Source organism: Lontra canadensis, unplaced genomic scaffold (genome assembly GCF_010015895.1).
Source record: "Lontra canadensis isolate GAN:19392208 unplaced genomic scaffold, GSC_riverotter_1.0 scaffold43, whole genome shotgun sequence".
In the NCBI taxonomy this organism is placed as follows: Eukaryota; Metazoa; Chordata; class Mammalia; order Carnivora; family Mustelidae; genus Lontra; species Lontra canadensis.
The window spans coordinates 10,677,902-10,903,543 of NW_022631037.1; the positions used below are offsets into that span (position 1 = coordinate 10,677,902).

Genomic DNA, 225,642 nt, shown 5'->3' on the forward strand with positions numbered 1-225,642 from the left:
GGCTACAAGCTCAGCGAACAGGACTGAACTCTAAGCACTCTGCCTGTCCCTTCCAGACTGGAGACACCCAGAGAACGCGGCCTGTGGGACCTCCTTCCTTAGCCTCCCCACTGGCCCTTAGAGTGGAGCCTGGGGGGTGTCTGGAAAGATGCTGACTGGAAGACTCCCTTACCGTCTCCCACTGTCATCCTACCTCAGCCCACGGCATGCCCGCTGAGGCCTGGGAACCAAAGGACCAGCTCTCTTGCCTTTGTTTGTACCCACCCCACCAGCCCTTGGGCTCTCCTCTGTCTCTCTCCTTCCTCAGGCCGCTCACCGATTCAAAAGGTATCTCTTAAGCACCCACCATGCCAGGCCTGTGCTGGGCCCCAAGGATATAGCTCTGTTCTCGGAGAGCTTACGTTCTTGTGGGGGAGACAGACAATAACCAAGGAATGAAAGAGAAACTCATTTTGGGTAGTGACAGTGCTGTGAGGAAGAATAAGGCAGCATTGTAGGGATAGAGAGGAACTATTTTAGATCAGGTCATTTAGAGCACCTCTAAGAAGAGACATCTTGAGCTCTGAATGACTAAAACAAGGACAAGTATAGGAAAGAGCATTCTAGTTGGAAGGAAGTATAAGTGCAAAAGCCCTGGGGTAGGAGCTGGCCTGGCATATGTGAGAAATAGCAAGAAGGCTGGTTAGCCTCGGATGCAATGAATGAGGGGGAAAGTAGGAGATGATGAGGCATGAAAGGTAGGCAGAGTCCAGATGGTGTAGGGTGTGTAGAGTTTCTAGATTATTTTGAGTGAGGTGTGAGGCCCTTGGGGCAAGGGCGGTTGAGGCAGGGGATGGACATGTTCTGATTTACATTTATCAAGATCCGTCTGGCTGAGGGGCTGAGGGCTAATCAGTCCGTCATCTCTCATCCTTCGCCTCCAGGATCTTGAGGCCCCGCAGCCCCACAGCCTCTCCTGCACAACGGACATGAGCTTCAGGAAACTTCTACAGAAGTTGCCTTCATTTATTGTCTCATAATGAGAAGGTCCTAGGGGTGACTTGAGAGCCCCCTAAGGAAGTGATTATCATAGAACAGCCTTGTTTGCCTCGTGGGGATTCCTTTCCTTCTCAGCCTGGTGCGGGGTACCTGTGGGTCAGGGGCTCCTGACCAGGGCCCACACCAACACCTAGACAGAAATTTCAGGTCTGGAGACACTGACTGAGGACAGAAGGGATGAGGAGGTAAAGGCAATGGCTCATCAGGTGACCTTTGCCCTCTACTGACCCCTCAAGTCCTTCCAGAGCTCCTGGGTGCCCAAGTGGGGTGGGGGGGCGGCCTCTGTCTGGGTGGGGCCTGAGGAATGTGGTGGACCTCCTGGGGGCTGACCCTGGGGATGGACGCCCAGCAGCACTGGGAAGGGCCTGAGTCAGATCCGGAGAGCAGCACGGGGCGGCCTGGCTGAGGTCACAGTCTGGTGGCTGGAGGTGGCCTCCCGACCCGACTCCTCCACCCCCAGCTGGTGTGCGTCCAGAGGGCCTTCTGACATGCGCCAGGCGCCTTCCTGGCCTCGCTGGGGCACTCCTGGGACGTGAGGCACTCAGAACCAACACCAGGCTGCGGCCGGGCTCTAGTCTCCACCCTCCCCATGGGCCCAGATGGACAGAGACATGACCCCGTTCCCCCCGAACCCCCAGACTCAGGAAGGGACACGCCCCTGCCCTTGAGGGGCCCCCAGTCTCCAAGAAGACCAAGACACACTGAGAGACCACAAAGATGGAGATCAAAAGGAAGTCAGCCTCGGTCAGTCTCCAACTGAATCAAAGCGGGTGTGGAAAATGGTGGTGGCGGGAGGGAGCAGGAGAGGAATGGCCCCCAAGCAGGGCAGTGGAAATGAGGCCGGCCCAGGGTCCGAGACCCTTTGTCCACACTGGGTTCCTTTGTCTGGACTGTCTCCCTCCCATGGGCCACTGTGGGTCAGGGGATTGGGGGCACCATAGGCTTTGGCAACCCCTCCTGCACCCTTGGAGAGAAGCGCTGTACCCTAGCAGTCTGGGGCAGGCACTGTCCCGCGGGTCAGCTCGCCCCCGGCTCCTGCCTCTGGAAGTTCCGTCTCTGACCCCCTCATACCCACAGTGCACTGAGGCAGGGAGTTGTGCAAGGGTCGGGAGGCAGGGCGGCAGGCTGGCTGGGGAGGGGAGATTCCTGTCTCCAGCCCCGACCCCCTGAGGCCTTCCCTCCCCAGCCCTGGCTTGTGTGTGCAGCAAGCGCCCTCCTCCGAGGTTGTTGTCAGGCGGTCAGAGCTTGTTTGGCCTGTGGCTTCTCACCCCAGCGCCTCCTCCCCCTTACCTTCCGCCCAAGAAGAGCAGCCAGAGGCCTAAGACGGGAGGCAAGCCAGGGGCTGGAGCCAGGCTAGGCCAAGGCTGAGGCTCCATGTCTGACAAGAGCATCGCGTGCTGCTGGGACAGTCTCACACTGGGGGTTCCTGCCTGAGGTGTGGCATCGGTGAGCCTCCAGCAGGAAGGACAGGATGGAGCCCCAGACTCAGAAACACAGCAAGGTGGTCTCTGGAGGAAAGGCCGTGAAAATCCAAGGGCCCTGGGGAGAGATGTAGGCGAGTGGTTTTCTGAAAGTCCCAGCCATCTCCAGGTGCCACTGACTGCCTGGGGAGGGAGTGAGCTGCCCACTGGGGAGGCATTCAAGTCGAGGCTACAGAAGTTAATCACACTCTCACTGAATACTCACTGAGTGCCTTCTGTAGGTGGCCCAATCCAGGCAGTAAGTGGGGAGGCAGGTGCCGAACCACATGGTAGTTTAAAGTCCCTTCCAGCCCTGAGATCCAAGAGGGCATCAATCTGGGCGGGGTTCTCCAAGGAGGCGACAAAAAGAAAGGGCTTTTCTAAGGGGCCGGATTGGCCAGGAGCCTGCCTAAGCCTGGGGCCAGCCGCAGCTAGACACCAGCCCCTGCCCCAGGAGGTGAAGGGGCTTAGGTGTTGGGGGTTCAGGGTGGGGAAGGGGAGCCAGAGAGCTCCTTAGAAAGTGGCAGGCAGGTGAGTGGGTCTCCCCAGTGATAATTAAGGAACAAAGGTGCCGAGCAGCAGGGAGCCTGCGCAGGCCTCTGGGGCAGGCTGGCTAATGGGAGCCTGGAGGAGAGGTAATAACAAGCAGAGAAGGAGCAGACAGCCCGGCGTCGCTACGCCCACAAGCCGCCCCCTCACCCTCCTGCGCCAGAACAGTAACCCAGCGCCCAGCTGGGGGTGAAAACATATGGATAATGCGCTGGGCCAGTGAGCTGTTCTGACACTGCTGGGCAGTTGCAGGGATGTGGATCTGGGGGGCAAGGGGGCCTGATGAGCCTGGGAGTGGCAGGAGGGGGTCAGGGTGAGGGCAGGGATGGGGGCAGAGAACTTAGGCAGGTGCACTTACCTGGGGTCCCGAAGACGTATGGGTGCCTGGGAGGAGATGCTTGAAGGGAACACTGTCACCCACAACTGTCTTCTGGTGACTCACCTCTCCAGATGGTGGAGGTGGCCACTGAGGCAGGAGAGCTGGTCCCAGAGTCAGAAAGCCTGGGTTCTGCTTCAGCTTTGGATCGTACTGTGACTTTGGGCCAGGTTCCTGGGTCCTGGGCTTTCCCACCTGTTAAAATGGGAACAGTAGCCTTTTTTTTTTTTTTTAAAGGAAAAAAATTTTTTTTAAGATTTTATTTATTTATTTGACAGAGAGAGAAAGAGAGAGAGAGAGTACAAGAGCACATCTGGGGGAGCAGCAGGCAGAGGAAGAAGGAGAAATAGGCCCGCTGAGCGGGGTTGCCTGACGCAGGGTTCGATCCCAGGACTCTGGGATCATGACCTGAGCTGAAAGCAGACACTTAACGACTGAGCCACCCAGGTACCCCAGGAACAGTAGTCTGTACAGTGCAGGGCTATAGGACAGATCTATGGGCTGCCATGCAGGAAAGCCCCCAGCCCATAGCAATCCTCAATAGGGGTATCCCCAGCCCGAATGGAAATCAGATTCTCACCTGGAGCCACACACCAGATTAGTCCTCTAGCAGAGCCTGAGTGAGACAAATTTACTCATAAGACTAGACATCCCGACCCCTTCCCTTTACCCGTATATACCCACATACATGCCTGTGTGTCATACCTGTGACAGCAGAATTCCTGAACTTCCCTTCCCACAGATTCCCATAAGGGCATGCACATCTTTAACTCCCCAGCTACACCCCAAACAGAGGCACGTGAAGCCACCCCAACGCTGACACCAGTACAGCATGCATTCTTGTCAACCGTACGGAGAACAACCCATAAATAAAGGGTGCCAAACGACATATTAATTGACCCTTGAACAGCACCGGGGATTAAGGGCACCCATCCACCCATCCCACCCCCCCCCAACTCAGTAAAAAAATCTGTGTATAAGTTTTGATTCCCCCAGGACTTAACTATTGATACTCTACTGTTGCCCAGAGGCTTTACTGATAACAGAAACAGTTAATACACATTTTATATGCCGTATGTGTTACACGCTCTATTCATATAATAAAGTAAGCTACAGAAAAGAAAATGTTATCTAGAAAATAATAGGTGGGGGGTGCCTGAGTGGCTCATGGGTTAAGCCTCTGCCTTCAGCTCAGGTCATGATCCCAGGGTCCTGGGATTGAGTCCCACATTGGACTCCCTGCTCAGTGGGGAGTCTGCATCTCTCTCCCCCTCTTTGTTTTCTCTCTCTCTCTGTTTCAAATAAATAAATAAAATCTTCAAAAAAAAAAAAGAGGAGAAAATCTATTTATGGTACTGTACTATATTTAAAAATCTGTGTGTAAGCAGACTGATGCAGTTCAAACCTGTGTTATTAGGGGCCAACTGTATACTCGTGTGTACTGTGTGTGCACATACATCCACATATACCTGTGCATGTGACTAAACCTTAGGAAACAGGGCTGAAGGATCATTGAGGCTTGCCCTTGCTCTGATACTGGAGGCCAATCAACACCCTCACAACTGATGGTTGTCTAATCATTGGAGATTTCTGCTCTCACACACTTCATACATGTGTTCACACACATAGACACCCACCGGGGCGTTTGGCTGGTGTAGTCCTTGGTCTCCTGTGCTCCACATCCCTCCTTATTCCAATCCAGTCCAGCGCAGGGCTGCTGTCTGATTCATCTTCCTGAGCCCCAGCTTTTTCTGTATCTCTCTGCTGCTCCAACACCCTCCATGGCTCCCCATTGCCCTCTAAGGAAGTCCAAAGCACTTTGGGCTCCGCCATTCCTCCTTCCAGTTCTTCAGGGGCTTCCCCAACTTCACAGGACCCCAGTAACCCTAGATGGCATCAGTCAGCAAAGCCTCTTCACAAGTGGCCGTCAAGCTTCCTTTGAGGTCCCGGTGAGGAGCTCCCTGCCTTCTGAGCTAGCCCATTTCACTTCATGACGGGGAGGCTGTAGTTATTTGGGCTTACTCAGGTTGAGACAAGCCAGGCTGGTTCCACTTCTGCTGCCTGATGGAAGTTTTCTGTCACTTGTGGCTCCGTGGCTTAGTCTTTGTGTCCTTTCAATGGCATGCACCCATGGGCGCCTCCGCATCTGGGTGGGCGCAGGCCGGTTCCTGTGCATTCTGGGGACTCACGGAGACAGTGGGTTCTGACACAGGAGGCTGTCAGATTTCCTTTTGGGAGGCCCCACTGTTCCACTCTTTGCCACGAAGCATAGGGACTCAAGTGATCCCACCTCCCTAGTTCTGCTCCCCTCTCCCTCCAATGTCTGAGGTCCCCTCTTTACTCTCCTGGAGCCCCCAGGCTGTCACAGCCCCAATTCATTTTCTCTACTCCACCCCCCCCATTACTTTTCTTACAGCCCATGCCCTTCCACAGGCCATATCACTTGCTTACTTCTTTTAATTATTTTCTGTTTCCCTTTTCTGGGAGGGATCTGTTCATGTGCAGATCCTCAGTGCCCAGCATAGTACCGGGCACACGGGGCTCATCACCTGTAGAATGACTGGCGGGCACTGGTTTCCCCTCTGTCACCTCTACTGGACAGGGAGCCCCATGAGGGTGGAGTTTGTGCCTGGCCCTGTCTGCTTGGGGCCCAGTATGGTGTGGGGCACACAAGGGGAGCTCGAGTCCATGTCTGCTGGCTGAATGAACAGAGGCCATCACAGAGTTTCTGCCGTTCACAGCACGTGGGCACGGCTAAGGGCAGGATGAGCCAGAGGGCAGAAGCAAAGAGGAGGAAACCCAGCTCCCTCTCTGGTGGGTCCGTGCGTACACCCGCCTCCCAGCAGGTGCTCTGGTTCACAAGTTGCAGCCTTAGGACCTGGGCAGGACATGGGCAAGGGGCATGGTAGGATTCTCAAGTGTTCCAAGGGAAGCGGGAAGAGCCAGGGGCCGTGGCTCAGGGTTACTAGAGATAGGGTAGAACTGCTTGTCTTTATACCCTTCCCACAGCCTGCGGTGTCAGCCCCTTCCTGACACTTTCTGACCTCAGTTTTCCCAGCTGAAAAGTGGAACAGATAATAGGGCTGGCTTATAAGCAGACTGACACACCCAGAGCAAGCACCCAAATGTTCTCTTCATCTCTGTGAGGCATGACCATGATGAGGATGAAAAAAATTAATAGGGAGAAACCCTTTCCAGTCCTGGGGGTTGTCTCAGACTCCCGTTCTGGCCTTTGGGTGGAGGAAGCAGGAAACCCAGAGAGGGGATAGCCAGGTCAGCGGGGGGCAAGGCCCAGGGAGGCCATGCTCTCTAACCGGTGGGAGAAAGGGGAAACTGAGGCAGAATCAGCTCCTAGTTCCTTTGCCGCTCTGCATTGTGGACCATGCTTGGGGTAGGGCGCAGAAGGTGGCAGCATCAGGAAGCCCTCCCACCGGGCCTGTTACCTTGCTGGGGCCTGGGGATGTGTCCTCATTGGTGTGGCCTCCATCGGCTCGGGGCAGAGAATGTCCTTGTCCTGAAGGTCTCAGGGTTAGTGGAAGAGCAGCCCTGACATGGAGTCCAGAGACTCAGACCCCAGTCTGGGCTCTGCCTGTCACTCACCTTGTGGCAAGTCACCCCACCCATATCTGAGCCTCAGTTTTCCTCTTCTGTCCAACGGGAGGATGGGACGAGCCATTGTCTAATGCCTCCCCGACAGACAGGCTGTGGTTTTCTAGGGAAGTGAGGTAATGCACATCAGCACATGTCTGGCACGTAGTAAGTTCTCAATTAACACTGGGGCTCCCACACGCTTGAAGCTGTCCTCTGAAGGGACAGAAGGCAGGGCTCCCCTCATACACCACTTGCCCCCCCATTTCTGCAATCAAGGGAGCCAGAGATGATGATGAAAATATCCGTGGGGTTCTGTGGTTGACCTCTGCCTCCTTCCAGCCATCCTGAGCCCACCACCCACTCTGGCTACCTCCAGGCATCTCACATCCCCTGTCCCTCTGGCTCCCCATGGCTATGGGGTGGCTGGCAGGGAGGCTGGTGGGGGTTCCCACCAACTTCCTCATAGACAGTATTTGGCTCTCTGGCGTCTCCTTAGGTGGTTTAGACCTGGGCAGAGACCAAGGTTGCAGCTAGTTTGTTCTAGAATTTTTCATTTCTTTAGGGCCCAGGTTCTACAGACTTCGGAGGTATCAAAACCTCAGTGGTCCTGGTGCTGAGGGTCAGAACTGAGCTCTGGTCACCACAGATGGCATCTGTCACCTTCACTGAAACCCCTGCTTCCTCTCTCAGCTCTTACCCCTCCCTGCCCGCAGGAGGGTCCGGGTCCATGAGGAGGCAGCCTGCGAGCCCCACCCCAGAAAGAACTGCTTCACCAGGCACCTTCCAAACAGTGGGGAACCCAGAAGGACACCTGTGTGCCAGTTGGGGCCAGGGGAGGGCACATGTGGACTCAGACTGGAAGTATGAGTTGGTATTTTCCCACTGAAACAATGGCAAGGCAAGGAGAGGTCACCCCAGACACTGGGCAGGCACGGAAGGTTCTCCCGGGAACTCCCACATCCGGGCCGCCTGAAGACATCGGGAGACAAGGCTAGAGAAGTTGATGGCGGCTGGGCTGTGGAGGCCTTTGTGGGTCACACTGCTGAGTCCAGCAGGAAGAGGGGAGCAATGAAACCTGCCACCCCTAAAATGTGTGGGGTTGAGGGGACAGTGCAGGCCCACAAACCAAGACGCCAAACTGCTAAGTACGATATGTTCTTCTTGCCTTCCTCGACCTTTGTAACAGCAAAGTTTAAACGTGGGTGTAAAGCCATGGTTTTTATACGGCTGGATATTTATGGGACTAAAATATTCTAGTGTAACTATCACAACTGAAAGGCAAAATACAAATTATACTTAATGATCATCAAAATAATACATTAAAATTATTGAAGTAAACCCACACTTTAATGAAAAATTTTGTAACTATGATGAAATATGATGAGATACGTTTATAAAATGCTTCCATAATTCCAACATTCAGTGCCTATCATACTGCCAATATAAAGATTCACTATCAGGGAGCCTCGGTGGCTCAGTGGGTTAAGCCTTTGCCTTTGGCTCAGGTCACGATCTCAGGATCCTGGGATCGAGCCCCACATCGAGCCCAACGTTGGGCTCTCTGCTCAGCAGGGAGCCTGCTTCCCCCTCTCTCTCTGTCTGCCTCTCTGCCTGCTTGTGATCTCTGTCTGTCAAATAAATAAAATCTTAAAAAATAGATTTAAAAAGAAAGATTCACTATCAAATTTCTCATATATTACATCTAGATCTACATGTATACAAATTAAGAGTTGCATGGACTATTTAGTAGAATAAAATGTTCCTCACCTACAGTGTGCGCATCTATGTCAAATATTACGCTCCTTTGTGGGTATTTCTGGAATTCAAAGAGAATTAAGAACATGGACGCTTGACACTACTAGGATATTTCATGCTATAAGAATCCATTGCAATTTTCTTGAATGTTTTACAGAAATAACCCTCTGTGGGCACGCCATCCAAAAGGAAGGATTCAGCAAGTATATCTATTTTTTATTTCGCCCAAGCACTGGTGCGGTGTCCATCTCTGTCGCGGGTAGAGGCACCCTCTGAGAACATAACAGACAGAGTTGCTTTTTGTTTCAAGAGTTTGGAGCAGGAAGCGTTTCCCCATTTGGGCCTGATCGGTGTTCATTGCGGGAGTCTTGGGTTGTGCCATGCAGCGTATGCGGCCAGATACTGCCCGACCTAGGCTTATAAGGGGTTCCTTCCCACATGCAACATCAGTACCGTGTTTCTGTTTGGGGGGTCCTGGAGCAGGGGCCCTCTCGCTGGCTCTCAGGGCAGTACTAGCACACAGAGCCCCTAGTTGGAATCTCATGTAAGCAAGACGGCTGTGGAAGCTTCAGGGGAGAGAATTAGAGGGCAGTGAGGAGTCTGGGGGGCTTTGAGGTAGGCACTATTGGGGTGATTTCTGGATGAGAAAAGATGGAAGTGTGGACAGAAGAGAACCTTCTGGAACCTTCTAGAACCTTCTCTCCAAGGCTGGGTGGGAGGGGGTACATAGACAAATAATCAGACAGCGGAAGGAAGTAAAGTTCAGAATCAAGGACAAAAGGGGATCAGGATCGGCCCAGGCCTGAGCTACCTGACGTACTCAAGCAGTTAGCGAGTGGCTGGCTGGCCAGGGGCCAGGACTGGTAACCCTCCCAAGGGAGGGCAGTGCTAGAAGGGTCAAGACTTTGGGTGGGGGTACTGCTGAATGCAAGGTGGAGGACAGGCTAGGGCTGGGGAGGAGCAGCCGGCCCCAGAAGAAGCCATCCACAGGCAGGGCCTGCTTGGTTTGGGGCCCAGGGCCTGGAGGCATCAGGCTGGACAAGATGACCTCATAGGGAACCCTTCCAACTCCAGGCTCCTTGCCCTGATCCCAAGGGCTAAAACTCCGTCCGCGTCCTCCACACTCCATGTCTACACCTGGCAGCCCTCGCAGATGGTTATCTCCCCTTCCCCCACCCCACGCCTCCACCCGCCCGCCTGTCCGGCTGCCAACAGCCCCACTCCCGGCCTTTCATCTCGTGCCACAGCAGCCGGCCGCGACGCTGGAGTCTCCCGCCCCCCCGAGCTGTCCAGCTCCAAGGCTTCTCCTGGGCTTGGGCCCCATGGGGCTATAAGCTGGGTCCCCCAGGGCCTGTGCTTCCTGCAGCAGCCCCTACACAGGGTGGCCTGGGGGCACACTTCCCCTGGCACTGAGGCCGGAGCGCACCTCCCCCACCCCACCCCTGTCTTTCCACCTTCCCTCCACCACTCCTCACCCCCAAGAGTCCTCCTGGCTCTGGATCCCTCTTCTTGCCCTGTCATCTCTGGCTGGAGGGCCCCAGGCAGCCAGGGAGAGGCCAGGAGACCACACAGAGAAGGCTCCATGATCGGAGGGACAGACATTGGGAATGACAGGCACCCTTTTCCCCATAGGAATTTTCTTCTCTGCCTGGGATTGGTGGAGGCAGGGGGATGGCTGAACTGACCAGCTTCTTAGGCGGACGGGTTGCTGCCGTAGGCATCAGCCCTTTCCAGCCCCTTCCAGCCCCAGCCCTCTGCCCAAGGCCCCAGGACATGATGGGGGGAGTGAGGGGGTGAGGCCAACTGGCAGAGGTGGGGAGGAGGGACGAGATAAGTTCTCTGTGATACTGGTGGGTGGCGGCAGCCCTCTGGGAGGCCGGGAGGGAAGCCGAAGATCCTTTGATGGGGGCAGGTAGGCTGGAGCAAGAACCCCGAGTTGCCCTCTAGGGCTTGCTGTGGACGGAGATACAGAGGAGACAGAAAAGGTTGGAAGAGAGCCTCCTCCTCTGGCCTGGGGTGAGTTGAGGCTAAGTCATATCCTGGCCATCCTCCTGCCTCCCGCAGAAAAGAACAGAAATCACACCTGACAGAGGGGGCAGAGGCTTTGTCCAGAAACCACATCCCACCCCCAGGCTTGGGCACCCTGTGTGTATAGACTGGTGTATAGAACTCGTGCCAGGCCCACCAGTCTGTGGTCATCCGGCCATGGTCATCCAGGAGCCAAGCCAGGATACGGGGGTGCCTCCTGCACGGGCTGGAGGGCTCCTGAAGGCAGACACACTGCGTCTGCCAAGCCACGGGACTGGGGGCTGCTGCCCACTGCCCATGACATCCGGCTGACTTTCCTGAAGCCCCTGTTCACTTCTCCATTCACAGGCTCATTACAGAATATCCCCCACCCCAGGCATCCCAGGAGCTGCTCAGGGAACAGCAGGATGTGGGGAGCACTGTCATCACCCCCCCAACTCTTTGCAGGAACTGGGGAGAGCAGCGAGGGCAGCCAGGGAGAGGGGAGGCCAGAACCAAGACAATGGCAGCGGACGTGCTCACTGCCCGAGCTCAAGACCCACTGTTTGGGGAAAAGGGGGCCAGGAAGAACATGTTTGTGCATAGAGGGAGGCAGAAGAATTACCCCCAGGGAGGGAAGCGTCTGGTGGGCGGGGGAAGAGGGAGGTCCATATAGTGCTGTTTACTTTCCTACACTATTGAGACCCATTCATGCAAGAACATCTTCACCTATTACTTGTGGAATTAAAAGACACAATAAATAGTGAGATTCAAATAAAAGGTTGGGTTTAGTTCATAAAAATGTACCAATGTTTGTTTCTTAGCTAGTACAGAGTTACCCCAGTGATACAGGCTGTTAACAACGGGCGAAACTGGGTGGAGAGGTTCCGTCTTTGCAACTTTTCTGCTCATCTAAAGTTATTGCAAAATAAAAAATGATGTTTAAAAATATAGTAAAGCCCCCCCCCCCAAAAGGACTGCCACTGGGAAGGTCCATTTGCTACCCTGCCACACTGGTGGCCGACACTGACCTGATCGGGAGGCTGGGGAAGCAGGCCGACAGCAGGAGAGGGTGCTGGGGTCCTTTTATTGAGCACAGCTGGTTGGGGGCCTCAGTGCTGGACCAGAGGGCACCAGGGAGGTCTGTCTTGGTGGGTCAAGGGACTGCCAACAAGTGGTTAATGGCAAGCCAGCCAGCCAGGCGATCCAACATGGCGTGATGAGGTTAGGTGGGCAAAACGCCGGATCTGAACCCAGACTCAGGGGGAGGTAACATCTCATCATTTTCATCTTACTGAAAAGTAAGTAGGACGGCAGGGGAGAAGGGATGAAAGTTTTCTAGAGGGAAGACCTTCCCGTAGCTGGTCCTTCCAGCTAGAGTGTGGGGTGGAGGGTACGGCAGCTTGGGGCCACAACCAGAGCCTGGAGCTTGGAGTCCAGACTCCATGCTCATGGTGTTTTTGGGCACATCACTTACACTCTTCGGGCCTCAGTTTCCTCATCCATAAAATGGAAATTATTGTCTCGTCTGCCCTGCCTGCCTCCCAGAGCTCTTGTTAGCGCCATCTGAGAACCATACCGTGGATGGGCCTGGTGTGGAGCATGATGGCCCTGGGAAAGTGGGCCCCGAGTCTGCAGGGAATGGGAGGGGGGCACGCCACAGGCAGCGATGGCCGTGCACTGCCCAGGATGCGGACCTCGGAGGATCTCCCCTCGGCAGGGCCCTCCCCGGTAGCCAATGTCTTCCCAGAATTGCCCCCCCAAAGGAGCCAAGTCCCCAGGAGATAGGCCCGAGTCCCCCACAGTGGGTGGGGGCAGGCACGGGGGCTTGGGAGAACAGGCTGCCAGGGCTGGGAAGATGCTGGGGTGGGGATGGAGGTATCTGTGAGGGCCCAAGCCCAGGGGGGAAAAAATTCTTGCTGGAGCTGTATAATTAAAATCCTATTAAGCGGCGCCTGGCAGTCTCCTATCAACCCCAGCAAGGCTCCACGCAGAACCCTCTCACAGCTGCGGCACCCTGCTCTCCGGGGAACCAGCTCCGGGGCTGGCTCTGTGCGGGGAGAACCGGGGGCTGGGACATGGCCGGCCTTGGGCAGAGCCAGGGTGGGCCAGGACGGGCACTGGGGAGGGAGAGTGTGGTCAGGGCTCCGGGCCAGGCCTGCCTCTGGGCCCCACCCCGGCATCCCTCCCCCGCCTCCCCTTGTCCTGGAGGGCTCAGCGTCCTCTCCACCCCTTCAGCCCCTCTGCCCCAGGCCACAGCACCCCTCTTTGGGCCTCCCGTCCTCCTTCCCCTTCTCTCCCAGGCTCCCAGCTCTGCTCTGGGGAGCTCCTCCTCTCCCACCTTCTCAGCTCAGGGTTGTCATCCTCTGGTGCTCCCCCTTCTCCCAAGCCTTCCCTCTGCCTTAGGCAACGTCCCTTTCCCCTCTCCTGCTCAGGTCCAAGCCCTTCTTCCACGCAGCCTCCCATGACTCTGGACCCAAATTCTACTTAGCCTCCCCAGTGTGCCTGGCTCTCTCATACTCACTTGGCTACACACTGCCGTCCATCCCTGGATCTATACCCTGAGTCCATCAGTGTCTTGCCTCCCCATCAGACTGATTACTGTCACCCCTCCCTCGGGAGGGCTCCCTGCTAGCCTCGAGGAAGGTGTGGTTTGACAAGCTCAGGGGTGGATTGGTGTCTCCTCAGGAAGGCCCTCATCGTGAGACCCCTGGGATCCGGTCAAAGCAACAGAATCCTGGGCAGAAAGGGGAGCATCTGGTGGGACCCAGGGGCTCCCCAACATCCCCTCTGACCAAATGGCCTAGAGAGGAGTTCTGGAAGCAGGACTGATGAAGATGGAGAGGCCAGGGGGCCCTGGCATTGGCCCCTGAAGAGTGCATCCTGATACCTTCCCAGACCTACACCCCCAGTTTTGGATCCTGGCCCTCAGCTTTCCCGCTTGGGCCTCTAATAGGAGGGACTGTTCTAATCCCTTCTGAGGGGGTGAGTGCCCGCGATAATCTGACCCCTCAGTCTTCCCCCCCAGGGCCAGCCCTGGATGACCAAGAGAGCAGGCACGGCAGGAAAGGCATGAGGGAGGCAGACCACCCGAATGCCAGCCACTAGAGGTGGGCCCCTCTCTGTGACTCCTGGACTCCCGCCTGGGTCACCGAGCAGGGACGTGCTGAGTGTCCCGAGGGCCCTGTCCCCTGCCACCACACCAGGCTGAGCTCACCAGGCTTCCCCTGATTCTCTGAGACTTCTAGAGAAGAAGATCTCACTCCCTCGTTCAGAACCCCTCTGGGATCCCAAAGGAAGGCAGGACCGTGGCACGCTGCCCTTTGACCTTTCCAACCAGTCTGAGTCTTTTACAGCCCACCTCACAGCCTGGGACCCTCCTCCTGTCCAGAGGGACCACACCTTCCTGCAGGTGTCTGGCTCCTTGTGACTGAGAACTGAGGGCAGCCACTCTTTTAGTCTGAGGGGAGGTGACATAGGACAGGGGAGCCCCCCCCACCGGCCCCTTCCCTCAGGGCAAATCGGGAGTCAGAAGTCAAGGGCTCGAGTCTGACCCCTGTCTCCCAGCTGGCCGTGTGAACTTGAGCAGCTATGATGCCCCTCTGGGACCACATTTGACAACCTTAAAATCTTTGGATGCAGACATTGACTCTCCTCTCTCCCTGACACTGTTCTTCCCATCCTCCCCACCAGCCCCCCCAGACACTCCCCTCCTGCCTCCCCCTTCCCATCAGGTGCCCACCAACTCCTCTTCTCACCCATCTCACTGGTCTCCTAATCTGGCGCCGGCCCAGTGCTGAGTGATGGGGTCACAGAGACAAGACACGGTCTCTGTCCATTGTGCCCGTTCCCCGGGATTCATGTCATTTAGGGGAGACGTGAAACTGGAAATTGAAGCAAAATCAGCTCAACCAAGAAACAGAGAGAGGTCTGAATGCTCCGTACAGGTTTGTGCAAATGAACGAAAACCACTCAGGCCAGTCTGTGGGACTGGGCGAGTTTCTGAGCATAGATTTGATGTAACATTGGAGGTGGAAGGGACTTTGGAGATGACCCGGTGACACTGAGGCTCAGGGAGGGACATGCCTTACCCAAGGCCTGTAGCTTGTAGCATTGGGCCCATCTGTCTACCAGACCAAACAGAAGAAGCTGGTCCTTCTGGGGGAGGGGGTCCTTTTCCAAAGTCCCCCAGGGTGGGGATGGCCAAGAGAGGTTAGCAGCTGGGCTGCATGACTTCCTGCCCCCTGCGCATTTAAACTCAGCTAGCCGATATGTCCCTGAGAAGTAGGTGGCTGCCAGAGTGGGGGTTGGGCAGCAGCCCCTGACCTTGATATCAGGCTCAGGAGCCTCGTCCTGGGAAAATCTGGGGCTTCTGTGGTAGAGCGTGGAGGAAGGAGAGATTCATTCTGGCAGTGGGGGCTCCGAAGGGCTTTCTCTAGGGTGGTGACAGGGAGAGGAGGCCCACTCCAGACCCTACCCATGATTTCCCCACCCCAAGTCTGCCTAGAGCCGTCTTCTGAGCTGCCCTTCTATGCAGGTCTCAACACTGCTGAGTCCTTACCGGCGGGAAAGCTGCAGCTCAGGTCAAGGTCCCTCATGTGAAAACAAGAGACGGAGGATCGGAGAAGGGCGCTGACACCCGCACTGAGCCACACAGAGCCAGGTTCCCGGCCTTCTCTTTGCTCTAAACCACTTTATCGGGCTCTGGCCACTAACAGAGAGTCTCCAGGCCCGAAGGACCCTGAAGAGACACATCCTGTTCTGGAAAGAGGCCCATGAGGGAGACAGGCTGGGGACAGAAGGGAGGAGCGGGAGCCAGACTCTTTGATTCTGGTTCCCTCTGCTTCCTGACGAGGCCTCTCCCCACAACTCCCCCGTAAGATCTCAACTGAGACCCTCACAGCTGCAAGGGCGAAGGCTCAGCCAGGGGCAGCCACACACCTGGTCCAAAGCTGCGATGACGTCACCTCCTGTCTTCCCGGATGTGGGATCTTCCCATGATGACAGAGTCCATGAGCCTTTCCTTCCGAGTCGAAGACAGTGTTGAGGGGGCAGGCTTTGGGTGGGGGAGAGCCTGGGTGCCACTGCACCCCAGAAAAGGATCTAGGGTACCAGACAAGGCAGAATGCCTGCTCCTTTGTAAGTCAGGCACTTTTCTTAGAGGCCCCGATCCACGAAAGGGCACGGTTCTTCTGGAAGTCTACCCTCCCTCTCTTGCCACAGCTCAAACCCCTGTGCATCCCGGAGTCATTAACACCAAACAACCCAGCTAGTGAGTGCAGAAGGATTTCTCTTCTGCCACGGTCCCAGCGCAGCCGTGAAAGAAGTTAACCACAAGATCCCAGCTCTCGGGAAGCTTACGGCTTTGTGAGCAATACAGTCTCCCTGGAAATCCCCCACACCTCTTAACCATTCCCCGCTCCCAGCCTTTGCTTTTTCCTCAGGAGCCCGAATTTCACTGACCAAATTCTGTGTTCTCCAAATTCTGTGCTTTTCCCTCTGCACTGTGCCTTCCCAGTTGGACAAGTCATTCCCCTCTCTAGACCTCCAGCTCCTTGTCTATAAAAAGGAAGGCCCTATCCCCCTTTGTCAGGGGGTGTCTTGAAGATCTCACAGGTCACTAAGCACTGGTTGGCGGAGTCAAACAGGGTCAAGAGGCTGGCCTTGCTCTCAGACCTCAGAGGGCAGCCTCTGCCTTCCCCAGAAGAGGCAGAGACGCGGGGTTTCTCTTGTCCCCGAAGGCAGGGCCATCCTCAACACCAGCATCCTGGTGCCTTTCTACTTCCTGCCAGTGTCAGCATCCTTCCCTGCCACCCCCACTTCATCCCACCCAGCCCCACCCAGCCCAGCCCCACGCAGGGTGACAGCATCACCAGCCTCATAGCGGGGGCCTCTGGCAAGCTGACAAGAGGCAGGGTGGGGGTCCCTCTGCTCCCCAAGTCCTATTACCTAAAGTGCCACCGCCCCGACTCTGTAGTAATTGGGGGGCTCATTTGCATTTTGCCTGCGTGTGGTTTCAGAGAGGCTCCCTGCCCACCGCATGCCAGGGCTCCTCAGCTTTCTGCCCAAGCCCACAGTAAGCTTCCAGAGACAGAGAAGCACTGGGGAAAGACAGAAAGTTGGAGTTGGAAGGGGCACTGTGCCCCAGCTTCTCCAAGGAAGGGGAGACTTGGCAGGGTCCCCAGACCTCACGCCAGTCCTGGCTCTGGGGCCAGGGCGGGGATGGTGGGTGTGACGTCCTCCACCACCCTCCCCGGTCTCAGTTTCCTCATCTGTAAACTGGGGCTAATAACACTTAACGAGCGAGGGGGGTAGGGGGCGTGTAATTAGCGCCTACTGGCTCTGGGCTTTGAAGTCAGGTAGGGGAGGGGGCTGGGCGCGTGAGCGGGAGTTGGATTGAGCTGAAGGCCTGAGTGCATGGGCCTGCGGTGGGCTGCAGCAAGAGACCCAGGACCCTCTCTCATCCGGGGAAGATCACCCACCTACGGGAGGTCTTGGAGAGCAGAGGTAGGCGAGCAGATCCAAGGCCTGGGGCCACAAAGCGTTCCAGGTGTGAACCAAAATGCCCCAAGCCATCCAAGCAAGGAGCTGGTGCCCCACCACCCCCTCATGGATGGGGTGCTGCCAGGATGAGGAGGGAGGCAGCAGGATCCAGACCAAAGGCTCCATCCCATCTTGCTGCCTTGAGCCCCAGGACCCCAGTTCTTGGCACATGCCTAGGCGCACCCAAGGCGGGTCTCCAGGGATAAAGCAACAACAGCTCTGGGCACAGGGGCTCATGGACAACTCATAAGGAGGTTAGAGAGGCTGGGGATGGTGGGAGGGAAGGAGGCTTTGGGGACTGAGCCCAGGGAGGTGAGGACAGGAGGGAGGGAGCACCACCTCCCACGCCCTTGGCCTTCTCGCTCGCCCCACAACATCAGGGCTGAGTCACAGGGAGAGGCTGCTGTCCAGCAGGGGTGGGAGGACCCTGGGGACCAAGTCTGGACACTATCCCAGCCCAAGCAGTGTGTGGGGCACCTTTGGCCGGGTTGGCACCATCCAAGGATGCAGGCTTGAGCTAAACATCCATAGTCCAACCTCCCACGCCTGGGAGGCAGAGCCTCCGATGGGTCTGGGAGGCCCTAGAGGTCCAGCTGGGAGGGTCAAGAAGTCATCTTTGGTATCCCCCTGTCTCTGGACAGGTTGACAATGAAACCATCCCAGACAGACCAACATATACTGGAAAGCCCTTCTTGATGTCAAATCATGAATCTTCTTGCTGCAAGCTCCGCCCATCAGGCCTCGAGCAGGTGTAAAGTCCACGTGGTCACTGCTCTTCCTGGGACCCCTCTCTACCCCCCCATCTTTTGTCTCTCAAGCTCTTTTTGTGCTCTCCAACAGGTGGGGTATGGAGGTCTTTGCATTTAGCCAATAGTTGGAGTAAATCTATTCTATTCACTGATGCACAAATCCCAAGTCCCCCAGAACTGGCAACCTAGCGACTTGTTTGGTGGATCCTTAGAACCATAAAATACAAGTACTGATTTGTTCTCCCAAACAGGAAAAGAGCTGTTCACTCATTCACTCGTTTTATAAATATTGATGGATACCTACTAGGTACCAGGCACTGCTCTCAGCACAGGGAGACACTAGGGAAGGGGTCAGGCTGGGGCCTTGCCCTGGAAAGCTCTGCTCCAGCCACATCAAGAACGTGCTTAAGGGGCCAGAGCCCTGCAGAAGAATGGGGGAGGAGGTTGTGTCCAGAAAAGGCCTTGGAGGGAAAGAAGGAGTTCAGCTGTCCATGGAAGCCCTGGGGAGAGACCCCACCCACCAACCATCCCAGAGGCTCCAGGGACTGGGCATCTCTTTCCCACTTGCTACCCCTGCCTGCCTGGGCCTGGGGCTCACAGGCTGGAACATCTGGAAGGGCTGCAGTGGGGTCCCACCTGCTCATCTCCACCCCCTGAGTGAGCGCGGGGGAGGTTGGCGGGGCAGCTGAATGGGATGCTGGCTGGGCAACTTTGTAAACTTTTTTGAAATTAGGGTTTTTCTGTCTTCTGTGTTGACAGCTCTCAGATGTCCGGGGCCAGAGGCAGCTTCCCCAGGTACTTGGGATCCTGTTCAGAAGTTCCTGAGACTTGGGGATCTGCCTTCGAAGTAATTGCAAAATGGGGCCCAAGGGCCTACGGAAGGGGTGGCATCTCATCTCTGGTGGACTGAGGGTCCGGGCCTGGGCTGTCCCCCCCATGCTTCCAAGGTCTGCTGAACAAGGAGCTGGACACCACAATCTGCTGGGGACTCCTGGGACATGCTACCCTCCATCCCACTCAGCATCTCACTCCTCCGGCCTGATGTCTCCAGAGAGCTCGTCACGGCTTGTCTCCCTCCCTATACCTCGGGGGCCTCCTCAGTCCCTGTGAGCTGTGGGGCAGGGCATGGTGGGGGCGGGGAAGAACCGCGAAAGGATGTTATTAGGTCCAGTCAAATGTGGAATATGGGTATATGGATGGTTGATTAGATAAAATACTGTACTGAAGCAAATTTATGAGACTGTAACTGTACTGTGGTTAGGAAGAGAACGTCCCTGTTCTTAGGAAATACATGCTGGACTACTCAGGGATAAAGGGCCATGATACACGGAACATACCCTCAGATCGCTCAGGGGAAAGAAGATACACACGCACAAATGCATAGAGAGAGAGAGAGAGAGAGAGAGAGAGAGAAGGAGAGAAAGAAAGCAAATGGGCTAAAATATTAACAACAGGGCACCTGGGTGGCTCAGTGGGTTAAGCCTCTGCCTTCGGCTCAGGTCATGATCTCAGGGTCCTGGGATTGAGCCCCGCATCGGGTTCTTTGCTCGGCAGGGAGCCTGCTTCCTCCTCTCTCTCTCTCTGTCTGCCTCTCTGACTACTTGTGATCTCTCTTTGTCAAATAAATAAATAAATTCTTTAAAATATTAACAACAGATGAGTCTGTGTGAAAGGTTGGCTATCTCTCTGGGCTTTAGCTCCCCCTCAGCCCCACACTCCTCCCGCACAGTCCAAGGATGGGAGAGGGGGGTCCCTGTGTCTCACTCCTTCTGTTATCCCTAAAATAGTGCCTCGTCCGCAGAAGACACTCAGAAGTAAAAGCGGGGGGCACCTGGGTGGCTCAGTCAGTTAAGCGTCTGACTTCGGTTCAGGTCGTGGTCTCGGAGTCCTGGGATCGAGTCCCGCGTCAGGGTCCCTGCTCCGTGGGGAGCCTGCTTCTCCGTCTCCCTCTGCCTACTGTTCCCTCTGCTTGTGCACTCTCTCTCTCTCTCTGTCTCTCTGTCAAATAAATAAATAAAATCTTTTTAAAAAAGAAGAAGTAAAATCAATGAATACTGGAGCCTCTTGTGTTTCCATCTTTGTGTCAATATTTTCCTCCCTCCCTCTGTCCCTTCTTTCCTTCCCTCACTCACTTACAGAAAAGTGTCCCCTCGTCACTCACCAGACACCCCCCCCCCCCCGGCCAGTAACCCTGGACATAGGGGGATGACAGGAGGACCCCCTAGCTTGGTGCTTCTTGATGGTTCTGAGGGGGTCTCTGGCCCATACTTGGATGCCCCTGACCCCTGTCACCTTCGTCTGGGCCTCTCTGTGGGGTGGGAAGCAGGAGGGACTAAGTGGAGTGGTTGAGAGCCTAGGCCCTGCCACAGGGCCTTGGTGGCTCCTTCCTCCCTGCCTTCCTCAGCCTGCTGCTCTCCTCTCCTTCTTCCTCAGAGGATGTACAAGCTTCCAAACCCAGGGCAGCCGGGCTGCGGGCCAAGGGTCCAACCCGAGAAGAGCCTCCCTCCTTTCTCCCACCGTCCGACCCCTTCTCCTCACTCCTGGGCCCGCCATCGCGCCTGCCATCCGCGGCCTCCTGAGGTGACATCACCAGGGCTCCCCCCACGCACACACTCCCCATGGAAGCAGAGACTCCCAGCACCATCTCCCCATCTCGCCATCTCTTCTCTGGCACATCAAAGGCCCAGGCAGGAGCGTCCCCCTCCTCCCGGCCCCGGGGGGGGTAATCAGAGCCCGGTACATGTGTAAATGCTGGGTCCTCAAATAAATAAATAAATACTGGAACACGTCGGGCCTCCCGCCCCTCACTGCTGCCCGTCGCCCCGGGCTGGGACCCAGGCACCAGGCCAGCCCCTGACGAGGTCTTGGGGACCGCCTGGAGCTAGAGGTGTGTGTGAAGAGTTTCGTGTGGGCTGAGCCAGAGTTATCCTCAGCAGCATCAAAAAGACTGTGTGTTAGGGTGGGGGGGTGTACGGGGAAGCTATGGGGGGAAGGAGGGTCCCTCAGCAGGTGACCCCCATCTCTCACAACCACACCCTTGCTACCTCATACGCAAGCCGCCACCCCCTCCCACCTCTTTGAACTCCAAAGTCAGCCTGCCTCTTCCAGCAAGTCCAGCTTGCCTCCCTCAACAGCAGGAAGAAGAAAATGCGGGCAGGGATTACATTCATGGGACGGGCTCCCCTGGCCAGGCCAGGGCACCCCCCCCCCCCAACAACCTCGATTCCCATGGTGGAAGGCAATGGGTGGGCTGTATCAAGCACCTGAAGTCAGGAGGAGGAAGAGGTGGGGTAGGAGGACCCACTCAGCCCACACGGAGCTAAAGCCTGGAAGGAGAGGGAGGCCCCCTCACCCCCACGCCAGGAGCTCACTTTCCGCTCCCGGTGGGCCGGTGCACGGCACAGGAGGAAGGCACAGCCCTCCGTCCCGGTTAACCAGCTCATGTGACCCTGGGCCAGTCACTTAACCTCTCTGAGCCTCAACGTTATCACCTATAAAACAGTCACCCCCCCCCCACATACACACCCTGCACTGCCTCTCCCATGGGGGAGCTGACAGGCTCATTAGAGATGACCCAGATGAATTGCCCCCAAACTGTAAAGTGTGGTGCCCCTGCAGGGCTTGCCTCCATGGCTGAAGGCAGGGCACCTCCGTGGGAAGGAGGTTCCCTTTCAGGCCAACTCCCTTGCAGGGGCCTGGCAACAGAGCAGGCACTCCAAACACGTTGTCTAAAGAACTGAATTTTAAAAAAATGAACAAATTCTAGATTTAACTTCAACTATTTTTACGTTTTTGGCCATGTCATCCTGCTGTCCTCATTTTTTTTGGCTGAGGACCCCTTTGGAGAATCTGATGAAAGCTATGGACCCTTGCCCTATACTCACATTCAAATATGATTTCTGGATCACACCCCCCCCCCCCCCCCCCCCCCCGCCTGGGCCTGGAACCCCCATGGTATCGAGGAACCCTGCCTCCTGAAGCCTCCGCGGCTAACGGCAGTATGTGAAGTCCTCTCTTCCTGGGATTTTTATGGGTGTGATCTCCCCTCTTACCAGCAACCCTGCACCTGTTCCCCTTTGGCAAATAAGGAAACTGAGGCCCAGAGACGTGAAATGACTTGCAGGGGCCAACGGCGAGGCTGTGTTAGAGTCTGGGTTCCCTGAATGGGTCTGACTCCCAAGGGCTTCAAAGCCTGGGCTGTTTCCAGGTTTTGCTCCCTAGAAGTTAAGTTTCTGTCTTGGGCTTCAGAGCCCCCAGGTGGGGCCCCTACATGAGACGGTGCAAAACTTTACTAGGAAGAGTGGTAAGTGGGGGGCCCACGTGTAGGGGCAGACAGAGGCAGGCTGATGAGCAAAGGGAGCACACACTAGAACAGAAGCCCCAAGAGAATATTCTGTTGGGCTTTGACACCCCGTGTGGGGGCAGGAGGCAGAGGGCAGGGGCAGAGGGCGGGAAGCAGGGTGGGGAGCAGGGCTGGGGCAGTTTGGGAAGGAAGAGGAACACAGAGCAGGGCTGCCCTCTCTGGGAGAGCACCCAGAGTAGGGTGGGCACAGGTCAGACTCCCTTGGGTGGGTTAGGGCAGGGGAATGGGTGAAGACTAACAGCTTACTCATACAGCGACCACAAGGAAGGACCTATGTGCTAGTGCTGTGCTAAGCTATGTAAACACTTTTCTGGCTTGGTCCTCATGAGTCTCTGAAGTAAGAAAGAATTATCACTGGCCCCACTTTACAGATAAAAGCAATTTATCCAGCAGTAAGTGGCAACTCCATGCACAGAGTAAGAGTGCAATAAATGTTAAATAAATGAATGGCTGAGTGGATGGATAGATGGATGGATGGATGGATGGATGGATGGATGGATGGGTGGATAGGTGGATGGATGGGTGGATTGATGGATGGATGGATGGATGGATGGATGGGTGGGTGGGTGGGTGGGTGGATGGGTAAACCTAGGTCTTTCTGATCCCCAAATTTAGCTCTTAACTTCTCCCTAATTCTGAAAGGCAGTAAGGAAGGGGGATTGTTAGAACCTTCCAGGGGCCCCAAAGGAAAGGCACCCTGGCTATTTTCATTACTTCATTTCATTCTGAACAAAATCCAAAGTCACTGCCACAGTCTCTAAGCCCCTCCCCACCTGATTCCAGAAGAATCTCCTCCCACCCCCACCCCCATTCATGCCCCTCCAGCCAGAGTGGAATCTTGGAGATTCTATCCAGCAATCTCTCCCCGCCTCCTGGTCTTTGCAGTACTGTTTTCTCTGCCTGAGCTGTCTCCCAGGAGCTGTCCACCTGTATCTCTGCTCAGGTGTCACCTTCTCAGAGGCCTGCTGAGTAATTTATCTACACTATCACCCGGTCACTCCCTCTTCCGAACCTGCTTTAGCTTTTCTCCTAAGCAGTTGTAACCAACTAACATCTTATCTATCTGTGTAAAACAGGAGCTCTGTTTTCTTTCTTTTTTATCCCCCTTCCTTTTAAAAATTTATTTAAATTCAATTAATTAACATACAGTACATTATTAGTTTTGGAGGTTGAGGTCAGTGATTCATCAGTCACAGCATCTTCTTTACGGTTGTATTCCCAACACCCATAACAAAAGTCAACGTCAATATATATGTGCTGAATAAATAAATGAAGGTCTCTGACCAGTCCCAAGAGAAAGGCAGAGACGGCTCCAGGGCACTGCTGGGTATACACATGTGCTAAATCCATGGGAGAAACTGCCCCTCCTCCAAGAAGTCCTCTTGGATTTATACTTTTTTCAGCCAAAAAAAGAAGAAGAAAAAAAAAAACCCTAGTATTGAGAAGTCCTTGCTGCACCCAGTAGGACACCCTGACTTCCTCCTGCTCTCTCGCTCCCCACCCTGATTTCCCCCTTTCCTGTGATCTTTCCAGGTGCGGGGGAGGGGGGGGGGGGGGGGGGGGGGGGGGCGGGAGCTGGGCTCTGGGGCGACCGCTGCCGGGCCAGCCTACAGCAGCCTGCCCCAGCCAGGAGGTGGGAGGCGGTGCCCCAGGCTTAAGGTGTGAATGGGGCAGGAGGTGGATGAAAGACAGCCAGTGCTGCTGGCCTAACGTACAAAGGGGACCCAAGCAGGTGTGAGGGAGGCCTGGGGGCCTGCTGGGAGGAGAAACTGAATCTGGAGTAAGAGATCAGTTTCACTTGCCGTGTGTGAATTTCCATTAGCTTTCTTTGGCTGTCAGTCATGTGCAGGGACAAAACTCCCGATGAAGAGGCAGGGCCCGGGGGTGGGGGCTCTTGTTTCTCCTAGCCAGTCTCCAGCAGCTTCCCAGGAGGCAGTATGTGGCCAAGGGGAGCTTAGGGAGGATGGTCCAAAGCTGTCCTTTTATAATGGGACTAGAGAAGCCTGAGTAGGGCAGTCACTCACCTAGGTCACATAGCGACCAGCAAAGCTGGGACCTGAATCCAGAAGTCCTGGGTCTGGGGTCAGCGCTTGGCAACTGATTTTTATATTCAGTCCATCCTATCTGCTGGGGGCCCACTGCTGAAGTCTCCATGGGGGCAGCAATCCCCCTTCCTTACTGCCTTTCAGAATTAGGGAGAAGTTAAAAGTTAAATTGGGGGCTCAAACAGACCTAGGTTTACCCATTCATCTGTCCACCCATCAGTCCATCCACTCAGCCATCCATTTATTTAAATTGGGCTGTGTCTGGATGGCACACAGAGAGGAGGGGGCAGGCCCAGGGCAGGGACCAGACAGGGTGCTCCCTGGACAAGGGTGCCACGGCCAGACAAGTTGGGCAGGCAGAACTGGGCCTACCCAAACAGAGACCCAGCTCCAAAGAGCACTGTCATTTTGAGAGGACACCTTGCTCTGCAAAACTGCCCAGGGCCATCCTGAGCCCCACCTCCCACTACAGCTGCATTGCCCCAGGCAATGGAGGAACCTAAGGAAGGGGCCAGGGGAGGGTCTGTGGTCTGGGTGGGAGTGAGAGGGAAGGGGCCACATAGGAGGGGAGGGAGGGAGGGAGAGGAGGAGGAGGAGGAGGAGGAGGAGGAGGACAAAGCCGGCCTGTGTGGCACCTGAGACATTCCCAGTCTCTGCCCTGTCCCTCCCTGATCCTCCTCTGGATCTGGTGGGAACAATGCCCCCATTGAGGCCCATACCCCCAGGGATAACATCTCTATGTCCCCCAGGACAGGAGCCAAGCAGGTGAGCCTGGTGGGGGCTGGGAGGCCATTCTGCAGAGCAAAAGAGGCAGGACCTCCCAGGGATGGAGCAAAGGTCTGGAGGGCAGAGACTTCCCCACTGGAGAAGTCTCCCTCTGCTTCCTCTGTGGCCAGAACAGCGGGCGGGGAGATGGTGGTGGCCCCAACAGGTGGCATTAGGGTCAGATTCCTGGGTAGGACAGCAACTTCCCAGTCTGGGTGGAGCCCTTCGCTGCTCCGAGAGAGACAGAGAGAGACAGTGCCGGAGTACCAAGGCCCCAGCCCCTAATCACAGCAGTTGCTGGTGGCAGTTGGGAAGTTGGCAGTGTGGGAAGAAGGCACAGAGTGATGAGACCTAACCAGGAGAGACGCAACAGAATAATCGGATGAAAGACCAAGGGTGTCCCAACCTTGTTTTTATAGGGGAAGTAATAAGATGTGCTTGAAATGGCTTTTCATGTCAGAAACAGAAATGGCTATCACCTAGTTAGGGCACTTTCTGTATTTCCAAATAAGAAGCTGCAAACGGGGGGCCTGGGTGGGTCACTTGGTTAAGCATCTGATTCTTGATCTTGACTCAGGGTCATGATCTCAGGGTTGTGAGGTTGAGTCCTGCATTGAACCCAGCGTCGAGCCCCACGTTGGGCTCTGTGTTCGGCGCGGGAGCCTGCTTAAGATTCTCTCTCTCCCTCTCCCTCTGCCCCTCCCCACTTCTGAAAAAGAAGAAGAAGAAGAAGAAGGAGGAGGAGGAGGAGGAGGAGGAGGAGGAGGAGAAGAAGAAGTTGCATTTGCTCTCATTTTATTTAAAACATATACATATGTTTTTAAAGATTTTATCTATTTGAGAGAGAGAGAGAGACAGAGCACTAGCAGGGGGAGCCGGATGAAGGGGGCAGAGGGAGAAGCAGACTCCCTGCTGAGCAATGCAGGGCGGCGGGGCGGGGGAGGGCTCAATCCTTGGACCCTGGAAATCATGACTGAGCCCAAGGCAGGTGCTTAACCCATTGAGCCACCCAGGCGCCCTGCATTTGCTAAAAGAAATTCAGTACTGCAGATTTCTCCCTTTATTTGGCGCCCACCTGTGTTGGGCAGTCCTGGCCTGGCGGGGGGGGGGGGGGGTGGGTTGGTGCTGGGTAAAAGGACCATTCTTGGCCACAAGGGAAAAGGGGCCCCTTGTGGGGGCCCTCTGGGGACTCGCCAGGAACCCACTCCCTGGCCGGGGGACCCAGCAGGAGATTCAACCTCTCTGGGCTTAGTAATTCAGCTCTACTTTGGGGACAGAGGCCCCAGTGGCCCACCCTCAGCAGGTGTGGTCATGTCCGCTTCTGCCACGGGACTCTGGGGGCCTGCAGCTATGAGTCTTGGCCGAGAACAGGGCCCGGCACATGGTGGCCACAGAGACTCAGTAACTGTCCACTGAACTCACTTCCGACAGGGTGTGGATGAAAGTTTTTAAAGCATGAGAGCTTCTATCAACATGAATAACAACCAGCCACGTGAAGGAAGACCATTCCTTCCCTCACTGGCTCCTGTAACTATTGACTTATGGGGGTTGAGCCCCTTCTGAGTGCTGGGGATACAAACATGAAAGGATGTGGCCCTGCCCTCAGGAAAACCACCCCAACCACTCCTTCAAGGCCTTGGTGGGGCACGAGCCCCCTCAGTGAGGAGACAATTTCGGAGCCGAGCCTCGAAGTGGTGGCCGCTTTGCGAATGAGTTGGTTGGCCAGGGGTGAGGAGGGCACAGCGGGTGGAAGGCCCGACATGTGTGAAAGTGAGTGAAAGCCTGGGCCTCGCTCAGAGAGGCAGAGGGAGGAATCTGGTTGTTTTTCTGCAGGCGATGGGGAGCCATGGAAGACTCTTGAGCAAGGGAAGTCCTCCCCTCCAACCAGGTCCTTTGGAGAAAGCCCAGCTGCCACAAAGAGGCCAGGCTGGGAAGGACGGGTACAAAAGTCCACATGGGCTGTGGTGGGGCCTGGTCCAGCAGGGAGAGGGGGTGAGCTGGAGACTGGCAGGGAAGGAGATGCGAGAAATGGGGGAGGAAGCTGGCTTGAGGGAGAAAGCCACACATGCCAGGCTCTCAGTGGACAGAACTGGAGTCAGAGGAAGCACTTCACAGCAGGAAGGACATCTTGGAGGTCACTTAAAGGGAGCCCTCACCCTGCGCGGGGCTCCTCCCTGCAATGGCTGCTCACAAAACTTCAGCAACGGGAAGCTCACTACCTGTCATTGAACCCATCACATGGTGAGACAGTTCCAGCTGATGGGGAAAGGGCTTCTTCCAGTCCTGTGCAGACATGTAAAAGCAAAATGGGTCAAGGGACGGAGGGACGGATGGACAGGCATGGAAGAACATGGAGACGTTGAGACGGAGGGTTAAAAGAGCCAGTCTCCATATCCCCCACACCCAGCCTGCAAGCTTCAGCCCGGATCCTCCCTTTCCAGGCCCTGATCCCTCCTACCCTCTCCTCCAGGAAGCCCGCCCTTACTTCCCACCTCTGCAGCTTCTCCTCCATCTCCTCTGGTTCACCAGCCCTGACCAGTTGGGTTGGATGTCTCTCTAGGTCCTGCCCACCCCCTAGCTGCCTGAGAAAAAAAGAAAGAGCCGAAGCTCATTCCCCTGGGGCAACACTGCTCGTCCCTTGGGGTCTAGATGAAGCCCTATCAGCGGAGGAAATGATCAGACCGGATCTTTCCCAGTGCCAGGCCAGTCCCCATCACGGGCATCGGCACATGTTGCAGGTGCTAGGGCAGGGGGGAAGACAGCCCAAACAGCCACCCAGATGGGTTTCGTCCCCTCAGCCTCAGAGCCCCTCTGCTGGGGAGGGTGGGGCAGGCCACCTGCTTCAAGCTGCTCCCTCCTGGGACCTCAGCTCCAGGCACCTACCCTCGCTGTTCACTTCGCACAGCTAGAGAAGGGGCTAATGACCCCTCCCCACCAGCCCCCCAACCAACAGGAGGGGCAGAGGAATGCTGGCCAGGGCTTGGCAGGCCCCACATGAAAGCTCACAAACCTGTGAGGAATTTTTATCCTCCTGGGGATGGGGGTGGGAAGGGAGGAATGTCACCTGGAAACCATCCACCCTTTCCTTCCCTCTCAGGAGCCCTGGGCGTTGAAAAATTAGGAAATCTAGACCCCCCAAAACCAGCCATGTCCTTTTTATAGACTTGCCTGGATTTCCAGGACTCACTTTTTTAAAAGTTCTCTCTCTAGTAATAACAATAAGTAATAATAATATAGCATTTACCGTGCTCCGGGCACGACTCCAAACTCTGCAAACTCTTTGCAATTCAATCCTCTCATTATCCTGATGGTGCTCTTACTTCCTCGTTTTATAGATGTCAGCGCTGAGGCAACAGAGAGGTTAGGTCATTTGCCCAAGATCCCACAGCAAGCAAGTAGCAGGATGAGAGCCTGAACCTTTATCCCACTTTCCAAAGGCCAGCTCTACACTGCAATTCATTTCCTCCAGACTCAAGCAAGAAAGGGCTTAATTTCCAAAGCATGAAGGGCAAGAGCGGACGGGAAGCTGGATTCCTAACTTGTCTGATTTCCTCCTGCCGCCCCAGCACCCACCAGCTACAGATCCCAGGTCGACCCTTCCCTGGGAGGTGAGAGGAGGTGAGAGGGCAGGCAAGAAAGGGTTTGCTCTTCCAATCTAGCTGGACCCCAATTCAGGGAGATGAGTGGGCAACTGTATCGCCAAAGGGAGAGGTATAGAGCTTACGAAAGAGGATTCTGGAAAAAATCTGACCTCTACCACTTACAGCTGTGTGCTCTTGAGCATGACTTCATATTTCTGAGCCTCAGTTTCCTCATCAGGGAAGTGGGGAGAGTGATAGGACTTATCTCTATAGGGCCATTAAGAGGATGAAACATGTCATCTGCTGAAATGTTTCCCCCATGCCTGATATGCTGGGGGCCCGCAGGGAAGCTCGGCCGTGCCCACTGCCCGGCAATCAGAAAAGTGCAGGATCAACAAGAGGGGAGTGGGTCAGCCTTGCCACTGGCCCTGCCTCCCAGGAGGGACCCAGCCAATACCACAGCCCCTTTGTGACACTTTGGGCTTTTCGTGGGTAAACCAGTGGGCGAGGGGCAAGGGCTGGGGCAGACCCTTGGCACCTCGAAGCCAGAGAAAAGCCAGATTGGGGCCAGACCCATGGGCATTGAGTCTTGAGGTCTGTGGGACTTCGGGAAGTGCCTGCCCCTGCCAGCACCCATCTCCTGTCCGCACAGTGGGGATGTTTCCACGTTCCCAAAGTCTAACACTCCATAAGTGTTTATCTTCTCTCTTCTCTCTGCCCAGCCTCCTGTCTCCTTAGTGGGGAGGGATGATGTCTGCAGGCTCCATGCCTTTGGGGGAACAAGGACAGGCCTCCCCAGGAGAAGAGCAGATGTTCCCCTCCAGCTGTTTGGTGTTAGTCAGCCCTAGGGGCCATGGGGGATCTGCTGGGGCCCTTCCCCTGGGGGTTCAGCCTGAGAGTGGCTGCAAGTGGCCTCCAGCCTGGAGCAGAGGGCTGAGCAGCTGGGGGAGGGGATGAGAAACAGGAGAGTCATGGGACAGGACCCTATCTGCCCCTTGGGGTCTGAGTCCTCAGACACTGAGCCCGTGGGCTGCTGGCGGAGGGAATGCAGCCAGACCAGACTCCCTTCTTCCTCCCTGCCCTCCGTGCGTCCCTCCAATCCTCTGTTCTCAAGCAAGGTCATTTCCTTCTGAGTACCCATCCTGCCGTCCAAAATGGTCATGTCTGGAGGCACCTGGCTGGCTCAGCGGGAGGAGTGCGTGACTCTTGATCTCAGGGTCGTGAGTTTGAGTCCCACAATTAGGTGTAGAGATTACTGAAGAAAATAAATAAAATTTTAAGCAAAACAAAACAAAACCACAAAATGGCCATGTTTCCTAACCATCTTGAAATACCTTCTTCCCCTCCTCCCCTTCCCCTCCCCCACCTTCTCTGGCCTGTCCTCCTACTCCAGGAAGCTCTCTGGGACCCAGAGGACAGATAACTGACTGTTGTCTTCATAGTTCATTCCTTAGCTAGGATGCACCCCTCCCACCTGCTGCTTTTCCATAAGAGACACTGAGTCAGGACTCAGTCTCTAGACTTGGTGATTTGCTGAACCAGAGACCCCACAGAGAGTAGGGTTCAAGGTCACAAGAGCTACAGGGAAACAACTAGGCAGGCAGGCTCTGAAGTCAGACAGACATGGTTTGGGTTCCCTGTGACACCACTCTCAGGGAGCAAGCTAACTTACCCTCTCTGTGCCTCAGTTCCCCATTGTGGAGAGGGAAATGAGATCATATATGCAAGGTGCCTGGCCCTACTCTTATGATGACGTTTATCACAAGGGCCATACCTCAGAACCCTGACATCCTAGGCTCCCATATTCTTGGGACCACAGGGCTATGGGCTTCAGGGCAGCTCACCTTCTCACCTTCTGGTTTTCTCCTCCAGCCTGCCCTTTCTGGAACTCTCAGACCTGAGTTCCCAAGAGCAAGGACCCTTCCGTGATAGTCACTGTCCGTGGCACTCCCTCGGGGCATTTTGATGACAAGGATGACCCAGGTGGGTTAGGAAGCCTCTTCCTGACTCCCTCTCCCCAAAGTTCCATTCCTGGCCCCAAGGAGCTGTTTGAATCAGGGGAGTCACACCCAAGTCCATGCTGAGCCTGTCAGCGGGGACCCAGGGCCTGGAGAGGCCTCAGCCTCAGAAACCTCTCAAAGCCTTGACCCCTAGGACCCTGGGACCATGCAGGGTGGGCAAGGATAAAACAGGACATGGCCTCTTTCAGGTCTGGCTCACTGTGGGGGCTGGAGGCCACGGCCTCATGGGTATGTGGCTCCCCACTTCCTCATCACTGCCCAACTTGCTGGGCTTCCTGTAAGAGGTGGGCTCAGGAACAGCTCGTTCAGGGTCTGAACGGTCAGTGGCTGTGTGCAGAGGACAATCTGGGCTCTGAGGTGTGGAGACATGGAGCTGGGAGGGCTGGGGGTGGGGGTAGGAGGAAAGTAGCAGGAGAGACACTCTCAGAGGGCTTCTGGCGGCCCCCGGTTTGGATGGGGAATGGAGTCCTGTTAGTATTCGGCCGCTAATGCCGAGTGTGTTGTCTGGGAAGCTTCTGGGCTCCTGTTCCCAGGAAAGGTTGTGTCCAGTAGATCCCAGCCCTGGCAGTCAGGGAGGCTCCTTGAAATCGGCCAGCTGTCCCATCTGGGGTGGCCCAGCCCTAACCAGTCAGGTTACTTTGGATGGTCACCACCCTCTGCGCAGCTCCCCCGTTCTTTTCCATGGCATCCCTGCCCTGGGCCCAGCTGGCATGCGCATGGGACACGCCGGGGGTGGGTAAGGGAGCTAGCCTGGGCAGTTGGGTTCTGCAGTTGCTCAGGCCAGGGGAGGAGGGAAGGGAGGACAGACAGACCTTTCCAATCTGTGCCCCAAAGCCCACTGGTAGATCGCATTCCACTTGCCAAATCGAAGTCCTCTCTCTCGTAGGCCTTTGAGACACTCTGGGTTCTGAAGGAAGGGCGGGGCTCAGAGGGGTGTCAGACACAGGGAAAGGACTGGAAAGGAACTCCAGTTCCATCTGACACTCCCCTGGCGGAAACACACAGCCTGGTCTCTCTAACCTCCCTCTGCCCTTGGTCCCCTCTCTTCTTTCCCGCCCTCCCAGGGACGCTCCTCGATGTCAGGAAAGCCTTACAGATTCTTCTTCCCTCTGGCCAGGCTCAGCTCTCCATCTTGCCACCAAGTGTGTAAGTCGGGTGCTGCGAAAAGGGAGCTGCTCCTATGGGCTTGGTTCCCATGCCTGGCTGCCCACTAGGAACTTCCAGGAAGCAGAGCAGAAACATGTGGTCTTGCTGGGTGTGGAACAAGTATGCACATCCCTGGGCACCAAGCCTAGCAAACAACCTTCCACTGCTGCTGTCGGAAGCAAAGGAAACAATGAGCCAAGTGTCCTGCACCTGCTGCTCTGAGCCCAAGGACCAGCCTCTGGGGGCCCAACATCCTCAGGAAAAGAACCAGCAAGGGGCCAAGGGCAGCTCCCCGCACTCCAGGGACAACAGGCATGGCCCCCACCCACCAGCCAGGGCTGCACCAGGTTCTACCACCAATCTGCCCTCCCACGAAACGTGTCACCCACCAAGTGGGCAAATAGCAGCTCTTCCCCCAAGCCACTTCTCTGGCTGCAGTCCCCAGGCAGGACCTGTTCATTTTACAAAGCCCCTCCTGCTTCCTGGCTCCCGCCTCTCCTCCTGACATTCCTTCAGAGGCGCAGACACGTCTCTCCTTCTTCCAGGATTGCTCCCTTCACACCCTCCTAGCCCTGCTCCACATTCCCCTCCTCCAAGAAGTCCACCGTGATTTCCCCCTTCCACGCTGTTGGGTACTTAACCCCTGCCCCACCCCATCCCGGGCTCGCTAGATTCCCAGCACTAACACACCCGCACTCAAGTGAACCCGCGCAATGAAGAATAGGAGCGGTATTCTTGGTATTTATTATTCCTCAGGTGGTTGCAGAACTTTATAGTTTTCGTAACACTTCTCCATACGTTGGCTCAAATCATTAAAATAACGAAGGGAGGTAGACAGAGAGGGTTAAGCATCTACTTTTTTACAGAGGACCCTGGGGTTCAAAGAAAGGAGATTTGCCCAAGGTCGCCGAGACATCAGAGGACGCATCTCACACCTCCTGACCTTCTGACTCAGGGACGCCCAAGCTGTCAGGGCTTGTTAGTCTGGGAGGGCCTCCAGGAGGAAGTGTGCGAGTCCACGCGCGCATGCGCCGCCAGAGGAGGGAGGGAGAGCCTCAGGTGGAGAAGAGGCGCGAGGGGCGAGGGCTGGGCGGCGTGGGAGCACGCCCGGCGGCGGCGCGGGGCCGAAGCGCGGGGAGGGGGCGCCGAGCTCACCACAAGGTTCCGCCCCTCGGCGGGCGCAGACAATGGGGTCGCTGTGCCCGGCCGCCCCCTCCCCTTGCTCGGCGGCCCGCGCCCGCCCCCTCTCCCCAAAGCTGCTTTCAATTTAAACGCCTCCAACCAGCGGGCGCTGCCCCGGGGGGCGCGACCGCAGTGCCGAGCGCCCCTGTAATTTCCGCGGGGAGCTGACCGGCTCAAACACGGCCCCGCGGTGCCCCGACCGCAGGCCCCGAGACCGGAGACGGCGCCCAGACAGCCTTGCCCGGGTCGTGGGAGCGCCACTGGGGCGGCCTCCACGGCGGCGCGCGCAGCCGGGCCCGCCTCCTCCTCCAGGCAGCCCACCGCCACCAGGGAGACGCTCCTCCAGGAAGCCTGCCTGCCTTTGCCAGAGCGATGGTGCCTTGTGGTCCCTCACTGCTCTGCCAGCTCAACTCCCTTTTAGGGAGCTGGGAGGAGACCGGGTCGGGACAGTCCATTCTGTTTATCTGTTGTGGTTCCCCTCCTGAGACTAGAGGCTCCTTGAGGGCAGGGGTTCCTTCTTTTCAGACTGGGGGAATATGAGTGACCTGAGCTGTAGTTCCTTGCTTGCTCGCTGGGCAAGTGGGAGGGAGAGTCCTGCCCCCAGGTGAGAGAGGAGGAGACCCAGTACTCCCCGGCTCCATAGAAGGCCCTAGTATGAATTGCCCTAAGAGGAGTGAGTGGGTGAGGGGAGTGGACAGACAGAATCTGTCTGCAGATCCCCCGGCCTAACACAGGCCGGGCAGAAAGGGCAGCTGCACACCTGGAAGAATTTTCTGAGCTCTGGCAAGGGCCTCCAGGGACTCCTCCAGGTTGGACCCTCAGATGTGAGGGTGAGGGTGTGGATCTGCCTGCGGTGCTCCCTTCTGGCCCGAAGCACTTCTGTTCCCTGCAGGGCCCACCTCCCCTCACCCTGGAACTTGGGAGGGGACATGTTGTGTTAGTATGTAGGGGCGACTTGTCTAAAGGGCCTGATTTCCCCGGATCTGGATCAGTGCTGCTTTCAGGCCTGTGTCGATGGGGCTCTATTGGAATTTTCCAGATTGTGTGCCTGTGTGCGCGCGCAAGCTCTTCACTGGGGGCCCTGGCTCCTCCTGAGTGCTCTGCTCCACCTTGTCCCCTCCCCCCATGTCCCAAACACCCCTCTCTTTCCAGCCTGGCTGTTGTGGTAAAACTAATCAGAAGTAATTATGGGGGAAGGAGGGATCCCGCGAGGGACCCCACAAAGACCACCTCATCCGCCCTGGCCCAGCCCTGGTGGCCCTGGCCCCCGGGGCCTAGGCCTGGCTCGGCTCTGCCTGGTGAGGCTGAACCCACCAGCACCACCCCTGCCCACCGCTCTCCCCTCTCCCTGCCAGCCCCAACCCCTGGAGCCATAGGGAGGCTCAGACATCTGCATTTGTCTCCATCTCCCTGAAGCTGTTCCGTCCCCGTTTGTCCAGCCCACGTTCCGTGGGCTTCCCCTACAAGCCAGGGTCCATTCTGGCATTAGAATTCGACTGGTCCCTGCCCTCATGCAGCAGCTCCTAGGACTCGGGTCAGTGTGGACTCTGCAGAGGGAAAGGCAGAGGGTCCCTCTGGGGTCACAAGCCACTTCAGGGAGGCCCTCCCTTGCCACCGCCTTGCTGATAAGGGGTGGCATGGGGAGGCAGTGGGCAGAGCACACCAGGTCCGGAGGCCTGTGAGGGACTTCCGCACCTCTGCACTCCTTGCCTGGCGTGGTGCCCAGTCCCCCCTCCCACCCACCGTTGACAGGTGTCCAGCCAACCCTGCTCCGTGTCTCCCTGTCCTGCCCTCCTGTCCTCCTCCAACCACCTCCTCCATCCACGTCCTTCTCCCCACTTCTTTGCTTGGGGGTCCCTCAGCAGTGCAGAGACCCGCGGTAAGCACCTCTCAGTCACCTTCCTGGGGTTCAAGTTCCCAAGAGCCAGGAGAGCCCTCAGAGCCTGTGGACATCAGCTCCTCCTCTCTTTCATGTGCTAGGAAACTGGGGCCCAAATGGGTGGGGACAGGCGAGCAGTAGGGCTCTGAACCAGAACCCAGTCTTTGACTTCCCATCCAATGCTCTTTCTGGGCAGACCTGCACCTGAGGGCAGCTAGGTCCGTCCCTTCCTCCATCCTTTTGCTGTGCCTAGAGGACAGAGGATCAAGTGGGGTCCCTGCCATCTTGTCTTCCTGCCCTGCCCCAGTAGCCTGGGCCCAGAGACTGGGTGGTGGGGTGGGAGCGATGGGAGAGGGACTCAGCTGAGGGTCTCTAATTTGCTCCTGCCCCTTGATGTCCAGAGGAAAACAAGCCTCCTGTGCCCAAGAGATTTCCAAGCATAAACGGAGGTCAATGCCCCCCTCGCCTGCCCCGGAGGTGCCAAGGTGGTAATTAGGCTTGGGGGTGGGTCCTGGAACGGTGGGGGTGGCGTGGCCATTATCCCTGGGAGCTGAGCTGGGCAGGAGCTGTGTGGTCCAGGCAAATGGGTGGTTTGTAGGTGGTCTGGGGAATGAATGAGTGAGTGTTTGGGAGGGAAGCTGGTGGGGCGGGAGGGGGGGGTGGGGCGGGGAGACAGAGCAGACAGATTGGAGAGCGAAGCTGGGTAGTCATGCCCTGGACTCACTGGTCTGGACCCCTGCCCATGTTCTGAGGCATCAGCTAGGAGAAGACCATGCGGCAAATGGGGGGGGGGGGCTCCCGAGGATGCTTGCCCTCAGCCCGTGCACTGGAGCACCCGGGCCGCCATTGGCTCCCTCAGCTTCAGGAAGGGAAAGGGAAGGAGGCAGGTGGAGGTCGTTCAATGCAGGGTCCCTGGCATGGTGTGGGGTGCTGGCCTGCTGCCCCTCTGTGCCCATTCCCATTCCATGCTTCATCCCTCTCCTTGTAGGGGAAAATTCCTTGTTGGGCTTCAAAGGACACTTTGATTGAGCCCCTAGCCCTATCTCAACCTCATGGAGGCTGTGGGTCCTCAAGACGATCTCTCCTGGGGATGCCTGGGTGGCTCAGTCAGTTAAGTGTCTGCCTCGGGCTCAGGTCATGATCCCTGGGGTCCTGGGATCAAGTCCCAAGCCGCTCCTTGCTCAGCAGGGTGTCTGCTTCTCCTCTGCTTGCCCAAAGCTTTCTCTCTCTCTCTCTCTAACAAATAAGTAAAATCTTTTTAAAAAGTGATCTCTCCCTTTGACCCCCAGGATCCACCACCCACTGCTTCTCCATGTCAGGTTGCACAAGGCAAGCCCAGGTTTCCCTACCTGTGAAATGGGAGGAATCCCGGATTTAACTGTGGGTATTAAATAAGCCAGTGCGAGGCCAGGGTTCCTAAAATGGCAGTTGCAGCAATGACTCATGCCCCGCAAGATGTCCCATGTGTCTGGAGGCCAGGTCTCCTCCCAGGAATGGGGGAGCTGGAAGCCAGGACTTGGCCATGACCCCTGGCATAGGGACCAGGACCAAGGCGGGCAAGCAGTGGTGTGAGCAGGTCACGGGGAGGAGGTAGGATTGCTGGGACTGTCCGGTGGCATCCTGCCTGGCCCCGGGCACATTCCTCCTCCCCCGCTCTCCCCACCTGCCACCTGGCCTCTGGAGCAAGAAAGAGTGCCGGGAGACTTCCATACAGGGCTCCCCAGAGGAAAGGAATGAACAGAGGGTGTGGGTCAGGTTGGGACTGCCTGCTGGGCTCCCACATGGAGGGACGAAGCCTCTAAGTCCTGGTTTCATCCTGTTGCCCCTCAGGACCTCAGGAGCATCCTGACAACAGGAGCCAGGTCTATGCCCTCAGACTGGGGGGTGCTCCCTGAGGCAAGGGCTTGGGCTCTCGCCATCACCTTTCTGGGTCCCACAGCCTCACCCCACTGCTTGCTTAGATCCAAAATTCACTATTAATGGGAAAGTCCCTGGGGAAGCTGGAGAGCCCCGGAAAACCTGGGGAATTGCCTGGTGTCCTCTGATCTGGAAATGGGTGAGGTAGGGGGAGGGCGGTGTGTGCGGAGAGGCAGCTTCTAGATTAAGGTCATTCCCAAATCAACCTCCCTCCGCCCTTCCCTCTTCAAATCCAGGCAGGCTAACCCCTTCTCTCCCTCTGTGCTCTGCCCAAAGAGCCACCTGCAGGGGGCAATCTGGGGTGGTGGGGACCATGGAGGGGGGGATGCTGAAGGAAGCCCAAATTCCCGGCTGATGACACCCACGGTCAGTCTCCCTTCAGGAAAGAGAACCCCCTCCCCACCTCTGCCCACTCTATCCAAGTATAGATTCTGGGGCAAGGAGGTGGTGAGGGATTAGGGAGGAGGGGAGGTGGGCTAAACGGAATGCTTTTCCTAGGCCGGAACTGGAAGGATTCGGAGGCACTTGGGAAGTAGAGTTGGGAGTCATTCGGACAGAGTGTAGACTGCGCTGGGAGAGTGGGGCGACCGGAAGACTATCTCAGCCACCCCTTGGCTTCTGGGCCAAACATCACTGACTGATTACCTCTCAGACAACGTCTCCAGATTTAAGGTCTACTGCCATGAGCTTATGCTAAGGTCTCCACATCCTCACCACGGAGAGAAAAACGCTTTCATTAAAGGCCTACTGCATCCCAGATCTGCTGTGTGCCCAATGATGATGTTCTTTTAAAAAAATTCTTGTATTCACCTCTTTTTTTTTTTAAGATATTATTTATTTGACAGAGAAAGACACAACAAGAGAGGGAACACAAGCAGGGGGAGTGGGAGAGGGAGAAGCAGGCTTCCCGCAGAGCAAGGAGCCCAACGCGGGGCTCAATCCCAGGACCCCGGGATCACGACCTGAGCTGAAGGCAGACTCTTAATGACTGAGCCACCTGGGCACCCCCAATGATGGTGTTCTAAGCATGACTGAGCAACACACCCCTCCCTCCGTTGCACACCATCTAGGGACGGCAACACACAAGATTCCAGTTCAAGACGAAATGAAACACAAGCTGGGCAGAGTTGCCAAGAAATCGGGGTGTGCAGACAGGGAAATTCATCCTGACCAAAGATCAAAGATAATCTCCCCAAGCATCGAGAAGCCAAGGGTAACTAGAATCCAACACCCATCAGTGCCTCTTCTGCCCAGCAGCTTTATCTGCGTCCCCAGTCTAAATTGGTCCCACCCCCATTATAGCTTCTCCTTGAGTTCCAAAAGACACCCTGAACGTATTGCTGTTTGTAAGGATATATTTATTTATGGGATTATGTGATTAATCCTTCTCTCCCACAATACCCTAAGTGCCAGGAACAAGCTTGTCCGTGAGCCAAGGTGCTCGGCCATGAAGGTACACGGCAGGACTAGTGTAAAACAAGCCACTGGATGTAGACAGAATGGAAGAAGGTGAAGTACATAGAGGGGGCCCAGGCTGGAAAGGCAAATTGGCATCAGATCAGGGCGGGCCATAAATACCAGGCAACGTTGGGACTTTATCCTGCTGGCAATAGGGAGCCATCAAAGGTGTTTGAGCACGAGAGTGGCATGTTCCAACCTGTGTTCTGAGATCCCTCTTAGTGCAGTGCGAAGGAGGGACGGGGCCGGGGTAGGGGGGAGTGCTCCCCTGGAGCCGGCGGAACCAGCCATGGTTGCAATGATCTCAGGGACTGGTTTAAAAAGACCTCAACTGCGTCCAAAGTAATCAAAGCGGAAAGAAAAGCCCGCACCTTCGAACCCACTAATGCTGCAGGAAGGGTGAAGTTTGGTGAGCTGTTGGATGGTGGTGGTGGGGGGGGGTTCTAAATTCTAGTGTGCTGTCTTAGAGACGTGATGCCTTTAGGCTAAATAAGGCATATCCAAGGCGCCATTTGGGGGGAAGATGAGTTCTGTTTGGACGTGGTAGAATCAGACTCATGATCCTTCCTCCCGGCTACTCTCCAGCTGTCCCACTGTAGCCAAAGCCTCTGTTCCCTTGTCTTTCCAGAACCCCAGCTTCAGGGTGGCTTGGCTTCCCCCAGGGTGATGAGGCTCACAGAGACCACTGGAGAGTGAGTGGGTGGGTGGGTGGGGGTTAGAGGGGAGCCCTGGGCCTCCTGGCTTCCTGCCCCCACTTGGCACTGCCTCCTGACTGGACCTCCCACTTCCTGCCCCTCTAGGAGCTCCTACCCTTCACAGGTGGGGAGGAGGCTCCCCGGGCAGGCTGGAAAAGATAGGGAAGGGACCTGGGAGCTCCCAGGCAGAGGGTCAGTTAGTGACGGTTAACAAAGTGCTTCGGTCTCTGGTAGATGCCCTGGTAATTAAGGAGTGGGGAAGAGCAGAGAGAGTTGAAATCTGAGGCAGGTCTAGCTCCAAGAGCTTTGCTCTCTTCTCCCTGCCCACCAGATAGCCCCATGCATACCTGGATTCCTGCAACTCTCAGCAGAAGAGCAGGAGAGGAGGGTGTGGGAGACACCCAGGGGCGGTGGGGAGGCATTGGGTCCAGCAACATGCAGGTCTAGAGAGGGAACACAAGCCCCAGAGCATGGCCCCTGAATGATAATCACAGGTGGAGGGAGGGCCCTGCCTGGAGAGCACAGGACATAGCCCGCGGACCCTATAAGCAGAAGCCCAGACCTCAGAGCATCACAGAAGGCCCCCACAGCCAGCCCCTGTGAAGGAGCAAATGTCTAGCTGGCAAAACCCCCACTAAACAAAGCTGCATCTGCATGACCCAGCAGAGGCAGACAAAAGGAAGAGAGAGCTATTGGAGTCGAAGAGGCTCTCACAGGGCACCTAGATCTGCATGCTTTCCAACCTGTGTTCCCTGGAGTCCTCCCTAGGAGGTCTCAGGAATTGGGTGGGAGGGAGAGTGGACCTCTCTCTCTCCCTACTCCAGCCAGAAACCCCCACTTTGTTTGATTTATATACTAGGCATCTGCCTGAGGTTCTGCTTGGGGGGAAAATGTAGGCTGCTACTAAGCCAGACACAGATAAATAAGGCTGACCCTGAAATGCTACACACTGGAGAAAGAGCGCCCTCCTTCCCTTGCGTCCATCAGCCCAGCTGACCCTCTAGGCTCTTCAGATGTGGGTGTTGGAGGAACACTTGAACTGCTGGACTCTCTGTCCAGTGCTCTTGAGCTGCAGAGACTTGCCAGGAGGGGCACTGAGAGGAGGCCCGTTGGGAGAGGGGTTGATTCTCTGGGAGGCCAGTCTCAGAGATGGGGCGGCCCCGAACCAGAAGGGGCCCTGGGCCAGCGCCCCTGGGCGAGGCCGCCCACTCACCCGGGCGCGCCCGGCCCCCATCGCAGCCTCGAGCCCCTCGTGGTTGGCGACCACCCGGCAGGCTGCGGCGGCAACGAGGGGGTGCGGCCAAGAAAGGGTTAATCTGCAGCGCCTTTCATCAGCAGCTTGGCGGGCTCCCAAGGCCCACAGGCTGGGTACCTGGGCGCCTACCTCCGTCGGTGGGGCGGAGACGTGACCACAGGGCAGCCCTGCCGTCTGCATTCCTCCCGCGTGAGTGCGTGAGTGACAGCCGCCGCCGTGCCTGAGCCCCTCACAGCGACCAGCCTCCCGCCCCGCCCTGCCTGCCGCCTGCCGCGCAGCAGTGGGGGCAGCCAACGCCGGGGAGGGCAGTGCCGGCTCCCCCATCCCCTCCTCTCCTCCCGCTGCTGCTGCAGGCCCTGCGCTGGGCAGGGAGCCCTTTGCCGGGAGAGGGACCGGGACAGCCCTGCTAGGGGACAGAGGAGGAGGGAGACACAGCCTCACTGGGACGTCAGGATTCAGGGATGGAGAGATGCCCTGGGTTTCCTGGAGGAGGGGGTCAGGACAGAGTGGGCACAGCCAGATCAAGGCCCAGTGCCCTGGGAATTTGGCCTCTGTCCCCTGTGTCCTCCCTTGGCTCCAGCCATCCACATAAATTTCAACCCTCCCATTACATGGTGGCAGAATGGCCATCCTCCATTCCTCTTCCCTGAACTCACCAGCCCTTGCCTTTGATCTCTCCTGGGGCCTGTTGGTGGAAACAGGAAGTCGCCTCTGGCTTGAAGCAAACTCAAACAGGGTGTAAACAGGCAAGTACCCCACCTCCAGGCTTCCCCAAGATGGACACCAAGTGTCAGGACAGGAAGGAGGGTCCTTCTCTCTGAGAAAATGGTGGAAATGCTCTCCCTCCACCCCTAGGCCTGGGGGTTCTCCGAGAAGGCCAACAGGACTAGTGAGAGATAGTGGCTTCATGGGGGGGGGGTGTCCCTGTCCTAAAGAGCCTGTCCTCAAAGTGGAGCTCCCACCAAGGCTCAGCACCCCTCCCCCACACTAGTGCACGTGGCTGGACCTTTGCCTCTTCTGGGGGACAAACCCCCAGTGTCAGTTTGCCCACCCAAGCCCTCTGGGAAAGGGGTGTTTGGGGCAGCCCAGAAAAAGGAGCTCAGCCACCTAGCCCTAAACCACACAGTTTCCACACAGCTTCCTGAATGCCTCAGTAGCCAGAGTCCTCAGACCTAGGAGGCCAGCAAAGAACCCTCCCGAGAATGTTCGAGAAAAAAGTGCCCCCTTCGAACTGGCGCTTCAAGCTCAATTAGAAGTGCAAGCTCAGCTCTGGCTTCCAGGCTCTCTCTGTTCGGGTTCTAAGGGCGCTGGGCATGTGTGCAGAGGAGAGAGAGGGGAGGCTGAGGGGAAAGGGGCATGTAGATATGTGGAGGAGAGGTGGGTGAGGGCAGGGAGCAGGTGGGGACCTGCCCCAGAGCAGCCTGGTTCCAGGACAGTGGGAGCACAGCTCTGCCCGCTGGTGTCTGTCCCTCCGCGAGGCCTCCCGGGCACCTCCTTCCCATTGGGGCTTTTTGGGCTTCCATCTCTTGGATGCCAGTCGCTGCTGTGAGAACAGGTAGAAGTGCGGTCTGGTATCTAGATTTAACGAAGCCCTTCTGTGCCTTTGGAATCCCGCCAGGTGCTCTCCTCCCCCTTCTCAGTCCTCACTTAACTATGTCATTAATGTCTGATGAGTGGGGTTAGGCCACCTTCAGGAGAGAACCAGCGGACTCTCCCCCTACCTGGGACCGACGGCTGATTCCTGACCTCAGGAAAACGCCCGAGCAGAAGATGGGGTGAGGAGCTATGCAGGGCAGTCCATACCCAGGAGACCCTGTTTCCCTCTCCCTGCAACTCAGCCCCAGGGCCAGTGACTCCATCTCAGTTCTCTCATCTCTGAAATGGGATAATAACGCAGAAACCACACACAGAGGGTGCGCTGAAGTTTCATCTGTTAGTCAGAAATGGGTGCTGAGCAGTTGGGGCCCCAGAGAGCGAGCCAGCTGGGCCAGGGACCCCAAAGCCCGTGGTCCCCAGCTTGAATGAGATGGATGGCCAAGCTACTCGCCCCCACCCCATCAGCACTCCCCTTCAGGTCAGGACATCTTCCAACCCCCATGCATCACCTTGAAAAGAAAGCTACAAGTAATAATAAGGCGTTGGGCTAAAATCAGGTAAGGATGAAATAAAGTCAAATTAGGAATCAGGCAAGAGACCTCAGAAGAGCTGCTCTGTCCTCCATCCCTCTGCCTCAACTCTGGGGCTTGTGCCTAAGTAGGGGTGACCAGCTGTCCCAGCGTGCCCTATTGTGGCTTCAATAGGGAAGTCCCACATCCCAGAGGCCCCCCCACTGTCTGGGGTAAACAGGGGACAGTTGGTCCCCCTTTCTCAGGGTAGCTCTGGGGATTAGGGAGATTACAGATGTCTGATCCCCTCACTCTGCCTGGTTTTCTTTCGATATCTATGTGGCAGTGGAAAAACGCTGGAAGCCTTAGAAACTTCTGCCTACCCCCCAAACAACATAACCTCATGACGAAAAGCAGCCTCCCGCCCTCACCAACCCCATGCTGAAGTCTAAGACCCCTTCCTGCCCGCAGTGATCCCTCTTCCAAGGAGAATTCTCAGCTGAGGGCTGAGGTCCTGGACCCCTGTCCCCTTGCACACACTCCAGGCATCAGCAGAGCCTTGGTACTCCCAAGCAACCAGGGAGAACCTTCCAGGAGACCAGCCCCATGTTGCCATCTGGTGGTAATTCCCCAGGGAAGAGATTTGCCCAGGTGACCTCTAGGTCAGGCTTCTTTAAATAGCCCCAAATTGTCTTTGACACAGGCAACCTGGGGTCACTGCTGGGGGAGGAAGACCCAAGGCTTTGAAGGCCACACCCCCCAATGGCACTACCTCGAAGCCACCTCTGGGGGCCAGGCTTCCAGCTGTGCAACAGCCGTCCACAGGCATTCCTGATGAGTAGCTGCAGCGGGGTCTCTGGGAGGGGCAGGGAAGGGGTGAAGGAAGCGGGGGTGGACCCTCCCTTATTCTTGCCCAGCTGTTTTCCTTTAGGGAACACCAGACCCCTGCCTCCCCCAACCCACCACTCGCACATACACACATACACACACACACACAGCAGAGATGGGACCTGCAGGTGCCTGGGCCCTGTGTGGAGCATGGCATCCCTCGTGGCATCAGGTCAAGGGGGTGGGCAAGCAGCCTGGCCTTGGGCCTCTCCCTCAGAGCCAGGCCCCCCCAGGCTGGGCAGGGAGCTGTCAAATCCTCCACTACAGAGACAAATGGAGCCGTCAAAGAAAATAGCTTCTAATGGGGAGCAGGAGCCAGGCTGGGCTGGGGGTTGGGGGGGTGGACTCTGCTGGCCAGATGTGAATTCTTCACTAATCACACCAAATTGGCCCAATTTGTTCACTGACACGTGGGGGGACCAGCTCCATCTTTCTCCCACTGAGCAGGCTTCCCTCCCTCCCGCATGGAAGCACTTTTGCTCTAAGGGATGGGGCTGGCCAGCTGACAGCAGGGCTGGAGGAAAGGGGATGAGGCCAGATTTACATACCCTCTCTCCCTGGAGGACCCCAGGAGTTGGCTGAGGCTTGCCTGCCCTCCCTCTCTGCCAGCGCCCTGGGCCTTGGGTGCTGAGGGCCACATAGTTCAGGGACTCTGGGGAGGGAGGCAATGATGGAAGGGGGCTAGGCCATCTGCTTTCTTGGAGTAGGTGGCACTAGTGGGAACTAGGGGGTTGGAGATATTCTTGAGAAGAGCAGGGAGGGGAGAAGAGACAAGGTGATGTCACCTGTTAGAGGCAGCAGAGTTTCCCGGGTCCCATGAGGGCCACAAACTCGGAGCATGCTGGTGAGGGGAGGCAAAGGAGAGTCCTCGCACCTCACTCCAACTCTGAGCCAAACTGATCCCTTAAATGCTCATACCGAAAAACTGTCCAGAAGGTGGGAATCTAGCCGGAGGGCTGCTGGTGAACTTCAACTTCCACTCCATTTGGACCTCATTTTTCCAAAGCAAATTAGAAGGTGATAAAGAGATGGGCATCTACTGGGGTTTGGGAGTTCCAGGAGGTAGGATAAGAGGGATGATGGGGGGTTGGTAAGTCAAGGTAGGAGCATAAATGGAGGGCCTGTCTCTAGAACTCTCTCTTCTCTGTCCTGTACCGGGAAAGGGAGGTCATGCACATAGATTTGGGTGCCCTAACTCATCGTCCCAGGTCCATCCTTCCCCTGCTCCACCAACCCCACCCACTTCCCAAACAGCCACCCTGGGGCAAAGAAAAGATGGGGTAAAGGAGAAAGCCCGTGTAGACCCTGAGAGTGGGCTCAGGGAATTCTGGGGTTCTGCAGGCTACAAAGGGAATTGTGTCAAGCTCCTCATTGTTTTCATGGAGTCCTCACTCTTGATTAAGAGGGATCTGGCTGGGAGAGGGCCCAAGGGCCAGTAGCCACTGTGCCCCAGGCCCTCACTTCAGGCTGGAGAGAAAGTGAGGGGGATCCAGCCTGGCCAGCTCTGGGGCAGAGAACACCTCCCATCCCCATGTCCCCTTCCCTACTCTTGATCTCCCCCACCCCAGGGCTAAGCCAGTCCTGCCCCTGGGCATGGCCCTTAAAAACTTTCCAGTGCCACCTTTCACCCTAAATCTCAAACCTTCCCAAGGCTCATCCCAGTTGCAATCGCAGCTACTCCCTTGGGGGGAATTCCGCTTGCGGAAACCAGTGGGGGAAGGGCCAGCCTGCAGGGGGAGGGGGGGAGAGATGGGCCACCAGGTTCTGGGAAGACAAGGAAGTCACCTGGTGTGATAACCTGCGGGACCAGGTGTGGTGTGCTCCTGGCCTGCAGCAGCAGGACTGAGCTGGAGGCAGGGGGGCTCAGGAGGCAGAGGATGGAGGCGGCCAACCCTGCCGGCGATGTCAGGGGGTATGCTGGGGGGAGAAAGGGCGAAGGGGAGAAAAAGCCAAGTGCTGCCCAGAGTCCATCTTGTCCCATCAGCCCTGGGATGCTGTTTTGTAATCATTCCTACCCCTTCCTCCCACACCTGCCTCTCGGATTCTCCCTGGCTGGGCAGAGCTCCCCCTGCTGGCAGGGTTAGAGACCCAGCTTCCAGAGAGCTGAGCTCGCAGGCAGGGAAGTTGCTGGATTTCTTTCAGAAACACACTCTACCTCCTATTTCCCTGCAGTTCCTAGCTGATTTGTGGGCTTATCCGCCCGAAGAACGAGAGCTCTTTCTCATGCCCAAAAAGTCACTCTGGCCCAGGTATGGATTCTAGTCCTGCTACTTACTTGCTCTGTGGCCGTGATCTGGTATTACATAACTTTGAGCTCTCGGGTCACCCATCAGAGCCTCAGTTCCCGCACCTGGAGAGTGGGAGAACTACCACAGAGATCGGGGTGAGGACTACAGCAGGTCACAGAAACCTAGCACACGGAGCTGGCAGACCCAGCACCCATCCAATGAATCAATAAATGAATGAAAAAACAGACAAAACAGGGGCACCTGGGTGGCTCAGTGGGTTAAAGCCTTTGCCTTCAGCTCAGGTCATGATCACAGGGTCCGGGGATCGAGTCCTGTATCGGGCTCTCTGCTCATCAGGGAGCCTGCTTCCTCCCCTCTCTCTGCCTGCCTCCCTGCCTACTTGTGATCTCTGTCAAATAAATAAATAAAATATTTTTTAAAAACAGACGAACAGACAAAAGAATGAACTTAAAGGGCTCTCTATTTATATCTTTTGCCTGATTTCCTCACAGATTCTTGGATGCCATCTAGTTTTCCAACAGACCAGGGACTTAACCCTAGCATGTCTTAGTGTCCTCATCTATAAAATGGGCAATAATAAAATACCCACCTCGTGGGCTTGTCTTGAAGATTAAATGAGTAGATTCTAGAGCGGTGTCTGGTCTCAGTAAGAGTCCCAAGAATGTTGGTATTGTGAGACCAGCGGCCATCCCCCAACACACAGAGCAGGGCCCTTCCCTCCCCCATCCCACCCGTTCTTCAATGGCCAAGGAAAAGATGCCCCAGGGCCCTTCCTCTTCCCCTAATCTTATTGTCCCACAGGCCCGCCTTGGAGATCTGAAAGCCCTTGGCTCAGTAAACTCCTTCGCTTGGAATTATTCTTCTCCAAGACTGGAGAGAAACTCCAGGAAGTTCCACGTTCTTCGGAGCCTCCCCGGCCCCACCCAGGCCCCAGTTTGCATGGCTTTACTCTCCCCTCCCACCCTGTCTCCCTTTCCACCCTGTCTCCAGGACTGATCCTTCCCGTGTCCCTGCCCCACTCTCAGCCAGTGACCTGCCTCCCTCTCAGCCCTCCTCCCCAGCCGCCCCTCTGACTGGCACCTGGGCCGGGCTCTCCCGGCTGGCGATGGTGTGCAGACTGAGGTCCACAGCAGGCCCTGGGAGGAGCACTGGGTGCCAGGACCAGCCCGGGCTGGTGGCTCAGGCCTCCTCTTGCTGAAACCCGCCACCTCCCAGCCCCTGTGGACACACACTCATCTCCTTCCGCTGCTGCCGCCAGGAAGCCGGCTCCAAACACCTTTACCTAGAAACCAACCCTCCCTACATACCCACTCCTGACCCATGAGGTCTCTGCCGGCTTGTCCAAGCGTGTGGCCTGTGGTCTCTGCTGGGGCTCCAGCCCTCTCCCGTTAAGGGAGTCTTTCTAGAACCTGTTCCCATTCTGAAGTGGGCTCCATGCCAAACGGTGGGTGAGGAAATGGAGTGGTGATGGGCAAAGCATTTTTCGACGTTCATTCCTCCCGGGGCAGAGACTTGTGGGGACAGACAACATTCAACACAGCTTGCTCAAATACTTTCATTTCAGGCCTCTGCTTTACCTTAATCCGTATTCGTATTACCACCAAGTTTGTTTTAGTATGAAAGGTAAGCTCAGAGGGCCTGCGTGGCTCAGTTGGTTAAGTGGCTGCCTTTGGCTCAGGTCATAATCCCAGGGAGCCGCTTCTCCCTCTCCCTCTGCCGCTCCGCCTGCTTGTGCTCTCGCTCTCTGCCCAATAAATAAATAAAACTTTTTTTAAGGAAAAAAAAAACAGGCAATCTCTAAAACATATTCTTTTTTTAGAAAAAGATTTATTTATTTGAGAGAGAGAGAGAGGGAGAAAGCACAAGCAGGGGGAGGGGCAGAGGAAGAGGGAGAAGTAGACTCCCCACGGAGCAGGGAGCCCACCTCCTGGCACTACCCAAGGACCCTGAGATGATCACCCGAGCCGAAGTCAGAGGCTTTACCAACAGAACCATCCAGGCACCCCCTTAATACATATTCTAGTTGAGCTCTTTTTTCCACTACCTCCCTCCCCTGTCCAAAAACGTTTGGGTTAAATGCAGGTGTCAGAAAAACGAGCAATGGCTTTGGGTATCCCCTTGTGGCCAAGGGCACATCAAGGCCTCTGCTGTAGACGCTGTGGTGGGGTGGGTGGGAGAACAGATGGAGGCAATCTGGGATGGGGGGGATGGGGGCATGAACAGGGGACCAGGGAATATGGGGGGGAAAGATCTGTCGGACCACCACCTCTTCCCTTCCCTTGCCAGTCTCACTTTATCTAAGACCATGCTCTCCAGCCCTGACTTCCAAGCATGCCGCTGGTCTCAGACTTTTTTCTGCACTGGGATTTCCCTCACGGCTCACCCGTCCCAGTTCCAGCCAATCCACACTCTTCGCTCCAACCCAGAGAAGAGGCTTTGGCAGGTCTAATTCTGGGGGGCACCAACACGGAGCCTGGCACAGCCCGACACATTCCCACGCACCTGCGTTCTTTCCCTTCTGTCCCACTGCCTGTGTCCTCAGCTGCGGAGCAGTGGGGTTGAACTTTGGTCTCTAGGGATGCCTCCCACAGCAAGAATCTTAACCTCCTTACAGAAACTGCAGGCCTTGCTAGAAAAATCAGTCTCTGCTTCAGAATGAATATTCTTCCAATCATTCTGCCAACGCTTAACTGAAGAACTATCCTACGCCCGGGTCTGTGCAGGGTTCTGGGGTTGCCGGTAAAGCATGCTTTCCGCCCACACAAAACTCAAATGTGGGGGCGCCTGGGTGGCTCCGTGGGTTAAGCAGCTGCCTTTCAGTTCAGTTCATGATCTCAGGGTCCTGGGATCTAGCCCAGTGTTGGGCTCCCCTCTCAGCGGGGAGTTGGCTTCTGCTTCTCCCTCTCCTTCTGCCCCTCCCCCCATGCTCTCTTTCTCTCTCTCTCTCTCAAATAAACAAAACTTTAAAACAAGATTTTAAAAAACCCTCAAATGTGGGCATTAGTATTATGTTGGAAGTCTGCCTTTTTTTTTTTTTTTTTCTTTACATATAGTTAAATCCTAACGTACCAGAGCCTGTGGAGGCCTGGTGAGGTGACCCAGCCCCGCCCCGGCTCCCAGGCCAAGTGAAGACCTACATGACTACATGACGGGGAGGGGGTGTGGTGTTGCAGGAGGGTCCTGTGATTAAGCACCGAGGCCTAAGTGGGGGTGGCCTGGTGTAGCCCAGTTTCCGCACTTAGTATTTCACTTCTCTATACCTCAGTTTCCCCATGTAAAATGGACTTAACACTGCATTCCTCATAGACTCCTCTCCTACTGTTCTCCTCACCTCATCTGGCTTCCCGCTACCCATGCTCCCCTGAGCTCCCCCTACCCCCAACCTGCCACTGGCCTTCTTGCTGTGCCAACCCGCCAAAAGTCACACAAGCACCCACCTCAGGGCTGTTACACAGGCTGTTCCTCTTGCCCTGATTGCTAGACCCCCCAATATTCAAATGGCTGGCTCCCTCGTTTCACGCAGGTCTCTGCTCCGAAATCACCACCTCCAGGAAGACCACCTCATTACTCACTGTCCGTTTATGCTGCTTCTGGCTAAGCTAGCCAGAGCCTGTCACATGCTTCGCACGGTTTCTGGCACGTGATCGGCAACAATAAACGGAGACTGTGATTATTGAGCACACATCAATGAGCCTAACTGAAAAAGATGGGAATTTCATGAGGAGAAGGACAAAATTCAGTCAAAATTAGGTATACTACTTCATATAGTAAACATTTCTGTGGCCATTCTTGCCATCCATCTTGATTAGAAGATGGCGGACTCCACAGCTTTTGCTCCAAAATTTGAGCCTGTGCCACCATCGCCAGTTCCTCCTCTCCTTCAAGAGCTCTTCACCCAGCCTCCGAGTGAGTGATTTGGACCATCAGTGAAATGTCGCTTCCCTGGCCACCTGGATCTGTGCGGGGACCCGTCCCTCAAAGCTGCTAATCATTGATGACAAAGTCTCAGAAGCCGACCTCCTCTTCCTCTCTGCAGGGACCCTGAATGAAGAGAGGGGGATACAGGAAGCCCTCCTGAGGGGCTCTTCTGCTCCCTTTGGGGGTTGCTCCCCTCAATCTGAAGTCCTGTCCAGGACTGGGGAGAAGGATGCCATGTCACCTCCCCACTCTCCATGCCAAGAGACACCCAACCTCCAACACCAGGCCCGTCTTGCCTTTCCTTTTCTTGGCCAGTAAGGACAGGAGGGGAAACACCTTCTTCTGGTGTCTAAACGGACCTGTGAGGCAGAGAGGTCACTCCCTGTCCTCGCATCTCTCCCAACGTGACCAGCATGGGCACAAGCTGGAAGGCGACAGTCTCTGACCAGTTTGGAGGGAGAGACAAGTCCGGGCCCTTCTCAGCGACTCCATAAGATCATGGAACACTTATGGGCAAAGCTCAGCTAATACCCTAATGCGGCAGGTGCGGTTAATAGCCCTATTTACACTTGGGCAAACAGCTCCAAGGGGTCAAGTGGCTTGGCTTGCCCAAGGCCAGAGCACAGGCCCCGTCCCCCAGTGGCAGGGTGAGCAGAAACGTGGGCTGCCTAAGCGAGGAGGTGCTGCGCTCGGGGGCAGGCTTCCCCGAGGAAGAGGAGGAGGCCCGGGGCTGAGCAGCAGAGGCGGGGCGACTGGGGAGCAGCGAGGCAGGAGGCCAGGCTGGCACCCCTTCCTGCGTCCTGGGCATCTATGGCGGGCGGGGCGCCACGGCCCCGGCTGGGGAGTAGGCGCTGCCGCTGCCTGCGGGCGACCCCGGACCCGCCCCGCAGCGGGAACTGGAGGCCCCAGCGTGTCCCCGGCCACCCCCAAACCAGCGGCATGGGGAGAGAGTGGAGGGGACCTAACGCCGAGATGGAAGGGCTGAGCTCCTCCCCCTCTGGGGGGGGGTCGTGGGCCCCCAGCTTGGGTAGGGGAGGTCTAAGAAGAGGTCTGCCTACAGTAGAAATCAGGCGGTGGAGCCAACCCAGAGGGGTCCCTCGGCCCCGTGCCCAGGACCAGGACCGCAGGGTTGGGGCGGCGTCCAACGGGAGCCTACGGGAGGGGTGTGGGGAGGGCGGGTTGGAGGCCCGCAGGGCAGGGGACAGGCTGCCTAATGGTTTTCGGAGGAGGCTCCTGGCGGATTAGAGGTCTGCCCTGAGTCTGAGCCAGGCGGGGCCCGGGGAAAGGCCTGGGCCTCAGCGCTGGGCTGTGCTGGGCAAAGGGACCTGGGTCTTGCAACGGGCTGTGGACAGGGCTCTGCATGTGCCAAGTCCTGCAGCCCCCGGGGGTGACTGTTTTGTGTCCACCCGGCCCCCCCCCCCCACCCGGCGCTGCGCCTTGAGGTCAAATACAGCCGCTGAAGAGAGAGGAAGATCTGGAGTGAAGGTGCTGGTGGGGAGAGCATATTAAGGGGCTTGTCTTAATACTGGAACTAACCAGCACCTTCCATAAAGACAGAAATGCCACCTGTAGAGCAATCCATGGGATAGGGGGTAGGGGACAGGCTAATGAAGGTGGGGAGGGCAGCTAAGATACCCCAGACCGGTTGCTGGACTGCTGGAGAGGACTTTTCCCGGGACTGAGCCCAGGTAGGCGGTGGGAAAGAGTGCCTCCCTGCCCGGCCTCATCACCCTAGCAGAACTCCCTGCCTGTCACCAAGCTTCCCCCCCACTCTGAGCCCTCTGTCTTCATCAGCCCCCTCCCTTCACTGGTCCCCTCACTCAGCCTCCTTGTCCCAGCCCCTGCCAGTCCCTGTAGAGACAGATCTAAGGAGTCTGCCACCTCCTCCAGGCAGGCCTAGGCCTGCCTCCCTCTCCCCACACAGGAGCTGGCCTCAGGCAAGAGGAGCTTTCTCCAGAGAGGACCCCAGTTCTTTTTAGGGAGGTGACCCAGAAGAGGGGCTAGGCCTTGAGTGCAGGCTGGATGACTTCAAAGGGCGGTGGGTGGGGTTGGCACCTGGTCACAGGTGCCACTCAGGGTGGGCCAACCTGCCCAACCGGGTCAGGGCCTGCGCCGCACCCCGCCCTCTGCCCAGAACATCACGACACAGGCCTGCAGCAGCCCCACCCACCAGGGACTCCCCCGGGCCTCACGAGAAAGACCTGAGACACAGGATGGAGGATTCGAGGCACAGAAGGCTTGGCAGGTCATCCAGGCTGTTCTCCCACCCCGGCGCCAAGAGGCTGCGTGTGCCCATTCCCCCTGCAGGCTTGGCCCCAGAGCCCGGTGGCCAGGCCCACCCAGAGCTGGGGTCCACGGCTTCTGTAGGCTCCACCTAGCTTTGTCCCAAAGTTCTCCCTGCTAGCTTCTCCTCTTTGAATTCTTAGGAAACAAGCAGGGGGTAAGCCAGTCCTTGGTCTGGCTCTGTCTCCTCTGGATTCTGGAATCCCCGGACATAAGGGCAGAGACCTAGGCGGAGACCTCTCTTCACGGAGCCTTCTGCCACCCTAGCCAGATTTCATGTCCAGTGAACACCTGCTTGTTCACGCTAAGCATAGGAGCTTCAAAAAAGAGGTTTTTGGTTTTTTTTCCCTTCCCATAGGAAGCTGATAGCCTCAGTTTGCTCATCTATAAAATGGGAATCATGATAGTACTTACCACATAAGGTTGTTGCGAGGATTAAATGGAAAATCATGTAATTTTTTGTTGTTGTTTTAAAGATTTTATTTATTTATTTGTCAGAGAGAGAGAGCAGAAGCATGGAGAGCTGCAGGCAGAGCAGGCAGAGGGAGAAGCAGGCTCCCTGCTGAGCAAGGAGCCGGATGCGGGACTTGATCCCAGGACCCCGGGATCATGACCGCTTGAGCCGAAGGCAGATGCTTAATCAACTGAGCCACCCAGGCATCCCCCATGTAAAGTTCTTAGCACAGAGCCTGGCAGAGGGTAGGTGCTCAATAAACGGCAGATGTCATTGCGATGGATATTAAGCCTGGAGACCACATGTAGAGAAACACATCGGCCATGGACCAGGCTGGATCTTTGCAAACCAAGTGGCTCCTGACCTCGTATGAATCAGTGCTCGCCCCTGCACCTGCTGTTCCCACTGTAGCTCACCCCAGAGTCACTCCCAAGGGAACAATAGGAGGTAGGGGATGGAGTGTTGAGAGGTGCAATGGGGCCATTGGGAGAGGGGTCCTCACACTGGCTTTTTCCAGGCCCCACACTGGCAAAATCAGGTTGGGTACCGATGAGCCATGTCCACAGCAGTGGGCACTAACCCGTCCCCACCTGCTTCTGGCAGATGTATCTGTCCCCACGCATTGAGTTCGCCAGGCTGGCAGGCAGATAAGCCTATTTCCTGGGCACTGACTGTGCCAGGCCCTGCCAAAGTCAGGGTCCCTGAGCCTGGAGCACCTCTAGTCTGGAGGGAGAAGTGCCTTCCTCAACCCCAGAAGGGCCCCTAAAGGCAGATGTCAGGCTGGACAGAAAGGGAGAGGGAGGAGGGGGCCTTTGGCTGGAGAAGGAAATGTGGGAGGGCAGACTAGGCCAACAGGAGGACCTCCCTTGACCAGGGGCAAGGAAAGGAGTGGCGGCCTGGCCAGGTTGAGTGGGCTCTCTGGCTGCATAGGGGAGGGTACTGGAGATGGGAGGGATGCCACTGGCCCAGGTTCCTGGGCTGAGTGGGAGGGGATGTCTCTCGCTGGCCCTGGACTCTGGCTACCTCCGACCTCTCAGCGGCAAAGCCGGATCTGCCACATTCCGGGGAGGCCCAGGTTGCCATCCTACTGGGCTTGGAAGAGCCCCCAGGGGCAGGCTGGTCTCAGGGCTGGAAAAACTCGTCTTCCTGCCCCCTCCCCACCACCACCATCCTGGAGTTCGAGGAGAGGGTGTCAGCAGGAACTGGTGGTTCCCTACATTCCACATGGGGTGAAAATGGGAGGGGAGTCCCGGAGGAGAGAAGGCAGGGGAAGCACAGGATGGGAGGGATAGGAACAAGGTAGGAGCCTCTCCAGCCAGTAAGTCTTAACTTGCTCGTGGACTTCAGAAGCAGGAGAAGGGGAGTCAGGTGTCTTTATTCCTCTCAGTCTGAAACAGAAGACAGCTTGCTTGTCAGCAGGAAAGCTTGCAGTCAGACATCAAGGAGAACTTCCCCAATGGATGAATTGGATGATTGTCAGGGAGGAGTGAGATATTCTCTAAGGAGAAAAGGAGAGAGTGGCTTTCCGCAGGGGATGAACCCAGGAAGTGTGCTGTAGGGTGTGACTGTCCCCTCGCCATCCCCTCCTTCCTTACCAGGGGGCAGGGGTGGGCAGCTGCATAGGACTGGGGTGCTGTCCCACTATCCTCAAGGATCCCTCCTGCTTCCTGGACCCCTAGGCTGTGTGAGACCTAAGAAAAACTCCAACCCCTAGCACCACCTCTAGAACAATATCCTTTGCCCCAAGAGAGATTTACTGTAGACCCAAAGAAGGACCCCTGGTGGACAGAGGTAAGCTTCCCAAGTCCCAAAAGTCCCACAGCGACCTGTCAAGCCCAGCCCTCTTCTCAGAAAGGCCTCACACTGTAACCTGGGTCCCTCCCTCTTCTCTGGGCTGTCACCCTGCACCTATCTTTCCTGGGCCCGCTGTGGTCCTGGTGCTGGCACACAGTAGGTCTTAGCAAGTGTGGGAGGGGCTCTGATGACCAAGCCCAGCCCCCTGAGGCTTTCATGGCTCCACAGGTCTTGTCCCCTGGAAATAAAACCCACCCCCTCTTGGAGAGGAAAAGACCAGATTTCTTTTTTTTTTTTTTTTTTAAGACCAGATTTCTGCTCAAGGTCATTTCCCAGCATTCAGGGAGATAGACACACACTGAGCTTTTGTTTTTCAAAATGTAGGGCATGGATCAGATTCAGGGGAGCCCTTGTTCAAAATGCAGATTCCCACAGTCTCTGCACTGAAATTCACTGGACCCAGGAGCCTTTGCAGCATTTTATACGGCTCTCCCGTCAAAGTCCCCACCTCCAAGCCCATCAGAGATTCTCAGAAGTTTTAAGACATTCTGCAAAGACCACCCCAATGAGCAGTTACTAAAGGATGTTGTTTGGGGGACTCAAACCATGTAGGAAGAAGCCTTTAAGCCTTCTATAGCCTCAGAGAGAGCAGCTGGACTGAGGGGGGAGTGGGGTCTTCCCTGTGACAAGTGGCCCAAATAACAAGGACCCTTTCGCAATGTCTCCATTCTCCTCCTATGACATCTGCTGAATGATGTTTACTGCAAACCCACTAAAGGCCAGGCCTTGTTCCAGAAGCTGGTCATTTCAAGAGAGGTCCTGCCCACCTGTCTGAGGGGCAAAGGAGGAGCACAATAACTCCTTGAGGTCCCCTGGGGACCCAGAGACACCCCTGCCCAGCCTTCTCACCCCCAGCTATCAGGAAAAGCTAAGCTTCTCTCTGCCTCCCAATGGCACTGCTTGGGGCCAGGTAAGAATGCAGATCACGGAAGGTGCTAGACCTCATGGAGGCGAGGGGACCCCCAGCCCTGTAGTTTGGCTTCCTGCAGAGATGTGCCCCGTGGACCACACATGAAATAAACACTTGTGACCCAGGCCGTTCAGGTGTTCATTTGCTCATTCAATCATCCACGTACCAAGTGTCCTAGGCCTGACCCCCTCCAGCCAGCTCTGTTGTTTAGGAATGGCCAGTGCAGCCAGGTCAGACAGTCCTGAGTTCGAACCCAGCCTTCTGGCTCCTGGTGAAAACCACCTAGGGCTTTGCCCCTTGTGCCTGGGATTTCCCCTGGCTGGATAGAGTGCCAAGAGCAAGGTCAATTAGGGGTAATTGAGGTAACCACATCAGTGAGTGAGTCTCTCACGATCCATTTCTCCTGCTGCTGCTTCTCCAATCAAAGCACTTATCACATTGTGTGGGCTTTGGCTCTTGTCTGTTCCAGGACACACACACACACACACACACACACACACAGCAGGCAGGTCACTGTGGGTCTCAGTGCCTGGGTGTGCAGTAAGAGTCTTCTGTGTGAGTACAGGGAGAGTGAAATCAGCACCAGCCTCTGGAAGGAACTGAGGGTTGTTCTGAAGGTCGTGGCTGGTCTTTGGCTGAGAACCCACAGCTCTGTGGTTTGGTTGACATACAAAGGGTTAATGCTGACTCCTCTGACCCTCTTCATCCCAAGGACCCAGTATTCTGAGCTGCTGGGTGAGCGTGGAGACAGAGACACACATACAGGAGGCTTCCACAGTCTTCCAGGCTGACCCACGGGTGGAAGGTGGGGAGGGCAGGAGTCGGGGCAGGAGCTAATATCACAGGCAACAAAAAGAGAGGGATGGCCAGGCTTCTGCCAAGCTCTACCTCCACCTGGCTTCCCATGACAAAAGAGACAGACCCCTGCTCCTGAGAGAAGCCTTCGTATGTATCTGGGAAGTGCTTTGACGTGTCTAGCCTTGAGAGGATGTCCAAGTCCTTCCCAGACACGAAGAGTGGGAAGGCAGGAAGGTGCCCTCTGGGACCGTCAGTCCCGGCTCTCTGATCCACAACCAGCCACGGTAATCCAGAATTTCAGAGGCCCTCCCAGGAGAACTTTGTCCTCTTTTCTGCAAGCAGCTTCCAACAAGAGAGGAGAGGAAGGTTCTACTTCCCAGCAGGCACACACCACTCTACGGGGAGCGAGCAGCCTAACGCCTAACCAGCCCAACGCCACCCTGCCCAAGGGTTTGAGTAAGGAACAGCCCAGCGGTTCCAAGCAAAGCTTCGGGGATTTGGGTCTGACTTGAGGAAGGACTTCCCAGATGGGCAGACACACCGACCCCAAGACTGTATCACGGAGGGGGAAGGGAGGAAGCCCTCCTCTAGAGATGCTGGCGAACGCAGACGTCACTCAGAGGCCGAGATCCCCGCCACCCCTGTCCTGGGTGTGAGGTCCGTCCTGGAGAAGCGTGCTCCCATTCACAGCGAGGTACTCGGACACTCAGACACGCATCTTTGTTCAGCGTTACTGTGACGATGAAAGATTGGATTCTGTCTAGATGCCTGTCGTGAGAGAGGTTAGCCAAGTCAGTCTGCGGGCACAGAGGGGGTCCTCCACAACCCTCAAACACAGGATGGCTCTGCGCATGCGCTTGGGCAGGTGGACAGACTAGTTGAAGGACCATTCGTTAGTGAAGTCCCATCTGTGTTGAAAAAAAAAAAAAGAGAGAGAGATTTAATGTTTAGAAAGGTCCCCCTAATGGGGGATGCGCTTGGGGAGCAGCTCTTCTAGTCTACAGATTCTGGGATTGCTAGCATTTTAGAACAAGCATAGAGCATCCTGGTGGGGAGAGGGGAGGAGGCAGGGCAGGGAAGAGGGTCTTGTCTGCCCTTAGGCAGTGGAGTAGAGGGTACAGTTTCTGGAGACACCCTTCTCACACCAGGGAGAGGCCTGCCCCTCCCGCCCGAGTCTGAGCTCCAGGGAAAACCCACGGATCACCTGCCCCAGCCCAGGCAGAGGGCTTAGAGCAGAAGGAGGCGGATCTTTGCCCCAGGGGGTCCTGCACCGTCTGCGGGTAGGGGGAGGCCAGGCCTCAGCGGTCCCTGTAAGGGGCAACAGGCCCCACCCTGTGGGGTCACACAGGGTCTCAGGAGGGAGACCTGGGTCTCAGGGGAGTGTTGGGGGTGGGGATGGAGACTTCCTAGAGTAAAGAAGGCCTGGAAAGAACTCCAGCTGGGGTAGGGTGCCTAGACACACACACACACACACACACACACACACACACACAGCCACTCAAACCTACAGCCTCTCAACTCAGCAAACTGGGGCCCACTCATGCTGACCCCATCCAGGGGAATGCACTCTCAGCCCCACCCTCAAAGTTGCTGTCCCCTCCTCAAGGCCTGCTCAGACGGGGCTGGGCACGCTTGGGGGGGTAGGAGTGGGAGGCCAAAGGGGGACAGGGGAGGAAGAACCCCCTCCATGAAGCAATTCCCTGCAGATCAGGCCTTCCCTCTGGGTTCCCCTCCTTCCATTCCCTTCCACATCTGCGAGGGCAGGGCCTTCTTCTCTGTCCCTTCCTCCCTCACACATCCCACCCCCTCCCCCACACAGGCCCTGCACAGGACCTTCAGGGACAGAGAGAAAGCAGAGAGACCTGGCCACTGAGCTTGGGGAACAAAGGTCCCTCCCCCAAGACCATCCTTAACTGTCCAGATGGCCCCGAAGGAGACTTCCCTGGCACACCTGTGGATGGAAAGTAACTGATACAAGGGAACCGTTGAGGGGCCTCACCAGCCTCTCACCACAGGACCAGGAGTGCAGCAAAGGCTCTGTCCCGGGGGGCGGGCCTGCCTCTTGCACTGTCCTCTTCTTTTTTTTTTTTTTTTTTTTTAAATTAATTATTTATTTATTTGACAGAGATCACAAGTAGGCAGAGAGGCAGGCAGAGAGAGGGGCATGCAGGCTTCCCACCGAGGGGCTGGATCCCATGACCCTGAGATCATGACCAGAGCCAAAGGCAGAGGCTTAACCCACTGAGCCACCCAGGCACCCCTTGCACTGTCCTCTTGTGGCACCGAGGGAGACCGAAACAAGCCCAAGTACCTGCTTCCCACACACGGGCACCAAGGTTACCCCTGCTCCAGAGGCCCGTTCTCGTCCTTCCGCGTCTTTGTCAGGATTCCTCCCCCTTCTGTGAGATCTGGGGCAAGCCTTGTGTCCTTGCTAGGCCTCGGCTTCCCCGTGAGTAACATGGGGGCTGGCGAGACTAGTAAGTGGGAGCAAACGAGGTGACAGGAGTGAAAATATTTAGTAGTGGCTGCTTCTCTTTTCTAAATGGAGGCGGCCCCTGTTTGGGGGGGGGCGGGCAGGAAGAAGGTCAGGGTGAACTTAAGTACCTGCCAGGTGCCAGGGCCTACAGGCAGGGGAGGGACCAAGCACAGTTGTTGGGCAGCACCCAGAGGCCTGAGTGGGAACTGCATGCTTTCCCCTAACTGGCTCCGTCCCTGGAGAAAGGAGGCCAGGGGAGCTGGAGGAGAGACCAGCCCCAGACGCCCCGGGGGAAGCAGCTACCTGGCCCTCTGCAGGACTCTGGGGGTGGGGTGGGCAGAGGGCCTGCAGAGGGAGGACAGAGAGAGAGAGGCCTCCCGCAGGGAGCTCCTGTCAGGGACCCCAGGGCAGGGGTGGGATGGGGAGATGGGGCTAGGAGGAAGCTGGGTCCAGGCTGAGCAGTGGAGGGAGGAAGGGCTGGGCTCAAGGGCAAGGGTAGATGACAGTGTCCGCAGAGGAGGCAGGCTGAGCTGGAGACAGGATGGCTGTTCAAAGGGAGAATGGGACAGAGATGTCTGGGCTAGGAGTGGGGTGGGTGGGCCATTTTGGCCAGCCCCCTGCCTCGAAGCCCTCCTAAATGGGATAACTTATTGTTGGCTGTAGCTTTTTTTTTTTCCCCCTGTGAAAATCCACCTGAAACCAAGTTCCCGGTCTTCTTCCTCTTTCCCTTTCTTTCCCCCACCCCAAGTTAGGCTTCCCCAGGTCTAGCCTTTCTTGGGAAGTTCCTCCTAGAGCATGACCTCAGATGTCCCCCTCCCTTCTGCCCAGGCCGGGGGGGAGGGGGGAGGGAAACCACTGCTTTAGTCACGCCAGATAATCACCTCTGGTCACTCACTGTCTGGCCTCTTCCTCCAAGTAACTCCAAGGATCTCTTAGACATTATCTCACCATGGAGGTGAGTGGGGGGAGGAGAAGAAGTGGGGAGGTGGCATTTAAGAAGGGAGAAACTGAGGCCAGAAGGGGCCATCATACCCACCTACTACCCTGCTCCCCACAAAGGCTGGAAAGGTGACACTTTGTTACAATCAGAGGAGAGATAGAGGCCAGACGTCAGGAAGAGCTTCCAGGAGGAGAGCTGTGAAAATGAGAATTTGAAAGTGGCCTTTCGAGGACTCCCCAGAGCCCAGGGAGTGCCAGACTCCATGGCAAGGGCTTTGCAGGAATCATCTCCTCCATTCTCCCAGTGAGAGAGACACTCTAATTCTTATTTTCCTGTCAAAGATGGGGAAACTAAGGCTTGCTCTGAGTGGAGTGAGCTCCCTTTTCCCAGACAGCTCAGAAAGCACATGGGGATGCTAGGAGTCAGGCCTCCTGTAGGTTTCCATTGTTTATTGGTACAACTCACCCAGAGCTGGACTGTGCCCTCCCCATTATCGCGGAAGGATCCAGGCCTCAGCTGACCCCACTACTGGCCTTTCTCTCCCCAGCGTTTTCATATGACCTGAGAATTATGCACGGAAGAGGAAAATGAGCCAGAGGAGGACCAATTGTATGAGCCTCTAGTGTTTTCAGTGCTCACTCTCGAGCATCCTTCTTAACTCTCCTGTCTGCTGCCCTTCCCCTATCCTGTACTCCCAAAGCCACACTAGCACACTAGCCCTTCCAAACCTGGAGCAGGGAATTCTTCCCCTAACTCTGCCCCACTGCAATCTGGTACAGGTAACGTCACGCACTCCCATGACCTGGGAAGTTCTTCCTGGCATCTGACCCAAATCCTTTCTCTACCAGCAACCACGGGTCCCTGCCTTCAGCTGGAGGATGGAGGCACGGTCTGAAGCCTTTCTTGGACACAGGACTTCATGGGTCCCCAGAGGTCACATGGCCACATGGCCCATCACTGGCAAGATGGGCAGGCAGGGGCCCCACACCCAGGGGACCCACCTGTCTCTCAGCTGCGTCCCTCATCAGAATAGCAAATAGAGAGGCAGCAAGAGACTGTCTTATCTGATGGGAGCCCCACTCAGGCCCACTCCCCCGGAAAAGCCTCATTAGGAGGGCCCAGCCCCCGGCTCTGCCCTGCTTGTTTACTCTGTCATAAGAACAACACGACTCAGCAAGACTTCAAAGGGAGTCTCCTGGTGGTACGTGTGCACAGGAGGGAGGGAGAGAGGAGGGGAGAAGGGAGAGTAGGCAGAGAGAGAACACAGAAGGCCAAGGGGGTGCAGTAGGGGCTCAGGGCCTGGAGGCCTGCTCTGGGCAGAGTACCCTCCAAAGGCCCTAATGGAGCCCTGAGGCAGCACTGCCTCTGTCCTCAGGGGGCCCCTAGCTTATGGGGGAGATATAACGCTACCTTGGGAACTCCTAGTCTGATGAGGGAAGCAGCTCTCTCTTCTTTCTCTCTCTCTCTCTCCCTCTCTCTCTCTCTCTCTGTCTCTCACACACACACACACACACACATCCAGGCCATGGAGACCGGTGCTCCTACAGACACTGGGCGGCAGGTGGAGGGAGGCCACCCAGCCATCCTGACCGGAAGCCGCCATTTTGACCTAAAGCCACAGCAGAGCCAGAAGACTCACTGCGCGACTGACCAATGCCGCTATGCCCACACCCTCTGCGTCCCCAATCCGCCCCTCTACCCACTCGAGGTCCCACCAAAAGTCTTCCCTTGAATCCTCCTGTGACAGTTCCAGCTTTCCAGCCAGCAGAGGGAAGCGCATTGGGGTCTTCTCCTCTCCCTGTCACATGGCATTCGTGATGGCCTCCTCAGGATCCTCCGGGCCCTGGCAGACCCTGTCTCCTCCGCCGCCACCCCACACAGTCACCCCGGGGGCCTCCAAGAGAGGCTATCCCAAGCCCTCACACCTTCAGGGGCTTCTCCCCACCTGCCCTCTCCATCCCCAGCCTCATTAAGGAAGGCGGTTAACCTCAAACACAGGCCAATGAGTCCTGCAGCCCATCACATGGGAGGCGCCCAGAGGGTAAACTGAAGGCAACATGCCCCGGCCTCGGAATTATCCCAGTTCCCATTGCTCGGCCGGCCCTCATTCCTCCCAGGTTCAGGAAAGGCAGAAGGCGAAAATGAGGTGCTCGGCTGGGGCAAAGTATGGGATCCCTGGGATTTGGATGCAGACACTCCCAGGGAAGATTCCCAGCACGGATGTGTCCCCCCTGCACCGGGGCCTCGGGAACAGTGAGTCCCATGGAGCAGTGTCCTTCCCAACAGCAGACTTGGGACACAAGCAGTATCTTTCTGCAGAGGAGCTCGGGCAAGGCCAAGGGGAAGAGGCCAATGAGGACGCTGCAGGGGGACCCACCGGAAGAGGATACGAGCCAAGGCTAGCAGGGCACTGAAACCCAGCGGACAGACCTGGGCACGCACGGCCATGGACACTCCATCCAGGGCCCTTCCCCGTGGGTGGTGTGGAAGGATGTTAGCAACAGGTATAGCTAATAGTTCACTATTTTAATATGGGTGAGGACATAGAACTGGTGCGCCAAGCCACAACTTCCCAGATGTCATTGCTCAGACGTGCTTATTTACTTATTCTGTTTAACAAACACATCGCCCTTTACACTCATCAGGCCCACTTTAGCCGCTTTACAGCTACAAACGCGACCCTACCAATAACCCGATGAGGGGAGCACTCTCATTATATCCCCCCCCACAGATGAGGAAGCAGAAGCACAGAGAAGTCAAGGGACTTGCCCCAGTCACACAGCCAGCAAGCATTAGAGGAGCGAGGTTTAAAAAGTGGGTTGAGGGGCGCCTGGGTGGCTCATGGGTTAAAGCCTCTGCCTTGGGCTCAGGTCATGGTCTCAGGGTCCTGGGATCGAGCCCCGCGTCGGGCTCTCTGCTCGGCAGGGAGCCTGCTTCCTCCTCTCTCTCTGCCTGCCTCTCTGCCTACTTGTGATCTCTGTCTGTCAAATGAATAAGTAAAATTAAATTAAATTTAAAAAAATAAATATAAAAAGTGGGTTGATGTGGGGCACCAGGGTGGCTCAGTCAGTTCAGCATCCGGAACTTTTTTTTTTTCTTACAATTTTATTTATTAGTTTGACAGAGAGAGAGCACAAGCAGAGGGAGTGGGAGAGGGAGACGCAGGCTTCCTGTAGAGCCGGGAGCCCGATGTGGGGCTTAATCTCAGGACCCTGGGATCATGACCTGAGCCAAAGGCAGAGGCTTAACGACTGAGCAACCCGGGCGCCCCTGAGGAGCTGAATCTTGATCTCAGCTCAGGTCTTGGATCTCAGGGTCTGAGTTCAAGCCCTGGGTCAGACTCCATGCTGGATATGGAGCTTACTTTAAAAAAAAAAAAAAAAAAAAAAAAAAGTGGGTTGATACCAGATTTATCAACTTTAAGTGTAAAGATCCCATACAGCAGAGACTGTGATGGAGATGTTCCCACAACTACAGAGTGGGAAGCTCTGAATTCAAGGGACATAATTGGAATTTTATGTCCAATTATTTATCTGCTTTGTTTGTGAAAATTAATTAATTAATTTCACAATCTAGTCCTTTACCCATTTTTCTTGTTTTCCTCCACCCAATCCCGGCTGCTGAGAAAAGATACAGACTACAGGCCCATCCCCTCTGGGTCTCATCCTAGAGTTCACCCCTACATCTTGTCTCAATGCCCTCCCCTGCCTGCCACCAACCCCAATTCCTGCCCCGACTTTTGTCCACACGGCCCAAGGCGCAGGATCCTGGCATTAGGTCATTAGCAGAAACCGTAGACTCCGCATCTTCTAGCTCTGTTTATTAATTCAAATAATCGTTGAATGCCTACTGCATGCCAGGCAAAGTGCTCGGTGGTAGAAAAAGAATAAAGGGAAGGAGAGAGTGGGGAGGGGAGGAAAAAAAACAAGTTGTTCCTCTGTTAATTCCCACTGGGAGACAGCCAGTGGGATCCCAGCTGAGATCCCATCCTGCCCCCTCAGCCTACTGCCCCCTGCCACCATCAGGAAAGGCCATGTGCCCGGGCGCCTGGGTGGCACAGTCATTGAGCATCTGCCTTTGGGTCCCAGGGTCCTGGGATCGAGCCCGTGTCCGGCTCCCTGCTCAGTGGGAAGCCTGCTTCTCCCTCTCCCAGTCCCCCAGCTTGTGTTCCCTCTCTCACTGTCTCTCTCTCTCTTTCTCGGTCAAAAAAATAAATAAAATCTTAAAAAAAGAATTAAAAAAGGCCATGTGCCTCTCAGGCCTTGGGACTCCCCTCCAGCCAGGTCACCCCGGGGACCACCCTGTGCTCTGGGGGCTCCGTCTGCTCCTTGTCCACAGCCCTGCTCCTGGCTCCAGCTGGGGATAGGGGGTTGGGCTCCTGAGAGATGAGAGGGAGCAGACCTGGAGCCACAGCCTCCGGAGGAGTGAGCCGGGATTAGGGGACATAGTGTGTGGGTGGCTTGGGAGCCTCTCCAGACACTTATCTCCCCACCTGGGCGGTGGCCGCTGTCTCCACCTTTCTGTCTTGGCGGGCCTCCTCTGCCAGCAGGCCTGCCCTCAACCTCCCGCCCAGGGGTGGGTTTCAATCCCCTCCCCTCCTCCCCCATCATTCTCCAGCCCACTCCTCCCTCCCTCTCAGCCCTCCTGGCAGAAGCCCACCCCGTCTCCTCCTCATCCAGCAAAAGACCCTCTACCCTGACATCCCAGACCAGAGGCATCCCCTTCATGCCTCTTCTGCGAACTGAGCCACATCTAGTCATTAGAAAGGCTATTTCAGGTCACTCCAAACTTTTCTGTTTTGCCTCCCTGCCCCCACCGGACTCAAATGCACAGACCTTGGGCAGCCAGCAGGACACATGAGGGTCTCTGCCTACAGCAGCTCACAGGCTCAGTTCCTCATTCCAGACAGTGTCTCTCATTCCTCAAAGAGAGGATGATGGGGTTGGTGGGGAGAGGGTGGTCAGAAAGGGAAGGGATCACTCAGAAGCCACCAATACCAATGCAATGCAAAGTGCTCAGGCTCATTAACTCACCTAACCCTCACAGCAATCCTGGGCACTATTACCGTTCACCTTGTGCAGATGAACAAAATGAGGCACAGAGAGGTTAAGTAACTTGCCCAAGGTCGTCGTACAGCGAGGATATTCAAAGCAAGATTTGGACCCAGGCAGTCTGGCTCTCTGCTCTTGCTGTGTGATTTCTTATTTAAAAACAGGAAAATTTCCACCTACAAAATCAAGTTGAGGCTCCTCAGTGAGGCATTCAAAGCCCTTCCCAAGCTCTGAACTCCTTCTGTAACATTCCCTCTGCCTGGGAGCCTGATAGACTTAAGCAGGGCTCTGCCAGTTGCTGTGTGACCTTGGGTGAGTCACTCTGCCTTCCTGGGCCTCAGCTCTTCATCCGCTAAAATGGGACATAAGGACACACCTAGTCTCCAGCAGATTCCACGAGATCCCCTGGGTAATGTGCCTGCTGGGTGCAGCCTCCAGTGGGAGCCCACTACAGAGCAGGAAGGGGGAAGACCCAGGGTCCTGAGATGGTCAATTGAGGTGTCTAGGTTGTTGGGGGAGGGCACGGAGGGACACCAGGGGCCAGGGTGAGGAGGAGCTGTCACCCAGAGAAAAATATGCCCTAGAGTGGCCTGGCCAGCCGCCAGCAGGGGGCTGCATTGGCTCTGGGCTTTGGGTAAGATGGCACAAGATCAAAGGGCTCCCACTGGCATCACCCACGCACTCATGGAGGGGCAGCCCTGTCTGGGGCCAGCCTGGGCCCCCATGCCTCCTGCCTGCCCCCAGCAAGCCCCAGGGCTGCAAGATGCTGGCTGGGGCTCCCAGGCACAACCCCTGGAGAAAGGGCACCGCTTCCCCAGAAGGGAGCCTGAGTGCCCAGCTTGGCGGGGCGGGGGAGGACAGAACTTGAGAGACTATGGCCTTGTTAGGGTGGGGAGGGGTCTGGACTCAGCCTGAGGTGAGCCCAACCACTCCCCCTGGTCTGAGGCAGACACAACACGGCCACAAGGGACCTGAGGCTTTCGTGGCTCTACGGACCAAACCGAATGATTTCCTGAATGTGGTAAATAATAAGGCAGAGTGGAAAAGACAGGCCCCTGACCCCAACACCTGGCACTCTTCCTGAACTGCCGGGGTGCCTTCCTCCTCAGCTTCTCACCCCCAGAGTGGGGGAAACAAGCCCACTCCCACCTGCGTCTCAGGACCCTCCGGGCTCCGAATGAGATCAGGTGTGCTAATGTGTGAACTGTAAAGTGCTCACAAACTCAAGTGTCCGGCGGAGGGCCAGCCCACTCTCAGCCCTCAGAACCTTGACCTTCTAGAAAGGAAGGAATGGGCCCATCTACTGTCAGGATTTAATTCTGGATCCTTCTATCCTTGGTCACACCCACCACTTCCCTCTTCCTTGAAGCTGGAAACAGTCAGATGGGGAAGTGAATTCCCTACCCCATATGTCTCCAGGTGATGGGAGAAAACTAGTCTCAGGTCTTGGGAAACCCCCAACCCTGTTTCCCCTCCCCCCATCGGATTCCCAAGACAAGGCCCCAGGGGCAGAGAGCAGGGCACAGGAAGGCAGAGCAGGTTCACAGTGCTGGAATCATCCAAGAGGGAGTGGCCTGGAGCTTGCTTCCACCCACTCACCCACTCATCTCTGGGGTTCTCTGAGCCTCGTTTTTGAGGCTGCAGCCAAGCAGGTTACGTGGGAATGGGTGGGCCCCAGATACCCCCAGGGGCTCCATTCTTCAGAGCTCCCCACAGCAGTCTCCCCATCCCACCTGCCCCCACAGAGATGATGACCTGGTGGCTCTTGCCACTATCGCCACCATTTTGCGCTGAGGCAGGCAGGGAGCCCCTCCACAGCCATCTGGGATGCCGAAGAGACAGTCTCCCCAGAATATTAGTGGGAGATTGAGGCAGAAGGAAGAAGAGACAATGAAGGAAGGACAGTTGGACGGCTCAGAGCCAGGGTCTTAGTGAGGCCCCCCTATGGTCTAAATATGCCAGCCGCTGCAGCATGCAAAGTTCCAGGGTGAAACGGGGTCTCCGTGTCCTTCAGATGGCCTTCAGGAAGCCACCCAGAGCCTCACAGCTCAATTCCACCTGTCCCCCTGTCCCCTCCAGCTCTGGTGTCCTGCCTTCCTACCTGCTTTCCTTCCTTCCTTTTTTCCTTTCATTCATCCAAAGAACTGAGTGGCTACTCTGAGCCCAGGCCTGCTGTGGGTCTCCAGGCTCTGGCTGACGGCTCATCGTGGAGCCAGCTCTCCAGGCGTCCGGTGTGTCTTGTCTCTCCCATCAAACAGAGGGGTCCCCAGCCAAGGCTGCTCCTCCTCCCTCACATGGGGTGTCCGCAGAACACCGGCTGCCTGTCTTGGGCCTGGTGCTCTTCTGCCCTCGTGCCCAAGGCTCCCCACCCCGGGGCATGGTGACAGAAAGACCTGTCCCTCCCTGCCGCAGAGGTGTGCTCAGACAAGTCTGTCTGGGGTGAGCATGCCAACCCTAGCCCAAATCCCCAATTTCTAAAGGCAAAAAGAAAAAAACAGAAAACCCTCCTTCACTCTTCCAGACTTCTTCCCAGCCAAGAACCTCAGACCAGAGGCCCTGCCAAGTCAGCAGAGGTGGGAGAAGAGGCCAGGGTTCTTAGGGTAGGGGAGAGGGTGAGAAGCAGGGAGCCAGATGCTGGAACCAGGAGGAGAGGCCTTCACAAGTGAGGAGCAGAGACCCAGAGAGGCAAGGGCAGGTGAGGCCGGGGCCACCTCCCTGACCCCGCATGGTCCCACGGTCACACACACTCGGGACTCAGACGCTGACACAGAACAATCTCTCTTGTTCCCGTTCCCACACCGGGTTTGCGGGGAAGAGGGAGGCCAGGAGGCCACTTTCTTCCTCCTCTCATCTGCTCCCTGGCCTCACCGAGATAGGGGCCTCCATGCCTGTGCTTCCTGAACCAGCCACCCCAACCTGGGCTCTGCCTCCTCTTCTTGCCAGCCAAGGGAGAAAAGAGTGTCCCCAGGGTGCTGCTGGAAGTGGGCAGTGGTCCCAGCACTTGGTCCTCAAAGGATGGCTGAGTGGGGAGGGGAGAAAGAAGGAGGAAAGAGGAGGGAGGTGGGTGGCCCGGTGAGCTAATCCCAAAGATGGGGAGAGAACCGACACATGCGCACGCGGGCCCAGACTCTCACAGCTCTTTGCTCACATCTGTGGATGTCCGTGTGTCTGTGTCGGCGCTCACCATCCGAGAGCCGGGGCAGTGTGCGCGCGCACACACACACTGGGGACCCTTTGGCCAACGCAGTCCCTCTCCCTCATTTCCATCCAGAGACAGGCTTCCTCAACTGCACACGCTCATTCACACAAGCACACCCGCTCGCATGCCTGTTTATAGTGTCACAAGTACACTGAGCATGCACACACAGCCCGTCACTCACACATGCACACACAATCACACACTCCCTCACCATCATGCGCATGAACACACACACTCACACGTTTTTGGGTTGCCAGACTGAGTCCCCTCTGCCCAAGGTCTGGCCAACTCTGAGGGGGTACCCCCCACAGCCCACTGAATTCCTGATCCCACCCCATCCCCCGGCATACTCCAGGCATGCTCTTTTATATGCTCTTAGTGTTCCTGTATAGCCCCACAACTCCTGAGCTCCCATCTACCTAGTGGGCATCCATCTTGGCCTAGAACCTAGAAGGGACCAGAACCACCCAGGTGTCCCGCCTGTTCCCCATGGTCTGGAGCCCGGGGTCCCACGGGGCTCTGAGTCCCCTGCCCTGCCAGCTTGCCCTCGCCTTCTAGGAGGGGCCCTGGAGGGATACCTGGGAAATCCCTAGGCCCCGGGATTCCTCATCTGTAAAAAGGATGTGGTCATCTCATTCCCCAGCCATAGTGAAGGTCAGAAGGCTCCCACATGACCAGGGAAGGGCACTGTTAGCTGGCAAACATCATGTCCAACCTAGAGGCTAGTCACACCCCTCTCATTATCACCGCCTCACGGTGTCCTCGGGACACAGGCCAGGGAGGACAGGGCCAGTCCGGAACTGCAGCATCAAGGGAGGGTTTGACCCGGCTCCCTCTGCCCTGGGAGTCTATCAACATCCAGACCACTCACTGCACAAGGCTTACCCCTCAAGGCCAGTCTTTCCAAGGGGGTCTGAGTCGGGGACACCAGGTGCCCTGGGGGGTTGGACACAGGGGGTGGGAGCCTTTTCCATGGTCGGGGCGCAGGGAAGTCCTATGCCTGATAGAGCCAGGGATGCCTGGGCCCCAGCAGGGCTCCAGGGCCGGTCCAAGCCCCAGTGCTGGGGGATCTGTAGGGTTCTTCATCTCCTATTTTCCAGGCCTTGTAAAGTCTCCCATTGAGACAGTGAATCTTCTCCCAGGAAAGAGAATGGACAAGGCATCACCTGTCATAGGGTCACAAAGACGGCCACTGAGAGGGAGGTCAGCCTGGCCAGAAAAACCAGAGCTGGGAAGGGCCTGAAGGAAGTCCAGGGAGGAGTGAGAGGCCCCAGGGCTGTTCTGAGAGCCCAGAGGGCTCCCACGGGGACGAAGCTGACAGCCCACAGGCCTGTCCCAGGGCCAATCTCAACCCCGGGAGGCACAGCCGAGGGCAGCCTTCAGTGTGGGAAGGGGGTGCAAATCACTTCAAAAGGAAGGAAGGAGGGAAAGGAGAGACCCAGGCAGAGGTTGCAGAGGTGGAAAAAAGCTACAGCAAAGGAGACAGAAAAGCCAAGTGGACAGTCAGACAGAGAAAGGAGACTGCGACAGATGGAAGGGGAGGGAGGGCAGAACAGCAGACTGGGAGGCCGGGGGACAAGTCTAGAACCTGAGCACCAGAGAACCAGGAGCAGAGGGAAAGAGAAAGAGGGAGAAGGGGAGAGGGTGGAGAGACAAAGACTACAGGAGAGCCAGAGCCAGATCAGAGCAGGGAAGGGAGTGAAAGAGAAGCCCTAATTATGGATGGCTGTGGAAGCACAGGGCAGCCTGTTTGAAGTCTGTGGTGAGAAGCATCAAAGAGAGAGGAGGGAGGCCAACGGGATAAGGGGAGACACAGGAGGGGCCGCCCTCTGCTCAGGCCCACCTGGACCTCCCATCTCCACCCTCCCCTGCCCCAGCCCCTAGCCCCCAGCCCTCCACCCAGCTGCTCAACTGGCCAGGGGCCTGAGCCACATGGTCCCCAGCCCTCCCAGCATTCCCTCCGGCTGGCCCCACCGCCCTCCCAGCATCCTCAGGGGCATGGCTGGCTTCTGGCCCCAGGGACTATCCAGATTGGCTTCCCTCATGGTTCCTGCAGCTACCATCTCCCTGTCCATCTCCCAGGAAAGAGGTCCCGGCATTCCGGGAGAAATGACCCACTTTTGGCATCTGGAGATGGGCTCCGAAACACCCAGCTTCTGTCCAGCACCGGTCTGCATGATCTGCCTTTCCTCCGATTCAGAAAACTCCCTCAAGACTCCCAAGTCCCACCCAGGCAGGGGATTCCAGCCCCTCTTGGCCCCACTGGATGGCGGTGGCAGGTCAGGGGAAGGGGGAGGTTCTCCAGATCGCCTCTGACCATCTCCAGTTTCAGGCCAGCAAGTCAGCTGTGCTGGAAACACCAAGGTGGCCTTCTCTAAAGTACGTGTCTTTCCGCCCTTCCTCGTCTGCCCACTCCGGAGTTCTACATCCAGTGGGCAAGAAAGTCCTTCTAGAGACTTCTCCTGTGTCTCCTTGATATGTCCTTCAAGCTGGGGCTCCTTGGACCCGTTCCCACATCTGGACCTGAGACTCCAGGAGGGGGAGGGGGAAGGGAGGTCTCAAAAATGAGAGGCTGCGTGAGGCCGAGAAGCCAGGCCAACTTGAAGAGGAACCTTGATTTTATGACCTCCTAGACTGGTAATCCTGGGCACATTCTTCCACCTTTCTGAGCCCAGTTCCTCATCTGTAAAATGGAGGGAAATGCTCCCTACCTTGAAAGGAAACTGTGGGACTGTCTGCAAGGTGTCCGGCATCCCGCAGGCAATCTGCATGAGGCTCCTTTAATGTCACGGAAAGCGGGACCATCCAGACTCCCCCTTCTGCCAGGGGAGATTCTCCCCCCAAAGAGAAGGGCCAAAGAGAGTCCTTTTGAACCCCAGAAGAGGCCTGGTACCTGGGGTGGGACAGAGAAATGATTTCACAGCCCACCCCAGCCATCCCGCTGCCAAGCACACCCCGGCCCTGGCATCTGAGTGCTGTGTCTTTTTTTTTTTTTTTTTAAGATTTTATTCATTTATTTGAAAGAGAGAGAGAGAGAGAGAGCACAAGCAGAGGGAGAGGGAGAAGCAGGTTCCCTGCTAAGCAGAGAGCCCAATGCAGGACTTGATCCCAGGACCCTGAGATCATGGCAGGAGCTGAAGGCAGACGCTTGACCAACTGAGTCACCCAGGAGCCCCTGAGCTCTGTGTCTTGCTACACCTCCCGGAACCTCCCCTCATTCCAGGGAACAGCTCAGGGAGATTTCGCCACTGTCCCCCTTCTGTTGTCAGGGAAGCTTTGCCGCTATTAATTTCCTGACCCCATCACACCCCTTGGCAGATGCCAGGCCAACCTCCATGATTTGGAGCCTCTCCATGCTGACTACCCTCAGGGAAGCCTGAAAGAAACACTGGACCCTCAGAGAGTCTGGTCGCCTTTCCCTGACTCTGGGGGAGGAGGGAGCCCGCCAGAGACAGATGCGGGAGAATCATGCCAGTGCCATCGGCACTCTGTGTCCATCTGGGAGGAGAGGCCGTCCTTCCCAGCGCAGGAGAAAGGAAGGTGTTGGCAAGCAAGAGAAGAGTCTGAGCTGGGCTCCCAAGACGAGCCACATCTGCCTATGTGACTGACAGGTCACAAACGCACAGACCCTCAGCCCGTTGCCCACTCCCACCCCCCCAAATATGACATAAATCAGGTTGAGTCCAATCAGCATCTTCCAGATTTTTCCATGACATGGTTTCTCTCCATCAGTCCAGATGATTGAGAACTGACCAAAACCGTGGAAAATTCATTCCCTGCGTATAGCCGGTCTTCTAAAGGCACCTCCAGGCTCCAAGATTCCTGCCACAAACCTACTCACACACCCATCCACCCACTGTCCCATCCATCTCCATCCAACCGTCCTTCCATCCATCCACGCTTCCATCCGTCCATCCTCCAACCACCTGACAACCTGTCATTCACCCATGCACCCATTTACCTAACTACTCACCCACCCATCCATTCAAACTCCGCCCACCCACCCATCCACACGTCCCACCTACTTCCTTACCCATCTACCTGCTCACCCACAGCCCCCATGCGTCCCCCGCCCCCTCACCTGTGCAATCATTCACCCTCTTCCATATATCACCCACTCACTCAGCACTGTATGTCCATCTCCGTGTGTTGATCGTGATTTAGTTTCCAAGTGCTGCGCCAGCTCCCAGCCTCCACAGCCTCTTTCAGCCATTGAGAAATGGAGCTTCCTTCTTGGCAGTCTACTCTCGCGGGTGGGACGGCGTCCGTGCCTCGCGGCCTCCCCTAAAGACTGAACAAAAGGAGACACCTGCAGCAGGAGGGGACTAAACTCACAGAACCACATTTTCGTAGAAAACATTAATAGGGAGAGGTCTTTGGGACAAAGTAGATCCGGACCCAGTCGGCAGGGAGAGGAAGGGAGTTTCCACAAATAGCCACAGCAGCCCGGGAGGGATGGTGAGAACTGTCCGTGGAATGGAGCCCTATTGCTTAAGAGTGGGGTGTGATTCAGGGAGGGCCCAGGTCATCTCCCCCAGGTCCCGCTGGCCTGTTTCCATCCCCAGGTTTCTCAAGCAGACTCCTCGGCAGTGGCAGGGACAAGGTACAGGGGAGGCAGAGGTCCGGCCACGCGAAGGCCGAAGGGGCTCTCCTCACACAGAGCAAGACCCTGGGGTCCATCCTGGCCCTGTTGCTCACCAGATATGGGACATCGGGGAAATCCCTTAGTGTCTCAGAGCCTCGGTCTAAACATCTGTGAAACGGGAAAAGAAGCAATCCCTCCCTTATCTGTTGAGAAAAATCTAGTGAGAGTTAACGTGAAAGAACTTGGAGGATCGTGTCTGCTTTTGCACAATACACAGCAAAGGTTAGCCTCGAAGCCGTGGGCCGGTGACTCTAACCGTGCCCTCACCCTCCCCGATGGAGAAGCCACAGGAGCTCCCCAGATCCACAGTGAGCAGCGGAGACCTGAGGTCATTCCCCAAGTCTCCTCCATTGAGCCCATCCCTCCTGACCCAACGCTGACGCTGACACGGCAGGAGTGCCCACTCCCTTCTCCCCCCTACTCTGAGGCTCAACCAGCCCTATCAGGTCCTCCCCCAGGAATGCAAAGGGAAAGGTCTGGAAGGTCTGAGACGCAGTCAGCATTGGGAGCAGGGTACAAGGGCCAGGAATGGTACTCAAAGACACAAAGGTGCCGCAAGGACCTGGTAGGACCGTGCTTGGCTGATGGGAAAGCAGAAACCAAGGGGAGACCCAGTCCTGACCCGCAGTGGGAGGTGTGAGCCCCAGGACCCACTTCTCTATGGGCTGTGCCTCTGCTTCCACCAGGTTCCGGGGGAGGAGACACACACACACACACACACACACACACACACACACACACACACACTCAGAGCTGGAGAGGTTGCGGTGAGGGCACCGCCCCTGGGCTCCGAGGTGTTGGTGCCAGCCGGGTGGGCTGGCACGAGGTGGGGAGAGGGCGGCGCGGGCAGCTAATCCCCCCAGCGTCTCCCAGACGCCCACAGAGACCAGGGTGAGCTCTTTGTCTGAGCACAGAGACACAGAGGGGCGGCGGGCAGGCAGGCAGGCTCCTCTTTCTCTCCCCTGCCTCCCGCCCTGGGGCAGGTAGAAGCCTGCCGTCTGTGGGGACGGTCGGAGGGAGTGGGGTGAGAGGATTAGGGGAGAGACAGATGCTTACAACCCGTAGGGTTCCCTCCCTCAGGCCCAGAGGGCCTGCGGCTTTGGGGTGGGGGTCCCCGGAAGGACAATAGGGCATGACCCTCAGCGGGAACGGGCCTTGTTTGCAATAGAAAGCTGGCTGGAGGCGGCTGGCCTGGCTGCCCTCACACACCCAGTCACACACACACACACACACACTCCATGACAATCTACACACACACACACACACACACACACACACACGCAGGCACGCACGCACAGCCAAAGGCCCACACTGCCCCCACACACGTGTCTCCACGTCACACACACAGAGACCAACACCCTCACACAATCACACAGCCCCTCAGTCACCACTGTACTGGTCGGCTGCCCCCCAGAAACAGGGTGACCAGCTGTCCCGGTCCCCCATTGGGGAGCAAGGCCACGGTTACCCATGGGTCCTCTCAGCCCTGCATCGCCACGGAAACCTGGCCACAGGCCCTGCCACGGCCCTGCATTGCAGACTGGCAGCCTGGTCACACAGTGCTCAGTGACTGCCCGCTGTCCTGGGACACGTGGTACTGAGTCAAACAGGTGTGCACCCTCTGCACACTTGAACACACCACATGGCGCCCCTCCGCATGCCTCTGTCTTCTTCTCTTGCACACATGGACCTGCTCCCCAGCCCTCCCACTGTCTCCAGACAACTCTGCCCAAACATGTCAGTCTGCTGAGAGGGAACAGAGAAGCCACCCCCCACCCTTTCTATTCCTTGAACTCTGCCCCCTGCCTACCCCTCCTAAGAGTAGTCCCCCACCCCCAAAGAGGGCAAAGCCCTGGTAATGAGCCCCAGGCCATGGACACGTGAGGCCTGAACTGGGCCTGGGCCAGTCTACCCTGGGTCCGCCCTCCCCTCCCATACCTCCCACACCTCCGCCAGAAGCCCTCCGGCCTACAGAAACACATCCCGAGAGCAGCAGCCAGACCTCGGCTGCCCTGGACAGCGTGGTCACTCTCCCCTCAGCCTTGGGGATGTGCCCCTTCTCCTCCCTGACCTCACTCCCTGCCCCGAAGCCTGCCTGCCCCACAGCCCATGAGCCCAGCATTGGCAGCCTGAGTCCCACTGTGGCCAGCGCCTCCAAGGATGAAAGACCTCTGGCTCCTCCAGAAACCAGGGCTAAATATACCCCTCGCCAGCTTTCTTGTGCCTAACTGGAACCAGCTGGGCCAGACCCACCCTTCCGCCTGCAGGACAGGCCACGGACTGTCGGACGGTGGACAGGCCGATCATCAGCGAGAGCCATGCCTGACGGAACTCCCCTCAGCGTGGCGCCTGCAAAGACAGGAAGAAGGGAACCATGTCTCTCAGGGTCCCTGTCTTTAAACCCCATTGAAGAGACAAGAATGCTCCCTGAAAGCAGGCCATGCGAGACCAAGCCAGGTACACGGAAAAGGGGCTCCCTCTGGGCCTCAGTGTTCCTATCTGTAAAACAGGGATAAAATAGCACAGTCCTCCTAGTGTTGTTGGCCACAGTAAATGAGTTAATACAGGTTAAGTGCTGAGACAGTACCGGCACACTGTGAGCCCACCATAAACACTGGTCGTCGCTATGGACAACCCAGGCCCCTCTCCGAGGGTGACAGTGCTGAGGGCGCTGGGTTTGCACAGCGGAGATGCGGACCCAGGGCTCACCGCCTGGAACCAGCAGGGCTGGGGGCAACAGGACAGAGGGATGGGCCAGCGTGGGGCAGAGCAGTGAAGGGACCGGGGAGGGGTCAGAGGAGCCAAGCTCCACCCCCACCCAGCCCTGCCCCCGGCCTAGCCACGTCCTGGTTCCCCTCCCCCGCCAGGACTCCGCCCCCGCTGTGGTCTGCACTGTGGCTGCAGCTCCCACGCCACGGCCCAGTTTAGCGGCTCCAGCCCTCGGCCCCAGGACAGCCCACTCTCCGGCCCAGTCCAGAGGCCTGAAATAGGAAGGAAGAGGGGCCTAAAAATAGCCCTAATTACAGAGGGGCCCAAGGGGGTGGGGGGCGGTGGCTCCTTTCTGGCTCCTGGGCACTGCCACAGCCGGCTCAGGATCCTGCTCGGGCCCTGGGGAAGGGACCCCACCCTGGACCTCCTGTCCCCAGCCCACTGCTGGCCTCCCAGCGGGGCAGGGACTGAGGGGGTGGGGCAGGGCAATGGGCCAGTAAAGGAGCTTGGCCCAAATTAGGGTCAACGTGGTTCCCTCCCCTGCCTCCAGGATAGCAGTAGCCCACCCCAGCTGCTCCCCATACATGAGGTCCACTGAGCAGCTCCTGGCCTGAGAGCTGCTGTGGAAAACATTGCCCTTACTCAGCCTACCCTCCCCTCCTCTTGGTTCCTGCCTCCTCCAAGAAGCCTGCCCCGACTGCCTTCACCTAGCTCTGGCTCAAAACCAATAGGGGCCCCAAAAGATTACCACTTTGTCTCCCCTGTTCTGTGGTTCCTGGGACAAGGCTATCTTTTCCCATCAGCCTGGGGGCTCCCCGAGAGCAGACAGGGGCTGCCTCTTCATCAGAAGAGACAACTGGAAGGTACATAGAACAAAGGGAAAGGCAGAAACTGGTCCCAACTTGGACCAGTGACTTCATTTCTTTGGGTCTCATCTTCATGTGTAAAGCAGGAATGCTTACCAGGCCCTCCCGGCTTCCAGGAGCAAAGGCCAGGTGCTACCCTGCAGGGGACCTTAGAGCACCTCCAGGAGCTCCAGGCCCCCACCCCTGGCCCTGCCCGGAGTCTGCTGCTCTGTTTTCCTCCATGTCTAAAGTCCCAGCGGAGTGTTGGGCAGGGTGTGGGTGTTGTGAAGGGTGAGGATGGCGGCAGGGGCAGGTTGGGTGGGTCCCCCGCCCACCCGCAAGGAGCCCCCAGCAAGTATGGGACCCGCGAGGCACTGCTGCCATCTGGCGGCTCCCAAGAGTAATGCCAATTACTCGGCTGAGAGGGGAGATGGAGGAAGGATGGAGAAAGTGGGTCTAAAAGAAAAGGAGGAAGACAGAGAAAGGCCTGAGGGAGGGAGGGAGCAGAGGAGGACAGAAGGAGAGAGAGTGAGGTGGAGGAACAGAAGGAGCCCAGGGCCCACAGCAACTGCAGCCTCTGAGAGGCTCCCAGAAGCCATAGGGAACCGCCGCCCCAACCGTTGATGGGTCTGAGCCACGAGGCCTGAAGGCCAGGAGGAGGAGATCCAGCAGGACACCCCAGGTGTCACTCTGTGGGGAGCCCTAGCCTTCAGGCCCAACCTCATGAGCCAACGACACACAGCCCGCAGTTACCTGGGAGGCGGTGGAATGGTCCCCGTGAGCCTTGGCTGACTTGGCCCCTGGAAAAGGTGGGCCGTAGCGCCACTGGGGACAGGTGTGAAGGCAAACACACTTCCCCACACGCCACCCACCTTCGAGAGCCCAACACACAGCCCCACGTGTGTTATGCAGATGGCTGGGGCCAGGTAGAATGTTTGGGGGGCCCCCACCTCACCCTCTTTCCTGCTTCCTCTCAGGGGCGGCAGGCGGAGGGCGAGCTTGTTTACCACTTATGCTCCGGGCAGTGGTGATGAGCTCAGGCTGGCCCATTGCCCTCCACGGGCAGGGCCAGGCCTGAGTCATGGGGGTTAGATGACTATGGAGGCTAAATGGGTCCCATCCTGCAGCCCCTGGCAGATGCTGGACACCCCATCCTTCCTCAGCAGCCGGCTGCCCTTCTAAAGGCCTTTGCAGCCAAATGGGCCACAGGGGAAGGTCTTGAGGTGGAGGCGACCACTGGGCCCCTTTCCTGACCGGGGGACAACAGGGCCGATCCCCACCGCTCTGCTCAGGCAGGCCAGCTCCCCTGAGCACTCATCTAGGAGCATTCCCTCCCCTCTGAGGCATCCCCCGCTCAGGCCAACGCCCTCCCAGAATGCCAAATGCGCCTCCACTCACATGCAAGGTTTCGAACACATCTTGGAAATAAATGAAATGTTGGGGGAAGAAATGGTTGTATGGACGATGATGTTACTTCTCCCTGGGCCTCAGTCTGCTCCGCTGTAAAATGGGGAGGGGGATCCACATTGTCCAAGGGCCCTTCCCAAGTGACCTTTGTCCTTGGCTGATGATATGTGTTCCTGGGCCCACAGCTGATGAAAATTAAAAGAAAGGCCTTAGCTCTGTCCCCTGACAGACTTACAGGCCTCCGGATTACCTGCAGACCAGGATTCCCACGGCCTGACCCCCTAGGACAGCTGAGGAACTATGTCAGGTCCAGACACCCAGTAATAATCCTACCTTATAGGATGTGGTTTTGTCCTGCAAAGTGTTTGTTTGTTTGTTTGTTTGTTTGTTTTAACGTTTTATTTATTTGACAGAGAGAGACACACAGTGAGAGATGGAACACAGGCAGGGGGAGTGGGAAAGGGAGAAGCAGGCTTCCTGCCGAGCAGGGAGCCCAATGTGGGGCTCGAACCCAGGACCCTGGGATCATGACCTGAGCCGAAGGCAGATGCTTAATGACTAAGCCACCCAGGTGACCAGCAAAGTCTTTTCTAGTACATGTAGGTCATTTGATTTCCATTGAAAATGAATTCTTTTTTTTTTTTTTAAGATTTTATTTATTTTTTCGACAGAGAGAGATCACAAGTAGGCAGAGAGGCAGGCAGAGAGAAAGAGGAGGAAGCAGGCTCCCCACCAAGGAGAGAGCCCGATGCGGGGCTCGATCCCAGAACCCTGGGATCATGACCTGAGCCGAAGGCAGAGGCTTTAACCCTCTGAGCCACCCAGGGGCCCCTGAAAATGAATTCTTAATGAATTTAGTGACGCCCCATTTTTTGAACTCTCCCAAAGCTACAGCTTCCCTAGGACCCCCTCTTCCAAAGGTCCCCGCTCATTTTACTGTTGTCCCAGAATGCTGCCCCAGCAGTGCGTGTGGCCTTCTACGGCTGGCTGGGTTTCGATGTGTTTGGCCTGCCGCCCCAACAGGACCACTGGCTTCCTTGGCCAAAACTGGAAACCTTCACTCAGGCAACCCCCATCCCAGCTCCCAACCCCCCATCCAGTACCCCACAGGTCTGATATAGACCTGGACACATAGGTCCCTCACTAGATGCACTTGGTGGCCCTGGAAAGGCCAGACTCCCTCCCCACTGTGGGCATCACTATCCCCATCTGCGCAAAGAAGGGACTGGAAAAGACGGCCCCAGAGGGTCCTGTGCACCCTGAAACTCACCAACAGAGGTTTTAGAACTCACCAACAAAGGCATTGGTTTTTGTTGCACAACTGAATGAGAACAAGGGAAAAGAGTAAGCTCTAGGGCTCCCTTCAGCCCAGCCCACCCCCGCCTCCAGCCCCCAGCCCCAAGCTGGCACCGGCTCTCTACCATTGCTCCCTTGGCATTACCCACTTCCTCCTGGCCACCCCCTGGCTCCACTGATCCCCCACTCTCCGCCCTCCCCCCCCAAACCCTGCCCCCGGCAGCCTCCTGCTTCAAGCCCTGACAGTGCCTGGGCCGTCCCCCCTCCATTCCTCTGATCTCCAGCCCTGGCAGCCCCTCTCCCCACCTTGGCACTGCATCTTTCAGCCCGCTCTCTGCCAAGCCTGGGCAGCACCCACTCTCCATGCCTGGGCACCGGGATTTGGCTTTTGCCTCCTCAAACCTTCAAGCCTCAACACTGTCCTCGCCCACCCGCCCCCTGGGCGCCAGAGACTCGCTGACTCCTGCCGAAGTCAGCCTGGTCATCCCCCTGCCTCAGGGCCAGTCTACGCCTCCAGCATCATGGCTGGCAGGGCTGCCGTCACCCCTCACCCCCGGGGTCCTCCAGGAGTCTCTCCCGGGGTCTTACCTGCATCTACGCTCTGGTGAAAGATGAGGATGGCTTCCCTGTAGCATCCGCAGCAACATCAAAGACACTGAGGGCTTCGTCCCGTGTCCCAGAGGCAATGAAGGGCCCCGGGGTGAACACTGGCTGATAGTGGAGTTTCAGAACCCTCATATCAGGGCTATTAGCAGGAACACTGAGGCAGAGTCTCTGCCTCCAGGCCAGCAATGCAGGTGGGCACCCTCTGACCCCAGTGCAACCCGGGATCTGCCTGTAGCCCTCCTTCACTGCAGGGCTCACTGCCACATTTCATACTGTTGGCCCTTCCCCTCTGCTTTTCTTTCTTTTGTTTTTTTTTTTTAAGATTTTATTTAGGGGCGTCTGGGTGGCTCAGTTGGTTAAGCATCTGCCTTTGGCTCAGGTCATGATCCCAGGGTCAGGGGATCGAGTCCTGCATTGGGCTACTTGCTCCCAGGGAAGCCTGCTTCTCCCTCTCCCTCTGCCTGCTTCTCCCCCTGCTTATCCTCTCTCTCTCTGTGTCAAATAAATAAGTAAATTCTTTAAAAAAATAAGAATTTATTTATCTATTTATTTATTTGAGAGAGAGCGCGTGCACGTCAGTAGGTTGAGGACCAGAGGGAGAGGGACAAGCAGACTATGCTGAGCGTGGAGACCGACTCGGGGCTGGATCTCAAGACCGTGAAATCATGACCTGAGCCAAAACCAAGAGCTGGCTGCTTTAACTGACTGAGCCACCCAAGTGCCCCCATCTTTCCCTTCTTTCCTAAAACCCTTCTTCCCCTGCCCCTGGCTTTTCCCATTACTTTTCTGGCTTTTCAAAATGTATTAATTATATCAGGTACATAGAAATGTGCAGCTAATAATACAACAAACCTGAATGTCCACTACCTAGCTTACTAAATGAGTCATTACAGAGAAAACTGAAACCACCTGTGTCCCCTCGCCAATCCCCTCCCCCTCCCAGAGGGAAGCTCTCCCCTGCATGTACCAGTTATTCATAATGAGTATTTTACATGATAATGTATTGTGTGTGTGTGTGTATACATATACATTACATGTATATGGGTCCATTTATAATATGGATCTATATTTTTCATGTTTTTAAATTCCGCACAGATGGAATCATACCGCAGAAATCCTCCTGTGGCTTGTTTTTTTCAGCTTAACACCTGATGAGTTTTATCCGATTCATTCCAATGCATTCATTTTCACTGCTGTGTAGTGTTCCATGCCACAACTGGCTTATCCATTCTCCTGCTAATGGACAGTTCGAGTATTTCCTATCTTGTTTTAAATTGTGAAAGTAAAAAACAAAAACAAAACAAAAAAACTGTGAAAGCAATGTATGCACAGATCTTGTAAAATAGGTAATGTTAGGATATCGAATAGGTTATGGGAACTCGCTTTTACCTGCTGCCCATCCCGGATGTACTACCGCCCGCCACCTGCGTGGATTCTGCATTACTTTTTCCAGGTGTTAATCATACACGTTCTTTCATATCCATAGTATCTTTCATAAGCATTTCTCATCTGTATGTCTGTACCTCTCCTCTCTCCCGGGCACCCATCTTTCTACTTTCTCCTTCGCAGTCTCTCTTGCCACCTCACCCCTACCCCATCCACCACCTGCCCCTTAAATAGTGAGGCTGCTCAGATGTCCAGCTTCAGCCTTTTTATTCCTGGTTTCCCTGTGTTACCCTGCTCTCCCCTGGCTTCACTTCCCTGTACACTAACCTCCTGAAAGTTCTCTGACCTTGTCTCCTGAGCTCTGAGCCCCTCCTGGTCTACCCCGTGGACAGAAATACTTTAAACTGTCAGGTTGTCCAAACTGATGCTCATCAGCAACTCTCGCCCTTCCAGAACCTATTCTCCTTCCTTTTCGTCATCCCAGTGCCTCCCCTTTCTGTCCCTCCGGGGCTTAGACCTGGGGACACCCTCCCTTCACACACACACCCCCCCCATGTCCCAGCCCCTGCCTCCTGAGACTATCACCATCACCTCCTAACAGGCTTCTCGGTCTCCAGCTTCTCCCCCCCTTCAGCCTCTCCTTCTCATCCCCTCATTTGAGGGGAGAAGAATTTGGGAACCCATGAAGGGAAAAAACCCAAAATCCCACATAAATCCTTTGTTCTGAAGCTTAGAGTGACTCCCCAGTGTCTGCGGGGTAATATTTGCACTCCCCAGACTGGCCTCCTCTCTTCCCTCCCCAATCCCCTAGCAGCCCGCTCAGGCTCCCCCTGAACTCAGCATACTTCTGAGAGCTCGGTCAGCTCAGAGGTGCTGGACAGTGGTCAGGGAGAGCGGGACCGAGGTTCAGTCCTGAACCTCTCGCTGAGCCCCTGCCAGCCACATTCCCCAACCCGTGGGTGCCGTCTCCGGATGGCTGGCTCCAGAGCCCTCCTGGACTAGAGAAGCAAACTGTTCCGCAGACAGTGGGGTCTGGAGGCTCCACTGGGTAGACAAAAGACAGTGCATTATAATTATATTTTCAATTAGCTGTTCACTTTTCTCCCACACTCGCTAACCGAGATCCAGGAAGAAAACGCCGATTTACAACATGAGTTTCTCCTCTCCCACTAATGGGGTCAGACTTCTGGGTGCCTTTAGGCACATAAAGGGTTCTGGAAGAAGCAGGCACTCGGAGAGAAACTTCTCTCCACTCGCCCTTCACAGCTGAGGCAGGGGCAGGACCTGAACCCCCATCCCCCAGCAAGGGGGGGCCTTCACACGCCTCCCTCAGCTCTCAGGCTTCTGAACCCTAGCTTTAAGATCAAGCACACTGACCTTGGTCTAAGCGGCCTGGCCACAGGGAATGGACTGCTAGTCCAACAAGAGAAGCCCAGTCCCTGTCCTTATGAGATTCTCAACCTGATGGCAAAACATCAGGGAATGCGTGAAATCACTTTGCTTAATCTGGGCTGTCCCATAAAACATGGATGAGTGTTATTGCTTAATTATATTATTAATGGCAATGATAATTGCCACCGTTTATTAAGGTTTACAATGTGCCAGGAGCTGCATGAAGTTGTTTTATGCATTATCTCATTTAAACATCTCAGCAGGGGCGCCTGCATGGCTCAGTCGTTAAGCTTCTGTCCTCCGCTCAGGTCATGATCCCAGGGTCCTGGGATTGAGTCAGCAGGGAGCCTACTTCTCCCTCTCCCACTCCCTCTGCTTGTGTTCCCTCTCTCTCTTTGTCTCTCTCTGTCAAATAAATAAATAAAATCTTAAAAAAAAAATCTCAGCATCTTTTGAAGTGAATATATTATGATCCCCACCTTGGGGATAAAGGAAATGAAGCCCAGAAAGGTTAAAGCCTGACGGCTGACATCACACAGAGGGTAAAATTCTGGGGTCAGAATTTGAACCCAGGAGCTCATTCTTTTTTTTTTTTTTTTTAAGATTTTATTTATTTATTTGAGAAACAGAGGGAGAGAGGGAGCGCTGCACTAGCAGGGTGAGGAGAGCAGGGTGAGGAGCAGAGGGAGACGCAAACTCCCCACTGAGCAGAGACCCCAGGATCATGACCTTGAGCGGAAGGAAGATGCTTAACCGGCTGAGCCCCCCAGACACCCCCCCCCCAGAGTCTCATTCTTAGCCGCTGTGCTATGCTTTGCTTCTACTCTTGACTCGAACCTTTCTTGGGGACAAATACCTCCCACCATGTATTTCTCTTTCCTTGCTGAGCCTAACTGAAAAAAAAAAAAAAAAAAAAGATGTGAGTGGGTGCCAATTCCTACAGAGAGAGGGGCCCCAGGGCCAGGATGTACCTTCCATGGTGGGGGAGGTGTCTGACCATAAGCGTGAGGTCAGGGAATGTTCTGAATCATTCTCCAGACTCTGAGAATTTCTTTCTGAAACTGAGCAATAACTTCAGGCCCTTCCAGAAATATTCCAGGCCTAACTGAGGGTCTTAAATGTCAAAAACAAGGCAGGCTGGGGCCCAAATGTCCTCGGTGACTCTGGACAGAGGTATCTGGCCCCCACAACCTCTGGGGACAGAGGGCAACTGCTCTGTCGGCTTCCTGTGAGCTCTGGGTGCAGAGACCCACGTTCCCAAGCCCAGAGTGTCCTAAGGACAAGCGTCTGAAGGGTGCCTGCTCCATCCGTGGGAGTCAAGGGGGCCCAGGAATCTTGGTTTTTCCCCAAATGCCCCTTCCATGGCACTTTCCACACTCAGTTAAAATTGCTATAAATGCTTGTGTGGTTCTTTCCTCTCTGCTCTGGGGCAACTCCCGCGTTGCGAGGTGCTTAGTAAGTCCGGGATCCCTGACCCAATGCACCAGCGTAGCCTCAACGACTGCGGGAGTCCTTCTTCAGGGGTGGCGCCAATCACGCTCTCCGGGCTACTCCGCTCCACTGCCCTCCCCTAGAAGGACCAGGCTGCCGGCCCGAGGACCCTCGCCCCCTCGGTCACCTCCTGTCCCTCTAGCCAAAGGCCAGGCTATGGGGACCAGGGAGGGCCCAGCGGTCCGAGTCGTAGGAGGCGAGACCAGACTTCAGGGGAAACTTCCACATGGGGGCGCTGAAGGGGCGCGGGAAAGACAGCGGCGGGGCCCCCTGCGGCGTCATCGCCGGGGGTGGGGGGTGGTGGAACAGATCAACCGCCCCACGCCCGCCCCCTCCCCACAAGCGTCCCCACGCGGCGGCCACGACCCCTCCCCAAAGCCCTCTCCCCGCGGCCTCCCCTCCCAGCTCCGCTTCTTCGGCGGTCGGGCCCGGCCACCCACCGCCCGCCGGTGTCCGCGGGCTCCGTGCAGGTGAGAGAGCGAGCTGCAGCAGCAAACCGGGTTCGAATCCCGGCCCTACCCCTCCGCCGCTGGGCCGCCTGAGCCACGGCGCTCGGCGCCCCGGAGCCCACCGCCCGGCGCGCCCATCCTCCCTCCTGCTGCGGACGGAGTGGGCGCTCGGGAAACGTCAGCTTCCTGCCCGCCGCCCGCCCTCCTCTCGTGTTTCCCTCCTCGCTGTTCGCCCTCAGCTTTAAAAAACTCCCTCCCTCCTGCGCCCTTGCTCTTCTCGGCTCCGCGGTCTTCGCCAAACCGCAGCCTTTAGCAATCCTGCGCGCCCACCCGGCGCCCCAGCAGCCTCGCCGCGGCCGCGACCCGCCTCGTTGGCCACACGGCCCCCCGCGCCCGCCCCTGCCCCTCGCGTCCGGCTCGCACCCGCCTCCATGCAGCCCTCCAGGGTCGCGCCCGGCTCGGCGCCGTCGGCCTCGTCCGGGCTCTGGCTGCCGCGCCCCAGCCCTCCCGCCGAGGCCGCGATCACGGGGCCGTGCCGGGGTGGCCGAGGGCACCAGGCGGGGCGGCGGGCTGGGCGGCCGGGGCAGCGAGCGCCAGCCGGGAGACCGCAGCCCAAAGGCAGCGCTGCAAATAGCCGCGGTTTCCAGCCGGTGCCCTGCCTTCCTCCCGGCCTTCCGGACCTCTGGGATTTTCTCTCCCATCTTCCCGCCGCCCTCTCCTCTGCTCTGTGGCTCCTGCCTCCTCCCTGCTGTGCACCAGCCACATCCTGTCCCACGACGGGCGGCTTCTGCGCGGGCAGGGCCGGGAGTCCACGCCGAGCTCCAGGGTTCCAGAGGTCGAATAATCACAGAAAACAAGTGAAGATTAATTGAGCGCCTACTATGTGCCAGTCACTGGATTAATTGAGCGCCAACTATGTGCCAGTCACTGCTGAGCTCTTTAAAACTGGGGAACTCATGAAATCTTTACCACCATCCAATGAGCAGCAGCTCCAATTTTCAGATGGAGAAACTGAGGCCCAGGGATATTTCTTAAGTCCTAAGGTCACTCTGTTTGGACCTGCAAAACAGGAAGCCGTCTCCCACCCCACCCCACCCCCGACACACACATCCAGAGGTCCATGCTGTCACTCTGCCTCCAGCCCTGTGCTGCTTGCCCTTAGAGGCTGAGGCCCTAGTGTGAAGTGGGAAGCAGCTGACTGGGGTCTGGGATGCTAGTCTGCCACCAATTAGTACAGGCATCTAGAGCAAGCCCAACCCGCCTCAGTTTCCACATCTGTAAAATGAAGATGAAAAGCGAAACTGTTCCCTGGAAGGAAGAGCTTGTCAACAACACTGGAAAACCCAAAGTGGAATGCCCCGCCCTTGGGGAAGTTCCGTGGGAGGCAGAGTGACGGTCACCTGGAGTGTTGAGACAGACCCAGAAACCAGGGCTGCTGGGGCCAGAAAAGGGCTGAGCCGGGGGAATCTGCATGTTAGCACGTGCAGGTTTGGGATCAGGCTTGGGATCCACCAAAGAGATTGCTGGGTGGGGTGAAAGTGGAGGGGATGTGTGGGGGGTGTCCTCCCCCAAATCTCCATGCTTGCCCGTATCCCTCTCTGCCTCCACCGGCCTGGACTCTGAGTGACTGCACATTTCTTAAGGACCCACTGTGCGCCAAGCACGTATATCACAGCCCCACTCTCACATAGCTGGGGTGTAACCCAGCAGAAAAGGAGGGGCTGTTCTCAGCCCAGAGGTCTCCCCTGGGAGAAATGGAGCAAAGCACCTTCCTCCGGCGGAGCAAAGCCTCACACCAGGCTGTGAGGCTCAGTGAACAGAGCAAGGGCTGGGTTTCCCATCCACTCTCCCACTCGGCTGCCACTCCAGCCCCTCCCCTGTGCTCAGCTACAAGGGATATAAGTGGGATACTAGGAAAACCGAGGAAAAGGACTAATCAATTCTTGCTGGAGTGAGGAAATAGGCACAGAAAAACCTACTGTGGAGGTGACCATGAAGTGGGCCCTTTAAGGAGGGTGGGGTCGTACCAGGTGGAAAAGGAGGTCTAGGCAGAGCCAACAAGCCAAGGTCAAGGCACGGGGCAGGGAGTCTGAGCCTGTCCTGGGAGCAGGCGGTGCAGCATGTCTGGGACCAAGGAATGGCTTTGGGGGCAATGAGGGGGGGTATGTCCTTCTCTTGTTCCCGTCCCTATGCAGGCACACACCAAATGGAACAGAGCTTCCCCACCAGCCAGGGGTCTCCCCTGGACTGGGAGATGTTGGAGGACAGGGCTGGCATCTTATTCATCATCTGTGGCCCAGGGCCTCACCCGGGCAATAACAGTTACAGTAATAACAGTTAACAGTGTCAAATGTTTACTGCCTGGCTCTGTGCTAAGTGTGGCACACGTGGGATCTCATTTCACCCGCCAGCAACTTTGGAAATAAGTGCTATGGTTAATCTCATGTACAGATGAGGGGTCTAAGCTTTAGAGGGTCTAAGTAATGTGTCAAGGTGACACAGCTATGTAATGGTGGAACTAGGATTGGAATTCAGGTCTCTGACCACAGGGCCCTTGTTCTACACTGACAGATGGATGGATGGATGGATGGACGATTGGATGGACGGATGGATGGTTGGTTGGATGGATGGATGGATGGATGGACGGATGGATGGGAAACAGGGAGGATCTAAGTGGAGAAGGGCCTTGAATGCCATGCTATGGAGCCTGAACATTATGCCAAGGGCCATGGGGAGACACTGGAAGGCTGTAAGCCGGGAGAGACTTGCCAGGTTAGGGCTCTAGAAAGATCACTTTACCAGCAGTGGGAAGTAGTTTAGAGCTGATGACACTTGAGCAGAAGGCCATTTTTCTGGCAAATCCCAATTCTTCCCTCTGAGGAGCCTTACTCCTTTAAGCACTATGTTATTTCTCTCAGGGCAAGATGTGCGTTTCTATGTACATGTGGGGGTCCCTAGATGGAGGGGAACCTCGGGGCGGGTGTGCGCAGTGATGGGGAGACAAGTGGTCAAACACTGAGTTCTGGAGGAGAGGCCTCTCTTACAGGGGAGAAGAGCACCGGGAGGGGAGGAGCCGCAAACTCCCCTTCCCCATGTCCAGGACGACCAGGCCCCCCTTGGGCTTCCAGCCAGGCCCCCACACAGTGCCCCATTGTGCACCTGCCACCAAGGGAACACAGCCAAAAGGTGAGGCCAGTGTTGCATCAGAGTGCTAAGCCCTGGGATCAAGTGCTGGGCCAGCAGTGGAAGAGGTCTGGTCCCTCCTCTGGTATCATTGGTCTTTCCAGCTAGCAGGAGGGAGGGAAGGGAGTCACAGGAAGTGGCCCCAGGGGCCAGATAAGCTGAAGAAAGGAAAGCAAGGTAACTGGAAGGACAGAGAGTAGGTGGAGACTCACCCACCCCCACTTCCCTAAACACACTCGAAAGGAGCCAAAGAGAGGCCCCAGGCGTGCTGGAGACAGCATCTTTAAGGCGCGAGGATCCGGGAGGGTCCCAGGACAGAGCAGTACCCACTATGCTGCCCTGCCTCCCCCTGCTTCTCCTGATGGGACTGTCGGCAGGCACTGTGACAGCTGACGAGGAACTGGCACTCGGAGCAGAGGCAGGGTCCTGGATAACCTTGACCCTGGAGGTACTGGGGGGTGAGGCACGGGCTGGTCTGCGGTGGAGGGGGTGGGAGATCCCTTCCATAGCTGCCCAGGGAGCGGTTTGTACATTGTTAGCCATTTTGTTGGACTCCCCTCTGCAGGTAGGTTCAAGGCCACGGGCCCTGGCTGGGCAGACATCCAAAGGGGCAAGCATACATGGGAGCAACAGTGTGTGAGTGTGTATGGGTACGTGTGTGTGTTTGTGTTTTATGTCACATATGTTATGCTCCTGGCACTGTCCTCAGTGCTTCATAAATATTGACCAGTTTAATCCTCCTATCAGCCTTGTGGGGAAGGTACCATTACTATCACCATTGCACAGCTAAGGAACCCAAGGCACAGAAAGGTCAAACAGTTTGTCCAATGTTATGCAGCTTTAAAAGCACATTTGTCCGAGATCAGATTTGGTTTGTCTGTGCATCAGAGGACATTTTCCAGAATTTCCTTTCAACGGGGTCAACTTAGGGCAGGATCACTGTTAACATCTCCCACGTTTCTCTTATTTCATGATAAGTACTTGGTCCGATGGCCACTGCCTTCTGCTAAACGGTCCTGAACAGGATGAGCGGATCACTGCCTCAGCCCTGAGGGGGGTCCCCCACCTGCCGTCATCCCTGGAGCTAGGCATTTGGGTTAAATGCATAAGGCAGGCTTCAGGTGTAGGAGGGGTCTTTCCTGAGTCAAGGGAAGCCAGGGTCCAGAAACCCCAGGGAGGGCGGGAGAAAGATAAGACTTCATAAGTAGCCATTCTCTCCAGCTTGCATATGAAGGCTGCCTTTTACCCTGGCAAACTGGTTTTCGTGAGCTTTTCAGCAGTGGGTCCAAATCTCCGAAGAGACTTTTCCGGTTCCTAGCCAGGCTAGGTGACTCCAGCCTGAGACAGCTGCCCCAGCCCTTGACATCCTGCACAGGAGACAGACTGGAAGTGACTGAATTGGCCCAGGGCTTAGAAAGGGCCCCTCTTCAGCTTTTAGTATCCTGCACACATTGTGTTCTAAGCTCTGTGCCAGGTGCTGGGCACACAGAGACGTGAGGATGGTCTAATGACTGTCACTCACCGTCACCCTCTCCACTAGCAAGCATCTCTCCCTCTCAACAGGGCTGAGAAGCCCTTTGGGGGCTCAGGTTAAGGCCAGAAAGTGAGGCCACACTTTTTGGCCAATATAACAAAGCCTGATGGAAAAACGAGAACTTCAGTTCAGCACCATTAGCCTAGAATTTTCGCCCCATCAGCTCAAGGACGACAATGACTTTGCCCAGAGGAGTGGCCTCCCCCCCAGGCCACATGCCATGTTCCACGTGGGAGGCCCAGGCTGTGGGGTAGGGTAGATCCGGGACCATGTCCCGCCTTGCCTATAGGGTGCCCACCATGAGTTCCCCAGCTGCCCGCTCCTGTCTATGTTGGAAACATTTTCCATGACGGAGCAGAACCATGCTCTGGAGTCAGACTCCTTGTGTTCAAATTCTGCCTCCGCCGCTTCCTGCGTGACTTGGACAAGTCACTTACCTTCCGTGAGTCTCAGTTTCCCCATCTGTAGGTGAGGGATAAATCAGTCACTTCATACGGCATGTGCGAAGAATGTGAGATTGTGTCTGCAGTGTTTGAGCCTTTGAGCCAGGTGACCTGGGTTCAAGTTCTGGCTCCGTCTCTCACAACCTAGCTGGTGAGCGTGGGAGGACTAATGTCTCTCTGCCTCGGTGTCTTCATCTGTAAAATGGTGACTGTATAGGTTCTCGCTTGGTGCGGCTTCAGGGAGGATTAAATGAGTTAATACGAGAAAGTGCTGGGCCCCGAGCCAGGAACGCAGGTGGTGGAACACTGTCTATGAATGATTGTGTCTAGGCGCCATGTTGGCTAAAGAAGGCACCAGAGCCACCTGCCGGCCCAGAGCCAGGGGGCATGATCCTGCTGTTGCTCAGGCTGCCCACCCTGTCCCATGTCCAGCCCCAGCCTCTCCCGCAGCTCTAACAATGACGTCTCCGCCTCCCCAGGATGATGGCATTCACCTCCAGCTCCAGCAGGTGAAGAGGGGCAAAGCCAGCCAGTTCTTTGGGCTGATGGGGAAGCGGGTGAGAGGTGAGTGACAAAGGTGGGTGTTGTCCCGTGGGTTCTGAGCAGGTTTGGTGACACCAAGCAGGGGCCCAGCTTCAAGCCCAGGCCTCCAGGGGCTGGTAGGGGTCGCCCGTGCCATAGGAATGATCATCAAACCCGACACTTCAGAGAATTCATTATACTGGGCTACAGGTGTTAAACCCGGGGCTGGCTCAGGCATGTGGCGGTGCGGGTCACCCTAAGGGTGAGGGAATGCCTCCCGGCCTGCTGGTGCCCTTGCCATCCATCCGAGGGGATGACTCCAGAGACAGCTGGTGAAGCTGGGAATCAGTGTCTAGATGTGAGCCAAGCCACTGGCCAAGCTTTCTAGTCGATTCTGTTCGGCTCAGATAGAATTCTTAAAATGAACCCGTGTTCCCTGAAGATATTTTTTATTTTTTTTTTATTTGTCAGAGACAGAGGGAGAGAGAGTGAGCGAGCACAGGCAGACAGAGAGGCAGGCAGAAGCAGAGGGAGAAGCAGGCTCCCTGCCGAGCAAGGAGCCTGATGTTGGACTCGATCCCAGGACGCTGGGATCATGACCTGAGCCGAAGGCAGCCGCTTAACCAACTGAGCCACCCAGGCGTCCCCCCTGAAGATATTCTTAATGCAGGAGTCATGTCCCAGGGGATCTGGACAGAGGGTAGTTCCTCCTTTTTCACTGTCTATATTATATCTCTATCTCTATTATATTATATCTCTATCTCTATATCTATACACGCATTTAAGTGTTGTCAGTGAGGGTCTGAGGAAACTACCATTTTTATACCCTGTCAAGGACACGTTGGCAATCTCCATCAAAGCTGGAAGTACACATACCTTTTACCAATAGTCTCACTTCAGAACATGTACAAAATAGAAATGCTATTGATGCATGAATCTTAAGATATTTACATCAGTGTTTATTGCCAACTTGTTTGTAATAGCAAGAATTTGGAAATAACATAAAAACCATCAATGGAGGGGCACCTGTGTGGCGCAGTCACTGAGTGTCTGACTCCGTTTCGGCTCAGGTCATGATCTCAGGGTCCTGAGGTGGAGCCCCACATCAGGCTCCAGGCTCAGTGCGGGAGTGTGTGTCTCCCTCTCCCTCACCCCCCTTCAACCCACAGCTTGCACTTTCTCCCTCTCTCTCTAAAACAAATAAATACTTCTTTAATTTTTTTTTTAAACTGCTTACTTACACACTTGTATAAGCAAATACATAGGGAAATTTCTAGAACAAATATGAAACTGTCAACAGTGGTTACGTCTAGGCTGGGAAGGGGAAGTAAGGGAGAGAGAGTGAAAAGGACTTTAATTTTTACTGTACAAACCTCTCATGGCTTGATTCTTTTTATAGTGGGCATGTACTCAAAGAGTGCTTTTTTTTTTTTTAAGATTTTATTTATTTATTTGACAGAGAGAGATCACAAGTAGGCAGAGAGGCAGGCAGAGAGAGGGGGAAGCAGGCTCCCTGCTGAGCAGAGAGCCCGATGCGGGGCTCGATCCCAGGACCCTGGGACCATGACCTGAGCTGAAGGCAGAGGCTTTAACCCACTGAGCCACCCAGGCGCCCCAAGAGTGCTTTTGTAATAAAAAAAAAAAATGCACATAAAAACAGAGAAAGCTGACTTATGACCAAACACTTCTGACCTTTGTTTTCTTCTCCACAAAATGTGTTCTCGACTGGGCCATTTCCGTCTCTTCCAAATCCAACACCCCATGAGGAACAGGGATGGGGAGAGCAGAGAAAGATTTATTGAGCACCTAGAATGCTCACATATGACATCTCACAATAACGTCCCCTTTATCACCAGCGGGAAAACTAAGGTTCAGACCTGTTACAAACTTTTCCAAGGATGTCCAAGGAGTGCCAGGCACCAGAGACTCCAAAGTCTGTGCCCTTCCCAGGGCTCCACACTGTCTCCCCCCATGAGCAGCCAAGCAGCCCAGCCATACAGGGATAATGGGAAGGGACTGGAATTCTGCCAACTACCCACCAAAGGCACCGAACCCCAAAGAACCATGAGCCCTTCCCGCCTCACCAAGGCCCTGGGGAAGCAGTGCGGCCCTCATTCCTTCTTTCTCTTTCCCCCAGGAATACCTCCCATCCAGCCAGACAGAAGAACAGGTAAGCATTGTCCAGATCTTCCCCTCAGCCTGCTCCCAGGGGAGGGCTGAGCTGGCCAGGCCGCTAACAAGTCAGTGAGGTGGGGGAGACCCTCTGGCCAGGGGCACCCCATGCTGGCTTTGGAGGGGGCGGGGCCAGCACCGTTTGGCCACACCCTGGGCTTGCTGGCTGTCTCCTCAGAGAGGGGGTTTGGACATGTGGGGGGAGTAGCTGCAGGGATAAGGAGGAGACAGTATGAATCCAGTTCTGCCAAAGGTTCAAAATTACTTTGGGTCTAAAGCCTGGGATTGGAAAAAGCTAACCAATCCATTCCGCACCGTGCACCTAGAAGGATCTGGAAAGTGCAAATCTGAGCAGCTAGTACCCTGCCCAAAATCCTTGATGAAAAGAGGAAAAAAAAAAAATATCGAAAGAAAACCAACCAACTCTTACCCACCACACCCTCAGTACTCTCTCAGGATCAAGTTCAATGCTCTGACGACTCATCACATCCTCCTCACTGACTTGACTCTGGGCCCCACCTCCCCTCCCCTGAGTGCCTGCCCTACCCGGATGAAGCTGGTCTCTGTGGCCTGGGCACCAGGCTGTCCTTGGCGCCCTGCCCTGCCCTGCCTCGCCAGGTCACATGGGTGCTGTCCCCAGAGTAGACCCCCTCCCACCACGGACAGGAAAGGGTGGGCTGCCGCCTCTGTACCCACAACGTGAGCAGTTTCTATGAGTGGTGCTCATAGGTGTCTGTGGAGGGAAGGGCAAAGGGAGGGAGAATGCCAGAGAAAGGGGTGGGAATCAATGAATGACTCAGTGAATGAATGAACCAATCCACAATTTTTCCCTCAACTCCCACAACGCTTGAGGAATGACTGCATTCCTGCTCTGGTCCTGGCCCTGCCCTGCCTTTCTTGGGTCCCAGCACAGCCTTATTCTGCTGCACTCTTTCTCCTCTATCTCATCTAGCTCCACCACCAGAGCATCCTCAAGGACAAATGGTGCAGGGCCTTGTGGACAGGGCGCAACTATCTACAGAAGGTAGGTGAGCTCTGGTGGATTGCAAGGGCATCAGGGGAAAGTGACAGATGCCTCTCTGCCCGTCTCCATGGTGGAGGCCAGGCAGGCAGACAGACGGAGCAAGTTTCCCACAAGCCGCTGGGCAGATGTCCCATAGAAGAGAGCGGCTGAAGCACAGGGAGGAGGTCCCTCCAATGATCTAGGCGTGAGACAGCTGGAGTCCTGAAGCTGCACCCTCTCCACCCACCCCAGCACCCAGGCGCACACTGCCCCCGCCTCTCTAGGACCAGCTGGAGCCACGAGAATCATGTGTGTTTTTCAGGCCCAGGAACATCCCCCTTATTCCCACAGTGATCAATGGTTGTTAAAAGTCATGCCTTTAGCCTTGAGGTATTTCGTGTCCTCAGCAGTGTGTGAAATACTCCAGGAAGGATCACAACCCTAAGCAGTTACCAGCTAACACCTCCTGGCAGGGGTCACAACCCACAAGGGACCCAAGGGTACACTCAAGAAATGAATGAGCCGGCATGAAGGTAGATAAGAGACACAGGCGGGGGTGGGGATGTGGGGAAGATCAGAAGTTCAAGCCAGCCGGCCCCCGAGGGGGTCAGAGACACTGAGCTCCAGTCCACCTTCGGTAAAGCCTGACTTCTTCCCCCAGAGCGCATCCTTTAGCAGAATGCCCTTCCAGCTTCCCTGGTCCAACACCTACTCCTTCCAACATAGGCTCTTGGGACTAAAGAATGCAAGTCCTCTCCTCCCCCCACCCAAGATTCTTTTCTAAATGTCTCAGCCATTCCATTCTAAGGGCCATGGAAGTCATCTCAGTACCTAAATGGAAGTGAACGTCCCTGCACACAGAGTGTGGGCAGGAATCCCATTTTTCAGGGATGGAAAGCTTGCCCGGAGTCACACAGTGAGCCCAGGACAGCCGGGGCTAAAGCTGGGTCTCCCATGACCTAGTCCACGGCACCTCCTGCATCTCTCGGAAGGCCTGCGGGCTTGCAAATACTGGATCACCACTTCCCTCCTCTTAGAGAGAATAGCTAAGGGGTGGCTCATCCAAGCTCCAGACGTGCTTCCGGCTGAGAACTGGAAGATGTGGCAGATGGACTTGTAATCTGATCTCCCCAAATATCTACAGGCCGAGTTAGGGAAATGGAGGGTCCAAGGAGGAGTGACTAGGGAAGTCCCCCCAAAGGTGGAGGAGACGGACAAGACTCCTGAAACCACTGTCACCTACAGAACTCTTCCCAGGCAGAGAGGACGAGGACCGCAGGTCAGAGTGAGCACCCCCACTGCACCCTTCCTGGAGGACGAAATGCCCATCTCCTTCCCCGGACGATATAGCTGACAGCCGGCCAGGCCAACTCTCTTCTCGTGTGTCTCCTGTGCCCAACACTGGTGTGTCCCACCTGGCTTCCCTGAACTCACTGCAGTTCCTTCTAGAACTCTTGGTCCTAAGCCATGGTGATGCACACCTGCACCGTTGTTCAGTTGTGAGCTGCAGTGACCCTGCTCTCCCCCCGAGCTCAGCTCCCATCTCACTGCTGAGCAGGGCCGAGTGCCACGCACTTCCATGTCTCCTGTGCCTGGAACACAGGAGGGGCTCAATAAATGGACAAACAGTGAATAGTTTCTTCTCTGGTGCAGAGCAGCGGGCAGGGATGGTCGGGGTGCTACACCCTGCCGTAAACTGCAGAGCAGCAGAACGGGGCGGGGATGGTGGTGCTTTTCCAGAACTGCAAAGGGATAGTAAACAACCCTGGTCCCCACCCTCAGGCGGGAAAACAGGCTTGGGATACAGGTAAGGACAGCCCCCACCAGAAAGCAGACACCCTCTCCCTACTCAGAGTCATCATTTCAACACCCCAAATCCGTCTTCTGACCTGGAGATTTGGGGCCCAGGTCCTTCATCAATTCTCATGCGTAAAGTGGCTCTTCAACTGCTTTGCTTCTGGGACCACAGGCAGTCAGGCATGCTCTGAGCACTGGGAAGAGCTCCAGGGGCACCAAACACTTCCTGCTCTCAGGGAGCCCCTCGTCTGACGGGGACACCACTGTCACTGCCTCCATGGTCCATGGGGCAGGATGCAGAGGACCCCGGGATGCTTGGAGAGGCACATGAGCTGGAATGAAATCGTGGAGTGCAAAGCTGGTCATCAGCATGGAGGACTACGTAAAGGAATGAGCTGGGAGTGGAGTGGGTTCAGCAGTAGAGGACAATTCGTGAATTCACTAAGCTGCATAACATTTAGCCTCTAGGTCCCTCTCCCCACAAAGAGGAAATAGGTTAGACATTTTTTACAGGGATGTCTGATCCTTTGGGAGTGGGGTGGCCAGGCTGTTTTAGGAGGAGAAGGTGGCCCTGGAGGAGAGGGCAGGCCCTTCACCTGGGTGCTGGGGAAGGTTTTAGCAACGTCAGAGACCACTAAGGAGTGGCCAGGTGTCAGCACAACCAGCAAGAGTCCTCTGTTTGCCTTGTAATGAAACAGCCTCTATATTAAGACCTGACTAAACCCCAGGCCTCCCTGGTCTTCCTTCTCCCACCTTGCCCACGCCTAGCGAGCCATCCAGGGGTGGGAGCGGTGCAAGCCCTCTCCAGGGCAGAATACCCCAGCGGACGCACTTATTCCATCCACTCCCGACCCCCTCACTCCCGGGGCACCCCCGGTGCCTTCCCCACCTCACCCAAGAGGTGGTTCAGTCATTACCAAACTTGAAGGATGCACGAAGACTGAAGATTTTCTTTTTGTGTTTGAAGACTGGGACATTTAAAAGAAACTGGAGTCACCAAATATTTGGTGAGTTTCCTTTCTGTGCTGGCACTTGGCTAGGAACTCAGATGGCCCCGGGAGGATGGAAGAAGTCGGGGACACATTGGTCCTTGAAGACCTAATGCCCTTAACAGGGAGTTGAGATGTACAAAGCCCACGCCTTGCTCTCCACTGTTCTCCAACCTACCACGTCCCTCAAGCTTCTGGTTCCTGCACATGCCATTCTGGGCAATTCTTACTCTGAAGTCAGTATCTCTGTAAAGCCCTCCCAAGCGGGGAACTACCCATTCTATGCCTCCTAGGAGTTCCCCAAGCCCCCTCAACATTCCTCCATGACACTTAACATATGATGTTCCCATTCCGTTTCTCTCAAGTACACAGACCACATCCCATTCATCTTTATCCCGGTGCCACTGCTAGTGTTTGCCCGGTGAGAGGTCCTTGGAGAGTATTTTGACAAATGACTCACACTTCCGGTCCTCCAGGAGTCTCTGTCTCTAGAGAGCCACACTTCACACAAGTGCCTGAAATAAATAATAGCAGCTACCGCTTCTGGAACGTCTATCCTGTAGTTCTTGGACTCTGCATGTCCCAACGCTGAACTCTTCACCTACTGCCCCAAGGCCACTGCTCACCGTGGTGGGCAACCCCGCAAATGGTGCCTCCCTGTACTCTGCTGCTCCAACTAGAAACCTGGGAATTACCCTCCGCTCCCTACATGGAATATATAAGCCCTGGTTCTTGGTTTCTCCAAATTCATCTCCAATTCCTCCCCCCTCCACTACCACCCTTAATACAAACCAGTCTGGCTTTGCCCAGGAGGAGAAAGCCCCGGTAGACTTCCTTGCTTCCCATCTTACTGCCAGACCTGGCCCATCCATTCTTCACCGGGAGCCTGAGCTTTTAAAATGAGAAATTGGGTCATGCCATCCCCTACTGGCCATGGTTCAGCTTCTTGGGATAAACCTGACAGTCTCATGAAGGCCTCCAAGGCCCTGGTTCTCAGGTCCTTCCCCCTCCAGCTAGGCTTTCTCGAAGGCCCTCACACACACACGGAGCCCCTTATACTGGGGTCTATACCTAGGCGTCCCCACTGTCTGAACACTGCCACCATCCCTTCTCTCTTCCTTGGACTAATTCCTCATTGTTCAGGCCCTAGAATACAGGCCCTTCCTCAGGAAGAGTCCCCTCTAGTTCTGCTCACACACCTTGTCCTTTTCCCTTCGTGGCACTGATCACAATTAGAAATCACATGTATTGGTATCTGTCTCCTCCAGAATGCAAGGTCCACATTTTTTTTGTACAAATAAGCATTGGGTGTACAAATCGGGCATTCTGCAAGGCAGATTTCCTTCCACAATTATTGTCCTCCCCCCGTGATGAAGATAAGCCATGTGCTCGAAGTTATACAGGAAATGGCAGAGCCAGGATCTGAGCCCAGGTGCCTTCATGCCAACACCCAACCTCTCCCTGCTTTACTTGGTCTACACCATAATCACACAGACAAGTCTCACGCAGAATTAAGACTTCACAAGGAATTCCAAGGAGCGCCTGGGTGGCTCAGTCGGTTAAACCTCTGCCTTCCACTGAGGTCATGATCCCAGTGTCCTTCAATGGAGCCCTACATTGGGCTCCCTACTAAATGGGAAGCCCGCTTCTCCCTCTGCCTGCCGCTCAGCCTACTTGTGCTATCTCTTTGCCGAGTAAATAAAATCTTAAAAAAAATTCACAAGGAATTCCTTTTTAGTGGGGCCAAATGAGTTGGTAGGAAGGAAATTTCCGAGAATCTGCCTCCATTGTACCAGTCATCTGGGAGGCTCCTTCCAGAGATCATTTTAGGAAATGTTACTGTGACTTCCTCTAGGAAAACTCCCACAGGGAGGAGGTTTTGAGAAGCTCTGATGTCAAGAAACATACTGATACTTTTTAACTGAGTGTCTTCCAAGTTCTAGGACTAAAGTATCCTTTTTGCCCATCCTATCGTGTTCAATGCGACACACTTGGAGGTGGGGGTGCTGCTGGAAGTGTTAGATTTCCCAGCAAAAACAGGAAAGGGAATAGACCAAGGCAGCTGCACTTTGAGACTAGGTATCCTGGAACGATGAAAGCTAGGTAGGCTGAATCCGCTTATGGACAGACTCGAAAGCCAGGATCTGGGACCTTAATGCAAGAAGCACGGGCGGCTCAGTTCATTAAGCCTCTGCCTTCGGCTCCAGTCGTGATCTGAGGGTCCTGGGATCGAGCCCCACATTGGACTTTCTGCTTGGCGGGGAGCCTGCTTCCCCCTCTCTCTCTGCCTGTTGCTCTGCCTCCTTGTGATCTCTATCAAATAAATAAAATCTTAAAAAAAAAAAAAAAGGCAGCACTGGGAAGCCGTGTGGTTGAGCAGGGGTGACCAGACAGGTCTAGAGGGCAGTATATCCTTCACTTTTCCTGATCCACTTCTGTAAGTTAGTAACTAAGATTCCCAGGCCAGGTAGGGACCTTAGAAGCAATCCGAGTGACAGCGAGACAAGCTGAATGGCCAAACAGCGCTCGAAGGGGTTCCCAGGCTCCCATTGTATGGAGTAGGAAGAGTGCCCCCTGGAGTTACACAGGGTGGTGGCCCTCGCCCACCCATCTGATTCCCAGTCACAGGCAATCAGCTGACAGAACCTCTGGGGCCAAACTCAATTCTAGCTCTTTCGTTTCAAAAGTTCTCCTCCTGCATTTCCCCATTGCTGTGTATGGAACCATCCCCGAACAATGAACGGCTTACAACAGTCTTTCTCACAATTGCGAGGTTGGCAGGACTCAGCTGCATTTCTTTAGCTAACTGTGGGGTCAGCAGGGGTCACCACTGAGACCGCACTCAGTGGGGAGAGGTCTGGGATTTCGGCGCTATCGTCTGCAGCTTCTTGGTCCTCTCCCTCGTGGTCTCTTACACAGCCCTCACTGTTCACAATAGTTCAACCTTCTTTGGAAAACATTTCCGCTGGTTTCCAACAGCCAAAGTGGAAGCTTGCCAGAGTATCACATTCTATTAAGCACTCGATTAATCAAAACAAGTGAAAAGTCCAGCCCACCCTCAAGAAGGAAAAAAGTCTTACTGGGAGGAGCAGAACACATACCCAGAAATGGGAGAAATTGCTGGTGGCCTGCTCTGGGGAGGACCTACCACACCAGGTTTGTGTGAGTGTGTAGCTTTCTAATAACTCTGAAATACACACACGGTGCTGTTCCCAGAAACCAGCACCCGGTTAAGGAAAGAGTAGCTTCTTGGACTCAACCGGACTGGTCGAGGATAAAGGTGTTTACATCTCACAGTGAGGATCTGGGAGGGGCCCCTGAGCTGATGTTGCGCAAGAGGCACGTTATTTTCTCCACTTCTGGGCACAAATAAACACCCCCCCCCCAGCCCCCAAATGGTACCAGCAGGACCTACGTGGACAGGGATTGCACAAGATAGAAGAGACAACCAGCACCTGGGACATTTGTCACCACTGGGGAGTCCTTTGTCTCCTTCTGGGTGACATTCATTGGCATTTTGTTGGAAGATGCCACAAAGGAAGTGGGCAATTACACTGCCCCCAGCAGCAGGAAAAAAAGTCTGGAAGAGGCGGTCAGAAAAGTCTGTAGCAGAAAGTTCTGGGGCAAAACCCGTGGGTCTAGTACTAGCATTCCAGGATCCCCGTAAAGAGCAAGATAGTTCCTAGAATTCCTAGCACACGCCATACATTTAGCAAAGGTTTCTCTTTATTCTAATTACGTGCAGAACCCTGGGCTGCATTTTGTATATACACACACTTGTGAGGCCGTGGGAGGAAGTGGAGAGCCAGTGAAGTCAGGCCTGCTCCCCTGGTGGCCACTCGGCTTCACTCGAGGGGACCTGTCATTTCAGCCTGAACATACAAGCCCGTTCAGGGCCTTGGGGTGAGTGAAGGCAGGGTTCATACCTGCTCATGATCACTTTCTGTTTCAAACCAAAGTTTCTTTCTTTTTTTTTTTTAAGATTTTATGTATTCATTTGAGAGAAAGCAGACAGCAGACTCCCCACTGAGCAGGGAACCTGTGACTGGGTCCCAGGACCCTGGGATCATGACCTGAGCCAAAGGGAGTCACTTATCTGAGCCACCCAGGTACCCCAAACCAAGGTTTCTTATTTGACCCCAGTGTAGGAATGGACTTCAAAGGCTCAATTTTCTGAACAAATCTGTGCCTATTTGCCTCATATGCATTCAAGAGGATCCAATGATCTTCTCAAAAGGTCAGAAGAGAAAAAAGGTAGAAAGGATCACTGCTGAGAGCTACACTGCTTGATCCGGGCACCGCGCACACAAACCCTGCTTTTGGAATGCCTTTCAGCTTATCCATTGCTCTTCAAATGCGGACAGGTTTAAAACCTCCTTGAAGTTACTAATACGCGCTCCACTCCACTCCGTCTTCCAGAAGGAACGAGTACTAGAAGCAAGCTGTGGTCTTTTCTACTGGCCTTTCACACGGAGCCCCAACCTTGACCTGATGGCATTCGAGGCCGATCCTAACTAGAGGCAGGCCATCTGCCCAGAACTGCAGGGACAAAACAAAGCCAAGTCAAAATCGTCCTCCTGCTCCATAAAGGGCAAACCATCTTGTTAAACAATTCCTTGCCTCCCTATTCTGCCTCAAGAGACATGGAACTCACAGCAGCATCAGAGGCCTCGTGACAGCATCATGAATGGGTTTGGAACCTGAGTCAGGGCTGGCTTTCCATAACCCAGAGGCAAGACCTCTGAGCCTCCAGCCTTCCCATGATGAAGAGGCAGAGAATACCCACCTTACAGAGGTGTGGTGAGGAGAAGAACCAGTCAAGCGACAGTGCTTACTGAACTGCTTATTCTTCAATCAGCAGCAGTGTAAGAATGGGGAAAGTGGCTGCTTCCTGGGTCTCTGGTTCCCCCAGTGCTACTTACAGGATGGACTAAAATCTTTCATTTGAAAGCTTCCAGCGGTTTCATCATTTCCCTGGTAATAGAAGCCTCTAGAAGCACAGGGGCCCGTGGCTGAAGCCAGGAAATCTAACTAAAAAGGAAAGGATGATTAACTACAGAACAAAGGAAGTAGAGAAAGCAAAGAGCAGAGGGGACGGTGAAGTGCTCAGGGAGGACAGACCAAAGGGAGTTCTTGGCCCTCACTGCTGTCACCTTAGGCGCCCGGCGTCCCTGTGCCACTCCAGTGCATTTCCACCGCGCTGGGGCTGACATGAAGGTCAGAGGCAGTGGGAAGGCACCCAGCATGCCAAGCATACAGGAAGCAACCAGCACATGCCAGGGTTCCCTTCTTCCTCCAGATACAATGTAGGCATTACTACTTCAAGGGTTTCAGAAGCTCCCCCAGGAATAGCTCTGGACCTGCTCTAAGGAAGGAGTCGAACAGCAGGGCTGCTCTCCGGCAGGTAGTCAGAGGGGACAGTCTTACACAACACTGCTATGAAGTAAACACTCTTGTTCCCATACCTGAGGGATTTAAACCAGAGAAACCTTCCTTTTGTTTTTCGATAACGAAAGTCGGGTGGCAATAGGGAGTCTTGGGGGCCCGACGTGGCACAAAACTTCAGGTGCCCTGACCTCTCAGCATCCAGTCACATGGTTCAGATCACCTAGCCCAATGTTTTTGAAACATGAGGCAGAATTTCCCTTTGATACAAGTATGTAAAAGAGGGAGACCTGGGGATACATCAACCTAACAGTGTAAAAAGGGTCTTTTTGTAACCTCAAGCTTCTCTTCAACCTAGTCTCTGCCCATGGTACATGGCATACAGGACTCTAACCTTAAAAAAGAGAACCTTTGGGGCGCCTGGATGGCTCAGTGGGTTAAAGCCTCTGCCTTCAGCTCAGGTCATGATCTCAGTGTCCTGGGATGGAGCCCTACCATCGGGCTCTCTGCTCAGCGGGGAGCCTGCTTCCCCCCTCCTCTCTCTCTGCTTGCCTCTCTGCCTACTGGTGATCTCTGTCAAATAAATAAATAAAATCTTAAAAAAAAAAAAAAAGAGAGAGAGAGAACCTTTATTCACTGGGATGGGTTCTCAACCCTTCCATGGTGAGCAAAACCACCCCGGCAAATACAACTTCCAGCGTCAGATAAGTGCTGGCCCCGACTGCCTGCCCTGGGTAAGTGCCACAAGACAAGGGGGCTTTCAGAAATCCTCTCAAGCGGAGAATCCATGACTGGAGGTGACAACGCTCACTAATAGCAAATGAACTCCGAGACAGGGATAAACCAGCCCGCATCCCATCCCAAGTATCTGCTGTACCCCGTCTATCCTTTCTGCCGTGCCTTTGCCCTTGAAACCACAGGAAAATGAGCTTAAGATTGAGTAACAAACAGAGGCGTGAGGCTGGCTCAGTCGGAGGCACATGCGACTCTTGATCTTGGGGTTGAGTTCAAGTCCCACGTTGGGCATATAACTAAAAAAAAAGAGGAATATGGTCTTGTCAATGCTATGCGTACCTCTTAGCTGCAACTAAGTGAGGCAGAGAGAATTCATCCCACCAACTAGACAAGTTAAGAGTAATCGCTCTCTCAATAGCCTGCATCAGAGTAAAATTCCACAGCCACAAACCACATCCATCAACAACCAGCTCGCTGCTGGGGAAGATAAACGCCAAGCATGCTTGCCATCAGTAGCAGGTCGCTGCCCCATTTCCAGACTTAAGGAAGAGCTCCCGAGTGCAACAGGCTTGAGCAGAGAACATGCTTTATTGAGGAGTAGATAGAGAACAGCACATTCTACCACATGTGGGGAAGGGTTAGCTTCGGTCAAAGACCTTTACCCCTTAAGAAAACCCGCAGTGAAGTTGCTTTTGGATAAACGTTAACAGTGACACTGAAACTGGCGGGGAGCTGCCACCGGAACATGCTTAAAAGGAGCTCCCCCCAACCCACAGTGAGTATAAGTAGTGTACAGAGAGGACGAGAGAAAGGCACAAATGACCAGAGTTGGGACCGTGGGGAGGGCTCCACACTCGGACAGCAGTGTTGGAGGAGACCAAGTTGGGAAGGGGAGCACATGTCCTACATCCAGAGCTGCCCCCAAGATAACGGGTTATAATGAGCTGGAGAAATTAGAGGGAGCGGCTCTTCCTTTGCTTGAGGCCAAAAATAGGAGAGCAGAGACCCGGGCGGGGAACGGTGTCAAATCCCGAAAAAGAAATGGGAGTTCTTGGAAGGGCAGGAGCACTTCGGTTCAAGGGAGGGTGAGGCGCAGTGGGAGAAGCAAATGGCGGGTGGGGGGGGCAGGCGGCCATGGCACTCTGCCTTGCTGAGTCAAGGGCTGAGAGGAGAGCCGGAAGTCAGGTGCAATCATTTCCTACTTTTCTGAGGAGGTTCGGGCAAAAATCAATGCAACTGAGGCAGAAGTGAGGTGTGCCAGATCTGAGCAACAGGTATGGGGGGGGGCGCAGGGAGGGGGAGGATTCTGCAGTCTAATGAACTGGTTAGCATGCAGCATGAAAGGGAGAACCGGACACTGTTTGGCCCCTGCAAATGACAAAAGGGGCAGGGGATCACAAGAGAGGAAAACATTTAGGGCTGGGCACTTTCTGGTGAGGCGAAAAAGGACTCGTTCCCTTCCACCAACAGGCAGCCCACCGGTGAACTCAAATCAAAGTACAGAATCACCACCTGTCAATTCTCCTCTCCATTTCATTCGGATAAATTATGTGCAGTTGCCAAGACGAGTCCCTGGGAGAGGCTAAAAAAATACTGGTCTCTTGTCAGCTTGACACTGATGAAAACCCGGCCTCTTTCAATAAAAACGGTGGAAAAAAATTTAAAGTGAGCTACAATCCGAAGGGAATGGACCCCTCCCAGTACACACAGTCAGAAATGTTACCTCTTCCCTGCTCTCCCCCCACCCCCCAAAATACCACATGTAAGGAGGAACTGGAAAGGTCCTGGTGGTGGCAAACCATGGTCTGGAAGTCTGGTGACCCGGCAGCAAGAAGCACTAGTACAAAGTTTAGAAGACACAACACAACCTCGTGGGGCTAGAGGACATGAGGAGAACCAGTGACTGGACAGGTGCAGTACCAAACAGAACACCTTGGGTCAGTGCTACGAGGGATCTGCTCAAGTCTAACAGAGATCCCATCCAGGCAACCTCACTGAGGCCGAAACAGCAGTTCCTCAGAACCAGCGTCTGCAGTGAACATGACGGTCGGAGCCAGGACAGTCCTGAGGGGGGTGGCCTTCCCAAAGGATACTGTACTTGCCAATCACAAGAGCAACAGAAATGACAGACAGATCCCTAGGGTACGGATTCCTACTGCTGGGGTTCGCTGGCTCAGAGTAACAGGTCACTTTAAGTGCCCTTGGGAGGGGTCCATTTTAAGCAGCTTGGATCCATGGTTTTATTGGAGTTGGATCTTTTGGCCTCTTTGGCTATCCACTCGTCAATCAGGTCCTGCGGGAGAACAACAGGAAGAATGACTTTACACGTTCAATGAAAATGTCTTTATATATACGGATTCCAAAATGCCTGTTAGTGAAGGAGGAATCTCTAAAGGTTTAATGATACACTATGGAGGGAAACAGGTATAAAAAATTATCTTTTAGGGGCCCCTGGGTGGCTCAGTGGGTTAGGCCGCTGCCTTTGGCTCAGGTCATGATCTCAGGGTCCTGGGATCAAGTCCCACATCGGCTCTCAGCTCAGCAGGGAGCCTGCTTCCCTCTCCCTCTCTCTCTGCCTGCCTCTCTGCCTACTTGTGATCTGTCAAATAAATAAATAAAAACTTAAAAAAAAATTATCTTTTAATTTAGAAAATGCTTTCCTACAAAAACCCATTGCTGCTGACTCTGTCCTCAGAAAGAACAGAAATTATTCACCTTCCATTATAGGTTTGTCAACTAAAACAAATTAAAAGCACTTACATGAGGGACACCGGGGAGGCTCAGGAGGTTGGGCAGCCGACTCTTAGTTTCGGCTCAGGTGGTGACCTCAGGGCTGTGAGATCAAGCCCAGCATCAGGCTTCATGCTCAGATATACATATACATATATAATATTATATTAATTATAATTATATTATATATATATAATATATACCTTTGAAGTGCACTTCCACAAAGATATTTTAAAATATTTTTAAAAGAGAAAAAAGTGCACAAGCCCTGAAGTTTGTGAGGATTCCCCCCAAACAGGTGGGGAATTTGCTCCAATCTAAGAAAATCGTTAGGACGAAAGTGCTGTGTGACACAAAGCTGCTTAACTGAGCTCCTTTGCTTGTGTCATCCAAATCCGAGACAGGAGCTTACTCAAAGCTTCAGATAAAGGATAAGATAAGAAGTAAGCCAAACAGGCTTCACTGCAGGCTCAAAAAAAAAAAAAAGAGAGAGAGACCCAATAAAAGGTACATGTAGGCAAATTCCATTAAGAAGAGAAGGCTAGGGACACCTGGGTGGCTCAGTTGGTAGTGTCTGCCTTCGGCTCAGGTCACGGTCCCAGGGTCCTGGGATCGAGTCCTGCTTTGGGCTTCCTGCTCAGCGGGAAGCCTGCTTCTCCCCTTGCTTGTTCTCTCTCTCTGACAAATAAATAAATAAAATCTTAAAACAAAACAAAAATAAGAGAGAGAGAGAAGGCTACTTTTAGGGTATTAAGGCCCCATTTTCCTCTGCTAGGTCTCAAGAGACATTCAGCACTGAGCCAGCGGCTGACAAAAAACTTTACCTGTCTCTTTAAAACTAGGTGTTTTCCTTTCCAGTACTTGAGCATCTGAAGGGCTTGCAGAGTGCTGACAATGTCCACAGGATTCACAGCTGTCTCCTGGCTAATTTCTGAAACAGAAGCGCTACTGAGAACCAGGCCAAAGTACAGACCCACACCTTCACTGACCCCCACCAACCCAAGCCCCTCACCCCGCTTAAAGGAAACCCAGACGATTGGAGTCGGATACTTAACCCAACCTGCTCAGAAAAAGCTTACAAAGCACTTATTTGACGGGTCCTAGTAACTATGAAAGAGAAATACAACAGCAAGAAATCACTCTGACCCCTACAGAAATCAAGGTCAAAAACAGACCTACTTTCTTCCACCCTTACATAAATATACAGGCATATCTTATCAGGTCCTACATTTCCCAAAGAATTGGGAAAAGAAAAATTCACATTCTTCTTCCTTCTGGACTTTTGTTTAAGAACTAGTGTTAAGCACTCCACGTTTGTGAAACTGAAATCATATAGCCATTCCCAAAGGGCCAAACGCTCTGGAATCCTTCGGCACTTTTGGGAGGGTCTCTGCAGTGGCCTGCATCGAGGGGACATCTGTTCTCCTGTTCAGATGAAGCACTGAGGGCTCTCTCTTTGCAGGTGACCAAGCCGAGCAGGGCCAAGGAGAAAAGCTGAAAAGTCCAATGCCATTAACATCTTGGGTATCAATGATCCTCAAGAGCCAAAAACCAACCTTTGATAGAAATCTCTTTGCCTTGGAAATTATGCAGGTAACGGAGAAGCACTTCTTTCCAGTAACTGCGATAGCTTATGAGCCCCAGGTCGGAGAGGGGACGTTCCGGGGAGCCGACTTTTTCTTCCACTTTGGAAAGCAAGTAACCTAGCGAGGAACAAAATGCAGACACTGTATTTCATGCTAATCCCAAACACTGCTATGCCAACACAGAAAGCTTAAGGACAGGCTGCTTCATGGTACCAACTAGGGGTCAGACATTCAAGCTGGGGCAGGGACTGTACAGAGTGCTGCCTTGGGCTAAGCCAAAAGGGGAGAATAGTGTGTTTGCATTTAGCTGTAAATGATATTAAGAAAACTCTGGAAGGCTTCACAAGATATAAATGTTAATAACAACAGTAATCGGTAGGTGTGCGCTGGAACAGAGATGGGGAGCCATTTCATTATGTCACTTTTTATGTTTTTTGAAATTTTTCAATTTTAAGAATAGATTATCTCAGTAATGGGTATCCTGCAGCCTCTGGTTCTAACATCTGAACGTCTAACGTTAAATATTATGGAGACGGAGTCCGCAAAATGCACGCTCTGCAAAACTCTCGTGGAAAACTAATGGGCTTTCAATAAATAAATAGGAAAGAAATACAAGAGATGGGAGTGGGAACTTTTCAGATTAAAAGGGATTTACAAGCCACATCTATCAATCCCAATGTATCAATTCTATTTGGAGCTAAGTAAAAATAATTACATGTGCGTTTTCTTTAAAAGGAAGAAAAAAAATCACAAAATCGGGGTAATGTGAACACTGTAACTTAGGGTATTAAGTATCTTGGGTAGGTTTGGATTTTTTTTTTTTAACATGAAATAGAACTTATCTTTTAGAGATGTGAAAGTAACAGGTTGAGAATAGAGGTAAAACAAGACTGAGCATGAAACGTTAATCACACGTTACAAGGGCTTTTATTATCTAACTATTCCACACTTTTTTTTTTTTAAGATTTTTATTTATGTATTTGACAGACAGGGATCACAAGTAGGCAGAGAGAGGGGGAAGCAGGCTCCCTGCTGAGCAGAGAGCCCGATGCGGGGCTTGATCCCAGGACCCTGAGATCATGACCCGGGGCGAAGGCAGAGGCTTTAACCCACTGAGCCACCCAGGCGCCCCTGTTCCACACTTTCATATACGTTTGAAAATCTACATAAAATCAAGTTTATAAAATAGGCGTCACCTTTTCCAAGATATAGGGCCCCCCTCCTCCGTGGGCTGTCCCACTTCCTGATTTCATCACTTCCCACAGCTGGAAGGCAATGGACTGGAAGGCTAACTCTAAGAATTATAATTCTGACTAGAGTGTTGTAGGACAGGGAACACTGAATAAAATACAGTTGACTCGCATCATTTATATAGGTGTTACGTTCTTCGAAGTCATGGCAAGTACTGAGTTAGCGAACACTGAACCACTGCTCCTAGGGGAACCTGGGTTAGGTTTCTGTAAGCCTCTGGTCTTATTTTCATCAACCCGTCATTATGGTTACCTTGTTTTAGGTGTTTCTGTTTAACAATACCTTTTTAAATATACACGGTTGACTCATTAGCATCGAACTCCCAGCCAACAGCACAACAACTTTGTGTTCTGGCACTACACCTAGGGGCCATTTAAAATTAGCAACAAGGGACTCCTGGGTGGCTCTGTCGGTTAAGCATCTGCCTTCAGCTCAGGTCATGATCCCAGGGTCCTGGGATAGAGTCCGACTTCGGGCTCCCTGCTCTGCACGGAGTCTGCTTCTTCCTCTCTGCCTGATGTTTCCCCCTGCTTTGTGCGCTCTCTCTGACAAATAAATAAAATCTTTAAAAAATTAAGTAAGTAAATAAATAAATAAGTAAATAATAAATAAATAAATAAATAAATAAATAAATAAATAAATAAATAAAATCAGCAACAAGGGCACCTGGGTGGCTCAGTCTGTTAAGTGTCTGTCCTCAGCTCAGATCATGGTCCCAGGGTTGTGGGATCAAGTCCCACACTGGGCTCCCTACTCAGTGGGGAGCCTGCTTCTTCCTCTCCCTCCTCCCTCCCCCACCCTGCCTCATGCTGTTTCTGTTTCAAATAAATAAAATCCTTTAAAAAAATTAAAGTAAGGGGCACCTCCGCAGCTCAGTGGGTTAAGCCTCTGCCTGTGGCTTAGGTCACAATCTCAGGGTCCTGGGATCGAGCCCCAAATCGGATTCTCTCCTCAGCAGGGAGCCTGTTTCCCCCTCTCTCTGCCTGTCTGCCTACTTGTGATCTCTCTGTGACAAATAAATAAGGTCTTTAAAAAAAATTAAAATAGGGACGCCTGGGTGGCTCAGTTGGTTAAGCCGCTGCCTTTGGCTCAGGTCATGATCCTGGGGTCCTGGGATCGAGTCCCGCATCGGGCTCCTTGCTCGGCAGGGAGCCTGCTTCCTCCTCTCTCTCTGCCTGCCTCTCTGCCTGCTTGTGTGTACTCTCTCTCTCTGACAAATAAATAAAATCTTTAAAAAAAATTAAAATAAAATCAGGAAAAAAATGCACAAAAATATGAAAAGCATGGCACTAACAGACTGAAAAAAACATGTGTTTACATGGAGAGCCAAAACAAGGCACCTGCTTGTTTGACCGGAGCAGAGAAAATGTGGTGACTTCCTTTTTGCAGCTGTGTGCACGTCCACAAGTGACTGTAGACGTGCCAAGAGTACAGATTTGGGGATTAAAAATAAATTCGAGTAGGCAAATTCCCAAATATAGAATACACTACTAAAGAGGCCCAAGGCCTTTATCAGGTACATGGATTGCCACTGGACAAGTCCTTACAAAACTAAAATCCCTAACCCAGGAACAGATTTGAAGCCTTCAGCATACATGTGCTGTTCCTTGTCTCAAACGGGGATAATCAGGAACCTTCTGTCCTATCCCCTACTTGCCCCACCATCAGGTAGCGACTGAGGCCTGCATTCACTGAAGGTTCCAGGTACACCGGCTGACCCAGGACCTTCAGATTCTGTCCACACATCCGTCCTCTTGCTGTGTGCCAGGCACCAGAGACCCAATTGCTCCCATCGCCCCCATGGCTTGCGGAGCTCAGGCCGCAGCAGTCACACTTACTGAAATCGATGAGCATCTTGCCATAGCCCTGTCTCATGTACTGAGGCATGGTGAGGATACACGACACGTTGTAGTTGAGGAACGAATTCTTTTCCTACAGTCAAGAGCAAAACAGATGAGACCACGTCAGGAGAGCTTGGAACCCAAGGTGTCAGGAGTCCCACAAACAGAAAATAAGGCTGCTGGCAAACTGTCTGGACAGGGAGTCCCGGGGAGTGGCTGTCACACTCACAGCTGTTCCACCCACACTGGTTACAACAATGGCCAAAGCCAGCTATGCCAGGCTCCCCCTTGCTCGGAGACCAGTATCAATTTAAGGGGGGCTGACGGAGTTCTTTCTAGTCAGAGCAAGGCCAGGAGGGGTTGACTGTGGAGTCGTTCAGGGCAACCCTCTGTAAATATAATTTTTCAAAAGGGGACTGGCTAGTGGAAAAGAGAGGGATCCCCACCAGGAAGCCTCCAGTTTGGACGGGAGTGAACAAACACTCCCATCACGCACTGTCCGGTTCCGTTTACGGAAAATGTTCATGACAGGCAAACTCCTAGAGCCAGGGGAATGGTGGGGGCTGGCAGCGGCTGAGCGGCAATGGTCAGGGCTGCTTGCTGGGGTAACGAAAACAGAGCAGGGGGGCCTGCGTGGTTGCTGCGCTATTCTGGCAATACAAAAGCCACTGAGGTACAGGCTTTAAATGAGTGAAGTGTGTGGCATGTGAATCAGATTTCAAGAAAGTTCCTACTAAAAAGTCAAAAGCAAAACCTGGCCTTCAGCTTTCAAAAGCACAGTGGCGTTATCACAGAATAAGCCCAGCTAGAAAACCAGGCAAAAGGAATATATTCCTGGTTTTAGGCTAATAACAGAGAGCAAAGCCAGGAGCGCTGGCCTGACTACAAAATGTGGGCTTCGGGGTTAGTAGGCAGGGCCTTGGCCAGTAATTAATAGGCAGCTCTAAGCCACAAGTCCAGAAAGGAATAAACCAGAAGCTTTTAATAAAGAATCGCATACTTTCATTCAACAATCTTTGATACATGGATTTCTGTGACACCTTCCCACCCAATCCTTAAGGGAAGGGCTGTCATCATTGCCCAGGGTCCAGCCTCTTCCTGTCAGTGATCTGGGTCCCCAAATGCCAACATCAATCACCCTGCTGGGACCAGTAGCTTCTTAATCTCCAGCTCCTGCTGACCTTGGAAAAATATCCAATCAGGTGACAGCCGGTGTTGTCCGCTTCTGTCATAACATAAAACAGGAAGGGTTCCACATCATAATATAACGTCTTGTGGTCCAGAAAAAGCTTGGCCAACAGGCACAGGTTTTGGCAGTAGATCTGGAAGCAGAGAAAGAGAATTCATGCATGGGCCAGTGATTCCTCAACTTATCAGATAAAGGCCTAAACCTAAAGATCCTATCGTGGTTGTTGATGAGGCAGAAAGTGTGCTTTGGTCAACAGCAGAGTCCTATCAGCTCTATAAGGGGGAGATGGGAGGCGGAACAAACTGCTGCTGGAACCTGTGAATATACACCCTCCACCACGGCACCTGCTTACCTTGTTTTTCTTGCCATCCACTTCAAACACGGAGATGGAGCCTTTCCGATAGATCTCATCGCCAGGTGGGTGTTTCCACACACATTTAGCCTGCAAGAGAATGGAATTCGTATCAGGGAAAAAAGCCTTCCCCAACAAGACTGCTGCTTAAATGGGAAAATGAATCACAGGTCAAATTTAGTTAGCGGAGATGACAGACAACTGTACACACTTGAGAACATATGCAAGAGTTGTTTTTTTTGTTTTTGTTTTTTTGTTTTTTTTTTTTTTAGTAAAACAATTAACGGCTTCTAAAGTCATAGGAATGTGTTTACGGTATTTTTATAGCAGTTTAGAACAAGTTTTCTAGATCATACTCTGGCCCTGTTTCAACCCAGGAGATTAAAATCATCTACTAAGTAAAAGCCAAATAAATAAAAAATACCCTCGATTCTAAAACGCCCTGCGCCAAGAGGAAATTCTTGAGCAGCTTATTTCTAGCAGCTTAAGAGTTGCTAAGGAAAGGCAGAACCACTTCATGTTCGCCTTTACTAGTAAACTTTGCGACCGCCTCACCATCAGTCTTTTTTTCCTATTAAAAAAGACACCCACAACAATAAAGACTAACCCCCACACCTAAGTTTTCCCTTTGTTATATAAGGAAGATGAGGACGCCCTTCTGTGGCTTAAAAAACAGGCAAGGTAGCCTGGTTCTGGAGCAAGAAACTGCGGAGGTGGGTGGACAGCTGGCCACAAGGGGGCACAAAGTCCCCCTTTCTTCACCCTCAATTGCGAAAGGATTTAATGCAGCCAGTCAGCCCTTGCTGTAAATATGTGAATTCTTACAAGGTTTTATGCAAACACATTAAAAAACATCATTTAAGAAGCATATGTATATGGAACATTTTCTACTAAGTTTTATTCTAACTTCTGGTCAACTCAAGACAGGCCCCATTGCCACGTGTAAATCCAAACGCTAACTGGAATCGCTTCAAGAAAGCTCTGCCCCCAGTTTGTGGCTGGATCCACCTGCTTACTCATGCTGGCTCTTTCCAACAACAACCCAACTAATGCAACAATTGTTTAGAAACAGAAGCCAAAAATGGCCAAAGGTGGCCCGTTTCAGCAATTACTCATGAAGCAATGGGAATCAGAAGTGTAGATGAAAAAACAGGTTTCCATTACCTGAAAATCGATTTTTGTACCTCCCCGTAATACAGATCCTCTAACATTCAAAATGTTTACTTGACCCTCAGATTTATCCAAACCTTCTGTTTTCCCCACCTACTACTGTCTTGCCCTTTTGGGCTATTACATTGGTTAGCGCCACTAAGTAACCAGAAACAAAAAGAAGTAAATCCTAAATGGTCAGCAGTTCACATCAGTCAAAATACCAGCCTTACCTTCACATAGGAGAACTGGATTTTAGTTTATCTCCATGGTCTACCATCACAGAGACCAGTCCTCTGCTACCCTCACCCCTGTGGCCCAGTGTCCCCACTAGTCCTCCATCCGTTAGAGTGCCCTGCCCCAGGCAAGTGTGCAGGAGTCTAGAAGGCTGAACTCAGCGGGGCGGTTCTAGGCTGCAACACCATAGTGTGTGTGTTCCAGAGAACACAAAATGCAGTTATTCCCCAAACCAACTGGGGACAAGAGAAGGACATGGGGCGCCGGGGTGGCTCTGTCATTAAGCATCTGCCTTCGCCTCGGGTCATGATCAAGCCCACATTGGGCTCCTTGCTCGGTGGGAAGCCTGCTTTTCCCTCTCCTACTCCCCCTGCTTGTGCTCCCTCTCTCACTGTGTCTCTCTCTGTCAAATAAATAAAACCTTTAAGAAGAAAAAAAAAAAAAAAAAGAGGGGAAGGATGGGAACTCTGGGAAAGCCTGGGCCACAGAAGCTCAACACACAGAAAACCTGGGAAATAAAAGTGGAAGGGGATGGAAGGAGGTACACCCTAAAAGGTCTTAGAGCCAAATTACGCTGGGACGACAAAAACAGGAAAACGAAGGTGCCTGCCTGAAACGCTCCTTCCTCTCTTCCCCATCCCTGCTTCCAGAAATTCCTTTAAGACGAGATTTTTCACTCTACAGCTAGGCAACAAAAAAAATGGCTTAAAGCTACAAAATACCTGGTGAGCATATATAGGAACAATAAAACAAGTCTTTCTTCCTATCTTTACAGGAAGGACAATATTCAGGAACCAGAAAGCACTAAACTCGGGAGAAGGCACCAAAGGAGCCATTTTGTTAATTCCATAATTTGTCTCCTTTAAATACGCATTCATTCAGTAGTTACAGGGCACTTCCTGCCCCCACTGGTTGCTAGGGATATGAAGTGAGCCACGTCGTCCTTGCCCTGTCTAATGAAGTCCACTTGTTTTTATCGAGTTTGGGACACATAAAAACTGTGGGCAGAGGTAATTCGTATCCCAGGGAGAAACAACACCAGGCAGCAAGAAAAAAAGACAAGGCAGTGTGTGTGACAGGATGTGGCTCGAGGACATCAGCTGCTTCAGGTGCCACCTGCCGCCCCCCCCCCCCGCTGAAATGTGGCTTGCCCTTTCCTATGCCTCTGTGCCATTCCTATGGACCACTGAGAGTGGCTAAGAGGCGGAGGTCATCCAGGTAGAGGTCAACATCCAGAGCTCCACCGTGACGATCGCAGAAACCCAAGATGGTGTACCATGTGTCGGCGGAGTATCGTTTGGCTCTTCATGTACTTCAAACAGAATTCGCACATGTAGAGCCGTCCCAGGCGCGCGTATTCTTCGGGATAGGGAGAGTGGTACCACGTATCGAGCTCATAACGACCAAAAGCAATTGTTTTAATCATGTTGCTCCCCTCTGTGATTTGGCCTTGCAGCCTTAGCTTCTCCTATTGTAGAGAAGAAATCAGAAAGTCAGAGGATTACGACTGATCATCTTTGTCTTCAAAAAGTCTCTAGTATGCTTGTTCGCATGCCACCATGCTAGGCTAGGAGAAAAAAACAGAACTGACTTCTAGGGGTGCCTGGGTGGCTCAGTGGGTTAAAGCCTCTGCCTTTGGCTTGGGCCATGATCTCAGGGTCCTGGGATTGAGCCCCGCATCCAGCTCTCTGCTCAGCGGGGAGCCTGCTTCTCCCTCTCTCTGCCTACTTGTGATCTCTGCCAAGTAAATAAATAAAATCTTAAAAAAAAAAAAAAAAAAAAAAAAAGAACTGACTTCTAATGCATGAGAAACTTGCACTTAAGAGGGCTGCCCACCCGGACAGATAGTCAGGATGGCTTCTAGAAAACACAATCTACACTGCCTGGAAGCGTAGGTCTCAACAGACCGCAGCTTTCCTCTGCTCCCTACCATGCTGTGGGTGGGCCTCACCTCTAGAACCTCAGTACCAAGTCCTTGGTAAAATTTTGTTTCTCATCAGCCGGCACCAAACCACTTGATAAAGGCAATCTACCACAAAGAAAAACGCCCCGCCCTTACCAAACATTGTAAAACTAACCAGGAAAGTTTATCTAGAATGTGCTTTACTATCTGCCTCTAAAGCTCTAGGGATCTGTGTGACACGGGGCCATCCTGTCAAAGCAGGTCCCTGAAAACATATTTTTGAAACATGGACAGTGCTTTAGTACTGGACTCTACTCCAGAGGAGGCAGAAAATATTTCTGGATATCACTCCCTACTCAGTGGTTAGGACCTGACTATAGGACAAATTTTCAAGCCTAACCAGGTGGAGAGCTGTGACAGGAAACACGCTGCTCCAGAACAGGAAGAAAAGCAACTACCAAACCCTGCCCCCTCCAAGATTCCAACAAGTCTCTCTGAGGATTTGTGAATCAAGTATTTGACATAATTAAAAAAAAAAAAAAAAGGGAAAGAGGATATTCACTCTACAAGCTAAGTTTCCTTCAATACATTTCATCTGGGGCGCCTGGGTGGCTCAGTGGGTTAAGCCGCTGCCTTCAGCTCGGGTCATGATCTCAGGGTTCTGGGATCGAGCCCCGCATCGGGCTCTCTGCTCGGCAGGGGGCCTGCTTCCCTCTCTCTCTCTCTCTGCCTGCCTCTCTGTCTACTTGTGATCTCTGTCAAATAAATAAATAAAATCTTTAAAAAAAAAAAATACATTTCATCTGTTAAATCACAGGTACCACAATTTTTTTAAAGCAATCTTGTTAAAAATTCTGCTAGGGTATGAAAACCAAGTAAAGTAACTGTAAATAAAAATCAGAACAGTAAACCAGCTTCACAGATAAAACGTGGCTAGGTCAAAGATTAATTTCCTTTATAAAACGTCTCACCACAGCCTTTTCCATTACTCCTCTATGCTGTTCTCTTAATTCTTTTGGAGCTAGAATGGAGGGCCTAGCAAAGCCTGCAAAGGCTAGCTCCTGGGACGGGGGTGGGGGGTGGGGTGGGGTGTTGGTAAAGAGAACAAGAGAGGCTTAGCCACCAGTAAGAGGCTCTCAGAATTGCAAATTGCCCGACTGAGACGAGGGGCACCTATTGTCTAACCCAGGCTTCAACACTCCCACCAAACAGGTCCTTCTGGGAGATGAGATGGAGAGGGAAAAGTGGTCAGGGAAAAGAAAGGGAGGAGGGGAAATTAAGTTTAAATATGAATGGGAAGCTGGATCATTCTGATAAAGGATAGCTGCGGGAAGGGAAAGAGATTTTCATTGTTTCCCATCAACTGATCGATCACTATCACTTTTCTGGGCAGTTTACAAGACTTTCACCAGCAGTCCGTAAGCCTGAAGGTCTTAATACTCACCAAATCCTCTGAAGCCCGGGCTTGTGCTCTTCGGAAAAGATCCAAGTCATACTCACTAGTCAGGTTTTCCAAGAGAGGTTCCCGAGTGTTCCCATAGGTCTGTCTGTGTTCCTAGGAAAATAATTAGAGCGTGAGTCTTACTGCTTCTAAGAACTTAATCTATTTTATTTCAGTCAATGCCAACCAGAGGGCCAAGCACAACTATAAGCTATTTATTTAGTGCCTACTATATGCCAGGCATTATACTAGGCACTGGGGACTGAGCATAAGACACACTATTACCAGGTTAATGCCAAAAACAACCATTATCCACCCTAGTGAATCTGGAAAGAAAATGCTCCTACACCTTCAAAAGGGAGTTTCATTCTTCTCTTTCTAAATGAGCACCTCGAGGGTCAGAATTCTATTCCTCCATTTCTTCATCTGAAAATGTGCATGACAATACAAATAAATAAAATGTAACAAAGCCAAAGGCGCTACAAATTCCTAAAATCTTAAGATCTGGACGGAACCTCAGTGGATACTCCCATGTTTAAAAGCAAAACAAAGCAGAACAAAACAAAATACACAAAATCTCTTGAGACTTATAGAGTCTCACATTTTAGACGGAAAGGAGAAGCCTCAACGAGGAAGGGGTATCCACACTGAGTGGTCCTTGCTAAGTCCCTTCCCCGAAGTCGCTGCGCCCATGATGCCGTTCGCCCAAGGCCGGAATCTGCCACCTGAGATCTCCAGCCCCGGTACATGGGAAACACAGGCTGGCCCCTTTAAAAAACACTGTGCTAAATACTAAGCGAGGAGGAGGGGACAATACTCAAAAAATCAGAAGCATAAAAGTAAGCCAGTTCTCAGTAAGTATCAAATCTCACCATGGCAGTCATGACAAATATCCTGGCACCGGAAAGAAAGGCCACAAGGGAAACTTCCCTTTTAAAACCTCTGATTCTAGCCCTTCCCACTCCATCCCAGACTCCACCTCCCACCCAGAGAATAGAAGATAATGGTTGTTAAGTGGAGTGGATGGCTCATCCCCGGGAGAACATTACAGAATTCGCATGTATATTATCATATGAAAAAGCTATTCACCAGTACCTCAACCCCTATTACAATTTCTTCCGGTTCCTCTGGGCCCATCTGACCTGTATCTTTTGCATCTAAGATTCAGGTTCTTAAATATGAAGTTTTTTCTTCTAGTTTCATAAACATTTTTTTAAGCTTATAAAAAAATATCCTAGCCAGCATTTTTAACAGGAAGGTTGGGTCCAAATAACCTAGCTCAAATTTTGGAAAGCAGATGTTTGTAAACTCAATTTCAGGAGCTTTTACTTCAGACATTCTTTCTACCCCCCATATGATTTCTGGGCAAGTTACTTCTCGAACCCTCCGTCTTCTTATCTATGAAATAGTTAAAACACAGCCCATCACAAAGAGTTGTCCTAAAGACGATGGGAACAACATAACCATGCCTAGTGCCCACGCACATAAGCATTCAGTAAATGCCACTATCATGTTTACTCCTTCCACATCTACCCAATTTGTAGATAGAAACACTGAACAAGGCAGAGGGAGGCATACAACTTTGCACCTGGCAGCCCACTACTAGAACCCTCCCCTCTACAAACCCAAGAGTCTGGTGTAGGCGGTTAGCTACAGATCCGCCCAACACCCATTTCCTGCTGGGCCATATCCACCTCATTCATAATATTATCATTTTCAAGGCAGTGAGGATGACCAAAAAAGTAAATACATGGTTTGGCATATTCTTGCCTTAGTGAAGCTGTGCTAAGTATCCACAAGCCATACATTAAATAACTTAACGCCTAAATAAGCCAATATTCCAATTCCATGAAAAGATAAAAATATGCATCAGGAAAAGCCCGAGAGATCTCATAGCAAAACACGCGGCAGGGGAAGGGGCTTCCTATCTCAGAGGGTGATTTTTATTGAAATTTTTCTTCTCTAATATTTTTGGCATTTTCATTAGGAAGCATTTAACACATTTATAAATATCAGTCACACATATTTATAAATCATATTTACAATAAATCTTTACTTAACAGTTAAATTTTATGCAAAAATTTCTTGAATTTTTATGAAATGAGGAAATTACAGTTCAAGTTATTTAAGTGAAAACACAGAATCCAAAGCTGTGCTTACAGTAAAATTCAAATTACATAAATTAGGCATTATGTAAGAAGCTAAGAAGAAATATCCCCAAATGCTAACATGGCTACTTCTTAGGTAGTAGGACTGATGCTTATTTCTGTATACTTCTCTTTGTGTTCTGCATTTCCTACTACAAATGTGTATTACTTTGGGGATACCTGGGTGGCTCAGTCAGTTAAGCAACTGACTTTGGCTCAGGTCCTGGGATCAAGCCCAGCATTGCTGGTCTTCCTACTTGGGGGTGGGAATGGGGGGATTCTGCTTCTCCCTCTCCCTCTCCCCTAGCTTATGAGCTCTCTCTCTCAAATAAATAAAATCTTTAAAAAAAAAATCATTATTTTTAAAACTAGAAAAAAAGTTAAAATACTACCCAAAAAATCTTCTTATAGAATATATCACCCAATACTTTATACTATGCGGAAATTTTGTTTTCCCATTAAAATATACAGACTATTGGGGCGCCTGGGTGGCTCAGTGGGTTAAAGCCTCTGCCTTCAGCTCAGGTCATGATCCCAGGGTCCTGGGATCAAGCCCCGCATCAGGCTCTCTGCTCAGCGGGGAGCCTGCTTCCACCTCTCTCTTTCTCTCTGCCTACTGTGATCTCTGTCTGTCAAATAAATAAATAAAATCTTTAAAAAAAAAAAAATATACAGACTATCACTTTGTGTGAATACTTTCCCTTACACAGACATCTCCAACATCCTGCTATTTGTTCGAGTGGCTAAATTTAACCCTTTACAACTATAGTGAGGTTTACAAACAAGTACAGGACTGAATTTTTTTTTTTCATCTAAATTCTAATGGCATTTTGTCTTTCGAAGCCTCCTGTTTCCACTCTTAACAACCCAGTCTGGGGGTGGGGGGCGATTATGGCAAACTCTAAGGGCCAGAGGTGGGCCCTTCCAGGGTGTTCTCAAAGGCAGGGCTTAGAAACCAAAAGCAATCAAATGCGAATGCAAGAATTCATCTTAATTATTTAACTTTTTCTCACCATATATTTCTCTTTCTGTTCTTTGCTCAGCCCAGAATTCCTTTTCTTCCTGAGTTCAGCCACCTTTTCCTTATATCGCAGCTGCCTCTCTGTTGGTGCCTGAAAGGCAAGAAGAGGACACTGAAAAGCTAGCTGGAAAATGTGTTATGTCATTCAGTTTCAAGATGAAAAGTAACAACACAAGACAAACCACAACCCAGGCAGGGAAGGAAAACATGCCCAGTGTGTGACAGCCACCCTGCGAGTACCATGGCGATTTTAAAATCCCAAACAGGGTTCCCAGACCACCATGGTTACAGTCAGTTAATATGGCTTCAGGAATGTACTTATTTTAGTATTAAACCAAACAGAACATAAATTAAGGAGGGATGTCTCCACCAAAGCGGCAGGAATAAAATAAAGGTATGTTAATTCAATAAGCATTTCTTGAATGTTTACTGTTTTCCAAGCACTGATACAAGAATGAATAAGACTTTTAAACTGAGTCAGACTAGAAGCCCAGATAGACCATGAAAACAAGAGCAGCTACAACTTACAGCATGCTTATTACCTGGCAAGCACCAGGGAAGGGGATTTTGTCGGGTGACTACCATACTACGTAGTTATTGTTCACTCCTTGTTATGAACAAGGAAATAAAGTGTAAGGAGGGTAGCTGACCTGCCCGAGACCACACAGCTAGTATCACAGAATCACAGTATTCAAATCCAGATCTGTTTCGCTCCAAATCCCAACCTCTCCCTCCTCACCAGGCTTCCTCTGCTAGCTACCTATAATCTGACCACAAAACCAGACAACCACGTGATGAGCTACATATATGTAAGATGCGACAAGGGCTAAACCAGCATCCTGAGAACATTACAACTGAACACCTATGGAAGAGCCGCCTCAACGGTAGGAGGTCTGGGAAGAATTTCTACAACAGCTGAGAAGTGTTCAAGGCCTTGAAGGATAAACACAATCCCTTCCTGGCACAGAGTTAGGCAGAAAAACGGCAAGAGCGAAGACCCAAGGCAGTCACGAAGAAACAAGGAATTAAGCGTCATTAATAAGCAGGAATGTTCAGAGAAGCAGAAAGATTAGGGCCAAGCAGCATCTCGGAATCCAAGGCAAGAGAGAAGTAGAAGAAAAACGACACCATCCCCGAGTGTCAAATGCTAATAAGCACAAGTCACTGGCGACCTTGGAACCATGCCAGCACAGCGAGGCGGTTTGAAAGTAACAAAAGGTTAAAAAGGAGATGCGACTTGGAGCGGCAAGTGCCATCTCGGAAATAATCAGGATTGCGTGCGATAACCATTATTTTCATAAACACCACGATTTCTTCATTTATGAGGCAGAAGCGCTCGTTTCATGAACTTTTACTATCTGGAAAGTAAATATGCTCCTGAGTGTACGACTGAAGGCGAGTTAGGACGAGTTACTCAGAAATACCACGGGGAACAAGAGACTTGGAGAGACCTAACGCCCGCTCCTGGGCCGAGGAGAGCCAAGACTTGGCCCCCAGGCTGCGAGCGGCCGGCGCTTGAGCGAGGCCCGTACCTGGTGCCTGGTTGCGTGCCTGTTGTCATCTTGCCTGTGGGACAGCGTTCTCTCTTCTATCTGCTTATCCCGGCTCTGTGCTCTCACCTGCAACCATCAACAACGTCAATAAATCCACCTGCTTCTAAGACTAGGTTACGTAAAAGAATAAGAGTATCATGGAAATCCCCTGAATTCACGCTGCGGTTTTACTTTCAAAGGGTCTTCACGTTTATTATCACCATCTCTCCAAGATGGGGAAGGCAGGCTTCACCATCTGCTTTCTCGGCCACTAACTGAGAATCAGAGAAGCGCAATCCTCGGGGCTACGTGGTAGCAAGGCGAAGATTTTAATGAAGTCTGAGGACTCGGAGCCTGGGCCCCTCCTGCCGCACAATGGGTAAGAAACAAGAAACCGTGAGCAAGTGCAAGAACGGGGTGAAGACGTGCACAGGCAAGCGTGGATAGCTGGGGGGGTCAAGTCTCCGGGGAAACTGAACTCTGCAGTTATGTGTTCTTAAGGCAAAACACATCAGCTCTCCAACAGTTTCTGCTTCACCTTCTGGAAGTGAGGGCTCACATCTAACCTCCTGTTCCGCTTCACACCAAAACTCAGCACGGCCAAAACACGATGACTGGTATTCTCCCACAGATCTGCAACTCCCAAACATTCCCTCTGTCGACAGACAGCAACACTTTCCAAACAACTCATCGGGTCAAAAACTTGAAAGTCATCCTTGCTGCTTCTCTTTCTCTCTCCTCATGACATCCATCAGCAAGTCTATCAGGCCGCTCCCTTCCGAGATACATCCTGAATCCCATCAGCTCCTACTATCTCCTCGGATGTGGCGCTAGTCCAGGCCCCCCGCCACTGCCCGAGCTTTGGAGCACCCTTCCAACTAGTTGGCCTGAATCAAACTCTTGCCTCCGACCAGTCCACTCTCCACACACAACAGTTGTGATTTTTAAAAAGCATTTAGGAAATTATATTACACCTCTGCTAGAAGCCCTCCAAGTGCTTCCCACCGTTATCACATTAAAGACACACTCCTCGTGCCAAGGCCTACAGGTCTTTTGGGATCTGGATCCTCCTTCCTCATTTCCCATTATGTGCCAGTCACACTGGCCTACTTCTGGCCCCTCCAACCCAGCAGCTGATCTCTACCTCACAGCCTTTGTGCCTGCCCATCCTTCTACCTACATCTCTTCTAGATCCAGACACAACAGTCTCTTTGCCCTCAGCCATGACTCAGGTCAAACGCCAACTCCTCTGGAAGGTCTTCCTTAACGACCTGCGCAAAAGCAGTGCTGTACCCATCACTCCCCCCAAAACAGCCATCACCCCCAAAACAGCCACTCTGTATCTTTTTTTGTTGTTCTCACAGCATTTATTACTGCATGAAATTCTTCTCTACTTATTCAACAGTATGTGCTTTGCCTCCCCCCATGAGAAAGCTCACTGAACGTAGTCTTTTTATCTCATTCAGAGAATCCTCAGATACCTGTCACGGTATGTAGTCATGGCAATCTGGAACAGAATGAAAATGGCAATATCCTTGACTGTAAACATTTACCAGGAAACTCAAGGGTAATCACATATATGCAAGTACATTAAAAATTACAGAGCTTTCAGTAAATGCAGGAATTAGTCTAATTTTTCCATTTGGGATTCTAAATGTTAATAAAAATATAGATCTTTCAGAAATTCCCTGGAGCCACCAGGTTTCAGCAGTAGAGATGGATTATGTGGAGCCTCACTGCTCTTGTGAAGAAGAAAGCACAACAAAGGAAAGATTCAGGAAATGCTTTCCTTTTTTTTCAGAATTTTCTTCCCCAAACTGAAATTTTTCTTCCTCTTTTTTAAAAATAAATTGCTTAACTTGTTCACATTGCCACAAGCCAACAATTTACAAGTTGTACTTCAGGAAGACTTCTATGTGAGACCATCCACAGTATCCCATCATGATATTTAAAGACAAGAGGCAGAGGACAACTCTCAAAAGAGATCTTGGTTCATTTCAGAGAAACAAAGACCTAGTGCCTTGTCGGCATCTGATGCAGATGTTGGCCGAGCTGTTCCTGTTTTGATCAGGTCTCAGGCAAATGGCAAGATAATGGGAAGACCTACCACTCGCTCTTACATGGAGCAGAAGAAATGACCTTCCTTACACAAGAGATTTGGAATGAAGAAAAATAAGAACATTTTCATCAACCTTAAAATCCATATACGCATTTAAAGTACGCTACTTTGCTGAAAGAGTAAACACATCAAGAAATGTCCCATGGTGTGGTCTAGTTGTGAATAAGAAACCAAATTCCTGACTCAGAAAGAACTAATGTTGGCTAGGGATTCTAATTTTTCATAGGATGAAAGTGGCTCAGGCAGGAATAAATCTGTGACCTTGGCATTGTCAGAAAATAACAGCCACAAGAACGACAGTTAATACTTTGATCCAATAAGCTTGGATAACCTATCCAAATACTACCCACGCAATCCATTTAATTAAGAACGTTTAGACTCTTGCTTCCCTATTATTAGTTCCATCCTTGGTAGCAGCAACCCATACAGGAACATGTAAAAGAGGATCCTGGGCTCTCCCAAAGCCATTACCCCAAATCCCAAAGGTTATTTAGGACTACAGTCCTCAAGAATTTAAAACAAGAATTAACCAAGAGCAGGCATGACTGAGAATAACAAAAAGGAAAAATATTCCACGGAAACAGAGAAATAGGAAAATAATTCTGAAAAACTTTAAAGAGCAAAATGTCTTCACAGATTCATGAGAAGAGAACCTAAATCATAAATAGAGATCACATATTTATGCAAATTAGTTCCTAATGGAAAAGGTGCCTGGCAGTCGCTGAAGTCAATTTTCAAAGCAAAGTATCAAGGCACTAGAAAATGATACTCCAAATATTCCATACATAATCTCCCTATTAATTTCCTTCAAAGCATTCATTACCTCCTAGAATTCTTTTATATTTAACTATTTTTTTTTTTAACTGTATCTTTACTATGTTTCCTCCACTAGAATATAAGAAAAAGGACCTTGCCTATTTTGTTCACACTGGATCCCCAGGGTTTAGCCAAGTGCCTGGCAAACCTTATGGCAGCACTCACTGGGTAAGTACACGTCAAGTAATGACTACAATTACCTTGCATTCATCAGCTGAGAGGTTATGATAGAGCGGGCATCCTGAGATGGAGAAATGTCTCTCGTGTTTTCCTGTAAGATGTCCTGTTAAAAGAGGGAAAAACTCAATCTCAAAAGATTTAAGCTCATCAAACAATAGTTTTCTGTACATCTACCGTGTTATTTTGCTATATCTTTTTTATCCGATATATATCTGATCACAGATTGAATCCACCAAAGGTAAGTGACGGGCCATAACTTGCACACACGATAAATTCTTTTCTTCCACAGGATGGATCTGGCAATCTTTGAACATACTTGTATGTTCAGTATCAACAGTAGTTCCTTCTGTTCTTCTGATAGTGTATTTCTCAAATTCCAAAAAAGTCATAAAGCCATACATTTATAATAAAGGAACAAAAAAAATGAACATTTTCTTTCAGTGAAATTTAATGCTCCTATGCTAAATTTTCAAGTTATATGTATACTAAGTGTTCCTTCTTTTCTATTATGCAATGGTATCCAATCTGAACTGAGTTCTCATAATCAAAAGAAACTTATGGAAAATAAAGAAAATGGACTCTTCTAATCTACAAATAAGCATATTTTGATAATTCTGAACCAGATTAAATATATTTATTTTCTTGGAGGGGGACTGATTTTGTTTAAAGATTCAGGCTTCTTCTGTAATCAGACTTTTAAATAGGCAGTTAGTATTTTCAATAGCCACGACATAAAAGCAACTCAGGTGTCTATTCATAGACAAATGGATAAAGAAAAAGGTGTTCTATACATACACACACACACACACACACACACACAGAGTGGAATATTACTTGGCCACAAAAAAAGAATGAGATCTTGCCATTTGTGATACAGATGGACCTAGAGGGTATTATGCTGAGTGAAATAAGTCAGTCAGAGAAAGACAAATATCCTATGATGTCACTCATATGTGGAATGTAAGAAACAAAACAAAGGAAAAAGCAAAGAAAAAACAAAACCCGACTCTTATATACAGGAAACTGGCCGCTGCCAAAGCGGGGAGGGGAGAAAGGGGTAAAATAGATAAAGGGGATCAAGAGTACACTTATCTTGATGAGCACTGGTTCATATATGAAATGCCGAATCACTACTGTATATCTGAAACTAATCTAACACTGTAATAAATAAATGGGAAGTTAGCACAAGGCACTCTTATGAGGGGACAATGTTAGTAAATAACAATACAGAAAGCTCATTTTATCTAAAGGGTCATCTCTTCACTTTTCTATTTTTCATGTGGCTTTGGGAAACACACAGGGAACTGAATGTCACCTCCTTTTTACACATCTCTTTAACCAAGAGGTTTAAAAAACCTTTGGGTAATGGAGACATTGGCATTTAAAAAAATCATACATGATTTATGGAGTAAGCTTTACAAGATGAAATTAATCCAAGTACTGGAGGAGAGAGGAATTAACATATGATATGCAGGCTGCCATTTCTCCAGGACTGTATTATAAAAAAATATGATTTTAGAGATCCATTCAATTTATCTTGCACAGAAAAAACTACCCTCAGTGATCAACACCATGTATAAAACGTAAAGCATTGATACTACAGAAAGCCTTCTTTCTATAGATATTTCTTAAAAAAAATACTTCCATAAGTATTTCTTTCTAAGATATTATGCATCTATAACTTCTGGGTAAATTATTCAAGTCATGTCTTATTCTGGAATATATAAACTGAAACCGATCTAATGTGTCTATATCAAAAGTGTTAAAAAGGATAAGTAGTCTATTGATCTAGCAGTTCTACTGCTACAAATTTATTCCTACAGGTTTTCTTAGGAAGATACCAAAATACACACATACAAGGCTATCCACTACAGTATTATTCAAAATAAATAAAATGAGAAATATCTCAAGATCAATCCATACGGGACAATGTAAAAAATCTATATAAACTATCAATATAATAGAATTCTCTGTATTCTTTATTATTTTTTTTAAAGATTTTATTTATTTATTTGACAGAGATCACAAGTAAGCAGAAAGGCAGGCAGAGAGAGAGGAGGAAGCAGGCTCCCCGCGGAGCAGAGAGCCCTATGTGGGGCTCGATCCCAGAACCCTGGGATCATGACCTGAGCCGAAGGCAGAGGCTTTAACCCACTGAGCCACCCAGGCGCCCCTCTCTGTATTCTTTAAACAGAATGAAACTCTGAGAAAGGTAAAATATCCAAGATGCCAAACCATCGTACTTTCCCTTTTGTGGATAACAAAATAGAAATTTATGTATATATACACGTGTATGTGCGCGCATGTACACACAAACTTACTGAAAGCATTCATAAAAAGCTACAAGAGGGGAGCCTGGGTGGCTCAGTGGGTTAAGCCTCTGCCTTTGGCTCAGGTCATGATCTCAGGGTCCTGGGATCGAGCCCCAAATTGGGGGTCTCTGCTCAGCAGGGAGCCTTGCTTCACCCTCTATCTCTCTGCCTGCCTCTCTGCCTACTTGTGATCCCTCTCGCTCTGTCAAATAAATAAAATCTTAAAAAAAAAAAAAAAAGCTACCAAGAATAGTTTTATATCCAGGGATATGAGTGAAGGAAAACTATGCATTTCAAGGCTCTTGCAGGGTTTTAAGTTTTCACGAGCACAGACTACTTTCATACCAAAATTATTTAAAAAAATTAATGACGTTATTTTGCTGAACTTAAAGAGTAGAACAGGATCAAAAATAATTTCAGTACTTTTTTTTTAACTAATCTCTATGTCCAACATGGGACTCGAACTCACAATGCCAAGATGAAGAGTCACGGGCTCCACTGAGCCAGCCAGGCACCCCCTTATCAAAAATAATTTTGGAAGCTCAGGTTCGTACTTTTCAAACTTTGCCAGTACATTAACACCAAAAGTCAAAGTAAACTCTCCTCTGATGCAACAGATTTACATTTATCTTCTCATCTACCCCACTAAGGGGGGTTAAGTACTGAGCATAAATAACATACAGTTAGGCCCGACTCTGACCTCGTCTCCTTGTGCCCATTCTGGTTGCTCTGCCCTAGGCATACTGGCCCCTAAATGTGTCTCAAACTGCATAAACATTATCTTGCCCCACAGCCTTAGCACTTGGCTGTGTGAGTGAATGAGTGTGTGTGTGTGTGTGTGTGTGTGTGTGTGTGTGTGTGTTTGTATATATGAACAATACCTTTCTCTCTCAGCACTCCCTAATTTTCCTTCAAGGAAATATCTCTAGTTGGCGTATTATGTATCCACCTGGTTTGCCTTCCCCAGTTAAGACTATAAACTCCAGAGGGTAGAAACTTGGACATGTTCCCAGCTACACCCCCAAAACCTAAAACAGTGTCTGGCATGTGGCAAACAGAGCACATGAAAGTGACAATTTAGGGAAGCAGGGAGAGTGACAAGCAGGGCCTGAGTCTCTTTGCCATCTGGTGAGTAGATCCCCTCACCCTCTTGAAGCATTAGCTAGCACTCAAATACCAGTGTTTACATGATGATGTCCATGCTTAGTTTTTCCATCATTTACCCAAGGAAACTCATTTTAGGCCTAAAATGATCAGCTTCTTTGAGTGATGACTGGTGTGATATTCAGGGGAACTTATGCTCTAGGCATTCTGAGGAGTTGAGATTATCAGAGATATTGGTGCTAAGACCAGGAAAAGATGCAAATACATTAAATGCTAGGGAAAACATACTGTGGGCCTGTAAAGCAACAGCTTACTCTGTTCTACCTTTTTTCGGAACCTGATAGCCCCGCTGAAAAGTTCACAAATTTGAGAGGTAGACCCAGTGGAGAAAAGTCTGTAATCTCCATCAGCGCCTTCCAGCTCTAAACGAAGGCTTAATCCCAACGTCTGCACAGAAGCTCGTCTTAAGGACCATTGGTTTAAACCATTATAAGAATCTGCCAGTAAGAGGTAAAGGTTGTAAGAAAACACTGAGATATTCTTCTATCTGAGAAGAGATACTTGTCCAGTTTATACTTATCAAGTATACAAAGCCTAAAACCACTGAAGTCACAAAAGTCCAGCATCTCATCTGCGCCCTTTTACGTTCACGGCCACACAATAAGAACTCTGTTTTTCTCATTTTCTTAGCAGCTCTGGCCACACAAGCAGTACTCTGCATTAGTTACACTCCTCATGAAGCACGAACTGTGCACCACACAATGAGCCATTTGGAGACAACTGGTCTTCTGTTTTGTATCTGCAGGAAAAAGGAGGAATCTTTTCACAGGGAGAAACTCGCAGGAAACTGATTGGTGCGTCGCACTTTTTGTCCTTGCAACCAAGGAGCAAAAATACTCTCTACTCGAGTGGGCAACTCAGTGATGCTCTCAGCGCCACCGAAGAACCCAAGAAACTAGATCACAGGAGAACACAGAACATCTCCTCATGATCCTAATTCCAGAGGGCGAGAACCACGGAACACAGGTGTTATGAAGCCGGTCACACTCACCTAGAGAGTTACAGCCTGGAGTAGGACACTTCATATTAAAATTGTAGCTTTCGTGGAAGCGACGGCGCTTGGGGCGATGAGAGAGATCGCTGCCTGAGTCCTTCAGGGACATGTCCTTGGCAATGCTCTCATCGTGAGACACGTTGGGGCTAGAGATGTCTATATCAGACTCAGAAGAAGGCGCATTTCCAGTTGGAGTTCGCGGTGGAGACTCATCATGATCAGCTGTATTTTTAGTTTCTAAAGCAAAACCAATTGGTAGAAGCTCATAAGTGGGGTTCTTTTATTTAGAGGTTTACTATTTGGAAGAGTTTATGGGCTTCCCAGATCCTCTATCATTTAACCAGTGACTTTTAGCCACTTATCTGCTGTAAAGCTATAAGGAAAATGAAAAGAAACTAACATCATTCCTTTGTGTGACTTTACATTCTGAGTAAAATTCAGTTTAGGATTTATCCTAGTACATTTCACTTATCTGTGTTTCTCATAAGCCCCCCATCATGGGTAATCAAAACTGGACAGAAGAGGGGCGCCTGGGTGGCTCAGTGGGTTAAAGCCTCTGCCTTCGGTTCAAGTCATGATCCCAGGGTCCTGGGATTGAGCCCCACATGAGGCTCTCTGCTCAGCGGGGAGCCTGCTTCCCCTCCTTCTCTCCCTGCCTGCCTCTCTGCCTGCTTGTGATCTCTGTCAAATAAATAAATAAAAATCTTTTAAAAATAAATAAATAAATAAAATGACCTTAGTGGGAAGCCTGCTTCTCTCTCTCCCACTCCCCTCGCTTGCGTTCCCTCTCTCGCTGTGTGTCTTTCTGTCAAATAAATAAATAAAATCTTAAAAAAAAAAAAAAGGAAGAAGAAGAAAACAACTACTCTTCCAATTCAGTCAATACTGTGAGTGAATGACCACCTCATGTTCTCAGAGCTTTCTAGGTTTTTTTTTTTGCTTTTTTTTTTTTTAAGGATTTTATTTATTTATTTGACAGAGATAACAAGTAGGCATAGAGACAGGAGGAAGCAGGCTTCCCTACTGAGTGGAGAGCCCGATGTGGGGCTCGATCCCAGGACCCTGGGATCATGACCTAAGCTGAAGGCAGAGGCTTTAACCTACTGAGCCACCCAGGTGTCCCAGAGCTTTCCAGTTTTTAAAAGAAACTAGTAACCCAGGTTTTCTTCGTTTTTTTATGGAATTCTGTATTTCCAAATGCTGGCAACAAACTTTTAAACATGTAAACACTGGGGCACCTGAGTGGCACAGTCGGTTAAGTGTCTCTTAGTTTCAACTCAGGTTGTAATCTTGGGAATCCTGAGATCAAGCCTGGCGAGTCTGCTTGTCGCTCTCCCTCCCCCTCTGCTTCCCCACTCTCTATAAATGAATGAATTTTTAAAAATAAAAATTAAAAAAGTAAACACTGTGCAAGCAAACCAACAGAGCATGTTGGCAGGCTGGGTGCCCCGGTCTGTAACCCGTGCTCTAAGGCATCTGATCTGGGCTGGTGAATCACAATCTCAACAGCTCACAACCCCCATTTCCAAGGTCACTCCTCCTCAGAAATTCAGAGGTAAGTGGACTGACAAGCATGACTATAGGAAAATCTGGTGCAAGCTTTCTTCATCTATGGGTAAAAGGTCTCCAGTCCCTTTTGCCTATTATGGGTTCCATCTAATATACTTGTTACTCTAGACTTTTAGAGTACTCTAGTACAGATCTGTCCTCAGCGACACATTCAAGAAAGGAATCAGGCAAACAGCATTTACCTAGCTGAATATTTTCAGTCTTGGGCATCTATCTGTAGTGGCCTCAAGCCTTCCTTAAGAGGGAATTGATGAGATCATCTCTGTAATTGACCAAATGATCCTATATTCACTCACCTCTATCTGAAAAGTCAACCACTTGCTCAGTTTCTGAGCCAGACGAACGAGTCTGCCGAAGGGGGTATTTTTTCGGAGTCACCGGGGTAGGCTGCTGCTGACTACGGGTCACTCTTCTGGTAGAATAAGCAGGTTCCTCAGTGCCAAAAGACTGCAAATTTCGAACAGGACTGGAATCTGATCCCCAATATTAAAGATAATAATTTAAAGAGAAAAGAAGGAAATTTGTTTTATTTCTTATCCGTATGATTTATTAGCATGCATACCTCTTCATACTTCACAAAATCTAACAAATAGTTAACATACCTATTCTATTAAATAAAATATAAGCTAAAGAACCTAGATCAGATGTAGAGGTGCAATACAGTATAGAATTAACAGTTTAGGTTCTGGAATCAAGACTGACTCCCATTCCATGCCACTCCACCATACCACCTAGCTAGAGCATCTTGGGCAAGTTCACCTCTTCAAGTCTTTTCCCTGATCTATAAAAAAGGTAAAACACTAGCTGCAGGGCGCCTGGGTGGCTCAGTGGGTTAAAGCCCCTGCCTTCGGCTCAGGTCATGATCCCAGGGTCCTGGGATCGAGCCCCACATTGGGCTCTCTGCTCAGCAGGGAGCTTACTTCCTCCTCCCTCTCTCTCTGCCTGCCTCTCTGCATACTTGTGATCTCTGTGTGTCAAATAAAATAAATAAAAAATCTTAAAAAAAAAAAAACCACTAGCTGCACATTCCTCATATTTACTGTAAGAAGTGAGATACTTCATATAAATTTCATTGAATATGATCCCTGGTACCTAGTCTAGTGCTTTCTGAATATTAGCTTCATCCTCTCTTTCTTCCCTTAGTCCAACCCACCAAAAAACACGTATTTTACTACTAAAGGTGTAACAATATACAAATATTTCCTTTCTTTAGGGATCTCTTGTGTTCTTCCTGATTATGCTGATACTCTGAAGCAAAGTCATAATAGATTTACAAAAAGTGAGGCCAAGAACACAGTTCTGGAATTTTTTTAGATACCAAAACCTATTCTGAAGCATCTGGCAGCCTCGTTACTTCTCTAATTTGATGACACTTTAAAAAGAACTAGAGAGGGGTGCCTGGGTGGCTCAGTTGTTAAATGTCTGCCTTCAGCTCAGGTCATGATCCCAGTGTACTGGGATCGAGCACCGCGTCAGGCTCCCTGCTCAGTGGAGAGCCTGCTTCTCACTCTGCCACTCCCACTGCTTGTGTCCCCTCTCTCGCTGTGTCTCTCTCTGTCAGATAAATAAATAAAATCTTAAAAAAAAAAAAAAAAAAAACTAGAGAAAGATTCAAAGCTGAGATTAAACCATATTTGAGATGACAAAAGATCTTTAAGGTGATATGTAAATCTCACAGATTCTCCTAAGAACAAAACTAAAATTCTCAAGCTTTTCAGTAAAAGAAGTCAACACACAGCTAGGCTATCAGCTTGCATACCTCGAGAAGGCTCAATTCATAACAGAGCCTACATTTTGCTTTTGAGAAGGCCACCTTACATAGACTACATTGTGAACGATGCCCCTGGGAGTTGTGCAAATCCCCAGTTATGACGTATAACAACTAGGAAGAGACCCAGGGCCCAGGTATTTCCTAGCTGTTTTGAATATTTACAACTTTTAAGTGTCCGGGGCAATGACCAATTACACTCTGTAAGAATATTATAACCCTTCCTTTGCATATACTGTTCCTTCTGCCTAGAATAACATTTTCCCATCTTTCAACTTGTGAAATCCTACTAGATCCTTTAGGATCCACCTTGGAGACCTGTCCCAAATTACCGGCCCCATCTCTGAGCTTCCAAAATAGGCTATGCCAACCTCTCAGAGCCCTTACCACAATGCACGACCATGATCGACTGACATATCTGTATCTGGCACTGAACTGTGAGCACCTTACTGGCAGGAACTCTGATTTTTCTATCACGGCATTCCAGTACACAGAATAGTATCTGAATTACAGCAGTCATTTATCGCTATTCCCACTGTGCTCAAAAAATAAACACAAACTGAGACTCAAGAGACAACAGCGTGACTTCAACTGAAACGTTAAATTCAAAAATAAAATCAAGAACAGCTGTGGAGAATGTTCCCATTTTCTTGCTTGAAACAGCGGTTTTTCTCTCATTTTGCAATGTGCTCATGAAGCGACCAAATTAGTGACCAAACGGGCACTATTTAAGTGCTCGAGCCTATTACAGCTCCCCCCCACCCCCTAATCTGTTATCACCTATTGATCACCAGCTTTGTGCATTAACTGCAACCTCCTGTCCTCCCCGGGGAATCCCAGAGCAGAACCAGGAGGGATTCAGGGGCACCCTCCAAATCTAAGCCGAGACAACTCAATTGCATAAGAGAGCCTTCAAACTACCTTCCAACACAGAGATTCTCCATTCTGTACAACCAAAGTGAAATTCTAGGTATTTAACAACTGACAGTTGGGTGTAACTATTTATATCTAATAATTGCGTCTGACTACATTACAGAATTAAATATAAGTTTTGGAAGTATTGAGAAGTACTGAACCTCTTCCAAAAACAAGTTCAAGAGACTATTCTAAAGCCCTAAGTCTAAACCATTCCAACAGGAAGTGAAGAGATGGCATTCCCATTTTATTGATGGAAAAGCTGTAGTCCAAAAAAAAGTGAAGCGACTTAAGACATCCATGTGTCACACAGCCATTACATCAGACATAGTTCCTTTGGGTCTACAGATTAGACAACACCCCCAACAGAACCATTTTTTAAAGACCTGATACTTCTGCAGTCATTCACTCTGCATTTTACCAGATTCTGTCACCTACACCAAGCCAAGGGACCAGTTTCCATATTAACACAATAATATGATGACCAGTGAGCAGGCTGCGAGGTATGGTCAGGAAGAATGAATTCTTATACCTTGGGAACTCTGGCTCAGCCGGGCTGAAGAGCGAGTAACTCGGGCAGATCGCCGGGATGTGCCATCACTCTCTGAACTGTCTGTGTGCTCGAGATCTGTAGAAAAATCGGAATCTTCGGTTCCATCTGAACTACTGCCTGCATTCCTCTGTAACACCATAGATCCAGACATTAGCACAGAAGCATTTATTCTGTGGGTTTGTGTTAACACTGGAAATAAAATGAACCATGATCCCGAAAACACGAAGGAAGGATTCCATCGCCAAATTCCCTTTACTTAAGGCATTTAAACGGAACAACCTACAAATAATGCACTTTTCTTAAATGAATGAAAGAGAGCATTTTTACTTCATTAACACTGATTCTGACACAAGTCCATTTATCGGTCAGCACTACAAACTGGAAATAAAAGTATCAATTCAAAATGGTCTGGCCGACAGTACTAGGCACTTAAAGTCCATGGTGATAGGAAAAATATCAGTGCTAGTCTCCTTTTAACTTTAGAGTAGCTTTTGTTCAAAGTCTCCACGAAAGGCCATCATGTTTTTTTAAACCATATACTATTTCAAAATATCACGATCCACAACTCTGATCCCAAGAGAACTTAAAGAAAAAGACTAAAATTCTTCTTTCTTATGTTATCTACCTATGAAGTTTCTCCACATGTACCAAAAGTGCTTAAAAAAAAAAAGTAGCTTGCACATGAAGACTTGTAGATATTCAAGAACAGAGATTTTTATCATCTCTTCAATTAATAATTATTTGTCAATTATTAGCTTCCCGAAGCATGATTAGTCATACAGACAACGTTTAACGACTGAACATTAACATTATACCCTTCCCTAAGCCAGAAAGGGGAAGAGTATTTGCTTAGAAAACCCTACAAAACTTCAAGCTAGAAGCCCCCTGGGTTTTTTTATTCAAAACCCTTAGGGCCAGTTGTGTCTGAAATTCGTAACTTTTTGGAGAGGGAACATTTTGCATATACCCCGCAATACCCATCATCAAACACATTAATATTTCTACAGCAGAATATATAAACAATCACCCAATGAGACACACAGAAACTATAAGTAGGCTCAGGATAGTTTAAGACAGGTTTTGCCAACCAAATAAGTTACTAAAAACACTTACATTTTCAAAAGCTCTTTGTATTTGGGAACTGCAGAAAAGGGACTATGGACCTATTCCAAGGCACCAATACTATTCCAGCATTTGGTGAGCCTTAAGTTAAATACTGCCTATGAGTATAGGCCATTTTAGGAGAAAACAAAAGGTACAAATGTTTGAAAACCTCTGTGAAAAGAAAGATTTCTGCAGAAATGAGCAAGAATACCACACCGCTTTCCAAATATTTCAAGCATAATCTGCCCAGAAATGAGCAGAGGCTCCAGAGTCACAGAAATCCCACAGAATAAGAGTGAGTCTTAAAGGTCGTCTAGTCCATTACCCAGATACTCGCGTCTCTGACCTTTCCCTCCTGGTCTGACTCTGGAATTCAGCTCTCCTCTCTAGCTTTCACCATCTCCTTCCCATCTTACTCCACAGCAGACTTAATTGCTCCCTCACTTCCCTCCCACAATACTTAGCATATACCCCTGAGTAGAGAATTTACTAGCTCCTTATAGTTATTTATATGTCTGTTTTCCCCATCTGACTGTGATCTCCTTAAGCTAGGGATCGTGTCTAATTAATTCGTGAATCTCCAGCAACTAGCACAGTAGCGAGTTAATAAACATGTGTTGAATTGAATCAGATTTGCTCTGTAGTCCTGGCTCCATTATTGCCTAATGGGAATGGCTTGGGGCACTCCATTACGTCTCTGTTTGTTCAGCTGCAAAGAAAAGGAATGGGGGTGTCCCTAGGTGACCTTACAAATCCTACCTAACTCTGGAAAGTTTTAGCCTTTTGGAACGCATTTCCTGTCCGCTGTCTAATTGGGCAAATAAGGAAAAAGTACAGCTTAGATGCAACAGGCCTGAGTGGGATCCCTAGGGAGTGGGCGCTGGTTCCCAACCACCCAGTCCTCTGCTTTGTTGTGCCCCCCGCCTGGAAAGGAAGGATGCTCCAAAACCCCGCCTATGCACCTATCAGCATCACCGGCCGGAAGGGCGGGGATTCGTGCCACCCAATGGCGCTACTGCTACACCGCGCCCCCACGGGACAGACTGCCAAGCCTAACCAATCAAGAGAGGAGGGATCGTTCTCCACAGCCAGTCGCAGAGCCATAGGGCCCGGCCCCGACACCGCCCCCGCACGCGGGGAGGTGACCGTTGGACCCAAATGGGCGGTGCCACCAGCCAATCAATACGCTTCTAGGCGTTCCAGCGACCAATTAACGAGAAGAACGCCTCCGAGCCAGGCAAGCAGAGGGCGGGAATAGTTGCAAGCATAGGCCGAGGCCAGGATTGGGCCCACATTTTTCTGTTGGGTATGGACAGAAGAGAAGGCTGCTGAGCTAGGTTCGGGGGAGCGGGAAGTTGGAACCCAACCACTGTGAGGCGTGGCCAACTGCGTCACGTTGCTCAATCGACTGTCCTTAGAAACCCGCCATCCCTTCTGTCCCGTTCCTCTCACCTTCCTTCGCGGCATTGCCGGCGGCTGCGGCCCGACAGTTCCGACTCGGGCAGCGGCAGCAGCAGCAGTAGGAACGGTGGCTCCGGCGGGCTCCGTGGCGGCCTCTGTAGCAGTCCCAATCCTGCGGACGATCCCAAGTGCCTCCTGCTTCACAGCGTCTAGACCCTTCTGCGCAGGCGCCGCGGGCTGAGGCGCTTTTTCCTTCACTTCCGGCTGGGGCTCGCGTCATCTGACGTTGAGGGCCAGAGAGGATGCTGGGAGGTTCGCTCCTCCTGGTGAGGCTAGTGAGCGCCATTTTGGAATTGGGCAGAGAGTAGCACAGTTGTAGAAATCCGGGCCAGCCATTTTTAGTTAGGGGATTGGCACCTTTTGTGGACGTGGGCAGCCATTCTTGTTTGGGGCTGAAGCCTGACGATTGAAGTTAGCCGTTCTCATTTTTACCTTGGGCAAAATTTCCCTTCCCGGTCGTTTTAATTTCTGAAGTCGAGGAAGGAAACCCCCAGAATCCATCAGGTGGCTGAGGTTTAACCCCTTCGTTGCCTAATTGGCTAAAGGACATTTCTGTTTATCGTATAAACTCAAAGTTGGGAAGGGATATTTTGCACAAGAAATTGTATCTTGAAAGCCATTCTGTATCTCAAAGTGGTGGGAATGGGGCTTGTAAAAGAAACTAAAGGGTAGCGTCCATCATCAGGAAGTTCGTTGTCTGGTAGAGGAGATACTGTCCTTGCCCTTAGCGAACAGCAAGTAAGTTAGCCGTTCACGTCGCGGAAAGAGGTAAAACCATTCTCCAGAAGCTGTAGTTCCAAAGAATCCCCAGTTTCACTCAACGGTGAGCGCCCATCTCCTTCCCCCGTTCTGTCTGGGTTTGAGAGCCCTGAGTGGCCCGCGGGAGTGGGGGTGGGTGCCGGCGCGGTACCAGAGTCGGAGAAGCCGTGAACTCCATTTAGCCAAAGGGATCTCTGGAAATCAAAATGCTTGAGTCAGGAGTTGGGGGAGGGAAGAAGAGGAAGGAATATTTTTAGTGAAGCTGGCTTTTAAAAAAGGCAATGGGTATTTAAATAATAATAACAACAACAACAATAATAATGGGGTTGGTTGTGAGAGGAAGGAAAAGCTAGTCAAGGATGTCAGGCTAAAAAAGCCATTTTTTAAAAGCTGGGAAGTGGAGAGCAGGCGTTGAGGATTTAACCTCGCTGGAGGAAATGCTTTCAGAGTTAGAATCCTGGACCCCCGTTTCCCCCCACCAGCCAAGCTAAAGAACAAAGCAGCAGAAAATAAACATCTGATTGATGAGAAAAACAGAGGACTCTGAAGAGTTCAAGTTCCAGACCCTTAGCACTGCCGTTGTCTGGGATATTCTGGGTTAGTGGTAAGATCCACAGCTTTCAGTATTTAGTATTTAGCTTTCAGTGTTTCATATAAATACCTCTGAATAACCTACCTAAGGTTGAACTGCACATAAGAACTTGTTGGAAAAGGGCTCACGTTTCTTCCTCTTGTATCTCTTCAGCATTTAATTTCCCACTATTACTGTTATTTTGTACTTCCTGGTGTGTTCCTGAGGTCATTCGTGGATGCTCTGGCTCCCAGACTAGGGTAAGAAGATCTTGTGTTAAAAGCCTGTCTCAGTTTTCTGTGTCATCCTTAATAGTGTGCCCAGACCATGCTACGCCCGCACTAAATGCTTGCCAGTCAATCAGAATATGTTTACCGTTCCACAGTCTCTGAATGGATAGCACTCAAAGATGATGAAATATCCCTCCGTGGCAATTAGTCTTTTAGAATAAGATCTTATTGGGGCACCTGGGTGGCTCCGTGGATTGAGCCTCTGCCTTCGGTTCAGGTCATGATCTCAGGGTCTTGGGATCAAGCCCGGAATTGGGCTCTCTGCTCAGCGGGGAGCCTGCTTCCCCCCACTGCCCATGCCACCAGCCGCTCTGCCTACTTGTGATCTCTCTCTCTGTGTCAAATAAATAAATAAATAAATATCTTTAAAAAAAAAAAATCCTATCCTGACTTAACCATTCATCATACAAATACCAGCATTACAGATGTTCAGCATTAATCGCTTACACTGAATTCTCAAACACTGCAGCTGATGCTGAAGGATTTACAGTTTCATTTAGACATGGTTCTTGTCCTTGGAAAGTGTGGACTCTGGAAGAAAAATGAAAAAACGCTAACATCAATAGGATAGAGAGATGATCAAAAGGAAAACATGTACTTAAGAGGAAAGTAGAACAGCTAGGTATATTTAGAATGGGGAAGAGGGAACCCTAAAAGCTTTTTTTTTTTCCTTCCTTTCTTCATCTGAATCAAATATAATCTTTACTTTAAGGATCATTTTCATCATGGCGCAATTAGCTCCTGAAGCAGGAACTGATGTTGGTTTCAAAGTTTCTTGGCTAGTTGCCCCAGCCTCACCACCAGACTTCACAGGCTGCTGAGCTCCACTGTGTCTCCTGCCTTTACACTTTCACACAGGCTTTTTTTCCTGCCTGGATACGTCTTTCTTGAACATTTAGTTTCTTCAGAAAGCTTTTCCTGATTGGGGCGCCTTGACATCTTAGAAGGCTAAGTGTCTGACTCTTAGTTTCAGCTCAGGTCAGGATCTGGTGGATCCCAGGATAAAGCCTACCACGTCAAACTCTGAGCTCAGCAGGGAGTCTGCATGAAGATTCTCTCCTTCTGCCCACCCACCCGCCCCCGCCACTCGTTCTCTCTCTTGAGCTCTCTCTGAAATGGATAGGTAAATCTTAATTTAAAAAAAAAGTATTTCCTGATGTATTCATTCTAAGGTAGTAGGGCATAGTGATACATTATTTTACATTTACTGCTATATTTATACTTTTCCATATACAGTTTGGTTGATGTTCTGTTCCCCTTTCTCCTTTCCAAACAGATAATAGGAACTCCTATTTATTTTAGTCATAGCTCTACTAGTACCCAGTCCAGGGCTCCGATGTCATCGGGAACTGACTTTCAGCTCTGCCACTTTCTGTCTGCATTGCTCTCCGACAGATTTTTTAATTCGTGCCTCAGTTTTCCTATCCGTGAAATGGAGACACTGACAGCTGCTTCCCAGGTTATTGTAAGGATTCAAGGAGACAGCTGTTGTAAAGCATTTAGCACAGTCCCTGCTGCAGTAAATACTTTGTAAATTGCTGTCGTTAGTGATATTTATAGTTCAGTCACCGTAGCCATGGCTAACATCCTACTGTTAATGAATATATCTTTCCCAGGTCTAGCGATTGTTTGCTTTTGTCTGTTCAATCTCACCTCAGCTCAAGAAACATGGAGTGATAAGCCCGGGAATTCTATCTCAGGTTTTGGGCCACACCCAATAGGGGCAAAACACCATGTCTCCCCAAGCCAGTAATCTCATGGTCCCCAAATACTGTGGAAAAATAGAAGGATGAGCAAGGGTCAGACGTGGTACAGAGGAGGAAGTAGAGTGTTTTGTCTGGAGGGTAAAGGAAAGGGTTTCTAGAATAGGTGAAAGAAGAATGGGGTTTCATAGGACAGACAACTTTGCCAGCAGGCAAGCAGAAGAGGGGCTTTCAGTGCAATGGGAGCCAGCAGTGTGCACGAAAGTGCAGAGGGACAGAGCAGCACAGTATCCGGCAGTGACTGACTGACTGAGGGCAGGGTGGAGTTGGGGGGTTTGCCAGAGGAGAGGCAGGAATGGTTTTGGCAAAGCTCTGCTGAGGAGCCTGGACTGGAGGTGATGGGACATCTCTGAAGGCCTTTAAGCAGAGTAGTCCCACGATCACACTAGCACTTAGAGATCTCTTTCTAGAAGCTGTGAAGGGGACTCATCAGAGGGGCAGGGAGACCAGTGAGAATCCCTCTGTAACAGGTAATAACCTTATCCAGAGTTGAAGAGGAACTGAACCAGGCAGGGGGCATGGGGCTCTTTTGTCTTTCTTGTATCTATATCTTGTCTCTTCAGTCCCATTTGTAAGCTCCCTAAACGATCCCTCAGTTTCCTTTAAAATGCTCCCCTTGGGGTGCCCGGGTGGCTCAGTCATTAAGCATCTGCCTTGGGCTCAGGTCATGATCCCAGGGTGTTGGGATGGAGCCCCGCATCAGGCTCCCTGCTCAGCGGGGAGCCTGCTTCTCCCTCTCCCACTCTCCTTGCATGTGTTCCCTCTCGCTGTGTCTCTCTGTCAAATAAATAAAATCCTTAAAAAATGAAATAAAATAAAATAAGATGCTCCCTTTGCTAGTAAAATGGTACGTTTGGTATTTCAAATGCAAAGTGGAGTTGTTTATTGTTTGCTTCAAAGGTCTGGGAGCTCCTGGAGGTTGAGAGCCTTGCCTGGCCAAGTTACCCCCCGCCCCCCAACCCCATCTCCAGCTTCGCCCTGGCTGCCTGTCCTCTTCAAGGGCTCAGTAAATGCAATGGCCACTGCCAGGTCTTGGCTGGTTAGGTAAGACTTGCCAGAACCAGCCACCCTCTCTCCTTGAGGCCTGTTTTTGACCAGGGATGTGCCCAGGAGGGGTTAGAGATGGTAGTTACTTTGTGTGCAGACCACTGTCCTATCTATCCATCCACCTATAAGGTGGAGAAGACTGCCTTGCCCTTGGGAGTGGCTAGCATAGCCAGGCCAATCTCGTGACTTCTCAACAGAAGCCTTGGCCTAGTCTCTGGCCCTTTGGGAGACCCTCAGAGGTTGCTGATGGGACCATAATTCATATTCAGATCTTTCCATTCACAGCTGCCTTCAACATGGAGTCAGCACAGTCACTAAGGGTCACTTCTGTCTCACTCTTCTTGGAGGTGGCCTAGAACTTCTCTTACCTTCTTGGCCCCCTTGTGAATTTAGTTTCTCCATCACCCTTAGTTTCTCCACCACCTGCCCCCAACCCCACCCCCCGGGGAAGACATAGGACAGATCCCAGCAGGCTCAGGCACAGCTCCCCGCCTCTGCAGCTGGGGTTATAAATAACCACCAAAACTAAACAGTCAAATAACTACATTTTGAGAATTGCTTTAAAAAAAAAATCACCCTAATCCTGATTCAATAGCAATTCTCCCTCTCCTGCCCTTCACCTCCCCCCTTCCTGCACTTATCTACCTCCCTTCCCTGATCTAAGCTCCCTAGGGAAGTCAGTCTGCGCACAAAGGCTGGTTGTGATAAAGACATCCTTTTCCATATTTGACAGGGCCAAAGCCCTCCAGGGCTGTAGTTATAGTTACACAGTGTTGTTATGGCAGCAAAGGCCTCAGGGCGACATATGTTCCTGGGTGGTAATTGGGTTTGCTTTAGCAGACTGTCTCTCCCTGGGTTCTCCAAGCCCAAATTCACTTATCAAAAAGATGGGGGAATTGTCCTTATGGATGGGCCTTCATTTTTTTAAAATTTATTTTATTTTAAGTAAGCTCTAAGCCTGGTGTGGGGCTTGAACTCATGACCCCGAGATCAAGAGCTACTTGCTGTACTGACTGAGCCAGCTGGGTGCCCCGCCTTCCTTTTTTTCTTTGAGCAAAACCAAATTCTTCTTCATTCCCCAGAATGGAACGTGCCCAGTGATCCCGGGTTGAGACTTTCTGGACTGCAGGCACTTTCATTTATTCATTCAACAAATATTTACTGAGCCGCTGATAAGTGCTAGGATTGGGCTGGGAGCTGAGTGCAACCGTGGGTAAGCAGATGTGGTCCTTCCCTCCTGGAGCAGAAGATGTAGGACAAGTGTGTATAGAGGGGGCTGGGAGAGTATGACTTTCACCTGCGCTAACCCCTCCACCTTTTCAAACATTAACACAACAGAAATACAGTAAATAAGGTGCTTGGGTATTTTTTTTTTTAAAGATTTTATTTATTTTTGAGAGAGTGAGAGAGAGCATGAGCAAGGGGGAAGGTCAAAGGGAGGGGGAGGGGAAGAAGCAGACTTGATGCTGAGCTGGGAGCGGGACATGGGGCTCAATCCCAGGACCCTGGGATCGTGAACTAAGCTGAAGACAGAGGCCCAACTGACTGAGCCACCCAGGCGCCCCAACACTAAATAAGTTGTGAGAGAATAAGACCTCCTTAATCTTGCTGCTGTCACACAGCTAGTTTTCCTTTTTTTTTTTTTTTTTAATAATTGGGGAACTGGAAATGACACTATTATTTTTTATTTATTTATTTATTTATAACTTTTTTTTTTTTTTTTTTGACAGAAATCACAAGTAGGCAGAGAGGCAGGCAGAGAGAGAAGGGGAAGCAGGCTCCCTGCCGAGCAGAGAGCCCGATGTGGGGCTCGATCCCAGGACCCTGGGATCATGACCTGAGCCGAAGGCAGAGGCTTTAACCTACTGAGCCACCCAGGCACCCCACAGCTAGTTTTCTTTTTCACAGATGACCTTTCCAATTTTTCACCACATGAACACATTTTATTATCGTGGATATTTTTGTTTAGATGCACCCATTGTCTACATGAAATATCATATTTACATATTCTCCACATGCGCCTTGTTTCTCTATGGTCTTCATAATTGTAATTATGATCATTGGGTGACGTCACATTGTGGTACTGTGACGTATGTGCTCAGTCCCCTGTGTGGGATTACTGAGGATCTTTTACGTCAGATAACGCTGCCTCAAGCGTCTGCAAGCCTTTGTAGTTCTCTTCTGTGTTTATGTCTACCCCTTATGTATGTATCACTTTTTCTCTTTCCCCAAAGACTTGCCCAAATGTGAGGTGTCACCATCATCATGTGAGGTGCCAATTTTAAGACATTATTCCCAGAAGTGAGTGTTACCACTTCATAAGATCTTGCAGTTTGGGGCGCCTGGCTGGCTCAGTCTAGAGCGTGCAACTCTTGATCTTGTGGTTGTGAGTTCGAACTCCACCTTGGGTGTAGGGATAACTTAAAAATAAAAATCTTTAAAAAAAAAAAAGGGGGGGCGCCTGGGTGGCTCAGTGGGTTAAGCCTCTTCCTTCAGCTCAGGTCATGATTCCAGGGTCCTAAGATCGAGCCCCGCATTGGGCTCCCTGCCTAGCAGAGAGCCTACTTCTCCCTCTCCCTCTGCCTGCCGCTCTGTCTACTTGTGCTATCTCTGTCAAGTAAATAAATAAAATCTTAGAAAAGAAAAAGATCTTACAATTTTAGTCAAAATGAAAACTGTGTCTCCCTCTGATGTACTTTGGATTTGATTCCTGGTAAGGATTTACTTTCGTCTCTCCCATGTGTTCCTTTACTAGTTCTGTTTCCTCTTCCATGGAATCCTACTCATCACCCATTTCTCTGCTGGGGTCTTGAGGATTTTCTTTTTGAGTCTGAACAAGGGTCAGATGGATGGATGGATGGATAAATAGATAGGCAGATGCTTTGTGTGAGCCCCAGTCGGTTATGGAGTCAGTGTTATTAAGAATGCAGAACCTTTGCTTCGTAATTCTTGCCCTAGTGTTTTCTCCTCACTGTTTCACTCTGGCTTGCTTGTGACCTCTAGAGGTAAGCTCCTAGTCAAGTGTGCAGGCTACTGAGAGAGAATGGCCCCTTGAACGTAGTGTGGAGGTGACAGGCATGAAAGCCGTGAGGAGGCAGTCTCCCTTTTTACCTCAGAAAGAGGCAAGGGGCCACTTTAAAAGTATTCTTGCCTTGGGGCACCTGGATGGCTCAGTGGGTTAAGCCTCTGCCTTGGGCTCCGGTCATGATCTCAGGGTCCTGGGATCGAGTCCTGAATCAGGCTCTCTGCTCGGCAGGGAGCCTGCTTCCTCCTCTCTCTCTGCCTGCCTCTCTGCCTTCTTGTGATCCCTCTCTGTCAAATAAATAAATAAAATCTTTAAAATAAATAAATAAATAAAAGTAGTCTTGCCCATTACAGGAACCTTGAAGATGGTTATGTAGACAGTATTTTCCCAGTGACCTAGGAGAAACTGAGTCCCAGGAAGGGGAAAAAAAAAATTCCCAAACCAATCAAGCTTCGGGAGGATGAAAAATGACCCCGAATTTTGCCATTTGTAAACTGTGGGTCTTTTTATTTTGTTGGGAGATGCTTTCCCAGGAATGGGGGCTAGGAATGGGTCCCTCTGAGTCATATACACATGCTTACCCAGTCTCCCTTGTGACTAACTGTAGCCAAACATGAACCAACTGGCCAAAGTTAGGGAGGCAAGCTGCAACTAGGAAAAACATTTCTCTGTTTAAGGCAAACCCACACATATATGGTCCAAACCCACAACTGTGGGCTTCTTAGCTTGCTCTAACCAATATCAGGGGCTTCAGATAATTGTTTGTTTGTTTTTACTAGCCTAGAAATTACTTGAGGGTAAGTGGGCATCTATCTGGTCATTAGTTTACCTGCCTTGCTTTGCCAGTAGATGTCACTACACCAAACCACATTCTCCCAAAAATAGTCCGAGAAAGAAGGAGAGGCCTTCTGAAAGGCTAACCATCCAACCATCACGACCTTTTTCTCCCAGGACTTCCAGTAATACCAGTGCAAAGCTATCAAGGGTATGTAAATATACATGGTTCTAGACAGTGCTGAGGTCGGAACTCAGCAGGTCAGAACCCCAGGTTCTGGGTAATCAAGAGTTCTTATCCAGGGGCCTTCCCCAGATTGGGTGGGAAGAACAGCTGTACAAGAAGGGTGGCAGGGTGAGCAGGCCTTTAAAAGGGGGGCGTACAGGGGCGCCTGGGTGGCTCAGTGGGTTAAAGCCTCTGCCTTCGGCTCAGGTCATGATCCCAGGGTCCTGGGATCGAGCCCCGCATCGGGCTCTCTGCTCAGCGGGAAGCCTGCTTCCTCCTCTCTCTCTCTCTCTCTGCCTGCCTCTCTGCCTACTTGTAATCTCTGCCTGTCAAATAAATAAATAAATAATCTTTAAAAAAAAATTAAAAAAATAAAAGGGGGGTGTACATGATAGACTTATCTAGGAACAAGAGCGAAAAGTCTTGGGGCTGTTCCAGATGTCACTGCAGAGCTGATACCTCAGGCAAAGCACTCCACCCACCCTCCACCCCTGCTCCTCCGTCCTCGTGAGCAGGGGCCATCCCTTGCCTGGAGGGCTGCAGGGCTGGGGTTGGCTGGTGAGTCCTGGGCTCCCCAGTGCAGAGAGAGCCACACCATGCCAGGACACTGGGAAAATTCCTAGCACTTCAGGCCATCATTACTATTCTCCTTCAAGACAAGTACAAACAGCATCAGTAATCTGGGGGAAACAGCCATTCTTAGCTCCTCTTTTTTTTTTTTAATTAAATAGTTCTGTTTTTTAAGATTTTATTTATTATTAGAGAGATCACAAGTAGGCAGAGAGGCAGGCAGAGGGAGAGGGGGAAGCAGGCTCCCTGCTGAGCAGAGCGCCTGATGTGGGGCTTGATCCCAGGATCCTGAGATCATGACCCAAGCCGAAGGCAGAGGCTTAACCCACTAAGCCGCCCAGCTGCCCCTCTTGCTCTTTTGTAGATTTTTCATGTGCCTCTGGAGAATAAAGACTAGAATCCTTACCTGGCAGCTGGAGTCCTCATCTCACACAACCTTATTCTCTGGTTTGTAGCCTCATTGGCCTCCCTGCAATTCTTCTGGAGGGCACTGGTTCCTTCTACCTCAGGACCTTTGCACTTTACTCTGCCTGGAATGTTCTTCCTCATACTCTTCTTCACCTATTTCCACTAATCATTCAGATCTCAGGCCAAATGTCACTTCCTGAGGGAACTGTTTCCTAAAACTTCCAGACTAGATTCAGGCCTCCATTTCTATACCCTTAGGCACCCTGTACGTTTCTTCATAACTCTCGTCTCGGTTTATAGGTACACATTGACTTGTGTGACTTCTGGATTCTTTATCTTCCATTCCCTAACATACACCCCAGACCACAGTATCCTCAGTACCAAGCACCGTGCTTGATAGGCGCTCGGTTCACTATTGGGTGTTTGAAAGCATGGCCAACATTTAAATGAAGGAAGTTAGAAAACATTGTGTTACCCGTGTATACACATGCATATCACATTCATATACAAAATATAGTGCCTAATTCCTGTCACTTGCCTCCCAAGGAAGACCCATCAGAGTCCAGAAAAAGGTCATGTCAATTATTAGCCAAGGGAAAAGTGGGAAAGTCACCCTATGAGGCGAACTTTAAAAGACTGCGGAAGGAGGGAGGCTGAGGAGTTGAGCCCCACATGTGAAAATGGAAAGCAGTTACATGCCTGCTGGATTACCAAATCCCAAAGCACAAAGCAAAATCCGTTGAAAACTAGACCGTGGACTCGGCAAAGAAGTGAACTATGTGTGTTGTTCACCTCCATCCCCCTAGCACCGAGTGTGATGCCTGGTGCACAGTAGGAATTCAAGAAACATGGGTGAACTCTCTTGTTGTTAAAGCTTAAAGGCGGTAGACTCGGGTCTCGGGACAAGGTAGTGTGGAGTTATTCACTTGGGAAACCCCAGCCAGAGGCAAGAAAAAGAGAAAAGTACAGAATAGGGTCAAGAAGGGTTCCTTTACATGTAGAGACAATAGCCGTACAATAGACTGTTTCAGGGACATTAGGGCTATTCAAGGCCCATCCCTTGACCTTTTGAGATCACACTTATGAAGGGCATTTACCGGGTGCTCTCACAGAAGGCATCTTCTTCCCACCAGCCAGAACCAAACTGTAAACTATATAAAGCATCAGTCTCATCATACCCCACATTGTTATCTCCTTCAGTGCCCTCTAGACTGTTTGGGCACATGCCCTGTGGATCCCTGGGGCATATTGTGCTCTGGTTTTTCACCAGAGAAGGGAAAGTCCCAGAAGGTGGTGCCCTTCAGTCAGGAGTAAAAATGGCTGCATCTCTCAGGGCAACCAAAGCCTGGGCCTGGCATTCCCAAGCCCACAGCAGGGAGGCCATTAGCCCCGATCCCAAGAATCCCTTCAACCAGCATCTCTGGCTTTTAGCCTTCCATCCCTGGCACTTAACCCCCTGGCCCCTGAAGCAGGGACGTTTCAAATAGTTTTTCTTGGAGCCATGGAGGGTTCAAAAGAATTCTTGTACATGAAAAAATGGAACCCTCCAAAAACAGCTCTTGAGCTGCTCGACCTCACTGATTTCTTCCTTCTCCCGGCAGTGCAAGGCTTACAGAAGAGCCTGCAGATTTGGATGTAGGTCCATTAGTTTCATTCTAGCCAGTTCCATGGGTCTCAGCCTAGATGGTACCCAAGCTTTGGGCCCCAGGAGGGGTGTGGGCTGTCTCTGGAAACTGAAGGCACAGGAATCAAGAAAATACTTTGACTCTTGTCCGTGGTGTACTGATGCGTCATGGAAACTAGTCCCAGGGGCTTCCCCTCACAGCTCCCCCACCCCTCCCCTTCCAGCAGCCTATAAATCACAGAGTATTAAATACTGTCTGGAGGACCCTTTTTACCCCACGCCTTTCTGGAGCTCCCTGCCAGGCAGAAGTTTGCAGCAAACTAAGCAGAGAGAAGAGAGAATGGGCAACAGGCAGGGGTGCTCATTATTTATTTGCCAAACACCGCAAGTCAGGTACTGGTCCCCAACACGCTCGGACAGGCTGGACCAGCAGTGTGGCCGGTGTTTTCTGGCCTCGGAGAGCACCTTATTTGGCTGCCCCAGAAGTGGGGGAGATAGAGTCAAGGGGTAAGGCCCTTCCTTTTGTGATCACGGTGGTTTCAGAATTAAAACACACTTTCGGTCCTGGATCAGCTCTTGCCTTCTTATCACCCTCCTCTGCCTAGTGTTCCCTAGGGCCTCCTCTTGTTGCCTCTCTTTTGACCCCCACAAAGAGCTTTCTCACTTTACCTCCCATACTGCAGAAATTTCTTGAGTCTTGGCTCTAGAACTCTGGCGGCCCTGTTTAGAGAGCAGCACTAACTAACCCTTCCACCTCCTTTCATTTTCTCTCCTTTCTCCCAGTGGAAATCCCCCAGCTTCCCCATCTCTCTTTCCTCCCCCAAGCTAGGAAGCTTGGAGGAAGCAAATGGATTTGATCCTAAGCTAGTCCACTGAAGGAAAGTCATGCTTTTGCCAAGGAAAAGTTCCAAAAAGTGTTCAACTCCCACACCAGGAACAGCTGGAACCTGCTAGGCTTACCTCTGTAATTTCTGAGCACTGCTTCCTGCAGTATAAACAAAGTTAGAATTCTAGAAAGTTTAGGGCTGGGGAAGTGGCAGGGAGGCAGGGGAGTGGGTGGTCTAATGGGTGGCATAACTGGTCTGGCCTGTATTCCTAACTCCATCCTTCGACCTCTGGGTAAGGAGTGGTGACCCCCCTGCCCCATAGTGGTTATACACACAGTCTTTGAAAGCAGGTGGACCTGTCACTTCTAGCCATATAACCTTCAACCCATTTCCTAACCTCTCTGAGCCTCAATTTTCTCACCCGTGAAATGGGGTAATTATACCTTCTGTATAAGGTATAATACCTATGAGTATTAAATGAGATTATGTGTGCAAATTGCATAGCCTATAGTAAGCACCCAGTAACTGGATGTTTTCTTCTAATGCTATGTAACAGGGACACAGGGCCTTTGGCATCCTGATTATATTACTTCCTTCCTGGGGGGCTGATGTTAATGTCTGCACAGGTGGTGCAGACTTCTGGGGCATTTTGAGGAATGCAGGCCCATTGTTGGTTCAGGGATCCCAGAATTTCCAATCTGCCTTGGGAAGAATTCAGAGTTGAGTGTATTGGGCCAAGAAGTTGACAGGGCAGTTTCTAAACCCTCGCTTGATATTCTGGGCAAACACCCAGGAGGTCAAAGAATTGGATAGAGCTTCTGGGTGGGACTTCCAAGGAAAGTGCCAACTCGTGTGATATTATCAGAGTGGCATGGAATAAGCAAGGCCCAACTGCTTCCTACCCCAGCAGAATACAGGCTACTTTGTAGACTACCAGGCCTTTGCCCAAGTTGATTAGAAGCAGGGGTCACAAAGGCCACTGGTGGAATGTATTGGAACATTCCAAGCCCTTCCACTGTACAAGAACACAATTCCTTGAGTCTTTGAGCTGTTGGGAGCTTCTAGGATTGAGCACAAGCTCATATCCTCCATGATGCAAGCAGGAGAAACCACTTGCTCTGAAAGGAGAACGGTTCTAAGTGTCATGAAATTACTAAATGGGAAGAGTGACAACCCAGCCCTTTGGGACTTTCTCATGAGATAGACAGACTTGGCTGCCAAAGCCATTTTGTTGAGCCAGAGCCATCTTGTGGAATGCATGTGTTGGGTACAGGATATCCACAGGAAAACCAGGAATAGGCACCTCATTTAGTCAGGTCTCAAGAGTTGGACGGGATATAACCGGACTTCATTCTTCCAATCAGAAACAAAGCTTACCATGAAGCTTAATGAAACTTTAAGAGTCCGATCCCCTCCCTTGCGCAGAACCCTTCTAGGGCCTTGTACCTAATTCTATAACTTCTTTACTCCTTAACTTAAAGAGGAACCCCAGATGATAAACATGAGTCCTCACAAAACCTGGAGACTTCCTTCCCTCCTTTCAGTCAGCAGGACTTTTAACCTCAACTCCCAAGAGTGATCAGGAACATTCAAGAGCGATAAGTTGGAGAAACAGTCTTAAATAACCAATACTGACTCACCACTGCCCAGAGCAGTGCTCACATTAGGGACTGACACGAAATACAAGAGCAGGGGGCACCTGGCTGGCTCAGTCAGTTAAACGTCCGACTCTTGGTTTTGGCTCAAGTCATGATCTCCCAGTTGGTTGTGGATCAAGCCCTGCATTGGGCTCTCTGCTCAGTGCAGAGTCTGCTTCAGGTTCTCTCCCTCTCCCCCTCCACCACCTCGAATGAATAAATTTACAAAAAATACTACAGAGAATGGTTCCCCTTCCTCCGAACTGGGGAGAAGGGATAAAAATATATGAAATGACTTAGCAGACGTAAGAAAGCTACCCATAAGCTAGGACAAAATAATAGGCAGCAAGTTGAACGCCTAAGCCAATTAGCTAAGTGCTGAGGGAATCATTAGTGCCAGACCAGGCCAGCTGAGGAATGTTTGGAGGAAGTGAGGTCTACCTGGAGGTTAAAGCAGATGGTGAAGAAGACAGTATTGCCAGGAGGCAGGCAGGGTCAAGGGCAAACCTCATATACCAGAGAATAAAAGTGAAAAACCTCATATACCAGAGAATAAAAGTGAAAAAGCCTCTGGTGATAGTTCGCAGTTATCTATTACAAAAACCCTTTAGAGATAATATTTTGAGCTCTGAAAATAAGCTCTGGAGCCTGTGCCCCGGATCTAAAGGAAATCAGACTGCAAACCAACTTTCTAATCAACTCCTTCCTTCTGTTACATTTACAGTCTTTTTTAGTTGGATCTTGTGATACTTGATGCCTGATTTGGTGCGTGGTGGGAGGCGAAGGGAGAGGGATTGGATGTGGAATCAGATAGAGAACGTTTATGGTGGTGTAGTTTATTTGCTCCCAGATAATTGTATTTTTGAGGCCAATTTAAGGTAAATGGGAAGGGAAGAGAGAAGTCAAGGGGTCTGAGGGGCACCTGGCCAGCTCGGTAGGTGGAGTGTGTAACTTTTGATCTCCGAGTTGTGAGTTTGAGCCTCACAGTGGGTATAGAGATGACTTAAAAAAACACAAATCTTTAAAGATTTCTTTATTTTAGAAAAAGGGAGGAGCAGAGGGAGAGGGAGAATCTTCAGCAGACTCCATGCTGAGCATGGAGCCTGATGTGGGGCTCGATCTCACAACCCTGAGATCACGACCTGAGCCAAAACTGAAGGTCGGACGCTCAACTGACTGAGCCATCCAGGTGCTCCCCGCCCAAAATACAAATCTTTAAAAAAAATAAAGGGAGCTGAGACTCTGCAGTCTCCTGGGAGTGTGCATAACCCAACCTATCTTTTTTTTTTTTTTTTAAGATTTTATTTATTTATTTGACAGACAGAGATCACAGGTAGGCAGAGAGGCAGGCAGAGAGAGAGGAAGGGAAGCAGGCTCCTTGCTGATCCTACCCTGGGATCATGACCTGAGCCAAAGGCAGAGGCTTTTACCCACTGAGCCACCCAGGCGCCCCCCCAAACTGTCTTCTTCAAAGACTCTGATCTCTGAGAAGGCCTGGAGGTGGGGGTGGGGGCTGTGGTGCAAACTGTTCCTAGCAAGGCACTGCTCTAGATACCAAATGGTTCTCCAAGGCACCTGTGATCAGATGACCTGGCAGAAGCCAAGTTCATTTTTGTGAGACCCTGCGTGCATGTCAGGCTCAGCGTTTGCTGAGTAATGAGAGTGATGACCAAGACACACCTGTTCTCCTTAGGAAACTTCTCTAGTTTAGAGAGGTGGACATGTGTAACAAATGAAAAATGCCAGCCTGAGTATTCCATAGGCCAAAAAGCCAAATCTTCTGTCTTTCACAGTGACCTTTTATTTATTTTTTATTTTTTTAAGAGATTTTATTTATTTATTTGACAGAGACATAGCAAGAGAGGGAACACAGTAGCAGGAGTGGGAGAGGGAGAAGCAGGCTTCCCCCCGAGCAGGGAGCCCAATGTGGGGCTCGATGTGGGGCTTGATCCCATGACCCTGGCCTGAGCCGAAGGCAGATGCTTAATGACTGAGCCATCCGGGTACCCCTCACAGTGATCTTTTAAAAGGGAAATAATGAGAGTAGCTCTGTTTGTTTCCCAAGACATTCCCTTAAAAGATGAGCAGGGCTTGCCGCACATCTGAGATCCCTCATTCATACACATATCTAACTCCTCCTTTTTAGGAAACAGCTTGATTGAGGTATAAATTACATACCACAGAATTGACTTATTATATATTTATAACCATGTGATTTCCTTTAGTAAGTTTCTAGATTTGTGCAACCATCACCACATTCCAGTTGTGGGTCCTTTCTGTCCTCCCCAAAAGTTTCACTGTGCCTGTTTTCAGGTAATCCTTGTTCCCATCCCAGCCCTAGGCAAGTACTGATCTCGTTTCTGTCTCTATAAATTTGCCTTTTCTGGACATTTCATATAAATGGAATCCTATAATACGTGGTCTCTTGCATCTGGCTTCTTTCACTTAGCATCATGTGTCTGAGGTCTATGTATGCTACTGCACATAGCAATAGTTGTTCCTTTTCGTTGCTGAATAGTATTCCACCTAAATTCTGTTTCGAGACAACAGTGAACAGCATGCAGGAGCCCTGGTCTCTGACCCTGTGTCTGATATCCCGAGTGCCCTCTGACCAGCCCTTCTCTTGTTTGGGCATCCATTTCTCCATCTGTAAAATCAGAGGACTGATCAGGAAGAGTCTCTAACATCTCTCTCAATTCTTCTTCTTCTTCTTCTTCTTCTTTTTTTAGATTTTATTCATTTATTTGAGAGAAAGAGAGAGAGAGAGAGAACATGAGTAGGTGGACAGGCAGAGGGAGAGAGAGAATCAGACTCTCCATGGAGCAGAGAGCCTAATGCAAAGCTCAATCCCAGGACCCCAAGATCATGACCCAAGCCGAAGGCAGATGCTTCAATGACTGAGCCACCCAGGCGCCCCCTCAATTCTTAAAAAAAAAAAAAAAAATCTACTTTGTATTTTTCATGGAGTGTCACTAGGACCAGTATTCCAAAATTTTGACGTCTCTGATCCCGTATTTACCCTTTACCTGTTTTAGAACTTCTACCATATCCTATATGGTTAAGGATTAGGAATCTTCGTTTTAAATAGCTTGCCATTTAGCAGGGAAGTTTGATTCCCACTGAGAGGAAGAGTGAAGGAGTGAATGTCATCCAGTCTGAAAGACAGAAAATGAGCACTTGAGATAAGTAAGCCAGAAGACAGGAAGTGGTGGGCCACAGCAGGGGATGATATGTGTCAGAGGCAGCCCCCAAGGTCGAAATCCAGGCCATCGCGTTACCTTGGGAGTAAGAGGGAAGGGAGAGAGGGAGAGAGAGGCCACCACAGTGGGAGAAGTGTTGAGGGCTGGGACCCCTCCCTACTCTGTTCCCATAACCTCATTCATTCCCTCAACCCTCCTTCCCCATCCCTCTCCGGCTGCTCTGCTCCTTCAGTTCTGACCCCATTTCCTCAGGATCTCATTCCCTGAGGAGCCGGACCTGACATTTCAGACAGAGGCTGAGGAAAGGAGGTAGGTCGGAAAGAGACACAGTGTGTCTGTGTCATCTTATGTTCTGTTTTATTATTTGGGAACCTGAAGCCCAAAGACGTAAGCACTTGGACATTTACCTGAAAGTGCAGAGACAGTCCGCCAGGTACCCAGGAATATCAAGAGCTCTCTATTCTCTGAACAATTGCTATGAAGTGTCAGGTTTTGGAGGGTAAAAATGGTGGTCTGGAATTCCCATGCTTGTTGGGTGAGGGTCAAGGTGCCCTGGAAATTGGGCCAGACAGCCCCATCAGAACTAAAAACCTTCTCTTGGTTATTAGGACCCCAGCTTTCTCTTAATTCAATAGACAGCAGGATAAGACCTCCTTGTTGATCCTCTGATCTGCTAGAATTCCCTTCAGTCTTTGGTCGTGGTACTCCCTGAGACTCCTGCAAAGTATGGCCATACTTCGTGTATGTAGTCCTCCACTTTTGCTGTTTTCGAGTGCCTGCCTCTGACCCAAACTCTCTGAAGGCAGGAACCATGTCAGGTCTCAATCAGATAGCATCTAGCCGGGTACCATTTCTGCATACAGGCTTCAAGGCCTGCTGGGTTGTGACTTCCAGCATAGGGACCATGTCTCTGAACATTATTGTCATTCCTTAGTGCCCAGCTCTGTGTCCAGTACCTAGTGATCATCTGAATAAATTTGTGCTGAGTGAATTAATAACTATCATGTTGATAAGGATGAAAGGGGGAACAGTAACAAAGGGTTGTTTGTTTGTTTGTTTTGCAAGCTACAAGATGCTTTGTAAGGCAAGGCATCTCCGTTAGCAGCACACAGCCTCCTCAAAGCCATGGTTTTCAGTGGAGGAAAAAGACAGGGGTTTATCTTCAGATGAGGTCTTTATCCCCTCCATCAAGCCCATGGCAGGAGAAGCTATCGGTGATAGAGAAGGGAATAAGAGACAGCTGCTTGGGCATGATACTTGTGTAAGGAGGAGACGGGGATCTCCTATGCAGGCTTGCCTTCTCACTCCAGCTAGGTCAACTCGAGTGTCTCCTGCCAACAACTTATCTGGAAGGACCATGACTCTCTGGACTCAGAAGATCCAATTCTTCAGCTGTGCCATCTCCACTGGTTCTTCTTCCACTGTCCTGGTCCTCAGTTCCTGGTGTTTTGGCTTTAGGACAAAATCTAAACACCGTGTCCTCGAGACTATCCACGTTAGCCTTCTCTCCAACAGAAGAATGCATCTGCCTACTACTATGCCATATTATCTTTAGAACCACTCTGTGAGGTTAATGGAGGTGATTTTTGCAGAGAGAAAGGACTCCACCTGCCCAAAGCATTTCAAGATTCGTCATTTAGGGCTTTGCCCTCTAATACACACTGTATGGCTTAACCAATAAAAATTACCCATCATCTCCTAAGAATGACTGAGAATTTACATGTTGAGGGGTCCCAAAATGGATCTCAGGAAAGAACAGATTTCAAGAGATCAACTAGCCATCCTTTGGCTCTTAGGTAGGCTAATGGTCTAGAAGTTGAGTGTTGGTTGGGAAAGTACTTCAATTTGGAGTCAAAAGACCTCGGATATAAATCCTGGGTCTGCCATTTACTGAGTGGATGATTTGGAGGAAGTCACCTAACATCTGTGAGTTAGCCTTCTATAAAACAGGGATAATAATGTCTGTGGTTTCGTTTTTTGGTTTTGTTTTGTTTTTTTTTTTTTTTTACTTTACATACCCATTGTGAAAATTAAATGAGATGATGTATATGAAAGTTGTAAAGTACTAAGCAAGTGTTCATTTTAACGTCTCAGGCAAATTTGCATCTTTGGAGACTCTTTATGTAAAATACAAATAGTAATCCATCTGTGTTCATAACAAAGTTTTACAAGAATAGGAGTTCAGGTCTGGTGCCTGACTGCCTGAATAACCTTGGGCATGTTATTTCTTTCTGAAACCTCATTGAAGAGATCTCACTGAAGACCACACCATCTCATAGGTGTGGTCATGAGCATTAAATGAGGGAACATACACACGTACCTGGTGTAAAGAAAAAAACCAGTGAATGTTATAGCTGCTACCATTGCTTATTTTATTAATGGAGAGATGGGGGCAGGGTGGTCCAATAAGATCTGATAGAGATCTTTTGATCCTTTTGAGCTAGAAATCAAAAGGACTCACTTTTTTGGGCCTCGGTTTTCCTACTTGCTCTGTAATAAAAATCTACGGTTTTCTTCTTCCAGATTGTCGTAAGAGTTAAAAAAAAGAAAAAAGTATATAAAAGTATATGAAGTATATGAAGACTTTGAACTGATTGCACTTGAAGAACATTATAAATTGCCAGATTTTTAAAAAATGCTCTATTATTTATTTATTTTATTTTATTTTATTTTTTAAATTAACATATAATGTTTTATTAGCCCCAGGGGTAAAGGTCTGTGAATCGCCTGGTTTACACACTTCACAGCACTCACCATAGCACATACCTTCCCCAATGTCTATAGCAAGATTTTTTTTTTAAGAACTGAATTAAGTTTATAAAGACTATTACTCTTTATTATCCATCAGTTTTTTTTGATGCCTATCTGCCAGTATTAAAGTCATCCTCTTCATGGAAAAGGAATACAGCATTTCCCAGACAATAAAAAAGATTTCAAATGTCAGATTTTTTTTTTTTAAGATTTTATTTATTTATTTGGCAGAGAGAGAGAGATCACAAGCAGGCGGAGAGGCAGGCAGAGGGGGAGGGGGGAAGCAGGCGCCTCTGCTGAACAGAGAGCCCGACACCTGGCTTGATCCCAGGACCCTAAGACCAGGACCAGAGCTGAAGGTGGAGGCTTAACCCACTGAGCCACCCAGGCACCCCTCAAATGTCAGATCTTGATGTAAACCCTTAGAATCTGCTAGAGCACATACTCTTTGTTCACAAAGAAAACCATACTTCACAGGATGTTCCATTGCCTCACATTTGTTGTGCGTATGTAGATTGATTTTAATATTCAGCCAGTGCTTAAATTTCTACTTCGGATATTAAGTGCTTTCAATAGGTAATCACAGAATGACCTCTCCTTGCCTTGCAGGATGCTCCCAGATTACCTCCTTTTCTCTGATTAGCTAAGATGGCTTCAGGGAATACCTTCATTTTAACATTAAAGTGGGCAAAAACAGAAATAGAAAGACAAATCTGTAGCAAGATCAAAAATAGAATTCATAGCTAAATATAAATCTGGAGGGAATTATGCAATTATTTGTATGGTCCCTTATGGCAGAGGATCCAGGGTTGATTGCCTTCTGTTTTTTCCTTATATAGAACAAAATGGTTAATAAATACCAAGAGTAATACTTTTTTTTTCTTTTGAATAGTAATAGTTTTTAATAGTAACTGAAATGCTGTTTTCCTTCCCAAATGTCCTCATATATATTACAGCATGTGATTTTTACAACTGCATGCATTCTCTTTGGGGACCATCTCATTGTAGGTCAGAGAGCACTGAACTGGGAAGACCAGGATTTGTTAATGGAGTCACTGTACAAATTTGGGCACGTTTCTCAGTCACTTTGTTCCTTCCACTCCGCTGAGCTAGACTTGGAATGGACGGCTCTGAAGGGAAATTCCCTGCTCCTTTTCAGTCTCAATATAATTTACAGGCTAGCGCAGGGTGTTTTTTGGGGGCGGGGGGAGTTGGACCCACACCAGCTAGGGACTTGGAAACGTGAAGACAGACAGATGTGAGTGTCACATGAGGCACGGTGGCCATTAAGTGCATGAATATAATGCAAATCGCATGCAAATATATGCAAACTTTGCATTAATTTGTAGAATCTTACTTTGGAGCTTTCGAGCAGCACTGAGATCCTATGAGGACTCACAGCTAATATTTTTAGGTTAAATCAAAAGTGATGCTTTTTGAAGTTATCGCTTTCTCGGTGCTTGCCGGGCTCAACTACTCAAAGTTTGATACTCTTCTCTACCCCCATAATGATTTCACTAGTGCTTGATTCCATCTTCCACCCGGCCCCACCCCCGCTTAGCCTGACGTCACGTGATAGTATATTTGCATACTACCTGGGACTGGGTGTGACGCTCCCCTTTTCTGCGTCTTCTCATTGGCGGCACCGGAGAACCAGCCCTCTTCCGGACGGACCAATCAGCGCCCCCTCGGACGGAGGAAAGCGGGAGGGGGCGGGATGAGGGTGGGGTCTTGGGTTGGATCGCTAGGCATATCGGCCAGTCATCCTCCGGAATGGAAAGAACAAGCCGGGAATTGGTTGGGGGGGCGGGGTCTGGGACTCTGTAGGCCAATGAGAGTTCTGGGCTGAGGGGGCCGGTCTCCGCCCCGCAGAGCAGATAAGCAGCAGCAGCGGGGGTTGGGGGGGCTGTGTGGGGCTCGCTGTGGGGCCGAGGCAGGCAGGCTGTCGGGCGGGCGATGGCGGGGGCCGCAGCGGGCGGCAGAGGCGGAGGTCCTTGGGGGCCGGGGCGCGGAGGGGCCGGGGGGCTCCGGCGGGGCTGCTCTCCCCCAGCCCCCGCCGGCTCCCCCCGGGCTGGGTTGCAGCCGCTCAGGGCCACGGTCCCGTTCCAGCTGCAGCAGCCGCACCAGCGCCGGGACGGGGGTGGCCGCGCAGGTGAGCCGGGCCTGGACCGGGTACCGGGGGGAGGAGCCGTTGGGGGAGGGGGGGCGCGTGATGGGGGGGAGGGGTACGGGGAGAAGCGTGAGGGGAAAGTGGATGGGAGCGAAGGAAGAGAAAGGGGGTCGCGCAGTGTCTGCGAGGGCGGAGGGAGCGAGAGCGAGGAGCGGTGAACGCAGGGTCCACCGCTGGGACAGAATGTGCAGGGAGTCGGGGCCAGGAGGTGAGGGGAGGGACATGGCAGACGGAGGCTGGCTTTGGGGGCGTAACCGAAAAGTGGGCAGAGGTGTCGTGTGGGGGTGAGTGGAAGATGCAGGGGTGGCAGCGAGGTGTGAGGAAGGAGTGAGTGGCGCGTGATGGGGGCGCCGTGTGCTGGCTGGCTCTGGGAGCGAGGAGCTGGTGGGCGCTGGAAGTCTGCACGGGGAGGGGGAGGGGCATGGAGGAGAGCCCCGTGGAGCCATGTGTTACTTCTCCAACTTGAGTTTGGCCCCGGCATCCCGCTCTACGGCTCTGGAGTTCATCCCCCTCAACCCCCCCGCCCCTTCACGTGCACTTCCCTATATTGCCACCTCCCAGAGCTGATTTCATCCAAGCCGTTGGAATAAGTTAGTTTAACGGCTTTTACTACGGTACAAACGCTCTACTCCGATTCCCTACATTCCTCTTGGTTGGCCCAGAAGTTGTATGTTCCCAGATCATTGACCTGCTTAATATGGCTGTCTCATTCCAGCCATCGTGTGCGTGTGTGTATGGGGCCTGGGCAGTTTGCCCCCGGCCTTTCTCTCCTACCCCCACCCGGGCTATTTAGTCCGGCATTGCCAGCCAGCGTGGCAGTGGGGTGAGCGCTACAGTCAAGTACACTGTGGCAAATAACCCCACTTTCTGAACAGCCCTGAAACGGCTTCTTAATAGCAGCTTGCCGTGCTGGGTGTGGGGAAACGAGGGAGGAGCAAGATTAACCTTGCTTTCACACTCAAAGCTGTGATGGATCCCCTGCAAAGGCAGGCGGTGAGAAATGGGAAAAGGAACCTACTTGCATGAGGAGGTTGGCAGTAAGTTTAAAGTGAGGCGTGCATTTGATTCACACCAGATGTGAAAAAGATCATTGCACACTTCCAAAGCTTCAGAGCCTACCAAATATAAAAGTCATGGTCTCCACCTTCTAATGGTTAATGACATTGTCCACACCAGAATTTCTCGAGCTTTTTGTAATTACTAGGCTTCACTCCCTCCTGAAAGTATAGCTGCTACAGTGCTTTTCTAGGTAGGAATGGGGTTAAGAGGGTCTCTGAGGTAGAAAGGCCAACTCTATCTGGACCTCGCTGTAAATGTTAACCTTGCATATCGGAATGCAGAAACTTGGTCAAATCTGGTAGCAAGGTGGTGACCAATTAGTCAAAGTATGCCTAGACTCTGGTGGTGGAGAGCAGAGCAATGCCCAGACTCATGCCTATCATGAGCTATAAAGCAAACCACAAGATTACAAACCTGTTGGTTTTGTTTGGATTTCCTTGGAGTCCAGGGAAGTTAGTAGTAACAGCAGGCACTAGAACCTTAGTCACTTTTAGTAGAAATCAACAGAAAGCCTGCCTATGCGATAGCTGGAAATCTATTTGCAGTCATATATTTTTTTTAAACAGTTTCATTTATTTATTTGACAGACAGAGATCACAAGCTGGCAGAGAGGCAGGCAGAGAGAGAGGAGGAAGCAGGCTTCCTGCTGAACAGAGCCTGATGCGGGGCTCCATCCCAGGATCCTGGGATCATGACCTGGGCCGAAGGCAGAGGCTTTAACCCACTGAGCCACCCAGGCGCCCCTGCAGTCATATTTTTTTAAAAAGATTTTATTTATTTATTTGACAAACAGAGATCACAAGTAGGCAGAGAGGGAGGCAGAGAGAGAGGGGAAAGCAGGCTGCCCACGGAGCAGAGAGCCCAATGTGGGGCTCGAACCCAGGACCCTGGGATCATGACCTAAGCTGAAGGCAGAGGCTTTAACCCACTGAGCCACCCAGGTACCCCTAGCAGTCATATTTTAAGGGCAGTTATTTTATGTCTGCTATAGAACTGATATGAAAGGCACAAACACTGGTGGATGCTGTGGAATGGAGAAGAGTGTAGGTTTGGATAACTGGGTTCTTTACATGGCCTCTTCCTTTTTATAGGGCCAGGATCCCGAAGATCCTAGTAAAAACCATAGGAAGCTAGAGTTCTGCGTAACTTGTTGGATGATTCAGGGCAAGTTGAGTGGTCTCTTGTGTATGAATTGGGCAGAGGGGTGATCCCTCCACCTTTTAGTATCCAAGAGGACTTAATGAGGTACTTACCTGGTGTATATTATCTATTATCTGTAGATTATCTATAGATTTTCAGTGAGGCAGGAGAGAGGAAAGAGAGGAGGAAAAAGTGGTCTGAGCCTGTGGACTTCCTCCTGAGCACGCATTAAGGGAATGTACCTGGCCTTTGATTTGGGAGCACATCGGATCGTCTACGCGTTAACTTTACTCCCTGTGTGTTCAGATTGTTTCCATTCCTTGCACTTGAGAAGTGGCAGAAGTGGTTTCCTCTAGGTCAGGGGCGTGCTTATGATAGGAGGAAACGCCTTATGTTCATAAACCCTTAGAGAATCCTCCTGGCGTTGGGGGCCAGGATGCCTGAATTTCAATTCCAGGCTGTGCCATTTACTAGGTGTGTGGCGTGGAAGAAGTTTCTTAACTTGTGTGCCTCCGTTTCCTCATCTGTTAGAATGTGAATCATAACTATATCCTGAGTTAACAGTTATAAAGTGCCGAGGCACCTAGAAGATGTCATCCGTGTTCGCCGCTGCTTACATCGTTCCTCTTCTCTCCACCCCGCCAAGGTGAGAGAGCATTGTTGGCAAAACCTATTGCCTTTCAGGCTTCAAAGAGCAAACCCATATTGGTCTGAAACCAGTACTGCAGGTTTCAGTATTTCAAGGCCTCCTCTTGCACTTGTATTCCCTCATCTTTTAAAATGAGCTTTTCTAATCACGGCTCCAGACCCCAACTGTTGAAAGAGGCATGTGAGCTGGGACTGGGTTTCAGGGACAGTTAGGTGTTGTCACTGTTTCTTTCCCACCCCAAAGTGCCAAAGTGCTCTGGGCCATGCACTTACCTGTACCACATGCCCTGTTGTGTTCCTGACAAGATATGTTAGACCTTGTAAAAACAGGGTGATGATGTAAAGAACAGGATTTACCTTCTGTGGCCATTCATCCATTTGGGATGTCTTTATAAAGTGAGGAATGGCTTCATTTTTCTGAGCCTGGGCTAGGGGTGTGGAAGGCAAAAGAGAACAGCTAGAAAAATGAAGGTCAAGTCTCAGAAAGCTAAGATTCCCCCCGTGGGGAATAGCAACCCAGCATACATTTATTACGGCAGTTCCCCCTTTAATTAAATTCTTGTTTGTGTCTTATGTCAGTTGGAGGCTGCTAACTTTTATGTTCCTCCAGGATTGCTGATGGACAAAATGGGACTGGGAAATTTGTTCTGGGTTCTGGTTTTAACTATCCTGTCTAGTGTCTCTGTCTCCATATCTCTAGAAAGAAGATAATGTTTAATTGAGCTTTACAAATTCCTCCCTAGTGGACCAGCCTCCCAGGGGTCAGCTGGGTCCTGGGGGAGCCCCATGTTGCCTCTGTACCTCCTCTGCACACCAGAACCTTCTTAAACCCAGGGTTGGCAATTATGGCCTGCAGGCCAAATCTAGGCCTCTGCCTGCTTTTTTAATTAAGATTTTTTTTTTAATTTTTAAAAAGATTTTTGTTTATTTATTTGACAGAGCACACAAGCAGGGGGAGCTGCAGGCAGAGGGAGAGGAGGAAGCAGGCTCCCTGCTGAGCAGAGAGCCTGATGCAGGGCAGGATCCCAGGACCCTGGGATTATCACCTGAGCCAAAGGCAGACACTTAACCGACTGAGCCTATTGAGATCTATTGAAACACAGCCATTCCCCTTCCTTTAGTATTGTCTGTAGCTGCTTATGCACGACAGTGACAGAGTTGAGTGGTTGTGAAAGAGACCAGAAGGCCCATAAAGCTTAAAATATTGACTACCATGGCACTTAACAGGAAAAGTTGGCCTACCCTTGTCTTAAACAATGTTCCTTCCCATTATTCCTATATACAGATGAGTTTCAGTGCGTGTGGCGTACACCTTCTCAGAATATTCTAAGGGGATAAAGAAAAGTAACAAGCCTGTATCCCCACTTCTGTTTTAGGTGAAAAGAGAAGGGGGTGGTCATCAGCTTCCAGTCAGTTCTCAGTCTTTGTGGAGGATCAGCACATGTGAATGGAGGCTGCCTCCCTGCCTGCGTGCCCCCCCCCCCATTGTCAGGTGGCTTGTGTTCAGTAGACATAAACTAATTTGGATTTACATAAAAGCTTGACTGTTAGGCAAATGTGCACCCTCTCCCCTCATAACCCTTCCCAAACCACCCACAACTGCAGTGAACACATTTCAGATCAGTTGGAAATGGCTTTAGGTTTATGTCCTCTCTGGGATTTTTCTCGCTACCTTTTATTTTTCTAAACAGATCACTGACAGCTGGCAGTAGTCTTAAAATACTGGCTTTCCCGCAGGGATGTAGGATGGGTTTATTTCAAACACGCATTCAGTTCTCCAGGATGGCCGATTCAGTGAATGTAAGGCAGCATTGTTATTAGCAGTGCTATTGGTAATTATTAAACTCCTTTCCTTGCAATGCTTTGAAAACTTAGTCCTTGGGGGATGGGTGTTTAGATAGGTCTGGAACCTCATAAAGGAGGTCCCTTATTAGGGACCTTGAGAAAAAGCCCTCCTCAAGTCATCGTCCTCCTGGACTTGGGAGCTAGAAGCAGTCCAACTTCTCAGTGCTAAGGACCCATCTTGCTATGATGAAGCCTGGGAGTGCATTTAAAAGCCTTTAAGAGCTACTACCGTCCTTGAATGCTCTGTGATTGAGGCAGTCTCTGTTTGGGAAGCACTGGACATTGCTTAGCCTGGTGTTGCTAGCTTGCTTTTGATAGCTTTGCTCGCCCCAGACACACTTGGTCCCCAGGAGGTACTGCTGAAATCTGTCTTAAAGGTTATCACCAGGGACGGCATCCTTTTCATTTGAGTTCCAAAGTACCTAACTGCTTTATCCCATCGATATCTAAAAGAGCATGGGTCTGTGTGTTCTTCCGTGTTTCGGATAGCAAAGGATTGTAGAGATGGGAAGCTCTCCACTCACGTAACATAGAGCTGGGATATTTTAAACCATTTGAGGTCAGTGGAGGAGGGTGAGAACAAAAGTGGGTGTGGTGGTAAGAGGACATCATTCTCTCTGATTCCAAATATAGATGGATCTCCAGAAGATTTGGGGCAGGATTGCAAAACTTCCAGTTACGGTGGCCATGTGAGTGTTGCCAAAGTGGTTGGTGGGCTTTAATGGCAGAGAACACTTTACTCATAGTTTTTGGCTAATTTATACTGACTGGTATGATGGGCACCCACGCCACACTGTTCTTTGATCTTGTTCTTTTTTTAATTACAGCATTATGTTAGTTTCAGTTGTACAGCATAAGGATTTAACAGTTCTGTACATTACTCAGTGTATCCCTCGATCTTCATGGAACTGTTAGAAATCAAGCGTCCTCAGGGGCGCCTGGCTGGCTCAGTCAGAGCATGCGACTGATTCTCCAGGTTGTGAGTTTGAGCCCCACGTTGGGAGTAGAGATTACTTAAAAAAAAAAAAAAGAAAAAAAAAGAAAAGAAATCAAGCATTCTCCTCTGGATTTTTATACCTCTCACATAGAGCCTTTGTGCCGTAAGGATTCACACTTTAGGGTGTGACACGTTCTGGAGGCAGGTCTGGTTTTGAAACCTCACTGACACGATCGCATTTATCAGTGCTATGTGACACCAAGCTCCAGTGCTTTCCTAGTCTTGCCTGGGCTTACCCTCACTCTGTAGGCAGTTTGGAGCCCTTTGAAGGGGCTGCAAGGGGAAACCTTGTGTTTCCTTTCCAGTTCAGGATGGAGGTGGGTGCCCACCAGCACGTTCGTTGAGTGGGAATGGGCAGTCTCTTCCTGGGATAGTAAGTTGTGTTTTTTTTTTTTTTTAAGATATTTTATTTTATTTTTTAAAGATTTTATTTATTTATTTGAGAGAGAGACAGTGAGAGAGAACATGAGCGAGGAGAAGGTCAGAGAGAGAAGCAGACTCCCTGTGGAGCTGGGAGCCCGATGCGGGACTCGATCCCGAGACTCTGGGATCTTGACCTGAGCTGGCGTCCCAAGATTTTTTCTTTTTTTATTAGGGAGAGAGAGAGCACAAGTCGGGGGGAGAGGCAGGCAGAGGGAGAGGGAGAAGCAGCCTCCCCTGCTCAGCAGGGGAAGCCCCATATAGGACTCTATCCCAGGATTCCAGGATCATGACCCGAGCCGAAGGCAGTGGCTTAACCAACTGAGCCACGCAGGCGCCCCCGGGTTAGTAAGTTTTAACACCACTTCGGGGATAGAAGAGGGGCTGGGAAGAGTGGAAACACAAAAGATGAGTGAGAAACCTGGTCCTCAACCCCGCCGCGCCCCGGCTGAGGGCTGATTTGAGTCTTCATAGAGGGCTGCGCTATTTGCTTTGCAGGGTTATGAATTAACCAAACACCAGCCGAATCTATTCACACTGTTAGGTCAAAAACAAATCCTGATCTCTGAGAGAGAAAAGAGTTTGGGATTCTATTTGAAGTTCTAAATTATCCGTGCACCAGTTCCTCTCCAGCAGTGTGGAGCTTGTGAAGGGGCCGTTGTTCTTGGGAACAGCTGGATGGAGGGAGTTTCTCTACAGCTGGCTGCCCACATTCCGGCCTCCAGCTCAGGGTCCCCACCAAACCTCCTGGTTTGGAAGACTTTTCCTGGCACTTGGCTCTCCTCCTCCGCGCTTTTTCCTCAGGGTCACTACAAAGTTGCATGCTCAGCTGAGAGCCATTTAAATGTTTATCCTCAGGCCCGAATAAGCCTCAGTGGACTTCTACTGTGTCAGAAAACCACAACCAGCCAAGGATGGCTTTAATGAACTTAAAAGAAGGCTATCGAAGTATTTCATAATAGGGAATCTTTTAGCACCAGCCCTTGGGAAACCTGGAATTGAAGTTGGGGCTCTGGACACCTCCCTTATGCCCTGCTCGTGCGCCCCAGCTGGCTGATGTTGGGGATGGATGGAGACCCTTGGGCTCAGCAGTGCCTGTGCACAAGCAGTTTCTGTTTCCAGCTCCTTAATAAAACGGGTGGAGGTTGGAGAAGGCCTGGGAAGATTCCTCTGAGGGCTTTGGTTGATCTGAAGCAGTAGGCCTGTGATCAAGGATGGTAGAGTTTTCTCTGAGGCCGCCTGGATGTGGCTTCTTAGAATATCTGATTTGGCAGGGCAGAGCTGTAAGTCTGGGATGCCTCTTCTCAGACCCTGAGTTCCCCATCTTATGAACGAGTGTGGCTTTTCGAGGTGGAGAGGACTATGCCAATACGCATAGGTTTAGTCCCTCCCCAGCTGTGTTACCTGAATCCCCTGTCATCTGATCCTCAGTGAAAACATGCAGGGGAGCACTGAGGTCTCACCTCCTTAAGAGAGAAAGGAGGATAAACATAGGACTCCAAAAGCAAATGACTAACATATCCACAAGTGGATAAAATTTAATTCAAGCTGGAGGAGGCATAGAATAAAGGAATATTTATTCTTTTTGTGTTAGGTAGGGTTAATTGGAGAATTAACAGGGATATTTCCAGTAAGCTTTTTTTTTTTTTTTTTTTTTTTTTTAATTGGCCAGTGTGTTTTTCTCCCTAAGGTTAAATGAGATTTTGACTTCTTCTCTTCCCTTCTCTTTCAAAAGTGGCATATTGGTGTGGCCCTGTCTGGTCAACCGTGTTTTTTCACATTCTCAGCTCTCTTTGGTCTCTTCAGCCCGTGCTGCAAATTGTGTGCCTGCCTTTTTAAAAGGTAGGCACCTCATGTTTCAAGTTCAAGTGCAATGGAACTCACCCTGCAGCTTGAACAGATTTGAGTGTTTTTGCAGAGGGAGGGCCAGGGCAGATGGGGAGTGTCGTGCTCAATAAATACTTGTTGGATTGAGTTGCTGGAAAGGCAGCAGGGGTGGGGAGAGCGAGCCACACTTCCCCCAGTCTCCCTTGAGATGGTTTTTCCCACTTCTGGTCCCCACACACTGTGCCCCCTTTATAATACCCCTCTCTGCAGCTACTTCCAAGGCAACACCCCCCACCCCCACCGAAGTGTTAGTGTTCTCTCTCTCTTTAAATCACTGGTCTCCTATTCATCCTGGTCATTGGGCCTGAAGCCCAGCTGGTGGCAAAGACGTGGCATTTCCATGGATGTCATTGCTAGGCCTGTAGGTTCCCTTCCCCTCGCACTTAAAGCCAGAGGGGTGAGCTTGGGCAGTTGGTTACCAGGTTGATCCATGGAAACAGCCAACACCTAGGATTTTGTTAGGATTTTATTTAAAAAAAAGCCAGACTCCCTGGCTTTAGGCTTAGAAGTGGATATGGGTGACAGGCCAAGGAAAGCAAGACGAATACTGGGTTTCCTTTCACTCCAGGTAGATTTACAACAAATTCCTAGTAGGGCTAATGTATAGGAAAGGGAAGCAGAAAAACGAAATCTGTATCAGTGACTTTTCTAGGCTAGGGAACAGAACTGTCTATGGGCCCTAGGGGGGGGCTTCAGGCTTCCTCCAGAGTTGTGATCAGGCTGGAAGCCTCCTTTTCCAAGCCAGGCACCATCCTGTTTCACCTTCTTTCCCCACACCGGCCCCCCCCCAACCGCCCACCCCGCCCCGGCAAGTTGGGAAATGCTGGAAAGAGATGCTTATTAGCATTCCCCACCCCCTGAACACATAACACTGCCATCCATGGGGCCCACGTTGTCCTGTTGTTCGGGTTGCCAACCATGGACCTGGTAGCTTAGTCAGGTGGTTTTCTGAACCTGCCCAGCTGGGGGTAACTTGGAACAGAGTAAAACTGCAATTGAGAAGAAGGAAAGAGCTCTTCTCTTACCTTGCCCTCTCTTCTCCTCCTCCCTGCCCCACACACTACCTTCCCTTTAACGAGTTTTCTGTGCTCGGTGCGTGTTTGATCTGTTTGATCGCCCACATCGCTTTGAGAGAACCACCGCTGATAACACGTGCGCTCCCTGCCCCACACCTGCAAGCTGGCGTGGCCTCCGTTTAGGGATTATCTTTGTAACTCATACCCATCAGATAGGACATGCCAGGGCTGAGGGTGGGGGCTAGATGCCATTTCGCGAGCCCAAGGGGATGCAGCCGGAGAGCTGTTGCAGGATTACGTGGTCCGGGGCAGAGATTGGGAAGACGGCAGTGTGAGTCATGCCCGAGTGGTGCGTGCGCTCCTGACTGCCCAGAGTAGCGCCTGGGCTTTTTGTTACTGGGACCACAGTCCTCGGTAGCTGTGCGTTCACGGGAGAAGGCAAAAACAGCTGCTTCAGTGGAAAGAAAGAGCTTGGGAATCCCAACAAATTGTTGGACTTTTCAGGGAAGTTGAGCATATAGATAACTTTCGTTTTAACAGTGTGTTCCATTCATTTAGCTCTTTGTGGCTCCTGGTGGGAACTCTGGAATGTTTCTCATTTATCCTCCTGACACTCAGCTGCAGGTGGCATGGACTTGTTTTTGCAGAGAAGTTACATGAGGCCTAGGAAGGAAGTGACTTGCCCAAGACCATGTGACTCTAGAGCCCTTTTGCTCCCAATCCCGGAGCCCTTCCCACACATGCAGGGCGAGTCTGTTGTGAATGGGCTCCCGAGCTGGCATCGTCTGTGTGCCGGCCCAGCACACACCCAGCCAGTGTTTCCCTTCTGCTCGCATGCCTGGATCCCAGGAGCAAAAAATCATCTGTTCAGTTGACCAAAAGAAAATTGGAAAGGCAGATGGGCAGCAGCGAAGTCTGTTGTTCCTTCACCGCCCCATAAGTGACTGTTCTCTTGGTGTGGCTAATTGGAAGGTGACGGTTGTTACATTAAATGTGTGACACGGTGGTGGCCCTTGAGTACCTCCCACCAGATTTGAGATATGCAGTTTCCAGGTGGAATGAGAAGCTAACCCCAGGGACAGATAGACCCAAGGAGGCAGGCAGGGTTTTCCTGCTTTTAAGGGGGAGTCATGGTCATGGTTACTGGGCTTGGGGCTGTGTCAGGAAGATAACACCAAGATGGAGCTTATAAGAAGGGGTGTCGCTCTTCTATGTGGAACCCCAAAGAGCACCTGGGGATAAATGTGGGTGGCACATTCCTCTGACGGGGGTAGGTTCAGGTGGCATGTCATCTTGATGACAGCTTAGTCTTCCATGTAAGGAACCTGTGGTGCAAATCACCCCCCCCCTCCCTGCCACGCTCTGTTTTGAGTATGCCCCCTCTTCCTAGCTTTAGGTTAAGTGGAAGTGGAATCACTGTGATACATGGTAATGCCTTAATGAGACAAGCGTGTGCCCAGTAGAGGGGACTAGCGGGGACTTGAACTCGAGAGAAGGCTCCATCTAGGGACTTGGTATCATGGGGAATTGCTTGGCCTGCTTCACAGAGATTACCTAGCCCTCCTGAGAGGATTCCGGGCAGCTCTTACCCACTTACCTCTCTTACGAAATCAGGCTCTGTATAGAATTCTTGAAAGTCCTGGTAACCATAGGCTTATGCTCATCCTTTCTTTGCCTGTGACCTCGCTGCTTCATCAGGTAAAATCCTGTTATAACAAACGTTATAAAAAAACAATTCTGTATAATAAAGCTATTTCCATGGTTCGTATCAATGCTTTGTTGGTTTTGTTTTGTTTTGTTTTGTTGTGGCTTTTGTTGTTTAAAGAGAAGAGTAACTTCTTCTGTATCAAGTACTTTTTCTGGTCCCTGTCCATGTGATGGTCCATTCCTAAGCCAGGGTCCCCAGCACTAGCCATCTGCCTTGGTGGCAGGGAGGAGGGAGAGGAGCATTGGAGCCATCACCAAGTAGCAAGGTCCCCCGCTCTGTTTGCATTTCATCTGAAACCTCCCACCGTCTGGTACATCTTTGTTTTCCAACGGAACACCACACAAAACCCAACAAAGGATGTAGGAGCGTGTGTTTATCTGAATGTGAATGTGTGTGAGTGTGAGTCTTGAGCATGAGTGAGCATGTAGGTGCCGAGTGTGAGCATGTGTGTGAAAAAGTGCATGTGAGAGAAAGCCAGTGACAAAGCAGGTGGGACAAATGTTTGCCCGATGGTGAATCTGGGTAAAGGTTATATGGGTGTCCCATGTACCGCTCTTGTTCTCATATCTGGAAGTTGGAAATTACTTCCAAATAAAAAGTTTAAGAAATGAGTACATGCTAGACTAACTTGATGGTGCCAGGAGTTCTTGAGAGTGTGAGTTCTCTTCTCTTCCTCTTATAAACATCTCTTATTCTTCCCATGTAACAACAAAACTGAAGCCCAGAGAAGTCAAGTGACCTGAGTTCACGTAGCACCCCGGGGCCGAGGCGGGATTTGGGCCCAGGTACTGACCACTGTGGCAGGCCACCCCTCAGGAGACTAGACTGCTACTTGCCCGGACTCCCTGAGCCGGACCTGGGGGTGGGGGGTGTCCAGTGCCAGGAACGATCGGGTACCTGCTGCGGTGTGCCCACGCCTCGTGCATGGCCCGCGCTCCCCCAGTAGGCGGTCAGCAGGCATGCCCCAGTCTGCCAAAGTGTGCCGAGCGCACACAGGATGTCCCGGTACCTTCTGGGGACAGCTGCTTCCTTATCCTAAGAAACGCTCTTACTCTGCTGTTCACTCAACTCTCTACGCTTCTGCAAGAGCACGAGATGAGAACCCTCTTGTTCCAGAACCACGGAGTTCTAGTTCGAGCTTTTATGTCCGAGATGGATGGGTTAAAAGCAGTCGGATTTGGCATGGAGAGCAAGGCCAGAGTGTGGACCCCGGGCCAGAGAACTTTCTCGGCCTCGCACCCGTCCGTCTGGAGGTACAGGAGCCCGAGGGAGGACGTTTATGTGGTTTCTTGTGGCAGATCTTACCAAGGGGTTGGGAGTTACAACTTCATCCACAGAGGGAGGACTCGCTGTCAGTCAGGGAAAACTGCTAACCGCAGGGCCCAGGGAGGGATCTGATGGTCCTGCTACGCTGGCGGCGGAACACGGCTGCTTGTTTCCTGGCCCCTTTTGTCTAACACCAAACCACATGGCCTCCATCTCTCTGTGCTGGAAGGCACTTAAATCGTTCCTGACAAGTTTCACTTACTGATACTAACCCCCAGCTTCCAGAATTAGGGTTGAGCGAGAGTCTGACTCTGCTTCTTAACAAAACAGTTTTGGGAATCTTCAGTTTTAGCATGAGTCCTTTATCTGCAGTGCCTTCCTAGAGCCATGAGGCTGTGGTTAAGTTGGCTTCAAAGGATTTTTTTCCCCCCATGGGCTCCAGCCAGTTACGTGAAAGAGACCCGTGAGCATTTACTGTATTATTACCCCCTGCTTACATATACTGAGATCACTTGTCTTTAGGCAGTTATCCTGTTTCAGGCTGTCGCCTCAATTCTCTGATTCTTCCTGGTTCTGTCATCTAGGGGCAGAACAGGGTGCAGCAGGGTGATGAAAGGCTGCCTGCCTGATTCCTGATGACTCGTGTGCAGCATGGAGGTGTGCAGATGGCCAGAGCCATCTTTTTTTTTTTTTTTTTTAAGATTTTATTTATTTATTTGACAGAGATCACAGGTAGGCAGAGAGGCAGGCAGAGAGAGGAGGAAGCAAGCTCTCCGCCGAGCAGAGAGCCCGATGCAGGGCTTGATCTCAGGACCCTGGGATCACGACCTGAGCTGAAGGCAGAGGCTTTAACCCACTGAGCCACCCAGGTGTCCTGCAGAGCCATCTTAAGATGGGACGGCTTTGCGTTCTGGTTCTTAGACGTATAGGTAGGCTGAATGTCTTGGTGACGAACATCACACACTGTTTGCCTGGATCGAATTCTCCTTTGCTTTAGGAGGCTCAGCCTTTTCTTTGCCTGACTTACGAAAGAAGAGACTGGTACTGTTAAGCCCTTGATTAAGAGCAGACACAAAGCGCTTCGGGTACTTTGTGGAGGGAGTGTAACTTACCCTCTAGTGATGGGTGTTGTCCTGTCCGCCTCTGCCCCCGCAAGCACATGGAGAGAGGTCACCTGACCAGCGTCCTTCTGCTCTGAAGTCCACCGTGGTCTTGGGTGTACACGGATGGTAGGAAAAACCTTCCCAATGTCATGCCTTTTGAGGCTGTTTCTGGAGGGGGACCATCTGATCGTACTTTTCAGAAGAGGTTTACCCTGGAGGCACCGCATAACCTTTGAGCCTCCCTTAAGAGATCGGAACAACTGGCAAGACCAGGGCTGCCATGAAGGGGCTGCCCCGGAATGTTGCCTGGCATGCTTTGGGGTTTTTCCACTGGTGGGGTGACGGCTCAGGAATTTGCCTGGGATTTGAGGTCAGGCTGGGTCAGGTACGGGATATTGGAGGCCAGGTGGGTTGCAGCCGGGGACATAGTAGAACCTGCAGAAGGAGGTGGAGGTAACCAGAGAAGGCTTTCTGCAAGTGGGGCAGCATGGTCCACACAGCTTTGTAAGGCGGCCAGGGCTGGGCAGAGTGACCCTAATAGGATTTTAGACCCTGAAGGCAAAGCAGATGCTGTGACTGTAACTTCCTGGTCCTGAATAACTGAGCAACTGCTTCTCATGGAGCCTCTCTCCCTAGCCCTCAGTCCCAAGCAAGATGAACCTGAGTCAGTGTTCAGAGCAAAGAGCCTGACAGGTTCCAACCTAGTGAGGTGTAGCCAGTGAGCCAACCCACCCTCTGAGCTCTGATGTCTGCTTGCCCAGTCATGTGATCAGCCCTTCTGCCTGTGGCTAGCCACAGGTAAATTGAGTGCTGTTTATACCCTCCTGCTTGGTCTGGGAGCCCACGGCACAGCTGTTTGATCAGCCTAGGTAAGGCAAATCTCCTTTTGAATTTGTGCCTCCCCCGCCTTCCCACTGAACTTATCTCACCCCACATAATAGCCCTGAGCTTTCCATTAAGCAGAATTGGCCATCTCTTGTTTACCCTATAATGAGAGTTGGGGAATTCTAGAACTAGAGGAGGCTCAGACTCCTCTGCCATACTTCCCTGCCTTCCCGGGGGGACTACTGAGCCATCGGGGGGTGGGGGGGTATGTCATTCTCGCTCCCCAGAGCTGTTCAGGGCAGACTCTGTGTAGTTGTCTTCCTCATCTGACTGGGATCAGCGAGAAGGTCTTCCTTTCATCTAGCTGAGTTCTCTCCTAACTGAAGTCTCTGATCTTCCCTTCATTTTTGCATCCATACAGAAGACTGATAAATTCTAAGTCCTTCACCGTTCGTTCCCTGCGACCTACCTACCTACGTTCCTGTCAGCCATGTTTACCCATCTTCCGTGAGATCTCACTGCTTTCTGCATTCCTGTGGCCAATGAATGCCCAGTGCTAACTTTGCCGGGCAGAGCCGAGGCTCTGTCCAGTCCCAGCTGTGTTTCTGGACCTGTAGGAGCCCTTTCATTCTGCCCACAGTCTTGTGGTCTTGGTCTTGCTACCGGGATCTTGTCACCTTTCTTAATTTAACATCGCCTCCTTCATTCGGTATCTTTATTCTACCTTGTCCTGATTTACATCTTTCAATTCCTGGCCTCAGATTAAGCTTCATTCAGGGTTTCGTTTCTTCCTGCCTACCTTCCCTTTCCCCAAATTAGAAGTCCAGAGCAGTGACTCAGTTGAATTTGACTACAAATTCTATGACTACAACCTGCCAAGATCCAAACGCTAAAGGGTTTAAATCCTTGCTGAGGAGTGAACTGAATTTTCATCCTTCCAAATTAAGCCGGTTCCCCCCCCCCCTCACAACTTTATTTTGGAAGAAATTCAAACCTACAGAAAAGTTGTAAGCACGGCATACCCATTTATCTTTCACCTAGACTCACCGATAACTTTTTGTTGCATTTGTCAAATCTCTTTTCTCTCCTTCTGGGGATTACATATGTGTGTGTCTAGACTTATATATGCGTCTATATGTGTGTTTTGTTTATTTGTTTTGAACTGTTTGAAAATAAATTGCACGCATCATGACACTTTTTGCCCTTAGCCACAATGGTATCTGCTGAGAGTAAGGGCATTCTTCTACATAATCATGATAACATTATTACCCTAATGAAATTATCTGTAATCCCATATCATCTAGTATCCAGTCCATTTTCAAATTGCCCCTTTGATTGCTCTTGTTTGTTTGTTTATATTTAAGGTTTTTTTTTAAACAATTTTTTTTTTAAGATTTTATTTATTTATCAGAGAGAGAGAGAGAGAGAGAGAGAGCGAGCGAGCACAGGCAGACAGAATGGCAGGCAGAGGCAGAGGGAGAAGCAGGTTCCCCGCCAAGCAAGGAGCCCGATGTGGGACTCGATCCCAGGACGCTGGGATCATGACCTGAGCCGAAGGCAGCTGCTTAACCAACTGAGCCACCCAGACGTCCTTTTTTTTTTTTTTTTTTTTTTTTTTTTTAGCAATCTCAACACCCAACGTGGGGCTGTTACTTACAACCCCAAGATCAGGAGTCGCTTGCTCTACTGATTGAGCTGGTCAGGTGCCCCTTGTTTTTGCCTTTGAGCCAGAATCCAGTAAAGACTCTCGTTTGGTTATATCTTTTTATTTTTATTTTATTTTTTAAAGATTTTACTTATTTGAGAGCATGAGAGAGCACAAGTAGGGGGAGCTGCAGGCAGATGAAGAGGAGGAAGCAGGTTCCCTGCCTAGCAGAGAGCCCCACATGGGGCTCAATCCCAGGACCCTGAGATCATGACCGGAGCTGAAGGCAACCGCTTCACTGACTGAGCCACCCAGATGCCCCGGTTATGTCTTTTTAAAAAGTTTATCAAGAAATCCCCTTCCACTCGTGTTTTTGGTTTTTGGTTTTCAAGGACTTTGAAAAGCATGAACCAGTTCTGCCTTCTAGCTCTCCCACATTCTGGATTTTTCTGGCTGTTTTTTTCATGGTGGCATTTAGCTTGTTCTTCTATCCCCTATATTTCCTGTAACTAGAAAGTTAGGTCTGGGGCCTGATTTGGTTCTGGTAAAACACTCCTGGCAAGAACATTTCATGGGTGAAGTTGGGTACTTTATATCACTTTAGGAGGTACATTAGGTCAGAGTGTCCCTTAAGAGTAATGGCTGAACTTGATCACATGAGGTGGTGACCACCAGCAGATTTCCCACTGTAAAAATACATTCTTCTTTTGATAAATGGTTTTTGATACTTCGGCGTTTATTTAAACATTTTGTTCCCTGTAGTGTTTCTCCCAGTGGCTTGGCACCCACTGGTGGCTCTTCCTGGCTAAGAGATTACTTTGAGAGTTGCAATAAGGCTAGTTCTGAATTAGCACTAATGGACATGAGTATGGACATGAGAAGTTCAAAAGAGGAATAAACTTTTTTTTATATTATGGAAGTCATAGGTTGGGGGGAAGGCAACAAAACGGGTTCAATCAAATTCTGTCAAAGACTAGGTGTTTTGTATGACTTGGTATTGATACTAAATTGAGTAATAGTTGCTTACACATATATTGCTATCTGGCAGTTTCCTTCAGGTCAGGGGAAAGCAGGCTGGATGGAGCTAAAAATAAGTTGGTTCACAAAGCAGAAATTTTTTGGCTATTTGGGAGTTAGCTGTAATTCTGTTCTCCTTTTCTTTCATGCAGTTTCCGCTCTCCTCACTAGAAGAGGAATCTTTCGTTTTTTTAATTGTCTTCTCCCCCTTGACTCACCCAAGATGCCCAGTGGGTAAAACAGGATTCCTGAGACCCAGGTATGATCACCCTGGTTCCTAGCAAGGGAAAGGACTAGAACCCTTCCAACCCGTGGACTGGTTCCTGAACCAAAGCAGCCAGGTGGTCGTGACAGTTGAGTCTGACAGTGGAACACAGGGGTGGGGATCCAATTGTCACAAGTCTTCTGAGGAAGAAAGATCTGTATCACAGGCCCCTACTGTGACCCCTTGGAAGCTCTCCCTTCTCTTCCATAGATGAATGAGTTCATGAGCATATAGGATGCGTGCTGTTAGAGTAGGAATCCGCAAGTTTCAATCACAGCTGTCCTCTCACGGGTTTTTTTTTTTTAATTTTTATATTTTTAAGATTTTATTTATGTATTTGACAGAGATCACAAGTAGGCAGAGAGGCAGGCAGAGAGATAGTGGGGGAAGCAGGCTCCCTGCTGAGCAGAGAACCCGATGCGGGGCTCGATCCCAGGACCCTGAGATCATGACCTGAGCTGAAGGCAGAGGCTTTAACCCACTGAGCCACCCAGGCGCCCCTCTCACGGGGTTTATTAACGAACCTCCTTGATCTCTGTTTTTGCCGCTCCCTCACTTATCTTCCAAGACTACCTGAGGGCTGGCTGGATGTCGTGATTTCTTCTTGCCTTGATAGGAATCAGACTGTTGTGAGAAGTGGAGATCCTCAAGGGTTTATGCCTGTCTTCTGAGTTTAGAGATTGGTCACTCCCAAATAACCATCAGTGGGGACTTTTTTTTTTTTTTTTTAAGATGGAGAGGGCCAGGCTATGTGCTATTTCTGTTCTTGCAGAGGCCAAGGAACGGCTCCCAAAGGAAAGCCTGCTCCAATCACTAACTGCTAGTATTTTGTTTTGTTTTAAATATGTTGAAATCCTACAGAACTCTTCAGAGAATTCAGATAAAAGGTGAAGAGTTCACACCACTTCCTTCTCTTCTAACTGCAGCTTCTTGAGAATCGAACAACCGTCTACAGAAATGCTGTCTGTTCCTTATCCATGCGCGTGCGCACACACTTGGGATCGCCCTTTTCCCTCCCTGCTGATACAGACTCAGTGTTCTTTCTTTCTTTCTGCACAGTGACCTCTCTAGATGGGTTTCTCCTGGCCCTTCTCTTCAGCTTCCCATAGATGTGTTCTGCGTGCTGGGAAGTCAGACACAGAGCCCAGAAAGGCTTTTGCATGAGCTGCACCCTTAACCGTGGAATTAGTCATTAATTCAGGGCCCGGCTGAGTTCGTTTTCCATGCATATACAACTATCATCTTCTCTCTTTAGAGAAGCCTCCTTGGTCAGGGAAATGCGACGTCCCTCTTCTTTCCTTCTTTCTTTTTAACTCTCGTTTCTGTAGCTGCTTCTCCCTGCTGTGGCTGAAGTGAGCTCTCTGCTTGGTGTTGAGAGCGCTCGGAGCCCCAGGTGTAATTTTCCCAGCTGGGGATGGATGGGGTCTCCTTGGGCTTTCCAAGGAGGGCTTCTTACTCTTGTACCGTCATTAAGTGGGGATTTCAGTTTGACCACAACTTCCCTCCTGAACCCACACGTCCCTGAGTTAAGTGGTTCAGTGGCTCTGGATCACACATCGCTCAGAAGATTGCCTGCAGTGTTTAATCCCAACACAGGACTGAAATGGAAAGAGGAATCCCTGTCAAGCTGCTGGAAGGAACTTCCCCTACTTACTGCCAATCTGTTATTGGGGGAATGTTTAGAAATTCTGATGCCCTGGTTTACTTTGTTCCTCTCCAGATTGACATATCCCCTCTCCCTCCTGGCCCCCAGCAGAAGTACTGTATCATAGCTGGGGTTGGGGGGTTGGGGTGGACAGGGCAGGACCTGCTCCCTTGATGGCCAGCCTTGTGCCCGGCCTCCGCTTCCTAGGCTGCCCTGCCCCTGCCTACTCCTCTTTTCCAAAGGAAGATGCGTGATGGAAATAAGCAGATGGCAGAAAAACACGTATAATAGGATCTCATTTTATTAAAAAGACACACGTACATGTGTGCATGGGGAGAGACCAGGAAGGATGTGGACAGGCGGTGATCTCAGGGCCGGGGACAGGCCCTGTTTTTATTTTTCTCTTCTTGCTCATCTGCATTTTCTTATTTCTTCCAGCATAGGTAAAGCTTCTGGTACCGCAAGCTATCTCTAAGAGGAGAGGTGGAAGGCTGGTGCTAATAATGATTCAGAGCCCCCACAGCAGGAGAAAGTGACTCGTACCTCCTTTGTTAGACCAGCTAACTGTTGAGTTTGGGCCACGCGTATGAGCTCTTTGGCTGTCCTTCTTGGGTATTTTGGGTGGGGGAGAGTAGCCTCGTCTCATTTCCCAGGTTTCTATTTCGCTTCAGAGGTGGTAAGAAGAGTGACATCGCCCCCCAGCTGGGACCCTGTGGCCAGTGGCTGCTTTCTCCCTGTGAGCTGCCAAACCTTCACCCCATGCTCTGTCTCTGGCCAAGCTGAGAAAGGCAGCCCCAGAAGCCTCACTTCCTGCCTCGTCTGCTGCCTTCCCCTGACGCCCTCCTGCCCTTCTTCTGAGTGCTGTCATCCTCCTCTTCTGGGTTCCTGGGGCAGGGATTTGCTGGCGTGGTCCGGCCTGAGCCAGGGACAGGAGAGAGGCGCAGAGAGAGTTTGCTGGTCCTTCTGAAGTGTCATTTGCTGGGGGGGGGTGTCCCCCGGGATTTGTGTCTGGTAGCCTGGCCCCTAGGGATCGCAGCGGCCTCGAGCACTTCACCTTCACCTGCAGCTTCTGGTGTTCCTCCTCTGGTGTCAGCAGTGGTTGTAGACGGGCTCGGTGTGGGCACTCAAAGTCCCGCCGGAGGAATCAGTCAGTCCCTGGTGGTGCGCCAGGCCCCTCTTGGCCGCTTTTGGTCCAGTGTCTGGTCTGCTCTTTGCTTTTTACCGGTAGACTCCTCCCCCAAAGCACAGACACCTGACCGCTGGCTGTCTGCACTCAGAGCCCCTGTCCCTGCAGCCTTACACATGCAGCAGTTGGGAAACAGAAGCCGGTGGCTCTGGAAGATAGCACCCAAGGCGTCTTATCTCCGGTGTGTGCTGTTTTGTTTTGTTTTTTTCCATTTGCTGTTGCCCAAGAACCCCAGCATCCGCCGCTGCCTGGTGAAATGGCCTGGCCCTGTGCCAGGGTGCTTCGCCAGGTGGTTGGGCTGTGGAGGCGGCTGCATGCGATGGGCCGATAAAACCCCACCGCGCCGTAAACAGGACACTCCACCCTCCGCAGGCACCCAGCCGGGGCCCCCGCAGCCTGCTGCTTTGTCATGGCCTGGCACGATCTGGGCGTCCCTGCTCAGACAGGGGAGCCGATGGTCCTCTTAACCCTCCGCCCCCGTTTCCCAAATCCGAGAGAGGGGTACTTTCCAGAAATGAAACCAGTTCAGCTTCCAACCACAAACAGCCGTTGTGACTTCTCAACGCTTCTTCGTTGACCATAATCATACAACGGCGGGGCAGAACCCAGTCCCCAGATCTTTCTGGTATATTCCATGAGGGAGAAGCCCACGAGCTCCTGTTTGAACTACGCTCACTTGTGAGATTTCTTTGGGGACGTTCCTCACAGAGTTAGGGCCCCCGTGGGCAGCACGGGCATACGCAGGCAGCCTGTCCACCAGTTCCTCAAGGCGGTGTCCGTGCTGGGGTAGGCTGTCACTCCGTCCATGTGTCCCAAGGGACAGTGTGGCTGGAACTCATTCTGTGCATCTTTTCTGGGCTGAATCCTTTTCTAAGTTCCTTTACCTGACCCTGTATCCTAAAGAATTGTGGAGGAGGGAGGGTTTAAGTGATGTTAACTGGTTTGACATAAGCTTTCTAGCGAAGACTTCAAGTAGCTTTGCCTCTCACCCTCTGTTCTTGAGAGCATTGCTAGGAAGCGCTGTAGGCTGGGCATGAGCTCCCACTTGCCAGATGGGAGAGCAGGCCCAGGGAGGTTGGGTGGTGTTGGCTGAAATCCCATCAGGAGGAAGGTCAGAAGTGGGTCCTTTTGGAGCCTTGGTCAGAAGTGGGTCCCTCGGGGCGCCTGGGTGGCTCAGTGGGTTAAAGTCTCTGCCTTCGGCTCAGGTCATGATCCCAGGGTCCTGGGATCAAGCCCCGCATCGGGCTCTCTGCTCAGTAGGGAGCCTGCTTCCTCCTCTCTCTCTGCCTGCCTCTCTGCCTACTTGTGATCTCTGTCTGTCCAATAAATAAATAAAATCTTTAAGAAGTGGGTCCCTCACATCTGACCTCTTGGGGACCACACTGCTCACACTCCACCGTTGCACCTTGGAGGATGGCACAAGACCCGTCACTGTCTGATTCTAGCTTTGGTTTGTGTTGTACTTGGGGGGAACTTGACACATGGGTTTAGCCCTTCATCGGTTTCAGAACCCACATCAGCAGGTGCTCGCCAAACCACTTAGGATGAGGTTTCTGAAGTAAGTGGTGAGTTTTCGTTTCCTATCAAAATTGAATTTTTCAAAAAGTGCCCCCCTCATTTTCTGGGCATGAAGGAAACATGGCATTTTAACTCTCTTCAGAGGTGTCAGGACTGCCAAGAATTGGGGCCTGGGGAGGGGAAGTGGGGACTTGCTGAGGTGTCTTGAGACAGAAGGTGATTCTGTCACCTTGTGACTGACAGGAGCTATGCCAGTGGTAAGATGTGGTCACCCTAGAAATAAGGCTGCCTCCTTGAAGGAAAAAAAACTGAGGCAAGACCTCCAGGTTTGACTTGGATGCAGTGAGGTCCTTGCAGGTCTGGCAGAGAGAAGGGCATCAGGGGTCACTGGTCCTGGATTGGGGTCCTCCGTTTCTCTCCATTCCTATCTCCCATCCCCATGTTGTTTTCTTCCCTTTTTTCTGTGTTTCTTTCTTTGTGTGTGTGTGTGTGTGGTGGGGGGCGGTTGGTATATGGAAGAGCAAGTCAGGACCCATGACGCCCTCAGAGTCTTTGTGAATCACTTTGATCAAAGGTAGCCAGAAAGCATGTAGAGTTGACCAGAGTGGGTGGTTGGATTCTCAACCACATATTCTAGGATTCTGAGTTCTGCCTTACCCCAGGGGTACTATGAATATGGTCCCATCTCTGATTGCCACCCTTAAGCTTGGATTCCTACTGTAGCTCACGAGTAGGGTGGATTATGAGGGGTAGTGCGAACAGTTATCAAATGGGTGTGCTTTAAATTATCCCTGGGAGATCGTAGAATGCCAAGGTTTCAAAAACTTCAAAAAAAAAAAAAAGAAAGAAAGAAAGAAAGAAAGAAAGAAAGAAAGAAAGAAAAAGAAAAAAAGAAAAACCCAACCAACCTGAAAAACAGAAAGTCAGTACAGACACCTGGATAATGGCTGCCATCAAAAGACTCCCTTCCCTAAAAAGGTGCTCTAAAGACGGTCCTTCCGGCCGGTGTCTAGGCAGGTGTCCACTGCAACCTCAGAGAGTGTTTCTGATGCTGAAGGGCCAGGAGCCCAAATGGGGTGATTGAGGAGGAAGGAGACTTGGGTTTAGGTGTCGGACTGCCTCAGACCTCATGGGCAACCGAGTCCGGTATGAGACTGGCCCACTCTGGGCCTCGGTTCCCTTACAGTCCCCGCCCACCCCCCAGCCCCTTTTGGGGCTGATGGGAGAGTAAAGACCCAGAAAGGACTTTGCAGATGGGGTGAAATTTAAAAGTTCTCTGTAGATACCAGAGAGCCCTCATGGTCTCGGTAAAAGAAAAATCTCCATGAGACTTTTGCAGCAGTTTCTGGGGGAAGGCTGGGTGAGGCTGTTGCCAGAGATTCCCTCCTCACTGTTTTCCCTGCCTAGGAGTCCTGGCCCCTCTTCCGCACACCGATGAAGCGGCTGTCAGGATCACCACATTCTGGCCTTTATGCCAGCCTCTTCCTCATCTGCTTCCCACCTGCCTCTCTGCGGCTCTGTCATGTGATCCCGTAAACTCACTTTCTGGGGCTGCCGCCCGCCTCATCCCTAGGCTCTCCTAAGACAGTTTTGGAGGCCCACAGGGCAGCGGTGTTGTGTCTGACCAGCATGCGTCAAAACCTCCCCAAAATATCTGGATTGCCACCTTTTATTTATTTATTTATTTATTTAAAAGATTTTATTTATTTGACAGAGATTACAAGTAGGCAGAGAGGCAGGAAGAGAGAGAGGAAGGGAAGCAGGCTCCCTGCTGAGCAGAGAGCCTGATGTGGGGCTCTATCCCAGGACCCTGGGACCATGACCTGAGCTGAAGGCAAAGGCTTTAACCCACTGAGCCACCCAGGCGCCCCTGGATTGCCATCTTTTAATCTTAAACCTAGGACAGGAGAAAGAGTGGCTTACTGCAAATGGGGGACGTGAAGTTGGGACTTGAACCCAGCATGCCTGTCACTGACTGACTGGGTGACAAGGCCCAAGGAGGAGAAGAGAGAGGCCAGGCCTTCCTGAGCCAGAGAAAGAAAGAGACAAGCAGCCCTGGGGGCTTTACTCATGGGGAGGGGGTTGAGCATGGATGCACAAGGCAGACAGACTTCAAATCCCTGATCTGATTAGAGTAGATTCCCTTGTAGTAACGGTTTTTTAAATTTTATATGAAAACTTAGGCATCTGCCAATCACCAGCCCTGTGTTCTCAGCACTGTGTGGGGTACAAAGATAAATTAGAGACAGTCCTTGGCCACAGGTTGTTTATTATCTCAGAGTTAAAATATCCATAGTCCAAGAGAGAGGTTTCTAGGTACTAAATGAGTACAAAGTGCTGGGGGAAGTTAGAAAATTCTTCCAAGGAATCCAGCAGGCTTTGTGGAGGTGGAGACAATTAGGCTGGCCCGGACACATGGGGCAGATACCAACTCTGGCCACCTGTGCAAAACGTCAGAGGAGGGAAGGCACAGGACATGGTGGGAAATGGTGCATTGTACAGCTTGTCCAGGACACAGAGACCTTGAGGAGGAGTGAAATGTACAGGAAAGGTAAGTGGGACCAGGACATAAGGCCTTTGGCTACTGTCTTCGAAAACGAAAATGAACTTTTGAAGAGTTTTAACAGAAATGTTAAAGATCTTTTAAAAGGGTATCTTGCAGGCCAGTATGTACTATTTGGAAAAGTGTTTATGGTATAAGGTGAAAACATATTACAAAACAATATGTACAGCATGATCCCATTTTTTATTTAAAGCACACAGCAGTCCAGCGGACAAAGGTTTATCTCATAGCATTGCGGGGCTTATCTCTGGGTATTGAGAGTGGAGGTTTTTCTTTCTGTTTGTATATTTCCTGACTTTTTTGCAGTTCACACTTACTACTATTGCAGTGTGTCATTTTCTTCTGTTTTTTTTTTTTTTTTTTTTTTTAAGATTTTATTTATTTATTTGACAGACGGAGATCACAAGTAGGCAGAGAGGCAGGCAGAGAGAGAGAGGAGGAAGCAGGCTCCCTGCTGAGCAGGGATTCCCGATGCGGGGCTTGATCCCAGAAGCCTGGGATCATGACCTGAGCCGAAGGCAGAGGCTTTAACCCACTGAGCCACCCAGGCGCCCCATTTTCTTCTGTTTTAAATGAACACATATGATAGCTGAGGGAGAGGACTCAGAAATATGCCAGGAATTAGAAAAAACTGCCTGAAAATTATACAGGCAGTAACATTTGTGATGTCCAGATTGTGGGCAGGGAGACCCTTCAAATGCCCAATAATATGGGAGTGGCTAAGCAGGCAACTGTATACCAACCTAGTGGGATATTATGTAGTCATTGGAAATGGCAAATAAGTAGATTGTTGATACTTGGAAGTGGGTATATGAAATGGGTAGAACAAAGCAGAACGTAATGTATATTTCACGTTGACTTCAACTATGTCAAAATGTGTATAAGTAGGTAAACAGATTTAGAGAATATACAGTGTGGTTAGCATCTCCTTCTCTATCATGGTAAATGCTTAACATAAATTTTACCATTTAACCATTTCAAGTTCATTATTCGGTGGCATTAAGTATGTTCACGATATTGTGCAAACCTCCCTACCATCCATTTCCAGAACATTATCATCATGCCAAGCAGAAACTCTGTGCCCATGAAAACTCTGCATTCCCTTTACCCCCTAAATCCCTGGTAACCACTATTCTACTTTCTGCCCCTAAGCTTTCTAGAAGTGGAAACAGTATTTGTCCTTTTGTTTCTGTCTTATTTCACTTAGTATAATGTTTTGAAGCTTCGTCGTATTGTAGAATGAGTCCGAATTTCATCCCCCTTTGAGACTAATGGCCCATTGCATGTATAACACCACAGTTGGTTTAGCCATTCACCCATTGATGGACATTGGGTTGTTTCTACTTGGTTGTCGAGAATGGCGCTGCTATGAACACGAGTGACCAAGACCCTGCTTTCAGTTCTTTTGTATGTTTACCTAGAAGTGCAATCACTGGATCATATGGTAATTTTATGTTTAACTTTTTGAGGACCTGCCAGCCTGTTGGTGTGTTTTTAATATAAAGCCCTTCAAGTTTATTTATACCTACGATCCCTAGTTCCTTTTGCTCTGCTTAATGCACACACGAATTATCAAGGGATTGCTACAGATGTGAAAACGTTTTGCTCTGTTGAAAGAGCCTTTACAGATCTTAAGATAGAATTTTTTTTAAGGTTTTTAAAAAAATTTATTCATTTGAGAGAGATACAGAGACAGAGAGAGCTCAAGCAGGGGGAGAGAGAGAAGCAGACTCCCCGCTGAGCTGGGACCACCCCCCAACAACGTGGGGCTTGATCCCAGGACCTGGAAATCATGACTGAGCCAAAGGCAGACAGATGCTTAACCATTTGAGCCCCCCAGGCACCCCAAGATAGAATGTTCTGAATGTGGCTGTGGAAAGCAGGGTCAACCCAGATGATTGAAACTTAACAGATGATTCCGGAACCCTTAGATTTTATCAGCAGCCTCAGTTTTTACCATCTCCCAAAAAGCTTTAACCAAGGTAAAATTTAAATGGATGGATTTATAATTGCTTTATTTTTGTCCAATTTAGCCAGAAGAGGGGAGACAGAGGAGGGAACCAAAAGACTGATTTTCCTAAGCTAGATTCCTCCATCCTGGATGGTTGAAAGGAGTTCTTTTGTTCTCTTTGTCTCAGTCACCTAGGTTCCCTGAGCTAACCAGTCATGAAGGACGTGTGAAGAGTTTTTCAGTTAATTGGGTTGAATTTGTGCAGTTTTCAGGAGCCCTGCAGTGGGTGCCGGAGAGAGGCAGGGCAGAGGATAAAAGCTTGTTTTGGGGCCCCTTAGAGTTCCCTCATTAATGATGGGAAACAGTCCTGCCCTCAGGAACTTTGAGACTTAGGAGTTCAGGGCTCCTGGTCCTTTAGGAACAGGAGAAAGAAGACATGTATAAAATCACCCCTTTTCTGAAGTAAAATGATGTAAATTGTTTCCAGTGATAAAGACCAGCTGGTTAAGTCAGGATAGCTCCGGTCAGACTGTATTTGCTTTTCTAGGCCTCTTCAAATAACCTTTTAGAATGGAGGTGGATACAAGTGAAGACATGGCCGTCAGGTGAGGCTTTCCTAGGAGACAGAGGATTGGTTACTCGTCTCCTTCCTCCATGCTGACGTCAAGGTGTGCGGGCTGTGCTCTCTTCCAGCCAGCGTCCCATGCTCCGTGGCCCCAGAAAAGTCAGTGTGTAGGCCTCAGCCGCCCCAGGTCCGGCGTACATTCTCCCTGGACACCATCCTCAGCTCCTACCTTCTGGGCCAGTGGCCACGAGATGCCGATGGGGCCTTCACCTCCTGTACCAATGACAAGGCCACCCAGGTAATGACGCGTTCTCCTAAGGGGATAGGGATGGGGGCGGGGGCTGGCTCAGGAGGCCTTTGGTCTACTTACAACTCTCAGTCACTGACATGATCTGTCCTGCGTTTTGGCTGTACGTCTTTACCATGTGGCTTCTCAGCATCTGATACTTACCAGCTCAGTTTTGTCTGTAAACCTACCGTGAAAACGAGCTTGCATCCCACCTGGCTGGTGGAAAAGAGAAGTCAGTCTGGGTTTCCCAGTCCGGCTTTGAGTATTTGTTTGTGGGTAAGCAAGAGTTGACTTTGGAATCTCTTCTAGGTTTTCAAAAATGAGCTTTACCTTTCTAAAATTAAGCAGGCCAACATTCAACCGAGTTTGCATTCCCCAGACAACTGGGAGAGGGGGCCAGAAAGTGTCTTGAGCCGGGATAGATTGGAAAGCAGTAGGAGTGGAAAGCTCTCAGATTGTGAAGACTCCCAGCCCTAGCCAGCAGCCCACTGGAGTCCAGTGGGACTGTTTAAGTCCTTTGGAGCCCAGGTCCTCCTGTCAGTATTTTTCTTCCTGGTGGTCTTTTCAATAAGAATCCTGAACTTCGAAGGAAACTCCTCGGGTCACCTGGCCCCTTGGCCAGTTTTCGAATAAGATAGTGTTCACCTGAGCAAGGGGTCATCTCCTATGTAAAATTATACAAAGATATTTCTTTTTTTTTTTTTTTAAAGATTTATTTATTTATTTGAGAGAGAGGGAGAGAGTGCACATGCAGGGGTGGGGAGGGGCAGAGAGAGAGAGAGAGAATTCCAAGCAGACTCCCTGTTGAGCCCAGAGCCCAACTTGGGGCTGGATCTCATGACCCTGAGATCACTACCTGAGCAGAATCAAGAGTTGGACTCTCAGCTAACTGACTGAGCCACCCAGGCACCCCATACAAAGATACTTTTTTTTTTTTAAAGATTTTATTCATTTATTTGACAGACAGAGATCACAAGTAGGCAGAGAGGCAGGCAGAGAGAGAGGAGGAAGTAGGCTCCCCGCCAAGCAGAGAGCCCGATGTGGGGCTCGATCCCAGGACACTGGGATCACCACCTGAGCCGAAGGCAGAGGCTTTAACCCACTGAGCCACCCAGGTGCCCCCAAAGATACTTCTTAATCTGATTCAGGACTTCATCATTCTTAGCAGTTGAGTCCAGTCTTTTCCCTTTTGACACATAAACCCATTCCTCTTCGACTTCAGAACAAACGACTTGTTCTCAGGAAAGAGGAAACAGGGTGGGTAGCATGGGGCCTCAGAAGCAGGCCTGCATCCTGGGGGGTCCTGGGCAAGTGAGCTCTTCCTTTGCAAGCCGGGAGCGTGTACCCGCTCGGCTTGCTTGCAGGTGGGGTGACAGCCCAGCATGAAAGTGTTTCGTTCCCTCACAACCCCCTGCCTCTTCTGTGCACATCCCGTTGGTCCCTTGCTTTTATTTATTATTTTTTTTTAGTAAGCTCCATTTTCAAAGTTGCTAGTGAACGTCTGAATGCCCAGTACTGTTCTCGGCATGTTGGAATGAAGGATAAGGAAATGAGAACAAGATTTGGCCTCTGTGAGTCTGAATGCCAGTTCCATGAAGGCCAGTGAACAGACAGCCAAGGGATGAGATGGGGCCAAATGTTTGGCATGGTTTAGAGGAGAGAAATTCTCATGGGAATGCCCCACCTTGAACCAGAAGGAATTTGCCGCAGCTGAGATCAGTGGCCCTCTTTCGATCTACGGACAGAATGCGAAGGGAGGACACGCTCCAGTGATGGACAGCAGGGGCCTGCCTCCTTGGAGCCCCAGGCACTGCTGTGCCCTGTATCCTTGGGAAAGGCTGAGTAAGACGCCTTCTGCTTTGCCCTCACAGGCCTGGAGTACACACTCCCTTCTCTTCGGAGAGGAGGGTTTAATTCAAAGAAGGTATCTAGTCAAGCAGGGCTTCCAGGAGGACAGGACCCAAGGCTCCTTCCAGTGTGCAAGCTCAAGTGTGACATCCCCCTTTGTCAGCTGCGGGCTTCCCACCTCTCCCTGCCCCTGTCACTTCCGGCCACCGACCTTCTAGGAAGCCTCTACCCCACTCCTTGGAGAGTGTTCTCTTTGTCAACTCAAGGGAGGGTTGGCCTCAGAAGTTCCCTGGCGGGATTTAGAGGCCTGGGCTCTAGGCTGTGTGTTTTTGCTCGGGCTCCAGCTGCAGGCCAGATCTTTTATATAACAAGTCTGGGCTTCTTGCCACGGCGAGACAGAGGTCAGCGATGCGCCTCCGTGGGTCTGGCAAGGCCAGGCTGTGCAGCTTTCCTCTTTTCCCGGGATGGGCTCCAGCCCTCGAGGAACTCTTAGCAACCTGTCAATATTGTGGCCGGAGTCAACATGTGGGAGAATTCTGATCAACGTAGGCATCCAAACCAAAGTATGCATCCTGCCCATCTTTCAGTGCTGGCCTTCTGGGAATTTTTGGCTTCTGGACTTGGGGCTCCAGTTACATTTTTGCTTGAGGCCCCCACTCCTCCCCAGCCTGGCACAGGCTACCTCCTTCAACACTGGCATTACACCGGGAAGCCCTGAGGCTCTCCTACGCTCTCCTAAGTGATTGGTATTCCTTCTCTCTGCAGCACGGGCATATCCCCAGAACGGACTAGAGATGAGGGAGGGGTTTTATTGGGGAGCTACAAGGGAGCATGGACAAAGGTAGAGGGAAAGTAGGGAGGCAGGATTTACCAAAGTCCTTGAAAGCTTTTATGTTGTTAAAAAAAAAAAAATAAATTGAGGCCGGCACCTTTCCCTCCTTCCTCTGAGCCCTTCCCTTGCCTTTTGCCCCTTCTCTTCCAGACATACCAGTGTTAGGACTCCTGCTGTGTCTGGCAGACAGGCCCTCACTTCTGCCCTCCTGTTTGCCCCCCGCCCCCCAACCCCAGAGCCAGCAGCTAGAGTGTGTGTTTTTGGAAACCACGTCAGCCCTGGTGTTCCCGGGGACATGCCTTCTAGTGAAGGCTGCAGCCTCTTGTTTCTAGAGGAAACAAGAATGCTCCCCGTTCCAAGCAAGTTTCTGACTTAGGCAGCAGACACAGAGCACCTGTCATTTGGATAGCCGAGCATGCTGCATTCTCAAATTTTTCTTGCAAGGTGGTTACTCCGATTATTTGGGGCAGGGGAGGAAGAGAGGGGGATGAGTCTTATTTGGTAGAATAGGGTGTTCTGTGAAGCTCTGCATGTTCTGAGACCGGGAGAGCCACGGGAGAGAGCTGCCCAGGTCTCCCAGAGACAAGCTGGGTGAGCCCAAGGAAGAGCTTGGGTACGGTGGGAGCGGGGCACAGAGCGGCCAGTCAGGGAGGACTGGCAAGGCTCCTGGATGGAGTCACCATCATCGGGAGGAGGTTCTTCGTGTGTTGGAGGACTTCCTCAGTTTTCTTCAGGCCAGTCTGAAGACGTTTTCCCCTCTCTGGACCACCGTGTCCCCAAGTCAGCTGGTAAACCCAAGCCGGCCACCGAGTGCTCTGGGCCGGCCTGGCTAGTGGCTGGGCCAGGGTTGGGTGCTGTCTCCACCTCCCTTCTTGCCATGCAAAGCCCTCATGTCTCCATGCGCTCTTCTGCAGGGAGGAAATGGTCTCACCACAGCTGGAATGACTGTTTGAGCACAGTTCCCCCGCTGGTCTCATCCTGCAGACACATGGGACCCCGGGTTCCCGCTCTGCCCGGCCCCCCATGCTGCTCATCCCAGCCCTGGGTGTGGGGCCTGGGCATGGCGCCTGGGCATGGCGCCTGGTTTCCAAACTGCCAAGCAAGACCAGTTGTTCAGCAGATGGCTTGACAGCAGCACAGAATATTTGAAAATGGGTCCGTGCTGGAAAATCCAAGGGTTCCATAGTCTCTGGAGGGCCGAGGCCAGTGGCCTTGGCCACCTCCAGCTGGAGTTCCTGGCCTGGGCCGGCAGACCACCCTCAGAGAGTCTTTTCCTGCCTGTGTTTCGCCAGAGTCCCCCGGGGGCTGAATCCCTTCCGACTGTCATGTTCCACACGTAGTCACTGAGCATCTGCACCAGGCCAGGCACCACGCTGTTCTTGGTCCCCACACAGGTATGCAGAGCTATGTTCCCAGGGCCTGCCAGGCCCTGCCAAGGTTCCTGGAGGCCGCGCGGCCGGGACTCTTGCCTGGGAGTCCAGGTGGAAAGTGAGTTGGGTTGGGGTCAGAGAACAAGGTTCCAGTTCGGAGGGTTTCGGCTCCCTCCCGCCCCTGCCTACTTGTTTTGACAGGCTGTTCTTTGGAAAGCTGCCCTCCATGCCCACCCCCAGTTAATCCTTCCGCATGTGGCGCTGGCAGCTCGGATGCCCAGGCAAGGCTTCCTGGCTTTGACCCCCACCCAGGCTGGCATAATCTGATCATCGTCCTGTACAGTTTGCTGATGTTGCTTATGGCTAGTACGTGGGCCTGCTTCTCTCTCGGCTAATCCCTGTGGGCCAGGGTGTTAAAATAAATCTGTTCCAGTGCCTGAATCCCCTTGACGAACATGACGCTTTGGTCTGGTGAGCTGAAGCTCCACTTCCAGAGGGTCATCTGGCTGCCGTCCTGCCGCATGGCTTGACCCTTGTTGTGCAATAAAAGGGGGACTCTTCAAAGGGTAGCCTTCCTTAGCTGTGGCTTTTCTGTGCTTCAGGGAGACCTCGGCTTAGACCTCTGCTGTGAGACCCAGAGGCGAAGCCGCCCATCTGCCCAGATGCACTGGAACTAGGGAGCAGGGCGTGGGCCCCACTCTTGACACACCCCATTCAGTCGGAGGGGCCGAAGCCCACATCCATGCATAGGCTTGCTTTACAGATGCTCAGATGTCCATGGCTTCAAGCACAGGATGACCTGCTGTCTTAGGTTCCCAGGGCTGCTGTGACAAATGATCTCAAACTCTGTGGCTTAAAACAACAAAACTTGATTCTCTCACAGATCCGGAGGCCGGAAGTTGAATTCTGTTTCACTGAGCCAAGATCAAGGTGCTGGCAGGGCTGGGTGCTGGGAGAGCCATCCTTGCATCTTCCAGCTTCTGTGGCTGCCAGTGCTCCTTGGCTTGTGGCCACATCACTCCGGTATCTGTCTTTGTGGTCACATCACCTTATCTTTCTCCGTGTGTGTCTGATTGCCCTCTGTCTCTCTTATAAGGACACTTGTAATGGCCCAGATTGTGTGGATAACCCAGGGTAATCTTAGCATCTCAGAATCCATAACTTAATCACATTTATAAAAACTTTACCATATAAGGTAACACACATGATTCCAGGAATCAGGATCTGGTATCTTTGCAGGGCCATTTTTCAGGCTGTCACACCAACTGACCTCACCTTCTCCTGCTTTGCCTCTTGCTCACTCTGCTCCAGCCACACTGGCCTTGCCTCTTTATCATTCTCAAACAAACCATGCTCACTCCTGCCTCAGGGCCTTTGCACTGGCTGTTTCTGCCATCTGGATCTCTTGTACCTTAGATATCTGCCTGGCTCGCTCCCACATCCCCTTCACGTTTTCCTTCAGATGTTGCTTTTTAATTGAGGATGTCCCTGACATTTAAAATCATGTTCCCCTGTCTAGCATTCCTATCTCCTTTCATTGCTGTGTTTTTCTCTTAGTACTTATCACTGTGTCCCCAGCTAGAACATAAACTCAAAGGGAACAAGGAATTTTGTTGTTTTGCACATGGCTGTGTCGCCAGCACCTGGAGCAGTACCTGACATGCGGTGTGTGTTCAGTAACTGTATGTTCGGTGTGTGGGTGATGTGTACTCTGAGCTGTCTGTACAGAGGAGACGAGCAGAGGAGAGTCAGTAAGAGATACACAAGTTAGATGGGCTCCCCAAGGGGCAGGCTGGGAAGACTTGGTAGGGTAGGCCCTCTTAGATGGAGAGGGCAGGCTTAGAAGTCCAGGGTAAGGGGAGAAAGGAGGCAGAGCTAGGTTTGCCTGGGTACAGAGAGCGAGGGTGAGGGCCCATGGGATGGAAGGTAAGACAGCGACATCTGTGACCAGGGCATAGCCAGGTGTTGTGGCAAAGCAGTGACCTTGTGTATGGTTTACACAGGGGTGGCCCTGGTTGCTAGAAGATGTGGCTGAGCAGAGGGAGGTGAGGTAAGATGGACCGAGAGACATGATCCCTGTTTGGCGTGAATTTTCACATCCTTTCTAGACTCCACTGTCAACCCACGTGTCTCCTTCCACCCCCTCACACCTCTCCGAAGGAAGAAGGCAGTTGAAGAGCCTGTAAGAGATGTTAATGGGTGGGGCTGTTGTGAGTGTGGTACCTTTCCGATGGAAGGGAAGTGGGCATCATCACCTTCGCCATCCCACCTCTGTGGCCTGTACGCGAACTCAGCTTGGATGAGCAGAGCTAACGATCTGTAGGGCTGGCTTTGAAGCCCGGGGCGGGGAGATGCGTTTGTGTGTCTGCTGGGCCGAGGAGACTGTGGGAGAGGGGGACCTCCTCGTTTGCAGTATGCGCAGCAGCTCTCCTGAGGCTCCGTGTACTGGCACCCCAGTTCGGGGAGATGCAAGCATTGGGAAGTCGACCAGCTAGCCGCTTGGTTGCCGAATGCTATCAGAGCTAGCTCTGCCTCCAGGGCTTGGGCTGTGGCCTGAAGGATGTGCTGCCTGCCCTCTTCCTGAAGGAGGGGGCCGCGGACTCTGGAGCCCCGGCTGGTCTTCCTTGTGGCGCGGTCAGGGAAGGAGGGTGGGGTAGCCATCTTACCCTGGCTGTGTTGCACAGGAAAGGCCCTGGTCAGCAGCTGGGAGAAGGAAGAGCCAGGGAGACTCAGCTCCCTGTTGCCCCTCTGTCCAGCTGTCGCATGGGGCAGTCTGCTCTCCACCCCCTCCTCGGCTCTTCTTCACAGCTGTTGGGTGGTGAGTGGTTGGGTTTTTTTTCCCCTGCTCTTATCCTCCCCCTTTTCTGTTTGCAACAACCTCTCGGGGGAGGTCAGCAGATCTGCTGGAAGAGATGGTTCCCAGGCCCTCATGGTTTGGCAGCTCGTGCAGAGAACTTAGAGCTGGTTCCCCTGGAACATTCCCCCTTGGGCCCCTCCCTTGGAATGGAAGCAGGGGTTGTTGGTGGTGGGAAGTGATCTAGTCCTCCTTTGCCTCCTGCTTGAGCCAACAGCTTCCTCCCTTAGGTTGGGGCCCAGGAAATGGGTCTGCGACTCCCCCTGCCTCAATCTTGGGTCCTTGGCCTTCCTATGCAGCCAGGGAGGGGGATATGGTCGACTGAGAGGTCTTTTCCCACAAAGGGCAGCACAGGGCCCAGGAGAAGGAGCTGTGATAAAGCCAGGAAGGCTCAGGGTCAGGGCTGAGTTCAGAATTCTGGCTTCCTCCTTGCTGAGAATGTCCCCTCCCCTGACTATTCAGGCGGACTTTGGGGCCCCCAGCATTCAGTCCATGTGCAGGGAAAAATCATGAAGCCAGCTGGAGATGCTGCGCTACATGGAAGCCTCCTGCTTTGGTCAAAGATGGAGGATGGGGGACCCCTACTGACATTTTTCCTGTTTTACCAAGTAATGACTGCTTACTGGAGTCCCGCCTAGTAACTTGTTTTGCATGACGCTCCCAGGATCCCAGACCTATGCCAGGCCCATAAAGGGTCCAAGAAATGAGGATGCCGGTGGTTCCCTGTGCCTGTGTTCTTCTGGGGCTGGTTGGGATAGGGAGGGCAGGACTTGTCCCGTGGGGAGCACCTGGAATAGCTGGGGCTCTTGAATCCATGTGTAAAGATGACAAGAGAGTAAAAGCAGATTGGCCTTGTTGGCTTATCAGGGAGGGCTTCCTGGAGGACGTGGACTGGGAGAGAGGCAGTGCAGGTGGAGAAGCCTCAAAGAATAAAAGAGGCGGGCAGTGTTTGGGAGGCTGATGACCAGACGACAGAGAAGCCTTCAGAGAGCCACCACTTCTGACCAGGAAGTGGCTGCTTCCCTGGAGCCTGCCTGAGAAGCCGCTCTGTCTCATGGGGTTTCTCTCCCTGCAGACGCCCCTGTGCTGGCAAGAGCTGGAAGGAGAGCGGGCCAGCTCCTGTACACACAAGCGCTCGGCGTCCTGGGGCAGCACAGACCACCGAAAAGAGGTAACTGACTCCTTTGGCTCGGTGGCCATTGTAGCTGCCTCCTGCCTAGGCCCAGCGTCGTGGATGCGTCTGCTCCAAAGTGGCCTCAGATCTTTGGTCTCACTTGCCTTTTCCTAACCTGTCAGTGTCATGGCCTAGCTTAGGAGTCCATACCTTCCCACCGGCAGGAGATTTGCGAGGGACTACAGGTGCCCTCCAGCAGCCGGGAGCAGGGTGGGACCCGCCACTGTTCTCCGTGTGCTTTGGGGTTGTATCTGGATAAGCCATTCCGAGGCTGGAGGAAGACAGGGAGTGAGTTTCTGGGAACTGGAAGCCTCCAACCTCACCACCTACTTAACTATGCATCCAGCCTTTTTTTTTTTTTTTTTTTTGTTAAAATTTTTTTTAGATTTTATTTATTTATTTGACAGCACAAGCAGGGGGAGTAGCAGGGAGAAGCAGGCTCCCCACTGAGCAGGGAGCCCGACACGGGGCTTGCTCCTAAGACCTTGGGATCATGACCTGAGCTGAAGACAGATACTTAAACAATTGAGCCACCCAGGCATCCCATCCAGCCTTTTTTTTTTTTTTTTAATATTTTATTTATTTATTTGACAGACAGAGATCACAAGTAGGCAGAGAGGAAGGCAGAGGGGGCGGGAAGCAGGCTCTCTGCTGAACAGAGAGCCCAGTGCGGGGCTCGATCCCAGGACTCTGGGATCTCATGACTTGAGCCAAAGGCAGAGGCTTTAACCCACTGAGCCACACAGGTTCCCCCAGCCTTATTTTTAGAAGAAGAGAAAAATATTTTTGTGTTCCCACTTTTCACTGGCCCTCCCCCTCTCTCGGGAGGATGCCAGTCACTGAGGCTGAGTAGAGAGCTGCACAGACAGGGATCCTGGGCCATAAACCACCTCCACCTGCCACGCCAGCTGGCAGCGCCTAAGGGCCAACCCTCTGGGAGTCCCCTCGAGCCACTCTTGGTTGCAAGAACAGAGAGAAAATGTGAAGGGAATGATCTTCAAGTTAAAAGCCAGTGGGAAATACAGAGTATGTGAAGTTTGGAATGATCAGTAAGCAAGGTGTTTACACTAAGCGTGGTCATGGTGTGAATGGTGCCTGAGAGCAGATCTAAAACCACTTCTTGGCAGTGGTCATAACTTGTATGGCAGATCTCCTCTCTGATTCCTATTTAATTTGGAACCATATTTATTTATTTATTATAAATTTTTATTAAAAAAGATGTTTATTTGATAGGTCTTTTGAAAGATTTTATTATTTATTTGACAGAGACACAGCAAGAGAGGGAACACAAGCAGGGGGAGTGGGAGAGGGAGAAGCAGGCTTCCCGCCGAGCAGGGACCCCGATGCGGGGTTAGATCCCCCATGACCTGAGCCGAAGGCAGACGCTTAATGTCTGAGCCACCCAGGCGCCGCAATTTGGGCCCATATTTAAAAAGATCTGCATTTCCCCAGCCTTCGCCAGCTGAGGGCGAGTAGGTGGAGAATTACACATGTGACAGGGATAATAATCCAAACCATTTCTAATAATGCGTAATTGTTACAAGATACGGAAGTCAGGACAAAATCTGAGACTCCCTCTTGAGCGTGGGCTCCTTGCTCAGTGCAGTCTCCTTTAAAATGAGGGGGGGGGCGCCTGGGTGGCTCAGTGGGTTAAAGCCTCTGCCTTCGGCTCAGGTCATGATCTCAGGGTCTTGGGATCGAGCCCCGCATCAGGCTCTCTGCTCAGCAGGAAGCCTGCTCCCCCCCATCCCTCTCTCTGCCTGTCTCTCTGCCTACTTGTAATTTCTGTCTGTCAAATAAATAAATAAAATCTTTTAAAAAATAAATAAATAAATAAAATGAGGGGGAAATCCTTCCAACCTTCCTGGTCCCAGGGCCTCTGAGATAGCTGTAAATAAATGGACTTTGAAGAGTGAATTCAAGGGACGCCTGGGTGGCTCAGTTGGTTAAGCGGCTGCCTTCGGCTCGGGTCATGATCCCAGCGTCCTGGGATCGAGTCCCACATCAGGCTCCTTGCTCGGCAGGGAGCCTGCTTCTCCCTCTGCTTCTGCCTGCCTCTCTGTCTGCCTGTGCTCGCTCTCTCTCTCTCCCTCTGTCTCTGACAAATTAAAAAAAAAAAAAAAGAGTGAATTCAAAATCATTTCCCATTTCTATTAATAGCGTGGTATTCCACGCCTTTGGAATTCGTGAAAGAAAAATGGTTTCGGCATTGCGTATTTTGAATTTTTTGGAAACTGATCCATCTGATTCATTTTTCCAACTGATCCGTGGAATACATGAAATTCAGGAACCGCAGATACCTCGTTCATAAGGTCTCTGGCTTGCTCGATGAGCGTATCATCAGTTCTGAACTCACCGAGCTTTCCTGGGAAGTTTTCCATCTTCCTCTTAGGCATTTTGATGGGTCTTGGGCAGCAGCCGCACCAGGGAGGAGGGACCTCCGTGCTCTTTAGCTTTGCTTCACCTGCCTCTTCCCCCTCCCATCTCTGGGCTGCCAGATTTCTAAGTTGAAGCACCAGCTGCAGAGGACGAAGCTAAGCCGCAGCGGGAAAGAGAAGGAGCGGGGCTCCCCACTGCCAGGGGACCATGCTGTGCGGGGAGCCCTGAGGGTATGTATGTGTCCGCCCCCTTCCTGGGCCTGCGCCCCTTGTCGTCACCCCGTGGGGGCAGGTCCTCACAGGTCTTATGGTCGCTGATTGAGCCTGTCGATGCTGCCTGCCCTGTGGCCACCTGGCTGCCTAGGTGGTTTAGGTGCCAACTCGGGCTCGCTGAGTGAACCCAGGAGGGCCAGTGGTTCTCCCCTCCACCCCCACACCCCCTTACCATTGACCCAGTGGTGAGCCTGCACACTCCAGAAGCACGCTCTAGACCTCTCAACGCACTAACTTCTGAAGAAAAGCCCCCTGAGTTTTCCTACTGCAGTCGGCCCTGTCCCCAGATCCTCCTTGACCCACTTGGTTCTGCTGTGTAGACATGACCTTACCCTCCCTGGTCAGAACTAGTAACTCTGCGTGGCTTGCGGGGCCGGGGACGAGGGTGGTCTGTGATCACTCTGTCTGCCTCCTCCTCAGGCATCCCCTCCCAGCTTCCCCTCAGGGTCACCTGTCCTGCGACTCAGCCCCTGCCTGCACCGGAGCCTGGAAGGGCTCAACCAAGAGCTGGAGGAGGTGTTTGTGAAGGAACAGGGCGAAGAGGAGCTGCTGCGGGTGAGTGGGGCGCACCCTGGATGCGGGACAGCCAGCGGCTGGCTGAGGGTGGGTGCAGGCCGGCGGGACTCAGGCTCTCTGGGGGACTCCGGGCCATGGCGTGTCGGGAGCACGGTGCAAACACCAGCCTGCACAAGGAACACAAATCGAGTTCATTAGATCCGAATAGACTTGGCCAGCAGGACAGCAGAGCCGGGCGGTGGAGCGGAGGCAGGCTTGTGGTGCTGGGTGGGAAGAGAGGGAGCCGGCCTTAAGTGGAGGGGGACTCCGCAGCCAGGAGGAGGGGTCTCGGCATTGCTCTTCAGCTTACCGACCAGCTCTCTGCTCCCCGCCTTCTCATCCCTGTCACCATCACTGTCCCCTTCCCATGCCTCAGTCGCCTGTGTCCTTCACCTCTCCCCCCATGTCCACCTGGGGACCTGCATTCATCCATGTCCAGGTACCCCTGGGCAGCCTCCCCCGACCCCACCCCACTCCCAGGCAGAATCATGTGCTGCGTTTTCTGCCATCTCAGGCACGGTCTTAATACTGACACAGGACAACGGGACAGTGCCAGTTGGGCAGTATTAACATAATTCTAAGGGGTACACTCCTCAGTTTATGAGTTACGTACTGGTTGGTTTTTAATCGATGTCCGTGTTGGATTTTATACCCACCCAGACACCTGCACACAGTTCGGTGAGCCGTGGGCACTAGTACCAGGAAGCAAGGAGGGTTATTTCCTATGTGATGAGGACGTGCGTGCCTGTCCTGCAGGGGCTCGCGTGGTTCACCCCTTAGCATGCTTCTCACATGTTCATCTTTGCGTTCCCGGAGAATGTCCCCACCCTCAAGGCTTACACCCTGCTGGTGGCGTCACCTTGACAAGACCGCACAAATAAGCATGTGATTCTAGATTGGGTTGCAAGGGCCAGGGGAGAAATAAAAAGAGGGGCTTTCCCTTGAATCAGTGACTTGAGAAAGCCGTGTCCCGGTGTCGCTGTGTGTCAGGGATAGTGGCCAGAACAGTGAGGGGAGGAGCTTAAGGGACATTGGCGCTCTGCCGGCCCCGAAGAGAGGGGCCTGAGAGTACTTCCCCACCCTCTTCCCTGGCAGATCCTTGATATCCCTGATGGGCACCGTGCCCCAGCTCCCCCCCAGAGTGGCAGCTGTGACCACCCCCTCCTCCTTCTGGAGCCTGGCAGCCTTGCCAGCTCTCCCTCCATGCCCCTGGCATCCCCCCAGCCTTCGGGCCCGGCCAGCCGTGAGGAACACCGGGGTACAGTCGAGGAGCTGGCATCCATCCCTCATGACAAAGGTAAGCTAAGGGGGTCTGGGCAGGGCCCGCCTGAGGTCCAGGGGGCCCTCCATGCGCTTTCCCCCTCTAGTCAATTTCAAGCCTGGGAGTTCTTACTAACCAACTAGAATATCTTCATGGGTCGCCTTTATTCTGTATGCCATACTAGCCATAGAAACAGTGCTTTCCACAGATTCTGATTTATAATTTATACAAAGTCTCTGCACTTGCACTTCTAGTCTCAGTGGGACCCAGGCAAGCAGCGCCTCTCATCCTCCTGTTTCGGCTAAGGTTAGCATGTGGAGTGGAAAGCCTGTGGGTCTGTCCGGCTGGTCCACTGTGCACATTACTAGCAACAGGTTTCAAGGCAGTTGGGAAAGACAGACAATGAGCAAATGTGGTCTCTCGCCCCGGGGTCACACTGCTTGACCCGGATTGAAACCCACCCTTTCCGACTCCAAATCTCTACTTTGTCCTGTGCCCTGGCTCCTTCCCGGGAGGATGAGACCCAAGCCCTTCCTCCCCACGATAACGACCCTCCTCTCCTATAGCATTGTGGCCTGCCTCCTTGAACTGCATCCTCACAACGGCCTGTGAGGTAGGCAGGTCAAGGGCATGTCTCACACTTGGCAGAGGTAAACAGAGCATAGAGTAATAAGGAATAAATGACAGATAAATACAGATAAAGTCCATATTGGCAGCCTAGACCAAGTATGTTCGCTGCGTGGAAAGGGAGAGGGATTTTATCCCACGAGTGGGGTTGAGTAAAGACTGTACAAGAGCTCTTCCTGGAGGAAGGGATAGCTTCATAACACTGTGGAGAGGATGAAGCTGTGATATGTTGTAGCAGGGTGGTGTGGTCTTGGAAGAAAGCAGGGAGACAGAAGTTAGGATTCCTTTAATGACGACTTGGAGTCCCAATTGTAGTCTGCCTCCTGGGAATACAGAATTTCTGTTAGACCTGATTTTTCCATCAAAACAACTATATTTTTTTAAAAAGATTTTTTTATTTACATATTAGAGCACAGAGGCAGAGGGGCAGAGGGAGAGAATCCCAAGCAACCTTCCCATTCAACATGGAGCCTGACGTGGGGCTCGATCTCAGGACCCTGAGATCATGACCTGAGCTGAAATCAAGAGTCGGTCGCCCAACTGACTGAGCCACCCAGGCACCCCTCAACTATAATTTTTTAATCCTGCGTAACGAGGTACAGACTTTCATAATCTGCCTCAAAGCTGTCTTCAGGTAAAGCATGGTCAGACAATGTGGATTATTAGCATAACACTGCCAACCCCCCTACCACGTGTCCTAGTCTCACCCCTTTACACTGAAGCCTGAGCCCAGGAAGGCAAAGAGCCTCCTTTCCTTCAGCTCCACTGACCTCAGCTTCACTCCTTTTGCAGCCTCTTCTCCAGGCCGCCCAGCCTGCCTTGAAGACAGCAGCCCGTCTCCGGTCCTTGCCTTTGCCGCCTCCCCTCGGCCCAATCATAGCTACGTCTTCAAACGGGAGCCCCCGGAAGGCTGCGAGAGAGTGCGTGTGTTTGAAGAGGCCGTGTGAGTACCTCCTGTGGACGTTGCACCGTGGACAGGACAGGGTGGGGTCGGGATGGGGGTGACAGCCCTGCGCTGTGCTCTCTGACAGGCCTTTCTTCCTCCTTGGACTCTCTCTCGGCCTGGGGCCATGGTCAACTTCAGATGCTCTGGATCGCACTTTTTCGGCGACCAAACTTGTTGACATTACCTACTCGTAGCCCTTCAATCTTTGCTTATCATGATCTCTGTGGAAACCTGCTCCCTGCCCACATGCCAGCCACTAGTGCTAGGGGAGCTGGAAAGGAAAGAGATCTGAAACCCAAACCCTTTGTTTTTTTTTCTTTTTTTTCCCCCCATCCCTAGGAAAGGTGTGAGTTTGCTAGATGGTAATCGGAGAGAGAGAGAGAACATACTAGTAGTTCTTTTCAGGCAAAGAGGGGAAGTGTCTTGTCCCCGGTGGAGTGGTGGGAGGGGGGCCTGAACAGCTTCCTCCCTGCTTCCCAGTCTTCACCCTGGGGCTGTAGTAGTTCAAATGTCATGAACTCCCAGACGGAAATTTCTAGTCCTTACAAGGAAGGACTGTGGAATATTCCCAAGCCAGGTGGGGCAGTTCAGAAGTCGTTCTGATGTTGACTGACTTCCTTACCACAGTGCCTTCCCATCAGCAGAGAGGATCAAGGGCTGAACCTTTCCAGACACCCACCCGGTCCCCCATAGCAGGCACCCCAAAGAGCTCATTTCCTTCCCCCCCACCAGCTTCACAGTCAGCGGGACAGATTCTCAGTCAGGAAGACTTTTCCTGGCCATGTGAGCTGAGATGTCGCTAGGACAGGGTTGGAGCCTTGAGAGCTCCAGTCGTTGAAGCCTGAGCTTCAGCTCAGGTGAGGGAGAGGACAGTGTGTGGTAGCGACAGAGGGTACAGCTCGAAGGCAGAGTGGGAGTTAGGGAGAAAACATGGCCCCCCAGGCTGTTTGCTCCCAGCTTCGCTACGTAGCTGTCCAAGAACCCTGGGTCCTCGGGCGGTGTGGAGGAAAAGACCAGACTGGGCTCGTGTGTCTCTCCCCAGTCCACGTTACGCTTGAGGAGCCACAGTCTGGGATCACTTGTGGAAATGAGGCTGGTGCCTTTCCTGACTCTTCCGCACTCGTGACTGCCAACATGGGTCTTCAAGCTTCCTGCTCCTGCGTTAATCCTTTGAGAGAGATGGTGACTCCTGGGGCCCTGGGTGGCTCAGTCGGTTAAGCATCTGACTCTTGATTTTGGCTCAGGTCATGATCTCAAAAACAAAAACAAACAAACAAAAAAGGTGGTGACCTATAGATTGCTTTCCAAGAGGCCCTGGGAGAGAAATTCTCAGCTCAGTGGGGCCTCTCCCGTGTATCAGCTTGCCCATTGGGAAAGTTCTTATGTTTCACAGTTCTTCTGTCTCATTTTCCTTTTCCTAGCTGCTGATCCTGTAAGATGGTCTGGATTTCCCAGGAGGGGAGTCAAGCCATTCAGGGTCAAACCATTCACCCTCATGTCCTTTGAGTGGGGCTTGGCCTCCTGGGGCACCTTCCCCAGGTGGGCATGCACACACTGAAGCATTCCCCTCTCCTGCCCATTCCTCACTGTCCGTAAGGTGGGATTCTTGTAAACCCTTCTTGGTCAGGGGAGACCTGGCCCCTGTGGACGCCACTGGGACCCCAGGCCTTCCCAGAGACCCCCAGCACAGGGGTCTTCACCTCTTTCTTCCCCCTCTTGCCCTGGGCTCACCCCTGCCCTCCTGCTGTCTCCCTCTTCTTCCTGGATTTGGAATTACTAGAATTCTGCAGTTAGAATGGTCATCAGTTTACCATGCTATACGCTAAGTGCATTTTCCTGTCTGTACATTATACGTGAAGAGGAAGGCGATCGAGGGATCTCCCGGTAACAGAGCTTCACCATCGCACCACACCTTGGCCTTCCTAGGAGCCCTCACAACCAGCGGCTTCTCAGCTGCTTCCCCCTTAAAGTATGGCCAGATGCTCCTCGTCTTATCATAGGGATTCATTACTCCAGAACTCCCTGACCTCCCTCCTTTCATCCTTCTGTTTCTTCCACATGATCAGAGGAGTGGGGTTGGGAGGGTGGGTCAAGACCACCTGTTAGAGCCCAGAGCTCCTGGTCGAAGGTCGAAGGTCGGCCCGCTTTCTCACCCGGGTTGTTACCCTTGTGTCTGAGCAAGGGTTTTGGAAAATCACACTTTTCAAATGTGTTCAAGAATGAGATTCCTTAGGTCAGTAGATTTCAATAGGACACCCCCCCTCCACCCCCGGCCAGGAGACATTTGGCAATGTCAGGGAACATTTTGGGTTGTCACAACTTAAGGGAGGCACAGGTGCTCCAGGCTTCTAGTGGGGAGGTGCCAGGGTCACTGTTAAGCACCCTCCAGTGCCCAGGGCAGCTCCCCACAACCACAGATTATCCGGCTCAAAATGTCAATAGTGCTTATGCTGAGAGACCCTGCTTCAGGCTATGCAGTGTCTTAGGAAATCATTTTGCCTCTGTCTCTGCTTTTAGGCAAGCAGCCTGCCCTCAAAACACTGTAGTGATGAAACCTCTCAAAAGATCCCTTGGTCTCCTCTTCTAAAATCATCTCATCAGGAAGTTCTCCTTCCCATCTAGCTTCAATCCCTCCTGTTTCTAGCTGAAGTAGATTTCCTGTTGTTCAGCCATATTTCTCATAAATGGACTACTGAGCCTAAAGACTGGTGGTTGCTCCGTGGCCTGTAGTTCTTTGAGTAACTTTGAGTAAGCACCCTGCTTGAACAGACACCCAGCTCCCCTGACGCCGTGGCACGTCCTATCCCTTCTCACTGGCTGTTTCTCTCCCTGTGTGTGTGTGTTTCTCTCTCCAATCTCCAGGTCCCCAGGCCCTGACCTGGCCTTCCTGACTTCCTGTCCTGACAAGAACAAAGTCCATTTCAACCCAACCGGCTCGGCCTTCTGCCCCGTCAGCTTGATGAAGCCCCTCTTCCCCAGCATGGGCTTCATTTTCCGTAACTGCCCCTCAGGCCCGGGGTCCCCCCTGCCCCCTGCCAGCCCCAGGCCTCCGCCTCGGAAGGATCCAGAGGCCCCCAAAGCCGCCTCGCTGCCGTTCGAGCCGTGGCAGCGCACCCCGCCGTCAGAAGAGCCCGTGCTTTTCCAGAGTTCCCTGGTGGTCTGAGGGCCCCAACCCTACCACTTAGCCATGGAGACCAGTGCCTTGGTGGCAGGCCCCTCACTCGCTCCCCTGAGGTGGGGGATGAGGGAGCCCTTCCCTCGCGGCCTTCGAGCACTTTCATTGATTGTGTCAAAGCCCCGCGTCCTCCTCCTGAGGGACACTGGCCCCTCCAAATGTGAGGGGACCTGCCTTCTCCACTAGCAGCTGGGCAGCTCACAAGTCACACCTGTGTTCCTGCTGCCTCTCTCACTTGGTGGAAAATTCACCTGAAGGTCTTGAGTCACCCCACCCTGGGGTGTGAGTCCAAAGGACTGTCTGTGGGGCCCTTGACCTTGTCATGGAGCAAGCTGGCCATGATGGAAGGAGAGGGAGCCCCACAGATTTCCTTCCCTCTCCTCTACAGACATGGAGAGGAGATCTGAAGAGAGCCCCATCCTCTCAGCCCCCATCCCCTTGCCTCCCTCTCACTGGAGGAGCTGACCAAAGCAGCCCTAAAGGGGCCAAAACACTTGACCAATCCAGCTGCTGGCAGAGGGGGGAACCAAGCGTTTTTCCCAAGTGGCATTTTCATCTCGCTTTCACCCTAAGATTGTTCTCAGCGGCAGCCCGGCTTGCCCAGCCCCAGGTGGGTGGTGGCGGAGAGGGAGAGCTGGCGTTCCTCCCGGTGACAAGCGGGACTCCACACGCCCCCCCCCCACCTGCCCCGGGACTGGGGTGGTTTAGAAAAATGCCTATTTTTCTTGTATCGATGTAGAAACTCTATTTTCTCCCAAAGACACTATTTTTGCAGCTGTTTGAAGTTTGTATATTTTCCGTACTGCAGAGCTTACACAAAATTGAAGAATGTTAATGTTCAAGTTTTCTTATCCTGTGTTTAAAAGTTGTTTTTTTGCAGATCTTCGTGTTAATAGACCAAATAAATAAGTATTCCCAGCAGCTTGAGGTTCTGATAAACATTTTTAGGGGAGGGGAATGGGATGGAGATTGAACGTGTTATATTGAGCATCCTTGTCTTCAAGAGGGGTCTTTACTTAGCATGGGATGATATGGATGTGGGTGTTGTATGCATGTGGGCGTTATGTGGATGTGGGTATTAAATGGATGCACAGAGTCCCTGTCTTCAGGTCACCAGGCTGGGATTCTTTAGATGGACATCTAAGCAATAGGTCCACGGAAAGGCTGTCCAGAATGAAGAGCGTGGTGTTGGTGGGGTGAAGGAGTCAGTGGGGGAAGCCACTAATTCTCGGATGAGTCTGGGAACGCTCCCTGGGGAGAGTGGGTTTCAGAGAGGAAGCAACGGTGACCAAGTTTGACAGTGTGGGTGCTCCTTGCACCGTAAAGGGGAACAGGACAAGGGAATGGTCATCGGGTTGAATCTCTTGGCCCAGTTTTAGGGAAGCTTTAGCCCTTCTGGAGTATTTGTTCCATCTCGTGAGGACCCAGAACACAGGGGTTTACGGCCTCTCAGCTTTATAGTGCTGCACCTGTAAGATCTCAGAGGCTGTGGGGAGAACTCAGAATAACCATCCCGACATGCTGATGGCGCGTTACGATTTACAGACATTTTCACGACATATTATCCCCACCATATGGGTGACTACCCCAAGGTCAGGCATAATAACTACAGTCAAATCTATGTCAGAAGACCATTTACCAGCTCAGTAAGCAACAGATACCGCGTTAGAGATTGACATAAAATGTTACCAAAATATCACAGCAACCCAATGAGAGAAATTGATAGATGCCACTGGACTGATGAGAGGACAGGAAGATTGTATAACTTTACCTCCAAGACGCAGATACAAAGTGGGGGTGCTGAGATGGGGAAGCAGATCACTTGAATCCAGTACCCATGCTTCTAACCACAGTGCTCTCCCACTTGTTACTATTTTCCCGTTATTTTTAGATGAGGAAAGACTCAGAGGCCAAGAGAATTGTTGGAAGTCCCAGCTGGGGAAGCAGCAGAGCTGCGTGTGGAACCCAGGTTTCTCACCCCAGCTACTGTATGGTGCCACAGGCTGATTCCGTGGATAAGCCACTGGGCGAGAGAACAAATGTGGGGGCCCTATCCCCACTGAGATGGGGGATTGAGGACAGACCCTGTCTTCTATTTCTTACCCCTCCCCCTGAAAGATGTTTGGCCTACCCCCAAAGCCTTAGTGAGTCAGGCCCGGAGTGATGGGTGTGGTGCTGCCCGGAGTTTCCTTCCTTTGCCTGAGGCTGTGCCAAAGAAGTGGGCTGTCAGAAGCAGAGAAGGAGCCTCTACCCAGATAGCAGCCCAGGGTCCATTGACTAAGTGGGGCTTGGAGGTTGTAGTGGAACGTGCTGGGGTCTTGCCCTAGGTCTTGGGGCCCTCAGGTGGAGGCCCAACCCTTGGATGAGGGAGAGGTTCCAAAAGGAGGTCACGAACGGGAAAATCTGGAGGGCAGCATGAGGGTTTGTTCTACTGTTGATGAGGTGTAACCAGAGGGAATCCGCTTCGGTAAGCATCCATTTCCACCTCTAGGATGTGAGGAAGCAGGATCAGAGTTGAGAACGCGTAATGACTAATAATGCCTTAAACTTAAAGAACGCTTTACAGTTTTTGAAACACTTTCACAAACCTCAGCTCATTTAATCCTCAGAACAGTCGAGAGGCGATCAAGGGAGGGTGCTACTAATTGTCTATTTCCGGGCTGGGAAAACTGTCGGCGACAGGTAGTTACCCCTTTGAAGCCTAGTGAGGGCCCTTAGAAGGAGGACGCCGCCCTTGAACGCTCTTCTTGCAGAAGGTGAGGCGCCGACGCGGGGCAGCGGCTAGGGGGCGCTGAGGTTCCACTAGACTCATTGGCGTTAGGACCCAGCGGAAGCCTTACTGCCGACCCGCGAAGAGACTCGGATTAGCCGGGCCGGCCTCCTTCCAGCTCACCTGTCTGTCTTCGCACAGCGCAACCAATTGGTGACCTCCACATCCACAGACGTCGTCACTCCTCGCCCGCATAGCTCCTAGGCCATCCCGTCGAACTCCGAGTCGCAGTTGTCCTCGGAGTTGCCTGATCGGAAGAGCCCGAGGGCTCGGCAGTAATGTCGGGGCAGTGGCTCTTTCGGCCATCAGGAACGAAGGCACGGTCCCAGGGCGCGTGTCCTTTCCTTGGGAACGGTTTTTGGGTCTCGAAGCTTTTCCTTCTAGGAGGCTCTGAGCTGGCAGCTCTGGCGGTGGCTGCTGGGGCCTACTGAGCGGCGGTCGCATGCAGCTCCTATGAGGCCCCTGTCGCCGGTCGGCGATGTCCGGCTGGAGCTGTCGCCGCCGCCGCCGCCGCTGCCGCTGCCGGCTGTGAGCGGGTCTCCGGTCGGGTCGTCCGGGCGTCTCATGGCCGCTAGCAGCTCCCTGCTGCCCGACCGGCTGCGCCTGCCGCTCTGCTTCCTTGGCGTCTTTGTCTGCTATTTCTACTATGGGATCCTGCAGGAAAAGATGTGAGCAGATCCCGGGGCGGGAGCGCAGACTTGCCTACCCCACCCCCCCCGCCCGCGTGGCCCCGTTTGCGGGCCTCTGGCCCCTGACCCGGGTGTTCCCTCTTTCCCGCCCTCCCAGCCCCCCGACGACTTTGCAGCTGCGGCTGAGCCTGCTCAGATTTTGGTCTCCGGATTCTCGGGACCTGGTTATTTTTCTTCTTTGTTTTTCTCTCTGTTGGTTCTAAGGGCTTGGGTTTTACATGCTGAGAAGTCTACGCCCCACACAGGTTTCCTTGCTTACTAGCTCCTCTTTGCTACTTCCAGATGTTTGCAGACAGCTGGTTCTTTTGCCCTCGGCCTTGCATGTGTTGCCCACCTCCCCTCATCTGCTGCTTGGGGTACCCCGTTTTACTGTCCAATTTTCCACGTTTCCTCTAGCTCCATCCTTTACGGATATTCTTTCCCTAGGCTACCGTATCAGCAGGCTGGGATGTCTGGCTTCTAGATCCAATAAAATCAGCCCCTTTTGTGAATAAGGCCAGTGAACCTTACATCCAGGGAAGCAAGATCATTTTAAAGCTTTCAGTAACTCTAGACATACTAGATGACACTGAGTGAAATATACTAATTCTTCTTCTTCTTCTTCTTCTTCTTTTTTTTTTTTTTTTCTCATAATTTCATTCTTAGAACAAGAGGAAAGTTTGGGGAGGGAGCCAAGCAGGAGACGTTCACTTTTGCCTTAACTTTGGTCTTCATTCAGTGTGTGATCAATGCTGTGTTTGCCAAGATCTGTGAGTACCTATCTCGTAATCTAGTAATCCCTATCCACCTTTAAGGTTTAACTTTCAACACTCCCACCTTCTTTAGTGCTTTCAAAGTCTCTCTGTTCAGTCTTCAGAACTAATGGCTTTGGAATGGGGTGAAATCCTATTTCCTTAAATTAGACCCAACTTCTGAGTCAGAAATGTGCAGAGAATGGGTATTCTGTGTGCCAGATCCACATTGAGAACAGTTAATTTTTTTTTCTTTCTTCCTCTTTGATTTTCCTTTATGTGTCTGCTTCAAACATGTTTTGAGCTGCTCTTTGTTCCCTAGGGGCTTCAGCAGAGCTAACTCGTCCCTTGAACGGAATGAGCCCCCATTCCTGCTCTGCATGTGGTCTTGTGTTAGGTATGGGTGAGATTGGAGAGTTGAATAACCTTCAGAGATTTCCCAGTCTAAGAAGACAGAAATACTTTGTGCTTCTCGTCTTCTTTGACACATTTCCTTTCACTTGGCTTCAGCTTTGGCTCAGTGACCCATCCTGGGCCCACCAGGTTTCTCTTATACGTTTTTTGTCTCTTCCCAGTGATCCAGTTTTTTGACACTGCCAGGGTGGATCGCACTCGGAGCTGGCTCTATGCTGCCTGTTCTGTCTCCTATCTGGGTGCCATGGTCTCCAGCAACTCGGCACTGCAGTTTGTCAACTATCCGACTCAGGTGAAACCTCAGGGTGTGATGAGGGTTGGATCAGAAGTTGTTTGAAAAGAACTAAGAATTCTTCGCTCAGGTCTGTGACTTAAATGAAAGAGATTGTGTTGGGAGAATTTCAGAGGCCAAAGAGCCACAGATCTGAGGTCTAGTGGCGGTGGGTTGGCCATGATAGGCTGTGGTTTCTGGTGCAGACCCCACATGACTTTTCTTAACAGAGTGCCTAGCACAGTGCCTGGCACATCCCAGAGGCTCACGTACTATTTGCTGAATTTCATTTCAGGTCCTTGGTAAATCCTGCAAGCCAATCCCAGGTAAGCAGAAGCAGATGGTCTCCCTCTATCTACCATCGTCATTCTTCCTCTAGTAGGCTCTCTGCTCGTCTGCTAGAGTTGTGTGTCCCTTCCGACTGTCATCCCATCACAGCTATCTCCAAAGCCAGCCCTCCATCCCTTACCCCTGCCATCCTGTCCTCTGTATCACCTCTGGTGGTGTTGGGTATACATGGGCTGAAAGCTAGAGGCTGACCAAGTCAGCTTCACATGCCAGTTATTTTGGTGTCCTGTGTGCTTACATTGTCATTAGAGTTAGGTCCCATTTTGATCATCAGTTTCTTTCTTTCAACCTCTCACTCATCCACTATTCCCACTCTTTCCCTTGTTCCTTCTTGGATCGTTTACCTTTGTTCTCTGCCTTTTCCCTGCCTTCTGCCCTTTGTTCTCCCCATTGCTCAACCCTGTCTATCCAGGTGCCAGCCGTGTGCCTTCCTCATAGCTTCTGTAGGCCTGCCTTCTCAGACATTCTTTTCTCACAGGAGTCTCCTAAGAGGACAGTGTTGGGCTCATCAGTGCCTGTGGGTATCCAAATTTTCCACTGTCTCTTCCCTGTAGTCATGCTCCTTGGAGTTACGCTCTTGAAGAAGAAGTACCCAATGGCCAAGTACCTGTGTGTGTTGCTAATTGTGGCTGGAGTGGCCCTTTTCATGTACAAACCCAAGAAAGTAGTTGGGATGGAAGAACACACAGTTGGCTACGGAGAACTGCTTCTGGTATGTGATCCTGGTGGGAAAGGCAGCCTTTTCCAGTAATCACAACCAAGGAGCATCCCACCTGGGCATCCAAAAGGCCGGTTATGTGTCAAGAGGGAGATTGCGATGTTCCTTGCCCCTCATTTCGGGTCTTTGTCTCTTGCTGCGTGGCCCCCGCTCTGCTAAGGCCACAGCGGGAAGGCTGAAATCTTGAACAACATCTCAGCTCTCCTGAGGGGTAACTCTGAGGCCTGCATTTAAGTGCTGGTGTGAGGCCAGAGAGACCTGAGAGCAAATAGGGAAGGAATGGCATGTTTCTCACTGTGGCTTTCTGAGAAACCTGGAAGCCAGAGTTTAAAAATAACACTGGAGTAGCTCTTGCTTGCTGTGTATTAGGTATTGTTCCCAGTGGTTTACCTATTAGTCAGTTAATTTACTTATTTTAAAAGATTTTATTTATTTATTTGGCAGAGAGAGACACAGTGAGAGAGGGAACACAAGCAGGGGGAAGTGGGAGGGGGAGAAGCAGGCTTCCCGCAGAACAAGGAGCCCTATGCAGGGCTCGATCCTAGGACCCCAGGATCATGACCTGAGCCAAAGGCAGACACTTAACGACTGAGCCACCCGAGGCACCCCTAGTTGGTTAATTTTTATAACAGTAACCTTATAGCGTATGTAGTATTAGCTCCATTTTCCATATGAAGACACAGACAGAGGTTAAGTCACTTGCCATGGTTACACGGCTGTGAAGTGGCAGAAGTAGCGGCTCACTTTGCCCAGGCTTCTAATCCCGGGCAGTAGGAGCAGAGAATCTAGTCCGGAGCACTCCTCCAGGCCAGGAGGCTACCAGGCCGGTACCAGGTGTCTGTTCTCTACTCTCACGGGGAAAAATACGTGGCTCAGCACATGTTCCAGGCTTCGTGGCACTGCCTCCCATCCCACTCTGATTATATTTACTCTGTGGCTCAGATAGTTCTAGTGCCTGGGCGGGGCAGCAGGCAGCCAGCACGATCTCTCCTGACCGAATGGTAGCTTTGTGAGGAGTCTCAGAAAAGTGAGAGTCCTGTGTCCTGGGTTAGGGAGGGGCCCCGGTGGCCTTCTCACTGCAGGGGGCACCCTCTCTTTTCCAGTTATTATCTCTGACCCTGGATGGACTGACGGGCGTTTCCCAGGACCACATGCGAGCTCATTACCAAACAGGCTCCAACCACATGATGCTGAACATCAACCTTTGGTCGACATTGCTGCTGGGAGCCGGTAAGGAGCGGCTCTGCTGTTCTTTCCACACGTCACCAGAGGGCAGACTGTCACCCTCCAACGGATCCCTAGCTCAGACTCCGGTTGCAAACTTTGCCCAGGCCAAAGGCCTGTCTCGACCCCAAGATGCCCTTCTGTCCAAGCCCCTGGAAAAACCTTCCTGGAGAAACGTTCCCTGGCAGGCTCTGCTTGCTACTCATGACTGGCACGATCATAGGCAGACCTGTGACATTTTCCCTGGGAGGACATGTGGTAGCAGGTCACAGGGGTGCCTTAGGAACTCGTCTTCTGAGAGAGATGAGATACTGGTATTTGGCGTATACTGACTGTACTTTGAATACGAATGCATGTGCTTTTAAATCAGTGCTTCCTAACCTCTTTTCAAATCTGGGCGCGTGTAGGAAGTATTTTTTGTACAGCACAGTGGGGTTAATGGAGGAGGCTGCTGATGGCTGGAAGTGGCCAGCACTTGGGGCTGCCTTGAGCTGGGGATGTGTGGGTCAGTGTCTTCCCAATGTCTGAGGATCTCTGCTTCCAGTGATTTTGGCAGAAGTAGCTAATCGACTCACAAGCGTCTCTGGGAAGAGTCTGCGGTTAATTTCTCTCATCAGGAAACTAGGAGCAGGATGCCTAGTGTGAACTCAGTCCCTGCATTTGTCCACACCTCATTCTGTGGGGTCCTTTCCCAGGCTGTACAGACATGGGTGCCAACACAGGCTCCGTGCTCCATTCATCCTTTACCATTTCTCCCCAGGAATCCTGTTCACTGGGGAGCTCTGGGAGTTCTTGAGCTTTGCCGAAAGATACCCTACCATCATCTATAACATCCTACTCTTTGGCCTGACCAGTGCTCTAGGTCAGGTGAGTACCTCAAGACCGGGTATACCGCCTGGCTTCCCTGAGAAAGACCGACCCGGGAAGACGGCGGCAAGACTAGCCCTGATGTACTGCCACAGATTTTGACCTTGGGGCAGAGCCCCACGAGCCGGCCTGATCCCGCTTTCTTGGTCTTTCTAGAGCTTCATCTTCATGACAGTTGTGTATTTTGGCCCCCTGACCTGCTCCATCATCACCACAACTCGAAAGTTCTTCACCATCTTGGCCTCTGTGATCCTCTTCGCCAACCCTATCAGCCCCCTGCAGTGGGTGGGCACCATACTCGTGTTCTTGGGTAAGTTCCCTGCGAAGCTCACATCTCTGGGCACATGGAGCAGCAGTCACAGAGCTTGCTTTTTCCTTTTTTGTTTTATTTAAGTTTTGTTTTTTTTTGGTGAGGGGAGCGAGAGGGAGCGGGGAGGAGCAGAGGGAGAGAGAATCCCAAGCAGCCTCCTCGCTCAGTATGGAACCCAACTTGGGGTTCAATCTCAGGACTTTGAGATCATGACCTGAATCAAAATCAAGAGTCAGATGCTTAACCGACTGAGCCACCCAGGTGCCCTGCGACAGAACTTTAGATATTTTTTTTCCTGAATTATGTATTTATGAAATTGATTTATTTCATTTTATTTTATTTGTTATTATTATTTTTAAAGGTTTTATTTATTTATTTGATAGAGAGAGATCACAAGTAGGCAGAGAGGCAGGCAGAGAGAGAGAGGAGGAAGCAGCCTCCCTGCCAAGCAGAGAGCCCATTCGGGGCTTGATCCCAGGACTCTGGGATCAGGACCTGAGCTGAAGGCAGAGGCTTTAACCCACTGAGCTACCCAGGCACCCCTGATTTAGTTATTTTAGAGAAGATGTTTTTTAAAAAGGAGAGGAAGCAAAAAAAAAAAAAAAAAAAAGGCATTGCTCCCAATCCACCCTCCCTCTTTTTTTTTTTTTTTTTTCTCTCTAATCCACCCTTCCTAATGAGCATTTCATTTTAATGATCTTCCTCCAGCAACTCGGGTTTCCTCAGACACTGAGCAGATAAAATTGTTGTACTTACTCCCCACCAATCTGTGTTGCTATGGATGAGATGAGAGAACTAGCTAAGAAGTACTGACATTTTTTAAGTTTTACTGTATTTTATTGTATATATGTAATTATATATGTAACTTTATATATATACATACATATATATATATAAATACATATGTGATTATCTATATTTTGGTGATTTTTTTCATTTGATGCCTTACTTTTTCTCTGAGGGGGTTCTATAAAACCAGTGTTTGGAGTTAGTTTTATTTAAAGCCCCAATTTTGGAGAACCAAGCTGACCTTCCCCTCCCCCCATGCTACTCTCAAAATCATTGGTAGGTTTCATTTCTTGTCATAAAGCTAAGCCCATCTTCTCCCTTTTCATAGGTCTCGGTCTCGATGCCAAGTTTGGGAAAGGAGCCAAGAAGACATCCCACTAGGAAGAGAGAGACTACCTCCACTTCGAGAATATTTAAGTTATTATCTCAAATACGGACATCTCTTGGGCAAATGGACATAATAAGGATAAAGGACTGGGTTCCAGTCTGCTTTTGGTTTTTGTGGGGTTTTTTGTTTTGTTTTGTTTTTTAAGAAAAGGAAGCAAAATCACATATTCTGAAAAAAGCACTTGGATTTTAATAAGACAGAGTTGGCAGTTTCTGTTTTGGATGACCTGGAGCACAGCCTAACTCGAGGGGAGGAGGGGGAGGAAGAGGCAGAGCCTGGTGCTCTTTGCCCAAACTCCCGCTGGGGTGCAGGAAACCTGGCTGGGTGGCTCACTCCCCTGGGAGCTCGAGCCGTTGCATGGAGGACCTTGAATAGATTTGCAGTTGGCCTTGTGGCCTCTGTTCCCGCAGGTGAGCGTCTGAATCTGCCAGGACAGGTGGTTGGCTGTTAGAGCCAGAGAATGTCAAAATCACTTTATCTCTTCAAGCTCTGGTGGGCAAATATTTCCTTAAGAACTCCCGATACAGTCTTTCCTCAGGAAACCTCCCTTGAGGTTGGGGGCGGGGGTGGAAATGAGCCCAGAGCCTCAGAGTCTGCTGTGTTTCCCATTTCCCCACGGCCTCCTCTTCAGCCAGAGCTCCAGCGCTCCACCGGAGTGAAGACCCCATATATATATCATGAACAGCTTGGGAAGGTCAATTCCCTCCATCCTGTCTCCCGAATCTGTTCTCAGTCCACCTGGTCTCCTCCTGGGGAGGCTGGATTAATCCTATTCCCCTGTTCCCTTCGGCTGCTAGAGCGTTGCAGTCCTCTGCTGTCGTGGCCCTGCCAGCGTGTCCCCATGCCAACTTGTGCCTGTTGAAAGGGATGCTGGCGGAAGGCTTGGTGGCTGGGTGCTGGCACAGAGCCCCCGTCAAGTTTCCTGGGTGGCAATGGGGGGAGAAGGCGGAGCATGGAGTGGAGCCACCTGCCCACGGCCATCTTCAGAGCTGGAAATCACAATCCTCCACGGACCAAACTTTACACATGAAAGTGCATTTCCACCAGCTGCAACTTTCTCTCCATCTGTTCCTCAGCCCCAGCCCTGTGGCTCTCCAGCTGGGAGCCCAGCCTCCTTCCTGAGCGGCTGCCTCGCCACCCCTCCCCAGCCTTTCAAGCCAGCCTCACTTGAGCTCCTGTCGCTCTCTAGGGGTGCTGGTGTCTCTGCAGTTCTGCCCCCAAAGGCCCCCCTCTCATTCTGAGCTCCTTGAGAGAAGAGGTTTTAAGTACATCTGGCTGAACTTCCTTCTCCACCCCCTTTCCCCTCTCTGGGTTTTTTGGGTTTTTTGGTTTTTTTTTTTTTTTTTTTGGTTTTTTTTTCATCCCAAAGCTTGCATCAATTAGCCCCTTCCCTTCTGGATTGTTAGTTCTTCCAAGCTGTCTTCTGTGGCTTAGATGGGTGGTCAGAGCGTGTGGCCAGTGCCAGGGACCTACAGGTCGGCTGTCCCAACTATCAGACCAATTCCTTCCACCTCCAGTCTCTGCCCTTCCCAACTAGCTGTCTCACAGACGCTTCATGATAGGCACGAAGAGCAAGACAGAATCTTCCAGAGCCGAGCGTGGCTCACACCTGCTACTAGAGCAAGTGCATCCTACCTACCATGTGCCAAGAGCCCGCTGCTGGTCTATCTACTCAGCACCCATCTAACCCATCACTCCTGTGTGCTGCGCACTATGAACTTGTTAAGAGTTCAAAGTGGAGTAGGACCAGGGCTTACCCTCTGGGGAGGTTCACAGTCTCGTAGAGAGACAGGTAAATAAACCATTGCATCTCAGACGCGCAGAGCTAACAAGTGTCTGGGCAAGGCGAGGCTTGAGCTGCAGCGTGTGGGAAGATGAAAGGTGGAGGAAGCAGAGCCAAGTGGGAAATGGGGTTTTCAACTGCCCGGCCTCTCTGCTTGCTCCTGCCTTCAGTCAGGTCGAGTGGGAGCAGTGACTGTGCCCTAAGGCTGTCGTTCAGCCCAAAGGGGAACAGGTGACAGCGTGGCGTGAGCTGTCGCTGAGCTCGGTGACGTGCTTACCTACGGGATCTCAGGAGCCCAGCGTGCCAGATTTGACCAGAGTCAGCAGCGCTCTGTCAGGGCATAAGGGCTGATAAATGAAATACCAGGCAAGTTCCAACAAAAGTGTTGATCGCTAACCCTGAGTGGCCTGATGCCTCAGGTTTGTCAAGATCAAAAGACTTTTCATCTGTAGTTAATTCTCAGCTATGTGTAGAAGGGGGTGGGGTGGGGAGCCAGCGCACCAGTTTCCCCAAACACTGTATTTTTAGTTTGGAGTGTACTATACCTGATGCCTATTTTGGTCAAACCTTAAGGTTAGTCTCCTCAGTTTTTGGTGCTCAAGCTTATGGAAAAGTGGTCTGTCCATCTCATGTGAGGGCAGTGACCCACCAATGTGATTTGGGGTGAAAACGGGGCGGGGGGGGAAGCTCTTACAGAATTAAACATTAAAAGAAAGAAAGAGTATGTTGTTTTTAAAGGGACAGAAATTAAACATTCCCTGTGGACCATCTTTCAGACGAGGCTTTTAAGAACAGATGATGTGTTTTTCCACAGCCCTGTGACACCCTTGCAAAGAGGACCAAGCAAGCCCCTCTGTTCCTTAGAGAAATGGAAAACAGGTTAGGGAAGTCTGGCTGACCTGCGGTAGGTCCCTGGGTATGTGCTTACGAGATGAACTAGAACACAAGATTCCCTGAGTCCTAGTGGCATCTTGGACCTGTGCCCTCAGAGGGGGAGAGGCAGAGCTCCTCAGGAGGCCTATTGCCTGTGCTGTCTGATCCCTCTTGTCAGTGGAACAGTTTGCACATTTTATGAGTGGTGGTGCTGGTCACTTTCTCCAGATGCCGCGGCAGAGAAATTATCCTGGGTCTCTGCGGGATCATTCAACTCTTCCCACTGAAAACACACCAGCTGTCTTCAGGAGCCACAATCTCACATATTTATTGAACTCCTTTCCCAGAGAGCTCTTTAGTTCCTGAGAATTTGTCCTAGCAACCCTCCTGGGGAGAGCTTAGGCCAGGATAAGTCTCCCCGCATTTGGGATAGGGAGCCTGAAACCCGCCGGAGTGCATCAGCCAGAAGTCCCATGGCTGTGGGAAGGCAGGGCCCGAAAGTGAGTCTTCACTTCCCACATGTCCGAGGTCAGAGAGCTAAGCCACTGGTTCCCAGTTGTTTGGATTTCCTGGTCCAGTAGAATTTCCAAATAATATGGGGTGGGGGTTGGTTTTCTACTTTTTTTTTTTTTTAAGTAAGGACATTAAAACAAAAAATATCACCAATATGGCTTACAACAAGCCATTTAACTCTAAAAATTTTAGGAAGCGTTCCAAGATAAGGACCCTTCTTCCAAAGAAATTATAGTTGGAAATCATACCATGGTGTAGATGAAATAATTTTTTAGTTACAGAAAATGTTCAACATAAAATACTCTTCTATGATAATACATTGTAGGATATATCCTTATGATTTTTCACACAATACAACGTGGTCAGTTTGGGGGCTGTACTCCACAATGCAGTCCACTGACCCTGGAACGTCACACAAACATGCTGACAAAGATGGAAGCAACCCGCAACCAGATTTTACATCATTTAGAACATTCGGAGAGTCTGAAAACAACAACCCCCTGACCTGGGCCACTTCCGCCTTCCTCTATAGGGTTAGGAGGAGAGCAGACTGTGGGGATCAGAGAACTTTCCAGTAACTGCTGTAGGAGGGAAACTTGGAGGCTTGGAACACTCTGTTCCAATATCTGCTCCCAAAATGTCCCGGCCATGGCTTTGATCACCCAGCTCAGAGCTCAGAATTAACTCTGGAAGGTTTTCACCTACTGATTAAAGGCAATTTCTGACAGACATAGTCCTTAGAACCAGCAGCCTATGCCTGCCATGGCAAGAAGGGTGGGAAGGGGAACAAAGAGGGTCTTGGACTAGGGAGTGATTTCATTCAGTGCCTTCCGCTTGGCTGAGGCATGAGTCCACAAGGGCTGGTGGGTTTTCTGTCCAAATAGGCCTGATTCTCTGTTCTTTCTGGGAGAAGCGGAAGAGGAAAGAGGTTCACGGCATTTACGAAGGGGAGGGACTGAATGTTTCTTGCTGCCCACTTCTGTGTCTTGTCATGGTATGTGGGTGGCCAGAGCTAGCAGAACCACCACGTTTCCGTTTAGGTTCTGACTGGACACCATTTCCTCCTACTCAGGGTCTAGAACTGCCACATCAAGACCACAGCCCTAGAAGGAATGTGTCACTTTTATGTGAAGGCTTGGAATTTTAAGAAATTAAAATTTTAAATTTTAAAATTCCCTGAAATTTTAAGAAAAAGTGTGCATGAAAAAATAAGAGTGTCTGTGTGTGCATAATGGTACAAGTGCTCATACATACGTCAAGCTGGTCGGTTCATTTTTCTATGAAGAGTCCACAGCTCTCCAGATTCTCAAAGGGGTTCATACACAGTATCCACCATCATCCTGGGGCTCATTTAATCCAAAGCCATTTCCCAAATACAACGGTGTAACTGGGCACCACTACAAAATGTGAGAAAGCACCATCTCCAGCTGTGCTTAGAGGAGGGGTGGGGGTGAGGTTGCAGAGCTAGAGTGATCCATTCAAGGTCATTTCTGGTTTTCTCCTGGCCCCTCCACACACTTTATCTGGGACTGTCCCATTCAGCAAATAAAAACACAGGATGCCCAGCTAAGAGTGAATTGCAGATAAACAACACATTTTATTTTTTAGTATAAGTATGTCTCATCTAATACTTGTGACATACTTATATTCTTTTTTTAAAAGATTATTTATTTATTTATTTGACAGATGGAGATCACAAGTAGGCAGAGAGGCAGGCAGAGAGAGAGAGAGGAAGGGAAGCAGGCTCCCTGCTGAGCAGAGAGCCCGATGTGGGGCTCTATCCCAGGACCCTGGGATCATGACCTGAGCTGAAGGTAGAGGCTTTAACCCACTGAGCCACTCAGGTGCCCCTGACATACTTAAATTCTTATATTACAAATTATATGTGCAATATTTGAGGCACACTTCTATGTGTTGTGTATCTGAAATTCAAGTTTAGCCAGTGTTGCATATTTATCTGACAAGCCTGTGGCATTAGTCATTATTACACATGTTCTCACCGGCCTTTCTTTTCCCTTGCCATCACCCCTTGCCATCCTGCGCGGAGAGCCGGCAGGTACTTTTTTGCTCAGGGCCAAACGTCGTAGAATTCCCCTTTTGGCCCCGGGGAGGTGCAAGCCTAGACCTCGTCGGCAGGGGGCACCATTTTCTTAAAATAGATCCCAAGTGGCGCTTCCGGGGCCTGGGAAAGAGAAAGTGGGGCATTGACTGGAATTCTATTTGCTGCTCCTGCCTTCCCTCCCGAGCTCCCTTCTCTCCCCACCTCACACCTTGCCAGACTTATCTCTGAAACAAGATCTGCTCCTGTTACTTCACTCCTTAAATCTCTTCGAAGGGTCCATGGTTACCATCAGAGCGCGGCATGAAAAGGGCTTCGGGATCCCACTAGACTCTGTTTTTCCCTGCTTCAACTCCTGCTGCTTCTACCCTCCGTGATCCCACCCACCTCACACTTCCAGCATCCCCATTCACCGCGAACTATTTGCAGTTTCCCTGTACACTATTTACTGCCATGCCTTTGTGCCCACAGTTCCCTCTGCTCGGAATTCCCTTTCCCACCTGGTGCTTCCAGCGTCTCCATTCATTCAACACGTCGCACCAGCATGTTCCGAGACAAGCCGGGTACCAGGCACTCAGCGTCGCACGGAGATACTGTGCACGAGGCGGCCAACTACGGCCCCTCCGTTGGGTACCATAGATGGGGGTGGGGAGGGGAAGAACAATCAGCAAGTTATCAAATCAACATGACACTTAAAATTGGTTCTGGTGTGGGGCGCCTGGGTGGCTCAGTGGAAAATAAATAAATAAAATCTTTAAAAAAAAAATTGGTTCTGGGGTTAACCAATTTGACCCCTTCCAGCAGAGTTGATGGTTGCCTCCTCTGGTCCTCCAACAGCTTTTCATTTAAAGGGTCCCGAATTCTACCACCTGTGCACAATTGTTTCAGGAAGCCTGAACGAATGAAGCCAGCCAGTTGGAGCTAATAGGAAAGGGCTAGGGCACAGAGGTGGAGGGGTGTGGCTGTGACTAACTGAGACTCTGCGTTCTGTCCAAAGGCGACAGTGGCTTACCACCTCTTCCCGATTGTTGCCAAATCTGTCATTTCAAAAAAAGAAAAAAAAATGGAAATACCGATTTTTACGTGAACTCTCCCAATTTTTAAAATTCTTTGACCCCTAAACTAAACACTCCGATAGGGTCGATTTGGCCCAGGGCCACTAGTTCACCCCCTACCCTATGGCAACACTATGTTACTGCCTTGCCCCTGATTAATATTTATGGATATTTTTCTCCCCTGGGGACCAAGTCCTTGTGTCTTTCTCCCCTAACACAGTGACTGGCTCACGGTAGGTGCCACACGTCAATCAATGCTAGTGGAAGGACCTAAGGGAGGGAGGGAGGAGGGACACAAATGGGCGAACAACAGGTTGTTGATGGGAAGTTCTTATTACTTCTGCTCTGGGCATGGGACAGATGGACCAAGGAAGCCTGAGACAGTTTATTGCCGAGAGTGCCTGTGTGTGAGAGTGTGTTCCCATGCTAGCAGGTGTGACAGCTGGAAAATGTGTCTAAGAACCATCAGCTCCTTTCTTGGTGGGCTCCCAAGCCCTCCCTCCCCATTCTTGGCGGATGGGAGGGAGGAGAAGAAGGCAGGGCTCGCGGTGGACTCCTGGCTTCCTTCCAGGACCTGTAGTCGCTGGCACAAAGATCAGAAAGAGCTTATATAGGCTTTTGGTACCAACTGATACATCCTCAGGGGAAGGTGTCTGGCAGCTGCTGCCACCCACCGCCTCCCCGCTAGAGCGCCCACTGCATTGCAAGCAGTTGCGGGGGGGGGGGGCGCTTGAGCAGAGCGAGATAATCAAAATGACCCTTTGCCGGGCATTGGGGAGTCAAAACATGCGAGTTAAAGAGAAGGATGGCGGGGGTGGGGGGGCACTTAGACTCCCCATCACAGCCCCTCAGAAACAGAGCAGGAGTTTGACCCCTGGATCAGTCTGCTGATTTCCACGAATGGCATGCTGTCCCTTTTTTTTTTTTTTCATCAAGAGAGGAGTCTGCCTTGTGCCCACACAGAGCATCTCATATGCATTCTTACTGCCCCGATGAATAAGAACGTACCTTTGGAAGATAGACATCTGAGGCTTAGAAAGTACATTTTGTCTAATTTTCAGGAGACGTGACTAGATCATTTGGGAATCAGAGCCTCCATCTTGGCCCTGAAAGCTTTTGTGAGGTCTGGAAAATGCCATTTTCTGGATCTGAGAGTGGCGAGTGTGTCTGGGCAGGCTGAAGTACATAGGATTCACTCTGGAAGCTGGACTAGGGAAATTTCTGCCCCACGACTCTCTTTCTGGTGAGAGGTCTCTTGAAAGCCAGAGCCACCTCTAGCTCCCGGGCAGGGCACTTCTTGTTCCCTACCAGCACTTGGTCAGCCAGAAGCTTTGAAGCAAGACTTCCAGGAAGCAATGTCTCCCACAGGCGGTGCTGACTCAGCCCAGACTCCAAGCTTTAAGTCTGGTCCCCGTCCCAGAGAAGCCAGAGGCGCAGAGGAGGCTGTGCTCCTGGGCTGTGTTCCAGCAGCCGGGAAAGGGGGGAAGGGGGGCACAGACCCTGGATCGCTTAGGCTTTTGCTAAGGGAAAGGGGAAGGGGACTCAACAGTGGCCAGACTCCTCTGGGTTCCAGCACCCTTTAATGAAATCTAGTTTTTCCATGTTTCCGGAGGGAGGGATGGTGACTAATTCAGTAATTTGCATTTGGGAATAAGAACAACCTTTGATATGTTCCCCTGGCTCTCATTTCTAATCTCCTGTGGGGGTCAAGGCAGTGTGACTGACCATCTCTCTGACTCTCCAACATCCTCTTCCCCAGACTACTCTACTTGGGTTAAAGGGAGATTCATGCACCCTCTCTCCTGCCCTTTTTCATGAACTACCTGATTCCTTCCACCTCTGCTTCCCTCCTCCCTGCCCTCCCTCTCTGGATCCTTTGCTGTCATTTTCCTCTGTCCCTACTCTTACCTTCTCTCTCTCTTTCTCTCTTTCTGTCTGTCTCTCTCTCTTTCTCTCCCTGCGGTTCTGATGGCAAATCCTTTCCCTGGCACAGACCCTCTACTTGCTCGCCAGCACTGCTGGGTTACTTTCCTCATTCTGTAGCCTCTATCCAATTATCTCTCTGGCCAGGCTCGTGGGGAGCCCTCTCCTCCAGCCGCCCTGCTGCTGGCAGTGCTGTCACCCACGATTCATTTCCATTTGGGGATGGGGGTGGAAAACTGCTTGGAATGAACTGGGAGACGTTTGGCAATCCGTCCTGCCTTCTACTCCAAGGGCCCCAGAAGAGAATCTTCGGGAAGAGGACACCATTTCCCAGAGCATTAAGGGCTGCAGGATCTAGTTTTAACGAACGTGGGATCCACATTCATTAGAGTCAGTTAGCCAGCCCTTAAAAGCAAGGGCCCATCGACAGGGAAGACGGGAGGCCTTTGCCACAGAAAACGAAGCCGTGACTCAAAGGCGTCACATAGATGCTTCCTTGCTCATCCACGTTCCTGAGTTTAATGTCTTTGGCTTGGGAATTAACTTTGAGACTTTTCCAACTTAGATTAAAAATAGAGCTCATAAATGCCATCACAGGCACTTTCCGATAAGGTGGCCTTTTAAGGGAAGGCTGGGCTCCCAAGCAGAGGGTGTGAGTCAAAGAGCCTCTGAGTGGGTACTCAGAGTGCCTGAGGCCAGCCTGCTGACCGGCCTGTGGCCAAACAGTAGAGGCCGGAAGAGGAAGCTGCTGGAGCCTTCTGTTCCTGAAACGTCAGGAACCAAGGTCCTTAGAGGAATGTTTATATCACTCATTCTTCTGTTTATGCTTCCCACAAGCTTTTACTTGAATACCTACTACGTGCTAGAAACACAGCTTGGTGCTAGAAATGAGATAGAGGGAAAAAAAAGAACTCCCACCACCATGGAGCTTTCCACCTAGTGAGGGACACAGATGGGGCCTGGATGAGAATGACTTAGGGGGAAAGTGCAGGGAGGGGAACAGCGGGGAGCCCCAGCTCTGGGTTGAGGGGGGGGTCTTACTTGCACAGTTGCCTGGAGGAACAGATGGATAAAATCAAAGCCTGGAGAAGCAGCAGAGAATTGGCCAGGCGAAGGTGGGGGTGGGGGCAGGGAAAGGTGTGGGGAAGACTATTCTGGTAAGAAGTAATAGCCCAAGCAAAAAGAGAGAACTTGGTTTACTCGCGGGAATTGAAAGTACCTCTGTGTGTGATGGTAATCGGTATTGCTAAGCAGGGTGGGAGGGTAGGAGAGCCCCCTGGAGACAAAGGCGTGGTCCCTGGTAAAGAGCCTTTCGCCCTGTTAAGGAGTTTGGACTTTATCCTGAGGGTCATGGGCACCCATGGAAGGGTTGCCCGCAAAGAAGTAAGTCCATTGGATTGGCACTTAAGGAAGCTGACTCTGGCTGCAGAGCAGAGAATGAACTGGAAGGGGAAGATCAGACGCTGGGAGGCCAGTGAGGAGGTGGCCATCGTTCAGGGAAGAATTGGGGAAGTGTCCGTGAAGACGGAAGGAAGGAGGCAGAGCCGGGCCATAATTGAGGGATGGAATTGTCAGAACATGGAGGTGTGTCCGAAGTGGGCTGGAGGAATTGGGGGTCGTTCCCAGTTCCCAGACTCAGCTGCTTGGTGGGACAGAGAAACCTGGAAGAGAAGCACATTTTAGATCTGCTCTGAGGTGCCTGGGTGACATCCACCTGAGGCTATCTATGTGAGTCAACCAGGCTGGTTGGGTGTGTCAAGTGGGAGGCTCAAGAAAGATCTGGCTCAAGATGGATTTGGAATATTCTTTAGCAGATGGGTGGTCGTGGAGCCATGAAAGTGAATGATTGATCTCGAGGCAAGTGAGGGCAGTGTGAGGAGGAGAGGAACCGAATAGAATCCAAGGAAAATGGATATAAAAAGGATGGCCAAAAGCAGAGCCCCAAAGGAGACTGAGAAAGAGCAGCTAGAGAAGCAGAAGAAAACCAGGACAAAGGGTGATCCTTCTCCTGCCAAGAGTGCCCTGATGTCCCTTCAGGAATTCATTCCTCCATGTTCTGGGCCCTGGGGTTTGAGTCCTAGAGGAAAGAGGCTTGCTGGCTCTGTCTAACCCTTCTGCCCCACTTCCCACAGCGCCCCCCATTCCCCCACTTGCTCTCTGTCTCTGGCTACTAATTTCCTTTGAGTTTTGCAGTCTCCATGCTCCCCCTGGCCTGAGGATCTCCATGTCTCTGGGGTGTTTTCTTTCCTCATTCTCCTTCTCCACACTGACCTTCTAGGTAGGCTTCCAACCTCTACTCAAGTCTTCCCTCACATTCCAGACAAGACCAGGGCTCTCTGTCATTCATTCGTTCCCTCCTTCGTTTGTTCAGTGTGTATGAAGTGCCGGCTGTCCACGTGTCCGCACGGTGCCCAATGCTGGGACATTCTGGAGAGCGGAACAGACTGCTATGGAACTGACAGTTGATTAAGCGAGACCGATAACAAACCAGTAAATACTCAAAAAATTAAAAACTGTTGTTAGTAATGTGAGGGAAGTAAACAGAGTACCATGATCAAAGATAATGGAAGGTCCTTGTCTGGGATAGCATAGATGGTCAGAGGAGGCTTTTTGCGGATGTGAAATTAAACTGAGACCTGAAAGAAGGAGCCATGTGAGAAGCCAGGGTGGAAGTGTTCCATGCAGAGGGAACAGTAACCGAAAACATCTATGGAGGGAACGGTCTTGATGGGCTTTACCGGTTCCAAGAATTGACACATGGCTGGCATGGCTGAAGACAAGGAAAAAGGGACACGAGATGTGGTTGAACCCAAGACTCTTGTAGGCAGGGACTACAAAGTTTGGATTTTATTCTTGGTGCCATGAGAAGCATTCAAAGGTTTTGAGCAGGAGTGCAGCATAATCTGACTTAAGTTTTAATTAGGTTGTCCAGGTTGCTGAGTGAAGAATGGATGGAGAGACAAGACAAATACTAGGGACACTATTTAGAATCCCCTCACTGTGTTTCAGGCAAAAGAGCATGGTGGCTAGGACTTAAATGGAACTGGGAAGATCAAAAGAAGTGGATGGATTCAAGGGATACTTTGAAACGAGAGCTTCTGGGAACTTCTGATGGCTCAGATGTGAGGTGTCAGGGGGGAAAAGGAGTTGAAGGATGATGCCTGATTCCTGGCTTGACTGAGTGGAAAGAGAATCAGGCTGGCTTGACTTGACCTTTCCCAGCCTCACTGGTCCCTCTACCCCCTTCCTTGAAGCCCCTGTAGCAAATCTTCAGAAGCTCAGAGCTTGAGAAGCAAGGGCCATTCGAAAACCACTGGGTTGACGAATCTTTATGGTTCCTTCCAGTTTGGATTTCTTTAAATTCTAAACTGAAAACCCTATCTGGATGAGGGAATTATTTCTATTTCTTTCGATTTCTCCTGTAGTTACCTTTCTAAAGCTCTGTACCCAGGGAACATTCAGTAAGTGCTAGTTGACTGTTCATTGTAGCACAGACCTTCTATAATTGAATTTTAGATTAAATCCTTTTTTTTAAAAAATAGGATTCTAACATAGAGTAAACTTCCAGTTGAAATCAATTCACCTTGATAAAGGAGAGCCATGGCAAGAATAATCTAAAATTATAAAATCCAAAGTAATTTCTACTTGAGTTGAGGCAGAGGAAAAAAATGTGTTTTTGCTAACCTAATAATCTACATTTAGGTATATGTTATTTTAGGGCAAATGTCAACAGGTGGTGGATCAATTCCATTCAGAATAGGACCAAAAAAACCCCATTGAAAATAATTCATAACAGTATATAATCTCCATTTGCTAATACATTCTTTGTTGAAAATGACTATCGTCCCTCTAAAACTTATTTGGAAGCGATGACTTCAAGGTATTTTTAGACCCAGTTAAAGATGCACAGACAACTGTGTTGCCAGTCCAAGGCAAAAATCAGAGGAACGCTAGGACTCAAAGTTGCCATTTCCTCTCTGCTCTTTCCCACAGCTGCTTCTTTGCCTGGTGCTCCACTCCTCAGACATCATGTTTGCCAGCCATTTTTCTGGGTTAAAAACAAACTCAGAACTTCAATTGATCTGCAAGCACATGGGTCAAATCCTCAGATAACCACACCATTATAATTCTTTCGTGTTATTAAAGAAGGAAGTAAAGTATCCTAATGCCTTTCGAATGCCAAGCCCTTATGAACAAACATCACGTCATTTGATGCCACTTATTAACCTACGATGGATGCCCCCACGTCGCAGATAAGGTGGGAGAACTGATCTCCGGCATCTGCTCTTCGAGCCCTCTGCTGTGGATAACATCAGGAAGAAAGAGTGCTAAACATTTCACCATGGGTACTGTAGCAGCATGGCGGTCAGGGCCCAGGACGTTGACCAAGACAGGTCAACTGGGTGCTGCTGCCTGCGTTTGGGGTTTGCAGCACAAGGCACAAAGATGGAAGAAGTTTAGACATCTTTTGCCTCAGTAGCAGTGGAAGCCACGTGTCCGGCGGTGGCACTCTGTGGCAGTGTCCAGCCATGGGACCTCCCGGCCACAGTGTCCTGCTGAAGAAGGCTGGTCTTCCTCCATGAACCTCTGATTCTCAGCCAGATTTCAGAATCTGATTCTTGAGGTCCTGTCAGTTCTGGAGGCCAGAGGTATTTCTTCAGTAAATTCCAGTTTGGGTTGAGAGAGCTAGAAGCTGGTGTGGTTCTCGCGACCAGAGAGCCTGACCCATCTGTGAGGAAACAGACTCCAAGTCTTGTTCATGGACCCCAGCTAGCAAGTGGCCATGTTCTGGCTGAGAAGCTTGTGCAGTTTCTTTGATTTCCTGCTTCCCAAAGAATTTGAACAAATTCGAGAAAAGGAGGGAGCATGGTGTACAGATGAGGGCAGGGCTTGGAGACTAGCAGCTCTATGAACACTTACCCCTAAACCCACATTCAGTAACACACTCTAAATAAGCGGGTTCTCCTCTGTGCCAGGGACTCTGCTAAGTTCAAATATCATCTCAGTTGACCCACACAACAATATGATAGGGTGGACATTATTTTCTCCATTGTTCAGGTGGGAAAACTGAGGCTCGCAGAGGTTTTGTCCAAGTTTATATTATAATAAGTGTTCGTGTTGAACTTGGGTCTCCTGACAAAGAAGCTGGAATTCATTCATTAAGCCATAGCTACCTCACTATGAAATTTAATCAATCGATCGATAGTTCTCCACTGCCAATTTTCCATTAATCCCTTTGTGGCCTCCGCACCACCTCGTCAACGCGATCCTGTTGGCATGCTTCCTTGCATATGGTTTTACAATTGTGTTCCAGAGTATGTCACCTGTCTCTGTTCTTTTAGACTGAGAACCTCCAGAGCACAGGACCAGGCCTCCCCAGTGAGAATATTCCTTCCTGCATAGACATCTCTGATGTCCCTGCAGGGCTCCACCATGGCAGGCCTGGGGCTGAGGTTCATTGCCTGGCCAACTGAGAGAGAGGAGAGGACCGTATCTTGCTACGTGCTTACAACTGGATGGGAGCCTGGACTCCTCTTCGGTTCAGCCCTGCCTGCCTCCACCTCCCCTATAGCTTCAAGGGAAATCACGCCTTTGCTTACTAGACTATACAGTGGAGTCGAAGATCTTCATTAGCAGCATAAAGACCAGATGTCTTGAGGTCTTTTGAGACAGAGCCCTTGCCCAGACCTGGCTCACACTGGCCAATGAATACTTTGTCATTTGTGTTTTGGAATTAAGAAAACGCAGTTCGGCACGTTTCCTACCACCACAGGAGCAGTGAATTGAATTGGTGCCATTGTAAGCTTGATTGTTGTTGCATAGATAAAACCCTCATTAAGTCCCTCAAGAGAAAAAAAGAATTTTATTTTGAAGGGTGGGGGCCTTCTTACTTGTCGGCAGTTACAACAACAAAACAGTAAATGGAGGAAATAATGAAGTAACCACACTTTCCCCCCCAAACCTTGCGAAGAGGCTGGGTGAGTTTTTAATTAGTGCTTCATTTTCAATAAATCCGTATCTGTACGTGGCGCTGATGCTTTCCTGGATAAGGGAAAGATAATAATGAGAATCCTATTTTTCAGTCCCACACTAAAGGGATGCCTCGTATATTTAATCATGCTGTAGAAATCCTGGCAGCTTTCTCTGAGCCCAGCCTCTGCTCTAATTACATTTCTAGATTTTAGTAAATTGAAAGGGAAAATGTAGGAACAAAATAATTAAAACCGAAGAGGAAGTGCATATTAAAAAGGAGAAGCTGTTTAAAATTCTTCCATACAGTGTTTCCAAGGACATCTACAGGCATTTAATCAGATCCACACCAAATCAAAGCCCTTTGTACAGAGGCTGGTGGATCACATCTCGGGTGGGCGGGATGGTCCCCAAAGCAGAACGGGAGCCTCATTGCACCGGGCTACAGATGGGGTAGGACTCATGTCCTTCCAGATCTCTGGAGGTTCAGGGCCGGCGTGGACAAGCTGCTAGCACAGACTCACTAGCCCTGAGGAGTCCCTTCCCAGGTGCCAGGCAGAATCTGACTACACCAGATTGATTAGCCCCAAGTGTGAGGTGGCTAAACTATGCTGTTCCTGCCTCCAGTTTCCTTTTTCTGCACCCCTTCCCCTCGTCTATGCTCCTCTCTCCAAGGGGTACCCTTTTTCTTTCTTCCTTGCCAACCTGTGAACTCTGAAGTGAAGAGAACAGTAACTGAACAGCCTCAGTGACACCAGGAGTCAATTACTTGAACTGGGTTATCTGGTTACCCACGGGGCACTCTGAAGATTTTCTTAAGAACCAAAAACCTTGCTGGCTTCAGCTAAAGGAATGAATGTTTACTGAGGATGAGGATGAGCAGAACCTCACTGGAAAGTTTCAAGCATCAGCCTACTAGGTGACAAAAGCTCTTTTTGTTTTAATCAAGGTAGGCCCAGCACTCACATCATGGTGGGAGTTAGGATCTCCATTTCTTGATCATGTTGTCTGAAATACGGTTGGAGCAAGCTCTAGGAGCTTGGAGGGCTTTCCTAGGACATTCTAAATTGTGGAATTGTAGGGCATGCTCGTGTACTTGAAAGTGGAAGCCATCCTGGCTCCATCAGGGGTTTCTTTCCAAACCCCTGTGGCTTTGCTCATGGGCTCTCAGCCTTCCCTAATGAACAGATTCACCGGCCACCTGGCGCCAGGACGCATGTGGCAGGAGACAAGTGAGCACAGTCTCCTGGAGACAGCCCCATGACAGCAAAGCTTCCGGAAGCTGTTCCCAAGGCAGGACCCACCCTTCATCACCCCATGACCTGCAGGTTCACCTGGCTGCTCTTTTGGGTCCAATGCCTCTGACATTTGAGTGTGTGTATCTGTGTAATGATACTATCTCAATGTGGAAAAGAGACAAAACCTGCTCTGGATTATTTGGCTTGACCCTGTAGGAACAATTTTTGAAAGTTTAAGCTAAAGGAAAGGATCATAGCAATAATAAATATCCCATCGGGGCCCCTGGGTGGCTCAGTGGGTTAAAGCCTCTGCCTTCGGCTCAGGTCACGATCTCAGGGTCCTGGGATAGAGCCCTGCGGGGGGCTCTCTGCTCAGTGGGGAGCCTGCTTCCC

General features: G+C 51.3%; 4 protein-coding genes and 1 long non-coding RNA gene across 13 annotated transcripts; 4 read left to right on the forward strand and 1 right to left on the reverse strand.

The window, feature by feature from the left end:
- Positions 1 to 87,212: 87,212 nt before the first annotated feature.
- TAC4 (tachykinin precursor 4) lies at positions 87,213 to 94,406 on the forward strand. The gene is made up of 5 exons (XM_032872134.1): positions 87,213 to 87,357; positions 89,366 to 89,450; positions 91,546 to 91,578; positions 92,533 to 92,604; positions 93,829 to 94,406. The coding sequence occupies exons 1-5, from the start codon at positions 87,241 to 87,243 to the stop codon at positions 93,870 to 93,872; spliced, it is 351 nt and encodes a 116-aa protein (XP_032728025.1). The 5' UTR covers positions 87,213 to 87,240; the 3' UTR covers positions 93,873 to 94,406.
- An 8,355-nt stretch (positions 94,407 to 102,761) lies between these two features.
- On the reverse strand, positions 102,762 to 135,124 carry KAT7 (lysine acetyltransferase 7). 5 transcript variants are annotated; one of them, XM_032872135.1, is made up of 15 exons: positions 134,815 to 135,124; positions 132,238 to 132,333; positions 129,319 to 129,495; positions 127,451 to 127,690; positions 123,004 to 123,086; positions 119,869 to 119,955; positions 118,329 to 118,427; positions 115,172 to 115,282; positions 113,101 to 113,292; positions 110,439 to 110,528; positions 110,079 to 110,219; positions 108,895 to 108,988; positions 105,776 to 105,922; positions 105,044 to 105,150; positions 102,762 to 103,782 (listed from the first exon to the last, which is right to left on the reverse strand). In XM_032872135.1, exons 1-15 carry the CDS (start codon positions 135,107 to 135,109, stop codon positions 103,681 to 103,683), a joined length of 2,061 nt encoding a protein of 686 aa, XP_032728026.1. In that variant the 5' UTR covers positions 135,110 to 135,124; the 3' UTR covers positions 102,762 to 103,680. The 5 variants fall into 5 exon arrangements, with proteins under 5 accessions (XP_032728026.1, XP_032728029.1, XP_032728028.1 ...); XM_032872138.1 differs by having other exon boundaries at positions 132,238 to 132,385; positions 134,815 to 134,940; XM_032872137.1 differs by lacking the exon at positions 132,238 to 132,333.
- LOC116876108 lies at positions 135,123 to 153,503 on the forward strand. 2 transcript variants are annotated; one of them, XR_004384331.1, is made up of 3 exons: positions 135,123 to 135,646; positions 136,328 to 136,413; positions 152,859 to 153,503. It is a non-coding gene; the product is annotated as an uncharacterized LOC116876108 (long non-coding RNA). The 2 variants fall into 2 exon arrangements; XR_004384332.1 differs by having other exon boundaries at positions 135,204 to 135,646; positions 136,065 to 136,413.
- Positions 153,504 to 156,223: 2,720 nt separating this feature from the next.
- FAM117A (family with sequence similarity 117 member A) lies at positions 156,224 to 201,237 on the forward strand. Of its 4 annotated transcripts, XM_032872144.1 has the most exons (9): positions 181,645 to 181,662; positions 182,717 to 182,774; positions 182,863 to 183,032; positions 191,003 to 191,098; positions 193,600 to 193,710; positions 194,173 to 194,307; positions 195,403 to 195,604; positions 196,988 to 197,138; positions 200,004 to 201,236. In XM_032872144.1, exons 1-9 carry the CDS (start codon positions 181,660 to 181,662, stop codon positions 200,302 to 200,304), a joined length of 1,227 nt encoding a protein of 408 aa, XP_032728035.1. In that variant the 5' UTR covers positions 181,645 to 181,659; the 3' UTR covers positions 200,305 to 201,236. The 4 variants fall into 4 exon arrangements, with proteins under 4 accessions (XP_032728031.1, XP_032728032.1, XP_032728034.1 ...); XM_032872140.1 differs by lacking the exons at positions 181,645 to 181,662; positions 182,717 to 182,774 and adding an exon at positions 156,224 to 156,447 and having other exon boundaries at positions 200,004 to 201,237; XM_032872141.1 differs by lacking the exons at positions 181,645 to 181,662; positions 182,717 to 182,774 and adding an exon at positions 180,179 to 180,206.
- Positions 201,238 to 203,532: 2,295 nt separating this feature from the next.
- SLC35B1 (solute carrier family 35 member B1) lies at positions 203,533 to 210,032 on the forward strand. The gene is made up of 9 exons (XM_032872145.1): positions 203,533 to 203,754; positions 204,421 to 204,524; positions 205,082 to 205,212; positions 205,487 to 205,517; positions 206,094 to 206,251; positions 207,361 to 207,487; positions 208,242 to 208,348; positions 208,505 to 208,658; positions 209,776 to 210,032. The coding sequence occupies exons 1-9, from the start codon at positions 203,540 to 203,542 to the stop codon at positions 209,826 to 209,828; spliced, it is 1,080 nt and encodes a 359-aa protein (XP_032728036.1). The 5' UTR covers positions 203,533 to 203,539; the 3' UTR covers positions 209,829 to 210,032.
- The last annotated feature ends 15,610 nt before the right edge of the window (positions 210,033 to 225,642 follow it).

Excerpts from the sequence above, each read along its gene's own strand:
- FAM117A (XM_032872140.1), top strand. The coding sequence starts at position 156,252 with ATGGCGGGGGCCGCAGCGGGCGGCAGAGGCGGAGGTCCTTGGGGGCCG. Across the intron at positions 183,033-191,002 it reads CCAATGACAAGGCCACCCAG|ACGCCCCTGTGCTGGCAAGA; the intron begins GTAATGACGCGT and ends CTCTCCCTGCAG. Across the intron at positions 195,605-196,987 it reads ATCCATCCCTCATGACAAAG|CCTCTTCTCCAGGCCGCCCA; the intron begins GTAAGCTAAGGG and ends CTCCTTTTGCAG.
- TAC4 (XM_032872134.1), top strand. The coding sequence starts at position 87,241 with ATGCTGCCCTGCCTCCCCCTGCTTCTCCTGATGGGACTGTCGGCAGGC. Across the intron at positions 87,358-89,365 it reads GGATAACCTTGACCCTGGAG|GATGATGGCATTCACCTCCA; the intron begins GTACTGGGGGGT and ends CCGCCTCCCCAG. Across the intron at positions 92,605-93,828 it reads GGCGCAACTATCTACAGAAG|AACTCTTCCCAGGCAGAGAG; the intron begins GTAGGTGAGCTC and ends TGTCACCTACAG.
- KAT7 (XM_032872135.1), bottom strand. The coding sequence starts at position 135,109 with ATGGCGCTCACTAGCCTCACCAGGAGGAGCGAACCTCCCAGCATCCTC. Across the intron at positions 129,496-132,237 it reads GCTGAGCCAGAGTTCCCAAG|ATTCCAGTCCTGTTCGAAAT; the intron begins GTATAAGAATTC and ends ATTGGGGATCAG. Across the intron at positions 118,428-119,868 it reads GGCACGCAACCAGGCACCAG|GCACCAACAGAGAGGCAGCT; the intron begins GTACGGGCCTCG and ends CTTGCCTTTCAG.
- SLC35B1 (XM_032872145.1), top strand. The coding sequence starts at position 203,540 with ATGAGGCCCCTGTCGCCGGTCGGCGATGTCCGGCTGGAGCTGTCGCCG. Across the intron at positions 203,755-204,420 it reads GGGATCCTGCAGGAAAAGAT|AACAAGAGGAAAGTTTGGGG; the intron begins GTGAGCAGATCC and ends TTTCATTCTTAG. Across the intron at positions 205,213-205,486 it reads TTGTCAACTATCCGACTCAG|GTCCTTGGTAAATCCTGCAA; the intron begins GTGAAACCTCAG and ends ATTTCATTTCAG.